General features: G+C 37.5%; 1 protein-coding gene across 1 annotated transcript; it reads left to right on the forward strand.

The window, feature by feature from the left end:
- The first annotated feature begins 93,826 nt into the window (after positions 1-93,826).
- Positions 93,827-243,314, forward strand: CSRNP3 (cysteine and serine rich nuclear protein 3). Its single transcript, XM_045868708.2, has 6 exons — positions 93,827-93,847; positions 98,341-98,429; positions 172,785-172,955; positions 224,198-224,457; positions 239,166-239,462; positions 241,538-243,314. Exons 2-6 carry the CDS (start codon positions 98,417-98,419, stop codon positions 242,624-242,626), a joined length of 1,830 nt encoding a protein of 609 aa, XP_045724664.2. The 5' UTR covers positions 93,827-93,847; positions 98,341-98,416; the 3' UTR covers positions 242,627-243,314.
- Positions 243,315-243,793: the final 479 nt, after the last annotated feature.

The raw sequence follows: 243,793 nt of genomic DNA on the forward strand, positions 1-243,793 counted from the left end.
GAGCCACATAAGAACCTAAACACTAGAAATGCTTTACAAGCTATGGGATTGAGAATATTTAAATAGTACATAACACCAAAAGGAAAGAAAAGAACATCCGATTCATATCGGCAGCCAGTGAAAAGGGCAAAATGGCTTCGACATGTCATGATGCCAGCCATCCCAAGAGAAGTCTATTTGTGTAAGTCATGGAATTAAAGCCATTTTTCTGCAGAAGGCTGGGTGTTCCTGGCCACGACTGCACACTAACTGAGCTAGTCCCATGTAATCTAATTGCAGGGAGTTTGAGACAGCTCCTCAAAGGCAGCTATGGAATTAGGGAGATGATAGGATTAACTGGACCCGGCAGTAAAGCCACAGACCCAGCAATAAAGCTTCCAAGGGAGGTGGTGATTTAGCCTGCATCATAGTGGCTCTCCTCAAATGTACACTGGGTGGAGGCCCCTGAATCCGTTTGTGTTCTAGGGAAGAGCAAATTGTAAATTAAAATGGAAATTCCCTAACTTCTGTGAAATACTGGTACAAGAAATAGTGCTTTAGGATCCCTCTAATATACCACGTCTCCACTGTACACATGCCTTCCCAGACGTTCCATCGCTTCACTCTCGCCTGACTTTGGTTCTATGAGGACATCTCTGGTGCCACATTGTGGAGCATACCCAGGGGAGCAGTGACAGAGATAACGGTTCCTGCAAGGGGAAAATGGAGGACACACAGTACCTGTAGGTGTAGGGGTGGTGGTGTCTGTTGGTCAGGAACAGAAATCATTTAGAGTACCTCACATTGCAGGAGTTTAGTAAAAGGATACTTGTGGCAATAAGGGAAGCAAGTACCCCACAGGAACTCAGGAACAGCTGAATGGTTGAGGCTTCATGGAATGGAACACAGTCAGGTAGAATTATCTACACTGTGTTAGGGTTCATTTACTGAGACAGCATTCGAGGGCAATTCGGAGACTTACCTCTGCTCCTGCGGGCCTCCAGAGCCAGCTCGTTCATCTCATTTGTAGCTTATCTTCACCTCTCTCATGGCTCTTGTGGTATTTGCCACAATATGGCATCCTGGATATCCTCTCAGCTTCTGTTCCCATATATTCTGCTCCTGCAGATTCTCTCTGTTTCTTACCTTAAATTCCAGGGAGGGAATCTGGATGGCCTGGCTACATACCCGTGCTTGGAAGGAATCATGCCAGCCCACTTTGGATGGTTGTCTTGAGATAGGTACCCACCTGTGCATATAAAGGAATGAAGAATATTGAACTTACTAACCATAGGTTGGGGCCAATCTGTTAAAGGCATTTTAAATTAAAATGAGAGAAATATTCTGGATTCTCTGCCTAAGTAGCTTAAAAGATCCCTGTAAGGAACTGTGAAATGGACATAAGAACCAGAAAATGACACTTTCACCGTTAATATTTAGACCTCTCCTTCAGCCATGTAATCAGGTAAAAGCAATGAAAAATGTATCTGATAAGAAAATTGTATTTATTAAGAAGTTGGCCAAAAACATTAAACATTATCAAGAAGTCTGCAAAAATATTATATAATATATCCTTCTGATTTTCTGGTTTATATATGTTTTATAACATGCACAATATACTATTACATTAATAAATTGGTAATTATTACGGATATATATATGTATAAAATTAGGGACATGTTTAAAAATTAACTAATAGTGTTTATATTCCAAAAAGTTATAACCTACCCACTCGACTATTAGCTTTATGAGGTCAGAGGTCCTTTCATTTGTTCACATCTCTCACTTAGCACCGAACATTTAACCATGTTGAGAATCTCTTGTAAGCCAGACCAGATACAATTTTTTTTATTGTGTGCCACCATCGCAAAGATCCATGTTTCTTGGAAAGGGATAAATCAGTTATAGTAGTCAATTACTTCTGCAGAAGAAGTAGAGATATTGTGGAGATATTGTGGGGGACCAAGTGCCCATGCTGTACAATGCTCTGTGCCATGGCTAAGCAGTGTGCAAGGGCAGAAATCCCCCCATGTGACCTAGAGCTGAGAGTTGGAATGGAATGGAAAGGGCACTCATACAAGAAGAATGCAAGCATCACAGGCAGGTAATGCAAGGCTCAAGAGCTGGCAGTTTCTGGTCCTGGCATGACCACATGGGTAACAGGGATGTAGAATTCGGCATCTGGCTACGATGGCGGGAGGTAGCATATAGGCAAGCTAAGGGTTAACATGGATGTTGGCAAGTTAGGACACAAAAAAACATTCTGGGGAGGAGCCAGACATCTGGAATCCTAGAGGAAAAACATACTGAATCAGGAAACAAAATGGGAACTAGCAGAGACCAAAAGCAGATCTAGTGTCGAGGGATGAAGCTAAATAGGCAATCGGATCAGGGAAGTCAAATATTGACTTGTAGGAAGCATCAGGGCGGCTCTTATTTTTGTTAAACTGCTGGTCTCTCAGTAAATTCTTCTTGGCCTCATTGGAAACAATTTGTAAGTATGAAGTAGATTTTTAGAAACATGATCGAGGCCCATTCTCTTTGTTAAAATCTTTTGAAATGCCACCATCTCACCGAATAGAAGTCATTCAGGTAAGGATCCTAGATGGTAACAAACACATACAGTAATAGGAAGAGATTTTCTATTATTAAAAATATAAGATCCTTGGGCTACTTTCAAAGATTCCTCATAAAATGTCCCTAAGCTGCTTTTTCTGGTTTGTCATTCATTTTATGCTTCAAAATATCTTAGACTCAAGCCACAGCCAGTGTTTAGTGTTTAGTCTCACAAGACATGTGTATTCAGGTCTCCATATTTCAGTGCCTATGGTCTCTGTTGTAAACTAAAAAATTTAATTGGGCTTTGTCTTCAGTCTCTGGGAACTAACCTCTAAATCCTTGGAATGTCCCAAGTGATAGCAGTGTTTTTGTCATTCACAGTGGTCTCTGACTGTTTATACTAAGGAGATGACTCATGGGGGGCCCTAGATCTTTCTGCTGAGATGACTCAGGACCAACCATGTGATTTGAGGGTTGGGGTTTGAGCCATGTGATAGCAGCCCAATATCCAGGGAGAAGGGAACTGGAGACTTAGTTCAATCATGTGGCCAGTGATTTATTCAATCATGCCTACGTAATGAAACCCAAATAAAAGTTCTAGGCACTGAAGCTTAAGTAAGCTCCCTGGACAGTAATACTCTGCGTACTGTCATACATCAATATGCTGAGAAAGGGACTCCTGCTTCCCGGGGGCGTGGAGGGGGTGGGAAACTTTGAATTTGGGACCCTCCCAGACCCCACCTAGGTGTCTGTCCCTTTGGCTAGTTCTATTTGCATCCTTTTGCTATAATAAAATAATAAAAATAATAGCACTTTCCTGAGTTCTGAGTTGTTCTAATGAATAGTTGAACTTGAGAAGGTAGTGGGAACTTCTCAGAATTGTAGCCAGCTGGTCAGAACGCAGGAGGCCTGGGGACCTTCTAACTTACAGCTGGGATCTGAAGTGAGGGCAGTCAGGTGGAGGACAGTGCCCTTGACCCGTGAAGTTTGGCTCAACTATGGGTAGCCCTGCTCAATGTCCCTCACCCAGTTACCCCATCCCCCCCACCCCTCTCCTCTCCAGCAACCATCAAAATAAACCAAGATGAAACTAGAGACGGAGACAAACCGTAAGAGACTCTTAATCATAGAGAACATACTTCTTCCTTTCTGATTTGATTGGATGCCTTTTAATTCTCTTTCTTACCTAATTCTCTGGCTGGGCCTTCCAGCACTATGCTGAATAAGAGTGGTGGGAGTGGACATAGTTGTCTTGTTCCTGATCTCAGAGGAAAAGCTTTCAGTTTTTCACTGTTGACTATGATCTTAGCTGGGGACTTGTCAATATGGCCTTTATTATGTTGAGGTTCACTTTCTTCATTTGTTGAGAGTTTCTATCATGAAAGAATGTTGAATTGTGTCAAATGTTTTTTCTGCATCTATTGAGGTGATCGTATATTTATCCTTTGCATACTAATGTGATTTATCATCTTTATTGCTTTGTGCATGTTGAGACATCCTTGAATCCCAGGGATAGACCCCTCTTAATGTGCTGTTGAATTTGGCTTGCTCATATTTTGTTGAGGATTTTTGCATTTTTGTTCATCAGGGATATTGATCTGTAGTCTTGTTTTCTTGTAGTGTCCATATCTGGTATCAGGATAACACTGGCCTCCTAAAATGGGTTTGGAAGTGTTTCCTCTCTTCAGTTTTTTGGAAGGGTTTGAGAAGGATTGCGATTGATTCTTTAAATGTTTAATAGAATTCAACAGTGAAGTCTTCTGGTCCTGGAAATTTTTGATTACTGATACAACGTCTAACAATTCTACTCACTACTGGTCTGTGTCCTGTCGTGTTTCTTGTAACCTCCCATTGATAGCTGCACATTTGATGTAGCACTCACCTGTCCCGGGCTTTACCGGCTGGTTTTGTTTGCGAAAGAGACTTCACTTACTCGCGGTGAGTGGAGAGACCCTCTGGACGGAGTCTGGCGGTTCCCGCTGCGGGAAAGGCTCAGCAGTGCCGTTTCCCCGGGGCTCCCGCAGCTGAGGCCCGTGTTGGGGAAGATTTCAGCGGTTCTCAAGGGCCCAGGATGTCTGTTCCTGCAGTAGTGGTGAGAACGGTTAGATTCTCTGGTGGCAAAGGCTGCTAGAGACCTCGCGACCTCCTTCCTCCCATGGAGGGTCCAGTGGCCGACAGGCTCGCTCCTCAGCGCCAGGTGTGGTTGGCAGGCGCCCTGAAGTCACAGGAGTGCTGCTGTCTGATGTGCTGTAACCGCGGAGCAGCCAGAGGGCCGCCCGGAGCGGGGGCGGTCAGGCGCGGGCCAGCCCCCCGCGGCCGTGGCTCGGCTACTAGGGACGCTTGCGTGTGCACGCGGAGCAGCTGCGCGGTTAGGGTCTGGCCTGGGGGTGCCTACGGACCGTCCTGGGAGCCAAGGTCTGGAGGGCAGGTACGTGCTCCGTGGCTGCAGCTCTGGGGTGCAAGGCCTACTCGGGATTGGGGGTAGCGGACCTGGCAGCCCTGGTCCCAGGGCCACACAACCGTAGCTCCGTCCCGGGGGTCCGCAGCAGTGAGGATGCCCCTGGGGACCTGGACGGCACCAGTCACGTGGCCGATACTGATCCTGACACGGGCAGTGATAGCCCCTGCTCTTCTTGCTTTCTAGCCTTCTTGGGAAGTCTCGGCTCTGCCATTACCCAGCCATCCTTTCTGTGTGGTTACTCTCCATTCTTTTTTGGGGGGGGGGGCTCCACTGTGTTTCTGTAAGGTGAATTTAAATCTTGAGCCCTCCTAGGACTATTTTCATTCATGGATAGCTAACTGTATTTTCTTTTTCTTTTTCTTTCCTTTCCTTCTTTTTTTTTTTAATGGGACGGTAAAAGAAAGCTCTGCCATCTTGCTGAAGTCCTACATCCAATAGTCAAAAGACGTTTACTCTAGGGTCAAGATTTAATAAAATTAATTTTTACTGCTTCATTAAGTACATCCTGAAGTACAACTGGCTTTTTCCGTTTTTCTCCTGCACGTGTGTGGCCCTAAGAATACAATGACTAGAAATGCAGAACAGTTGGTAGTACTGTCGATATTTGTGTTAAGGCACCCACGGTCTGACCCTTCATTGCTTCTGTACCATCTATGCAAATGTCAACAAAGTTAAGGGGCGGAGGTGGGGGGGGCGGGGAGCAAATGTCTTAGTGTTATTATGAAAAGTTTTTTGACCGCATGGGCCTGCTGCAAGAGTCTTGGGGAACCCCAAAGTTCCATGGACCACACTTTGAGAACTGCTTCTTAAATAGAGTTCCCTATTGCTTGGTGGTGCTTCCAGTAGAACGTAGGCTTCTTGGGATTAGGGATACCCCCTGTCTGCTTTGTCATTTTACTTTCAAAGCCTAGAGAAATGCTCAGCATAAAATACTGCAAAATAAATATGTGCATACAAAACAAATGAATTTAATGTTAGCTATATTTGAAGCTTGAACTGCACTGTTTGCTTACAGTGTTCCCCTTATAAATGTCTATCAGTTACTTTGGCTGATAGAAAAAACAAAACAAAACAAAAAGACAGACTATATAAAACTGGTTTCTTAAAAGGCTTTCCTTGCATGTGGAGATATCTTAAATCATAGTCAAAATGATCGTCTCTAATTCCATAGGGAAACTAGTCTTGTGTCTGAAAGCAATAGAAGCTGCTTGTGACCCATGCTCTGGTAGCTTCCTCATCAGTGAGCTGTGCACAGATGCAAAACACATTCTTCTCTTTTACAAAGCTTCATTTAAAAGGCAGTGCAGAGGGCGCCTGGGTGGCTCAGTTGTTTAAGCGACTGCCTTCGGCTCAGGTCATGATCCTAGAGTTCTGGGATCGAGTCCCGCATCGGGCTCCCTGCTCAGCAAGGGGTCTGCTTCTCCCTCTGACCCTCCCCCCTCATGTGCTCTCTCTCTCAATCTCTCTCTCAAATAAATAAATAAAATCTTTTTTAAAAAATTAAATAAATAAATAAATAAATAAATAAATAAATAAATAAATAAAAGGCAGTGCAGAGAGTAATTACAGAAAATTTAATATCCACTTGCTTTTTCAAGTACTTTTTTAAAGATTTTTATTATTATTATTTATTTATTTGAGAGAGAGAGAGAATGAGAGACAGAGAGCATGAGAGGGAGGAGGGTGAGAGGGAGAAGCAGACTCCCCGCTGAGCAGGGAGCCTGATGTGGGACTCGATCCCGGGACTCCAGGATCATGACCTGAGCCGAAGGCAGTCGCTTAACCAACTGAGCCACCCAGGCGCCCTCAAGTACTTTTTTAAAAACAAATATCTGCTTCTTATTTCAATTATTTGTCACTGTGAATAACATAATACTATTTCTCACTGCAATGCTAATTTTATTTGTTGGGTAGTGAACTTGTCAGATAAAGAGCATAACACTCACCATCAGAAGTCGGCTGCAAGGACAAGTGCCTCTACACCTTTGTGCCTGCCGTTTTCTCGGCAGAGAATGTTCTCTCCCCGCTTTCCTGGCAGGTAAACCTTACCTATCATTCAAGCCTTAACTCAAGTTTTACCTCTTCGCAACAGCCTTTCACTCTTCCCCATATGCAAGTTATTTTTCCATCTGTTTCTCCTGTCATTTATGCATACCCGACTATAGCACTTAACACGATGAATTTTAGGTCTTTACCAGTAGGGATGGTGTGATTTTCAACTTTGAATCCCCAGGACCTGGTAGAGTGCCTGGAACACAGTATCTGTTTAACAAATGGTCTTTGAGATTGTTGTTGTTGTTGTTTTAAAAAAAAAAATACAACATTGTTATACTGTTTCAAGAATCAGGCAAAGCTGTTTTATCTTCTGATTATCATACAGCTACATCATGATGCATGCCCTAGTACAACATTACCACCTAAGAAAAGCTGTAGATTTCACAAATGCTGTGTAAATCCTGGCAACCTTGGGGCGCCTGGGTAGTTTAGTCAGTTAAGCTTACGACTCTTGATCTCAGCTCAGGTCTTGATCTCAGGGTCGTGAGTTCAAGCCCCACACTGGGCTCCACTCTGGGCAAGAAACCTACTTAAAAATCAATCAATCAGTCAATCAATCAATCAATGCTGGCAACCTTGAGTAAATGCAAAGAATAATAAAGTAGCAAGAAAAAATAATGAAAAATAGTTTCTTGAGTGTTTTTCAGAACCTTCGAGGAAGGAGTGATTTCTTTTTTATCTTTTTTTTTAAAGATTTTATTTATTTATTTGTCAGAGAGAGAGAGAGAGAGCACAAGCAGGGGAAGCAGCAGGCAGAGGGAGAAGCAGGCTCCCCACTGAGCAGGGAGTCCGATGTGGGGCTCGATCCCAGGACCCTGGGATCATGACCTGAGCTGAAGACAGACGCTTAACGACTGAGCTGCCCAAGTGTCCCAGGATTGCTTTCATATAGAGAACAGTCTGACTCCTTGCCACCAAGCCAAGAGTGGTTCATGGATCAGCAACATTAGTATCACTGAGAACTTGTCAGAAATGCAAAAGTCTCAGGTCTCACCCCCAAAATAGACATTTTTACAAAGTCTTCAGGAGATTTGTAAACTCATTCATTAAGATTGAAAAGCAGTGGTCTCATCTCTTAAAAATCACATCCATCCATTCTTTCATTTTGGGGGTCTTCAGAGCAGCTGCTCCCATATCTCTGATCTGTGATTTGTAACTGATTTATAACTCTAAACTTCTGCCACTGGGTAACAGAAATATTCCTGAAAAGGAAAACAATCCCTGAAAAAGAAAATAAAGGAAGGACAGTTAGGAGGATAGGGGTCCTGGGAAGGATGTGGAAGAATAGTAGTCCCAGTGGGAAGATGCTATAGAAGGTGTGAGAGCCTTCTAGAAAGCTCTAGAACATCTGGAAGTTTGTTGTATTGTCAGTGACGAGTAGGACAAATTTTATTTTTTAAGTGTATGCTCTTGAAGAAAATTGCCTAGCCTACTAGAATCCAGATTACTTTGCTCAGATTCAGCTTTTTAGCAATAGTATTAATTAAAATGAAACTACTAAACTGCTGGTGGTGATAAAGTCATGTGAGTTCTGAAAAACATTTTAAAGTCTCTGATCTTTAAAGAGTAAAAGGATAAACCATTGATTTACCAAAATTGTTCTATTTCAGCTCACTTGTTTGTGGTCTGTGATTTAGCAACTCAGAAGTGGTTTTTTCCCTGAAGCTTCTTAAACTGGTGACTTTGTGGTTTTAACTCACTACACGTAGCAAAAAATATGAACTTCAACATGAGTCTAGTACAAATGATCTAGGAAGCCTCAGATGCTGACTTTTCACAATGGAAGCAGTCTTTTTTTTTTTTTTCATATACTCATTGCATGTTGCTTCATATTGAAGTGGTCCAGAATAAGCCAGTGGGCATAAAAGTTATTTTGAGCCAAAGACATTTGAATTCCTGAAATCCCTTATCTGCCTAAAAGCAAAGCCTCCCAAGAGAACCCAACTGTCATAAATCCCCTCTCCACCCCCACCCAGGGGCAACTCTAATCAACTCTTCTTGGAGACCAGAAGTCTACACACCCAAGCAGACATTGCCACAAAGCTATCATATTTTTCATCTATTTTCCTAAAGACCCATTCCAAAAGTCATTTTTTTTCCATAAGTGCCCCTTCATCCTCCTCTAACAAGTAATTTCTTCCTCCAAAAGTGTCACTCTGCCTATCCCCATCCCCAGTGAAGATGGGATATAAGCCCCAGATTCAATCACCTCCCTGACTTACCTTTCTTTGTGAACTCCCAAGTACATATATAATTAAATCTGTTTTTTTTTTCTTGCTAATCTGTCACTTGTCAGCTTAATGAGAGGCCTTCAAACACTAAACATAACAGGGTGAAATTTTTTGGCTTGCTGACAATTTACTTTTATCAAATTTAAAGCAATCTAAATTAGTATTAAAATGGTGGATATACCCAGACCAGAATTAGAATGTTTTAACCATTATATACCTATTTATCCAATAAAAGTTTGGCAAGTGTGAGATGAATTCACTCTGCATAGTTAGTAAATCCATATGAAGCAGGCGGTGGTGTCATGGACATCAATGGTGCATTTACATTTATCATCAGTAGTGATTCTTCAACTATTCGGGAGTCACAAGCTGGTGTTTTCTTCAGCCCCATGGTAGTAAAAGAAACACACTGAATTTGAATACCTTTAGGAGAGGCTAATACTCTGCTTTTACATCATTCCTACTACTCTGTAGTGTCCTACATGTTTATGTCATTCATTTTACATATTTTTAATATCTCCCTGGCCCCTGAAGACAGTTGGGCAAGTGTCTCCTGATTTCAATCAGATTGGTAGAGATAACTGTGAGATATCTGCTAAATTCTGAATTATATTATCCTAAACATAGAGCTCCATCTAAATACATATCATGAAATTTAATTTCAGCAGACCCTTGTTATGTCAACATTATATAAAGACAGCAATAATTCCCATTAACAACAAAATAATAATCCAACTGGACTTTTATAGTAATGGCTCTAAAACTTTGGGGGATTACAGATTAGGGGAGAATCTGATGAAAGCCATATACCTTCTCTCCAGCAAAATGTACACACTTCCCCTCTCCCCCAAAATGTTTTGCAAGCCATCTCAAGTTATTTATAGGCTTCCTACAGCCCGTTTTTAGATTTCTTTTTCCTAAGTACTTAATATGGTAAAAACGAAAGAACATATTTAAAAACTGAGCTTTTGAATAAACGACCGTAAGTTTGGGTTAGTGTAAGGGTGACATGATCTTGGATCTCGGCACTTTTCTCATAGTTTTGTCTTCTCAGATTGAATGCTTTATGTTACGAATTCTTGGAGAAAGGACTCTATCTGTTGTATTTCTCTCCCAATGCAAAGCGTAATTCCGTACCTGGTACTACTTCTACTACTACTACTGTATTTCTAACCTTTCATATTTGACAAGTGCATCTGAAAGTTGCATCTAGGTTGGAAAGGTGACACGTCCCGGGGTTTGGAACGCTTTAGTGCTTGCTGTCGGTAGCAGCGCAACATGAAGGGTATTATTAAATATATTTTTTATAAAAGATGGGACATTTATATTAATTTATCATTACTATTTGACTACATAGCTTACCATTTGACATCTATGCTATGTTATGCTAAGTCTGCAGATATTTTATTTTATCTTATCACGTGCATCCGTACATGACTGCAGACCCCACCTCTCTAACCACTGTTGTGCAGGATACTGGGCCATCCACGTTAGTATTTCTGAGAGCCGATGGGCAAAAGTAAGGAAGTGGCTGCAATAGAAACTTAGGTACATGTGACCTAAAAGCCACAGAGTTGTCCTCACATACAAGATACTCTTTCTTGAAGAGCTGTGTTGATATAAAATGATTTATACTAGATGCGTGTGATTTATTAAATATCCTTCAGGAAGCAGCAGGTCTTACTATAAATCAAGACTTTGTTTCATTCCTTCTTAATATAAACACTAGCATGAGCACCTTTGTTCTTAAAAAATAACCGATTTAGTAAATATAAAAAAATCTTTGAATTCCAAGAAAAAATTAACCAAACATTCTAATATGCTGGATTATTCACCTCATCATTTGTCTCATTTAATAAGTACTATCAGTTGAATCCTGACTTCACAATGTAACAACGGAAAAAATTTGAAAAGCTGACCATCATAAAGAGTTTCGAAAATTAAATCTAATGAATTGACTGGTATGCAGTGTTTACTCGATATTGGTTCCATCCTTCTTCCCTTATCAATGTGATGGCATAAGGATTTCAGGCAAAATTTTCAGAGCATTAAAGTCAGGCAGCATCTGAGAACACTAGCTGTATGGTCTTTCTAAATATACAAAATTAACATTGTTCTCTGTTAAGTTTTCCCTCCAAATACTTAAATAAACATGTGATTGTTTCCTTTTGTTCAGAAAGTATGAGAAAGATTAAGCCTCATCTATCTTGGCTGATTTTGGTTCATTTCTATCTGAGGAACTCAATAAGTGTTTTTCAAAGTTCTTTTAAAGAAATTAAAGAAGGGACAATATATTTAAGCAGCACCAAATCTTGGCTTGTCCTCACTTTTCTCCTTATAAGAATAATTAAGGAAAGCTTTCAGAATGATTGGTCATTTAAGTGACATAGACCCCGAGGAATAGCCAAAGCATAGATAAAGAAAAAGTTAAGGAAAGAGCATTCCAGAACCAAGGAACAGCATGGGCTAAAACACAGATATGAGAAGACAAAAATTATGTACAGAAAATATGAGTAGCAAGATTAATCCTGCAGGACAGTGGTTGTCAAACTGTGTTCCGGGAAGCCCGAGATTTGTGTGGAGTGAATTAGGTGCCATGGTAGAGGGGAAGGGATGCAAGTATTCGGGTCTCCACAGAGCCCTTCAACACCTACAAACCTGGAGCATTTCCACGTTTGTTTCTTTACATGTTGGGGTTCCATTTATATTCATTTTGAACAAAGTTTTCCACACTGAAACAAATGGAGGAAAATTGCTGTTGAAAAACAACTTTAGCTAGCTTAAGCAAAATAAAGATGATTATAAAGAAACTGGGCATTTCTCAGAAACCAAGAACAAAAATGTGGGCAAGAATTGAGCCTGTTACTCCAAAGACAAGAATTTGTAAAGCCGCAGACGGAACTGAATCCAGGACATGAAAAAAAAAAACAAAAAAACAAAACAAGAGTTCAGAGAACATGCTTTCTCTGTCTCTCAGTCCTATTTCTCTCTGTGGACAGATTTTATTATTATTTTTTCGGCAGAGAAGTTTTATCTGCTACTCTGTCAGCACGGTTGGCAGAAGCAGCCCAGTCAACGCTAGAATGTTTACATGGTGCCAAGGACTGGCTGATTGGAGCTCTGATCACAAGTAAAGAGAGTGTAGAGACTGAAAAAAAAAAAAAAAAGATAAGCGGAGAATCGGTGACCTGTAGGACAGCATCAACTGGCCACATTTATGTGTAATTGGTGTCCCGAAAGGAAGGTGGGAGGAACAGAAAAAGTATTTAAGGAGATAATGGCTGGAAATTTCCAAGTTTAATAAAATGTATAAATTAATAGCTCAAAGAAGCTTAATCACCCCAAACAGACTAAAAGAAAACAATATCAAGACATATCACAAGCAAATTGTTGAAAATCAAGTCATAAAAAGACAATCTTGAAACTAACCAGAGAGGGCGCCTGGGTGGCTCAGTTGGTTAAGCGACTGCCTTCGGCTCAGGTCATGGTCCTGGAGTCCCGGGATCGAGTCCCGCATCGGGCTCCCTGCTCGGCGGGGAGTCTGCTTCTCCCTCTGACCCTCTTCCCTCTCGTGCTCTCTGTCTCTCATTCTCTCTCTCAAATAAATAAATAAAATCTTAAAAAAAAAAGAGAGAGAGAGAGAATAGCCAGAGAAAAAAAGGCAGACTGAGTACAAAGGGGGAAAAAAGAAAGAAAAGAAAAGAAAAGAAAAAAATGAAAAGGAAAGAAAAGAAAAAAAATAATGGCAGACTGGTAAGAAGCACAATAGAGCAGTATCTTCGAGTACTTTAAAAAAGAAAGAGAAAAACCTTTTATTCTAGGCTGCTTATCCAGCAAAATTGTTTTCCAAAAAATGAAAGTGAAATAAAAACTTTCTTAGACACACAGATGCTTAGAGAATTCATCCCCAGTAAACCTTCACCAGAAGGAATGTTGAGGAAAGTTTGTTAAGTAGGAGGAAAATTGTATCAGAGAGAGATATAAATCCTCACAAAAAATGAGGAGTACCAGCAATGGTAAATATCTGGGCAAATATAAAAATGTATTTTCTCATTTTTAAGTTCTTTAAAAGATACTTAACTGTTTAATACAAAAGTAATAATACACTGGAGGGTTTAAGCACAGGACCAATGAATCTGATGGGATAGCACTCCAGTCATTAGGGCACTCATCAGCTGACAATGAGTTAATAAAAATAAAGATGATCATGTCTGGATCTGATATAATGAAGGGGAGGCCTTTAAAATGAGGTGAAGTCTAGGGCACCTGCGTGGTGCAGTCGGTTAAGCAACCAACTCTTGGTTTTGGCTCAGGTCATGATCTCAGGGTTCTGAGATGGAGCCCCGCATCAGGCTCTTTGCTCAGTATGGAGTCTGCTTGAGATTCTCTCTCTCCCTCTGCTCCACCTGTTCATGCTCTTTCTCTCTCTCTCAAATAAATAAATCTTTAAAGGAAAAAAAAAAAGGAGGTGGAGTCTAAGAAAGCTGTTTTCCTGCTGACCGTAAAGAATGAGCCACCCTGAGTTCTACAAGTGCAAGGATATGCATTCTACCAAAAACGACACAAGCTTGGAAGAGGAGGTTCGAGTCGTGAGGCTCAGATAAGACTCCAGCCCTGGCTGACACCTTGAATGCAGCTTTACAGGCCCCGAACAGAGAATACAGTAATGAGCTTGGGACCTACAAAAACTGAGATGATAAACGGATATTGTTTGAAGCTGCTAAATCTGTGGTAATTTGTTACATAGCAATGAAAAACTAATAAGCCCATACAAAGGAGGTGAAGTCCCATTCTGCTAATTATGCCATTTACCCTCAAAAAAGCATTTCTTTACCACCAGTGCTAGCTGTATGTTTGTAATGGTGAGAAATTCCCTCACTACATACAGTAAGAAGAAACTGGAGAGGAAACGGTCCAAGACTGAGTTGTGTGACATTCTTTCCCATCATGTAAAAAGTTGTATAGGTAAAATTTTCTGTTTTACCTCTCCAACTAGATTGTTCATTCCATGCGAGGGGAGCATGTGCTTTATATTTTTTGTGACCATTTAAAAAGTACTGAGGCACCTGGGTGGCTCAGTCAGTTAAGCGTCTGCCTTCAGCTCAGGTCATGATCCCAGGGTCCTGGGATCGAGCCCCGCATCAGGCTCCCTGCTCAGCGGGGAGCCTGCTTCTCCCTCTCCCTCTACACCTCCCCCCCTGCTCCTGCTCTCTCACTCTCTCTCTCACGCTCTCTCTCAAATACATAAATAAAATCTTTAAAAAAAAAAAGTACTTATACTGTATGTTGCTCAAAGTCTACACAGTGTATGATAGAAAAGCAAATTATATATTTTTTTAAATGGGTGAATTGTTCACTGATTCCCCAAAGATGGTTAATATGATTTAGCTAAAATATTTATTTCCGTGACTTTCAATTTCAAGATGCTGGTTAACATGCACTCAACTATAATGCCATAACCTTTTCTGACACTAGACACTATTTACTCACAAAAGGAATAAGTGTCAGTCACCTTTAGCTCAATGATTATTTAGTAGTTACAAATTTTTAACATCTATAGCAGGTAGCATTAACACAATGCTTATAATACACACATAATTAATATCCACATCACTATCCTCAATTGGTAATTCATAAATGAGAAAAGAATTTCTAACTTATTGACTAGATCTCTAAGGAAAACTATTTTCTCTAATCCATTATTTTAACAACTATTTTAATTTAAAAAGGAACAAAACATTTTTTCCTTAAAAATAAATATACATTATGTTACAGGGGATAAAATTAATATTTAACATGCCTCATTATTTGCAAAAACATTCTGGCCTCACACTTTATAATATAGAAATTTGTAGGTCTGGGTTTAACTTCAGCTTACTTAGATATTTGGGTTAGAAGTCCATCTGAGCTGACAAAAAAAAGATGCAGATCCAAATGGAAAAATCATGTCTGTTTTTCAATTTTTGCTTACCAAATCATTCTACTCATTTCTCCATGTTGTCCACTAAAGATTTTTATTGAAATTCAAGCAAATTTTAATCTTCCCCAAATTCTATCAGTTTTTTTTAAAACTAATCAAGTGTTAATTATATCTTAATTTTGTTTTGTTAATTATATCTTTAAACAGTGGTTCAAAACTTACTGAAATCCTTTTGAAGATTTTTTTTTAAAGTAAGCTCTTAAAAAAAAAAATAAAGTAAGCTCTTTTTTTTTTTTAGTTTTTTTTTTAAGTAATCTCTACACCTAATGTGGGGCTTGAACTTACAACCCCAAGATCAAGACTTGCATGTTCTACTGACTGAGCCAGCCAGGAGCTCCTCCTTTTTGAAGATTTTTAATCAGGGTGCCTGGGTGGCCCAGTTGGTTAAGCAACTGCCTTCAGCTCTGGTCATGATGCCAGAGTCCTGGGATGGAGTCCCATATCGGGCTCCCGGCTCAGCAGGGAGCCTGCTTCTCCCTCTGACCCTTTCCCCTCTCAAGCTGTTTCTCTCTCTCTCTCAAATAAATAAATAAAATCTTTAAAAAAAAAGATTTTTAATCAAAGTAGAACATTTGGATTCCATGTTTTTAAGTGTGCAAATTTTTAACAACGAGCCTATATAATGATGGGAACATTTATTTTAAATATGCTCTGTCCACAGGCTGCATTTCTCGCAGAAAAGAGTTACTTTCTCTTCATTGATCAACTTCTCGGATCTTAGATTATTCTTCTTAATCAGGTTGGGAAACAGCTTGCACTAAGAGCAGGAAATGGTATGAGTTGTGCCATTTCAGGTGGCTTACTTGTGGTTACATTAGTTGTAATGTCTTCAATCAATTGCAATTCTTTTTAAACCACTAACCCATTTTCCGAAGGCTTAGGTCAGTGAAAACTAGGGAAAATAAATCCATAAATCTACCTAAATAAGTCCCAATGAACTGCTCTGTGTGGTAATAATACATGAACCAGACAGAGTATTGCTGTCAACACCCCATGCTCCCCAACCCCCACCCCTGACAAAGGTCCCTCTTCCCTCCTGCAGTAGGTGATTCATGACTGTTCAGCACTCACTTTGAGAGAAAGAGTTCTGAGTAAAGCTTAATGTCTTTCTTAGATTTCAGATAAAAATATCTTTTTAAAAAAATATTTTATTTTTATTTATTTATTTGAGAGAGAGTGAGAGAGAGAGAGAGAGAGAGAAGAATGGGGAAGAGAAGCAGACTCCTGGCTGAGCAGGGAGGCCGATGCTGGGCTCTATCCCAGGACCCTGGAATCATGACCTGAGCTGAAGGCAGACACTTAACTGTCTGAGCCACGCCCCCAGATAAAAATATCTTAAAAAAAAAAAAAGAGTTCTAGTATTTTTCCCCCATCTTCAATAGATATCTTGAATAAGCCATTTTGAAGACTGATATTGGTGGTCACTTCACCAAGTCCTAGTGGTGGTTGACAGAATTTCAATTCCTGGGTTCCATCCAGAGCTACTGAACCTGAGGAGATGGGGCAATGATTAAAGTTTTAAAACAAGCTTTACAGGTGATTGTGATGTACCACAAAGTGACAACTTGCCTCCAATTAGTAAACCAAGCAAAGTAGAGAAACGAGCTTACATCAGAATCATCTTGGGATGCTTGTTAAAAATATCTAGATGCTGGCTTCTATCCAAGACAAACTAAAACCAAAAATCTCGAGGGGTAAGACCTGGAATTTTATATTTTTTAAATGATTTCTCATGCAGGACCAGGTATAGAAACCACTGCAGTTTATATTGTTGAAGCGAGCTTTGTAATAAGAATTGACGTTTTTCTTATTCCTCTGAAAATTCTCTTGCTAGCAAGCTTTTAGAGTTCTCTGAGGTTCTGTGGTTCTCAAAATGCAGATCCAGGGTCAGAAGCAACAGCATCACCCGGGAACTTTAGAAATACAAATTCTCAGACCCCACCCCATCTTACTGAATCAGAAACTTATGGCGCGGGGCCCAGCGGTCTAAGTTTTAGCAAGCCCTGCATGCAATTCCAATACACATTTAAGTTTGAGATCACTGGTTGAGGTCAAGTAATGAAAATTACTTGTCCTTTTCTTCTGTGTGTGTGTTTGGAGGGCGGGGAACTTTATAAGAAACAATTTGATATTGAATAAATAACTTAATTCCTTAAAAGTTGTATTACTGGCAATGAATGAAGCATCATGTTTTCTCTCTGTATTTCTCGTTATGTTGTGTGCTGCATGTGTTGACAAGAATAGCACCATTTTATATATTTGCATTGGGGGAGTCTGAGATCAGGGGTGAGGAAATCTTTTAAGGTTAAATTCTCACAAATCCTTCCTCCCAAAGACCTTGTGCCAGGCCGTGATTTCCCAGCAGATGTTTTCCATTATATAGCTACTGGGTCATGACAGACTTTCCCCGGTTTGCAGTTGCCATGACAACCACATTTTTTGGTCTGCAGAGAATAGTATACAGCTCAGAGGTGTACGTTTTCTCGTAGTAATGGAAATGTTGATCCATCAAAGAAATTGATTAGTTGACAACTGTACATTTGATAAATCAGCAGTAAATTTGAAGGATCACATTTATTGTACATGGTTTATCCAGTGGACAGTATGCTGTTTCCACTAAATTTTCTAGACAAATAAAGATCCTGTGGTAAGCATACCAGTTTCTGAGGCTGTGAAAAGCTGGGGAAAATGTTTTGTTATTATTATAAACCATATTTTATACGTAGGAGGAAATGATTGTGAGTAGAAATAGCTACAAATTTTATTCATATTTTCTGTTTTACATTCATTTTGAGCCTATTTTGCCCTTGGTCACTTACTATAAAAATGAAAGCAAGTATTAATTTGCAAAACAATGATAATTTAATAACATCGTAGACTTGAAAACAATATACGTAACATCTAATTGTTTGTAATTTCATCTGGGAGCTTGTTATCTAAGGTATCATTAGGTTTTACATACACAAAAAGGCTATGGCAAAACATTTTCAGAATTAAGGCCCTTTGAAAAATGAACCAATTATCATTTTCAAATTAAATCAAAAGAAAGTTTTTTTTTTTCTCTACCAGTATATGTCTGGACATGGTAATTTTTCTCTCAAGTATTATTCATAACATACTGAAATCATGTTCCGCTTTGTTTATGACATATATGAGAATGAAAATCTTTCAAACAGAGGTATTTTAAGTTGTGGTAATTACTTTCAGTCCTAGGTCCCATGAAGTCTTGGTCAAAGTGTAATGTTCATCCAGTAACTGTGAAATTGAACTCTATTTCTTGTACTACCACAATGACTGGGGGCAGGCTTTATATTCTACTTTGATTTTTTTTGCAATAGTTTAATACTTTTTGTCTTGGAATAATTTTGATTAAGTATAATCATGTATATGCATCACACTGATAGGCAATTGTTTTGTTTTAGTCAATTCCTTATTTCTTGAATTGCATCATTTGATATAAATGAAAATTTGAAGATGTGTTCTTTGTCTTGGAGCATATAAAATTCTTTATATTCTTTTCTTGGCAAGTTTCTTTGAATTACAGACCTTGAAAGTATTGTATTTTTGGTCTTTTTTCCTTATATCAGGGGTATGTAACCTGTATTATTTCCTCCTCATAGATTATGTGCTTCCTGAAGTTCAACAGTATTTCTTTGGTTTGTCTTTGTTTTGCATGCCTCGTAGTACCTAACACACATATAGGTGCTCAATAGATCCTTGTTATAATCAATAGATATAAAATCTTTTATCCCTCTGTAGATTGACTTCAATGGATGTTAATTTGCAACTGCTTTATACCTCTTTTTATTTTCCAAATGTTCTGAGATGAATGTAAATGATTTTATAATATGAAAAAAAACTAATCTAAGTTTCAGGGCACCTGGGTGGCTCAGTCAGTTGGGCATCTAGCTCTTTATTAGGCCAGGGTCATGATCTCAAGGTTGTGAGATCGGTCCCTGTGTTGGGCTCCGTGCTGAGCATGGAGCCTGCTTGGGATTCTCTTTCTCCCTCTCCCTCTCCCTCTGCTCCTGCCCCCTCTAAACAAACAAATAAACAAACAGAAAACTAATCTAAGTTTTAAAATAACAGAAAGGAAATTCAGTAGCTACCTTTCTATCTTGATGTTCTCTTTGTTCCATATCACTTGGTATATGACTGCGGTGTTTGTAGGTATCTCTCACCCTTTATCCGCCCCTGAAATTGTAGATTAAATTTTTGAAGGGAATAGTTCTATTTAAGAGAAGTTATACATCTACACTCAAAGGAAGCTGAGAATTCCCCTCTCTCCCCATCCTGTTCTAACCCTTTCCATCCACCTCTCATCCTGTCCTGCTCCATGTGTTTGTGTTTAGTGAAAAGGAGAATCATAGGATTTCAGACCTGGAAGGGACCTAAGAGATTCTTAGGTCACAGATTGCAATCTTTATGCTCCTGGAGCCAGGCAGTACTACAGTGTGTGAAGTAGGTCTGCTTGGAACTGTGATGTCTCAGAGAACAAGCCATATCTAAAGGAGGGAGTGAAGACACAGCTCCAGCTGATTACTGCTAAGTGAGAATATAGGTGAACTCTACCAATTTTTTCAAAAAAAATTAAAAATGGATTTGTAGGTAAACATCCCAATTTTTAAATGTTGGCAGCTGATGCCTGCAAAAAAAAAAAAAAAAAAAGGTAATGCCTGTCAAACGAAACATATCTTCAGGCCAAAATGAGGCCATGAGCTACCAGTTTTCCCATGTGGTTAGACTACATCCTCATTTCGTAGATGAGGAAACTTAAGCTCAGACTGATGTAAAAAAAAACTTGCCTAAGACCATCCTGGATCTTAGACAAAAAAACTCCAGTGCTCTTCAACTATAGATGTTGGTGACTTGAGTAGATATATCCTTAGGTCAGGAAGGAAGTTTGTGAGCATATCCTCTGTGGGAATGGAGTGTCTGGAAACCATTTTATATCTTTGATCATGAAAACAAGAAGGCATTTGTCTTGTGGATCAGAAAGTAGAAACAAGGCTTTGTTTGAGTAGGTGATGTGGTCCAACATCTGAGAGGAAGAAAGGGTAATATTGTTTACTTTGTAGTCATTGCATTTTTTTAGTAACTCCAAACTCTTTTTTGTTCAGTAAAACCTAACAATCTCTGAATTTCAGTTAGAGGTTTGCTAATGGAAGGAAATTTGTATGTTCTATACTACTTCTACTGGATTATTATTTCTATTTAGGGATTACTTGTAATTTAGAAAAAGAGAAAATTATTTCCTAAAATTGCACGAATGATCTCTTTCCCTGAATTTCTATTATCACATTGCATTTTGCTTTTTGCTTAAAGTTTCCTTTCCCTAAATACTCAAGAAATTTCCTATAGATCTTTGGTAGTATCAAACAGATCATTCTTATAAGAAGGTTTCTATTTCCTTAGATAAAATTTTAGCCACTGATTAGATTTTATATTCAAATGGGGTCCAGCATGCATTGCTTCTTGTTCCACAAACTATACAAGATCAACTAGGACCAGAAATGGCTGAAATCTGAAGATGAGAATATGACTGCAAAGATTAAGGAAGGCCTAAATCACAAAATACATCACAAGGCACACTTCAAATCCGTAATAAAGATGGCTTTCTACATCAGTGATTCTCAGACCAGATTCCTCAAATCACCTGGGAAACTTAAAAAATACCAGTGCCCAACCATGGATTCTGACTTAATTGACCTGGAAGCTGGGCACACATATATCTTATGCCAGTCCATCTCCACGTACTGGGACCAGCACATGGTAGAAATAGTAATGGGTCCAGGAGTTAGATAAATTCTCCTCTAAATCCTTACACCAATCACTGTCGTGTATCCCAGGATATCCAGCATCAGTACCTAAAGAGGAGTGACAAATCTGTCTTGGTCCCCTATTGTATTTGCAATACCAGGAGTTACAGAGTTATGAGAAGTTGGTGAAGGTTATGAGGTTAACCACATACCCCAGCCATCTAATTATAACACTTGTGATGGTCTAAGAACTGGCTGATTGTCAAAACAGTTCTTGAACACAAAGGTTAGGTCAGAGAGGGAGGCCAAATCCTCTAGTATGGCCAGTGCCACAGGTCTTGAAGTGAAAATGCTTTTGGGAAAACATTAGTCCTCTGAACCATACTCCGTGGTGAGGCCTTCATTCCTGACTAGCCTTGACTCCACAGGATTATAGCTCCTAGTGTTCATTTATTTAAGTTCACCAACACAAACACCTCTCAGAGGGCTGGATTCGGTGTCGTTACCAGGATGTGTCCCCTCATGGATTCAGAATCCTCATCTTCTACCTCCTCTTCAGTGGCCACTCTGATAGCTAAATTTTTGACCCAATAATATCAAAATTCTTATTACCTTTATCTATAGAATAACGAGGGCAAATTGCCATAAGATTGTTCCTCAGGGATCCCATGGTGATTTTCTGTGCCAGCATTTAAAGAGTTGCCACTTATTTTAAGGAAGAGAGAAAATATGAAAAAATATATTTATCCATATTTTATATATGTATTCATATATGTATATATTTTATATATATTTTATCCATATATATATTTATTTACATTAAAGCTCTGAGCAATTCCCTAATTTACATTTAATTCTCTGAGTGCCTTCAGAGAGAGGTTTATACAGTAGAGATAACTTTTATAAATTTCAACACTTTAAGCTTAATACTTTAAGTTTTAATTTTAAAACCGGAAGTTTTAATACTTAACCTCAGAAGAATATGCCTAGTGAGCCCAAAACTTTAAATTGGTATTTCCCAAACTATGTTCTGCAGATCTTGAGTTTTATGGTTTATTAACAGCTGCCATATATACTTACCTACAGGTGTAAACACACCCCCCAACAGGATTTACTGGATTGGGAAATGCTGTCTTAAACAAATGTAAATGAGCTTATTTACTTTAAGATTTCAAAAGTTTTTGCCAGTTAACATTAGAAAGATGTAATTTAATACATTTTCAAAATTATTCAACCAATTAATCTGTTTTGGAGGACCATGTAATGAGACTAGCGTTTCTTAAAAAGAACTTCAGAAGATGTCCAATATGATGAATTGGAAAGTCATGGATTTTGGAATTCCAGACAGTGTTCAAATTCTAGCTCTGTCCCTTGCCCAGTCACGCGGCCATGGGCAAGTACTGGGTTTCTTGAGTAGATATTGAATAAATAATATCTGTCTCACAAGATTGACCTGAGATTAAAAGAGACAAGTTATATAAAAATATTGGGACACAGAGGTCCTCAATATATCAATAAACCTGAATTCAATCCCTTTCTTCACTTCAGGGGCTTCTGATGGCCCTTCATACATAGGTCTATGTATTTATATGACTCTAATCAGGTTTCACAGATGGATCTTATTTTTTGACTTCACTCAGTTATTTACCATAAATATGCGCCTGTATTAACTAGTCCATACAACTTAACAGGCCATCTAGTATTTCAGGGTATTAAACACTAGTTTCCTTGGATAATCATTTATTGGTGGACATTTGAGTTATTTTCAAATTTCCCCTTTCCTAACAGTTTTGTATGAAAAGCTTGGAACAAATTACTTGTTTGCTTTTAGGTTATTTTCTAGGAGTATATTCCCCAAAGTGAAATTACTAGGTCAAAGGAAAGAAACCATTATATAGTTTTTGTCACAAATAGCTCTGCAGAAAATTTGAACCAATTTACAATGTCGCTTAAAATATATAAGCGTACCTTTATACCTTAACCTGTCACCAATGGATTTTTAGTGCTTTTGCTAGTTTAATAGGTACATACTGGTAACTTAAATTTGCCTTAAGCCAATTTTATTTAATACCCATAATGCTGTGGATTTTTGAGTATATAACTTTACTATATTTTTGTGTAAGTGTGCTAGCTGTTTATTCTACTTCTTTGATGTTTATTGACTAAAATCTGATTTCCAGGGTATAGGATCTCCAGCCAACCTCATGTTTTAGGGAAAATATGGATAATATGTAGTAACTACTTCTGTGGGATGACTAGCAAGCTTTGACACGTGACATCAACCCTTTGTTCTCCCACCACTTCCCTTCCCCCATTCTACCCTCTGAACTTGAACTTAATGGATCTCAAATTTTTTTAAATACAGGAGTGATTCTACAAATATCCAGTGCTTGCTTAAGTCTCTGCTTATGGTTGGCCAAAAGTGTTTGTGATGTTAAAATTCCTCTTAAAACTCGGAAGAGCCATGATCCCAAACTTATATCAATAATTTATACCCATGGGCAACCTTTAAATGGGATCCTGATAATTTTTAAATTAATATGGAGAGTGACTAAACTATATTATATAAAATTATTACAGAGGATTGTCTACTTCATGTGTCAAACTCTGCCTACAGTATTTTTCCCTATTGCCAAGGCCACTTGGCCACTGTCAGGTCTATTCTTTAGGAACCAATCCTGACTTTAGATAGTAGCTTCCTTCTCAGTATTATATAGTTTAGCATTAAGTTACAAGTCCTGCTAGTCCAGCCTTGGTCATGAACTTCAGTACTGATAACTAACTTACCTGTCTTGAACCCAAGCATTAAGGTTGGTGAAGGAAGGGTTGGTCTGTGACCTGTTGACTGACTATAGATACTGACTTTCTGTTTGTCCTACACCTTAGCAAATACGGACTCATCTTATTAACTACTAACAGATGAAAAGCTAGGTGAATCATAATCCAAAGCCTGAAATCCAAAGTCTTTGTTTTTCAGAGAAAAGAGCATGTGTTATTTACATGGCAAACTGAACAGCTTTCTCTTGCCAAGGTGCACAAAATGAGAAATCTCATATATCCCTACACATGACTCAAATATTGCCTTCTCTATATTGAGGACATATGCATGCTCTGAAAAAGGACACATCTGTAGGACTATGTACTGAAAGCAAAGAAGCAGGAGAGGGAGACATAGAGGGATAACCCGGCAATCATCTACAGAAACAGTTCACTAGATGTCACCCCACACTTGAGTCAGGATTAATGTTTTTCTCACAGAACACACCATCAGGAAAGGGGCCTTCTGTTACCAGGAAAAGAACTCTTGTTTCTCCCCAACCTAAACTGGTGGAATATCTTTGTGTTGAAAATTATTTGAAGTCATAAAAGTAACTTTTGGCTTTAACCAAAGAGTTTTTGATGTCCATGAATTCTTGACATTTGAACAGGGATGTACTATGCTAACCTATTATGTAATTTTATATAGTGCATATTTATTACATAGAAATTTGAAAATGCAAATAAGCAAAAGAAAAGAAAAAAGGCCTACATGACATGACCTCACCTCCAGAAATAAAATTATAAACATTTTGATACGTTCTTCTAGAATTCTTTCTATACACACAACACTAAATAGTTGGTTCATAAAGTACATTTTATTTTTTCCTCGTCAATACATTTTTACTGTGAATTTACAATATCACTTAAATGGCATAATAACATTTTATTATTTATTAATCAATTCTATATAATTAAACATTGATACTATATGCTTGAGATTCTAATATGTTGAAAAAAGATGTGAGCCTCAATGTGTTTTTCTAATATGTTTTATTTTAATATTTATGACATCACCAAATCTTACTTAAACCATTTTAACATCTTTCTTTGAAGAAATTGTTCAGACTTTTAAAAATCAGAGAGTAAGCCACCTTTATCCACGTGCTCCATATCAAAATCTGTGTTACCACTGTGAAAATTAATAAAGGGAAATCTCACTAGAATGAAGTCAGGAGGTTCAGCAGGGAAGCTCTCCTGCCCTACCATTCCTATTAATTGCAAATCCGATAGGAAGAGAGGGACCTTGTCTTGGATACTACTTTACTACCCCCATCCCCTTACCCCCACCCTCAACAACCCAGCCAATGAAGGACAGTCACAACTCAGCCAATGAAAAGCCACTATACTTCGAATTCCCAGTTTACTCCAATGGAGTTTTTACTTATAACAATCCCTCTATAAAAGAGTGCTCCTTTCCTTTGTTCAACAGACTTGTCTATGATTTTTGTTGTAGCTTGGTTGTCCAGCATTGCGATTTTCTGATATTCCCAAATAAATTCATTTTTGCTGGTAAAATAACTGGCTTTTATTTTTTTTTGAGGTTAACTTCACCAAGTTTTTGATTCTGAGGAAGAAAATGATGGCTTGCTTGATGTGAGTATTCACTCTGAGGAAGCCTGCTATGGCCCAGGTTTCTTGTATGAAAATGGGCAGGGCTGGGGAAATCAGTGGAAGGCTCTAATGTCCAAAATATTGTGTGGATGTCCTTTACTGGCAAGAGACTATAGACTTCAAGTTTTTTGAAAGATGTTAGTGATATATTCCAGAGAATAAGATGTTCCCGTGTTCAAATCCCTTACTGAGTTAATTCAAATAATTTATTTAATTTCTCTGATCTCATTTTCCTACCTGTAGATTAGGGGGCATGATATCTACCATGAAGTGTCATTGGAATTAAACAAGATCATGCTTTTAAAGCTCCTGATTCATAAAAGCACCAGGAGTTTTTTTATTTATTTAAATGGATCATTCCCTTTTTCAGAAATATAATCATGCTTTCTCACATCAGTTCAGTGTATGAGTAAGTAATACATGTTTAACTCTGTACAGTACTTCACCATATTTTATCGATTATGAGTAAACCATGTTTGCCGCTATTATATACATGTGGCTTTTATCAATAGGCTTTTGATCTATTTACTCTAAGCCCTATACATCCTTGCAATTTTGGTCTTCTTCTGATGTTAGTTTCTTTTCTCCCCCTCTCTTTTGAATCTTTTCCTACCTGGCAAACAAATGAGGTGGGAATTTGTTAATCCCTATTTGCAAGCCTTGCTCTTCTAATACCATTTTCTTTCTATTTTTCCTTCCTTCCTTCCTTCCTTCCTTCCTTCCTTCCTTCCTTCCTTCCTTCCTTCCTTTTTTCCCAAGGTGGGCTTATCTGAATGTTTCCAGAAGAAGCTGGTAGGTGGCGGCTTTCATCTATGCCTTTTACCTTGGATACTGTGCAGACCGTGGGGCTCCAGGTGTTTTACTCTTCACTACTGCTGTAACATCGAGACCTAAACATTTAAAGAGAAGTCAAAATAAACACATCCTGTTCCCTTAGTCGGTGGGTATTTATGGAGGTCTTAGTATGCACCAGAGACTACCTGTGTTGTTAAGTGTTCAATTCTTCTATTAAATTCTTCCTTTTAGGTGTGTTTATTGTCATTTCCAGAAAGAGAAAGTATTTATTCAGACTATAGTATTATATTCCATATATACCTTAAATTCAATCTGTGTCTGATTGTGTCTGATTTATGAGGTGTACTAGTTTTTACCTTTTTTATGAATTTTGACAGAAAGATTGGAAACATTTAGAATCCGTTCCATCATTTCAAAGTTTAGGAAGGATTTATCCTAAGTTTATTGAATAAATGAGTCACCTACTTACCCCCATTAAACAAATTTCCTGGTCCCTATAAATTGAGATCAACTAGTAGGAATAAAACTAGATATTCAGGGGGCTCCTGGAGGAGCACAGTCAGTTAAGAGTCTGACTCTTGGTTTCAGCTCAGGTCGTGATCTCAGGGTCGTGATCTCAGGGTTGTGAGATCAAGCCCCATGTCGAGCTCCATGTTCAGTGTGGAGTCTGCTTAGAGTCTCTCTCCCTCTGCCCCTCCCCATTTCAAATAAATAAATAAATCTTAAACAACAACAACAAAAAAACCCACTAGATATTTGGTCTTGAACCCAACTGTAAATTGACATAGAGTAGTGTTATTTATTCAGTTATATTTTGCAACATCTTTTTACACACCTGGCAGAGTGCAGAACAGTGGAGATTCAATGATGAATAGAGCTGCTGCCCTGACAGAGGCTTCGGGGTAAGTGATGGGCTGAGCTGTTTTGCTCCATCTGATGGAAGGATGATAGAAACTTCCACAGGCTTTCCCTTTTACACACAGCTAAGGGTTAAATTACAAACTCAACACTGAGTCACTAAGTGTTCCTAAAATTAAGTATTTATTAGTTATAAAATCAGTACACTACTAATATGTACTGAAAAATCTATATTACTATTTTATTATTTATTCTTTCAGCAAATATTTATTTTAAAAATATCTAGCATTTATTATTTATTTATTTATTTATTTTAAAGATTTTATTTATTTATTTTACAGAGAGAGACACAGCGAGAGAGGGAACACAAGCAGGGGGAGTGGGAGAGGGAGAAGCAGGCTTCCCGCGGAGCAGGAAGCCCGATGCAGGTCTTGATCCCAGGACCCTGGGATCATGACCTGAGCTGAAGGCAGTTGCTTAACGACTGAGCCACCCAGGCACCCCTCTAGCATTTATTTATAATTGTTACATGCATTATACTAAATATATATGTGTTAGAAATAGAAATATTGTCTCTTTAAGCACAAAAACAACCCTACAGAGAAGGGTATTATTACTGATCTAATTACACAGAAGAAGAAACCAAACTTTAGAGAGGTTTACATGATAGAGCCTGGACTGGAATCAAGGCTCTAGACCTGGGCCCATGCTTTTAATTCCATTGTACTACATATTAGGGATTGAATGTGAGCAAATCAAACACTTGCCTGACCTCATGGAGCTTATAGTCTAGTCGAGGAAACAGATACTAACTAAACCATCACACAAATATATAAGCACAAATAGTAACATGGACTTTGAAGTGCCAATACAGGATGTCAGAACAAAACTGTAACAGGGAACATGATAGAATCTGACAGGGCAAGATAAAACATCCCTGAAAAAATTAAATTTGAGCTGCTTTCTGAAGTGTAAGCAAGCATTAAGTTGGTGAACATAGTAGGAAAGGGAATGGAGGTGAGATAAAGCATCCACAGATAGCGGGCAAGGCCATGAAGCAGAAGAGTATGGTAGAATTAAGGGAAATCCAAAATGGCTGAGACAGCTCTGATGAAGAAGAGAGTGGCATGAAAATGGTGAAGCATTCAAGGCCAGACTGTGCTGGATGATCCAGGCAATGTTAGGAATGCTTGTCCTTTTCCTAAGAGCTTTGCAAATCCATTCAGTGATTTTAAGCTTCTAGAAGTTCTAGCTACCTCAAAACCCTTGGGAATTTTGCAAACTTACTATGCAAATATAAACACGAAGACATATTTGAAATTTCTTCAATTTTTGGCAAGAACATTTCATTATAAGTATGTCGTGAGTTTTCTGAGGTCTTCATTTGAAGTTATTTATTACTTTAAAATTTTAATTACTTTTAGCTTATCTTCATTAACTACTTAGTTGGTTATAGAATTTTTGGCTAGCCCCATCCACCTGGAATGTGTATAAATCAATAATATTTTTGGTTTATAATTTTTTAAAAGATTTTACTTCTTTATTTGTGTGTGTGAGAGAGAGAGGGAAAGCCAGCACACAAGCAGGGGAAGTAGCAAGCAGAGGGAGAAGGCTCCACGCTGAGCAGGGAGCCCGATGTGGGGCTCGATCCCAAGGCCCTGGGATCATGACCTGAGCCGAAGGCAGATGCTTCACCAACTGAGCCACCCAGGCACCCCAGGTTTATAATTTTGAAATATTACCTCAAGATTAAGGTATGTTATAGTGTAAATATTGTCTTAGTCCATTTGGACAGCTTATAACAGAATACTATAGATTGGATGGCTTATAAACAAAATAAAAATTTTTTTTAACAAAAGAAATTTCTCTCTCACAGAAGGCTGAGAACTCTCAGGTAAAGGCACAAGGAGATTCAGAGTCTGGTGAGCGTCTGCTTCCTGGTTGATAGAAGACCATCTTCTTACTATGTCCTTACATGATAGACTGCACAGGGGAGCTCCCTGGGGTCTCTATTATAAGGGAAGTAATCTCATTCATGAGATCTCCAGTCACCTCCCAAAGGTCCCATTTCCCAGTCCCGCCACATTGGAAATTAGAAGTTCGACATACAAATTTGGGGGGGGGCGGGCACAAACTTTCAGTCCATAACAAACATGATGATGTCTATCCATATTTCTATAGAAAATGTATGCAAAATTTCACTCTCAAAATTTTATTATAAGGAGGCACTATATTATTATCATTAGGTATTTTTCTTTCCTGCTTTAGAATGTGGGGCATAAGTAGAGTATGTTTTACCAAAAGTCTTTATTTTCAGTGTGCCAAGTTCAAAACCTATTTGAGAGCCATATGTGCCCACATTGCATGGGTCAGTCATGAAACAAGCCGTTACCACATAACAATGCTATTTCTGTAGTGGAGAGGGGGACAAAAGACAGCAGGGCTAGCAGGCAAAGAGACACCACCACCATCACCACCGCCACTGCCACCCCCAGAAGACTTCCTGAAAGAAACAGGAAGGGCTTCAGACCAGGCAGTGTCTGTTCTGAGGCTCTATGGCTCAGTGGCATTTGCTAGGTTTTTTTAACAGAGGAGAGCAGAGGAAATAAAATGTGTGAGTGCATGGAAATGAGAAAGTATTGCATAATTGCAAAATTATGATGAACTTAGAATTCCAGGAAGTGAGCAAGGCCATGGCAGGTGATAAGGCAGGACAGGTATGCAGTTTGTGAGACATCCAGGGGGAAGTGTCGAGTTTGTCGACTTTGGAAAACAAATCTACTTTTCACTGAGGTAGATCTTACGACCCTATAACAACAGGAGACCTATGACCAATAGAGGAGCGAGAGTCTGCGTTAAACCACGAGACAGTCTCTTGAGAATGGTAAATTATTTGACTTTCATGTGAGAAATCACATAAAAATATTGTGATAGATATTGTTCAAAGGGAATGCACGTTGCTGAGACTCCTTAAGCCTCTTATTTTTATGGAAATCAGTAGTCAGGAAAAACACAAAAAGGAGATGATCAATATGTATGTACAGAGATTTGGCTCCTGATAAACACCCATATGATAACATCGGGTCTACTCAGCACATTAATGAAATTTGGCAAGATTTATGAATTGTCTTAGCAACCTCCCCAGGAAATGGAATTTGGCTGATGTAATGCCATCTTAAGAAAGGCCAGATCTGCATATCATTAACATTTGTGTTGGTGGGTTCCCAAAAATGGGTGTAGTCTGACCCAAAATGAATGTTATAATAAAAGCCCCCGCTTGCTACAGGAGTGTGAAACCATCTGAGGGAAGCAAAAAATTAGACATTTCTTCAAGCACAAATGGCTGGTGTCAAAACTAGTTGCAACACTGCTATGTTCAGCAGCTGCACCTGCGTGGTAACTAGGGAGCTATCTGGCTATGAATGTTTGTTTTACACATCAGAATTTAAAGCACAGGATGGAGTACACTGGGCAACATCTCATGAAAATGGAATGGGGTTTTCTTCCTCCCTCCATAATTTGAGCCTCAAGCCTTAAAACAGGAGTACACCATGACATAATGGTGTTTTCATCTGTGGAAAAATACATATTTTTCTATCCTAGTAATGGCATTTAAAAGGGAAACATGCCTATTTGGTCACTGACCCCTCCCATATCATAACTATCTTGGAATTTCCTTTTTAAGCAATCTTTCCTAGAGACCCAGTATTGGCCCGAGACCAATTTACTCTTTGCCAAAAAAAGTTATTTCTCAGGCCCAATTATCTAGAAAGCTCATGAAATGTGTGCCTTGGCAGGCTGAAGAAAAAAGATTTTGTAATCAGGTTTTCCAGAGGAACTCTCAGAATTTCCAATCCAAGATCCTGTTTTGGTTGGAAGAGGGTGCACAGATAGAAACATTAAGAGAGAGAGATGAGAAGTGTTGTCTCTTATATAACTCCAGGCAGATTTGCTGTATCCAGTCCCTCCTAGTGGAAGTGAAGGGAATGGTAAAAGGAAGGGATCTAGAACTAAGGATTTCCTAAAATGCCCATACATGACCATTTGGGTAACCTTAAAGAAAGGCCTAAACATTAGAAGCAGGATAAAGGTTTCTTTTGCTGCAATTTGAGCCAGGTGAGTATGTCCAAAGCAAAGAGGATCAAGAGGTTAGTCTGAGATCTGTATCAGATAGAGGTCCAAGAGATTGATAATGATCTGGAACTTGGTTTATTTATATCCAGTTGCCAGTTGCAACACCAGCCATGTGGCTAAGTCCAAACAGGAGCCACACCTTCAGCTATTCAGAAACTCCCTTGAATCCTTTTACTTCTGCTCCCTTATTTCTATAGCCTAGAAAAAATTATCTTCCACCCCCAAACCCAAGATCTACTCCCTTCCGTTTTTTCTTTCTAAGGAGAAGGATACTCCTTTAAGGAAAAAAGAAAAAAACAAAACAAAACAAAACAAAACCGTTTACTTAAAAGAAAATGGATCTCGATCTCTAGAGTTTGCTAAGCCTATTTCTTGTCATTTCTTACAATTAGCTTCTTCCAATTTCTGCCTTTGAACAAACCTCCCAAACTCTACTGCAGAAACAAAAGCATCCTTCACACTGTTCTACTTAAAATCCAGCATGCATCTCACCTCGTTCAGGAAAATACCCAGAATATACTAGATCTAATCATGTACTGAAATTCTGTATTCAAAAACCTACATTTCATTTATCACTAATCTGATTGACAGAAATTCAAAACTTTACAAAATACTCTGCTGGCGAGGCTGTGGCAAAACAAACAGTAGCACTTGGCACGACTCTGACGGTTATACAGAGTGGCAGAACCTCCTTTAAAAAAGGAATCTGTTAAATTCTAGCAAAATTACACATATGTATAATCTCTAACCTATTATATTTTATTATTTTGAAAGATGATAAATGAAGGGGAAAAATAGATTCACTTTGCCCCGTGTATATGAACTCTTAAGGCAGAATAAAAATTGAAGTAAGTTATTCAATGTACGAGGAATGATAGCTTTAGATTGTCACTAATTTTCAGCTTCCACTCAAACAATGGATCTAACTTATAATTATGAATACTTAATATCAAAAACAAACAAAACAAACCCAAGTCATACTTATACTAGTAGAAGTACATATACAGCCTAGGAAGTAAAAGCCTGAAGGTGATCAAAACTCCAGATGCAAATACAAGAGGAGCATAAAAACACTATGGAGATGCAATCAGCAAAACTGGAAACTAATTGAGCAATCTCGTTTTCATGACAATATAATTATTTGCAAAAGTTCAACAAGAATCTGTTTTCCTTGTAAGAAGACACAATTGGAAAATTTAGTTATGTTACCAAGATTTTGACGAGAATCCTATTTGAGCATGATGTGCATAGAATCAGATATGATAGGTTTTAAGAAACCAAGGTCAAGACAATAAAGCCCCCTTTCAAAAAACCTCCTGGTCTCTTGCTGTGAGGGTTTCTGGCACCTTTGATGTGAGTGAGGACGGTCACTTCCTGGCAGGTTCAGGAACCTCAGGATATTTGGAGACTTTGAGAAGAGAGGAATTCACCCAAATCTATAGGTATTATACGTAAAGCCTTAATGGCAAGTCCTTGGCTTGGCTCTCTCGCTGTGAGAGATTTTTAAAAGTCCAATCTGAGATTTCTTATGAAGAGTGGCAGCAAAGCAGATTTCAGAAGGGCATATTATGGTCGTCACTATTCTTGTTGCACTTGTGTAAGCAATCAGACCAAGTTTAATGAGACTGGATTTATTTTGCAAACAAATTAGTCTTACTGTGATTATTTTTGATAGAAACGGGGGTGACTGTAGATAGAAAAATTATGTTTCATTGGAAAACTATCACAGACCGTTGAGGATATCAGATTCTAGTTCTGTGCATTGTCTTTGAAAAGGTTTTGTTATCCCATCTCTAAGCTGGACTGGATCCTGAACTCTTTTAGTTTCCTCAAATATCTGGCTATGACTCTCTGAACTAACATTTCCAATTGTATCCCACTCTTCTGACCCAGAATAACTGAGAACAAACATCATCCTTTTCCCGAAGCCCTGCCGGCTGAAGTTGGACGACTCACTACAGACGTAAGAGAAATCACCACAACTGTTCAGGTATGGACAAGCTTCCTGCCTGATGCTGTGTGGGCCACTCAGAAAGTTCACCAGAATACCTGATGACATCACCAGAGACATTCAAACTGCACAAGATGCTTCAGGTTTGACATGCAGACATCTCAACAGACTGCCCTCCAGACTCAAAGTAGGTTTCTAGTCGACTCCAATCCTTAACTTTTGTTTTTCTTTTGCTTCCATGTAAATGCCTCCTATGAAATACCTGATTGCTCCCAACACATAAGCCCAACTTTGGGAGCCCACCCAGCGTCACCATTTCCTGAAATGAGACTGATCTGATCTCTTCTCAGATCTAAGAGACTGGTATAGTGAAATGTCTACTAACTCAGCTTCTAGACTGTGAAACTTCCTCAAGAAGTTTCAAATGTAGAGAATGAAGGGAAGCAGATGATGCCACCCCAAAATATGACTCTTTGGCACAAGGTTTATCTTGGGGTGGTTATTTTGAGAACCAGAAGACACAGAAGAAACTCTGAAAACAGTAGAGGTTACTCTCTTGTAAGGAAATTTAAAGAGGAAATCTCCATGTGTCTAAGGGTATCTCTCTTTTTATACCAGGAAGAGAGGATGACTAAACCGCAAGAAACTCTTGTCTTTGGAGAAGGCATCAACTTAAATGTGTGTAAGAAACTGTACCCTTGTTTACTGTGCTTTTCCTGGGGACCTTCCTATAACTGGCCTTCCCACACCTTTCTTTCATCTTTAGCTGAAGATGGTCTTTAGGCCACCCTGGGTGTTACTCATTTTAACCTGGGTATCTCCCATGTATATATGAGGTATACATGTTAATAAACTTCTGCTTGTTTTTCTTTCATTAATCTGTCTGTTGTTATAGGGGTCTCAGCCAAGAACGCAGAGGGTTTCCTCCTCTACAATGCAGTACTGTGAAAGGACTGAAATCTAAAATGGAACCAGAGGATGTGAAATGGAGAATCTCATGCATGTGCCCTCAGAAGAAACAAATTTAAAAACTGAGAGCCCGATTTCCCACAAACACCTGATTCACAAAAGACCGAGACTTATCTTCTGTCCAATGAACATCCACCAAGAACCCCTCCCAATCTTAAGCCAATGAACTTCCTGCTTGGATTCCGGCTGGACATTCCCCCTCTTTGCACTCCTTGCCCATAAATACAGCCCAGCCCAAACCCTCAACAGCCCTGCTGCCTACAGCTTGTTACCGTAGGTGTTTCCTGCAGAAGTGGATAGGTATGTGACTGACACAGTACCAGTCATGAGTTGATTATTGGTGAAGCTGGGTGATGGATACACTGGAGTTATTTCATCTATTCTCCTTAATTTTGTATCTTTTTGAAATTATCTTTAATAAGACTAAAGAAATAAGCTAAAGAATCATGTATATTACCTTGTGAAAATATAGATTTCTTGGGCCATGATTTTAATTTTGCAAATCTGAGATGAGGAACAGGGATTTGTTTCCTAGTTCAGGTCCCAAATGTTTATTATGGAGGTTATCAAAAATATATACTTTTGTGTATCTGAATTATAAAATAGTGCTTGGCATTTATATCTGTCATGATTTTCAGGTGTGTTTTTATCTTCACAACTAGACAACAGTTAATCTTTATTCCTGTTTTTCCTGCTATTTCTCTAGTACAGTTCCTTTATATAATACATATATAATATATATTATATATATACACACACATATATAATACCTTCAAACATATTAACTTCTTATTCTTCTTGAAGAAAGTGTATATGCCTTAATCCAGAAGAAATTCTCCTGAAACTCACAAAACAAAGGTAGGATGCTGAGACATTTTATTGTATAAAGGCTTCTCATCAGTCAATTGCCATTTACTTCAAACACTTAGGTGAGAAAAAGATCACAAAACATACCCTATTCATTTTTATCCTTTTGTAAGCTTAAGAGTTTATTCTTAATCCCTTGCTTTAAAGAAGTCCATGACCGCAAAGTGATATTTATAATAATAATAATCACTTCATACCATCTGCTTTGGGATGATCAGAACTTAAAATCTCGATGTCATTTTTTGTTCTTGCAAATGGAGATAGGAAGAAAAACTGGGAGGATGAAAAGACTTCAGAATTGTGTGTGTGTGTGTGTGTGTGTGAGAGAGAGAGAAAGAGAGAGAGAGAGGCAAGGGAATGCAGTGATTTAGACTGGATTGGTTTAAACTGGATCAAAGAATTTAAACAGGATGCAAAAATTGGCCCTGGCCAATTACCCTCTATGGATTGCTTTAAGAAGTCAGTTTAGGGTCTGCTGGGTGTCAAAGTGGATCAGCTGCTGCTTTCTTTTACTTTGGGAGAGAGGAAAACCAAAAGTTATTCTTTGAAATTTATAAAGACTGAGACCTACCTATGTACACTTTAAAAATTTGCATTAGGATTCTCAGTTTTGAAGGACATTTTGAGAAAAAGAAAATTCACCTGAAAAACTTCTACTGCCCATGTCTATCGGGATGCCTGCTGCCATTCCAAAATTTTGAATTACACAGGAAACTTTGGCCAAACCTCACCTTATAGCCATGGCAAGATGGACCTTGTTCCTTTTGCTGTCTTGCAAAAGAACTCTTCTGTTTGCAGTGTGTGGCAAAGGATACCATTTATTTTCTTCCTGTATGAGCAGGACAAAACAAATGGACTTAAATATTTCATTTATCAAACATTATTATGTTGCTACTTGTTTTCTTTTACTTGCTGAAAATTCACATTTAAATATTTTTTAGAAATTCCAGGAAGTAATGCGTTTGCCCTCGTTTTTATCTTTAACATAAACAGCCCTGAATTGCTAGGATGTCTTGCTGTGATCATCCCAGATTTGTAATAAGTATCTATTTGCTGATAAGGAAAGAGTGCCTCTGCACAACACTAAGGGAGAAATGCCTCCCTAGGGGTTATGGCTGAGATCAACTTGGAGGTAATAAAATGACAAAGCATCTTTCATTTCTATCATTCCCTCCGAAATGACTACAGAACAGGATGTATAGTCCTGAAGTACCCATCGTAAAGATTTACACAAATTGTTCCTTTCTTTCAGATTGCTGTTACTTTCCTCGGTGTTACATACTGTCATTAAATTCTCCACCCTCACTATTACAGCTTCCATTACCACCCACATGGCACTACGGCTTTATCCATGGGTGGCAGATGTTATCACCATATGTCATCCGATCAATTTTCCATTCAAGGGTAATGTAATGTTTGGGGGAAAGCCAACTCACATTTTAGTAAAGGCTTTCTCTGTAGTCCTCACCAGCCGTAAATGCAAGCTTCCTTTCAACTTCTTGGCTCTGATACCTAACCAAAAATCAGCAGGCATCTTAGAGATGCTTTGCATGTTTCCCTGTTAGTTGGGCTCTCTCTCACTGTCACCTGCCAGATTGTTTCCCATTAAGGAGTTTGGCACTATTTTGCTTCCCTCTCCTTTTATTCATCTCAGAATATTCTGGACAGAGAATCATTAGCTAGATGAATACCCAAGGAGAGTAGCAGTTTCAGTCTGGTTCACAAGGCTGTTACTTCTTGTTTATTTCTAGGATCTATATCTCACCTCCTTGTTCCAGAAGTTGGCATTGCTCAGAGAGTTTGAAATTCTTTTTCTATATAATTCTAAAGGGTAGCCAAAGTTAAGACAAGATCAATTTATCCATACGGTTCTGATTTGTGCTTGCACGTGCTCTCTCCCTCTCTCTCTTTCATTCTTTTTTGTTTCTTTTTTTTTTTTCTCTACATTTTCTCCCAACTCCAGTCTCACTCTTGCTGTGGATTTTTATCTTTCCACACTTATTGAACACTTATTATTTGCCACTCCTTGGGCTATGTGCTGCATATTTAAATATTAAATACAATTCTTCCAAGCTTTAAAAATCTTAAAGATTTTCCTTAAGTTGTTTTGAAAGCAGTCCAGTCTAAATCACTGCATTTCCCATCCATGTTGAGTAATTCAGATGTGGGGTATTTGGGAGGATAGGAAGTGGAAACAATTACTTGTTTTTATTGATCATGAAATGATCGCCCTTCCAAGTGCTCCCACTGCCTATAATTTGGTAAAGAAATTTCTGTTTACATTATCCAAACTCATCAATAATTTAAAGACTTGGATTATGTCTTTTTTCCATTTTTGTACCAGTTTCGAGTTATCCAAATCTCATGGCCAAACTCATTTGAAACCCCTTAATTCCAATGATCCCTTGATTTGCCTTTCTCCAGATATTTTCGTTATTCTATGTCTTTCTCAAAATGTGATCACTGGTAATTACTATGGTGTTTCAAGTGTAGACGGCAAGAAATAATGTCTTTAGGCACCAAAGTGGTAATCTTTTCTTGAGTTACAAATGATGTTCAAACATCATCATATTTTGAAGTTTAAATTACTTATCCTTAAGTTATAACTTTATATCTACCTAGTACTTTATTGTTCATTCATGCTAACCTGTAAAGTTCTCTATAGCTTATTCTCATTTATTTCTTATGGCACTCTCCTGGAAATATATGTAGAATCAGAACACTTGGCTATTTTGCTGTTCCTCAAGAACATTTTATTAATACTACTTAATTGTTGCAAGATTAACAACACTATTTGCAGCTGTTTTTAATATGAATCCCTGCAGAGACTAGGTTATCAATTTTATTTTTATCCAGAGCATCTCATCACTAAGAAAATTCTTTATTTTTGATACAGTTTTCCACAATCCTCTTCTAACTGAAGTGTCATATTTTATGATAGTATTGGAAGCAATTTTTAAAAATTACCCTTACCCGGGGCGCCTGGGTGGCTCAGGCATTGAGTGTCTGCCTTCGGCTCAGGTCATGATCCCAGGGTCCTGGGATGGAGCCCTGCATTGGGCTCCCTGCTCAGCGGGAGGCCTGCTTCTCTCTCTCCCACTTATCCTGCTTGTGTTCTCTCTCTGGCTGTCTCTCTCTGTCAAATAAATAAATAAAATCTTAAAAAAAAAATTACCCTTACCCACATAAAAATTTATACTCTTAAATCTCTTTAACCAAGGGATCGTAAGGCACATTTTTTTTCCTTACAAAAATACATTGTAACCTTTGCTATTTCAGTTACTGCTGTAGTCCAAAATCCTTTTTGTTATACATTCTGCTGGGATGCATCTCGAGGGTAGGAAACGCATCTGCTGTTTAGTTTGGGTCTCTACACATTGCTTAATTCAGCACTCCACTTCCATAGTGTAGATCATATATGTATATGTAAGATATAATTTGTCTCCTTTAGAATGGAAACTCCATAAAATCAGAGACTTGCTTTTGTTTACTGAAGTATTTTAATACCAAGTACAGTATTTTTCACATAAAATGCTTAATACATATTTGTGAATTTATACTTTTGGAAGTACATTGTTAATTTCCTACAAGTCACTAATGAATAGATTCTTGTTAAGCTGCATTGAACCCTAAGTGATTTTATTAAATATCACTGAGCATCTCTTGCTGTCCAATGGTTATCATGGTGTTCTCACATGGGTAGAAGCCACACTAATTGATGGTCTACTAGTGTCCTGGCACCCAGGCAACTTAACAGCGACATGCAAAATACTTTGGCCTGTTGCACCAAATTTTATCATCGAATCCTTACAGACATTTGGGTGGTTGCCAACAAGTCGTGCTGGTCTGTTTACTAAAGAGTCTTAGTCCTTTTTTTTTTGAGTCCTAGTATTCTTTAACACCTTTTGATTTGATAGTTCCAAATCCCAATTTCAAAAGGCAATTTAAGAATTCTTTAATGACTTCCTCAGTAAAGTTGGAGTAAAAAAATAATTCTCTATATGATTTTTAACCCTCAATATGCTTGAGAGACCAGAAACATGAAATAGTTCATTGATCCTTCAGCTTGAATTAATATATTTGAAGGTCTTTTAACTTTGACAGTTTGGTTCCTTGCAAAGGTCTTCTTGCTTCTGAACTGCATAATTTTGGATGCATCTGGACTACCACTCCTCAAGATGGTCCCAATTCCATTCACTTGGCAAGTCCTTGACTTTCAAAATATTAGGTTTTATTAAGATAATCTCTTTAGCCAGTTAAGCATGAATAATTTTTATTTAATCATTTGGAGTGCCAAGCCTCATTTGTTTCCTTAGTGGTCACTTGTATTATCCTGAAACCTTACCTCTACAGCTCAACTGGAGGAAGCTTCATCCAGTTAATGCATAACATATTGACGTCCCTTCCTATGAAAACCAGTTCTAATTCTGAGACTTCCTTAAACACTGGCAATTGGGTTATCTTTTTTTTCCAGTTTTTTAAGAATTCTTAAATTATGTCATAATGGTATTTAACCTTTAGAGATTTTTCTAATATTGCCTTGTCATGAAGGATTTTTAAAGTCGCTCAGACTACTCTCAGAAGGTCTGTTACCTTTGCTCTTGGCAATATGTGGCTGAGCTCCTGTGGTGATCAGGAGTCCAACTGTCATTATTCCTTAGGAAAGAGTCTCCTCTCTCACTATCAGCCTCTGTTACTCTTGTCACTTCTGTGAGAGGAGTGGACAAGGCAGAGACCTGCATCAGCAAACTAGGCCACTTTACGCCACTGTTCATATTCAGCTCCTTTGAACTGAGACAGCCTGGTGATCGGTGTGCTAGAAGATCCTTGTTCTGGGTGTATATAAACACTGAGCTCGTCTTCGTTTCTTTATTTCCCATTCGATCTTACAACCACTTCAATCTGCCTCTTGCCAAAACTGCGTACTTTCAGTTCACCAAGAACTAAACCTCAAATTCAATGGGTGGCAACAGTGTTTCTAAAACTCAAGTCAGAGAAAGACAAGTACTGTATGATATCACTTATAGGCAGAAATTTTTTAAAAAGCCAAACTTGTAAAAACAGAGAAAATGGTGGTTACCAGGGGATGGGGGCTGGGGGGACAGAACAGATGTTGTTTACGGGTACAAACTTACAGCAAGTAGTAAATAAGCCCCAGACACACACACATATAGACAACAATATATATTATAATCGTCAAACTTGCTAAGAGACTAGAACTTAATTATTCCAACTACTAAAAAGAAAGGATAATTATGTATCGTGATAGAGGTACCAATTATCACTACAACGACATTTATATATTACAGTATATAAATGTATCAAATTAACATGTTGTACACCTTAGATTTATTCCATATTATATGTCAAATATATTTCAATGAAAAAAATAAATGAATAAAGAATAAAACTAAATTGTGCATCAAACTCACCTGAAGATCTTATTTAAATGCAGATTGTGACTCAGTTTCCTGGGATGGGGCCTGTGATTGTGCATTAAAACAAACTCCAGGGGAGGCCTAAACTGACTTCAGTGAATTGCACTTTGTATAAAGCAAGGCACTAGACCCTGACAGAGCCTTTGATAGGGCATCTTTCCAAAATCCTCTACTCCTTTGGATTTTGCTAGACCACTCTCTTCGTTCTCCTCCTCCTGGCTAATTGTTCCTCCCACAGTCTTTTCTTCCTTCCACTTCTTCTGTTTGTTCTGAAATGTAAATATACCCCAGAGTTTCATTCTCAGTCTACTTCTCTTTTCAGAGTGATGGTTCTCAAACTTTAGGGTACAAAGAGAGTTGGCTGGGAAATTTAGTGGAAATGGAGCATCCTGAACTTCACTCCAGAGATTCTGATTCAGGAGCTTTGGGGTGGAGTCCATTAGTCTGCATTTTTTTAATTCTGTTCAAGGAGTTTCTTGGGCCACACTTTTGAGAAGCACTGACCTAAGAGCACTCACCTACTCTCAATGCTTTAACCATGCTCTAGATGTTTCCAAATCACACCTACACTCTGGACCTATCCGTCATATCAGCTGACTACTTAATATTTCAATCTGGATATCAAAAAATGAAAACCGTCTAAGCTAAATTTGTTAACCTCCTTCCTCACCCAACCTCTTCTTCTTCCTCTGAAATAATGATGAAATCTGGTTAGAGTTTGTGTCCAAGGAATACTTGTCTACTGGGGATTGCTGCCTACAGCACGGTTGGCATAAAAATCACCCCAGGAGAATTTGCTAAAAATGTTGAGTCGCAAACTCCTCAAATGCCGATTCCTTAAATCTGCAGTGAGGCCCACAGATCCTACTTTTAACAAGGCTTCCAGCAATGATTCTGATTTAGATAGCCCCCAGCCCCCACTTTGAAAAATGCTCTCCTAGGGATTCCTCCAGCAAGTCCTAGCAATAGGACCATAGAGGCTTTGAAAGCATTTTCCACAGCAGAGAGGTTGAGTGTGAATAAAGGTTAGTCTAACCTTCCCCTTATCTCTAGTAGAGTCTCCCAAAGATACTCCAAATAACTGCATACACTAAGTGAAATCAGTGCACTTCTATCTAAAGTCAGTCTCAGGTCAAGTTACTGGCCACTCCCTGCTAAGAAGATTGATACCCCTAAACTCTTTCCATATAGTTATTTCTGGACCACCAATGATTTGCTCCCATGTTACTCTCGGAGATAAGGAATACTTTCTTGCCACTTCTTTTCTCTCCCTGTGGTCTTATTTCCATGAAGATACATTAGCGATTTAAGAAACTGAATACCAAAACCCATAATATCTCAAGTAGACATACCACTAAGGGGGAGAAAATATCTATCGTTTAATTTATATCTCCCCAAGGAAACTTTTTCAGACCACCTACACTAGCAGAAGCTCAATTAATAATACTTTTTATCTTTTTTTTTTTTAAAGATTTTATTTATTTGACAGAGAGAGACACAGCGAGAGAGGGAACACAAGCAGGGGGAGTGGGAGAGGGAGAAGCAGGCTTCCAGCAGAGCAGGGAGCCGGATGTGGGGGCTGGATCCCAGGACCCTGGGATCATGACCTGAGCTGAAGGCAGACGCTTAACGACTGAGCCACCCAGGCGCCCCAACACTTTTTATCTTAAAGAGACATGGTTTGTATTCTATTTTTAAAATTAAGAGTGCAATCTGTGTATAGTTTAAATTCTTTGTTAGTCCTAACGTAACCTCCTTAAAGCTGTGGACGAATTTGCTTTGTTGCCTTAAAGAATTTTAACTGGATGCTTTCCTCAGTTGTCCTTTTATACATGTTACACCCTGAGTTCAAAAGTGAAATGATTTTGCCCAAGGTTATTAGAATAAAATTGGAGTTCAATTAGTCACTTTGAGACATGGCAACTAAGTGGATGATCCCTTTTTAATCTTTAACAAGCTCCATTATTCACAAAGGCAAATTGATGCCGGCTTTTAAGGAATCTGAAGTAATGCAAACCACATAGCTTTGAAATATTTAAATACTCTAATTCTCAGGAAGAAACATCTTTTTCATACTGATTAGACTCTGAAACTGGTTTTAAATGAAAACCGTGCCAAACAGAGGTTGGAATGCAAATACATTACATTTACATCAACGGGAAGGGTCTTGATTCATTTTAATTTTATCTCTTTGCAAACTGCCTATGCATGATGTTATCTTGATGTTCAGTCTCAACCTCCTCTATCTACATATCAAAATGTACAACGGAGAGATCTTTTTTGTTTTTTTCCCCTTAATAAAATCAGTGGGAGCTGGAAAGACAGGCAATTTACCTAGGTTTTATCATGAGTGTTTGGCTTTAATTTCAGGTGCTTGAGACACTGATGATTAACCCTATTTTCCTAAATCCAAAGCAAGGCATTTTTCCTTCAGCTGAGTTCACCTGCAGATATGTCTTTTTTATAGTTTGGAGCTATTCTTTGAAATATCTTTCATCTCTTTATTCCTTTGCTCTTCGTGTTCCTGTTCTCCACTCCCTGTCTCCCAGCTGCCAGGATTTGCCCTCTGAGAGAGGGGGGGAGGGAGGAAACAAGGGATGGCAGCAGAGCGGGGAGCGTGAGCCCGAGAGCGCCAGGATCTGGCTTTGTTATTGGCTGGCTGCTGCCTGATGGATGGACGAGGGAGGAGTGAACTCTTCAGTCTGTTCAGACGGAGCTCAAGTACAGAAACCATATTTACAGGTAAGAGCAAAAAAGAAAAAAAATCTTTTTCTTCAAAACAGAATGCTTCTCAATGCCTGTGGAGACAATTCCATGATACGAAAATTATTCTGAAGACGTTTCTCGAAAGTGTGTCCCATTCATTGCTGAAGGGAGCTTTGCAATGAGCGGTTTTTTCTCCCTGCCAAACCTTTAGCTGATAAAAACACCAGAGGCACGTCTTACCCTGTTTAACTTTCTAGGAAAGTGTTCTTGAAGCAAAATTAATAGACACCATGAGTCGCCGTGTGTCTTTTTTGTTTCTCTCCAAGTTTGTGTGATTGGGGATGAAAGCAAAGATGAGGAAAGCCCGGTAAATTCCACAGGTTCGGAGAAAATGGAGCTTTCTCTGAATATACGACATAAAATTTCATGTGGTGTCTTTTAATATTTAAAATACAGTAAATGGTCTAGGAAAATAATTTTTGTAGGTTGTAGACTCTTTAAGTGCTGAATTAGAGTGGATGATTTGCGTTTAAGCTCTTTTATTTAACTTAACTCCTCTTGATAAATCTCATGCTATTGAATAGTTGTATCATTTTATTTAGTAAATTGTAAGCTTATGTGATGAGAAAATAGCAACATGCATAGGGCTGTTTTCATTTTAAAAGCTCAGAAACCTGTTTGTGAAGGATTAAACATGGCTGTAAAAAAATAGCATCTTAATAGGCAAATTTCATTGGCAGTTTCATTTATCAATCAAATATATTTAGATAAAGGATTCTTCACAGCATTTAAATTGTTGGTAATATCCCTAGGGCAATATATATTTTTTTTAACAGCTCAGAAGTTATGATTTTACTTCACCAGTTGCTTGTATCTCTTAATACTGTCTTTGATTTTCTCTTAGGGAAAATAGGTGAGAGTTCTAAATATATAGACTAAATGACACACTTGCAGTACAAAGAAGAAAAATAATTTTACTACAAGTCATTTAATTTTCTAGTTATTTTAATTCATAAACATGGGGCAGTTAAGGGAGGGGTGATCTCATTAAAATCAAGCTTCTTTTAAGAAATATTGCTACTGACCTGGCACACTGGCAATCAAGACTTGTTGATTATAATAAAATAAAAGTCTTTTACTGATGTAAATGATGTGTTCAAGTATTTTTAAAATACTTCCTTTGAATGAATCACAAACTAACAGGGATGAATATGTATCATATCTAAGAATTTTTTTTGATCCTGTCTTTGCTTTTTGTTTTTGTTTGAGAAATGGATTTTGTTTTTGAAAGACCAACAAAAGCAAAACAGTTCTTGAAAGATTAAAAAAAGAGAGGGGGAGAAAAACTACTGAATATTGGGAAAAGATCATCTAAATGAATGGAGAACTATCTTAAATTTCCTAAACATATTAAATATAGCTAATAATATGTTTACACACTTATGTCCTATTGACCCAAGCAAATACACTTGCATGGTTTATTTTGAACTATTTCTGGATTTCAAAAATCATTATACAATACTGAAGTGTTGCTATGTTTCTAATTATTGATGGAATCTTCTGAGCTTGTTTTTTTAAAACAAAATGATGGTAGAAATTAATCTACCCCTAGATTGGGATTAAAGGTGATATATAAGACCAGATAGTTGTCACCTCCTAAAATGTGTTAGAAAAAAATAAATCAAAGCAATTATGTTTTTTGGAAATTATAAATTCCGAGTAAAGCTACCTCCAGGAATGAAGGGGAATTGATGAAAATTAGAGAGCAGAGTTCCACATGGTTTTAAATTATTCTGTTTCCTTGGAAACCAGCTGCTGCAGATGCATTTTGCTTTCTTTGGCTAAAAATATCATCCTTTTAATAATCGCTAAGGGAAAGGTTCTGAATAAAACCAGAGTACATTGTTGCTGCTTTTTATAATTTCCTTAATGGTTCACATATTTTGGATGAAAAGTAGATAAACCCTTTCTCAATCAGCATTTCCTATCATCCACTGGCAGACGTCTGCATGAGGCGTCTGCGTGAGACATCTCCATGAGATAACTATGGTAGGTTTTACTGCAGAGACTACAGGAAAAAGAGTGTGTGTTGGGGGGGAGTGGGTGTGTGTGGAGGGGGATGAGGTGTGTGTGTGCGCGCGCTGGAGTGGAGGCAAGAGAGGGAAAAAAAAGCATGAAAGAAAACAGTTAAGAGCTTCCTGTCCAAGTGAAGGATGAAACAAGGCAAATGAAAACCATGTAAGGCTGTTCTGTGAGAGATGGCAAACACAATACCATTTGTTTTTTCCTTTAGAGCATTTTTAAGATTCAAATATAGGTTTTTATATGTTATGTGTTTATATGTTATGTATGTTCCTTTTGCATAATACTTTCCTTTTTCTATTTATGTTTGTAGTGGTTAGTAGTATACTGAATGAGACAATAAAATTATGAAACATTTTAATGCATCAATCTAATCATAGAAAGAAAAGCTTGAGATCTATATTCAGGCTATGGATAGTGAAGAAGATCAAATTCATATTTTGACAGATGAAGACTTATTTAAACTTAATGTCCATACTGTTTCTATAATGGAATCATTTCCTTACATTTGGAATCTAATATATAAAAAATTACACATCACAACAACCTAAAAACTGTTTTAATATTATTAACATAATGTATTTGAAATTTAAAAGGAATTATTATAAATACACATATATTATTTTCATTTTATTTGAAGCCTTTTGCTTTACTTGGAAATAAAATTTCATTCTATGTGGCTTTTTTTTAATAAGAAGTAAAAATCACAATTATCATCATATTTTACCCTAGGCAATTTCCTAAATTAAAACATTTTCATTATAAATATTTTTTCTCTCGGCTAATTATTGAGAGGGAAAGTCATCATAAAGCTGTTATATCTTTCCTATTATTTTATTATAATTCAGGTAAGATTCCTATTTTCTCTTTTACCTCTCACTTCAATGTTTTTGACGTATAATACTTTATTTTCATAACAGTAGCCTTAGTCTATTAGATTTATTGTTGGCAATGCAGCAAGTAAAATACCACATGCTTAAACTATATTTTAATATATTTAATATCTAACCAATACATTACTTAAATTAATTTGGTACATCAGAACATTCTTTTTCACAAGGAGTTAGGGTGATGGGAGGTGTTTAGTTTTCATCAATTAACATGAACAAAGCCCTTCAGGGGCAACACGTTCAACATAAAGACAGATGACGTTAAAGAGCACACTGACAACAAAGCAGATGGATGAGGAGATGGGTCGTACAACCTGTGCGGATAACCCTTCTTGCAGGCACGATCAAAGTTATAAAGTGCATTTCAGGCTCCTGAAAATAACACATTGCATAGGCTCACCTACAGATGATTTTAAAATACAGTTGGTTAGTAGCATCTCTTTGCTGCTCCGTGGCTCTTTATTTGCTGCAAGTAGCTTGCCAGATTCGTAGGTATGTTTACATGGGTCTCTTAAGTCTCACAAAATGTATTCAGGAAAATGAAATATTAATAGCTGCCCCTATAATGTAGGTAGACAACTTTATATCTGGTCATGGAAATATGCTAGTTTGGCAAATAACCCCACATTGCTGGGAATGGACGGTGGGATTTAAAAGAAATGAAAATTACACCTGGGTAAGAAAGCCTGGGTCTGGTTTCCCAGCGTTCAAATCGTGCTGGGTACTCAGGTAATTCAAGTAGATGAACATTTGCTTTAACATTTGTACTATGGTAGGCCATAATTCAAAAATATTATTGATCGGAAGTTAGTTTTGACTTTGTATATATTTAATAACTGATAATTATAAGAGAGGGCTTATCTAGGTATAGAAAGCGGGTTGGTCCAAAGCAGCATCATTACATTTTAATTACCACTTTGTACATCAAAAAGTAAGAACTGGATTTGATTATCAAGCTAATGATCACATTTGGATGTTTCCCATACTCTGTGAATCAGCTGGGCAGATCATTTGATTTGTCAGTCAATTATTCAGATCTTAGTTGTTATAATAGACTGAAGAGTTTGACCCAAAAATTGCTGAGTGTGCATACTCTGAGAATACCAACTCAACATAACTTTTCAAGCATTTAATTCAAGATTATGATGACCTTGATAAATGTCAATGCTAATTCTAAGGATAACACTCTAGCAAGAAAAACCATGTGACAGGAGCTCAACTTTGCCATTCCTTTTCATCTTATGGCTAAGAGGTGAATAAAACCTATGTAATAGGTTCTATCTATGTAATAGAACCTTATTTCCAAAGACTTTCTACTTTAGTTAGATCAGGAGATCAAGAGCTTAACACAGGGGCTCCTGGTTGGCTCAGTCAGTTAAGCATCTGCCTTCAGCTCAGTTCATGATCCTGGATCCTGGGATCGAGCCCCGCTTAGGGCTCCCTGCTTCGAGGGGAGCCTGCTTCTCCTTCCTCTGCAGCTCCCCATGCTTGTGCCCTCTCTCTCTCTCAAATAAATAAAATGAAATCTTAAAAAAGAGCTTAACCCACTAACTTCCAATAGAACAACAAAAAGTGGTACACACATTTCAATATTTCTCCTGACTTACATTGCACATTTGTACAAAAACCATCAGCCACCAGGCAAAAGTAGTTCTTATGTGAATTTTTGTATCTTTAAAGAATATTGATTATAAAATCCTTTGGCAAGTACTCATTTTATTTTCACATATTCCCTTTGAATATTTTAGTCTTCTGTTACCGTAGAAACATGGGACTGGCCTGTAGAGATAGTTTCTTCCTAGGTTCCTCATTTTACCTATGAAAGAAAGGCACAGAGAGGGATTCCCACAGAGATTTTTTAGTAAGAAACTGAGCATTTGCTTATGCAAAATAACAACAGCCAAACACTATGTGTTTGTATTAAATATTGGATATAATGCATTAAATACTGGATGCAAGAAAAGCATCAGTTTAGGAGGACTTTGGAAGAAGGCGAAAAAGCATGGTGTGGCCAGATGGTCCACAAAGCATAACAGCACAGGAATTTTAGAGTTGCACGGAACTCTCCACTTTAGACCTGCCCCTGGTATCCTTTTACTGATCTCTTTGACTTACTGTCACAGTCTCCTTGACTTTTTGTGAGCTTGCTGTCACCATAAAAAATGCATTTTAGTTTTGTTTTCTAGTAAGTGTTGGTACAGTTAGCTGCTGTCATGTTGTGGATATATCACAATATATTTAATAAGTGAAACAAATAATTTCCCAAACAGGACTCCTGAATGCATTTACAAAGATTTCCTTTTCTCTCCCAGGTTGGGCTAGCCACAGAAAATCAATATCTGTCATCAGTCATTACCCAGGTAATACTGGTTGTGATGCTGTCAGCATATTAAGCCAGAAAGACTCTAGAAAAGGTTTTCTAACATTATTTAGAAAAGCCTTGTTTTACTTTCCCAAAATTCCTTTCTGGTAGCTCATAAAACTCATCCTTAAAGTTTGAGATTCTTTGCCCACTGTTACACCTAAATCAGTAAGGGCCCCAAGTGGACTCTCCCATGCTACACAATGAAGTCCTCTAGGGCTCAGTGTCACATGGGAAGCTGAGCCTGGGGACTCCCCTTTTCAGCTTCTATATTCAGAGATCTCCACACAACTTCTGTGCAGAGTCAATGAAAACAACCCAGAACCACCTCGGGCTTGTCCTGTGCTTCCTGCTATGGCTTCTTGATGTGGTCATGACGGCCACTTTTTTGACCTCTCCATAAATTTTTATTCAACTATCTTAACTATAATTCTTGGTGGCAGGGGTGTCCTTTGTCTCTATCAACAACATCTAATATAATGCCTGATACATACTATGTGCCCCCAAATTGTTTTGCTGGCTGACTAAGGGAGTAATTATTTCAGGTAGTCATCTTACCCTTGTCTTGTACCCTCCCAATGACAGACACCCATTCCATTCTGAGATAGTACCCTCCTTCCATGGGCTTCTCTGTTAAGGCTTTTCAATGTAACAATGTCCACGTCATGTAAATGTTGTTAAGCCATGCAAAATTACGTATTGCAGACATTTTATTGTGCAAACTCCATTTGAGCTCACCTACTCTAACAGGGGATTTCATCTGCATACGTTCCACATCTCATGACTCCCTGTTCTGTGCTGTTTCATTATCTATTACTCTGTTTTTGACACACACATCATCATCATCACCATGTATTAAGTGAATAGATTAATTGTATATTAACAGAATTAATTATAATTTTTGTATTAATATGTAATAAACATTAAATCATGTTTGCATAAGAAAATGTAGTAATATCTATTTTACCAATCTCTGAGTGTTCTCATACATATACTCTTATTCAATTATTCTTCACTCTCTTGAGTTAAGTTGTTCAGCAACATTTGATTAAAATTAGAATTATTCAGCATTACTTTTCTTCTGCTCTGGGCCCTTGTTCTGCCATTTATATTGTGTTCTGGTGAACAAGTCTAAGCCATAATGTTTGGCAAGTGACAATGCTGAATTACCTACAAAGAAATCAAGGTTGCATGCTGAGAGTTTATATATCCATTTTACTGGGGTTTCATATGTCTTGAGGTAAAGGTAGGCAGATAATATAAGACTAGTGGAAGTCCCAAAGTCTACCACAGCCAGGTAGAACTGACCAAAAAGAAAAAAAGGAATGTTATGCCCTGATGTGAGGTCTGGGAGTTTAAAGAGAAAGAGTGATTCCTAATATACCATTACTGTGGTCATTTATGTGGGAACTATACTGTGGTATACATATATACCCCTTAAATGAATGATTTAGTCAGCCAGTCAGCATGCCTGCTTCTAGAAAGGCATACTTTGAGCTAACGGGGTATTTTAACTTTGGCTGACCTATTAGTTTTTTAGGTAGTATAGTGTAATAATTGATGGGATGCATAATGGACTTTGCCATCAGGCCGACTGTCCTTCAGCTCTTAGACATGCCATCTTACTCCCTTTGTAAATTTGAGCAAGTGACTTAAGCTATCTGAGCCTCTTTTTCTTTCTGTAAAATCTGGTTATCAAACTTGGGTGATATTGTAAAGACTGATAGATATATGTTGAACACTTTTCACCACAGAATTTGGAACATAATATGGAATTGTGTGGAATTTTCATTGTTATTACTAGTCATCCTTTTCTGTTTATAAGCTAAGAATTAGAAACTAGGAATGGAAGAATGGAACCAAACAATACCCAGGGTTTTTTATGGCCTCCTAAGTATTATTCTTCATTAAGGTATTAAAAAGCCCATAAAATTCCTCTTGATTGGCAAGTTTTTCTACTCTTCCACATTAACTGCAATTAGATCATTGGACATCAGATAGTTAAGTTAGTATTGTATGAGATGATATTTTTCCATGTTTTCATAATGGTGAAAACAAATCCTAGAATCATTAATGGATAACAATGGCAGGACTTTCAAAATATCAAACTGGTAAAGCATTTTTCAAAGTTCTGAGAAATGTTATTGAATATTCCATGAAAAATATATTCTATGCTTAAATAAATTTGCAAGAATCTGGACGAAATTTAAACAATACCAATTTCTGTATAGCTTTGTTATGCTAATGCACAGTGAGATGCTTCAGAAAGGATATATAGCATTAAGAATTTTCAAGACTTATTTGAGGGCACCCGGGTGGCTCAGTCGGTTAAGCATCTGCCTTCGGCTCGGGTCAGATCCCAGGGTCCTGGGATCAAGTCCTGTATCGGGCACCCTGCTCAGCAGGGTGTCTGCTTCTCCCTCTACCCCCTCCCCCTGCTCATGATCTCTCTTTCTCACTCTCTCTCTCTCAAAACAAAAGACTTATTTGATCATAGACTCTCTTTCCAACACAAAACTTCATCCACTAAAATTTTGTGGATCAAGTTTGGTATATGCTACATTAGTCATTTTTAAGACAGATGTGTATCTGTAATCTCCTGAAGATCTCTAATTCAGAGGTTAAAACATGGTATATGCTTTAATAATTTTTCAATATGAAAATAGTTCTGATGTTTCCAATATAAAAACATTTCCAAGATTACTCCATGAATTGCGTATTCTTCATAAGAGTAATATATCCAAATTTTATATTCTCTTTTTCCCCCTATGGTTTGTTTTTAAATTTCTACAAAGTAGCATGTGCTCTTATGTTTCAAAATATTTGCTGTCACAAAGGAGCCTTATGTCCAAAATACATAAGTAACGTACATTCTAAGCTTCATCTTGCTCAATTATAACAAGGAAACAATAATACTCATTTCAGAGTCATTATAAGTGCAAATGAGACAGCACATACACAGAATTTAGTTTCTGACACCAAGTAAGGACTCAGCAACATTATTATGATCTATTTATTTAAAAGAAAATCAATTTATTAATTAAGAAAAAAAATAGAACATAATGGACAGTATGAAGAAATCCCAAGGGATTCTGATTTAAATTCTAAGAACCGACTCGGATGTAAAAAGTGTTCATGACCTATTTCTTCTGCAAAAGTAATGTAAAAATACCAAAAATCACAAACTGGAGTGTGTTCCTTCTAGCTATAATAAAATGTCTCTAAACACAAACTTGATGTACACTTTACTGGGAAAAAGGATGTTAGGTAACTTAGACAAATGCAGACAACACGAACACACAGAAACCCATTAAGAATGGAAAGAAAGCTAATGGGAAAAAATAGTTCTAACTCACAAATATTCAGAGAAAACCAATTTCAAGCAGTAAGATACCATCAAAAGTCAAGAAACAGTATGGTGATTAAAAGTATGATTCCAAGTGCCAAAATGCCTGGGTTCGAATGCCGCCTCTAAGACTAATTAACTCTATGATCTTCGCCTAGTCAGCTCCTTTCTCTATGCTTTGGTTTTTCTTTGGAAAATGTTATTAATTATAAAGTCTACTTCATATATGTGCAATGAAGATTAAATTAGATGATGTTATACTAGTTTTTTTATTACTGTGTAACAAATGACCACAAATTTAGCAACTTAAAACAATGCCTGTTTATTAGCATATAGGTCAGAAGTCCTGCACTGTGTGGCTAAGTTCTTTGCTCAGGATCTCACAAGGTGGAAACCAAGGTGTCAGTTTGGCTGAGTTCTTGTCTGGTAATTCTGGGGGGTGGAACTCTACCTCCCAGGTCATCCTTTTTGGCAGAATTCAGCTCCTTGTGGTTATAGGACTGGGGTCTGTGTTTCCTGCTTGCTGGGGCTGGAGCTGCTCTTGGAACTCTTAGAGGCTGTACATGTCCCATGTCACAGGACCCCTTCCATCCTCAAAGTCAGCTACAGAGAATCTCTTACTTTGAATCCTTCTCACCCTTAATTCTCATCTCTAGATTTAAAGGGTTCATGTGATTAGGTCAGGCCCACCTAGATAATCTCTTATCAGGTCACTGATATGGGACCTTAAGTACTTACTCAAAATCCCTTTGCCCTGTAATGTGAACATAGTCACAGGAGTGATATCTCACCATATTTGCAATCCTGGGGGTGTACAAGGCATACACACTGGGGGATAAGGATGCCACTTTAGAATCCAGTCTAATATATATGTGAGATGCTAGAACAGTGCCTGGCATATAGTAAATATTATATGTGTATAGCTCTTATTCTTACGGAGTATCTGAAAAACTCACAGATATTTTATTTTATTTTATTTTTATTTTTTATTTTTTTGAACATTATTTATTAGAGAGAGAGAGACAGAGGGAGAGTGTGAGCAGGGGAAGGGGCAGAGGGAGAGAGTATCCAAGCAGACTCCCACAGAGTGCGGAGCCCCACATGGGGCTGGAGCCTGACACGGGGCAGAACCCCACGACCCACGAGATCAGGACCTGAGATCAAACCAAGAGTCAGACGCTTAACTGACTTTTGTTCAGCTATAATGCTATTAAAAATAGCAATGCCATATTCATGGTAAGGGTGTGGTAAAATGATATCCCAATGCACCATTAAAGAAACAAATTGGTAGAACCTTTCTGCCAGGTAATTTGACAATGTATATTGAAAGCTTAGTACTTCCACTTCTAGGGCTTTATCCTAAAGATATAATCAGAGATATACACAAAGGTATGCAAAGAAAAGTTAATTATACTTGATTTATAATAATAAACACTTAAAGAGAAACTAAACATCTCCCTTTAGACTTTTAGTTAAATATTATGGCATAGCCATTCAATGAAATGCTATGTAGCCTTAAGCACAAAAGTAAAATTGAAATAAAATAGTAACACATAGTTTTTGAAAAATATTGAATGAGAAGGATCCTCATGATAGAAGTGGAGAAATTATAGGTTACAAAATTGCATATGCAGTGTTAATCAACTCACGCTTTTTCCTAGAATGCTAGGTGGCCTTTTAGCAAAACATGCTCACTTGACAAGGGAGGGAACAGACCCTGACAAGCATCGTCAGATTGCTGTAGGTACGACTAGGTTTCTAGAGACTTCTTAGGGAGCCTCAGCATCCTTCCTAAAGTTTGAGGTAGGTTTTTGGCTAGACAGGGTCACTTGACAAGGAAGGAAACATACTCACATGTCTGTCCATGTCCATCAATCAGAACAACATGGGCATCCTCAGAAGAAGACTTTGCATCATCTCTCCTCACTTTTTGTGTGTGTGTGTGTGCTGTTAACATTCATTCAATGCCTCAAAATGCAAATAGTGTGGTCTGGTCACTCATTCCTAATGTATAGCCCTGCTTTATATTAAAGTGGCTAAATTATGGTCTCAGTCAAGATTTTAGAGAATGGTTTTCATTTTGTTTCAGCTATAATGCAAGATTCTGCAACACATAATAATACATACCACTGGAGGAGGTAGAAGTGAACGATTATGAGGAAAGCACTGTAGTGCACATTCTACCACTATACCACAGCTGTTAGCTGTGAGAAAATGTTGGCTCAGAGAAATTAAGTAACTTGCTGAAAAACTACTATTTAGAAAATGGTGAAACCAAATTTTTAAGCAACTGGCTTCCCTCTTTTCATCATGTCATGATTCCCAATGGTTCCTGAGACTCTATATTTTTAAAGATATCCTCTGGAAATGTTAATGATTAACCTAGTTTAAATCCTCTGCAGTATGTATGTTCCTTGTACCTGAAGGCAAATTAGTGGTGACAGTAACAACACAGATTGTTTTTTTTTTTTTTTTCTCTTTTCCAGCTCCAGCCTCTCAGATCTTAAATTTCAAAGTAACAGATGTGTTTTTAATTGGGGATCAAGATTATCACCACAAATTCAGATTAAAGAAATTCTTCCCAGTTCCCTCTCAATCAAATGGTTCCATAATCTTTGGAACTAGCATTTCTCCAGACTCTAGAGCCCAGGGTAGTTTCTACTACCTCTTGCTTTCTGCAATTAAATCCTTGATAAAAATCAATGCCCGGATCTCCCAAGTCACTTAATTGTCCATTTCTCCTTTGGGGATTTCCCTCTATCTTTCTCAGACTCTTCTCCTTTGCCCTACTTTCCCTCCGTATTCCCAGGACCATCCATTCATTTTTATTCACCTTTATTCTGCCTCCTTCTCTAGCTCCAGCAATCTGTCCCACTCTTGTTCTAGTTTTTGCCAATTAACCTCAGTAATCAACCCAAGGCTACAGTTGTATTCTAGCTCTATAGGAAGTGTCCCTATTGCAGAGGAAATAAAAAGAACATAAAAATACATTTATGTGGTTGTGGATCTTTACTATTTAGATATTTGGGCTCTCTGGTATTAGCATTATCTAATAAAAAAATCAACCATTGGGTATTTTGTTCTGTAAAACTTGCCTAATAACAACAAATATTTAAGTTCATAGGGGAGATCCATATAAGTTCTAAACTATTATTTAAAAAAAATTCCATTTGTAGAAAGGTCAATGTACAGAACATTCATAGTAGTTCTGACCTCAAAATGGCAAATTATATTTTTACCTTTACATTCTTTTAGCAATCTGTCTTGACTCAGTTACTTCTCAGTACATCATCAATTGAACATAAAAATTAAGAACGTACAATTTTCTTCTCTTAAATACTAATAATCTCCTGCCTTTTGAGGGTCTGGGTTTGTGTTAAAGTATTAAACTATTGTTTCAAATATTTTAATTCAAAATCTGACTGTTCTATTTGACGGATATACAAATTTTAAGTATTTTCATATTAGAGCAGTACTAAGAAAATTATATTTTATATTCTTCTCAAAAGGAATTACTAGATATAGAATCTGTAATAATATAGTATTCCCATTAGGTAGAGCAAGAAAACCGAGAGAGAGAGAGAGAGAAAAGAAAGAAGAAAGAAAGAAAAGAAAGAAAGAAAGAAAAGAAAGAAAAAGAAAGCCAAAGAAAACTTTACTTTTTTGGACCTAGGAAATGCAAGACCTTTTTGGGGACTCTGAAGTAGAATTATAAAACTTCTGACTTCTAACAAATACACAAAAAATAGCATAATCTTTTTGATGCTTGCAAATTTAAATTAAGCCATCTGTACTTCCCTGTTTGCTAACATTTTCTTCCAGCCACATGCTCTCAAAACAGTATTCTATGTCCTAGGGTGATTTAATATTGTTTAGGACTGTTTCCACTTGACTATGTGGATGGGGAAAACTCATCCAAGGACATTCATAACTTTTCTTTGGTCTTCCTTCCCACTTCTTAACTGCAGAAATCTGAATGGGGAAGCATCTTAATCTCACAATTTAGCTTCTCCTGCATGATCTCATGTCTGTTGCCATGGAAATAAGTGTAGTATTGCAATTTTAGTCCTACAACCAGAGCACACTCCAGTGGGATCAGATTGGCAGACACAATCTGTAGGATGAAATCCCTCTCTTTCAACAAGTGTCTGCTATACTTTGGGACATTTTTTCCCCCTTACCTTTCCTTTCTTTGTGTTTCCTCTGTGTTGAAGTCTACATCCCATCTCTCTTCAATGACTTTGTCCAAGATTCTTCAGGGCCACCATGGCCTAAAAGCATAAATACGAGAAAATCCACATAAATTATTTATATTGATTTCATATCACCTAAGGAAAATTTTTCAAATAGTTTCCTATAACTAATAAACTTAAGTTTTACCAACATTTTAAAAAAATCTATCAACAGTTTTCAGTCTTTAGGATCTTTTCTATAATTCTTCTAAAATCTCTGTAAGTCACCTGAAGATTGGAAATTCACTTCAACCAAATAATGAACGGTTATATTAGGTTACTACATGACTTTTTAAGCTGGAGACTGTCTAACTTTTAAACAGATCCAGAGTCCTATAATCCCTGCAGTAGCAGGTGATTGTTGTATATTTGACTTTTTAAAAATCTAGAATAGGGGCACCTGGGTGGCTTAGTCATTAAGCGTCTGCCTTTGGCTCAGGTTATGGTCCCAGGGTCTTGGGATCGAGCCCCACATTGGGCTCCCTGCTTGGTGGGAAGCCTGCTTCTCCCTCTCCCACTCCCCCTGCTTGTGTTCCTTCTCTCTCTGTCAAATAAATAAATAAAATCTTTAAAAAAATAAAAATAATAAAAATCTTGAATAAGTAACTTTAGAAAGGATGGTGAATCAAATAGTTATTAACTCCTTGCCTCTATTTTCCCATGGATAATGACCATTGTCCATTTATTCTCTCTTTTCTGCCAAACTAAAAGAAATATTCCTTTAGAGTGACAAAGGAAAGCTTACTTTTTTATTGTTAATTTTATTTGCCAAAGCAACATCATAAAGTGGTACCAATGTATCTGAATTGGTTCTATTTGAAACCTAGCAGCAGGATGGCCTTCACTGTCATAAAATAATTGTTAAATCTAAAGACAGAAGTGGTTCTAGGTAAAATTAAGTAATCCTATTGCTTTGGGAAGCACTTTGGTTCCCTTCTCCTTCTAAATTCTTTCTAAATTCTTCCTCCCCAAAAGAAACTATGACCTCTCCAGTCCTCTGACTAGTCAGGTTTTCTGATTCTAACTGCTCATCTGAGGCACTAAGTCCTCTCTAGGTATGTTCCTTAATTCCAGACCTTTCCCTTTCCCCATGAAATCTGTTGTCCCTTTACCATCGGCCCTGTGTTTTCTTATGAAATAAGAGGCTAATGGGTACACCTTTAAAAAATATAAGTCAGATCTTGTCACTCCATGACTTAAGGCCTGTGGTGGCTTCCATCTCATATAATGGCCGAAGTCCTCCCAGGTGCTACACAATCTAGCCCCCATTCCCGTCTGCCCTAATTGTGCACTATGCCCAGCCCAAGACCTTGGCACACATCATTTTTTTTTGTCCTGGAATTCTTTTCCCCCAGATATCAAAATTGCTGGCCCCATTACCTTCTCCATATCTTCATGATATCCTTCCTTGCTGTGACATTAGCTCTCCAATCAATTAAAAATGGAATATTCCCTATCAGCCAAACTCGTAGTCACTATACCACTTAACTGCTTATTTTTCTCCATAACACTGATCTCCATATGACATATTATATATTTAATTTATCTGTTTATTATTATTTATCTGACTTTTTATTATTATTTACTTATTTGACTTATCTGTAGCTAGTAAATAAGCACCACTGGAGAAAGGAATTTTTTTCCTGTGCTCTAATTTATCATTTAATGATAAGATAGTCACTAGTTCCTGATAGAAGCATCTATTGAAATGTTTACTAGGGGTGCCTGGGTGGCTCAGGTGGTTGGGCGTCTGCCTTTGGCTCAGGTCATGATCCCAGGGTCCTGGGATCGAGCCCCACATTGGGCTCCTGGCTCAGCGGGGAGCCTGCTTCTCCTTATCCCTCTGCTCTCCCCCTGCTCATGCTCTCTCTCTCTCTGTATCTCTGTGTCTCAAATGAATAAATAAAAAATCTATAAAAAATTAAAAAATGAAATGTTTACTAAATAAATAATAAATAACCTCTAAACTAAGGGCAACAAACAAACAAATCTCATTTCTATAGAATGGCATAAATGACTAAATGAGGACACTCAGATTCACTTTCTCAATAATTTGAACTGAGGTGTACGGAAAGAATGAGTCAACTAGTGTTCAGAGTTGAAACTTGCGAGATACAATGAAGTAGAGGCAGATCTGTCCAAAGCCAAAGCCACGCACCCACTGGGGATATAAGGAATCAGAGAACAAAGAACAGAGAGAGTCAGTCAGCAGAAAGACTTGGAACAAGTATATCCCAAGGAAATGTAGCTACCGCAACAGGAGACTGTGAGGTCAATAAGAGGCCCAAGGAGGGTAGCCAGTCCCAAGGTCGCTACGTTTTCATGAAAGTCACTCTAGTTAGACTTGTTCTGTATTACCAAAAGACATAGATAGGCCTGCCATGCTGAGATATAATGGCTTCAGATGTTACCTTTCCTTGGTAGCATATATCGTGCAATGGCTTTTGTAAAACCAGTTTGTTCCTCCAGCTGATATTTTCTAGCAAAGGCATTTTGGGTATTGTGCTGAGTAACTGGAGAAGAGAATGTTTTGATTTCTTAGTCTGTGAGCCCTTCTGCGTCACCTATCTGAACCATTCTTTGTCATTCTTCTAGAGCCAGTCCAAGTTGGGCTTTAAATTACAACATAATCTAAAAATTCTCCTCTAATTTTATAAACAAGATTAATAAGAGAAAAGGGGATGGGGAATGTAAAACGTAACAGTGCAAAGGACTGCTTCTGAATGTGAAGGGGACACCAGCCAAGCGTTAGAGCAGCTTCAGCAGGGAAAGCATGGGGCTGGAATGACCTGGACCTTAGTAGCAGCTTCCCCCTTTGGCCTGACTGTGCATCCCTACTTCACCACAGTTCATGCTTACTACCAGCTATCTCCTTGGTTATGAGAACATTTATTATTGTGCTTATGCTCTCAGAGTGATGCAGGCTGGCGGGGTTTGAGGATCCAGAGGGGTCCCGCAGGACCAGCCAAGAGGGTCCTTGGCTTTGCACAGGATAGAAGAGAGGAAGAGAGAGCAGAGTTTAGAGAGAGAGAGAGTGCACATACAGGCAGAGCTTCCGGGAGACTTGGAAGGGAAAAAAGAGTGAGTCTCATCTTTGCTAGGGGCCTGGGGTTTTTATTGAGGATGGTGGTCTGGTGCACATGTCTTCTCAGGCATCCAGGAACAAAAACAAGTGTTTAGGTGTCCTCCATGAGTCACTTAGGCTCTGGAGGCAGAGGTCCTGGTGAGTCAGTGGTCTTGGAGAACCCTGCCCGGTCACTCCTTAGATGTTATCTACTGCGCTGGAAGACTCCAAAGAAGTCATGAACTCTGACCTTTACAAGGAGTAGGTGCATTATCTGTTCTATAAGGCATGTGTAATGTGGAGACATAGGTCCTAATAAGAATAGAAGCGGGAAAAGGAGCAAAAAAAAAAAAAAAAGCAGTTTTTCATGGTTTCCCTTTAATTTTCCTGTCTCAGTAGGGTAGAGGAGTATTTCCTGATACCTTTGTTACAAATAACAGTAGACAAGAAAGAAGACTGAGATGACTTCATGATTTTATTACATCTGACCCTCTTTACTCATTGAGGCTACCTGTCACTGGAGGAACTGCTGATCATCTTAACAGTTACTCTGTAGCTATGAAGAAATTATTATGCTCAGAGGTTTAATGACTCATCCAAATTGACATTAACAAAATTTTTTAAATACATCAGGCTACCTCTGACTGGCTTTCACTGACCATGTTGATGCAGAGAGTGAGGAGTCTCAAATTAATATTTTATCCAGTAAAAGATTTAGGGACTGTGGTTTACCCTGCATAAAATCTATTCAGCCAAGCTCCTGGGCATAGGACTCAAGTATTCCCTGCAGCTCTGCTGAATTGACTAGAAACATGGTAAGACATCTAAATTCTGCAGGTATAGCCAGCCATTCCTAGCAACCAATTTGATTTTTGACGGACAAAGAGCCCCAGGAAAGTAGATGCCTTTGTACCCGAGAAAAAAGAAATCTCAAGCAAGACAGACATGCCCTAATCAGTATGCTCTGGGTATGACAGCATGCAAGTGAGTGATCTATTTTGTTCTGAACTCTAGCTCTGTCAATGACAGGACACGATTTACTAGAACAAATCAAATAAGTGTAGTGGACTCCTGTTTTGACGTTTCAACACAGTGAACCGTATTTCCTTTTGCAGTGCTCTGATTCCACCTTCTTAATTTGGGCTTTTTCTTATAAAATGCCGTTGTCAGAAATGAGAATGCAAATAACAATGAATCAGGGTAGAATTGTTTCCAACACTCTCAAACATTACGGGGAGAATAATTTCTGCACAGAGATGATAACGTGGTAGATGCGGTTCAAAAAATTCCAGCCTCAGAAAACGATTTGGAGACTTGGACTATGCCGTGGTCAAACGTTTCAGGGCTCTGTTGTTCCTGGTCCTGTTACAGGTACATGTGACAGCGCTGCAGCTATGAGTGGAATTTTAAAGGGGAAGTTTGAAGAAATTGACGGCTCCCGCTCCTCCGTGAGGGAATCAGATGATGAAGTTTTTAGCTGTGATGGTGCTGAGAATGTTGATAGTGTCAATCTGTCCACTTGTAATGTTTTCACTGGTAAGTATCTGAAGCTGTATTTCAGGCTGTACTCTAAACTGTGTTGGACGGTCGATTCCCAGAGTTTCTCTCTTCATCCGCTGCCTTATATCTGCTCCAAGTTTTTCATCATATCAGACTTATTTGTAAAACGTGCTATCATTTTGGTTCATTAAATCTCAGTAGCATTCTTCTGTTCATCTCTATGGGGTGAGCCTGAGAGGCAGAAATGAGTCCAGCTGAAGGTAAGCCATTGAAAAGGATTTCCTCTGGGCCTTTAGCCTTCTAAAATCCATCTTTTTGAAATCTGATCAGTTGAGCTTTTTTGAACTTCTGATAATACTGGTCAATGAGCTATGGAATTTGCAGCGCTCAGTCCAGCATATTTATTTCCTAGGTGACAAAATGGTGTTTGTTTTTAGAAGACTGGTGCTCTGAACTCAAAGCCTTGAAAGCCCTCAGTTTCTGTCGTTTGAACACTGGCAAACCTCAGACTTGAGGCCAGGTTCATGCCCTATAGTAAGTGCCCCTTTCTGCACGTATATATCTTTCCTAAGCAGTTAATGTGAACAACATCATTTGCCTTTGTGTGGTATGTTCTAACTTAAAATTCTAGCCACTCCAAACTGCCTTCCTTGTAACTGATGTACATGTAACTGATTTTGGAATAGGTGAATCTTTTCCAACATCTCTGTGTCCATTCAATCCCAGTCATTAGGGAAAGAGGGATCTCTAAAATAGCTTTAGAAGTTAATCATCCAAAACAGAACTAAACAAGGTCACATAAAGTCCCAGAGGATGATGGATATCAACTTCCTTTTAAAGCTCCTTTCCAGAAGTAAAGTTATAAATTATCCAACACAAAAGAGAGGTCTTGTGGGTTTTTCTTTCCATAGTAGTTTTTTCTATATTATTTTTCTGAGGCATTTGTGTTTGGGGATTTTTACCAAACTTACCAAAACAACCTTTTCAAATTCACACTGATGTTCATGCAATGTGGCTCTACAACCCCTGAAATTCCATTTTTTTTTTTTTAGATTTTTTTATTTATTTATTTATTTATTTATTTTTAGAGAGCGAACGAGAGAGAAACAGCATGAGAGGGGAGAGGGTCAGAGGGAGAAGCAGGCTCCCCGCTGAGCCGGGAGCCCGATGTGGGACTCGATCCCAGGACCCTGGGATCATGACCTGAGCCGAAGGCAGACGCTTAACCATCTGAGCCACCCAGGCGCCCGAAATTCCATTTTTAATACTCTTTCCTCCACTCCCAAGAATTTGAAAGTTTGATATTCATGAATTCTCCCTCATCTCTGTGAGAAGCATTTAGAATAAAAATAGGTATAATTTTATAAGACCGTTTAGACTTTGTATCATTTATCTCTTGACTAAAGTTGAACTTACTTTTATGAACTTGTGGGAAGTATAAAAAGTAAGGAGGAGATAAAGGAAAACTTACAAGAAGGGAGAAAGCAGCAGCTGTTTTGAGAATGGGATTCTCTAGTTACCTAAGAAGGTTATTGTCAGTCAGTAGTTTTGGTGGGTAGGTTTGTTTAAGATTTATCCCTGCCTTTCACCTCTTCTAAGCGACTGTCGCCCTTGCTTTCACCCGCAGTGCTGAAGAGTACTGAGCAATGAATAATGCTTAGACTTCTTTATTGAATGATTGGATTAAATTTAGATAATTCTTTTCTTCTTTTTTATAATAATTATCTTCTTTGACAATAAACATTGTACATATTTAAGATGTACAATATGATGTTGTGATACATGATGCATTGTGAAATGATCAGCACAATCAAGCTAATTAATATTCCATCACCTCACGTAGTTAGTTTTCATTGTTGATGGTGGTAAGAACACTTGAGATCTACTGTCTTAGCAAATTTCAAGTAGGCAATACATTATTTTTATAATTTCAGACAGTTTTTAAAAGCCAGAGAGAATGAATCTACTGGCTGTCTTTATCCTTAGTGTATATTTAAATACAAGATCCTCAAGGATGCTATTGAATACCTTGCCTGTGTACCTTGGAGAGTTCTCCTTCACCAAGCCCTAGAATACTGCAGGAGCTGCCTAGAATTTTTTGACTTTTTCCCCTTAGCCACTCCTAAAAAACGTCATCAATCTAGACTCTATTTCTTTGAGATACCATCTCACCAGGGCAGCAATTTCCACATGCCTGTGTTGTTTTTTTTAAACTTTCAGCATGCTTTCAACCTCCCTGGTGTCTATGTCTCTCCAAAAGTTACAAGTTGACTCTCTCCTGGAAAAATCAATTGTAGGACTCTCTATGCAAGATATCTATTGATTTCTATAGATTGTGAGTTCACAAAGTACCTATAATGTTCATTTAAACACCATCAGACCCTACAATTGTGGCTCAAGATGCTTTCCAGATGAAGGTGATGTTCTGGTAGCTTCGAGGAGCTTGAAAAATTATAGGTCAGGCACTTGTTATGAGCACCTGAGCACCCTGGAAAGGTAAAAGTTTGAGTGGAGAGAGGTTTTATTTGGATAAAATAAACTATTTGATAACTATTTGGACATCTGTTCACAAGTTTTCTGTTTCATCCCCATCATGAAAGTCTGTGGAGGAGGAGGCTCCAGGGTGCAGAGAGGAGAAGTCAGGCTGATAAAGAAAGTTGCTTCAAAGTTTCAGTAGCTCTCTTCCAGCACTGTTGCTAATGTACTTTGCTTAGTGAATTTTCAAGGGTTTTGAGGGAAATGTTTACCAATGTGACTCTGTAAGGAAATGGTATGCATAATCGAACAACTTGTGATTGAATGTGTGATCAGAATCATGATTTGAGATAAATAGTGGGGAGGAGGGTAGGAAAGAATGGATGGAAAATGTGACCTATGGATGGTTTCCTGTTATTGTGAGATATTCTTAGCTTAATCACCAATATAAACCTTACTGATTATTTCATAAAGTTGGGCAAATGGAGGAAGAAAACCCATTTTAATTTCTTTTGAGAGAATCCAACACTGTGTAACAGAATAAGACGAAAACACTGGTGAAGAGTCAACCTCATTTTGAATTCAAAGAATGTTAGGACTAGTAGGGCCTTTCAGAACATCTAGACTGTTTCTTATTTTTACAGATGTGGAGACCGAGGCCCCAGCGAGAGTAACTAGAGAAGAATCCAAATGTCAGCTATTGGCAGAGGGCTTTGTTGTAGATCCTTAGAGTCTACCTTTCTACTAGACTGCGACTGCTGCCCTCTGATGGGGCTGTTGTATCACTGACCACTAAGTAGGACCCAAATCATCAAGAGAGAGATATTGGCTGTATCTTTCGTGCCAGCTCCTCTTAGAAATAGAATGAGTTTATCTTTTGGTGAAAGGGCAATTGGCATTTCATCTCTTGTCTTTTTTTTTTTTTTTCAGTTCGTTTCTAGTGAAAGTGCTAGTATCTCTTGGATGTAATATAGTGCCGGTGATGAGTTTATGAATAAATTCAATGAGCTAAAGAAATAGTGGACAGAAAATTCAATTTGAGTGTGAATGAACACTTTCCCTTCCCCTTTCTGTAAGTAAGTGACAAGGCAGACTGTTGAGATTTCCCTTGTATGTCACTGACATTGATGGAAATATCTTACAGCAAACATGTTGTTTTACATTTCCGTGAAGGAAATTGGTTTGTCTTGGTGACATAATGCTACTTGTGATAATGTGAAAATGCTACAGTGAAAAGAAGATGAGATGAAGTATGCAGTGTGCATCTTTAACAGCAGCTAACAAATAGGGGGTTATTTCATTTACTTTAAAAGTAAAACCTTTGTATATTCCACTTTTGCCAGAGGGGTGAATGGACATCCTGGACTCCCTAGGAAAAAAAAAAAAAGATAATGATATCTTTCCATCCCTTGAACGGGTGGACCCTACATTACTTGTTCAATAATTCAAGACTTCAGAAACCCACTTACCTTGCATTTTGATTAGACTCACTTAGTCACAGCTTCTGGCTGAATGCAGTAATTATATTCCATTTTACTGCCTAGGTACAGAATTGGCTTTTATATTTGCTTGTTTGTTTTAAGCCCTGAAAAACTTAAATTTGGCTTTAAACTTAAAAGCACAATTGGTCTGAATTTCAAATACATTTTTATATATATCACTGTCATAGTGAATCTAGAAAAACAACACTTACTGCTTGTGGTTTTAACTCTCAGTTAGCAGCCATAAAAAACTGAATGTAAAGGTGTTCCTAAGTGAAGTTAATGGTACGATTTCTCACAGTATACAAGTGATAAAGCCCTAGTAGGATGGGATCCAAAATATATCATAGCAAATCTTCTGATTTCCCACATCTGTTATTTACTCAGGATGTCTATAGATGGAATTGATAGGGTAGCTGTATTTTTTTTTAAAGATTTTATTTATTTTTATTTGACACAGAGACAGAGATAATGAGAGAGAGAGCACAAGCAGGGGCAGCAGCAGGCAGAGGGAGAGGGAGAAGCAGACTCCCCACTGAGCAGGGAGCCTGATGCGGGGCTCAATCCCAGGACTCCGGGATCATGACCTGAGCTGAAGGCGGCCGCTTAACTGACTGAGCCACCCAGGCACTCCGGGTAGCTGTATTTCATAAGAGCACAAGAATTAGAGTTGCTATTAAATATTAAAGACACCATCTTCACCTTAGTGATCAGAATATTTTCATCTGACAATGTAATTTCTTTACAAATATTTCATAGAGTATTTGCATGTTTTATAAACCTCTTGATAAGAATCACATCCTTATTTTGGGGTCACCTAGGAATAGTCACAGGCAATAAATAGATGATTGCCCAACTGCAAAAGATGGTGACTTAAAAAATGGATCCAAATGAAATTGAGGTGATTAAAATTCTACTAACCATTTTCAAAACCCCATGATCTTTTGCCTTTGGTTTGAATACCAAAGGTTGACTGGCTTTATACTTGTTTATGATGGTGACGATGAAATCATAGTGCCTGAAGCAAATGTCCTTGTGTTTCTCAAAAGATTTTAAAATTCATCATGCAGATTAGGCACTCTGATGCCTTCTGACAGCTCAAGGGAAGTATATTTGTGTGCATGTGAATGCAGAAAAGAATTAAATCTGGTCTTGCTTAAAAAAAAAAAAAAAGAGCCAGTTGGTGCTATTTCTGAATTGGCTGCGATATTTAACCATTTCACTCTGGAGAGTACATGTTTGTACTCTGAAAATGTTCCTTTTTTTTTGTCTGAGGAATTTGGGAGTAAACTGGGAATGTTTTAGGGCCACAGAATTGTTGTAGCATATGTCTTATATGTTCAGCTACAGTGATCTGGCATGAACTAGAATTGTTAAATATCTCAATTTTACTGAATTCATTTGACAGTGGGATTAAGGTTAAAAGTATCGTTTTCACATGTAATGAAGAATGAACAATCATAATAAGTATAATTAAGACAAATATTTGATTTTCAATCAAAGGTCAGCTCATAAAAATTAGGAAGACACTTTTAAAAATGATATTTAATGTTCAAGTAGGAAAGTGTATGAATTAAAATTGTAATGGATGCTCAGTTTGTTGTATTTGGTTTTATTTTATCTCACAAATATAATAATAGAATAGTAATAAAGATTGATTTATGTAATTTAGAATTCTAGGACTTTGAATGAAATGTTATGAAACTTGATTTACATAATGAACTATTAAATCACTTTAAGATCCTTAATGGATAGCTGCCGTGGTCTTAATTAGCATGACCAAAAAAGCAAACTCTATTAAAACAATTTACAAAGCAACATGAAAGCTAGGGAAGATTGCTAGACAGAGTGCTAAAAGCACTAGATATTTTTGGCTGAAATGCAATAGTGAGTCCCATTAGTTGTGATATGGTAAAGACCTGAAATGCATGTAAAACTACATATTTTTATGCCATGATTGGATGATCATGGTAATGGATATATTGTAAGATGTAAAATGTACACATTTAGTATTAAATCATCTTAATAAAATTACTTTTAAATATTCACAATCGAAGAATATTTAGTATATTTCATCCTAAAATGGCTCTGATGCTTACAGCTTATACATTTTTTTTAAATGTATATACTTTAAATCTTAACAATGTCAGGTTTGTGGTACTTAATTCCATCCCTGAGAAACTTGGTTTGGAAGAAATAATGACTATTAATTTTAAACATGGTTATTTTTTCTAATATAGCCGTCCTATTTCACAATTTCTTCAAAGATGCTCTTCACTATTTTCTTGTTATGTCAGATCTGACTTTCTGCTGTTTGCTATTTCTATGACAACCGTCATTTTAGTGTGGAGAGAGTAGTACCTATTTTAAATATATATACGTTTTCAGATACACACACACATTTCAAGAATATTTTACTTACCAAAATAGTTGATCGTTAGGCTGGCAATTATCATGGTCATTAATCAATACTAAAATTAAATGTTATGCTAAGATCATGGCTACATTAGGACATATATATCTTACATTTGTCCTAGATTTTTAAAAAAATATGCATAAAGCTAGAGAGGCTGCTAAAGAAAATCTAAGAATTAAACTTGACTTAAGTAATTTATGGGTACTAATAAAGAAACATACATAGTTAGAAATTCCCCTCAATTATGAGGTAAATAAAAGTTTTGATGAAAAATTTATAAATGAATGGAATCCAAAAAGGATAAATACAGCCTAAATAAATATTGTTATATTTCAAATAACTTTTTTTAAGCATACATTAGCTTCGTAGCCAGAATATGGAAAATGGTTGAAATTTATCATTATAATTATTTTAAGCTCCTTGATAGTAAGAGCTGTAACCTATACTCACCCCACATTGCTTAATGGTAATAATCACAAGCTTTATTGAACATTTATAATTTGCCAGGCATTGTGCTAGATGCTTTAAACAAATTATTTCATTTCATTCTGATATTAGGTCTTAAATAAATTTATTTCTGATTGTCATGTTCATGTCTTTTTGAAAAAGGAAATGTTTAATTGAGTAAATGATTTATTGTTTTAAACAGGACATGAGTTAACTGAAATAGGCTAATTGTAGAGAAATTAAGATTTTTGGATACAATTGGGGTGACCTTCAACAGGTGCAGACTCATAGGAAAAATGTTTTTATATCAAATTTTCATGAAATTTCCAATTTATGCACACAATATTGCCAGTATAAGTAAATCCCTCTCCAACCCCTCTACGTAGCTTTGCCAACCTTTAAGTTTATTCATTAAGTCAGAATATTCTAAGATTAGAACATTGAAGTATTTTGAATCAAGATGTTTAACATTTACTTATTACTTTTAAAAGCTGAATGTATAAAAATTTTAGCTTTAAGGATGATTTTTGCAATATTTTTTCTTATGGTGAAAAGTAGTATAGAACCTAAATACCACACAATTAGTTAAATAATCTATGGAAAACCCATACTGTCAATTACTATGTGGTCAATAAAAACAGTTGAACAAATGTATCTATTGACATAAATATCTATTCACATTAATAAAGAAGTTTGCAAAATTATATTACATTTTCATCCCATTTGTAAAATCATATATGTATGAGGTAGGTATAAAATAAGATCTAGAGGTAAAAAGAGAAACATATTTTCTGTAGAAATATAGAAAACCTTAAGAGACATTTTCTCTGGGTAATAAAATTGTGGATAATAAATTTTGTTATTTATATATTTCTCAGTTTCACAATATCTATATATTTTCTCAAATTATTTTCTTATATTTTTCACCTAATAAGACTTGTGTTCATTAATTATAATAGCTTTCTGGATTTTTCACTAATATAATTACTGCTGTTATGACATGCTCATAGATAAATCTTAGAATAAATCCTTAAAAATGGAAATCATAGTTAAAAGGGTATCATTTTAATTGTCCTCCAGAAAGCTTTACCAAGTATATGCCTACTTTAAGTAATTGAGTGCCTATTGCCCCACATCTTGCCCGTATATACCCCTTGGCCAATTTGGTTGGTAAAAACTGATTCCACTGGTGTTTTAACTTGAATTTCTCAGAATACTACGAAGCCAACTACTTATATGTTTATTTATCTGCTTTTTTTCCTATGTATATAAATGGTCTATTTTGGTTCTCTTCTTATTATGATGATGATTTCTCTTTTATTGCTTTATAATATTAAGGATTATTTGATTAACACATATGCAATAATGTCTTTCCTATTTTGCCATTTGTCTTTTAACTCTGTTTATGTTTGCCATAGAAATATGTTTATGTGGTCAAATATATCATGGATTTGGCTTTTAGGAAATGCTTAGGCAGAACTTCTCTGCTCCCAAGATTAATTGTGCAAAAATAACTTCTTCTAGAACTTTCATAACTTTCTGTTATATATTTAAATCTTTAGACCAGTTGAAAATTATGTTGGCATATTGTGTGAAATAGATAATTTTCCAGTTTTCCAAAAATCACATACTGAATAATATATTTTCTATTCATATGAAATTGTAGTCTTTTCTTGAACCAAATTCTTACATACAATAGGGCCAGTGTCTGTGGTCTCCTTTCTGTTTCATGATCTGGGTGGTCATTCCAAAACCAACAATAGTGTTATGTTATGACTCTATAGTAAGTTTTACTATCTCACATAAGAGTTCCCAATTTTCCTTAACCAGAACAGAAACACCACACACTACCATACTCTTTAAAGGCTTCTATAAGCTATTTCACATGATCATTATTTGAATTTTAAAAGAATACTATCAAGTTACCAAACAAACCATTGCTATGACATTGGAATTACATTAAATTTGTAGGTTAATTTGGTTCACAAGGAAGGTTAACATCTTTGCTATATTGCTTTTGCATTTTAGGAATGCCAGATCATCCTTTCATCTTTAACTGTTATTTTGCCCACAGTAGAGTTTTGTGCTTTTCTTCTTGCCATGCATTTTCCTTGCTGAGTCCCTAAGTTTTTAAAATATTTTTGTCCCTATTATGAATGAAACTTTTTTATATATGTTGTAACAGATTATTTTTGGTACTAAAGAGACATTGTTTTTCTTTTTTTAATGGAAATCTTCCCAGGGTTGCATCTTTATTTGGCCATAGGATATTCTTTACCCTACTTGAAGGAGGTATCTTTCCATTAAGAGTTTTTAATTAATAATCACTATAAAGTTACATCAAAATCCTCATTAGTACATATCAAAACAATCCCATTTTTTATGACCTGTTAATATTATGAACTGAAAAATATTTTTCCAAATATAAAACTATTATTGCCTAGAGTCTATTACATCATAAGGTAATTTAATCTCACATGAGGAAGGGCGCCTGGGTGGCTCAGTCAGTTAAGTGTCTGTCTTTGGCTCAGGTCCTGATCTGAGGGTTCTGGGAGCCAGTCCTGCATTGGGCTCCCCCTTAGTGGGGAGTCTGCTTCTCCCTCTGGCCCTCTCCCCCGCTCGTGTGCACTCTCTCTCGCAAAAATAAAAATAAATAAAATCTTTAATCTCACATGAGGATCAAATTTAGTCTGGCAATGTGTGTGCATTAAAGGGCCCTTAGAAATGTTCAAGGTTAATTTAAAATCCATTTTAAAATGTGTTTCATTAAGAAACAACAAAGCTGAAGGCAACACTCTTCCTGATTTCAAACTATATTATAAAACTATAGTAATTAAAGCAATATGGTACTGACATAAAAACAGATACATGGATCAATGAAACAGAATAGAGACCCCCAAAATAAACTCATGCATATATGGCCAACTAGTGATTCACAAGGGAGCCAAAATATGCATTGGAGAAAGGTTAGTCTCTTCAGTAAATGGTGTTTTAAAAACTGGATAGTCACATACAAAAGAACAAAAATGGATTCCTATCGTACACCATTCACAAAAATTTCATTTTAATTTTGAATGCCTTTGAATCATTATCTCATTTAATCCTCACAAGACAACCTATGAGATGAGTGAAGGTGGTGATCTTGGTGGGATTATTCCCATGTTACAGATGAGGAAACTGAGAAGAAAATAGCATAAACACACCTAAATTCCCACAGTTTATACATGCTGGTGCTAGAATTAAAACCAGCTCATTTGCCAGAGCCAGCATTGTTAACCACTACACTCTGACATTCTTTCCTGCTTTGTCGAAGATGAGTTGACCATAGAGTTGAGGGTCCATTTCTGGGCTCTCTATTCTGTTCCATTGATCTATGTGTCTGTTTTTGTGCCAGTACCATACTGTCTTGATGATGACAGCTTTCTAATAGAGCTGGAAGTCCGGAATTGTGATGCCGCCAGCTTTGCTTTCCTTTTTCAACATTCCTCTGGCTATGCGGGGTCTTTTCTGGTTCCATACAATTTTAGGATTATTTGTTCCATTTCTTTGAAAAAAGTTGATGGTATTTTGATAGGGATTGCATTAAATGTGTAGATTGCTCTAGGTAGCATTGACATCTTCACAATATTTGTTCTTCCAATCCATGAGCATGTAACATTTTTCCATTTCTTTGGGTCTTCCTCAATTTCTTTCATGAGTATTTTATAGTTTTCTGAGTACAGATCCTTTGCCTCTTTTGTTAGATTTATTCCTAGGTATCTTATGGTTTTGGGTGCAATTGTAAATGGGATCGACTCCTTAATTTCTCTTTCTTCTGTCTTGTTGGAGGTGTATAGAAATGCAACTGATTTCTGTGCATTGATTTTCTATCCTGCCACTTTACTGAATTCCTGTATGAGTTCTAGCAGTTTTGGGGTGGAGTCTGGGGTTTTCCATATAAAGTATCATATCATCTGCAAAGAGTGAGAGTTTGATTTCTTCTTTGCTGATTCGGATGCCTTTTATTTTTTTTTTTGTTGTCTGATTGCTGTGGCTAGGACTTTTAGTACTATGTTGAATAGCAGTGGTGACAGTGGACATCCCTGCCGTGTTCCTGACCTTAGGGGGAAAGCTCTCAGTTTTTCCCCATTGAGAATGATATTCGCTGTGGGTTTTTCATAGATGGCTTTTATGATATTGAGGTATATACCCTCTATCCCTACACTGTGAAGAGTTTTAATCAAGAAAGGATGCTGTACTTTGTCAAATGCTTTTTCTGCATCTATTGAGAGGATCATATGGTTCTTGTTCTTTCTTTTATTAATGTATTATATCACATTGATTGATTTGCAGATGTTGAACCAAACTTGCAGCCCAGGGATAAATCCCACTTGGTCGTGGTGAATAATCCTTTTAATGTACTGTTGGATCCGGTTGGCTAGTATTTTGGTGAGAATTTTTGCATCCATGTTCATCAGGGATATTGGTCTGTAATTCTCCTTTTTGATGGGGTCTTTGTCTGATTTTGGGATCAAGGTAATGCTGGCCTCATGAAATGAGTTTGGAAGTTTTCCTTCCATTTCTTTTTTTGGAACAGTTTCCATTTCTATTTTTTGGAACAGTTTTTGGAATAGGTATTAATTCTTCTTTAAATGTTTGGAAGAATTCCCCTGGGAAGCCATCTGGCCCTGGGCTCTTGTTTGTTGGGAGATTTTTGATTACTGCTTCAATTTTCTTAGTGGTTATAGGTCTGTTCGGGTTTTCTATTTCTTCCTGGCTCAGTTCTGGGAGTTGATACATCTCTAGGAATGCATCCATTTCTTCCAGATTATCTAATTTGCTGGCATATAGTTGCTCGTAATATGTTCTTATAACTGTTTGTATTTCTTTGGTGTTGGTTGTGATCTCTCCTCTTTCATTCATGATTTTATTTATTTGGGTCATTTCTCTTCTTTTTGATAAGTCTGGCCAGGGGTTTATGAATCTTGTTAATTCTTTCAAAGAACCAGCTCCTAGTTTTGTTGATCTGTTCTACTGTTCTTTCTGTTACTATTTCATTGATTTCTGCTCTGATCTTTATGATTTCTCTTCTCCTGCTGGGTTTAGGCTTTATTTGCTATTCTTTCTCCAGCTCCTTTAGGTGTAGGGTTAGGTTGTGTATTTGAGACCTTTCTTGTTTCTTGAGAAAGGCTTGTGTTGCTATATACTTTCCTCTTAGGACTGCCTTTGCTGCATCCAAAGATTTTGAACAGTTGTGTTTTCATTTTCATTTGTTTCCATGAATTTTTTAAATTCTTCTTTAATTTCCTGGTTGACCCATTCATTCTTTAGTACGATGCTCTTTAGCCTCCATGTATTTGAGTTCTTTCTGACTTTCCTCTTGTGATTGAGTTCTAGTTTGAAAGCATTGTGGTCTGAAAATATGCAGGGAATGATCCCAATCTTTTGGTACTGGTTGAGACCTGATTTGTGACCTAGGATGTGATCTATTCTGGAGAATGTTCCATGGGCACTAGAAAAGAATGTGTATTCTGTTCCTTTGGGATGGAATGTTCTGACTATGTCTGTGAAGTCCATTTGGTCCAGTGTGTCATTTAAAGTCTTTATTTCCTTGTTGATCTTTTGCTTAGATGATCTGTCCATTTCAGTGAGGGGGGTGTTAAAGTCCCTTACTATTATTGTATTGTTGTCGATGTGTTTCTTTGATTTTGTTATTAATTGGCTTATATAACTGGCTGCTCCCATGTTAGGGGCATAGATATTTACAGTTGTTAGATCTTCTTGTTGGATAAACCCTTTAAGCATATATAGTGTCCTTCCTCATCTGTTATTATAGTCTTTGGTTTAAAATCTAATTTGTCTGATATAAGGATTGCCACCCCAGCTTTCTTTTGATGTCCATTAGCATGGTAAATGGCTTTCCACCCCCTCACTTTCAATCTGGAAGTGTCTTTGGGTCTAAAATGAGTCTCTTGCAGACAGCATATCGATGGGTCTTGTTTTTTAATCCAATCTGATAGCCTGTGTCTTTTGATTGGGGCATTTAGCCCATTTACATTCAGAGTAACTATTGAAAGATATGAATTTAGTGCCATTGTATTGCCTCTAAGGTGACTGTTACTGTATATTGTCTGTGTTCCTTTCTGGTCTATGTTACTTTTAGGCTCTCTCTTTGCTTAGAGGACCCCTTTGGATATTTCTTGTAGGGCTGGTTTCGTGTTTGCAAATTCCTTTAGTTTTTGTTTGTCCTGGAAGCTTTTAATCTCTCCTTCTATTTTCAATGACAGTCTAGCTGGATATAGTATTTTTTTATTATTATTATGTTATGTTAATCACCATACATTACATCATTAGTTTTTGATGTAGTGTAGTGTAGTGTAGTGATTCATTGTTTGCGTATAACACCCAGTGCTCCATGCAGTACATGCCCTCTTTAATACCCATCACCAGCCTAACCCATCCCCCCACCCACTCCCCTCTAGAACCCTCAGTTTGTTTCATTCTTGGCTGCATATTTTTCTCGTTTAGTACTCTAAATATATCATGCCAGTCCTTTCTGGCCTGCCAGGTCTCTGTGGATAGGTCTGTTGTCAATCTAATATTTCTACCATTGTAGGTTACAGACCTCTTGTCCCAAGCTGCTTTCAGGATTTTCTATTTGTCTCTGAGACTTGTAGGTTTTGCTATTTGATGTCGAGGTGTTGACCTATTTTTATTGATTTTGAGGGGGGCTCTCTGGCCTCCCGAATTTTGATGCCTGTTTCCTTCCCCAAATTAGGGAAGTTCTCTGCTATAATTTGCTCCAATATACCTTCAGCCCCTGTATCTCTTTCTTCTTCTTCTGAGATCCCAATTATTCTAATATTGCTTCATCTTATGGTATCGCTTATCTCTCGAATTCTGCCCTGGTGATCCAGTAGTTGTTTATGTCTCTTTTTCTCAGCTTCTTTATTCTCCATCATTTGGTCTTCTATATCACTAATTCTCTCTTCTGCCTCATTTACCCTAGCAGTTAGAGCCTCCATTTTTTATTGCACCTCATTAATAGCCTTTTTGATTTCGACTTGGTTAGATTTTAGTTCTTTTATTTCTCCAGAAAATGCTTCTCTAGTATCTTCCATGCTTTTCTCAAGCCCAGCGAGTATCTTTAAAATCGTAATTCTGAACTCTAGTTCCGACATCTTACTAATGTCCATATTGATTAGGTCCCTGGCAGTTGGTACTGCCTCTTGTTCTTTTTTTTTGAGGTGAGTTTTTCTGTCTTGTCATTTTGTCCAGAGAAGAACAGATGAATGAGAGAACAAAATGTTAACAGGGTAACAATGACCCCAGAAAAATATACATTAAACAAATCAGAAGAGATCTGAAACCAGGGAAAAAGAAAGGGAAAGAAAGAAAAAAGAAAAAAAGAATAAGATCAAATATGATCAGGCTGGTGAATAGATCAGTGCCACACACTAGATTTTGGGTGTATTTTGGTCTGTTAGAAGGAACTGCCTCCCAAAATTTTAAAGAAAGAAGAACTTATATATGTACAAAACTAAGGGTAAATATGAAGAAGGGATAGACTGTGACTATAAAGATGAAAATTATAAAAGATTTATAAAAGGAATTAATAAGATAAGAAGTTAGTTGAAAAAACAAAGAAGAGAAATTAAAGAAAAAAGGGAGAGAATGTGTTCAGGCAGGAGACTAGAACAAAGCCATACACTAGAGATTCAGGGTGTATTTTGGTCTGTTAGAAGAAACTGTATCCCAAAATTTTAAAGAGAGAACAACTTATATATATACCAAAAATAAGGTTAACTACAATGAAGGGATAGAATATGACTCTAAAAATGAAAAATAAAAAAGATTTTTAAAAAAGGGATTGATAAGATGTTGGTTGAAAAAGGGAAAAAGGAAAATTCAAAAAAAAATAGAAAATAAAAGAAAATTAAAAAAATTAACTTTGAAAGACTAAAGAATCAGGGGGAAAAAAGCCATGAATTCTATGTGCTGTATTCCCCTAGCGCTGGAGTTCTGCCATTCTCATTGATCGGTAAACTTGGTCTTGGCTGGCTGTTCTCGCTGATCTTCTGGGGGAGGGGCCTGTTGCCGTGGTTCCCAAATGTCTTTACCAGAGGCGGAATTGCCCCGCCCTTCCTGGGTCCGGGCTAAGTAATCTGCTCGGGTTTGCTCGGGAGCTTTTGTTCCCTGCAAGATTTCCGTACAGCTTTGGAAGACAAGAGTGAAAATGGTGGCCTCCCAATCTCCGCCCTGGAGGAGCCGAGAACTCGGGGCCCCGCTCCTCAGTGTGTTCCCAGAGAAAAGCAGTCAGTCACTCCCGGCTTCCTGGTCTCCAGCCACACTCCGTGCTCAACTGGCCTGTGACCAAGCGTTTCTATCTCTGGCATCCAACTCTGTGTGGAGTCTCCAAACCCAGCAGATCCCTGCGGTGCGCTCCCGTGCCACTCCTCCCAGGGGAAGAAGGAGAGATCATGGTTTATGGCAACCCCGAGCTGAGAGCCCACTCCTCAGCTCTGTCTCTGCAGCCGGCTTCCCTGCTCTGATACCTGGGAGCTCTGCCACACTCAGGCACCCCCTCTGTTTCTGTCACCCTAAAGGTCCTGAGACCACACTGTCCCAGTGAGGGTTCCAACCCCTGCTTAGCCACTGGAGCAACGTCCCTCAGTGGAGCAGACTTCTAAAAGTTACGATTTTGTGCTCTGCGGCTCTATCACTTGCCAGTAGCGGCCAACGGAGACCCCCTCCCCCACCGTCTATCCTCCCGAATATCGCCTCAGATTCACTTCTCCGCACGTCCTACCTTCCAGAAAGTGGTTGCTTTTCTGTTCAAAGAGTTGCTGCTATTCTTTTCTTCAATCTCCTGTTGAGATCATAGGTGTTCAGAATGGTTTGATCCCTATCTAGCTGAATTCCTGGGACCAGACGAAATTTAGGTCTCCTACTCCTCCTCCACCATCTCGCTCCTCCCCTCAAAATCCTTAATTTTTGAAGAACTTGCTACATTAAAGACAAGTGGTTCTTCAGTCCTCCTTTACATGAAAACTAGTGAGAATAAAATGAAATGCCACTGGAAATGATAGAGATTGAGATTCTGGTCAAGTTTAACCCATCTATGCTGATTGCCACTAAAATTAGTTTCGTTAAGTGCCGTACCTCTGGTGTTCTTGCCCCTAGTACCTCCATGACTGAATGGGTATAAGTTCTTCCCATATATCAAGAGTCTATTAAGATTCTATCCCTAAGAGAATTAATGGAGAACACTGTGTGTAGAAGACTATGGCGATGTATTACAGAGTACCAGCAGAGTAAAAGCAGGCTCCTGTCCCAGGGAATATTCTCACTAGACGAGTAGTCCAGACTAATAGACATGAAACCATACTGAGAAATATCATTTTTATCTGGCAAATTATGTAGAATGGAGAAAAATCATCTCTGATCTCCAAAGGAAACTTTGACCTAGAAGAAGGTGCATCATTGAATGGAAAGAGCCTTGGCGGGTGGGGGGAGGTTTGTAAATTCATTTTTTTTAAATTTTATTATGTTATGTTAGTCACCATACAATACATCATTAGTTTTTGATGTAGTGATCCATGATCCATTGTTTTCGTATAACACCCAGTGCTCCATGCAGTACATGCCCTCCTTAATACCCATCACCGAGCTAACTAATCCTCCCTCCCCCCTCCCCTCTAAAACCCTGTTTGTTTCTCAGGTCCATAGTCTCTCATGGTTCATCTCTCCCTCCAATTCCCCCCGCCCATTTTTCCCTTCCTTCTCTTAATGTCCTCCATGTTATTCCTTATGTTCCACAAATAAGTGAAACCATATGATAATTGACTTTCTCTGCTTGACCTATTTCACTTAGCATAATCTCCTCCAGTCCCATCCGTGTTGATGTAAAAGTTGGGTATTCATCTTTTCTGATGGCTGAGTAATATTCCATTGTTTATATGGACCACATCTTCTTTGTCCATTCATCTGTTGAAGGGCATCTCGGCTCTTTCCCCAGTTTGGCTATTGCGGACATTGCTGCTATGAACATTGGGGTGCATATGGCCCTTCTTTTCACTACATCTGTGTCTTTGGGGTAAATACCCAGTAGTGCAATTGCTGGGTCATAGCGTAGCTCTATTTTAAAATTTTTGAGGAACCTCCACACTGGTTTCCGAAGTGGCTGTGCCAACTTGCATTCCCACCAACAGTGTAAGAGGGTTCCCCTTTCTCCACAACCTCTCCAACATTTGTTGTTTCTTTCCCTGTCCATTTTTGCCATTCTAACTGGTGTAAGGTGGTATCTCAATGTGGTTTTGATTTGGATTTCCCTGATGGCTAATGATGATGAACATTTTTTCATGTGTCAATTAGCCATTTGTATGTCTTCTTCAGAGAAGTGTCTGTTCATCTCTTCTGTCCACTTTTTGACTTGATTATTTGTTTTTTGGGTGTTGAGTTTGAGAAGTTCTTTATAGATCTTGGATACCAGCCCTTTATCTGTAGTGTCATTTGCAAATATATTCTCCCATTCTGTGGGTTGCCTCTGTTTTGTTGACTGTTTCCTTTGCTGTGCAGAAGCTTTTTATCTTGATGAAGTCCCAAAAGTTCATTTTTGCTTTTGTTTCACTAGCTTTTGGAGATGTATCTTGAAAGAAGTTGCTGTGGGCGATGTCAAAGAGGTTACTGCCTATGTTCTCCTCTAGGATTTGGATGGATTCCTGTCTCACATTGAGGTCTCTCATCCACTTTGAGTTTATCTTTGTGAATGGTGTTAGAGAATGGTCGAGTTTCATTCTTCTGCATGTGGCTGTCCAATTTTCCCAGCACCATTTATTGAAGAGACTGTCTTTTTTCCATTGCATGTTTTTTCCTGCTTTGTCAAAGATTATTTGACCATAGAGTTGAGGGTCCATATCTGGGTTCTCTATTCTGTTCCATTGCTCTGTATGTCTGTTTTTGTGCCAGTACCATGCTGTCTTGGTGATCACTGCTTTGTAATATAGCTTGAAATCGGGCAACGTGATGCCCCCAGCTTTGTTTTTCTTTTTCAACATCTCCTTGGCGATTCGGGGTCTTTTCTGAGTCCATACAAATTTTAGGATTGTTTGTTCCAGCACTTTGAAAAATGTCATTGGAATTTTGATCGGTTTGGCATTGAAGGTATAGATTGCTCTGGGTAGCATAGACATTTTAACAATGTTTATTCTTCCGATCCATGAGCATGGAATATTTTTCCATCTTTCTGTGTCTTCAGTTTCTTTCATGAGTGTTTTGTAGTTCCTAGAGTATAGATCCTTTACCTCTTTGGTTAGGTTTATTCCGAGGTATCTTATGGTTTTTGGTGCTATTGTAAATGGAATCGTTTCTTTAATTTCTCTTTCTACAGTTGCTTTGTTAGTGTATAAGAAAGCAACTGATTTCTGTGCATTGATTTTGTATCCTGCCACATTACTGAATTGCTGGATGAGTTCTAGTAATTTGGGGGTGGAGTCTTTTGGGTTTTCCACATAAAGTATCATGTCGTCTGCGAAAAGAGAGAGTTTGACTTCTTCTTTGCCAATTTGAATACCTTTTATTTCTTTTTGTTGTCTGATTGCTGTTGCTAGGACTTCTAGTACTATGTTGAACAACAGTGGTGAGAGTGGGCACCCTTGACGTGTTCCTAATCTTAAGGGAAAGGCTCTCAGCTTTTCCGCACTGAGGATGATATTCGCTGTGGGTTTTTCATAGATGGATTTTATGAGCTTGAGGAATGTTCCCTCTATCCCTATACTCTGGAGAGTTTTAATCAGGAAAGGATGTTGTATTTTGTCAAATGCTTTTTCTGCATCAATTGAGAGGACCATATGGTTCTTCTCCCTCCTATTATTAATGTGTTCTATCACATTGATTGATTTGCGAATGTTGAACCACCCTTGCATCCCGGGGATAAATCCCACTTGGTCGTGGTGGATGATCCTTTTAATGTATTGTTGGATCCTATTAACTAGGATTTTGTTGAGGATTTTGGAATCCATATTCATCAGGGATATCGGTCTGAAATTCTCCTTTTTGATGGGGTCTTTGCCTGGTTTGGGGATTAAGGTAATGCTGGCCTCATAGAATGAGTTTGGAAGTTTTCCTTCTGTTTCTATTTTTTAAAACAGTTTCAGTAGAATAGGTATTATTTCTTCTTTGAATGCTTGGTAGAATTCCCCAGGGAATCCATCAGGCCCTGGACTCTTGTTTTTTGGGAGGTTTTTGATCACTGCTTCAATCTCGTTACTGGTTATTGGCCTATTCAGGTTGTCAATTTCTTCCTGTTTCAGTCTTGGCAGCTTATAGGTTTCCAGGAAGGCCTCCATTTCATCCAGATTGCTCAGTTTATTGGCATATAGTTGTTGATAATAATTTCTAATAATTGTTTCTATGTCCTTGGTGTTGGTCGTGATCTCTCCCCTTTCATTCATAATTTTATTAATTTGGGTCCTTTCTCTCTTCTTTTGGATAAGTCTGGCCAGTGGTTTATCAATCTTATTAATTCTTTCAAAGAACCAACTTCTAGTTTCATTGATCTGATCTACTGTGTTTCTGGTTTCTAATTCATTGATTTCTGCTCTAATTTTAATTACTACACTTCTAATGCGTGGCTTAGGCGTCGTTTGTTGCTTTTTCTCTAGTTCTTTAAGGTGTAGAGTTAGTTGGTGAATTCGGGATTTTTCTATTTTATTTATTTATTTATTTATTTATTTATTTATTTATTTATTATTCTTATGTTAATCCCCATACATTACATCATTAGTTTTAGATGTAGTGTTCCATGATTCATTGTTTGTGTATAACACCCAGTGCTCCATGCAGAATGTGCCCTCCTCAATACCCATCACCAGGCTAACCCATCCTCCCACCCCCCTCCCCTCTAGAACCCTCAGTTTGTTTTTCAGAGTCCATCATCTCTCATGGTTTGTCTACCCCTCCGATTTCCCCCCCTTCATTCTTCCCCTCCTGCTACCTTCTTCTTCTTCTTCTTTTTTTTTTTCTTAACATATATTGCATTATTTGTTTCAGAGGTACAGATCTGAGATTCAATAGTCTTGCACAATTCACAGTGCTTACCAGAGCACATACCCTCCCCAGTGTCTATCACCCAGTCACCCCATCCCTCCCACCCCACCCCCCACTCCAGCAACCCTCCGTTTGATTTTTCTATTTTCTTGAGTGAGGCTTGGATGGCTATGTATTTCCCCTTTAGGACCACCTTTGCAGTATCCCATAGGTTTTGGACCGATGTGTTTTCGTTCTCATTGATTTCCATGAATTGTTTAAGTCCTTCTTTGATTTCTTGGTTGATCCAAACATTCTTGAGCAGAGTGGTCTTTAGCTTCCAAGTGTTTGAATTTCTGCCAAATTTTTTCTTGTGATTGAGTTCCAGTTTTAGGGCATTGTGGTCTGAGAATATGCAGGGAATAATCTCAATCTTTTGGTATCGGTTTGAGACCTGATTTGTGACCCAGTATATGGTCTATTCTGGAGAAAGTTCCATGTGCACTTGAGAAGAATGAGTATTGTGTTGTTTTAGGGTGGAATGTTCTGTAAATATCTATGAGGTCCATCTGGTCCTATGTATCATTCAAAGCTCTTGTTTCCTTGTTGATTTTCTGCTTAGATGATCTGTCCATTGCTGAGAGTGGAGTAGTGAGGTCTCCTACAATTAACGTACTGTTATCAATGTGACTCTTTATTTTGGTTAACAGTTGGCTTATGTAGATGGCTGCTCCCATGTTGGGGGCATAGATATTTACAATTGTTAGATCTTCTTGTTGGATAGACCCTTTAAGAATGATATAGTGTCCTTCTGTGTCTCTAATTACAGACTTTAGTTTAAAATCTAATTTGTCTGATATAAGAATTGCTACCCCAGCTTTCTTTTGAGGTCCGCTGGCATGGAAGATAGATCTCTATCCCTTCACTTTCAGTCTGGGTGTATCTTTAGGTTCAAAATGAGTCTCTTGTAGACAGCATACGGATGGGTCCTGTCTTTTTATCCAATCTGCAACCCTGTGCCGTTTTATGGGAGCGTAGGCCATTCGTGTTGAGAGTGATTATTGAAAGATATGAATTAATTGTCATCATGTTGCCTGTGAAGACGTTGTTTTTATAGATTGTCCCTGTAAATTTCTGTTGTAGATCACTCTTGGGGTCTTTCTCCTTTTATAGAACCCCCCTTAATATTTCTTGCAGGGCCAGCTTAGTGGTCACATATTCTTTCAACTTCTGCTGGTTATGGAAGCTCTGCATTTCTCCATCCATTCTAAATGAAAGCCTTGCTGGATAAAGTATTCTTGGCTGCATGTTCTTCTCATTTAGTACCCTGAATATGTCTTGCCAGGCCTTTCTGGCTTGCCAGGTCCTGTGGATAGGTCTGACATTATTCTGATGTTCCTCCCTCTGTACGTAAGGAATCTCTTCCGCCTAACTGCCCTTAAGATGGTTTCCTTGGTTCTAAGATTTGCAAGTTTTACTATTACCTGCCGGGGTGTTGGCCTGTTTTCCTTGATCTTAGGAGGGGTCCTCTCTGCCTCTAGGACTCGAATGTTTGTTTCATTCCCCAGATTAGGGAAGTTCTCAGCTATGATTTGCTCAAATACATCTAGCCCTCTCTCTCCACTCCCTCCGGGATTCCAGTGATTCTGAGAATGCCTCATGGTGTCATTTATTTCTCTGATTCTATTTTCATGGATTCTGAGTTGTTTTTCCCTGGCCTCCTCTTTTCCCTTTTTATCTATTATACTGTCTTCCAGATCGCTTATTCTCTCTTCTGTCTCAGTTACCCTAGCTGTTAGATTATCTAGATTGGATTGGATCTCATTGATAGCATTTTTAAGTTCTGCCAATTCACCTTTCATTTCTGCCCTTAGAGAGTCTATGTTGCCATTAATTGATTTCTCCTTTCTAGCCATTGTCTTCACAATTGCTAGCCTGAATTCCATCTCTGACATCTTGGTTATATCTGCATCCATTTGTAAATCTGCAGCATAAGTCTTAATCTCTGAGTCTTTTCTCTTTTGGGGGCTCCTCCTCCTAGTCATTCTGTTGATGGGTGTTTGAGGGAATGTATAGAGTCCAAATTATTGGCCAGAACCCAAGCAAGATGCACCTGTTTTCTTGGGACCTTAGGGTTGCTGGCCTCTTGTTTTCCCAGCCTGTCTTCTGCGGGAGGGGCCTGCCGCGCTGTTACTCAGGCAACCCTGTTTGGGCGGAGTTGCCCTGCGCCCCTGTGGCAGGGGATGGGCTCAGTGGGAATCAATCTTTGGGGTTTTTGTTCTCTGGCGCCTTTCCCTGGTGGCTTTCCGAGTCTCTTCCGTGAGTCAGAGCAGAAGAGACCATTTCCAACCCTCTGCCTCAGAGCAGAGAGACCTCAGTCTGTTCTTCAGTGAGCCCTCCAGGCCACACCGTCTCCGTTTCTGTCCGTGGTGTTATAAACTGCAGCGTCCTGGGTTGTGCGCCCCTCCGCAGCACCCCCAGTCCTGCCTCCAGGTCGGGGCACGTCTCTGTCCTTTGTGCTTCTAAAACCACCAGCTCTCCACCACTAGGGGTCCTGTCCCGGGGACTGCAGTTCGCGTGCACAGGACTCCGCCGCTCGGGGTTTCCACCCCGGAGGTTGCAGTTCACCGGCGGGACCCCAGCGCACCGGGTTTCTGTCTCAGAGGCTGCAGTTTGCGTGTGCGCAACCTTCGCTCCGGGTTTCTGTCCGGGCGGCTGCGGTTCGCGTGCGTGCAACCCCGCCGGTCTGGTCCTCCACCCCGGGGGCTGCCCTAAAGTCCTTTCCCTGCCGCTACTGGTCTGCGAGTCTGTGCCCGTCCGCAGCGCGCGAGGCTGTCACTCACCGGCGGTGTAGGATCCCCACATCCATGCTCCCTCCCGCTGCCGTTTATCCTCTGATATCTGCCCGCAGAATCACGGCTCTCTGCTTCGTACCTCACAACCAACCGCCTGCAATATTCTGTTTGTAGAGATCCAGATCTTCTTACATCTCAGGCTGGTTTCGTGGGTGCTCAGAGTGGTCTGGTAGATATCCGGCTCAATTCCGGGGACCAGTTGAAATAGGGTCCCCTACTCCTCCGCCATCTTTCCCCCCTCCTAAATTCATTTTTCAAACAAAAATCCTTATTGGCAAGTGAGATCTTACTCTTAGTTCTACATAGTCAAAGCAAACAAACTGCTAACCACCTTTAGGATTCCAAGGATTTCTGTTCTATGAAGCAAAACCTATTAATTTCTATTTTCCACTTAATTGAGGAGTAGTAAAAAGAATAAGTACAGATATTGATTGATATGCAAGATGGAAAAGTTAGAAACAATAGTGTTCAGCACAAGTAAACAGATACGGTAGTTGACTGGGCCTCCTTTACCTTTTCTGCAAATGGGTTAAGGATAAATCATTCACTTACATTATTAAAAAAATTCTCTCTTGAATTGTTGAAGTGGGATAAAAGAGGATGAAACTGCTCTGTTTAGCATCCCACATATTATAGCTGCAGATTAACTTTAAATACATTTTTGTTTCTTTGTGGCCAATTTTTGTTTTGATAGCCTCCATCTGGCATTGATCTGCATTCCTTTTGTAGTCTGATTACCAGGCATGAATCAAAGAAATCAACCCACTCCTCTGTCTTAAGAGGCTGGGGGAAATTACCTTTTTAGATTCCTTTTTTTTTTATTTTTTGTATTTAAATTCCTTATTTAAGATAAAAGAGAAAGAGAATTCATTCAATATTATGTCAACCAAGACCTGTCAGCATAACCATGTTCATTTAATTTCTTTTACTGGTAACACATAACTATATCCATTCTTTAATTTCTTCTTCTTTTTTTTTTACTGGTGATATTCGACATTTGTCCTCGTCCTCTTTAAAATATTCAGTTAATGGTCATGGTTGTGTTAGTCAAGATTTTTTTATTGCAAGGCGAAAAAGCCCTAAATAATCTAGTTTAAACCAGAAAGAGACCTCTTAGTTCATGTAATCAAGAAAGACAGGGGTGAGGTCATATCAGGCAAAATTGTTGTGGGGCTCAAGTAGCAACCTCAGCGCTCTCCCCCCCCCTCTGACTTGGTTCTCTTCTCATTATGAGAAGGCCTCATTTTCTCTGACTGCATATGGGATTATGGGTTTCCCTAATCTGCACAGGATATCTGCCTGCACGTAGACACAGATGTCTTCCTAGCACTATGTTCTTGAAGGCAAGGAACAATCTCTTCTAATCCTGGCTCCAGCAAATTAGATGATGAAATATCTCGTCTTTGTGAGAATTATCTTAGTGTGTCAACTGTGTGCCCATTTGTGTTCAGATCTAGTCTGCTCTTCCTCTGAAAATTGTACCTTGCCCACTGGTTTCCAGGTGGATTCAACAAATGAGAGGCACTGGTGGGACAATATAGGGCAGGATGAAGGGATAAACCAGAGTATTCCCACCCACTCATCCATGCTTCTGCTGATACTTCCAGTGGCCACCACATCTCCACCATAGTTAAGCCTTTGCTGTAATGACCCTACTTTTGTGGTCACAGACTCCATGGAGCAGCCTTTCCCCATATCTAACTCCTATGAGGTAGCACCAGGTTTTGAGTTCTGGTGACGTCCATCCTTCTGTTTTGCCTCCAGCTGTAGGAGTGTTAGCTTCTTCTTACTACTACTGTTCTCTGAGTTCCTTTGTTTTCTGTTTTGTTTGGCACTTCAGCTCTTAGAAAATCGTTACAACCAGTTCACCATATGAAATTCCTTCCATTTGGGGGCGCCTGGGTGGCTCAGTTGGTTAAGCGTCTGCCTTCGGCTCAGGTCATGATCCCAGGGGCCTGGGATCGAGCCCCATATCGGGCTCCCTGCTCAGCAGAGAGCCTGCTTCTCCCTTTCCCTCTGCCTGCTGCTCTGCCTACTTGTGCTATCTCTCTGTCAAATAAATAAATTAAAAAAAAAAAAGGAAATTCCTTCCATTTGGACCATCTAGCATTGCCTCTGTTCTCTGAATTGGACCCTGCCTCATAACTCTAGCCTGGGTCACCTGCCCTTCACTGAACCAATCACTGTGGCCAAGGAATGAGGTTCTTTGATTGACTAGATCATGGTCATTTACCCACTATTGTGGTAATAAAAAAGGAGATGTGGAGTATGTTACCAGAAAAAAAAAAAAATAGGAGAAAGAAAAATATGTTGGGCCACCAATAATAATGGCTATCATATAAGTAATTCATTTTGGTACCATAGTTAATAAACATGAAAATCTAAATTGATTTTTCAAAAATAACACTACACAAATAAATCATGAATAGTGGAAATATCTCATGTCAATCGCTTTTTAAATTTGTAAATACTCTATCAAAATTCTGCCTTTTTGCTTATAAAATAATAAGTATAAAATAAATGAGAAAATTAGGGGAAAGGAAAGCAAGGTAAAAACAAAATTAAGTCAGGAGTGACATTAGGTTACCCTTCTTCTGATTAAGAAAGAGAACCAATATGTTAAAGATCTGCTATGAGTCACATGTTGTTTTAAGTGCCTTATTTATCTTTCCTGAAAAATACAAAAATAAGAGTTTATATGCCCATTTAACAGATGAAGAAACAGTGTTTCTTAACCTGATGTTAATTGCCCAAAATCACAAGGTAAGATGAAACCATCAGTAAGATGTTAACGTCTGTGTTTTTGATACTCCAGAGCCTACGCCCTTTATATTATGTTATTATGCCACTAATATTTCTCCCTTGAACTGTACTGAATCAATATTTCCCTGCTTGTATTTAAAAAAAAAAAAAATCTTCACTCAGGGTTCATTCATATTCACCTTCTGGTAAAATCACTTTATTATAGAGTCATCTATCATGAAGTCTATTAACAGACTTCTGTAACAAAATTCCCTCATATAATATTCAGAATGAATCCCTCTTTCCTTTATTCACACTTCATACTCAGCATTGGCACAATGTGTAACAATATGATGTTACAAGCAGACCAATTTGTAACCAAGTTAATTACATGATTGTATACACCCCACTTCTGCCTGCCACAACATGCAATGTTTCTGAAATATGAAGAAAGTACATAAACATTTATGAAATAGTAGGTGCTGGGCACTTCCTACAGGAGCATATCTGTGAGGCTCCTTACATCTTATTATGGCAGAGAAGATAAGAACATATTCTATAACACGATGTCTCTGATTTGTTCCTCATTATTCTTTAAGGGAATGCAAGTTGTCAGGGCAGCCCCAGCAACCATTCAAGACTTTATCTGGGTGTTCCTACCCTGTGGGACAGTAACAGTATGGTTTCCATGGGAGGAAATGCCCACCATAACAATTAAGGTAGATACCACAGGCTGCTTCGACAACTAAAAGTTGAGTGAACAAATTCTGAAAGTTCTTCCTCTTTTATTCCTGTCCGTGGATATTGCTTTTTCTTTTTTTAGGTTTGATTTCTATTTTCTGCAGTACACTAAAAGTACACCGACTAACATAGGCTGCAATTTAGCTGTGTTCCTAGGACCATCTGTAAGAATTTATGCATTTCCTGGGAATCTGATCAATTCTAGCAGTAATCCTCTGTTTTCTCTCTGAGATTAAGGAGCCTGCAATCAATTTTATATTTAAAAGTTGATTTCTGCTTGAAAAAATTGGGGGCCCAATGTCCAGAAACCATTCTGTGCTTCAGAATTGATTTCCTGAATAATTCTTTCATGCAGACACACATGCATTTTTATGTGAAATCATAAATATTGTTTCACAAAATCTCTTTAAGTTCTTTCCTCCCTCCCTTCCTTCTTTCCTCCCTTCCTTCTTCCTCTCTTTCTCTTTCTTTCTTCATAGTATTCCACAGCACAAGTTTACCCCAATATAGTCATCTATTCTGCCAGTTGTTTTTTAAGTTGTTCTCACTTTCTTGATATTAAAACCTATGCTGCTCTAAATATTCATGTACATAGTGTATGTTCAATTTTATACATTGTTCTATCAATTACTGTTAAATTATTTTGATGGTATTTCCCAGTTTCAACATAATCCAGACATAATTTAATTAAAATATAATCTTATTTTGAGCTCCCTCCCTCTCTCTTTCTTTTTCTTATCCCTACTTCCTTCCCTCCCTCTTTTTTTCCCCTTTCTTTTTATTTTGCTTGGTTTTTCCCTTTTCTTCCCCTGTGTTCATCATCTACATCTCTTGCTCCTGTAGGTAACTCTTATTTTCCTAGTTTATATCCTTTCATTTTTTTTCAATATCAAATAATTATAAATAAACTTACTGTCACAAAAGATTTTTTTATCAAAAGTGGATCATCGTATATACATTTCTCTTCATCTTGATTTTTTCATTGAACAATACCTTATGAAAATTCCCCAATGTATTTTTCATACCTCTATTTTATTCTTTTTGATGATTGCAAAATATTGGGTATATCCTGTTTTTATCAATCTTTCCCCTATGAGTGTTCATTTGTTTCAGCTTAGTTTTTATGCTACTATGAGCAAGGCTGTAATGCATATTCTTTTGAAAAAGTCTTTATAACTGGTGCTTGATTTTTTTCCCTCTTTTTTTTAGAGGCGGGAAAGAGAGGGAGGGGTGGGAGAGAGAACCCCAAGCAGGCTCCATACCCAGTGTGAAGCCATCACAGGGCTCTATCTCACAACCCTGAAATCATGACCTGAGCTGAAATCAGGAGTTGGGTGCTTAACTGACTGAGTCACCCAGGTGCCCCAATGCTTTACTTTTTTGAGGCTAGATTCTTAATAGTAGAAGCACTGACTTAATAGATATTGGCATGTTGCTTTTTCAAAAGACAGCAAAACACATACTTCTACCAACTTTGCATATGATTATACTTTTCTCCATAAGTCCCAAGCAGAAAGTGTTTATTTATTTATTCAAAAAGATGAAGTCCTTCATCTCATGATGTTTATTTACATTAGTAGTCAAGAAAACTAGTAAGGGGCGCCTGGGTGGCTCAGTTGGTTAAGTGACTGCCTTCGGCTCAGGTCATGATCCTGGAGTCCCGGGATCGAGTCCCACGTCGGGCTCCCTGCTCGGCGGGGAGTCTGCTTCTCCCTCTGACCCTCCCCCCTCTCATGCTCTATCTCATTCTCTCTCTCAAATAAATAAATAAAATCTTAAAAAAAAATAAAAAAAGAAAAAAAAGAAAAAAAGAAAAAAGAAAAAAGAAAACTAGTAAGTGAATAATATGATGATGACACAAATATACTGTGAAGAAAAATAAAGCCAAGTTTGGCGTATAGAAATAGGGATGGCTATTTTAAATAAGTTGGTCATAAAAAGCTTCTGCAAGGAGTTGCTATTTTGATAGAGGTTTAATGGAGTGAGGGAGTGGGCCATGTAATATCTGGAGTAGCAGGAGACTTCTAGAGGGAATGAAGAACAAATGCAAGACGTCTCGGCAAAGAGCTTGATACTTGTGTGGATGGACAATGGGGAATCAATGGAGAAGGCATAGACCAGGTGGGAGGCTATTGTCGAGTGACAAAAGTGAGAGATGTGGGACTTGGGGAGAAGTGCTCAGATTTACGATAAATCTTAAAGGTAGAGCTGATGGGAGATGCTGATGTTTAGATGGGAGATTTAAGAAAAAGAGATAGACATGAATAAGTCTTGGGCTTTTTAACTAAACTTTATATTTTGGAATAATTTTAGATTCACAGCAAAGTTGCAAAAATAGCACAGAATTAGCTAAAACCTTTGCTCAGCTTCCCCCAGTGTTAACATCTTACATAACCATGATACAGTTGTCCAGACTAAGATATTAACATTGTATCATTTATTATTATATTAACTACAGACTCTTTTCAGATTTATTCACGGATATCCTTTTTCTATTCTAATAAGATCTACTCAAGGATACCGTGTCGAATTTAGTCATCATGTCTCCTTATTTTCCTCTGTTTTCTCAGTCTTCCCTTGTTTTTTATGGCCATTACTTTTTGAAGAGCATAGTTAGAAGTTCCTCAATTTTAGTTTTCTCTGGTGTTTTCTCATGATTACATGGGGTGTGGAAGAAGAAAGCCACAGGAAATGAAATGCTCTTCTTGTCCAAATATATGAAGGACTAGATGATACCAGCATGCTGGTGATATTAATATTAGTCATTTGGTTAAGATGGTATCTGCCAGGTTTCCCCAATTTATCATTACTTTTTTTCCTTTTCTCATATTCTATTCTTTGGAAACAACTTATTTAAATACAGCTCACACTTAAGGTGGAGGGTAGGGATCGAATTCTACTTCCTGAAGGGGAGAAGTATCTACATTTATTTTTTGGAATACTTGTAAGAAAGATTTGTTCCTTCTCCCCTATTTATTGATGCAGTCATTTATTTACATGAGTATAGACTCATTGATATTCATTTTATTCTTTGTGTTATAATCTAATACTGCCATTATTATTATTATTATTATTTGCTTAAATTATTCCAACTTTGATCATTGAGAGTTCCTTAAGGTTTGTTCTTGTATCCTTTTGACATGCCTGTGCCTGTTCTTTTTTTCTTTCTCTTCCTTTCTTTCCAGTACCATAAGATGCTTCAAGTTCATTTTGTGTTTTCCCTGCCCCAATCCTAGAATTAGCCATTTCTCGAGGAGTTACATTTTCATTATGAGTCACTGGGTAAACAGTGATGTCATTTACTGCACTGGGAAAGACTGGAGGAGGAGGAGGAAGCCTGGAGTATATTATTTTCTTTCTTTCTTTCCCTCCCTTCCTTCCTTTCTTCTTTCCTTCCTTCCTTTGTTTCTTCCTTCTTTCCTTTCTTTCATATTATTATTATTATTATATTAACATGTTAACTTTCAAAAGCATATAAGCCATTCAAGCGGAGATGTGGAATAGGCTGTGGATATAAGAATCTACAGTCCAGAGAAGAGGTTCAAGCTAAAGAGCAAAATTGGGGATTCATAAATAAATGGTGGTATTTAAAGACATAGGACTGGATCTGCTTTTGTAAGAAAGAATCAGGGAAGAAATATCAGACCTCAATCTACTAAAGGATTTTGACATCAGGAAGATTAGAAGAAATTAGGCAAAGAGGTTAAGAAAGGGCAGCAGATGAGGTAGGAGATAAGCCTACTTCGTGCATGGTATCCTAGAAGCCAAGTTAAAAAAAAAAAAAAAAGGAAAGTGATTATCTGATTCAAACTTTCTTGAGAGAAAATTTACCGTTTGGTTTGTCAATATCCGAGTTCACTGCTGACCTTGGGAAGCGCTACTTCAGTGGAGTGGTAAAAATGAAGCCTAATTTGGAGGTGTTCAATATAGAATTGCATCTGAGGAATGGAGAATGCCCTCTCTGGGGAAGTTGCTATAAAATGGAGTTGAGAAATAAAGAGATCAGATGGGGAACTGATGTAAAGGGATTTTTTAATTACGTTTTTAATTTTAATTCCAGAATAGGTAACATACAGTGTAATATTAGTTTCAGATGTACAATATAGTGATTCAACATATACATCACTCAGTGCTCATCAAGATAAGGGTACTCTTAATCTCCTCCACCTATTTCACTCATCTCCCCCCACCTCCCTCTGGCAATCATCTGTTCTCTATAGTCAAGAGTCTGTTTCTTAGTTTCTCTCTCTCTCTTTTCCTTTGCTCGTTTGTTTTGTTTCTTAAATTCCACATGAGTGAAACATATGGTATTTGTCTTTCTCTGACTGACTTATTTCACTTAGCATAATACTCTCTAACTCCATCCATGTTGTAAATGGCAAGATTTCATTCCTTTTTATGGTTGAATTATATTCTACTGTGTATATACACCACATCTTCTTCATCCATTCATTTACTGGTGGACACTTGGGCTGCTTCTATAATTTGGTCATTGTAAATAATGCTGTACATATTAGGGTGCATGTATCCCTTCAAATTAGTGTTTTTGAATTTTTTTTTTGGTAATGAAATTACTGGATTGTAGGATAGTTCTATTTTTAACTTTCTGAGGAACCCCCATACTGTTTTCCACAGTGGCTATACTACTTTGTGTTCCCACCAACAGTGCATGAGGGTTCCTTTCCCCCTCATCCTCGCCAACACTTGTTTTTTCTTGTGTTTTTGACTTTAGTCATTCTGACAGGTGTGAGGTCATATTTCACTGTGGTTTTCATTTGCATTTCCCTGATGATGAATGATGTTGAACATCTTTTCATGTGTCTGTTAGCCATCTGTATGTCTTTTTTGGAGAAATGTCTGTTCATGATTTCTGCCAATTTTTAAATTAGATTGTTCATTTTTTGGATGTTGATTTTATCAGTTTATTTTATTTTTTTAAAAAGATTTTATTTATTTATTTATTTGACAGAGAAAGAGACAGACAGAGAGGGAACACAAGCAGGGGGAATGCGAGAGGGAGAAGCAGGCTTCCCGCTGAGCAGGGAGCCCGATGCGGGACTTGATCACAGGACCCCGTGATCATGACCCAAGCTGAAGGCAGACGCTTAATGATTGAGCCACCCAGGCACCCCAAGTTTTTTAATATATTTTGGATACTAATCCTTTTTTGGATATGTCATTTGCAAATATCTCCTCCTATTTGGTAGGGTGCCTTTTAGTTTTATTGATTGTTTCCTTTGCTGTACTTCTAGAAGTTTTTATTTTGATGTAGTCCCAATAGTTTATTTTTGCTTTTTATATTCTTTGCCTTGTATCTAGAAAAACAGTGCTACAGCTGATGTCAGAGAAATTACTGCTTGTGCCCTCTTCTAGGATTTTTATGGTTTCAGGTCTCACATTTAGGTGTTTAATCTATTTTGAGTTTATTTGTGTGTATAGTGTAAAAAAGTAGTGCTGTTTCCCTCTTTTGTATGTGGCTGTCCAGTTTTCCAAACACGTTTGTTGGAGAGACTGTCTTTTTTCCATTGTATATTCCTTTCCTCTTTTGTTGCAAATTAATTGACCATATAACTGTGGGTTTATTTCTGGATTTTCTATTCTATTCCATTGACCTATGTCTGTTTTTGTGCCAGTGCTACACTGTTTTGATTACTATAGCTTTGTAACATAATTTAAAGTCTAGAATTGTGATATCTCCAGTTCTGTTTTTCTATTTCAAGATTGCTTTGCCTATTGGGGGTCTTTGTGGTTCTATACACATTTAGGATTGTTTGTTCCAGTTTTGTGAAAAATGCTGTTGGTATTTTGGTAAGGATTGCATAAAATGTGTAGATTGTTTTAACAGTACTTGCTCTTCCAACCATGAGCATGGACTGTCTTTCCATTTCTTTGTGTCATCTTCAATTTCTTTCATCAGTGTTTTATAGTTTTCACCTCTTTGGTTAAGTTTATTCCTAGGTATTTTCTTATTATTGGTACAACTGTAAATGGGATTGTTTTCTTAATTTATTTTTCTGCTGCTTCATTATTAGTGTATAGAAATGGAACAGAATTCTGGAACAGATTTCCTACAACTTTATAAAATTCATTTATCAGTTCTGATAGTTTTTTGGTAGAGTCTTTTGGGTTTTCTGTATACAGTATCATGTCATCTGCAAATAGTGAAAGTTTTACTTCTTCCTTGCCAATTTGGATACCTTTTATTTCTTTTCATTGTCTGATTGCTGCAGCTAGGACTTCCAGTACTTTGTTGAATAAAAGGGATTTTTTAAAGTTGGGAGATATTACAACATATTTGCAGACAGATGGGAATAATCTGGTAAAATGGAGGGGGGAATGATGATGCAGGAGCAAGAGGGAATAATTGAAGTAGCAAAGACCTAAAATTGGTGAGAGGAAATAGAATCCAAGAGAAGGGATTGATCTTAGGTGGGAGAGAGGAGTTTCTCCATTATAACAGGATTGAAGGCTGACTATATGGGTATAAATATCAAGAGTATACAAGATACAGGTAAGAAGAGGAAATTGAATTGTTCTTCCAGTTTTCTTAGAAGCAGTATCATAAACTGAGAGAGAGATGGGCAGAAATGTTGGGGAATTGCAAAGAAGTAAAGGTACTTCTGTTAGTGGTGTCAAAGAGTTGAAGCCTATGACCATATATCAATAGTTATGCCCGTAATGCAGTATCCTACATTTTCTCTAGTCATAATCATCTGTTCGGCGACTACGGGTAGTTTCATAGTAGAAAGAGATCTGAATTTAACCAAGTGATTTTTTTTCCTCTTTTTTTTAAAAATTTTATTATGTTATGTTAATCACCATACATTACTTCATTAATTTTTGGTGTAGTGTTCCATGATTCATTGTTTGTGTATAACACCCAGTGCTCCATTCAATATGTGCCCTCTTTAATACCCATCACCAGGCTAACCTATCCCCCCACACCCCTCCCCTCTAGAACCCTCAGTTTGTTTCTCAGAGTCCATAGTCTTTTTTAATCCTGCTGATCTGAAGAGGAGAGAGAAAACTCCTGGAGGTGAGTCTATATGCAAGGATAATCTGCCATGTTGAATAACAGACCCTAAACTGGGAAGTGTGAACATGAGTGGTGGGGAGTGAAAAACGTGTAAAGGTTGAGAAATATTTTTGGTGGTCAAGTGTATGCTCTAAACAACTTGCAACATTTTGTTATAAAGGTTCATTAAGGCTTCCCTATAACCTGCTTGTGCCCTGTGACCGCAGAGCCCGAAACAACTTTTTAATCTCTTTTAATCTGTTTTATCAAGTTTGTACCTCTTCTTGGGTCAATTTCACTAATTGGAAATTTCCTAGAAAATTATATAATTCTTTAGGTTTTAAAGTTTTTACCTAAATTTTCACCTAGATTTTCTTATAATTCTTGCAAATTTCCCATAATTATCGTTATGTTTTCTCCCACGTGTTAAATAGAGATCCATCTGAACAATTCTAGAGAAATATGTGTAAAATTTTGAGCACAGCTGATTGAGTGGAAGAATCCCATGGTGACTACCTGATACATAAACAGCCTAATTAGGACTGATTAATTTGTTTCAGTAACTCTTGTCCACTTTACTGAAATGGAATGACTAAGTGCTCTCATTTTAGAAAGCTTTCTTGGTCATGTGATACTACTTTATTATAGTTCAACACATGTTAGGAAGACACAGAAATTCATTTTTTGTGGTTTGGTAAATGAGTAGATGCTGTTTGTATTTTGATAACTGCACTTCCACATGTGTGTGAAGTTACAAAATTAGAGTGATCTTGTTACTTAAGAAAGAATTCTAAATAGAATCAATGTGACTGTCAGTGGGATTTTATTCTTTTAGAAAGATAGCGTCAAACTTTACATGGCAGATTGGTCTTTCCTGCTAGATTCTTTTGCCCTAGGCCCTTTGTTTCTGTCAGGAAGCTGTCTTTCAGAGAGAATGATGCTTTTGCCGGTGGCAGGCATATTAATTATGCAATACTATATTTTAAGATGCAGTTGCAAATGCAATTAAACTACTGTACTGAACTTATAAGTCTTATTATCACCTTAGAAATAGTGAACAGCAAATTCACATTTCCTCACTTCTGTTCACAAAGTGACCTTTCCTTTTGACATACTGAAACTGATACGAAGCAGGCTTCCAGACATGCAGAAATGGTCAGCTTGGGGATCTCAAATTCTGTGATCTTCAGAGAAACAAGTTTATTCTCAAAATCTTGGCATTTGCAAGAGATTTTTTTTTAAAAGACAGCAACAAGAGTGTCTTAAGCAAGTTGTATTTCCTTATAGTTAATCAATGAATCATCCATTAAAAATAATACAAGCTGATCTGATAGCTCAGTCAAGGCTACCACTGAGATGTGCCTTCAGTAACCTCAGTGAAGTCTAGCATGCCTATTGATTAAAACATGCCAACAAGAGCTTTGTGCCTCACCGACCTACTAAAGGTGCCCTTTAGAGAAAATGTTGACAAACACGGGAGAGTGCTTTTACCCTTGCCACTACAAACAGCTGCTGGGATTTGTAGGATTGCTTGCAGTAATGTCCCTGGGCAACTAGGAAGTCAAGGAACCGGACACAAGGAGAGGTGGTATTCCCCATTCCCTCTAGCTTCGCAAGACTGCAGAAATTTCTAAAAGTGAAAAACTGGGTCTCAGGGAATTTCTTAATCGAATCCCAGATATTAGAAAAGACCAGATATGAACCATGAATGTTAGGTGCACATTCCTAAATGATAACATAGGTTTATGTCAATATTACTTTTCATAGAACTTATAATCCTAAACCAGGATTCTTTACATGAGTACCACAAAAATTTATGAAGACAAATGATGGTGCATTTACATTAGTGTGTACATGTATACATTACATACATTCGTGTACATGTTCCTAGTCTTCCATAAATTTCGCTCTCCTTGAATATTTTACTTAGTGCCTAGGATGGTTATATTCATCCACAAATCAGTCCCGATGTCACTTGTCACTGCTAAGGCCATCCATAGGACTGGGATCCCACTCAAGTACAACTTTAACAGGCTATGCTAGGGGTATGCATCTTAGGTCGTGATTACTTCATAGACATAGGATTCCAGGAAAATGGCAGTCCCCACCAATCTTGTGTACATCACCACTGTTGTGCCCAGAGGGTTTGCAGAGGAAGAATAACAGCCCCTAGATCTTTCTGAGATACATTACCTAGAGATTATTCCTTTACAAAGTTGCCTGGGTCTCAGAGTGAGTTCTATTGATCTGTAGATCTTAGCACAACTCTTCAAATTCTCTCTCTCTCAGTAAGTGTACCCACACTTGCTCACAGTCTCATACAGCCCATGTCCCCAAGTCACATCCAGAGAACCAAGCTGCTGGGTTGGAATGGTTTTCAGCAATAACTACTGCACATTGCCCCAGAACTAGCACGATCCTCAGATGCCCAATCTTGGGAATTTGCATTGAAAATTACTTGTTCTTCCAGAATTATTTTTCCTTTGTGATGGACTCCTCCCAGGGGCTCGACTGGCCTCAGTTTGGGTCAACCCTGTCCATCAAATATATGTTTATGTATTTGACTTTCAAACAGGTCAGAGTTTGGGTTCCTTTTTTCCATTATCAAGGGTCCTTTGGCCTCTATCTAAATTACAGGATAATTGCAGGTATGTAAATAGACTACCCTCAATGTCTATAAAAAGTCTTTTATTTATTTGATTTGAAAATACAGTTATGTTTTCAATTCCAATTTTAACAATCAGCAGTCAAAAAGTATTTCATCTCTTACTTCAGGTTTAGCTACATGTCAAATATATGGCAGTTTTCATATTTATAAAATAGAGAGACTGAACTAGATAGCAGTTTCCCCATTTTTTTAAATAACAGTAAAAACTTTTTATTTTTAGGATAACATCTTAAACAATACCTCACTAGGTAAAAGTGACATTTAAATAATATGGAATTCATTAACAAGAAAATTTGAGTTGAGATTATGAATGACATTTATAGACATATTCAACTCAGCATCTAACTTATTTTTGGTATTTTTTTTAATTGCAAATAATTTGTAAAATCTTTATTCAGTGGATATATTACAAACAGGTAGAGAGATCTGTTAATATACTTGCTTATTGGTTTTTAATTGCTTGACCTGCAATCTTAGGATATGTACATGTCATTAACAGAGAAGACAGAAAAAGTTATATTCTGAAATATTCCTCAAAATGAGTGTAACAGGTGATACAAGAGATTGTTTCAGTGGTCTTTAGTATGTCATCATTTGAGGGTATAATGTTCTCAACAGAGTTTAAGATATTTAAAATTATATTTAAAACTGAATTTTGAATCAATCTCTCCAAAATTTCTCAAGTTCTTCTGCTGAATCTGGAATTCCTCAGAACCAAACTAGACTCAGTAACCTCTAGTTAGCTCTATAATTGCAACTATAATTTGATAACATTTGTGAGTGAGTACCACGGATATTCTAGTCTGCTCTAAATCCATGTATAATGTAGATGTACATAAAGTTAAAGGAAGAAAGAGGCTCTCAGAGACACACTGTTCCTGAGAACTTTTTTTTTTTCCTTAAAGATTTTGATGTTTTAAGCTTGTCTGAACAACATTCACTCACTTTGTTTGCTCAGGCTATTTCTTCATTCAAGTAACTCATGTATAGTATTTCTACACTACCTATTGTTACTGGCCATAGTCTATGATGGTTCATTTCTGGCTGTTGTGGAAATAATAAATGAACCACCCTTCACAAACTTCTCTATCCCATCTTTAAGGAAAACTTTTACATTTGTATCTGACATAATGATTTACTTGAATATTTTAGAAGGGAAAGTTCATTAATTCTTTAGAGAAAGTGATTATGTACATTTTAGTTTGAGAAAAATACTAGTGTATAATAATAGTGAGGATTTCATCACCTTTTAAAATTATTGCACTAATCACTTTGAATTATGGCACTGTAATTTTAAAAATAAGATTTTTCTTAAGGTCATGTTTATTTTAAAGAATGATTTGTCTAAATTATTTTCTTAAAGCCTAAGATATCTTAAAACCAGGACATATAAATGTTTGAGTTAATTTTATTATTAAATAGTTTCCTTTAAGCAAATCAAAAAACATAATAAACATTCATTGTGATTGCTACCAATTATATAGCTATGACATTTTGGATGATTTTCCTGGATTTTTGTGTGTCTTGAAGATATGAATCCCCTGGAAACCAGAAAGTTATTGAAATCTAGTGTAATGCTGATTAATAAGATGGAATGGCTTGAACTTCTTGTGCATAGTAGTTATTTGTTTATTGATTAGAAATTTGCTATATTCTTCTAGGATGGATATTCTTTCTGCTAAATTATATACAGTGTGATTAATTAGTTCTATATTTAATGCTTTGTTTATATTCTAGGATTCCTACTGATTTTCCTGTGTCACATTATATTTATACTATGTAGTTAGCTTTACTTTTTGCAAATATAACCTTATGTGACATATTGAGACATGTTTTCTTTTTTAAGGAAAAAATAAGGAGATGTCAACAGACTGAAAAGATGTTTTCAGAAGCATAGAGTCTTCAGAAAGATACTGGAGTTCATGAGATCTCAAGGTTAGCAGTTCACACATTATTATTTTCATGCTTTTATAGATCTGAGATATAAACTGCTCCAAGTTGTTCCTGCTAATGTGTAATTGGATGCTAAGGACACATGTTTACTTAAAATACATATTTTAACAAGATCTCTTCAAAATTTTTTTAAAAATTCATTTATACCAGAAATATAATATTTAGTTCACTTGGGAATGGTTAAAAGAAAATATTGTTTCAGTAGAAAACCATTGGTTATTAAAATTTGCTTTGCTTTTTATAAAGGGCAGCACTGTTAAAATAAAAATAAATAAATATTAGGCATCTTTATAAAATTTTATTTCTGATTTGTTAAGAAATGTATACCTACTCTGCAAATTTTTCATTTATTTTGTATCTTTGGCTGCAACATATAGCATGTGCACAAATAGTTTAGAAGGATAGCTGATCATCAATCTTTCTACAATCCTTTGAATCCTACTCCCTGACTTTCCCTAAGTACAATCAAATAAATTATGCTTTTGTTGGAAAATGTGGTCTTAATAAAATGACAATTCATATGAATGAGCAGAAGAATATTTGAGGACCTTTTCTATGTTGTTTAGAGTCCTAAGTCTGGAAAAGCAAAGCAAAATAAAACAGCTTATTAAACAACTTATTATAATAATAGCCTACCATAAAATATTCATTTGGAAGTTTGAATTACAGTGTAGGTTGAAATAGTTTATTCTCATGGGATAGCTTGAGAAAGTGGATGATTTCTACCTTCTTTACTTTGTGGGACCCAATATCAAATATTCATAATTTAAAATGAAAAAGTATTGATGATCTTTTATTTTGATTGCCTTGGTCAGGCTTGTCTTCTACATCTTCTACATCTTTTCCTCATTCATCCAAGGGTATATTCATTCAAAATTTATTTAGTACTTACCATATGCATGGCAATGGGCTAAGTGCTTTGGTTGTTTCAAAATGAATAAGATATGGTTCCTGTTCTCAAGAATTGCCCCACCAATATGTTACTCAGAAATTAATTTTATTATTAACACAAGCAACAGATAATTAAAAAGACAAGCCAGATTTAAAAGGGCATGTAATGAATTCTAAAATGCAATGAGAATTATATGGGGATTATTCATATTTTCACATTATGGCTTTTATTAACCTAGCATAGTGAAGGTTTATACCAATGGGAGTGTTGTTACTCTATTACAACCCACACCCGATTGACGTTTTATGAAGTAGCTCTTTAAGTGCAACACAAGTAATATGAAATTTCTAAAAAGAAGCTTCTCTTTTGCCACAACTACAAATTTAATGTTGTAGGAAGTCGTTAATGCAAACACCTATGAAAAGAACAAAGGTGAGCATTGCCTACTTGGTGTTCTTTATTTTTATTCCAATACATTTAACTTCTTTATTAAGCTCACCAGAGAATTAAATCATTTCCCCAATGACCTAGAAAGGCATGTATGTAGGCTTGAAAAGGATTGAACGCTATAAACCTCTAAGGGATCCACATGCAAATAGTAGCTGGATGAGTAAAGAATTTGCAGTGGTGTGGGAGTCCAGACTGCTTGAAATGGCACTGCATGCTTCTCATGAAAAGCATTTAAGAAGGGGATAACTGAAGAAGTTAAAACAGATCAAGTCATTAAAAACAGTAAAATTGTTTTTTGAAAAGTCAGTGAAGACCTCTCTTGCTTAATTGTGCCATTAGACAAGTGGTTAGATTAATTTACATAACAACTACAATTATTCAACAAATATTTATTTATCTAGTACCTACTATGTGCATGGGAGCAGCAGTGAATAAAATACACCAATATCCTTGCCTCCGTGGAAATTATATTCTAGAGGGTGAAAATATATAAGCAATAAAAAAATTAATTATATATTATGTTAGGTGGTTAGAGTGCTATAAGGGAAAGGGAATAGAGAATGTAGAGGGATGAAATTTTAAAATAAGCCTAATGACTTAGTACTGCATAATTTACACAAAAGAGATAGATACTACCTTTGCCCAAATAGTGCCAACTTTTCTGAAAATGAATGTGATGAAATACAATGCCTACTGTTAAGTTTTCTAAATCATCATTTTTAAAGTAAATGTTGTTAATGTATATAAAATAACTAGTGCTTGTCTTCCTTAATTTCAGCAGAAGGAAAGGATGTATTTTTAAAATGATAATACACTTACTACATGTACATAAAATGTGGTCAAAGAAAGGTACAATTGAACATGGATTAGTCCAATCACTTACTAAAGGGATAGAGGCTATAACTATTCATCTGTGTAGGGGAGAAAATTAATCCAATTTTTTTAATTGAATAAATATTATGAACCTAAAGTAGTTACAGATGTCTATGTCAATACATATAGATGACACATGGTGTTAAAAAGCTCTATATTATTGTCTTTCTGTTGTTTCATCATCAGTCTTACCATTTTAGGAGAGCTCTAAGTACTGGGACTACAGACAGAAGGGAATTATTTAAATACCATCTCATTCCTATAGTACTAATTTTTTAAAGGACACATGTCTTCCTTTGTACATTTAGTAGAAGATACATGGAGATTTGGAAATTAAAATAAATTCATCTATTTGTGATCATCAGCAAATGAGTCATCAAGTTTCTTTTGATGTAATCTGGTTGGAATTTTTCTATGAAACGTTAAGAAACATAAAGTACAGAGCACAGGAATCTGGAGGTGTGTATGGCCCAGAAGACCTGTGCATTTTTTGCAACCCATCTAAACTATAGATGAATGTATCACATAAATTGATATTATCTTAAAAGCTATTCAGTATTGACTTTACTGGATAGAATTAAAAGGTTTAGCCAACTTGCTATGCAGAAAAAGAGGTTAAATCAATTCTTTTTCAGTGTTAATAAGATGTTAATAAGTGAAAGGAATATCTAATCATCCAAATAAACAAAAATTGGATTAGGAGGTCTCACAACCTAATAAATATTGCAACTCCTTCAGTATTCCAAAAGGCAGGTATTTTAAACAGCTTATCATCTAAAGGAAATAAATGTCCAGTATTGGAGTATTACAAGAATGATGCAGTGAAGGTCACAATTGTTTAGAAAGTCTATTTTAATTAAATAAGAGAATACTTATTACATGTAGTGTGAACAGAACAGACAGTCAGCTCTATGAGTTTGACCAAAAGAGGCAACTGGTACTATTTGCTTTGGGAAAACCAAAAGAAAAGAAAACATGAGAGATGCAGAGGACTGGTGGAAGGCTATGGAGAAAATAAGGACATCTTCTTTTTCTTTTACTAAAATATTTTTAAAAAATTTTTAGTTTTTTAAATTTTTTATTTAAATTCAATTTAGTTAACATATAGTGTATTGTTAGTTCCAGGGGTAAAATTTAGTGCTTTATCAGTTGCATATAACAAGGACTTATGTAATGTCACAGTGTCAGAGATAAATTCTTTCCAAACCAATATTAATCTTTGTTGCATTCATCTGAAAACTTCAAAGGAAAGAGCTAGAAGCTCTTTTGTTTAAGGGTAACTGAAATGTGACTTTTCAAAAGCAAGTGGAAAATTTAAATTCCCTTACTTTCATCCTCCCTATATTTGCTTTATAATAGTTAAACCCAGGAATCATTTACAAATTTGTACCACAAATCCAGTTCCCCGTGGGCTGACTCTTCCATCCTTTCGCAAATCACCACCCAAAAATACACATCTTTGAATCCCACGTTACCTGGCATGCCTATTGCCCTGGGTCAGTTCTTCTCCTCCCCCTTTCTTCAGTGGTTCTCCAGATGATTTCCTACCATTCTCAATATTCCGTCAGTCTTATAAATAGTTTTAACTAATCCAGGTTTCTCAACCTCATCAATATTGACATTTTGATCAGATAATTCTTTGTTGTGGGGGCAATTTTGTGCACTGTGGGATGATCAGTAGCATCCCTGACTGTTCCAACCCCCTTTGGAGGGACACCAGGGATACTCCAACCCCCATTGGGAAAACCAAAAAATGTCTCTAGACATTGCCTAGTGTCCCCTGGGGACAAAATTACCCCAAGATGAGAACTACTGAACAAACCCTAACCTCCACAACCTCAATAAACATCCACTCCCTATCAACCAGAAAGCCTCCTAAACACCTTCAGCATCTTGTTTTCAATTAAACCTCAACTGAGACACCTGACAGCTTCTCTTGTCAAAATGAAAGTTACCTCTGTCTGACCATCTGTGTGCTTTTAGTTTCCTTTTATTTGCTTATGCCTGGCCTTGTACCTAAAATGTGTCTTACAAAATAATGAGTGGATATAAAGTAAGTGAGGAAAATTAGGGAAAGGGAAAAATAAGGTAAAAACAAGATTAAGCCAGAAGTGATGCTAGGTTCAAATGACATAAACCCTTTTCTTGTCACTTCTTTTTCTTTGAATTCAGGGAGACTTGGATCTTTCCATGTTCTCCGAGTCTTGCTTGAAATTTAGCTTGGACACCAGCACCTTACTGTCTACATTTCTACAGCCTGTCCTTTCTCACTGCAACCTTCAATCCAAAGTAGAGTGGACCTTCTCTTCTCTTACACCCAGGCGCAAGAGTGCTCCAGGAGCAAATAATCCACTCTGCAGATTTATGGTTTTCTAATCCAAGTTAGCTCCTCAATAGCATCCACTAATCCTTCACTCTGACTACAGTCAGCCACTATTTCAAAGGTTTATCACCCCACTCCAGCCATACAATCTCCCCCCTTCATTCTCGGTGCACCTGTTATTTTAACAAGAAAATTGAGGTCATTGTGTGGAAACTACTTGTGCCTCCTTGCAATTCCCTCCAGCATCAAACAGCTACATCTATCAACATTCTTACTTTCTTTCCTCCTATCTTAAATGATCAGGAATCCTTTCTATTCAAGGCAAAGCCTGTGTTTGATTGTATTCCCTCTCACTGATGCTGAGGCTTTGGCCATTAGTTACTTCCTTTTTGTCCTTTATCTTCAACTTCTTCTCCCTTGCTCACTCTTTTCCTTCAACCTGTATACATTCTTCAGATTTCTATCCAAAAAAGTAAGTCAGCATACAAAACAAACTGACCTCTCTCTTCACTAGATTTCACAGGCACTACTATTCAATTTCTCTCCTCCCAACCCATTCAAACTCTCCATACAGCAGTCTACATTCATTATCTCTGGTTTCTAAGATCCAGTCACTCCTCAGCACAGTGCCATCTGATTTCTAACCCCATTTAGCAGAGCACGCTCTCTCTAAAGGCACAGATGACCTGGCAGCCCGTATCTTGACTGGCTCTCTCAGGGGTATTTGACACTGTTAAGTTCATTTTTCTTCTTCCACATCCTGGACTGTTGTGACACCCCACCTCTTGGTTTGCCTTACACCTTGTAGATCCTTTTGTAAAGGCCCCTCTGACAGGTTCTGCATTCTCTCCTCTCTCACAAAGTCTCGAATCACAAACTCAAATACTGATAAGTGGCCATAGGTAATATAAACGAGTGAAGTCAGCTAATTTAAAACAATAAACAATGTAGAGGCCAAATAACAGGCCCAAAAAAGTTCTTGAAATTTGACTCTTGCTCAAATCACAGTGCTCCCCAGAGATCCACCCTCAGCTTATTGTTCATCTATCCTCCCCATTGTCCCTGATCAAGCCAAACCACTCTTACGGTTTTGTTAATTACATAGATGATAATGACTCCAACCTTTTTCTTCGATTAGGCGACAGAATTACATATTACCCACACGTGTCTATAGGATATCAGTGCCTAACAAGGACACACACACACACACACACAAACAAATCATCAGAGCAATGAAATGGAATAGAAAGTCCAAAAATAGACACTATATACATGCAATAATAAAATGCAACAAAGAAATAATCATAAGTCAATGGAGAGGCCCCTCAATGAACGGCTATTAACACTCCAAGTACACGTAATTAATTAGTGTCTGCTAAAGAGGGCATTTCAAATGGGGGAGGGGGAATGAAGCAGAGAAGGAAAACGGCTTACTGAATAGAAGGTACTAGAACAATGTAACTATTTGGAGAAAAATAAAGTGTGATCTACGCATCATATAATATTAAAGTAAAATGTAGGGGCGCCTGTGTGGCTCAGTTGGTTAAGTGTCGGCCTTCGGTTCAGGTCATGATCCCAGGGTCCTGGAATCAAGCCCTGTATTGGGCTCCCTGCTCAGGGGGAAACCTGCTTCTCCCTCTCCCTCTGCCTGCAGCTCCCCCTGCTTGTACCCTCTCTCCCTCTGTTAAATAAATAAATAAAATCTTAAAAAAAAATAAAGTAAAATGTAGGTAAAGATTTAAGATATTATTTTAAAATATTTTAAATTATATATTTTTCAACATTTAAATTATTATTAAACATTAAATAAATTCAATAGCTTTCAGGTTTTTATGTACCTTTGGTTTAGGAAAGCATTTAAATACTGCAAAAAAGCAAAGAAAAATGAGAAGTCATTTATTTAGCTTTATATTTATAAGCAATAAAATTCACTCTTCTTGTTTATAGTTTCATGAGATTCGATAATTGCACAGAGTCTTGTAATCTTTACCACAATCAAGATACAGAACAGTTCTATCACCCCCAAAATAACCTTGAGCTGCCCCTTGTCTACTCCACCCTTCCCCTGAAATCCCTGGCAACTGATCTGCTCTGTGTCACTATAGTTTTGCCTTTTCCAGAATATCATATCAATAGAAACATACAGAATGTAATCTTTCACATCTGGCCTTTTTCAGTTAGCATAATGCATTTGAGATTCAGTCATGTTGTTATGTGTATCAGTAGTTTGTTCTCCATTATTGCTAAGTAGTATTCCATTGTCTGTATGTACCGCAGTTTGTTTATCCATTCACCCATTGAAGGACACCTGGGTTGTTGAGCTCTTAATGTTTGGAATAGAGCTGCAGTTAGCATCCACGTAGAAATTTTTGTGAGAAACTATGTTTTCACTTATCACGGGTAAATACCCTAGTGAGATTGTGTATTGCATGTTAAGTATATGTTTAACTTTCTAAGACACCATAAAACTGTTTTCCAGAACAGCTAATACCGCCTTGCATTTCCACCAACAATGTATGAACATTTACTTTGCTCCATGCCTTCACCAGCATTTGGTGTTATCAGTTTTTATTTTATTTCAGTCATTCTAATTGTCATGGTGGTTTTTAATTTTCAGGTCCTTAAGGAATAATAATATTGAGCAATTTTCTTTGTGCTTATTCACCACCTATACCTTTATGAAGTGTGTGTTCAAGTATTTTGAAATATTTTGGCCAACTTTTCAAAAAGACTATTTTTTTAGGGCAGTTTTATTTAGATTCACAGCAAAATTGAGAAGAAAGTCTAGAAATTTCACATGTATTCCCTGCCCCTACATGTGCACAGTCTCCCCCATTATTAACAACCCCTACCAGAGTGAGACATTAGTCATAATTGATGAACCTCCTTTGACATATTATAATCACTCAAAGTTCACAGTTTACATTAGGTTTCATTCTTGGTATTATATATTCAGTGGGTTTGGACAAATGTATAATGCCATCGTTGTAGTTTCTATAGAGTATTTTCATTATCCTAAAAATGTTCCATCTATTTACTTTCCTCCCCACCCCCACAATCCCCTGGCAAACACTAATTTTTTACTGTGTCCATAGTTTTGCCCTTTTCAGTATGTTATATAGTTGGAATCATACAGTATGTATACTTCTCAGATTGGTTTTTTTCACTTAGTAATACACATTTAAGTTTTCTCCGTGTCTTTTTTGTGGCTTGATAATCCATTCCTTTTTAGCACTAAAAAATATTCCATGGTCTGGATGTATCACACTTTATCCATTCACCTACCTGAGGACATCTTGGTTGCCTCTAAGTTTTGGCAATTATGAATGAAGCTTCTAGAAACATTCATGTGCAGAACTTTTGCTTGGACATAAGTTTTCAACTCCTTTGGGTAAATACCAAGGAGCACAATTGCTAAGTCATATGGTAAGAGTAGGTTTAGTTTTAGAACAACCCACCAAATGAGGGCCCCTGGGTGGCTCAATCAGTTAGCCTTTGACTCTTGATTTTGGCTCAGGTCGTGATTTCAGGGTCGTAGGTTTGAGTCCCAAGTGGGGCTCCGTGCTCAGCGGGGAGTCTGCTTGAGGTTATCTTTCCCTCTCCCTCTGCTCCTCCCCCACCCACTCTCTCTAACAAAACAAAACAAAACAAAAGAATAAAATAAAAAAGAACCCATGAAAATGTCATTTGAAGTGTCTACACCATTTTGCATTCCCAACAATGAATGAGAATTCTTCTTGCTCCTCATTCTCTCCAGCATTTGGTATTGTCAGTGTTTTGGATTTTGGCCATTTAATAGGTGTAAATAGTACCTTGTTTTAATTTGTATTTCCCTGATGACATATGATATGGAACACCTTTTCGTATGCTCATTTGTCATCTGTATATATTTTTTGGTGAGGTATTTGTGCAGGTCTTTGGCCATTTTTTAAATGCTTTGCTTCTTTTTGCTAAGTTTTAAGAATTCTTTGTATATTTTTAAAAAATATTTATTTATTTTTAAATCAGAAAGAGAGTGAGCACAAGCAGGGGGAGTGGCAGGCAGAAGGAGAAGCAGGCTCCCTGCTGAGCAAGGTGCCCAATGTGGGACTAGATTCCAGGACCCTGGGATCATGACCTGAGCCGAAAGCAGCCACTTAACCAGCTGAGCCACCCAGGCAGCCCAAGAATTCTTTGTATATTTTATTTTGCTCTATTTTTTATTGAGTTGCTTTCTATTGTTGAGTTTTGAGAGTTCTTTATAAATATTTTGGATAAAAATCTTTTGGGAAATGTGAAATTTGTAAACTTTTCCCTTTCTGTGGCTTGTTTTTTATATTCTTTACTGTTTTTCATAGAGTAGGGGTTTTTGACTTTATGAAGTCTTATCTATCAAAGTTTTTCTTTTATGGGTTATGGTTTTGGTTTTGTATCAGTAAATTCTTTGCCTAACCTAAGGTCACAAGGATTTTCACCTATTCTAAATATTTTATAATTTCATGTTTTACTTTTACGTATATGATTAATTTTGAGTAAATTTTTGTATAAGGTTCAATATTTTGCGTATAGACATCCAACTGTTCTATCACCATTTTTTTAAAAGGCTATCTTTTCCCTATTAAATTGCCTCTGTACCTTTGTCAAAAATCCGTCATATTTGTTCAGGTCTATTTCTGGTCTCTGTATTCTTTCCCACTGATGTATGTACTTATATGTTTTCCCATTATCACATTGTCTTGGTTACTGTAGCTTTATAGTAAATCTTCAGATCAGATAGTGTGCATCCTCTTCTCTTTCAAAATTGCTTTGGTATTTTAACTCCTTTGCCTTGACCTATAAATTTTAGAATCAGCTTGTTGATATCTGCAAAAAATCCTGCTGGGATTTTGATTGGAAAATTCATAGATGTATATTAGAAAATGCTCCAAATACAACTTACATAAGAAAAGACACTTGAAAAAATATTTGCAGCATATGTAAGTACAAATGGTCAATATTATTAAAATATAGAGAGTTGTTAGACATCACTGAGAAAATATAAACTTCATTAGGATAATTGGCAAGGCCTTGAGGGAACTTTTTACAAAAGAAATTCTGGTGACCTCTAAACTTGAAAAAGAAAATGTTCAACCTAACTAGTAGTCAAAGACACTTGATAAATAATGCTCATATAAACATATAAAGCTTTGGGAAATAGTGTAGCATACTGACAGAGAGCATCATTTTTAAGGTCAGACTGAACTTTGAGTTCATTTTCCACTTATCTGTGAGGTTTTAGGCAAACTATTTTTTTAAAGATTTTATTTGTTTATTTGAGAAAGAGAGAGAGAGTGCATGCACAAGCAGAAGGAAAGGCAGAGGAAGAGGAGAGAGAAAATCCAAAGCAGACCCCATGCTGAGTGTGGAGCCTGACGTAGAGCTCAATCCCACAAGCCTGAGATCATGACCTGAGCTGAAGTCAAGAGTCGGAAGCTTAACTGACTGAGCCACCCAGGTGCTCCAGGAGTTAGGCAAACTTTAAGCTTTCTGACGTTCAGACACTTTACCAGTAAAGTAGATACAGAACCTGGCACATGGTAAACACACAAATCATAAATTTATCTAATGTTATCATAAATATATCTAATATTGGTGAAGATGTGGAGAAATGAACCATGTCACACTATAGGAATGGACAGGTAAATTGGTTCAACTTTTCTCAAAAACAATTTGTTATTATGTATAAATGACCTTACTCTCTGTATACTCTTTGACCTAGGGATTCCAAATTTTTAAAAGCCTTAATGAAAAAGTCAATTATGAACAAAGAGCTATGTGTACAAAGATATTTACTGAGATGATATTTAAATTAATGAAAATGAGAAACCTCTGCATGTCTGGAAATAATGAATTAATTAAATAAATTATTAAATATCCACACAAAGCAATATTCTGATGTGGTTAAAATAAAAGTTTTTCCACAACATAGTTTATTATTGGAGACCTAAGTGAAAAAGGAAGCTATAAAACAGCCCTCACAGTGTGATGCCACTATGCTTTCAAATGATGTGTAATGCATGGAAGAAAGGATGATTATGTAAATGCATTTGTATATATGTGTATGCACATGCACACACACATGTAATAAAACTGGTTATATATGGGTGGTTAAGTGTAGATTTAATTTATTGCCTTCCTGGTATTTTTCAGTAATCTCCAAATTTCCTCAAAATGCATCTTATTATTATAAGAAAAGATAACTTAAAATGTGAAGTATGAAAAGATAGAAAATCATAAACTACTCTAAACTATAAAAAGATAAATAGCTAACTACTTAAAACATTTCATAGGTGACAGTGAAGGGTGATTACCCTTATTATTTAAGGAAATCCACAAATTAATAAGAACATCAATAAGGCTCCTTAAAAAAAATGGGGTAAAAGAAATGAAGGAACAACTTGCATTAAAAAAGAAATATAAATAGCTAATTAACATATAGAAAAGTTCATCTTCAAAAGTACTCAAAGAAATGGGAATAAAATGTAATTTTATACCTATCAAATGAGCAAGATTTTTTACTGCATATCTGTTTCACTGACATATCCTCTTAATGGAAATATGCTAGGGGCAAAATATGTCAAGAAACTTTCATATGCTTATGCTTTCTTAACTTAAACAAGCAGTAGATTTCCAGACAAGAGGAAATATATCATAGCATTATATGTAATTGTTTGAAATATTGAAAATAACATACATGTTCTATATTAGGAGAATTGTTTTAAAAACTGTGTTACATCCAGAAGATATCACATTACACAGCTACCAAAATTTCATTTACAGGAAATCTCAATGACGTGAAATGTCACTAAATATGACATTTATTAGAATATGTTAGATGAGAAAAATAGACATAAAAAGTGGAGTTAATATAAATTATATATACACAAAGGACCATTAAAGTAAATAAAGGACAGGGAGAATAAATCAAATGATTTACCAATATATTATAATAATGTAAATATTATAGTGTCTGAAATGCAAAAATTTCCTTTCAGAAGTAGAATGACAAGTGATTTGTTCTTTTTTTATTCATTTCTAAATGTTTACAATTTTTATGTAAATCTTAATTTAAAAAAGAATCTATCTCCTCCCTGGCCCAAATCTTTTGCTGCTACTATGTTCACCATCTCAGTTATAAGTAGCCAGTCATCTTGACAGGTGGGTGGCTCGGTCGGTTAAGTGACTGACTTTTGGTTTTGGCTCAGGTCATGATCTCAGGGTCCTGAGATCAAGCCCCATGTCCGGCTCTGTTCTCAGTGCAGAGTCCGCTTCAGATTCTCTTTACTGCTCCCTCCAGCTTGCATGCTCTCTCTCTCTCTCTCTTGCTTTCTCTCTCTCAAATAAATAAGTAAAATCTTAAAAAAGAATAAGTAGACAGTCATCTAAGTCAGGAAGTTACAAAGTAACTAAGATTACTACTTCTTACTCACCAGCCACTTCCAGAAAATCATGACTGAATTCTATGGAGTTTCTTCCTCATGCTACTTTTCTTCTCCTCCTGAGAACTGCATTGTCACTGCTTTAATTCTGTTGCTCTTCATCTCTCACCCAGATAATGTGATAGTCTACTGATGAGTATCACAGATTCCATTTGTGTCTTTTCACATCCATTCTCGATACAGCTGCCCAGAAGCTCAATCTGAAACAAATATCTGACCATGACCTTCAGTTACCCTCTTAAATTTCTTCAAAGATTTCTTATACATTTTTAGGATCCAAGCTCTACCACTGAGCCAGCCAGGTGCCCCACCACAATCTCCTCTTCACACAGAGAGGCTTAGATCTAGTGACTTTTGCAGGAAGTCTTTCTGTGTTCTAGCACCTTGTGTTTATGTCTATTAGATAATTGACCACTTTATTTAAATTACCTATTTACATGTTATCCTCCCCTCAAGACCAGTGAGTTCCGAAGTCTAATGCATATAACCTCCTATGGGGTGAGCAAGTGAGAAGCAAAGTAAAAATATTAGTATCTTTCTAGAATTTAAATAAAAATTTGAAAAAAATGAGTTGCATTTAACCTTGTTATTCCTATTATTTTTATTTTCACATGAATATTATAATAAAAAATTGTTGAAAAATAACCAAATTGATCGAAAAATATTAGTATCTATATTTATGATTTTTTATCATTTCTAACTTCTATGTCTAAATATTCATATAATTTAGATAATATAATACATTATATTACATATAAGTACATATACATATGTATATATATACATTTACTACATATATGCATATATTTTATATATATATGTATATATATATATGGGTGAAGTACATACAGAAACTTTCTTTTTTACTGGTGGGGATGTGTGATTTAAAATACATGAAGACAGGGTGCTGGGTGGCTCAGTCAGTTAAGCAACTGCCTTCAGCTTGGATCAAGATCCCGGAGTCCTGGGATCAAGTCCTGCATCGGGCTCCACTCAGGGGGAAGTCTGCTTCTCCCTCTGCCCCTTACCCAGCTCATGCTCTCTCTCTGTCAAATAAAGTCTTTAAAAAAATAAATAAAATGCATGAAAACCTTTGCTCTGAACCTTTTCAAGAGCAAAGGATAAATAAAATGTATTTTTTTTTTTTGTAGACACTTGCATTGTTGTTTTTTTTTTTTTTTACTTTTTGGTATTTTAACATGGAAAAAAAACCCAACACATATAACATTAAATTTACAATCTTAACCATTTATAAGTGTACAGTTCAGGAATGTTAAGTATATTCATATACTGAATGAAATACTATACCCATTAAACACTTATCACTCCCTTCCCCCCATCCACTCCCACACCCACCCTTGGCAACCACCTTTCTACTTTGTTTCTGTTATTTTGACTAGTTCAGATACTTCATATGAGTGGAATCATACAATATTTGTCCTTCTGTGACCAGCTTACTTCATTTAGCCTAAGGGTCCTCAAGGTTCACCCATGCTGTAGCATGTAACAGATTTCCTTCTTCAAGGCTGTATAATATTCGTGTGTGTGTGCATGTGTGTGTATATACACACACACACACTATACCTTCTTTATCCATTCATCCACTGATGGACATTCGGGTTACTTCTACCTCTTATCTGTGAATAACGTTGCAATAAATATGAGCATGCAAATATCTCTCAAGATTCTGCTTCTAATTCTTTTGGATATATACCTAGAAGTGGGATCACTGGATAAAATGAATTTTTTTTTAATGTCATTTGGTTATAAGCAGAGAACCAAAACTCAAAATGGAAAAACAAAACAAAAAACTGTATGTCGGATAAGAAAATATGTGAAAATCACCACTTAAAGAAGAAAAAAAAAAAGAAAAAAGGGGGTGGTCTGAGAGCATGGCCAAGTTAGAGACAGGACAAAATAAACATTCCAGTATACAAACTCTCTGTGAACTTCACTGAAATTAAAGTTTTAGCAAACTCTTATCTACATTTATGCAGTTAGTAGTGAAGTTATTAAAAATTTGGATTAAGGTGGAAAATTCTCTCATTTACTAACCTGATGTGTATGAGAGTTAGAGAGAACTTAAAAGAGAAAAACAGAAAGCAACAGAGGAACTGTCCATACTAAAGTAACTTTCATGATTAAGAATGTTTTAAAATTGTGAGGACTATAAAGTTTTAACAGATACGTGCTTATAGTATTTCAAAGGAAGCTAAAATTCAACAGTGTTATAGACTAGAAGATCTATGGGGATTTATAAAAGGGAGTATACATTTTTGAAGCAAATGAAATTTTGAAGATAGAGTATGTTTGTTGACCCCAACTCTACAAGCTCAGAACTCGCAAGACCTTTAAAATTCTTTTCAAGGAGCTGTCCAATTTATATAGTATGTACATATGCATGGGGGATATCTGCCAATCAATTCCAATACTAATCTGATAGAAGAACCAGAAGTCTAAACCACAGAGAGTTCCATTCAAATAAGTTTGATTACCTTATAGTGAATGACTCTCTTAATTTTAATAAAATTATAATTGCAGTTATGTATAATTCCAGGCAACAAGTGTAGGAAAAATGTAAAGAAAAGTCAACTTTTGGTTTGTATAAGAGCAAATGGATACAAATGAATGAATAAAACATTAAAAGCTGTGTTTCAGTGTTGTTTTCAGGGTAAAGTTGAAAGTATATATCTAAATATAACATCAGATGTTGGAAAGGAATTTTTCTCTCTGATTAGTTTTTAAGAAACATTTTATGAACATGATGAATTTGGAGGCCCTCTTGGGTTTTTTCCCTATACAATATTGTAGCTCTATGTTTTCCTGCCCCCCTCCTTTATTTTAAGCAGAGCTGATTCTAATTTAATTGTTTTTAGGTTTTTAACATCAAGCCCAAAATAAGCTTCTAAAACTTTGTGTTACTCTTTGAAAATTCTCTTCTATTCTAAGCATACATTTTCTGAAAGAATGCTATTTTTATCTCACTCAAGATTACCTTTAAGAATCAGAAGAAATGAATCCATGGTATGAGATAGTTCTCATACGGTCTCATATATTAGAAAAATATAAAAATAACAGATGGAACCTATTTCAGAACACCTAAAAAAATCCCTTAGTATTAAAGTTCTTTTATCTTCCAAAATGACTTTTCAAAACAGGGTAATATTTTATATTTTGAGCACAATCAATTAAGGAATTGTTCTCAACACAAGTTTGCTTTCCGGTTGTCAATATCATCTAACTATTTCTTTTACACCCAGCAGAGGTGGTAGCTTTATACCTTTTTCTTAAATATAAATTGAAAGTGTTGAAAAATGGCTGTAATTTTATGCTTTATTTTATCTCTAGGTATTTTATTTTTCAGGTCTAAAGAAAGAAATATGGCATAAATAACAGCCCAAAATACAAAAGTACAATTAGAATTACATACTGACTCATTCCCAAACTCTCCTTAATCATCATCACCCTCATCTCTGACTGACTGAGGAACTATTCTGCTTTGAAATCCATTTTTTGTTGCACCCTGTAGCAATGGGAATCCTTTACTTGAATCTCTGTGCTTGACAATCTCATAAGGGTCAAGGGCATAACAAAGTGCTAAAAGAGGCCAAGCTGCCTCATGCTCACATTGTGTGCTCTGTGTTGAAACTTCGAGTGGTTTATTGATGCAGTGGGACTAGAAAAATGAGAACAGAACCAATTTTCTCCATGGCCTTCACCCTTTCTCACAGACCACAAGATAACTACTGTTATCAAAAGGAAACTAGAATTTTCCTCTTCTGTTTTTTGTCAAGCTAAAATAATGGGATTTCTTTTTTCTTCTCAAGGATGTTTTACTAGGTTAAATATCAATCTTAGCAGGATATTACTTATATTCGGGACAAGTAGTGTATTTCCATTTCTTTTTCTCTATTACTGATATGTGAATAATACGAGTATTAAAATGATCTTACATTTAAGTTTAAAGATTTTATACCAACTTGACAAAAGTTAGAAAATTTTGTTTATACACGAACAAAATATAAGATAATATTTTTTATGGTTTTCAATGTATCATAAAAGGTTTGTGTTGATAAAATCAATACAACACATAATAAATCCTAAATCTAGGAGAGAATGAATTCTCATATTTGTAAAATTTGAGAAAAAATACAAAGAAAGAAAATTAGGTTAAAATAAGATGTTATATAGTGAAATTAATTATCTCATCAAAGATTATGCTACTTTCTCTAGTGAAGGAATATCTTGCTTTAAAATTAAAGAATCAAAGGGAGATGTATTTCACTAAGACAAGGGCTGAAAAAACTGGCAGCCCGAGAACTAAAGATGTATTTGGTTTGGCCATCATAGTCCCTACCCCCCGCCAGTCAAATTTCCACTACTTCCCCTTTTCTTACTCTGTGTTATTTCACATATTTTGTTACCTGTCCGGTCCTGAAGTCATCTGAATTTGTAACCTCAGCTTTAAAAAGTTATTGCATGATTTCCAAAACATTGACAAGTGTGTAGAACAGATTCTTTTATATATTATCGGTAGACATGTAAATTCTTTACAACACCTTTGAGGGTATTTGGCAATATTTACCAAAACTTTGATTCCTTCGACTCTTCTCGCTCTCTGAAGTTATTCTACAGAAACACTTATATAGGTGCATAAAGGTTGTTCACTGATACATTGATGAAATTAAAAATCAGAAACCTTCCAAGTATCTGTCAATAAGGTATTAATTAGTGTAATAAATTCTAGTAAATCCATATAATCAAATATTATATAGCTCTAATAAAAGAAGGTATTTCTAATATACTTTGATGTGAAAAGATATTAAGTAAATATTAAGTAAAAAAAGAAAGTGGCAAAATATTTTCATGTTTCTATGAAAAATTAGGTCATTAAAACAGTAATACATTAGTATATTGCTAATAAATATCAAACTGGTAATAATGGCTATCTTTGGTGGGGTGGGTGGGGTTATGACAGATTTCTTATATTCTAAACCCATATCCCTATAATATTTAAATTAGTAGAACAAGCATATGTAACACATAATAAAAATCTAAACTATAGAATCCAAAACACTGAAACTTTCTATAAAAATTTATCAGCTAAAAAATCACTTTCTTATATTTAAACTTGTGTCAGAGCTTGACTATTGATACAGTAAGAATAATGGTATATAATATGGTTCAAATCATAAACAATCTTTGGGTTATGTTTACTAGCTTCTTGCTACTTTATGTCTTCTTATTTAAAAGAATAAAATGCATTTTTAGAGGTATAAGAAAATTGTTAAATTTTAACTCATTCTTAGGAAGAAGAAAACACTTAAATATTTAGGGACATATTTTTCATAGACATAAGAAGAGAAACATGTTTGGAGCTTCATGAAAAGTGTTATGCTGGGGACCAGGTCTATACCAAATGCTTTAGATATCTCTTCTCCTGACTCACATTTTAAAATTCTGTAATAACCTGTTTGGAAAGGAAAGAAAAAGTGTAATCCTCCTACTGTTGAGAAGAAAAATTTGTCATCTCTGACTTAATCATGAACTAGGCAGTAAGTTACAAAATAAACTGGGCAAAATTTAGATGCCCTGTCCTTGTAAACCATTTGGTCTACAAATGGACAGATGATATACAATATGACCTTCCTGTCATCAAGGATAGGATCAAGAGTGAGTCAAGCTTGCATGCAAGAGAAGGAATTTGTGTGCTAGCCTTGGAAAATTTTATGTCTGACCTGATCTCAGTGACAGGTTTATTGCCATGATGAGAAAGAATTAAAACCTTGCTGGCCTAGAGAGGAACTTGAAAATAAAGAGGGGATCATAGTCTGGAAAATGAGATCATGGCTTAGACTATTGTCATCATTATCAGCAGCAAACATATACCAAGAACCCACCAGATGAAAGGTATTGAATTAAGTGTGGTGAGCCTGATGTGATAAAACCCACATGAGAAGCTGACAGAATGATATATAGTCACATAGTAGACTTAATAGTGTATTTAGTTATTCTAGACATCATCAGAAGTGGTAACATTTGAACATTTCTGTCTCCCATGACACCACGTCTCCTCTCTCAGAAAAATGCACACAAAAGTTTGCAGGTGAAATCAGAGGTTCATTCCTCCATAGATCCCTGGTTTTACTTTAAAATGAGTTTCTTAGGTTAACACTCGAGATGGAAAAGACAATCTGGATTTGAGCGCCAGCATATATGTACATTTGTGTGCCAATAATAAGCTTCTAAAATTTATTTTAATTAAATATTAACCAAGTATGTCAACACAAACTTTTTGAGCATTTGTCAGTTTAAACAGAAAATGTCATATATTCTAGTTGCTTGTCAAATGGTAGTGTTGTTGTTGTTGTTGTTGCTTTAATGTTGTTAGTTCAGGGCGCCTGGGTGGCTCAGTCGGTTAAGCGACTGCCTTCGGCTCAGGTCATGATCCTGGAGTCCCGGGATCGAGTCCCGCATCGGGCTCCCTGCTCGGCAGGGAGTCTGCTTCTCCCTCTGACCCTCCTCCCTCTCATGCTCTCTGTATCTCATTCTCTCTGTCTCAAATAAATAAATAAAATCTTAAAAAAAAAAATTTAATGTTGTTAGTTCAGGACAGGCAGCCTCAAAGTTTTAAAATGCAGATTCATTTGGCCTCAAATAACTCTTATCTATTTATTATTAATCATGCGGAAACAGATTGCTTCAGAGTGCATCTGGGTATGCCTTTTACTCCTTTCCTAAGAGTTGATGACTAAAGTTTCTACAGTGTTGCCGTAAATTAAAGCTGAATATACTTTTCACATGATTCTACCCATCAATGAACATGCTCATATCCAATGGCCACATGAAAACTATACTTTTTCATTGAAAGTATTGGTTCTTGGGGCGCCTGGGTGGCTCAGTTGGTTAAGCGACTGCCTTCGGCTCGGGTCGTGCTCCCAGGGTCCTGGGATCCAATCCCGCATCGGGCTCCCTGCTCGGCGGGAAGCCTGCTTCTCCCTCTCCCACTCCCCCTGCTTGTGTTCCCTCTCTCGCTGTGTCTCTCTCTGTCAAATAAATAAATAAAATCTTTAAAAAAAAAAAAAAGAAAGTATTGGTTCTTTCGGGTGACAAATAGATAATAACTGTCTTTAAGACTTTAGGTGTTTATTGACCTCACCTTTATGAAATTACTCTTAGAATTTCTAGAGTATGTTATGTGAAACATGTGTCAAGCCCTTCAAATCAGTATCATGAACAGAAATGTATATAAGGTTGTTTGAGCTCTGACTCTGCCACAGAGATGCTGATACAAACACAGATTCTGGCAGAATCTGCTCATCTTCCCCAAAGGGATATTTAATCATGATCCACTATATGTAACTCCTTCACGTTTGTTAGCTATTGGACACATTCAATGTTATATCCTAGGAGAACAAGATCTTAAAGTATGTTTTCAATTAAACAGATGAATAAATAATATGCTTTCATATTAGTTAATATGTATTAATTAAGATCTGCTCTAAGACTATATGTCATTGCACTGGGTACAGCTATTGTTTCCATATTGTATCAGATGTATGGCAGTCCGCAAAGGGCTATTGAAAACAGGATACTTAAAGTGAACAGTTAACCAGGAAACTCTGCATTCCCTTTCCTCTCTGGCTCAGTGGACCCTCCAGAAGAACTTTCCACTGCAGTTCATACATCTATTTTTCACAAAACTTTCTTGTCTCTGCTGCCCAGGACCAAAGATAAATCAACTTCTTCAAATGTCAGGAAAGAAGGACAGTGGATAACAAACTTGACTGCTACCGACACATTCAACTCCATGCTGCTTTTTCGTATTTGTGGCAAAGGGACAAAGGAAGGGGGAAAGTAACCGCTTACTGAGCGCCGGTGGTTTATAGTTTCTGACTTGGTGAATACTGAGCTTTAGGGATCTGTTGGCCATACAGTAAATATATTCAGACACCAAACAACAGGGAACCCAAAGGCCCTTAATGCCAGAAACTTCACCTTGAATTTCCCAAAAGAGAATATCCCTGGATCCTAGATATAGAACGAATCATATTTATCTGCTCTGTTACATCAGTGTTGTATTGTGAGTAGCTGAAAGAAATAGTTTTTACCATTACCAATTAATATTTTCTGTCAGTATTGTAAGTGTAAATGGCGGAAAAGTTATTACTAACTTTAGACTCATTTCTTATGAATTATTAGCAATTATACAGAATGTAACACCTCCTCTCAATGAGCTCATATTTTTTTTTTACATCTAATTTATGGTACCTCAAAGGAGCATCATTATGCTCCCTTTTCCGTGCCCTCTTGGTGTTTCCTCATCTCTTTCTCTTGCTTTTCCTTTTCCCCACCTTCCCCTTTCCATTTTCTTCTCTTCTTATTGATCTTCAAGTTTCCTTCCCTCTACCTTAATTACATGTATGACCTAGAACTGCAGCTTGCCTTCCATTTTTCTTTTTGATTTGTTCAATCCAGAAAACATTTATTATCTACCATGTGTACATACCATGCTCAGTGCTTGCTGAGCATTGTAAGTGAAGAAGAAATAATTTCTGCCTTGAGGAAACTAGGGAGCTTTTTTTTCCCTTCGGCTCCCAAGGAGTAAGAAAAGCAAAGCTAGAATGCTTGAGGATAAAGGAAGAGGACAGAGTCAGCCTCTATCGTTAGCATTCTTAGCAAGGACCACTACTCCAGCAGTAACCTCAGTAGTTCAGCTGTGGCCACAGTTCCTTACAGGGACAGAAGCTGACGTTTGATGCTATAGCAGTGCCTATAAATACAAATACCCCTGAGAGAAATCTAGTTAATTAAGCTCTCCTTATTTGGGATTCCCATGGTGCATTGTTTAATTTCTTTTATTATTATTATCATTATATACCATTCTGCCTATAATTGTGCCATTTCCCCCAAACCAGTAGGAGAAAAGTGGGGCAGGCCATTTTGAGACTCTGGGATTCTAATTTCCAGTGATACCTTCATCCCTCTCATTAGTATTCTCGCTTCTTCGAAGATCATATTAGCCGCCTCTACTTTCTCATATTCTTCATAAAGTAATTATCCTTGTGTTCTCTATGACTTACCCACTGCCCACACTTCCATTCTATCTGTTCCTCTATAACTCTTAGGAAGGAGGAGCATGTCCAGTCTGTCCAGATTATTTCCATGTAGCTTTAAGAACCATTTTCTGGAATTGCTTTTGAAATGGATCATTGCCATTTTCAATGGCATTCCTCCTTAGTATCTTGCCTTGACATTTCTATCATGTTTTTCACAATAGTCTCCAGGAATAGAAACGGATATTCTATTCCTTTGCTTCAGCTGAAGTGTCCCCTTCCCCTTAATTAAAGAATAATGAAACGGCTTCTCTTTACACTGAGTCTTGACATATTTTCTGGAATGTGATGATACATTTGTGAATACTATTTTAGGGACATTCTCCTCATTTATGAAGGATCTAGCATCTGTCACCATTGCTAAGTACCTGCCTTAGCAAATTCTCAAATAGCAAAAACTGCTATGTATAACATTTCAGCCACTTCTTACTTTAAAATCACCCCAAATATATTTGGGGTTTTCCCACACTTGTTAAAAGAACTTTTCTTAATGATGGACTAGCAAACATGAGCTATCATGGGGTAGAGGTTGAGAAAGTAAAATGTTATTTAAGTAACCATGTCAAGCTTAAGTTTTCTTTGAGTCTTGCCCTTTTTCTTTAAAATTCATGCAACTCTTTGCATTCAACTCCATGGCATATTTACATTGATTATAAAACAATAGGATGTTTTGATTACTTAAAGCATTTTCTCCAAAGTGTTTTCAGTAAAACCATCAGATCAATATGCACTGTTTTTACTCTGTGGTTTCATGTTAAGTCCAACTTGCCTCCCCTGATAGGTGGGAAAAGACAAGAATTTGCTTTCTCTTTCACCCTGTTCAACTAAGGTAGAATTTTCATAGCTAACCTACTTGATTTTCTTCCTAGTCATGTACACCCCCACTTTTTCCCTCACTCTTAAATAAGCTGACATTTTACCTGACATTATATAAAAGCCTCACCTGTTTGTCCAATATTTAATTATTTTTCCCAATGCTTATATATTTTGAGCATTTTTACATAGCTCCTTCTAGATGTCTTTGATTAAGAGCTCCAAGAGGACAAATGCTTTGTTCTTTTCTATAATTTACAGTGTGACTTGCATAGCTAATGTATAACCAGATGTTTAATAAATGCATTTTGATGACGATTTTTAAATTTATTTTCCAGCTTCCTTTATATAACCTTCTTGCTTGAACTACTGTGGATTTCTATTGCACTCCAAGTGGTTCGCTGCCAGAGACATGGTTAACAATAAGAGAAAAGTAGGCAATAACAGCAGTAATTGCTGATATCAAAATGGCATAAATTTTAAAAATTAATTTAATATGTAAGAGAATTTAATTTTGATTTGAGACTAGTTCTTGGCTGAGGACGTCTGTTAGTGACTATGTTGGGACAAGTTGTAAAAATCCTTCTTGACTTAAAACCAAAGGTGCTAGAAATCAGGATAAATCTGCAGGTAAAGCCTAATCCTTGAACTTGAGAGATCTCCAGAGCTGCTGATAATATGCCAATAAACCCAAAGGATGAAATGCCAGAAGTAATTGACCTGTAGGCCATCCCTAATAAAACAACATGAAATTACAAGTCTCTCCAGCCCAAACCTCTAAGCTATTGCTGTTCCTGGAGAGAAGAGTGCATTGTTTCACCAAGGCAAGGTGTCAGCAGGCAACCGGTGCTCCCTCTCTTTTTTGCTCGAAAATGGCATTGAATAAGCTGTTGAACTTGTTTATATTATTTGCTTCAGTGCCTTGCCTTGGCAAATTACTCCCTGTCTTTATTGTTAAATTCAGTGCACTGGTAGTGTTTTAATTTTAGTTTGTAGCCTAGTGTTTAATGTTTCCACCAGTGTAAGCAATATTGGATAAGTTGATATTCTCTCTGAGACAGAAGCTTATACATTTTATCTGGTCCTCTCTTTGGAAGTCTTTTACTTGCTCCCTAGAAAGTCTTTATTTTTTGCATTTAAAGGTATCCTAATTTTATGGGAACCATAATTAGTACCTATAATCTTGTCCTCTGCTCTGCTGCTATAGGCAAGGCATTCTCGTCCTTATGTCCTTTGAATGCTTAATGGCGAAGTCAGTTTCTCCCTACCGTTCTTAGCTCACTAAGCTCTGGAGACAAACAGACTTGCCCCTCTATTTCACAAGACACCTCATTGATCTTTCCAGTTTTATCACACCAGTTCTTTGTTTTCCACAGGAATCCCTGCTGGCTTGTCCCTACAGGATTCTTGCTGTATTCTGAATTACCTAATTAGTCTAAATCTCTAAACCTGAACTCTGGATTCTGTAACTCAGAGGGAGAACTTAGCTGCCTGGTCTTGCCTGGAAGAGACAATCCATTTTCTGTCCTTGGTAGTTTGATAGTCCTTCTGTATTTATCTTTAACATAGTTTCTAGATATTAGTGTGATTTGTGCATCTAGAAATAGCATCCCAGGAACATTTTGCGTATATTTTAAAAAGCCAAATAATTTTATGTGGCAGGGTTTCCTTTGGAAAGTGTGCCTTTCCAAAGAAAAAGTCAAATAATAACATACATACATTGCCCTGACTGCTTGAGTTTGGAATAGTTCATATTCAATCAAACAATCAACCTCTTTTGCTTGAATAGCCATCTGCAGGGTCAGTTGCTGTTCAGAGTTCAAAATCTAGCTCAATCCCAATCTGGCCTCTCTCTACCTCATTGCCTGGTAGGTAATCACATGCTTTCTACCACATGGAGTTTTTTAGACAGTGAGGAAGGACTGTCAGGTTCTATTACTTATTGCATAACTCACGTATTGGAGATTATAGTTTATAAAGGAAAAGTCCTTTTGCCTTATTCTCTACCTGATTGATGGCTTTCCACATAGCTTCTAGAATTTGGTCTTTCAGTGACTCATGAGCATTATAGAGATTGTCCTAAGGCCTCTCTCCTTTGTTTTCAGCTACTTCAGGATAACCTTAAAATTGGTGGTCTGCCTATCACATAATGGGTGGTACCTCCCACCAAAGTTTTCTGCCCATTTGAAAGCACAGATTCTTCTCACACATCTGGAGCACTGCGGGGCATCCAGCCCAACTGACACACAGCGTGAGATGCAAAGATGAATTAGGTCATCTATGCCTACAGAAACCATGGATATTGACACAATAGCTGCTGAGCTCACATGTGGCCATGACAGATGTCATGTCCCTCAGCAGCTCTTTCTACTCTTAAGTACATGGGTCATAACCTAAGCCATTGTTTCCATCCCTGTATTGTGCACTCCATGAAGGCACAAGTCTCCACAAACCCCAGGTCTAGGGTAAATGCTCACATTTGCCAAGTTAGTGGGGCAGACAGTGAATTATTGCTTTCCACAGATTTTATTTTTTTTTCAAGATGTTTATATAATATCAGAAAATGAAGGTTCCGTAGGTAGAGGGCAAAACTGCCTTCTTACCACTGAGGAAACTGAGACTTTGTGTGGTCCAGTGATTTGTCCAAAGTCTTAGCCAGGTCTAGAACTTGGAAATCTGTTTACTACTGTAGTGTCCTTGCAGGCAGTTTTGAAATACAGCAATCACAGCCTTGGAGCAGTGATTAAAATTGTCAAAGACTATTCTTTTCAACTTGCCCATTCCCTTCTAGAACTTTTGATACATCACCCTAACACTTCTGACATTCTACTCCCTCTTCTGGAAAAATTAGTTTGCCTATTTCAGAGTATCCCTGATAGGATTGTTCTGTGTGAGTGAATGGCATGAAAAAACTAGAGGTATTGAAAACCAGGCCTTTGAGAATTAGATGAGCTTTCTTTAAAAAAAGAAAAACAAAACACACATACACACACACAAAAACCCATACCCACAAATTTTTGTATATAATTTCCTAAGACTCATGAATCTCTTAAAGCTCATGATTACCACTTGGTGTTGATCTTGTTAGCATTAGTGAAAAAAAAATATATATATGATACATGTTGTGAAATATATATAGTGATGTACAATAGATATGTGTATGTATATAAGACATATGTATATAAACATCTAATACTTAAACCGAAAGACTCAATTCATAATGTTAACATTAGCTGCGTTTTTCAGTTGTCAGTATATTATGAACCTCTTTTCATATAAGCAAATATTCAATGACCTCATAATTTTAATGGCTGAGTAATATCACACTCAGTATGGATATATCATATTATACTATCCAGTACATATTATAATATGTTCTAAACAGTGAGGTTGTTTATATTTTCCCACTATTCACAATGATCCTTAGAGTTAAATTTTTAAATACATATATGATTGTTCTCTGTGCATAAATCCTAGAAATGAATTTTAAGACATTTGATAAGAAGCGCCGAACCAATGGACATTTATCTTACATAATTCTAATTGCAAATGATTGTGGTATTCTCTCTCAGTAATAGATTGTTATGTTGGAATAGACATGATTATTTAGAATAGTCATACCTTTTAAGATCTCTGGTGACAAGTTTTTATGGAGTATTCAGGAGTAAATCTGAATGATAGTTTTCTGAATTTATCAGGAATCTGTGCTTTAATACGTAGTAGTGGATTCTCAAACTCCTTTGAATCAGATCAAACAACCGGTTGGCTCTTATTAGCAGTTTAGATATGTTGTGTGGCTGTGTCCTCTCCTGAATAGGCTGAGGGTGACTGTTATCTGGCTTCCTGGAATGGCTGAAACATCAGCTGACTCATATTTAATTTGAGGCCTTGGGATTTTCTTCTACTTGAGCTAGACCAGGCTGTCTCGTCCATCTTCCCTAACTATGCCAGACATCTACCTGGACTGCAGAGCTCCAGCTGCTTTTATCCCTAAGGTCTTCCTAGATTCTAATATTTGTTAACCTTTCATTAATGAAATTTTTATCTAATTGGTTAGCTTTTTTAAATTAATAGAATAAAATGCTTGTCACAAAAGGCATACAACTTAAATTATACTTAGCTAGTAAATATAGAAATAAAAATTAGTTGAAATGATTTACCTAAGATCTTGTGAACATTTAAATTATATTTTAATCAGGATTTGAAACTGAATGTGCAGTTATTTTTTTAAGTAAACTCTATGCTTGAACTCATGACCCTGAGATCAAGAGTCACATGATCTACCAACTGAGCCAGCTAGGCATCCTTGCATGTGCAATTATTACCACATTTTAAATATCATTTAGTTATAGCTTGAAAAGGTCAAATATATTATTTTCTGTTTATCTAAAAAAAAAAAGCTGATTTATCTGGAGGAGGGGCAAAGACTTCTCAGTCATTGAATTCAATTATTTTCGTCCTAATCAGGATTGTGTTGATTCTTCTAATGAAGGTAGAAGTTGATCTAAATAGTAGGATTTAGCCTGTTTTAAACTTACAATAACATCAGTAATTTTAAATCATTCATTGAATAAATATTGATGAAGCTTCTACTTACTATGTGCAAGGTACTATTCTAGGGCCTTGAACACATCAATGAATAAAAGAGATCCAAATACCGCCTTCCAGGAGCTTATTTTCTAGTGAAAGGAGACACACAATTAGCGACTAATGTATTCTATAAAAACAGAAAATATGTGAGGAAGTGATATGGACAAAAGGAAAATAGAACTGGGGAAATGGGATCTGAAACACAGAGTAGGGAGGAGATTGTAGTATTAAATAAAGTAGATAATTTAGGCTTTAATGAAAGGGAGAAAAAGGAAAGAAGTGGAGAAGGTAGCCCAGGGTTACCTGGGGCATTAATGTTCCAGGCAGAGGAGCCAGCCAGAATGGAGGCTCTCGGTGGGAGGAAGCTCCCATGACCACAGTGCAGCAGGGAGGCTATGTGTGGCTGAGGTGATGAAGAATGACTAAAGGAAGAGTTGTAGGTGGTAGAGTCAGAGCGGTGGAGGGACTTCGTTTATATAGGCCCTTTTGGCTAATGAAAGACTTTATTACTCTGAGTAAACAGAGGAGCCCATGAAGGGTTTTGAGAAGAGGGTGGTGTCATCTGACTTAGAGATTTAAAAGGATCCTCCAGGCTGCTATGTTAAACATTTCCTGTACAAGAGAAGGAAGACAGAAACCTTTTAGGCATTTTAGACTGAGTGATAGCCGTGGAGGTGAAAAAGGGGTCTAATTTTAGATATGTTTTGAAGGCATTCCAGTGGGATGTATTGATAGTTTGCATGTGCTAGAAAAAGACAAGAGACCAAGATAACGGAGCAACTGGGAGTAAAATATGATCAGTAGACATAGAGAAGGTCACAGATAGCAAGATTGAGCAGAAAATCAGAAGTTCAGGTGAGGACATAGTAAGTTTAAAATATCTGTGAGGGGCGCCTGGGTGGTTCAGTCTGTTAAATGTCAGAATCTTGATTTTGGCTTAGGTCATAATCTCAGGGTAGTGAGATGGAGCTCTGTTCGGGCTCTGTGCTGGGTGTGGAGTCTGCTTGGGATTCTCTCTTTCCCTCTCTCTCTCTCTGCCGCTCCCACTCCTCTCTTTCTCTCTCTCTCTATAAGTAAGTAAGTAAATAAATAAATAACTGTTATATATTCAAGTGGAGATATTGAGAGGGGCAGCTAGATATCAGGGCATTGACTTCAGAACAGTCTGAACAGAATATATGGGTTTGGGAATCTTCAGACTACAGATGATGTGTAAAACCATGAGGAAGCATGAGATCACAAAGGCAGTAAATATAAATTAAAACAAGAGCCAAGATTTGAGATCTGACCCTCTCCAGTTTAATTAAGGTGTAGGAGAGAAGAGCAGTACCACAAAGAGGAAACTGAGAAAGACCAATCAGTGAAGTAGGATTGAAACCCAAAAGATGTGGCTCCATGGGTCACAAGTGAAGAATGTGCATCAATGAGAAGGAAGTGATTGGTTTTGTTAATTGCTTCTGGCAGGTCAAGTAAAAGGCAGATTAAGAATTGACCATTGCTTTTAACATCATGGAGACCACTAATGGCCTTGATGAGAGCAGTTTTAGTGTGCTGGTGGGATTAAAGCACAATTTAGGAGGGTTTAAGAGAGAATGGGTAGAGAAGATTTAGTGTGTGCATAGATAATTATTTCAAGGTGTTGAGCCACAAAAGGGAGCAAAGACAGCGACAGTAACTGGAGGGGAGAAGGTATCAGGAGAAGGTTGTTATTTTTTTAAACAAAGAAATAACAGAATATTTACCTGAAAATGATCCGATGGAGAGTGAGAAATTAATGACATTGGAGAAGGAAAGAATTACTGCTTCAACTTCCTTGAGCAAGCAAGATGGGATAAGATCTAGTGCATAGAGAAAAGGAAGATATTGGAGAGATTTTAATATACTTTGACACTGTGTAATGTCAGGGGGTCATTCTAAATAGTTCAAGGAGTCCAAGATTCAGAGTGGAGGTTGGGGGCACGTGGATAGGTATCTGGGGTTGTTATCACTTTTTTTCTAAGTTATTAATTTTTTTTTTTTTTTTTAGCTCTTAAACAGTGGCCATGAGGATAGTGACCAAATCTATTTGATCTGCTTTGTGTGTTTGGTGCCTAGCATGGGTCCTGGCACATTAAATACGTACTTAATAAATATTTTCCAATTGACTGATTAGATGAAGGAGATATTTTCTTTTCCTCTCTTTTACCTGTATTTCTTAAAATTAACCTAACATTTATTACTTTTTTTTTTTTTGAAACTTCAAGCTCTTTTAATGCGAGGCTCTCTGGGCATTTATTACTTTTTAAATGAAAGAATGAGCATTATTAATCTTAAAGAGATCAATGGATCCAGGAATCTATGATTGATGATTTCAAGCAAAGTGTAACATTTGAGAAATAGTCTACCTTGGGTGATTTGCTAAATACTGTATAGTTGTGAACCAAAATTAAATAATAATAATTTTTATATATAATATTTTATATATAAATTTTATTATGTATAATAAATTTATATATAAATTTTTATATACAATATTTTATATATAATAAAATAATAAAAAAATAATTGGCGTGGATGCCAATAATGTGGTAGGGGTTACATTTATGTAGTAAAATATTATAATCAGCTCCATTTCATAGATGAGGGAACTGAGACTCACAGATGTTAAGTAACTAGCCTGACATCACAATGTGAATTGAAGACCTGGACTCATTCTGGGTCTGCCTGACTCCCTGCTCCTTTCACTCAATCCCCTACTTCACAAATCTGTCTATTGCAGTTCTGGTTCCCTGCATAAAAATATTACCCAAATGCCTAATGCGATGTTTTCTTCAAATCAGACTCATTCTGAGCAGTTTCTTCACCACAAAAATTCAGAACTGGCTGTTTTATCCCGGCTTAAGGAATATTTTAAATTATTAGTCTTTTAAGAGTTGTAGAAGCACATTTGAATGAGTTCAGAGCATTGTCCTCAAATGTATAGCCAGATTGTGTTTTATGGTAGGTACCTATCTTTATTACTCAAGGGGAGGTGGGGGAAGAGAAGCAAATTATAGTATTGAAACCCATCCATAATTTGGGACCCTGGAAAACTACAAAGCAGAAAGTGAATTACTTGTGCTTTTTTCAAAAGTGGAATTCCAATTGACCGAGAGAAAAGTACGGAACTTAAGTCAATTTTAGCTATGTTCTGACTTTTTAAAAATTTGATGTACATTCGTAAGCATTGTAAAAATCTTTTCAAATAACATTAAATATATTAAGCAAAAAGTGAATGCTTCCTCCATATCTCCCTCTGATTTACTCCCCTCGTAATTGGTAAGCCCAGTCCATGCTGATCGTGCGTCCTCTTTTTTTTTTTTTTAAAGATTTTATTATTTATTTATTTATTTGAGAGAGAGAGAATGAGAGAGAGCACATGAGAGGGGGGAGGGTCAGAGGGAGAAGCAGACTCCCTGCCGAGCAGCGAGCCCGATGCGGGACTCGATCCCGGGACTCCAGGATCATGACCTGAGCCGAAGGCAGTCGCTTAACCGACTGAGCCACCCAGGCGCCCGATCATGCATCCTCTTAAAACTTTTACTGTGTTTAGTAAAAAAACCCCACTATCTTAGTGTTCTCTTCTTTGGAACATACTGATGAACCACATTCAAGTTAACACCTGCAGAGTGTATCATATTGTGAACATGTCATTACTCATTTAACTATTTCTATATAAAAGGACATTTGAGAGTCTTTTCAAAATGTCACTATTATGAATAGTGCTACAACAAGCACCTAAGTATTTCCAAAGAATATGTTCCTAGTAAAATTACGAATTGAAAGTTTTGGGCATTTGAAAAATTTGACAAATTATGCCAAATTACTGAACAAAAAGACTGTGTCCTCAACAATGTAGGCAGAAGCCTGCTTTCATAGCCCTTTGTCAACACTGGACATTATTAGTCTTAAAATCTGCCAATCTGGGTGAGTGTGTGTGTGTGTGTGTGTGTGTGATTGGTGTCTGAGGTTTGTTGTTGTTTTGGGTGTCTGGGTTTTAATTTGCATTTTTGTGATTATTGGAGATATATGTATTGGCAGTTGGTATTTCTTTTCTCTATGAAGTACCTGAATAGAATTCAAAATATGTCCAGCTTCTCAATGATCTTCTTTTACTTTTTACTGAAATATTCCAGAGGATACCTGAATTTCACCCAGAAAATAATAGTATATATGTCCAGGTCATTGTTTTCAAAATAGAAAGTATTTCTTTTTGTGGAATCTTTTCTTGACTATAAAAGTAAATTACGATAATGGTAGAAAAGAAAGATCCAGGTGTGCAGAAAATTTAAAAAATTATTAAGAATGCCATTAAGAAAAATGTTAAAACCACTTACAATAACAACAGGGGTAGCCACTAGTAACATTTGGGTTAACATCTATATATGCTTAACATGGTTTTGTAGTACACCATTTTACAAAAGTGACAGAAGATTACACATATCGTTGTGAAACCTGAAGGATTATTTCAAATTTTAATTTATTTTGTTTTTATTGTGAAAATAATGCACACTCATGGTAAAGCATGCAAATACATAGAAATGATGTAGAACTCGAAAGTTTCTGCTGTACCCTGCCCTTGGTGATTTTTTGGTTTGTTAAATTACTTCCTTAAAACCTGCCTTACTATTTTGGCATTCTGACTCATATAGAAAGCCTACTTAAACAAGAGTGAGGTAGAAATCCCCTCAAAATATGCACTGACAATAACTAATCCAGAATTTTGCTTTTCCTGAAGTTTCATAGATGAAACATAGCCTTGGGGCTTGAAGACATGATTGGAGTCCCATTTCTGCTATTTACAGCATTAAAAACTGCTTCATCCCTCCTCAGTTGTAAAATGAGATTAGTAACACATCCTCTCCAACATACTCTGTGAATTAAATGCCAATACTGTCTGACACATGGGGAAGTGCCCAATAAATTTGATTTGACTTTGAATTATCCAAACTACTCTAACTGTATTTATCTTATAACTAGACTTATATAGGAAATGATGTTATGTTCACCTCATTTATTCATAACCCAAAGTCTGTCTTATCACAAAGATGGCAAAGAAGATTTTTTTTTAAGTATTGTATCATAAAACTTAAGAGCTTCACCAGGTCATAACATTTATTATTTTCAAGCAAAGGGAGTCTAAACTGTTTTGAAATCATTTATGTCATCAAAATTAAGAGATGCATAAATATGAACAAGCACATAAAACCTACAAGTAGCCTCTGGTTTTGTTGTTCTTCTCGTTTTTATTGACATGCGAGTGACATATTTAATTATGATATCTTAATATTTCTGTGAAGCATCTATTGTGGACAGGATAGCCTCTAAATAAAAGGTTTAGCCACAATGATGTCAACAGTTAATACAATCCATATTCGTGGCATTTTTCAGGACTACTCCTTCAGGAATTTCTGTTCCGGTCTAAATAAAAGGGGAATTAGCTCTGGGGCGCCTGGGTGGCTCAGTTGGTTAAGCGACTGCCTTCGGCTCAGGTCATGATCCTGGAGTCCCTGGATCGAGTCCCGCATCAGGCTCCCTGCTTGGCGGAGAGTCTGCTTCTCCCTCTGACCCTCCCCCCTCTCATGTGCTCTCTCTCATTCTCTCTCTCTCAAATAAATAAATAAAAATCTTTTAAAAAAAAGGGGGGGGGAATTAGCTCTTAAAAATATTTTCCCATTGCTTACTATCTTATCCTTTTAACTTTTCAAAAACTGTTTTCTAGGTAATGTCTATGATTTTTTTTAAGTAGTAAAGTAGTAAAGATTTTTATGGCTTACTTAAGGGAAACTACTTTTGCATTCTTGATTTTTTGACTCTGGCTACTTAATCTACTCTTAGTAGATAAAAGGCCTTGAAGGGAGAATTTTGAGCTGGTGTTTCCTATTGTGAAGATGTTTCTATTTATAACCTGTGCGAATAGAGACTGCATTGTTACGAAGTTTCCATCTTGGAACTCTGTTAGATGTGGTAAGGACCGGAAATGATTGTCATTTTTTTCAGTGTGAAAATATGATAGTGTTTCCAAGACTCAGAACTAAAACCTATTCATTTAATTGGGAGGGTTGAAAGTCAGGGTAATAAATGTAAATTTAAACTTATGTGACCAATTTGAAAGTTTGCATCTATAGTCCACTAACCCAAGGTAATAGCTATTGTCTGCTTATGAAACTAGGCTAATAGAAAATTTGGCCTCTCTAACACAGTTAGTGCTGGAGTTCAGTCAATTCTTTACTTTACTTGAGAAATATATCCTAGTTATTTACTCAACCTTAATTTAAGCTTAAATGTGGTAGCTCTCAGTCACATACAACATTATTGTTCTTAAAGCGCTGTTACATTTTTCTTCTATGTTATTCCATTTAAATCTTTGCAAAATTGCTGAAAGACCCATCTCTTCACTAGCACTCAAATTGGGAAGAATCGAAGGGGTGGGGAATATGACACAATCTAGCATGGGAAGGAGTGAGAGACCATATTTTTCTCTACCCATTAAAACCCCCTACAAGGCCACGCAGGCTCTAGAGTACAATGAAGATTCATTGTTACGGAGGAGCTTTCAATTTTTCTGTAGTCCATATGGTGCAGATGATGTGCCTTTTCACATTTGTATTGACGTCTAGAGATAATCATCAAAATGACCTTGGACATGTGCAGAGGAAAAAAAAAAAAAAAAGAACAGTCCAGCCCATGATTTTCCTGTAGTCTGTGGCTCCTCACTAAAGTATCCTAATATTTTAGACTGGGAAACATATCAAATCTTTAGCAATAAAATTATTATTACATGTGTAGAACCATGAGTATTCTAAGATCTGGCTGAATAACCTTAGCCTTAGCAAGGAATTCAACATGTAGTAAAGTGATAAACATTCTTCCCAGACTATGCTGATCATTGTTAATGACTTGAGAGCAAAAAAAAGGACATTTGAGGGAAAAAAATAATTTAAAAAAACCACCAAATTTTCAAATGTCACTGGCAATGCGTGAACAAAAACAGAAAAGAGAAAGAAAGAAATGCAAGCCAACTGAAAGAAGGCAAAATGTTACTCTGATATTGTAGAATGTTATTGAAAATAAGACCTTATTTTAGAGAGCAATTTAATATATCTGTGAGCCTTTGGATGAATTATGATGTGGTTCTGTGGGAGAAAGAAAATCAAGGGGAACAGAGTGGACAATTTATTTTGAGTAGAGCGGGGATGATATTAACAGCCCAATTAAGTGCCAAGAGTTTAGAATTAGCTAAGAGTCATTGTCTTCCTGGGACAGATAAATTCTAGCTGTTTTAACTTGCTTTATGTTTTTCACATAAATGTGAACTAAAATGTGCTTACATTATTCTGTTGACAACAGAACAAACCAAAAAAGGCTACATTTGCTGAGGAGAAATGAAGATTCATCCATCTTTGTTTTCTAGATCATTGTCAAGACACAAATTCTTTTACATTTCTATATTTAGATTAATGTAGCTACATTTCCACTGCAGAAATCTGGCCCAATCTATTCTGAATCTTTCCCATTCCTACCTGTCCTACTTTCTCCCTCTGTCTCCAGCACTTGTCACTAGCTGGCTGTCTTGGGAGGTCACCATCACTCTGTAGGTAAATAATGTTTTTTCATCAGTTCTGTACTGTGTTCAGGGCTCTGACAAGAACAATTGTTTGATAAAACAGCAGAGGTCAGCTTTTCCTCAAACACAGTTTTTCTGCACTTTTCCTTTTATCATGTAATCTTGCTTTTTCTACCTCACCTCCTGAAGAATTGTTTTGCTTTACCTCTAAAGTCACTCCTTCAGGTCTACCTTCTCTTACCATTTTCTATCATTTGTTTTCAGAGCTAAACAGCTTTTACACTTCCTTCCTGTGCTACCACTCTCTGAGTCCAGATCTACCTGAGCTTTAAACATAATCCCAAAGTCATACCACATGGAGTGGTAAAGCTCTTGTTTCACACTTGCTAGATCAATCTAATACCCCTAGTCAGTTCATCTCCCCTCAGAGCCCGAGGATATACTATTACGTGTTGTTCCCACCCAGTACGAACTCCATAAAAGAATATTTAAACAGACATTTTGAAAGATCCTACCAAGAGAAAATGAAGTATCCTTCACACCTTATTTCCATAGTGCCTTGTCTATTTCCCCCCAAATCTTTTAGTCTCCTCCAATACCCAAGAGAGTAGTGGGAACTCCTGCTGTCTGGCTGTCTGCCCCTCATCTTTCTCTTTTTCTGTTGTCCCTAAGTGCTAAATCACAAGAGAAGATGGAAATTACACATTAAAAACTCTCTTGTGTATCCAGCAATGGCAGAAGTCCATTTCAAAAGCCCCTGCAGATCTTGATAATAACTATTTCTTTCTAATTCTAGCTGTTCATTGTTCAAATAGAAAGCTGGGAGCAGAACAAAGTTGTATTTCCAGAGAAATCTAACTGGTAGCACTTCGTAACAAGGTAAAAATTATGCTTACTAAAGTGCTGATTTATAAACTATGACTATGTCATAAAATACTGGGTTATCACACTGGATCTGGTAGCAAAACAGGAATATGTGGATAATTCCAAAAAGAATAGGTCAGAACCCCGTACAAGTGTAAGCTATAACATCAACTTGTCTTTAAGTGAGCCAGATACATAGAGGGAAATCTTTAAGAGTATTGGAACAGCCACAGAAATTAAATAAATATGAAAAGTGTGAAAAAGCAATCATGTTTATTTCCAATGAAGAGTCTAGCCTATTAATTCCCATGACATGATGATAAATCAGTAAGAGAGCCTATATCCTTGGTTTCTGAAGACTTTATAAAGAATACTGTCCTCCAAAGTATGGAAATTTCACTTTACTGGGAAAGCCAGTGTCTCATATAAAATCTCTGATCACTCCCCTTGCCCCACATCTTTTATTTATAAGCATGTTGGGCAGCGTTGCTCAAGGAAAATTTAATTAAGAGACGAAAAAGCTATTAGTTTGTCTGTAAATAGGTAAATCATAATTATATGGAATTCCTTGTCCATATAAGATTATATACTCAAATAGTCTCATCAGAGGATTTGCACTTCTTGGTGCTCTGAAGCCCACCCCTACTACAGACCACTGCAGCCATCCTGATCAGTCATCTGGATAGAAAACCAAAGGTCAGTTGCAACACAGAGCTCATCCTGTCAGTATTAAGGTGAGTCATGCTTTGGTGTTGGCAACATAGTTGTCAGCTATGGACAAGGTAGGATCATAAAAGCTGGTATTTATTGAGCTCACCATGTACTGGTTACTCTGTTAATCACTTTATGTTCATATCTCCTTTCATCTGCAGCAACCTGAAAGGTACAAACTATCATTATCTTCCTATAGAGTTATTTACAGGCCCCATATCACTCCTTCCTTCCCTGAATATTGTAGCATTTATCTCACTGTTACTCTCTCTAACATCATGCCTTCATAATTCTTGGATTATATGAAAATCCATGTAGATGATATCCAGTAGTAGCTTTACGACTACCTTCTCCAATAGTGTTATCTTTTACTTTCCTTCTCTGTACAAACCATACAACTTTTTATAACCAATAACTGCAATCCTTCTATGATCTCAATCTCAAAAAGCCCATTCTTCAACCACTAATTCCTATCTTTCTAGCTCCTTCCCTCTAGTAATCTGATTCTTATAATTCTTCAGCCCCATTAGGACCTACCATGCATTGATCTCACCACTTTTCCATTCATGCCTTCCTTTCTTCCTGAAATAAACGAGATTCCATGGCCCATCATTGTAATTACTTTCTTAAATTTACCCTCAACTCCCTTTGCCTACCTCTTTTGCTGGCATGACTCCAGCTCAGGTTCACACTCTGCCTATTTCATACCTATTCCTAGCCAAACATGCCTGGAAAAATATGTGTAACTATTTATTAAAATATTTAAATTAATAACTACTAATTTCAACTGAGCCTTGTCTGTAGTCACTAATCCTATCTTATTTTCCAGGTCCACCCAGTTCCTTCCTATCTAGATTCTCTCTTCTTACAACAAAACTTTAACACCTTCCCCACCATCTTCAAGATCAGCTTTTGGTCTTGTTTCCTATTTCACTGAAAAGATAGAAGCAGAAGAGAACTTTCATAGGTTCTCTCCCCGCCTACCCATACCTCTACCTTCTATTTGTCATTATGGATGAACTCTTTATGTTTCTATTCAAGACTAGATATCAACTCGTGTACTAGCTCTCATTCGTTGTTGCTTACTCAAAGATATTTCTCCAGTAGATAACCCTCTCTGCTATATATATATTATCAATATATCTACTATATCATCTCTATCAGCATCTGAGTATACTTTTTTTTTTTAAAGTGAAAAGTATCTTTTCTCCCACATTACCTTCTACCTACTGCCCCATTTCTATCCACTCACTCAGCAAAACTCCTTGAAGGAGCTGTTTACACTCTCTGGTCAGGCATTGCCCTTACCACTTTATCAAAACCTCTTGTCAAGGTCACATTGCCCTCCATGTTTCTAAATCTAATTGCAAACTCTCAGTCTTCCACTTACTTGATCCATCAGTAGCTTTTGAGAGAAGTGATCACTCCCTCCAGAACGTTGTCCCCCCACCCCAACTTTTTTTAAACCCTCTTTACTTTGTTGGCAGGAAACCACACTTTCCTGGTTTCTTCTTACCAGTTTTGCTGCCTCTTCTCAGTTTCCTTTACTGGTTCTTCCTCATTTCCCCAGTCACTACATATTGGAGGGCACAAGCCTCAGTCCTCAGACTGCCTCTCTTCTCTGTTTACAGTCTAGAGGCTTTAAATATTTGTTCAATGGAAAATTTGTATCTTTATCTTAAAATCCTTCCGTGAACTTCAGCTTAGATAGATAGATAGATAGATAGATAGATAGATAGATAGATATAGATAGATAGAGCTACCTATTTGACTTCTCCACCTCAACAGATAATAGACATCTCAAAGTTAATTTGGCTGAACCTGAACTCCTGTTCTTACCCATCCTTTGGAAAACTTTTGCAGGCTTTCCCAGCATGAAGTGCTAACACCCTCCTTGAAACTGCACAAATGAGGATCCTTGGAATCAAGTTATCTCCTCTCTTTTCTCTCACTCAACATCCAGCAAATCCTTTTGACTCTACTCTAAAATATATTCAGAATAAATCATGTTTGACCATCTTCACCTGATCCAAGCCACCATCATCCTTCATCCAGATTACAGTAACAGCCTCCTAACTTGTCCTTCTTTCAGCCCTTGCCCTGCTACAGTGTATTTTCAACACTGCAGCCAGAAGCATCTTTAACCTTAACCAGATCATTCATTCCTTTGCTCAAGACCTTCCAGTGACTATTTATTTCACATGGAATAAAAATCAAAGTCCTTTGAATGGGCTACAAATGATAGCACTGTCTCTTGCTCTTCTTACTCCCTAACCACCTTGCCCAAATCCCTGATCTTGTCTCCTCTTCCTCTCTCCCTTGCTTACTGTTCTCCAACATTTTGCTCCTATGTTATTCCTGAAACATGCCAGAGCCTTTGCTGTTACTATTTCTTTCCAGAATTTTCTTCACTTCAGCTATTCTCATGGCTCATTTCCTTATTTCCTTCAGGTCTTTGCTCAAATATCACTGAGTGAGGCCCTCTGTAATCACTGTATTTAAAATTTGCTAACCACTTCCTATGTTTCACTTTACTCCCCGTCCCTTGTGTACTTACCACTATATAACATACAGTGTAATTTATTTAGTTGTTTTCTTTTTACCTACTTATTTTGTCTCTTTTGTCACCTACTTCCACTAGAATGAATGTTCCTAGAAGGTGAAAAAAAATTTGTGTCTAGAAGAATGCCTGGAACATAGTATATGTTTAGTATTTTTTCAAGAATGAATTTAGTTTCCAGTTTAAAGATGAGGCTTAGAAAGTATAAGCTCAAAACCAGAGAGCAAGTATGCTTGGCTTGCCAAGTTCTTCACTTCGGCCTGATTACTAGGTACTGGAGGAGGAGCTGGAGAGGCAATGATGAACCTACCTTGTTTACTCAATAATGATGAAGCTGAGACAGTTACAGAAGAGAGAAGTTGTATCTTCAATACAATTTGGTAAATCAAATGGAAACAATGAAGAAAGGCTCTTACAAATTCAGAGGTGGAATCTTAATAGATAAGTAGGCATTAGCTAGATGAAGAAAATAAATATTCTAGGTGATAAGAATAGCATGTACAAAGACATGAGGTATATAGTTGCATTTTATGTTCCGTCTCTATTCCTGGGGGATAATAATAATTCACACACACACACACACAGAGGATTGGATAGAAGATAAGACGGAGGCAGGAAGCAGAGTCCAAGTGGTGAAGAGACTTGGTGCCATGCTAAGTATCGTGACAGTGAGTCACTCAGGAGTTCATTAGGGGAGTTTCTTGATTACATTGGTTTTAGATTGCCCACCTGGTGGTAGTGTGAAGGGGTGAGACCAGAAACTAGACTAGTGCAATAGTCCAGTTCAGCAAAGAAGCGCTGGCTTAGGACAGCAGCAGTAGGGATGCTGCTGAAGAGGCAGATGAAAGAAACATTTGGAAGGCAAGCCAGTTATTCTTAGTACTTAATTAAGTAGAACTAGGAGTGACAGCAGGAAAGCACTGAGGATGATTCCAATTTCTTCACTTCAGCAGCAGGGGTGGTGTCACTGGACTAAGACCACAGGATGTACAGGTTCATTGTTGGACGCACTGACTTTGAGTTGCCTCAGGGAAATCCAAGTGGTGAAATGAGTTTGACTATCTAGTGAGATGTCAAGATCGGAGACATAGACATGAAGGTCACCTGCATAAAAGTGAAAAATCAAACCTTGAGAATAGATTAGGCTGGCAAGGCAAGAACAGGGTACAGGAAACAGTGGGCTGGGAATGCTGGGGAATACCACTTGGGAAGGGTTGCAGGAAAGAGGGTTGGATGACGGGGAACTGCCATGGCAGTCAAGAATCAAAAGTCAGAGAGGTGGAAGATAACCAGGGGAATTTAATGCAAGTGACAGAAGTAGAATATTTTCAAAAGGGGAAAAGGGAAAAGTTTCTTCTGGAAAGGTCAGTTTTAAAGAAATGGTGGGAGCACATACCTTATTAAAGAATGGATTGAGAGATTTTAAATTAGAATAATTTTCAAAAATACTGGCTATAAAGAGGAGAGAAGGGGGCAATATCAAGATGGCAGTGGAAGATTTTGTTCTCTGAATGAGATAAGAAACCTATGATCTGGGCTGATGTTTACACTAAGATTACCCACTAATTTTTTTCCTTAAAAATTTATTTATTTGAGAGAGAGAGAGAGTACATGGGGAGCAGGGAGGGACAGAGGGAGAAGGAGAGAGAATTCAAGCAGACTCTGTACTGAGCATGGAGCCCGATGTGGGGCTCGATCTCATGAGGCTGAGATCACGACCTGAGCTAAAACCAAGAGTTGGACGCTTAACCCACTGCACCACCCAGGAGCCTCTACCCACTAGTTTTTAAGGCTGGTACCAGATCTGGTTGGCTGGTTTATCTATTCTGAATGGTCAGAACCCAGAGTCATTAGTCAATGCTCAGAGTCCCTGCTAAATATTTTCAATATTCCCTCGATTATAGGCTATGAGGAAGAAAATAGAAAAGAGGAATGGCAAACTTTTATAGCAGAGGTCAGCAAACTAAGGCTGAGGGCCAAATTCGGCCACTACCTCTTCTTATATGGCCCTCAAAGAAGGGCTCTTAAGTGGTTGAAAAAACAAAAATAAGAACATTTCACAGCACATAACAATTTTATGAAATTCAAATTTTGGTGTCCGTATATAAAGTTTTATTGGAACATGGACACATCCGTGTGTTTACATATTGTCTACAGCTGCTTTCACATTACAGCAACAGAGTTGAGTAGTTGTGACAGCCTCCATATGTCTTGCAAAAGCCTAGAATATTTACTATCTGGTCTATTACAGAGAAGACTTGTTGACTACTGATTTATAGTACAATTTCCAAGACAAGAAAGGAAGATGGGATCAAGGCACACAGAGTGGTATTGGACTCAAACAGGAAAAAGGATACCTGATCCTATGAAGTGGGGAAAGGGTGAGAGGACTGTGCGAATACAAACAGGTTTGTAGCTAGAGGAGAAAGAGGAGGGAGCCCCGCACCACATCCACTCCCACACTCTTAAGTTAAATGTGTTGGCTGCCATCGACCATGACATTCTGGAGGACAAAAACTGTGTCGTGTTCATCTGTCTCCCCCACAGCATTCAGCACAGTGCTTTCCTTTCAGCCACTCTCACTAAATATTTAATTGAATCCCAGGTGAAACTCTATTATAAGCACATTCCTAGAAACCTCCACCCTTAGGGCCTTGCATTTAATTCTCTTACTATCTGGGCCCACATTTATTAAAGTTTGATGTTACGTTTAGAGGTGTGAAGAGCATGGAAGATGGCTTCTTTAGTTAATTTCCAGTTAGCTAAATGGAGGCAATATAGTCAGAGAGTTAATATTCTTATTCAAATTCACCTGTTTTCCCCTTTATTTTCAGCCTGAATAGTTCCATATATCACTAAGGGATTTTGAGACTAAAACTAGTATTTATGGAGCTACTAGCAATGCAAAAAAAAAAAACAAAAAAGGAACCATAGGAGACTTGAAAAAGTTAAGGGGGGAAATTATTACAGAGTACAATATATGGCAACCCTTAGTTATTTTATTTAGCCAGCATGCTGTTTTAAGAGTTTGAATTTTAACACCCTTAGCTATACACTACTCATTCACAATTCAGTCTCACACCTGCTCATACAAATATATTGCCAGCCTACCTGAGAAGTACTTAAATTTGCTAATGAAGAGTTATCTGAAAACACAAGAACAGTCCAGATCACCAGCTTGAGTTTAGTTTTATTATGACCTAAATATATGCACACACACACACCTACATATATGTTCACATGAATATATATATATTCACCTCAATTACCCAAATCACCAGATCGCTCTTATTTACTTAAAAAGTAACAGCATGACAGTGGTAATCTTACTGCAAAAGATAAATGTATCAAACCAACACCATTGTACACCTTAAACTTATACAGTGTTATATGTCAGTTACAACTTAATAAATTAATAAACATCAAATTAAAAAAATAACAGCATGTATGTGAAAGTCTCAGTGATTTTTCCTATTCATCCATTGAGAATGGAAAGATTAATTTTTCAAGCACTCAGTTATCTAATGTTCTTTAGTCCCTTCAATAAATCTTTGCATCTCCAAAGGGAGTTATACATGTGATGACCTATAATGCTGTTCATCTTGCCATGATCATCCTTATCATTAATCTTCTAGTAAGGCATAGATTGCTGAAAGGAATGCTCCAAAGTGACTGATGACAGCATCGTAGTGCTCAAAGACCGAGAATGTATCTATGCGTGCAACCTAATAGTAACAAGCACATTTTCATACTCCCATACCACAGCCTCTGATCTACAGACTAACTTATCTATAGTATAGCACCAACTTACAGGAAAGCAATGTGTCAGAAGCTGTTAAGAGAGAGAATGAAAAAAAAATGTGTAAAGAAAAAGAAAGCAAAATATGTTCCTCATTAATTCATATGGGAATTGGAATATAAGGAGTGTTAGTTTCTTCTTTCCGACTGCATTATTTTCAACATAAGCAAATTTTGTTTCTTTGCCACTTTCTTCAATAAATCACTCTGGTACCAGAGAAAAGCAGTGTTTGGTCTGTGAAGGTGAGAGAAAACAGCAATAAAAATATAGTCTGTCAACTGTTGATTTCCACTGATAGAGGTGTACCACTAAAATAACTTGTTCTAAATGGTATTAAACTCCTCATAAATAAAGGCTAGGAAAAACAGGATACAGTCATCAGTTGTGCATGCTTTTTACTAAATACCTTATTTTAGACTTTCTAACTGAAGAATATTTAAATGCACTAGACCAAGATAAATGTTGGAAAGCTGACTTCTAAAAAAAAAAAAAATGAACTAAACATAATTTATTAGCAGACTATTCTTTGGAAGGTGTCCCAGAGTCATCCATGAGTAAAGAAAAGGGATATAAAATAGAACTAATAGTTGTACTAATGAGAAAAATCAGGTTCTGTTGCCACCATTTAGCTTTGACATATTAGAATTTAAGGGAATATAACTAAATTAAGAGATCTGTAAGAACTAATAGGAAAAATATTAAATTTGTGTTTTTAAGTCATTTTTATACTGTCCTATTTGTCCTGTATTATGGAATTACTCTGTATGTCATACTTTTAAAAAAATGAATGGACCATTTTTTATTTATCCTTAATCCAAGGACTAAAGGTTATAGTTGGGAAGCTCACAAATCCTTTTATTATTTTACCTGGGAAATATCCCCCTTGTTAAATGGTGGAGGGAATGGAATTTTTTTCCTAAAAATATTTTTTGAATGGGAATATCAGATTTAAATAGTTTAGATGTACTCCTTCTAGAGGCAGATGACATTGTTCAGTGACTTCTGTAAAGCCATTTTGAAAATGACCCATGGTCCTGAACTGTGTAGTAAGAGTACCAGATAGTTACAACTCTTTGTTAGCACTCCCCTCCGCCACACTTTTCATAATCATCTGCGAACAATGCTTATCTATCTATTTTCCTGTATCCTCTTCTGTCATGTTACTCTAGAGCCAACCCAAGGTGTATGCTATCTTTTCCCTCGGGGTTCTTGATGAATGATTCTGACTACTCCACAGCTTTCCCATCTCCTCTGAGCGTCCACCAAACCACCGGAAGTCTGACTGCCATATTACAGCATTTGCTACCAAACTGAGCTTGAGTTGCTCAAATCATTCGGTTTTTCACAGTAAGAAAAGCAATACAGTAATCAGGTGACAAAGTACTATCTAAAAGCAAAGCTCAAAATATTTATGTATAATTTGGTGAACTACTCGATCAGTTATGAAATGCCAGGTCCATATGGTGAACCAGATGTTGTCCCTTTATGGACTTGGCTTGTAGATCTAGTTTTTGAGTGATCTGTCTTTAATCTCTAAACGATTTGTTTCACGAGTGTTCATGAGGTGGTTTGGTTCACTGAAGCTTAAACATTCAAGAGACCAAAAAATGCTATTATTTTTATATTTAGCTGTCCACTTTGGTACAGTGTGTTTAAGTCCAAGAAACATCTCTTTAAACGCTATCCATTCATCTAACATATAAAGGAGATACTTTTAATTCCCTATATTAGTTACTAAGGACTACCACTTGTCAAATACATTCCTGCAGTTAAATAATAAAAAGCCAGAGTACTTGAGTGAAAAAAGCATTTCTCTAAGCTAAGAAAATGGCCACTTGAAATATTTATGCCTTACTTTTCCTGACGGTAAAGCGGATAAGGTTACAAGTGATCTTCCTACTTGCGCATGGTGACTTAATGATGAAAAAAACCGTTTAAAACATCTCAGGAGAAAATTCAAGTCCTTAAAAATGTTGAACAAATTCAAGTTAGGCAGCACAAACCCCCTAAAAGGCCATATGAAATTGGACTTATAAAGAGAGAATGGCTGAGATCTCTTTTCTTCCTCTCCAAGAATAATTTCTTACTTTTCCAATTCAGTAATAATTCTTCTGTTTGTTCTGTGTTCTTGATATTCCACAAAAAGTAATTTCAATTTTGGCAATATAGTCACTGAATCCAAAAATGGACTGTTCATTTGGATTTTATTTTCTCTGCAAATATTATAAAATTACATTTACTCTCTCTTCTACAAATTTAATGCCAATGTTTATAAAATTGGTTCAGTATAGGCCACATTAAAATCTCTTTTGTCTCTGTGAAATTCTGTATAACTAAATTGAAATCTTACAATTTTCCACAGCACAGTATGTCCCTTGCCTGAAGAGGAAAGAACAGACAGTTGTGATAGACGAAAACTTAGGAAGGAATTTCTACTTTGTAAACCCTTTTTCTTTCTGGTCCATCTGTTGTAGGTTTGATGGGGGAGAGGGGCTTCTCATTATCAATCAATGTCTGAACAAGTATTTCTTATGTTAATGACTATTGAGGTCCAGTGAAATTAATGCTGAATGAATACAAATGAAAAGTTCTTCTATATGTAATATTACACATGGACATTTTAGTCTACCTTATATAGCTTTATATAACACATGTCATGAATTGACAGAAGCCTCTGTGGACAGAAATAGTATTCTTAAAATGTCTTACATATTGGCGGAGGTGTTGATCCAAAATATGAAAATGTTTGCGAAGGTTCATTAGCAAAGCCTTAATACCTCTTGCTGTGCATGCATCTGTATTCTAAAAGAAATCTACCTATGACTTCAAAGAGACTGTGTTGGGTAAATAAGTGTGTGCAAAGTAAGTGTGAAGCACATCTTTTCTGTATTTGAAGGAAAAGAAGGGAAGGGAGGAAAATTATTGGCAAGAGGAATAGTAATGATGATTGATATTTGAGAAAAAGGCTCAAGAAGTTTTATCAGTAGGAGAAGTTTTTAACAAAGCTGAAAATGTGTTACCAGCTGTGGAATGGCTATAAGAGGAGTTAAATTGCAAGATATCCTGTCTGATCCAATTTTCCTAACTGTTGTGGGGGGTATGGGGGAGGAAGGTTGTGCAAGATCTCCAGCTTCTCATCATTTGTTTTTTTTAATTTAGACAAGCTCCAAAAACACAAACTGGAAACAAGTGTTAAACAATAATTCTGTCCTCTGAATAACAGCCTGCATGTTACAAACATTATCAGACATTCTAAAGACAGCTTTCTAAAGGCTTGTATACACTTTATATTCTAAAAACACATTCACAAGAACTTGTTCAACAGCACTGAGCATCTCTAATGTGAAAGGCTCTAAGGATATAAATATGAAGATGACAGAGCCTTGACATCCCAATTTATTGGTGTCTTTCTAGAATGCAAACACATTAATACAGTATGATGTTATAAAAATTATAGTAGACTAATAAACATGGAAGAGAGAGAAAGGAGTGGCCTCTTTTTCCCCCATGCGCAAAGGATATGGAGATAGGCTTTAGGATGGCACTTTTGAGCTGAGTCTTTAAGAGGGACTCAGAGTTCACCTGATGAAGGGAGGAAGAGAGTGTAAGAAATCAGAGTCCATCTTACAATGAATACTGTGCTGTGGACTGCGAATGGGCTTCTATTCCAAACTCTCATTTATAGCCAAAGATACATTGGTTAATACAGATTAAAAGTTGCCCCTCACATTGTTGCCTGGAAAACACTCTCAGACTCTATTATGGTTAGTTCTTGCCAATATACAATTAATAACTGTACCCAGGGGTGCCTGGGTGGCTCAGTCGTTAAGCGTCTGCCTTTGGTTTAGGTCATGATTCCCAGGGTCCTGGGATCGAGCCCCGCATTGGGCTCCCTGCTCTACGGGAAGAATGCTTTTCCCTCTCCCGCTCCCCCCTCCCACTCCCCCCCACTCCGCCTGCTCATGTTCCCTCTCTTGCTGTGTCTCTCTGTCAAATAAATAAATAAAATCTTTAAAAAATAATAATAATAGGGGTGCCTGGGTAGCTCAGTTGTTGAGCGTCTGCCTTTGTCTCGGGTTGTGATCCCAGGGTTCTGGGATCGAGCCCCACATCAGGCTCACTGCTCAGTGGGAAGCCTGCTTCTCCCTCTCCCACTCCCCCTGCTTGTGTTCCCTCTCTCGCTGTCTTTCTCTCTGTCAAATAAATAAATAAACACCTTTAAAAAAAATAATAATAACTGTACCCAGATTCACTGACAGTGTGTTTAGTTTTAGATGTCTCAGCGTCACGTCTCTGGGAGAGCAAGAAAGCAGGAGTTCAGTTGCTGGACTTTTGCATTGCAGGCACTCTCCAAGCCTAAGGAAGACTTAGTAGGAAGACACTAATATTTTCCCAATTCAGCATTTCATTCCAGGCCTTCCACTTTTTCTGTTGTTAAATTTCTACTGGAACAACATAATGCCCAGCTACAGATTTTTTTTTTTAATTCTCAAGCTCTTTCTCCATTTTAAATATGTATCAGGTTCTTCTAGTGCCCTTACTAGTTTTGTTATAATATAATCTCTTTCCTCCAGGTAAGTAAAATAATTCACCACAATGTAGAGCTCAGCAATTGGGTCAGAAGTAAGGTTACTCACTGACACCTCATTGTGCCACCTGCAATCACACCTTTGGGTCCATTGCCACTTAAACAGAGGGTGGGAGTAGATATGTGAACCTCTTTGCAGTGCCTCACAGTGAATTTAGAAAAAACAACACAGCGTGTGGTTGCCCAAAAAAAGTGTTGGAAAGATATCTGTTCATCAATCAAAAGCAATCATGTCTTAAGGGAGCCTCATAGACAGGATGGCATCAAGCGCCAAATCCGACCCGAGGGTAGAATATGGAGACAGAGTTCAATTTCCCTGATAGCTAAAAGCTTAAACGTACAGCAGCTGAAATAATTTGAACAATATTCTTATTTTGAAATGCTTTTCTTATTATTAAACTAATTTTAGCATAATTACATTCAATATAACAAGTCTAATATTATTAAATTTTACATTGCATTATTAGTAACAGAAAAAAGAACACTTGTAAAATATTTAAAAAGCCAAAATCAGAAATCAAAATCACCTATTACCTAACATCCAAGAGATAACTAGTTTTATGATTTTGATTCTATTTTTCCAATTATTTTATGCTTACATATATTTAAAATACTGAGATCAAAGTGTGTATATTGCTTCATAGTCACATATACTCCCTTAAGACCTTTAGTTCTTCTCCAGTCTTTTTCCATACATCTTAATCATAACAGTATTTGTTAGTATTTCTGGTAAATTTTTTCACTAATTTTGTACACATTTTTATTGTTTTTAAATAGGCACAATGATTCTGATTTTAATGGCTGTCTCAAATTCCACCACATTAATAAACCTATATTAAGTATATTTAGATGATTTCAAGGTTTAATTATTCTAAGTGTGCTATCTTGAAATATCTTTGTCTTTAAAAGCCTTATTCTTTCTGTAGTCCATTAAACCATAAATCTATTGCAGCTACCTGGCTCCATAGTGGCCGCAGAACATAGTAAATTAGAGTTAAGTTGCAAGTGGAATAATGTCCTCATCAGCTTCCCAGGTCAGAGAAACACTATATAAATACAATGTAGCAAACATATACACACAAGGTTAAAGTCACCTCACCATGAGTGGCTGGAAAACAGTAGCAATATGATGCTCAATTTTTTCTCAGCCATCATAATTGCATGTTCCATAGATAACTATCAGTAATTAAAGAGGCAAAGATCCCAGTCATGCTCTGGCCTCCAAAGAGTAGCAATTGCTGCAGTATCCATGGCTGTCAACTAAAGTTATCATGGATCATAATATTCAAATAAAATGTGTCTACACTTCACTTTATTCTTAATCCTCCACGGTTTGCTACTGACCTAAGAAATTCTTAGAATATCTAGAGTTTCTTGAGACTATGATCAAAACTTGTTTTTACTAGTTTATTTACAGGACAGATGGCTTTTTTTTTTCAATGGCATGTTGATATTCTAAACTAAAACAGGTGTGAAAAGAATATCTGTCCTTTAGGCTGACCACCCAAATTAAGTAGCACCATCTTCTAATATGAAGGGACACATATATGCTATGATCACATACGTACATAACAATCATATTCCAGTATAGTAAGGGTGTATAATTTTCTTCCCTCCACAGATAAAAATTAGACCATGCTTGGATCATGGTTTCATGTAATCGTGCTCTTTGATAAAAATAGACATGAATAATGAATACTAAATAGGAAGCTGACTATATGAACAAGAAAGAAAATGCATGCCTCATTTCAAAGAAGCCAGTCACTAGCATTAATAGCAAGCCACAGGATTAAGCTCATTAAAACATTTGCCTAAAGGAGAAATCTAATTTATTTCTTGTATTTCTTCATGTTGTATGATTAATAGAAAGCATGGAGGTGAATTTTGTGATCTGGATCATGATTTTAAACTGCGCAGAACACTTTTATATAGATATATGTATATAACACCACCATAATTAAGTTCAATTGGTGGTATTCCAGACTTGAAGTTTTATTGTGGAAAAGTCACTCTTTGTTCTTTTTTAACCTTTAATCAGGCCACTGAGAGAAATTCTATACTCTCACAAGTTATCTGTGATGGAGGGAATTGTGTATTTGGGTAATAGGTTTTGTCTGTGAGCTCCTCTGGCAGGCACTGAGCACGCAGGGGCCAAAATGGCATCTTTGTATCCTTAAAACTTTATACTCTTGCCTGGTGCATGGTAGACCTTCTACTACTGAATGGCTTCACATCTAAGCTTCTTTTGCTATTTCTAACCAAGGCTAGTGGTGTCCTTATCCATGCTGTCTCCCAAATTAAAATTCCTGGATTCAGGGTTCTCCCTCACTTCCAGCCTAAATATCTGTTGATTTACTTTCTCAATATGTTTTCCTCTCAGTTCCCAGGGGGGGCCACTGTCTTCATTCAGAGCTTTGTAACTGTTTTCTGGGATATTTCAACAGTTCTCATTAGGTCTCCATTCTTCTAGGCCCTCTCTCCAATTCATTCTCCAGAGTTACCTAATAAATCACAAGCAAGCCACTTAAACACCCCCTGTGAGTACAAACTGATGCCAAGGTGAGTTCCAAACATCCCAGCATCCCAAATGCACAATCCCATGAAGATCAAATAACCTTATTCTCACAGTGAAATTTTTAGTTTTCTTCATACGTATATCAGTCATGCTTCAGAATCTATATATTCCAGCCCTTCTGCCTAGAATATACTTCTCCTTTTCCACAAAAGAACTTCTACTCATCCCTTCAGGGTTATTTCCCATGTCACCCCTTCTGTGAAGACCACCATGACTGCCTTAGGTTACACGCTCCCAGTAGAGCCATACTGCCTGGGTCTGGACACTGATTGTTGCATTGGCAAGTCACTTAACCAGTCTGGGCCTCAATTGTCTCATCCAAGAAGTAGAGATGGTAAAAGTAGTTATTTCATAGGCTTTTGCAATGGTCATATGAGTTAATTAATACATATACAGTAAAGCATTTTGGTCTTAGTAAGTGCTTGATAACTTTTAACTATTTTTATATAGTATTATTCACACCTGTCTTGATGTTCTTACATATTCTTCAATTATAGAACTTATCCCATTATGCTATAACTTTTTATATCTGTTTCTACCTCTAGATGGAGAGCCACTTAGTTTGTAGACTGTGACTTATTCATCTCTTTAAACTATCAGAGCACTGAACCAGGTTCTGAGCATATAGTACTCAGTGAATGTGAAATGAAAAAAATGTATGAATGAATGAATGAATGAACAAATGAACGAATGAACTCAGGTAAATAATATGCCAAAGCTGTTTCTGTATGACTCTATTATACAAATCAAAGTAGATTCAGTCTATCAGCCAATTCTATGGGTGAAATAAAATATAGGAAACTTTTTTGTGTGCCTTACCTCAAAAGCAGCCCTTTTAGTTATGGTGCAACCTTCCCATTGACAAGGAAAAGCCGCCAGTCCTATTAAATTATTCTTTTTTCTTTTTTTACCTGTTCAGTTCACATTTAATTTTTGTATATGCTGTTTGACTCCATATTTTTTGTCCCAGGTTAGACATCTAATTCAGCATAAGAAGAATTCATTGTAGTAGTTAACTTTGATGGTTACTAAGAAATAATGTATTCTTTGTGTTCTCAGGGAGGAGGTTTGCTTCATTTACTCTTTTCTCTTGATAAATGCAGTTTTTAATGCCTTTGAGGTGATAAAGAGACTGAAGGGTAGGGGGGAAATCTGGATACTTTCTTCTCTGGGTCACTTTGCATAAAGACTTCTTTACAGCCATGTTCCCATGATTTATGTACATATTGTATGTGCTGTACCAGCAATTATAGAGCTATTCCTACCATTTAACCTGCATCATTCTGAGTGGCCATTCACTGGCCACTTAACATCTGTTACTTTGGTAGCCTAATATCCAGATAGAATGAAGGTTCAAAAGGATAAAACTCCCAACAGGCTTGTTTACTTTGGTAGGTAATGGTGTGTGTGTGCTGTCTTAGCTTGCATTATCCAAAACTACCTGTTTTTTTATCTTAACAGAACTAGGGCATATTTGTCTTTTCCCTACAGTGTTTTCCTAACTTAGGAATCAGACAACAGGAAGAAACAAAAGTGCCGTCCTCTACGTACTTTATTTAGGGAAGGTCTCATTGTTTCAGTCTTTTGCAGACTCCTAAACACAACATTAACCATATTTGATAGGAACAATTTTTCACAATATCTGAAGGTTGACAAACTGAGGCCAGTACAAATGAAAATACCTGTGAAATTACTAAATCTGTCTAACAAAACCAGTTTGATGTTCTCCACTTGTCATATGTAATTGGTAACTGATTCATAGAACCATTGACTTTTTTTTTTTTAAGATTTTATTTATTTATTTGAGAGAGAGAGAATGAGAAACAGAGAGCATGAGAAGGAGGAAGGTCAGAGGGAGAAGCAGACTCCTTGCTGAGCAGGGAGCCCGATGCGGGACTCGATCCCGGGACTCCAGGATCATGACCTGAGCCGAAGGCAGTCGCTTAACCAACTGAGCCACCCAGGTGCCCTCATCCAACCAATTTTAAATTCCTTCTTTCTTCATTAGGAGTTCCTTGCTTCTCATTCCTCACTCGGTACCTTTAGTTCAGATGCTCATCATTTCTTCCCATCTCTTCTTCATCAGCCTCCCTGCTGCTGCCTCAGCGCCCAATGGTCTAGCCACTCCCCAACTGTCAGAGTTGCTTTCTTTGACACTTTGACCACACCACTTTTCTTATGCCTTGGTGACTTCTCAGCATCAATGTTGCAAAAATCTCCTCATCTCAAGCTTCAGAGCACTCCCAGAAAGATCATTAGACTTCCCTTTTCTCTTTCAACCTCCCATCACTTGCCTGTCATCCAAATTTCCTCAGAGTCCCTCTCATAGTTAGTTAGTTTCTGGGCTTTTCCCCAAGTACCGTTTTGCAGATAGGAATTCTTTCCTCTCGGCTAGTTATGCCATTTCTTCCCTATTTGTTCAGAAAGCCAGTTCCTGCAGTACAATCTTCTCAGATATCTCAGTCCTTCTTTGCTTTGAACACTCCTTGAATGTTTTTGCTTCTCTTTTTTCATGCTCCCAAGTTGTATTTCCTTTTAATACACCCATTCATTTTATTGAATGAAATTCCTTGCTTTCATTGAATATGTGTATCAGATTGTAGTTTCATGTACTTTAGGTTTATTGTATTGTCTCTGTCATACATGTCAATATGTTCTAGTTAGTAATTGCCAAGTAACTGCCACAATACTTAGTGGCTTAAAACAGCAACCATTTGATTATATCTTACGAATTCCACATGACAAAAATTTGAGAAAAGCTCAGCTAAGTGATTCTTCTCCACATAGTGACAACTAGGATCATTTTTTTGGTGTCCATTTGGTGGGCGGGTAGGTTTCAAGGGTCCAAGATAGCACTTTATACATGTGTCAGGCATCAGGAATGGCTAAAATGTTGGGCTCAGTTGGGACTGTTGACCAGAAAGCCTATATGCGACTTCACCCTGGCAGTCTTATGGTAGTTAATCCTTTTATGTGGCAGTCAAGGCTCCTGGAGAGAGTGTTCCAAGAGCTTCAAGTGGAAATGGCAACATTTCTTAGCACCTAGCCTTAGAATTTCCAAAACATCCATTCTGCAGCCTCTCTTGGTTAAGCAAATCATTAAGACTAGCTTAGAATAAAAGTGAGTAAAATTAGATTCAACCTCTTGGTGGGAAGTATAGCATAGAATTTGTAGTCATCATGTATGTGTGTGTGTATTTGATAAATGATTTTTAATTACAATAATGATTTTCTGATTTTAGGAAACAATAATGAAAATGTACAAATTGTACTAATTGTACATAAAATGCATGTTAAGTCAATAAAATATTCAAACTTTAAAAAATCATGTCCATACTTTACTACCCTCCCATAACAGGCTCAGCAATTTATTTCTTCTTATTTATTTATTTATTTATTTATTTATTTATTTATTTATTAGCTAGCTAGAGAGACTACAATCTTCTTAGGAACAGTGTATATTTCATTTTTTATATCCCTAGCAACTGTTTCAGAGCTTGGTACATGGTAACCTCTCAGTAAAGGTTTGTTGAATTGAATTGAATTAGTCTTGGATTTTGAGGCTGACCGGGCAACTTATTGACTTCTCTGAATGTGTTGTAAAGGAGGATGAAACGTAGCAAGAAAATCCTGCCTGATCAAGGGTAAATCCAGCAGGAGATGCTGGTATATATGCCAATTAAGGAAACACAGGTGATGGTATAAGGAACTCTCCTCCATCTTCCTTCATGCAGTAGAATGCTCAAAGGATCATCCATTTAACATGTCTCTGCCCAAATTACTGGATGAGCTGGACAGCACACATTTTGGGTTACTTCTGATAAGCTTTGGTTATTTTTGGGGGGGGGCAGATGAAATGATTTTATGATGTATCTTTCTCATTAGAGAAAAAACAAGCTAATAAGAGTCATTAGTAAGAAACAAATATCTTCTTTCAATTCACAGGTTTTAGTGTAACAAAGTAAATTAAAACATCCTTTTAATCTTGGATAGAATTTGCTCCTTTAAGTTGTGATCTTGTGTTTCTCTGTTAATTTCAAATTTTAAGAATTCTTGGCTGATGAAACTGTTACATAAACAGAGGCACCATTGTTCATTGTGTAATGTGAGAATCAGATGCTCTGCTGCAATTCTCTTGTCATGTCACTGACAGAGAGTTCCAGAATTTTGATTGGAAAGATGGGTATATTTTGTCATTTGTCTTAATCCTGAGACAATTTTATGAGTGTTGTTTCAAATTAGTTACTAAATTTATTTCTATTTTTTTCTGCATGTATTAGAAAAATAAAATCACCTCTTGCTTCAAAAGTCCTGTTTGTCTCTGCTATTAGGATAACGTGTTTAAAAATTCTTTTAAACAATCATTAGGATTTTACATCATCTTTTCTTATTTTATTAATATTAGTTGACAATGCTTGGTTAAAGCCAATTTAGAGAACTGAACTATAAAAATATGCTATATATTTCCATGACATGCTTTCCAAAGACTTTGCTCTTCCTGTTTTGCAGACTTAAAAACTAAAGCATGAAATGCTAGAATAATTCACCAAATGACCAAGGTCATTTAAGACAATAGCAGATCTGGAAAGATTATTACTATTTCATGATCATTCTGTCCTTTTCTAGATCTTTCTAGCTCCGTTGTCCTCCTTTAAAAACTTTTTTTTTTTAAATATTAGTGGACTTAATAGGCTTTTACATTTTATATATATATAGATATATTTTATCTATATCTAAATCTATGTCTATATCTATATCTATATCTATATCTATAGTTTATATAGTCTTTCCGTGGGAGAGTCTTTATTTTACTGGTATTTGTTTTAATTGCTAGCTATTTCTATATTCCTTGTATTTATTTATTTATTTATTTTCCTTATTATAAATTATTTCTTTACATGCATTCATTCAAACTTCACATACATGTAGTTTTTATTTCCAATTTCACACCCCTTCCCTCCCTCTCCCAAGAATTTGGAAGTAATTTGATTTTCTGCTGATTCTTTCCTTCCATTTGGCAACCATTTTATTTCACTGTTTTTGAGGGTGATGCAGTAAAAGAAAAATGGCTGCCTTTTGTTTATTTCCTTGTACATTAACATGATGACATCATCAAAGATATTAGCTAGAATGTACATATCTTTAAAAACCTAGAGGCACAATATAATACATGAGCACTCTGTTTCCCTTTTTCTTTTAATGCCCCAAGGTTTTGTAGCTTTAGCGTAGCTCTTGTGTGCAGAGGAAAAAAATGAACATGAGCATTTTCGAACAAATGGTTTAAAATGGTGGCATTTAAAACATATCTGAATAGTTTTCAATGTTAAGAAAAGCCCACCAAAAGGCATCTGTTTAAGTCATAAAACATTCTAAATCAATGTTAACCCAACAAAAAAATATTGTAAAGAACGATGTTAGGTCATTGTATTTAGGGGACTGGGCTATTTAGCTACACTTGCCTAGTCTGGCTTAAAATTATTTTTAAAAAATTTCAATTGACACCAAAAATTTTAAGTTTTAATTGTTTCCAGAAAATAATTTCTTATTAATGGAAGGCTTAAGCAGGTATATATGTTTACTATTTTTAAGATTACTGAATTATTTACAAATACTATTAAAATATACTGTATGTCTATACAGAAAATTTATTTTCTGGTCTTCATTTATGATGCTTCTGTCTTTTCCTTCTGTGCTCTTTGTTGCACTTTGCATGTATTTGTCATAAAATTTCACCTGAGATTAACAAACAACAAGCTTTCAATTACCAATTCAACGTAGACAGATTATTAAAGAGATAAGAAATCGATTGTTTTTTCATCAAGTTCCAATAACTAAATAGCTTTTTCATTTGGAAATCCACAATCCATTTTCGAATGTGAAGAAATAATTTTAGGCAGTTATTTAATTATTAAAAAACATTTTTAGAATGATACTCTGACTATATATATGTACATATGTAGACATGTATGTACATACACACATATATGTGTGTGTAGATATTAATTTAACATCTATAGAGCAGAAAATTCCTGTAAATGTTAAATAGTCAGCTCTGAAACTACTTGTTAACACTGAAATCAGATAAGGTAAACCATATGCTTTATTGAGGTTAGCTGTCTAAAATAAGTTACTGCGATTTTAAGAATTAATATGAACCACATGTCCTTTAGATCTTTAAATTGAAATCTTCATTGTTCTTTTAAGTCAGCTGTTCTAGGAATGTGTCATCTTTTGAGAAGATAAATTAATCACCTACCTCATTCATACACATCAATAAGAGAGTCACCCTCTTATCTACTTTATCAAAAGTAATTAGAGTAACTGTTTTTATTCATATATAGTATCTATTAGTGATTGAGATTTTTCATTGAGGAGATTTTGAGGGAAACAGCCACTTATCCTTTTAGAAAATAACCTCCTCCAAGAAAAAGAAACCCCAGCAACCTAAAGGTTAAAACATACTGTCAAATCATTCAGTTGAGCAAGGCTCTTTAATAACATTTATACAAAAGTACTTTCAGAAAGCAGAAGGTAGAAAACCGCTTTTTGCTAGTTCCCTTTCCTTAAATTATTATTCAGCCTCTTATTAAAATAAAATCTAGTTAACTTCTTTTGAATGCCTGCTCAAACGTTTTCCATAATAATAATAATAAAAAAAATCTTGTGAAAGGATTTCCATAAGTCGGGCTGCATTAATGACTTAGAGCAGCTTCATAATCTGTTATTCCTTCCTCCTAGCAGACCTCAGCTGATAAAAATATCCATAGACACAGTGAAGTCAGTGGCATGCCTGGCTTTCTCAGACAAAACTCCCATGTGATCACATATAGGCAGCCTCAGTGAGGCTGATGCCGTGCAGCAAGCAGTAGGTAATGAGTCTTTGTGCAGAGTGAAGCTCTTGTCGCTGAACAATAAAGCATACGGTACCAGCAATAAAACACAGGGCTGGCAAATTTAAGAAGATTCCGCTGAACCTGGAAGAACAGTGCCTTCGGTGATGCTGACACATATTGTAAAATGATAATCTATTTATTTCGGATTCTAATTGATAAAGAGTGCAAGGACTAAGACTACAGCTATTTGAACAGGTCAGTGATTTTATAAATTACTCCAACACTTCCTTGTGTTTGATTGGATTTAAATTAGGATGGGCTAATGTGTGTTTTCCCTTAAACAAAAACTTTGCAAGATATTTGCAGTGTGTAATATGAAGGATGCACTTGAATTGACCCAGTGTGATTAAATTGTTGCTGTAGTCAGATGTGATAGAGCAATGTTTATATGATTATAGTGAACTGAAAAGTTATTTATCCTATTTAAAAATTTATGGGTAAGAAAAAAATGTATCCAATGATTTCTAATCTTTTGTACATGCAGAAATAATATAAATCAGAATACTACTAATAAATAGCTCAAATACAAAGCTCCAAATTTATTTTTCCAGTGCTAAAAAATCCTGTATTGCAATAGTTTACATGTGTTATAAATTGATGATATATCATTCAGATTTTATTGATGTCTCTCTGTACACTGCAAGAGGAAGGTTTGGCATATTTAATTATTTAAATGAAAAAAATTTAAATAAGAAAATTTTGAAACGTTAATAATGTTACTATTAGAACAATGCATTTTGTATTTAACTACAGTAATATATATCTATACTAGTTGGTTGTGTCCCTTTTATTTTTCATTTTATGTATCTTTTAATAGGTGGAAAATACTTCATAAAGCCTTTTATTTTATAGATATCATTCACTCACTAATGGAGAAAAACATATTAGCTTAATTTTCAAAAGAAGAGTGGATTAATTTTGTGATGATGCATATATCCATTGACTTACCATTTAGAAAAGAATGTGTGCCTTCATGTATATTTATAAAAATATGTACACACATGACCTTCTGTATCTAGAAAATAACCACTTCTTTGGTTTATGAGCAATGGAGAAGTTTATGTTTTAAATAGAGAGATTGCTGTGTGTAGGAAGACAAGGGAAGAAATAACTCTAGCAAATAATAGCACAACACTGAACATCTTTGCCAAAGACAGACAAGCATTACTGCTACATGAATCTTTAAATTTCAACACATAGTTTAACTTTGCTCTACATTTTTACTGCTGTATTGTTTGAAAGGCATCTTGGGAGCTAAATTCTTAACAATTAATTTCTTGGACACCATTTAGGATGATCGTCTTCAAGACACGAGGGCACATTTAACATTTTATAGAATTACCATAGTGACTTCATGTATTTGTACAGTAACTAAAAGATATTTATGCTTGTAAAATGCTGTTTAAACCACCACCACCACCACCACCACAACAGAAAATACCCCACGTCCCTGATTATGCAGGCAACATCTATGCCAATGGGAGAGAAAATAGCTATGTTTCAAAAACAAGAGAAGTTAATGAAATTTTTAAATTGGTTTTCCACATGTATTTTAATGAAGTATTTGACTATTTGGGTTTCCTTGGTTACCATAGTTGCTGCTGACAGCTTCTTTTGGTGGGGAGGGGTGGAAAGCAGGACTCTGTTTAAAACAAAGAGTTAAAGACACTTATGCATTAATAGACTCGGGGTCTGTGATGCAGGCAGCCCAGAGAAGTCCGTACCCACTCCCCAACGCCCGTTCCATCCCTCTGGTGATGCAGGTATTCGGGCACAACTGCAGTTCCACACTTCCTTACCCAGCATTCCGTTTCAGCTGCTGGAGGGCTGCCTGAGCCTTATGCAAATGAGACCAGCTCTGAGGCTTTGACTGCAGAAGCGGGGGGGGGGGGGGGGGGGGGTGCAGAAGGGAGTTCAAAGGTCGCAGGGCCGGTGGAAGGCTGGATCAGTTGCCTGAAAAAAATGCACGGGGCTTCCCTGCAGCAGTGTTTTGCAGCAGTTAAATGAAGTGTGCTTTATTTCTCAGAGTGAAGATTTTACAGCGTGTGTGCCGTAGTCGTTTTAGGTGCACGCAGGTACGGTGACAGATTGCATGATGCGCCTAATTTTATTTCTATAAAAGACGCTGATGAGGACTGGCTATTTTAATTCATTGTGGAAATTGGCAGGGTGGTCTCAGTTTTCAGCTTCCCCTAACTAGTTTATTAAATCTTCTTAATGTTTTTTTCAATTTGAAACATGGGTGTTTTGTTCCAGTGGAATAATTTCATGTGAGGAAAACATTGAATTTGGGCTTCTAAATAATTCTATCTTTTGGAAAGTTTTTGAAGGCAGAGAGATGTCTGGGTTGAGACATCTAGATAAATAAATATCGAGACTTATAACTTTTACGGGATTTTCACATTTTTAAAAAATGTATTTTTAGTTAGACCTGGGTTCATAGCCTAAGATTCTTGTGAGGTGTCTGGAATTAAATAATGGAATTCTTTTGTTCATATCCCACAAGGCATCATAAGGACAGTTTTAATAAGTTGTATTTTCATTTCATTTTAAGAGAGGGTTTCAGTTTTGATGGTGTTCATTCTATATTTTATTGCTAAGCGCTGCATCAAAGAAAGAATTTCTTATCTGGGGGTTATAGTTTTTAAATGCTGCTTTAATTTTTCTAGTTGTTACTAATTTTCTTTGGGAGTTTTTAGACAATGACATTTTGAACTCAACATGTTCAACTTCCTATGACTTTTCCTTTCAGTTAAGTCTGGGTTGTAAAGTGATCCTCATAAATGTCACAGGCAGGACAACAGTCTTCTTTTTCCATGCACTAAATATCACACTTTGGTAAAATGTGTGATTACATCATAGTAAAGTCTGACCCGTACCAAACAAATGTGTACTCACGTTTATTGTTCATACTGCTTTTTTATTTCCAAAACATATTTTTAAATAAACTTAATTAAAGCAGCATGATCAGACTACGTTTATCCATATCATTAAAAATTTTAAATATATCAATTCAGCAGTAAAAATGTTGATGGGGAAAAAATGTTATCTAATTTGCATCAAGTGTGCATCTGTCTATATTACAGGTTGTATGTGTATGAAAATTTATGTTGGAAAGATGAAGAGACAAAATAATGTTTAGTCATGAAATTACTGCTTTATAAAGCTTTTTTATTTGCATAAGATTTTAAAATGAATTTTATGAAGCTTACATACAAAGAGCTAATACATATTTAGATAAACTTAATTACTTTCTCTGCACTGAAAAGAGGGCGTTAATTTTATTATAACGATTAAGGCTTAGTAGTTTGGCAACAATATCTTTTATTTAAAAATGGGGGGTGGGGTGGATAGAGGGTGGACCAAAACAGGAGGATAGCTGTTTAAAACAGTGAAGGACAGTTATTTCAAATATTTATGAAATCCCTTTGTGGTAGTTATTTAGGGCCAGATTCTTACCATTTATCACTTTGTGGGGACATTATGACATTTATCCTGGATCCTGAGATTAATTTAGGAAAAGAAATTCATGTTTTGTGTAAGTTTTTTAAAAATGCAAAAACTGCCATTTTTTTCTAAACTCCTTCTCTTTTGAAACTTTCAGTAATGACTGCAGCTAAAAGGGTATATTTTAAATAATTTCCTTATGTTGAATAGAATATGCTGTCCTCTGACCCAAACAACATATTTGCAGACTTTTGTTTTATATATATATAAATTGCGTGTATGTGTGTGTGTGTATAATTATATATATCATGAAATAAATATGTATAAATACTTTTCATATATGTTATATAATATATGTGATATATATTATATACATACAAAGTCAAATAAAATCTTTCTTATGGCCAACCATATTTAATTGAACAATTTTGAAACACAAAAATTTTTATTTTACTTTTACCTCAGGTCATGCCCATAGTTTGGGTCTACCAACCTCTGTGTGTGTTCTAGGCAGAGCATAGTGAGGAGGAAAGAGCCCTGCTTAAAATTCATTTAGGCAGTGCAATACTGTTAACTTTTAAATGCAACCAGTACCAGGTAGCACATTCTGAATATTGAAATAAAAACAGTATGGGCCAAAGAGGAGACCTGTGACAGTTCTTGGAGAAAACCTGGTCATAGACAAATATGAAATAAAGAGAATTGTGCTTCCGTAAGCCACAAGAGAGCTATATATGTCCTGCAGCAAATTTATGGCTTTGAATATCCTGGATAATTTATGTCTCTATGCAAATTCAGTCAAAACTTTGAAGTCTTTTTTGCATTAGCTTGAGCACACTACTTCCATACAAATCTCAGCAGCGTGGACATTGTAGGTTCATGGACTGGATATTTAAATGTATATAGAAAAATGTGCTTGTGTCAATGCAGGTCAAATCAAAATTGTAAAGTAGAAGAGTAAATAGAGTAATATAAAAACAAATCATTGAAGGATATGCAGTTAGTGTACTTGAAGAAATGGTGTTATATCAGATTTCAAAGGAATCTTTAATGATTTTTCAAAAATTAATTTCCTGCTTTCTGATTACCAGTCTGTCTTTGTCATCACTCAGAACTAGAGACCATATTGTAAGCTTGGAAAAGATTTTAGGGCAAATATGTTTTACTCAGTCTAGCAGTATGGAACATAGTCTAAAATCTACAAATAACTGTTGTCATCTTAAAATCACTTGTGTAAGTTTTAGGTTGTATTATCACTGTATATGTACTTCTCCTGAACTTCTGGTGGCTATAAATAAGAGCAAAATGACTTATGATATATAAAAGGCAAATGCTCAAAATAATTGAGTATTCAAAGCAATCACATTTCTTTCTTTCTTTTAACCTGGCATTTCTTAGGAAACAAGCAAAATAAATGATTGCGTTTTTAGTCACCTATTCTGGAATTTAAATAGAATTATATTTATTTTATCAAAAAGTATAGTAAGATTGTAAGGTGATTTTAAAGACTTATTCCATATTATTAGACACATAGCAATGCTATAGTAATACTTTGTCTAGAACAGTTGGGAAATAATCTGCACTAAATAAACCAATTTTCCAAATAGGTGAAGTTTATAACCTTAATGGCCAGTTTTTTTAAATATTAATTGCTTTCAGGGAAGCAAAATATAGAACATATCATTCTACTTTGTTGAGCAAGTAGAAATCAGTTTAGGCTTTTCTTCATGGCATAAGAATCATTATTCCCACCATTACATTGGACTTACTGGAAAAGATAAAACTGCTCCCCAACTGTTCCCCAACACCAAACAGTGTTGCTATTATATGTTTTTGGTATACAATGGTATATGCTTTTTATATATTTTATATGCTTTTTATAATTTTACTCTTTTCTCATGTTACTACTTATTATTTTTTAATACATTTAGTCATTGCTCTTTATCTGAGAATAATTTAAAAATCAAGTTAATGCACTCTGTTTTACATTAAATTCTAAATCTTTTAGGCTTTGGCAGGCAAAGGGAGGGAGATAAACATCCCTCCATACTTTTCTTATATACTGAACTTCTGGTACGTGCACATACACAGTATTGTAAACACAGGGACATAAAAAATAAAATTTATCTTAGTTTTTCTTACATTCAGGATATTGAGAACCGTATTTGAACTCCAGTTCTTGTTACTACAATGAGAATCTGGCATATTACACCATCAATAGGAACTTGAAACTGCTTTGTTTAATAGGGAAATGAGGAATTTCTAACAGGTATACCAAAGAAAACACACAGACCAATTTTGTGTGTGTGTGTGTGGCATTTGACTAAACGTTGGTGCCATATACCTATTCTTACCAACTTTGGAGGTTGTGGTCTATTTCATTCTCAAATCCTGGGGCTCTGAGATTCACTACCTCTTACTACCATGCTAGTTAGGAAGAGTTGTTGTTTGAATAATCTTTTATCTCCATACAAGTTTATGAATCCACATATTGATGCAGAAATGTATTTAGTTGTGTGCATGTGTGTGTGGGGGGGTGTGCATTTTCCCTAATCACATACAAAAAAAGTCAGACAGCTGAGCCATCAATCTTCATGTCTTTGAAAATTCACTAATACAAGGTATGTGTTAAGATATACAAGGTAGCTAATGCCATGCTAGCAGGCCAGGGTTCTGAGTTCACAAGTTTATTATAAAAAACACTGCAGCATTCTTATGCAGTAACATCATCCTACAGGAGGGGGAAAACTGTTCTATTCAAAACAACTCACCAGGTTCTGACAATAACAAAGAAAAACATGAGGTTGAGATTTGAGAAGGGAAATAAACTGAGTGCAGAAAAATCATACGATTAAATTAATGGTATCCCTGAAAATAAACAATGATTTCAGAATTCACAAGTAGAGGGGAGGCCTCGGTACTTTTTTCTTTTTAATGTTCATTAAGCTCCAGTAATTGTTTACTGCCATCTTTATCTATAGTCATGCTGAGTAAAGCTATAGCTAAATGGAAGTTAAAGTGCATTCACAAGGTGTTAGTGTTTATATCTTATTATCTGCAGTCTCTCAGAGAAAGCAAAGGTAACTACAAATAGCGCTCTGCCAGAAACTGGTTTCTTGACCAACAGTGTCGCTTTAGCACGAAATGCATTGGTTCATTCTAAAGTGGTCACAGCTGTTGATGACAAGCGGCTTTGTATTTTACATGGTACATCTTTTGGTGCATGTGGGCAAGTTTTTTTTGAATGTTAACTGTTCTCAGACACTTTGGAGTTACTGTCATCCTTCCTATTTCCATTAGGTCAATAGGTGGTCTCATACACTGTGAAGAGCTTTGAAGATGTGAAGGAATGTTGGTTCCATGAACTTAGTGTCAAAAGATACTCTGTAAGAATGAAAGCTAGTCCAAAGTATTGGAGGGAGGGGGAGCTTCCTATTCTGGTCTTCTTTTGCCTGTTAGCATTTTAAAGAGCCTGAGAACTAGACCTCAACAAACCTGGGTAATTTTGTTTAATACAATAGTGCCTTATAAATTTAGGGCAATTCATGAACAACCAAACAACCAGGAAAATATTGTGTCGTTTTCTTGATAGGTAAATGCCTTCATTATGTAGTTTCCTGGGTATGTGAGTTCAAAGTATGAAGAAGAGTGTGAAGAAGCTGAATAGGTTAGGAGCTAAGATTTAAATTCCAACCCTGTGTCACTTCCAAGACATGGTCTGCTGCTTAGAATCCATGTGGCCTTGGACATGATACTTGGATCTGTAAGCCTCATCTTTATCTGCGCAGTGGGGTACATCATCTCTATGGTTTTTATGAACATGAAATGGCATGATGCATGCCTGGCACATAATAAGAACCTTGTAAAGGATAGCTAATATTTTTCAACCCATAGGAGTTGATTCCCTGGTGCTGATAAGGCAAGTTCAGCTTAAGCCTGTAGTTGCAGAGACTTTTGATGAAACATCTTAGATTTCAGCAGATGAGGAAGAGACCTGCTTTCCAAAAATAGAAACTCATGAGCAGTTTACTGGAGGTCATACCTCCCTAGTACCATCTTCTATTCAAATGCGGCGAGTAGAGAAGGGCAGTACCACAGTCATCAAAGTTCAAGCTATATGTGGCTTCAGAGGAACCTTGAATCTTAACAAGTGGAAGCACAATCTCCACAAAAATCCTCACATATGTTGTGGCTATATGTACTTTCATGAGCTCTCACTTTATATCTTTTATTGCTTTAAAAATTCTCATCAATGTGCCTTTCTCTACTTTTTTCCATTTCCATGTTGACTACAACTAAGGTGTTAGTCATTCATCTCTGCTCCATCCAGAGTTCCTGTCTCATCCACAGACTATGAACTTCTCAATTATAGAGAGCTCCTGGCACATAGTAGAGGCCCAAGAAATAGTTGCTGATCCAAGCTGTAATGCAGCATAAAGAGTCTGATTCTAACGAATGAGTTAAAAGGGCTAATTTCTCTGAATCATGAAACAATCTCTGTGTCACGGGTTTACTGTTTTAAAGTTCCTCTAGATCAGAACGATGTTTAGAAATATTGTATCAATTGATGTTATCATAAAGTTTTTCAAAAGAAATTTAGTAGCATTCCTAGAAGGGCTTTTTGATAAATATACATGAATAACAAATGTTGGGTAAATTGGTGGGGAGGAGGATCATGACTCTCTGCTTTTGTAAAACTTGTTTGAATGGTGGAACTTCTCTAAATAGTGAGTTTCCACCTTCTGGGAGATTGTATGAGTTTGATGTGACTTCTGTTGTGAACCAGTTTTAATCTGTGCCAGTCAAACCTTCACTGAGACTTCAAAACCCAGGTATTTAATCTTACACTCTATATTATTTTTTACTAATTGCTCTTTAATGCAATGTTAGCCTCAGGTTGAAAACTTGTTCTATGCCTTAGGTAGTAAAAATCTAGATCTTGCCTAAGGTGGTGATTTATTTATTTTTTTTAAGTTCATTGTTCTTTTTTTTTTTTTAATGTTATGTTAATCACCGTACATTACAGCATTAGTTTTTGATGTAGTGTTCCATGATTCATTGTTTGTGTATAACACCCAGTGCTCCATTCAGTATGTGCCCTCTTTAATACCCATCACCAGGCTAGCCCTACCTCCACACCCCCTCCACTCTAGAACCCTCAGTTTGTTTCTCAGACTCCATAGTCTCTCGTGGTTCATCTCCTCCTCCGATTTCCCCCCCTTCATTTTTCCTTTCCTGCTATCTTCTCCTTTTTTTTTTTTTTTTAACATATAATGTTTATTTGTTTCAGAGGTACAGGTCTGTGATTCAACAGTCTTACACATTTCACAGCGCTCACCATAGCACATACCCTCCCCAATGTCTCTCACCCAGCCACCCCATCCCTCCTACCCCCCGGTGGTGATTCATTTTAAAGAATGCCCAAAGTACTTTTTTCTACTTATTCCAATTTTTTAAATCTCCTTTATTTTTTGCACAGTGTCTTTGGCAGGATCACAGTGCTTGGATGGTTATGGTCTTAAAGCGTGGCCATATATTACCCTGATGTCCACTTTAGAGTACTTTATGAGGAAAATGTTTTCAAGGTTCTTTTCCCTTTGGACTATTCTGATGATTCTTCTGAAGTAAAAGGATATCATATCCCTTAAATACCCTGTGATCTACACTGGCTAGTCTACTTTATTATTTAATCAGAAGCTTTCTAAAAGACTGAAGAGAAACTTCTTAAGTGCTAGGGAGAAAAAAAAAATGTTGTCTTTCAGTGTTGCTGTAATAATTCTAAGTTCTTCTATGTATGTGAGGTCTTTTTTTCCCCCTTAATGCAGTAAGTCTTGCTATTCATCCAAGGAATTAGGCTAAGTACTGTTCTTTAGTCTTAATAGCAAGCACATAAAATAAATTTTTCATTGGCACTTTTCTTAGAGTAGGAAAAATAGGCTTACAATGGACACTTGATCAATTTTCAACAGTTTTAAAAGCCTAATCATGTTCTTGGTTAGTTTTCTCTGCTCTTGCTACGTAACAGATTTAACCTGGAAGTTAACTTTAGGGAAGGACTTGGGCTTCTAGTTCACAGGTATTTCAGGATGCCATCTTGCCAAATACCAACTAGTGATCAATGTTTAGGGTTAAGAGGCATTAAAAACCAAGTTCTGTCTTTCTTATATTGGTACTAATCTTAATGGCAGGTAATGCAGAAAGCTTCTTGGGGTCCCCCCAGCCAGAGAGAGTCATAAAGAACACTTTTTCCATTAGTAATGGTGGAGGAGCCTTTCATCAGCAAGGTCTTTATCAGCAAAGCGTAAGTCAATTTACCCGTTGGCATTTGCACACAGTAAGGGAAGTGGGTATGGACAATTAAGAGGCACCCACCTTTGATGGAGGCCATGGCTCTTATCATTTACTGCCAGGTAGTGGGAAATGCATTGCATCAGAGCCTATTCTTACCAGTTATGTCTGTCCCTTATTTTAACAGAAGTGGAAATTGAGACCCAAGGAGGTAATCCTCTTACTTAAAATTAGGCCACTTGTTAGTAGCTGATCCAGGATTAGACTCCAAATTGATGACCATTCATTTACTGAGCAATCAGTGGTGTACATATTCAGTCCCTGAGGAACCTTACAGTCAAGTGTGAGAAAATGGCAGGTAAGCTAGCAATTATGATACAGTTTGGTAAGTACCACGTGCTGTGAATGCAGAGAAGTCACTTAACCTACAGTGTAGTGCTGGTCATGGAATACTTTTCAGAGAAAGTTTGGATCAGATCTCTTGGGAAAGTGATCTAGATTTCTGAAATCTCGGTTTCCTTTGTTAAAATTACCTTGCAGGATTGGGAGAACAATTGCATAGAGAGAATAGGTATAAAGAGTCTAGCCATAGTAGGTGCTCACTAAAAGCTAACTGGTATTATAAATGGAACAAGGCAATCTACCTTTTAGGGAAGACAGATGATGTTTGGGGGAAATTGTAATGCAACCTAGAACCATTCACCAAGCCACAAAGTTCCAGAGGAAGTCAGTTTGGAGTAGTTTTAGAGTAGTAGGTGGTAGCCAAGAGAACAGTGAAGAAAAGAACCCCCAAAATTGGTATGGAATGTCCCCTTGAGATTCAGTAGACCCCTTAGCACAGATGGCAGAAGGAACTGAGAGACCTGGAAGGACCCCTGCCGTTGGAAGTGGATGACCCTGGTGGTAAAAGCGATAGGAGGCAATAGATTCTCAAACTTCTCTGATACCTTGAGCTAATGTGTTCACAATGAATCATTTCTCCAGGTTCAGGATAACCACTGACGCTGGAGAAATGTTATAAATCACCAGAGGAGAGGTCCTTAACCACCGAGTCCATGGATAGATGGCATGCATTTGTGCTTATGTGCACTTTTTTTCTGGGGAAAGCATTCATTTCTTTCATCAAATTCACAAGCTACAAATCAGCAAGCTGCAAACATTTTGAGATCCAAAGCACATGAAATAATTCAGACCTTTAACTCAAGGTCACAGGCAACTCTGGCACAAGAAATTCATACATAATTGGGGAACCCTGCAATCATTTCTCCAACAAAAATATTCATTAGACAGGAGTGCCTCCAGGGTTCTTGGCTTAAGCCGGTACCTGGGCAAGAGAGGTGTATTTGGCCAACTTGCGCTTCCCAGATTGGCAAGCCACCAGCAGCATTTTTCACATTGGTGGTGCCCCATGGAAACACCTTGCAGGATTTTACCTTGTGAAATCGTTGCCAAATCCCTATTCTCTTGGCGGCAGATATGTTCATTTCTTGCCAAATGGGTTAAAGCAGAAATGGTCCTAGTATTGTGGAAGATGATATCCCCTCTTTTTTTTTTTTTTTTAATAAGAGAAATGCATAGTTCTGAGAATGTGTGGAGTGATGTGTTCAAGGCATAACATCTGATGCCAACTTTTTAAAATAATTATTTTCTTATTCAGCAGAAACTTTAGTCCATAATCGGTGTTTGATTAACAGAATAGTGTCAGGGCAGTAGTAATGTCAGTGTTTAGGGCAAACATCACAGATTACAGATTACTCAAACTCATGGCTTAAAAAAATCGGGGATGAGGGACGCCTGGGTGGCTCAGTCAGTTAAGAGTCTGCCTTCGGCTCAGGTCATGATCCCGGGGTCCTGGGATCGAATCCCACATCGGGCTCCCTTCTCAGCGGGAAGCCTGCTTCTCCCTCTGTCTGCTGCTCCCCCTGCTTGTGCTCTCTCCCTCTCTGACAAATAAATAAATAAATAAAAACCTTTAAAAAATAAATTAATTAAAAAATCAGGGATGAAAAGGATTTGATACAAACTAACTTGATTAAAATCGTATCCTGATAGTTAGGAACACATCTAGATAACTAAAGATATCCCACCAAAGAATTCAAAATAACAGAGTATGATTTTTCTTAGCTAATCTCTGCTTTCTTAAATATTGGAATAAAACCTATACACCATTAATTGAGCAACTGTCCTCTTCATCTTCTATCTGGCCCAGTAACAATCTGGCTGATGAAGTGTGACATTGTGAATAATCTCGCTTTTGCCAGCTAGGCTTTTCCCACCTGCTATCACAGATGAGCCACACACCAGTATTTTTGTCAACCTGTTTGCAATACCGCTCAGCTCATCATTAATTTGGTGAAGCAACCAGAAGAAACATCAAAACTGCTTTCCATTCTGAAAGAAAAAAAAAGTAAGCTTCTTTTTCTATGCAACTTAATCCTCACACTGGTGCTTCCTGGGTCCCAGGCCCATCGTTGATTGAAGCCAGCAGCCTCACCTTATCAAAGTCATTGGAGTAGAATTTTATCATAGTTTCTTAGCTTTTTGTGCTTATTGGAAGAATTTGATGAGATCATAAAATAAATGATTTTGTTCTTTGATAAATCATGAAGAAATGTCCTCCCTGTTGTGTTGTAATGCAAGGTAACATGCCCCTTGATGTATGCCACATCACCAAGATACCAAGCGTCCTTGTGAATGACCCTTGCAGTTAAAGATGAGCCTCACTTGGGGTAACTACAAAACTAGCAAGGAAGCAATGCAGAGGATAAACCCAGGACCCCAGGAAAAAGTGAACAGAGGGTTCAAAAGTGAACTCTCTTTTTTCCTAAGAGAGTACCATGTAAGGCTTCTGGTCTCAGCATCCTCCATGGAATAAGGACCTACCAGGTCAGATGAACTGGGAACTCACAGCTCACCACTCTTTTCTTTTTCTTTTTTTTTCACCAGGCCAGGGAAGAGACAGCATCTCACTAAAAAGACCTCCTCATTCTCATAGAAGGAAATTCTTGCCATGCCAAAATTACTTCCTTTTAAATTCATTTCTTCCTGTACCAGTGATAGGCCAGACCTGCCCTTAACCTATTAACCACTACCCACCTCCTCACCTTTTTTTTTTTCAGTTGTTTGATAAACTCATTATTCACCCTAATGACCTTTCAAGTTTTACTTACTGAGTTTCATCTGATTGGTAAAGGGCAAAAATATTCATGTATGATAGCTCCAGTTGGTGGGTGGCATTTCTTATTTAGATGTTTTTGTTCATTTCATAGTCATTCTTTCTCCTTAAGAGCCATGAGCACCCCTTAGGGTTGTCAGCAGAAATGCAGGATGCCCAGTTACATTTGAATTTCAGATAAACAACAAATAGTAGGTACAGATATATCTTGAAGGTGATTTATTTTTTTATCTAAAATTCAAATGTAACTGTGTGTCCTATATTTTTATTTGCTAAACCTGGCAACCCTGAAGTGGTTCTGCAAATCAGATCACTCACTCCTCAGAATTTGGGGACCAGTGATATTCTTAAGGCATATTCTCTGTGGTCATTTCCTTATGATACATAGCAAAGCATTATGACATCAGGACAGAATGAAAGGAGAAAACAGGATTAAACATTAGATGAATATAAGTGGGATAGTAAGAACTCAATGAGCTACCTATGAAAGCTATGAAATTTTTACGCTGTCAGAAGAGAGTGATATGAACAAGATTCCAACAAATATCCAAAGTTAGCTTCAGTCATTCTTCCAAATGCATTAAAATGTACATTTCTATCCAGCTTCTTGATTTGGCATTCTTAACGAAGCTCTCCCACTTACTTCAGTCTGCATCCTTCTGGCTGCTGATATTTTTTCCAGAAATACATTAAACAAAAGAATTGCACTTATAACCATAAAACATCTAGTGTAGTTCATCGACATTTTTTTGTGTGTGTGTGGAGAGATTTGAAAACATTTATACTGTTTTACTACTTTTTCATTAAATGTGCCCAGAGGCTTCTGAGCAATGGTTACATCCAATAAAAATTTGAGAGCAATAGTATATGTTAGTCAAGAAGAGTGGATATCCAAGACCACAAGATGCTTATTAGAGTTTTATAACAAAGTGGTTATTAATTAAACTTGGCAATAGGAAGGGTATGAGGGTGCAGGGAGAGGGGAAGCTGTCCAAGTGGTGAATTTATAGACTATATTAATAAATGAAAAAATAAGATAAATCAGTGTTAGACAAGGAGAAAACACTGGCTTTGAAATGCAGTTGAACTTATTGAGGCCTCTGAGTGAGATTCTCTGGAGTAGTACCTAATTGAGTGGCTCTTTGCCTTCTGGCCATGCAGTTGAGTGATCAAAGGGCTGACCTCTGACCCAAGATGGGCTAAACTGTTACTTACTCCTTGGAACATTAAACTTGAACTGTGAGACATAGAGAGAAGTTCCTGGGCTTAAACCTGGTAACGGTGGTGCTCTAGAGAAAAGATCAAGGAATTTCTACAGTCATAATCCTAGAAGATGTCCTTATTCCTGCATTCCTTTAATTTTGGATTTCAGCTCGATCTTAGATTGCATGAACTAGTTCAGTATTTTTCCAACAGATGTCTGTGTGCTTAAGTTAGCTAGAATTTGCTTTTGGGTTGCTTGCAAGCAAAAAAAAAAAAAAAATTGTATGACGTTTTGAGGTCAATTTTATCTTTCATTTTGATTCTCATTCAATCAAAAATGCCAGATATTTTATTAGTCAGGAGGGATAGAGTAGTGAATGAGATGAACCTGATTGTTTCATGGAGCTTTCAGACTAGCAGAGAAAACAGACACTGATAAAGTAGTTAAAGTATAGAAATGGAAGGGTTTTCTTATTCATTCATCAACAGACATTTATTAAGCACCTATAATCTATAAGGCACTATGCTAGACTGTTGGTACATCAGTAAAGAAGACAAAGATCCCTGCCCTTGTCTTAGCAGGGGATGAACACGGTAAGCAGTAAACATCGAAATATATAAATAAATAACATGGATTTAGAAGATGGTAAGTGCTATGGGAAAACAAATTAGATAGGAGATTGGAAGGAATGGTATATCAACAGTCCGGGAGGCCAGAGAGAAGTGGTGGGTTGGAGAAACTGAAAGATTATTAGAGCTAAAATAGTTGACAACAAGGCAGTGGCTCAAAATGAAAATGAAGAGGTTAGCCAAAGTAGATTGTTAAGGTCTTTATAAGCCATTTTGAGGATTTTGGACTCATCCTAAGACAATCCAAAGCCACTTAAGAGTTTTAAGCTATAGACTGACATGATCAGATTTGCATTTTAGATTTATCATTCTGCCTGCAACCTGGAAAACACATTGAAAGCAAACAGTAGTGGATGGGAGAGAATAATTGGGAAGCTCTTGTCCTAGTCCAAATGAGAAATGGTGATGCTCTTGACTAGCATATGTTTCATGAATTGGAAAACAGTAGCTGTGTTAAAATGGCTGTTATTGAGGCTTAGACTTTCAGCTTCTCATATTTAGAACAAATTAATGCCTGTCCAGATTTATCTTCTGTTCTTTGGGCTTTGATGCTATATAAAGCCAATTTGAAATGTTGACCACTTTTTCATTGGCTTCATATCCATGAAGTTTAATTATGCCTCATCTTTAGGAACAAAAATATGATAAGTGGATATTTAAGGAGCCGTGGCAGCCATAAGACAGGCATTCATTCTACTCACTTGCATCTGTACCTAACTAGCCATGTATTGTCATCCTCGAATTCTGAGAGAACCAGTACAGGATACAAGCAAACCAGGAATATACAACTCCTTTATCAACAGGGCCTTTCCCTAAATTCTCGTATCCTTTTCCTCCCTAGTGAGATAGTGTAGATGATGTAGGAGAAAACCACATGCTCTTTTTACCACCCCACGTTGGGTTTAGATGAGGGGTTACATTCCTATAAGCAGTGGGTCATTTCATCCTCCTAATTTGTTGTGACATCTTGTTACACTCATGTAGTATTTTTTAAAGGCAATGCAACTAAATAAGTGTTATACTTGCTTGCTGCACTTAACAATATTGGTTAAGTTTAGCACTTAACCAGCATCATGGGTATATGTTAAGGTTATGCCCCTTTGTAATTATTTGAAATTTTAATTTCCAGCTTACATACTAATCCCAAACTAAGTGGTCAAACGTTTCTTCTTTCCTTCGAACTGTGTCTAGCTCAGGCTCTCTTTCAATCTCAAAGATGTAGGCAAAAATTGTATCTAACCTTCAACTCCTTTGCTTACCAGTCCCAAATATAACAGCAAAAATAAAGAGAGACTTTTCAATTTCCTTACCATCCCTCCAAAAATTTCCCCTCTCATTTCTGAAGAGTACCTAGTACCACTTTTTACCATATTGGAACATGGTTCCCTGCAGTCCAATTGAATATCCTTGGTTCTTGAGACATCTGCCTTTCCTAAGGAAGCTGGGATGGGGAAATGGAACTTAAGGATATGGTTTTTAACTGTTCCCATTGCAATACCTTATTATAAAAATGTACTTTTTAAACATGGGTTCCCATCTTGTATTACTTTTTGTCTTGGAGTCTCTCCCTCATGAATTACTTTGCATCTTGTTTGAAGTGAACCATTTTAAAATTTATATCCTGTCCTACTTTTATTTCAAGAACTTTATTTAAAATATCTTTTTTTTCTCTTGCCCTGCTCAGATATGCATGAACATTTTATGCATTTCACACTCTTTAAGATAGAGAAAATAATATGCTAATTTGAATAGTGGTAAAATCAGAGTCAGAATAGAGATTTTATTCTCAGAGAGTGGACAGTGCAATATCTTCTTAGGGCTATCAGTTATCTCCATTGTTAATATAAGTCATGCAAAAGACATGGATTGGTAAAACAAGGCAGTAGGAGTATTCTCAGTTGGATGGAGCCAGCATAGTGGATGTTTGCTCCTCGAGGACAGGTAACCTGTTCTACTCCCTTTTCTATCTCCTACTCCACCCAAGGAGTCAAGCATATATACATACCAATTACTCAACATGTAGTTAGATGAGTAAATTGAGATAAATGATAAATACTTATGAGACATCTAATACTATACTTAATTTTACTAGAAATCACACAAGAGATAGTGAAAGAAGAGATTTTGATTAGGTTTTGAGACTGGGTTATGTCACTCTAGGGCTGGTATGGGGACACCCCCAAGGAAGGAAGAACCTAGGAAGGGAGCTGCTGGAGAGAAGACTAGAAATCAGACAAGTCGTCCTCCAATTTGAGTATGCAGAGTGCTAGGCACTGCCTCCTGGGAGTTTCCGATCCAGTAGACCTGAAGTGGGGCACGAGAATTTGCGTTTCTCACAAATTCCCTCCCAGGTGATGCTGATGCTGCTAATCCAAGTAGCCCACTTAAAAAACTACAGAATTAGACCTTGGAGAGCTGGCTCTGCTGAAGGGACCTGGACAGGCTGCTTGCTGTGTGATCTGCACAGAGAAGGGGTGATTTCAGACATGTCTGAGGGCAGTATCGAGAACAGTTTTTAAGTCTTGCCTCCTCTCGATCAACAGGACTGATGGCTACACTCTGGCAAGAAAAGGAGAGAATGGTTTTACAAACTCAAATGAGAGTTAAAATCAGCTGACATAAATAAGATGGAAGATGGGATACATGAAATCAACTTAGTAATACTTACAGCAAAGTTAACCTAATTTAGGAATGTAAGACCATGTACATATATATCTAAGCTAATTTATATATAGGTTATTCCCCAAAATATCCTTACACTGCAAGGAAAGTTTATGCTCTTTAGCTGAGTGTGCAGACGTCAAGGTAAATGGGAAAGGTGGAGAAAGGGCAGCCCAAGGAGAGAGAAAAGCCCATTCATCCTAGAGAAAGCATTTAGGAGAAACCACTCCCACCCTTCCCCCTTCCCACTCAGCGCTGTCTCTCAGGTAAATAGCCTTAGAATTTTCTGAAACCGTGGCAAGGGCTTCAATAACCAGGGGTCCTAGGAACACATCTCATCTCATTGCAGTATTGAAATGGAAACTACCTAAAATTTAGAACTGATTTCATAGGCTTTGTTGTGTTCAGCTAATTAGGTTCTTGCATTTTAAAACTCGACTCTCAAGTTTTTGCATAATTATCTGTGTTTCTTCCACATGAATTTTGTATAAGGCAGGAATCATTTAGGACTCTGGGTGACGTTGGCATTTTTTTCATTATAGAACTTCATGACTCAGGTGGATTTTCTCAATTTGCCAACAAAAAAGGAATAGAGATATTACATTAAAATGAACTGTGGCTTTAACAAAATGATACATTTTGGTAACCAAATTTTCAATTGCTCGTATTAATTTAATTTTTGTTAATTTGAAAATATTACAAAAAGTAAACTCTGCTTAGTGATCCTTCCAAGGAAAGGCTCAGCTCATGTTTAATAAAACCACATAAAATGACTCTGGAGACCTTGGCTACACATCTAGCGGTCAAATATTTCAATGCTTCGTTGCTCTCGTTCCTTTTACAGGTACATGTGACAGCGCTGCAGCTATGAGTGGAATTTTAAAGAGGAAGTTTGAAGAAGTTGACGGCTCCTCACCCTGCTCTTCTGTGCGGGAATCAGATGATGAAGTTTCCAGCAGTGAAAGTGCTGACAGTGGGGACAGTGTCAATCCATCCACCTCGAATCATTTTCCCCGTGAGTATGGAAACCATACCTGAAGCTGCTTGTCTGGTTCTGCAGTGAAAATAATTGTGTCACCTTGGTCCTTTTTTTAAACCTTTATTACTACTTTTGTTTTGTTTTTGTAATTGACTAAAAACAAGACATGATTAAGTAAAAATGAAATCTCTTTGAGGTAGCGGTAGATTCTTCTATTTGGATTGCTTTTGGCAGTGGATTATTTGATTGTGTTAATCAACTGACTCAATGAAAACAATGGTATTTTATTATCATTAATTTTAAGGAAGCACCCTACTGAGAGTAGATAGGGAAAGACAAGTCCAGGCACAAAAATGTATCCTCCCATAGCTGAAATGATATTCTGGGGTGGGGGACGCGGGGAGCGGGGGGGGGCGGAGAAAATAGATGCATTTGGGAGTGGAAGGTCTAGGTTATGATGAGAAAGAGCTTGCCAGCATGAAGAGATGAGAAAGCTGCAAAACTCTCCCAAGTGGTCAAGTGCATGCAGTTTATACTTCTTTCCACCCATTCTTTTATCCTTCATCCTCAAGAATAATATGTAAAGCGGGCGCCTGAGTGGCTCAGTTGGTTAAGCGACTGCCTTCGGCTCAGGTCATGATCCTGGAGTCCCTGGATCGAGTCCCGCATCGGGCTCCCTGCTCGGCAGGGAGCCTGCTTCTGCCTCTGACCCTACCCCCTCTCATGTGCTCTCTCTCTCTCATTCTCTCTGTCTCAAATAAATAAATAAAATCTTTAAAAAAAAAAAAAAAGAATAATATGTAAAGCCCACAAAGGAAAAAAGAGATGTATGCCTTCTCAATGATTCCTTTTTCTGCCACACTGTAATGTGAGCCCTTCCTGTCATGAAAGGTATTGTGAAGATTGCAGGACTGAGAAAAATTCTTAAAGTAATACAATCTATAAGTTAAAAGAAACTGACTAGTAATAGCTAAAAGATCTTATATTTATGTTTCCAACAGGAAGATTTTACTATATCATGATACCACAGTAGATAACTAGTCTTAGTTTTTCCATTTTTCAATTAAGTGGCTATATTTTATTAATATATGATCTATAACATAGAATTTACTTTGGAAATGTGACAACCCAGAAAACCAAAAAAATTAACAGTAGTTTTAAGGGGGTAATAAGAATCTCAATAAAACTGTTGAGTATGAAACAAACACACTAAAATCAAAAGCATTGCCTTAAACAGGCAAAACTAATAGAAAATGTAATGAAAGGACAATTACAATGATCATAGCAGATAAAAAACCATAAAATATTCAGGGACAAGGTTATTGTGTAATGTAGGGGATCTGCAAATACATTTACATATGTCATGATGATATGAGATGAGCTTTTGTTTTTGATTTAAAAGAAGATGCAGGGCGCCTGGGTGGCTCAGTTGGTTAAGCGACTGCCTTCGGCTCAGGTCATGATCCCGGGGTCCTGGGATCGAGTCCCACGTCGGGCTCCCGGCTCAGCGGGGAGCCTGCTTCTCCCTCTGACCCTCCCCCATCTCATGCTCTCTCTCTCTCTCATTCTCTCTCTCAAATAAATAAATAAATAAAATCTTTAAAAAATAAATAAATAAATAAAAGAAGATGCATTGTACCTATTTGGTCTTAATAGTGATAATAGCAACAACATGATCATCTGATGGAATTTCATGAAGATCAACAGAACAAGTGAGATAATATACATGAAAGAACTTGGTAAAATGTTAACTACTAAGCACATGTTATACTGGAAATTATGATCATAGCTAACATTTCTTGGGTACATAAATGCTCCAATAGCTTTATATACATTATCCCTACTCTTTGCATCAATTCTGTAAGTGCCACTACCTTCAATTTAAGAGGAAATACCTAAGGCTCAGAGGCTAAGCATCTTGCCCAGTATCACACACGATTTGAGCCTAGGTACATAAGTGTATGTGTGTGTCTCATTCCATAGTCTTCACTTTTTCCATTACCTCATGCTTCCCCTTAATTGTATAATATTGGACATATCTTTAAAATGTTGTTTATTGTGAATTGTAAAAGAATTAGGTGAATTAGTAAAGATGAGTTATGTTTCTGGATATAAAGATAAATAAAGTTATCAAAGCTTTCCACATTAATTTATACATATGAGTATAATATAATATCAATAAAATCCTCAAGGGCATTTTCTTAGAAGGCGATAGAATGATAAAAATCTATTTGGGAAAATAAGCTAATGAGAATAAAGGTATATTTTAAAAAAGAAACTATAAATGTTGAAAAGCCATTCCAGATCTCAAATCATAATAGAAGATTATATAACTTATCTTTTTTGAAACTCTGCTAGATCTAGGAAAGTATAGAAAAATCTCAACATGTTATATATAAGAGTTTAATGTAAAAGAATAGAGCATTACAGAGCAATGGCAAAGGGAAGAAGTATTTAATAAATGGTTGTGGTGTTAGAGTTTGAAAAAGAAGTAATTTAGATACACATCTCACAACATATGCCAAAATACATTCCAGATGGATTAAATAGATAATTTTAAAAAATCAAATTACGGGGATATTGCTTATTTATCAGACATTTGGTAAGATCATTACCTGAGCTTTGAAGTAACAACAACAACAAAAAACTCACATTGCAAAATACTTATAATAAATACATTATTTATTATATTTAATTTAGCAAAAAACACATGTAAATTTTTTACATAACCCCCAAAGGCATTCCACACAATAGCAAGTATGATTAGCGAACATTTGAAAACATTTAACAATAATAATAACAATTCAGATTAAAATAATCCTAATGATATTCCATTAGTGTGAAATCACAGAAATTTCATCTCCATGAAATTAGCACTCCTCTCTCCAATAAAAACTACTGATACCTAAGTGCTGGTGAAAGTCACAGCGTAAATCATAGGTACATACTTTGTGACTGATGGCAATGAAATTTAGAAAGCACTGGGTTAATAAAAGAGCCATAATAATATTCGTATCTATAAGTCTGTACTTCAGATAATTTACCTGAAGGGGGAAACATCAAAAACAAGGGGAAAACTACATAAGTGAAAAAGGTGGTGGTTAGTGGTAGTACCAAAAAACGGGGGTTAAAAAAAATGGGGGTTGGAGGTGGAGAAGGGAAAGATAACAGGTCTCAGAGAAGGAAAATGCTTTAAGTTATGGTGACTTATACAATTTATTTTCATGATAGTTATGAAGACCTTATGACAATTATGTAAAATGCTCATGAGATAATGTTAAGAAAAATCAAACACAAAATCTTAACATACTGTCAGGGAAAATCTAATATGCATAAAGGCAAGGAATGGTATGGCGCCCTAAGCACTGAAAGTGATTTGATTTTTTGAGGTATTAAAAAGATGGGTGGATTTTCATATTTATTAATTTAAAACAAATAAGTTTTAAATTTAAACTAAAACGATAATTGTAGTTCAAATTGTGTTTGTATATGTGGACAGCAGATTGAAATGGTGTGATCAGCTAAATCATTCAGTGCTGCAGCTAACTAGTAAAAGCTTTTATAAGTTAAGTCTAACAGAAGTGATTTTTCCTATTAAAGAAAACAGACCTATTTTATGATGTCCAACAAGTCATCAAAATGGGGGCACTGGCTGGCTCAGTCAGTTGAACATGCAACGCTTGATCTCAGGGTTGTGAGTGCGAGCCCGACATCGGGTGTAGAGATTACTTAAAAATAAAATCTTAAAAAAATTAAAATACATATTTAAAAAGAGAAGTTATCAAAATATTTCAGCTCATCATTTATTATCAGTGGTAGTTGGCAATGTGTTAGTTTACTAAATTGCTGATTTAACTGTATTAAATGAAATCTGACAGAGATTAATTTTTAAAGATAATTAAATGATTAATTAAAAAGTGCCCTTTTCATTAAATAGTCTGCTTAGGTCACCATATTCATATTATGGAGAAGGGAGGAAAAAGTGGGAGGAAAAAGTGGGAGGAAAAAGCACAGAATCAAGAGATAAAAATTCTACCTAGGATATTTATTGTATGAAAGACCTGAGCATGTTAACTAATGTGAGAGGGGTAGTTGAAAAGCCTTCTTGTTTCTAGAAATGTATTTCTAATTATTCACTTGCCCCAAAATTTATATACAAGCTTTAAGAAAATTTTTTTTTTCATCTCGATTAAAGTATGTACTTAGTGGCAGTGGTCTTATCTGCATGTAAATCTATGGATATAAACTTTTAGGAATGTTATCATTGGTGAATCCTGTTTATTTAATATATCTCTCCACTTTCCAAAAAAAACCTGTCTTAGAGTAAAGAAGGATTTTTGATGACTATCAAATTTGTGTAGCATTAGGAAACCAAATTTAGTTTCACATTGAGAGTTTTTTAAATGTGGTTATTTAAATCTCACCCATCATGAGCTCATCTTTCGAATTAAAAATACCCCATGTACTCAGTGCTTTATAGGCATTAACATATTGTGTAACATAACATTTTGTTGTCATTACAGATAGAGGCATTGATAAGATTGTTTGGTAAGTGTCAGCAGCTATGGTAGTAAAAAATTCCATGCTATTCTAAGCTTTCTGTAAAGATATTCATTTTGCAGCACATCACATTATGATAATAAAAGCTTCAAAATATAAATCAATAAGGGAATTATGCCTTTTTCCGTGGACTTCTGAGTTTTGCTGGCAGCTCGCATGCTCACCGGCGATCAACCAAGGTCATATCTTATACTTCCCTTGAGATAGAAGCATCTGGATTCTGTATTGCTGTTGAACGCTTTGTTTCATCAAATCCCTGTGGCTCTATAGCCAATCAGCCTGTACTTGAGCGCTGTCGAAAGGAAAGCTGCAAGAAGCTAGAGAGGAAGGATTTTTTTTCCTGCCCTCTCAAGGTTCTTGGCACTTCACACGAGTAATGAGAGGCTGTGTGATGAAACATCCTCCCAAAAGGAACACATTATTTTTCCTGAAACAGAGTGTTTCTACAAATAAATGTACAGTATTTAGGAAGTGAAAATATCAAGAGGTAAAAGGATAGATCTAAACTGCGCGTGAAAGCAGGTAGTCAATGTCTCACATACGGATACTATTTTCTAATTGATAAAACACTTTCACATTCTTGAGTTCATTTGATATCCCAAAGTTGTCATGTAACCATTTTATAAAAGTAGAAATTACCATTCAGAGATGTATTCCTAATTTACCCAAGAGCTAAGATTATAATGTTTCCCTCCCTCCCTCTTTTTTTCTTTCTTACTTCCCTCCCTTTTCTCTCTGAACCTGCACAGGGCATAAGTATGCTACCATGCTCACCCAAAAAGGCTGTTTCTCCAATGTCATTTCCCTCCCACTGACTGCACATTTCTTAATGGGATTAGAGATAAAGAATTCACAGAAAACAGATTTTGCCATGAAACTTTGTACTGGAAGTATGACTGAAACATACCTATTCTCTTACCCAAGCAGTTAAAATGCATTGAAGATTTAGATTCAGTTCCAACAAATAGAGTGTATCTTATGTTCCAAGCTCTGAGGTAGTTGCTTTCAGACAGGACAAAATGATAGACTACAAGTAGTAAATAAAACTTAAAAATACAGGGAGAGACCATGTCTACACAGCACTGTGGTTTACTTCGAGAACTTACTATGCCAAAGATAAATGTAGCAATCTGCCTCTGAGCCTTTGATTTTTCAAACAATGGAGGAGTGTTCAGGCAGAAACCCAACACAGGAGTTTTAAGGGAAGTCTTTGATTAAGCAGGAGACAGGGTCACATGACCCTCAAAATCTCCTTTCTACTCTGTGATGATATGATTCTAAGAGCAAGGATCAAAATAGCATCTTAAGTTAGAGCTAAGACCAAGTAAGAAAAGGTAAGCAGCATAAGTCAAGAAAAGCTACTATTAAACTAAGAGATCTCCAGACCCTCTGCATCCCCTTATGTTGAAGAAGGCCAATTAGCATGGCCCTTGTCAGATCAGGCCTGAAACCAGTTGCAGATACACTTATACTAGGTCAGTGTCTCTATCTGAACACCAGACATGGACCAGTTGAATAATTAGGTATTTAGTTGGTTGGGGATATGGGGATATGGGATATAATTTAGAGTGGAGGAAGATATGAGTTAGTGGTCCATTTAGAAAATATTCATTTGAACCTACTGTAAAGTCCCAATTCCAATGCAATGGAATTGTTTTCAGATCATCTCATCTGAGAGATCTGAGAGATCCAGTATGATGAGTCGGAGATGGTGCCTCCATTGCTGCCTCCACTGTCAGACCGTCCTTCAGGCTGAAATGTCTTCTCTGCCTCCCAGTCTCTATGAAGTTCAATACCTGCTTTAAGGGTCACATCAGATACTTCTTTCTCCATGAAAACTTTACCAAGTCTTTCATTTTACTCCGCTCTTTACCTGAATCTTCTGGTATTTTGCCAACATTCAAAAACGTTGACAGTGGTTTTGTGTCTTCTTTCCATCCCAGGATCTCCCCCCAAACCATGATGTCAGTAGCCCCGTGAGGGCTCATTGAACCATTGGCCTCATATTCCTTGACAACCTCTGTTCTGAAGTCTTTATTTCTATCCCATTTCTGTCCTTTACCTCCACTCCATTCAGCTGCTTATGTCCACAGCCTCACCCATAATAGTGTTACAAACTAGAACAGCCCTACCCCCCAAAAATCAAATTTCAGTGTTCCAAACTCAGACCACAACCCCTTTTCCTCCCATGTCCTTCCTCCCCAACCACTTTTTTAACTCATCCTCTTGTTTTCCCCAATATAACACCCACCTCTTGTTTTTATGTACCTTTCTACCCTTTACCATTTGCTCCATTATTTCTGTTTTTTGGTTTTTTGTTTTTTGATTTGGAGGCCAGGACTCTTCACCATTTTCCTCCTGTATTCTTCACTCCATATTCCCTTTTTATTCAAATATCTGAAAACTTGAAAGAAGTTTTGAAGAAAATAGCAAAAACTGTGTTTTCAGATTCAGTGCTCATGGTTGCCATGCTGCCATCCTGCTAGGCACCCCCGGTCGGCTTTCTCTCCCATCTCACAGCGCAGAGTGTGTCAGACTGGCGTCACTCCACCTCCCACCTCGTACACAGCAGACCTTTCCTTCTCATCATGGTGGACCCCGCCTTCAATATTTGTCTTTCTCCCTTTAAGCAGGGCACTCAAAATGAGTTTTGAAGGAATGAGTGTAAGCTCATTAAAGGCAGGAACTAGGTCTTTGTATGCCCAGCTGCTAGTAAGCCTTTAATGAATATTTGCATAAATGGATGAAGGAATGGATGCTTATTAAGCACATGCTGTTTGCTATTCACTGCACAAGTAGTAGGAGCTAGAACTATGAAAGTACATGAGACATGATTCAGCTTCTGTAGAAACTCACAGTCTAATAGCACTGAAGCACATCTCCAACACCACCCGAATTCTGTTTCCCATTGTAGTTATTGGTGTACCCACCTTATCTTTTCTGGAGATTTACAGAGCTCAAGCTTATGTTCTTCTCAGTACTTAGACTGGTGCAAGTTCAATTACTGTTAAATTCTTGCTTAGCTTTGTAAAGAGTGGTCTTTTTTTAGTACAACTAAACCATACAAAGAAAAAAAAGAATGCATTTATTGTAGGACTTTATAAGGGCATGGACATCAGTGGGAATAAACACCAATTTACAAGCTAACTCTGTAATTTATGATTTTGATGGGTGTCATTGTGATATATCAGGATCCTGATTTAACAGTTATTATATCCTAATACATGTAATGGTGAACTGTGTTTTAAATAGGGCCCCGTTGTAATTATGTATTCCTAACATGTACCTTTCTGGTTTCATTTGCTTATATATAGCTTTCCCAGGCAGAAACATCACTGTTTAATTGGATGCTGTGCAGCTCTTTATGCAGTCGCTGTATAACACACTTGAGGGAATCCAAGTTGCTTTCACCTTCACCATCCTTTGAATCAGCTCAGAAAAAAAAAGGCATTACCAAGTCAGATCACTAACATTACATAAATACAGTTTTTTTAGTTGTTGTTTGGTTTAAATTCAGCAGCAGGACCTCAGATTTAGCCTTAATAAATGGCAACATTAGATTTAGCTCTTCATTCCAGCTGATCAAAAATTCTGTTATTGTTTTATTTGCTTTTCCTCCCCCAGTCATGTGTTATATAAATATGTCTCAAATCTGTCCACTTCCCTCCATTCATGTTGCCACCCAAGCACATCTGACTTTCCTCTCTCCTGGACTGCTGCAGGAGCCTTCCAGATGTTTTCTGCTTCCTCCCGTGTGGGAGCCTCAGTCTTATCTCTATGTGGGAGTCCATTGGCTCTCTTCACTTTTCTACTTAAATCCTTAAGGTGCTTTCAGATGTACTCATTGCCTCCAAAACCCTGTACAGCCCCATGATTGAGCCTTTTGCTCTCCCCCCACAGCCTCCCACCCTCCTTTTCTCTCCATCTCCAAAATTCGGTCACACTGATCTTGACTCAGGTTTTTTTTTTTTTTATGTTTTTATTTAAATTCTATTTAGCTAACATACAGTGTAATATTCCCTTCAAGTGTAACATAACAAACCTTTCCTGCCCTAAGATCCTGCCTGGAACAGTCTTCACATGACTGACTTTATATTTCAGGTTCAGCTTAAATATCAGCTCTTTCCCGGAGCTGTCCCTGATCATTCATCCAAAGTAGGCAGGTCCAAAGTCCTCATCTCTTAGAGATGTATATGGAAGTTTTACAGGAAAAATGATAGATATCTTGGAGTTACTTTCAAATAACCCGGGGGGGAGGGGGGAGGGAAAGAGTGAGAAAGAGAAAATGAGATTGAAAAAAATATTTATATTACTCTGTATTTTTATATAATTAACCCTTTACATAATTCATTTTAAAAATATGTAGATCCAATTTATCCTAAAATTACTCTGAAAGAGTCAAGGGTTAAAAAATGACCAAGTAAAATTTTGAAAAAGAATAAGGAGAAGGGAAAGCATACTGACCCTTACAGATTTCAATATTTCAAATGCTAAAATAGTTAAAACACATAAAATTAGCTCAGACAGACTGCACATGGAATAAATAAAGAGCTTAGAAACAGACCCACATTTAAATGGCAACTTGGTATGTGACAGAGGACACTGCAGATGAGTTGGAAAAGGAGGGACTGCTCTAATAACTGACCTTTTAACAACTGGCTAGTCACATTAAAAAAGATAAAATTAGTGGGGCGCCTGGGTGGCTCAGTGGGTCGAGCACTGACTCTTGATTTTGAGTCAGGTCATGATCTCAGAGTCGTGAGATCCGGCCCCTCTTCAGGCTCCGTGCTCAGCCTACTTAAGATTCTCTCTCTCCCTCTCCCCTCCGTCCCTTCCCCCCAGCTAGCGTGCACACATGTTATCTCCCTAAAAAAAAAAACAAACCAAAAACAAACAAGATAAAGTTAGATCCCTACCTCTTACCATACATGAAAATTAATTCCCAGTGGACTAAATACCTAAATGTAAAAAAACAAATGAAAATTATAAAACTTGTAGAAAAAAATAGGAAAATATCTTTAGTCAGATATGATGCAAAAAAGACAAAGCATAAGAAAATATGTCTGAATACATTAAACTTGTTTATATGATCCATTATGCCATCAAGAAAGTGAAAAGATGGGCTACAGACTGGAAAAATATATTTGCAATTCATTAACTGACAAGAAATTAGTATTTGAATATAAAAGGAACCCCTACAAAAATAAAGAGCCAATGCAATAAAAAATAGTTATAGAATATGAACAGATAACACACAGGAAAAAAACTAATACAATCATGAACAAATGTTCAATTCTGTTAATAATTAGGGAAATTAAAATTGAAAGAAGACACCATATCACATGTATCGTAATATCAGATTGGCAAAATTTTAAAGTTTAACAATATCATGTATTGACAAGTGTGTGCTGAAGCATGAACTCTCATAATGCTAGTGTGAGTGTCACATGGTTCAATCACCTAGAAAACCCCGTAGTGAAAATTAAAAGAAAGATTAACTGTGCATTGGTATAGGATTGGATAACTGTAGTTTGTTCATATAATGATAAATTGGATAACTCTGAACCAAATAGTCAAGTTTACATGTGTGTATTATTGAGTGACATATGCAAACTGCAAAACTCTATATGATACACTTACATAATGAAAACACACAGAGCAACACTATATTTTATGGAAGTAAAAATATGCATAGGAAAGAATGATACCCAGCAATGTGAGGAATGGTACACATAAAGATGAAAAGTATAAAAATAGGTGGTAGGTGCTTACCTGTACTTTCTCACTTTTGTCTATATTTTAAAAGTAGCAATCTTGGGGCACCTGGGTGGCTCAGTCGTTAAGCGTCTGCCTTTGGCTCAGGTCATGATCCCAGGGTCCTGGGATCGAGCCCCGCATCGGGCTCCCTGCTCGGCAGGAAGCCTGCTTCTCCCTCTCCCACTCCCCTTGCTTGTGTTCCCTCTCTCGCCGTGTCTCTCTCTGTCAAATAAATAAATCTTTAAAAAAAATAAAATAAATAAAAGTAGCAATCTGAAGTAAATGTGGTAAAATATTAACATCCATTAAATATGAATAGTAAGTACATATTATTTCTGGAAGTTTGGAATATTTTATAATTTTTAATAAGTTCTACATACCTTTCACTAGAGATTAAAGTCTATGGATTACCCCACCATTCTCTTTTCCATCATTTTCTTTCTCAGCACCCTTTTTTTTTCAGTCACAGACAATTTGCAACTATTTTATAGTATATTTGTTTTGGTTTGGGTTTTTTTGGGCGGGGGAGAGAGCATGCGCACACACGTGTGAATGAGGGGAAAGGCAGAAAAGAGAAAGAATCCCAAGCAGGCTCCATGCCCAGCATGAAGCTTAGTCTTGTGACCCTGAGATCATGACCTGAGCTGAAATCAAGAGTCAAATGCTTAACCAACTGAGAGCCACCCAGGTGGCCCAGTATATTTGTTTATACTCGTGTATTTTTATATTTGTTTATATTTGTGTACCTGTTTTGTTTAGCATTGTATTCCTATTAGGAAAAGGCAGAAGAGCCCTGTAGCACATTAGAAACTTCCAGGCCAAATTAGGCCATTAAGTAGAACTAAATTTAATATATTCATTGAGAGTCTTCATCTTGTCCACAGTGATAGCCAAGTGATATTGCCAAATGTTTCCTTGAAATCCCTTCACACAATTCATTGCCTAAGGGAGCCATATCTTCCCCAGGTGTTAGGCTCTAGGATGCACAGTGACATTTAGAAAAATTCCCATTGGAAATTGCTTCTTGTGCTTATAAAATACACTACCCACTGTTGCACTATATATACAGTAAGTCCCACATGGCCTTTTCCCCCCTGTGGTGTTAAGGTAGAATATTGTTTCTTTAGTTGATCATCAGTGAAGTAGTTGCTTGTGTTTGGGAGCCATTGTGAGAGAAAAATATTTAGGTTTTCTGTGATTTTTCTTTCCCTAGTGCATCAGTTAAATTTGTGAAAATGGGACTCTTGGAAATTCCTTCGGTTTGTTATAATTGGAAAATCCACAACCAAGGAGCCACGAGATTCTCAATCTAGTTTTAGTTCTGTTGAAAGTAGCTCTGACTGTAGTTAAATCATTTAACCTGTTTCTTCATTTGGAAAATGTGAGAATAGATTGATTTTCAAAGTATGGAAATTTGCATAAGTTTTGGGTATTCCTCCTTCCCTCCGAATATAATATGCTACTGATAATACTTTATGCTTGTGTTATTTATATCATATTTGAGGGTATCTTTGTGTTTTCAATGTTTATGCTGTGTACCACTGAAATACCTATATACAAGTCCAATAGAATATTCCATTTGGTGATTTTAGCTTGTAGTTTCCACATAAAGAAGTGAAAATCATGTGAATGATTTTAATTGATTTGTTTTGGGATGTCTTGATTAAGTAGATAATATTCTCAAAGCATAGTATATTAGAACTATAAAAGACAGGTTAATAATATAGGACTGAGTAAAAATAAATGATGATATTTAGAGTAAGGAGTTTTATATGTTGGTCTGTTGGCAGAGAAATTTTGGAGAAATAAATAGAATATTCATGTGCTTAATGATTTTTAAAAATTATTTTCAGAGTTGTCCTTAGCTGAAATGTATAAGTGAACACTCTGGAACATCTCATTACCACAAAGGAATATTCTAACTGAAAATTTCTAAAGAAAGTCACAAAAGGATGAAAGATTAGCAGAAATGATTTATCTGGAACATTTTTAAAATGCATAGTCATTTGATATCCTGAAATGTTATTTATAACTGAATATCCACATTTGTCTCATTTATGTGCTAATTGTGTTTTAATATTGGTGAGGTCAACCCTGCTTGTGAACAGATTGTGTAGGCATTTAGACAGTATATTTTAAGAGGCATTTCTGTCCTAAAATATCTTTTACCACATGACTGAAAATTTCATCATGAATGTAATCCCTTTGGGATGACTATATTAAAATATACATATATGTGGCCTATCTAGTAGTTTAAAATGTGATGTCTGGACTGAAATTTCCTGGATTCTCATCAAAAATTCTCTACTCAGAGGCAAGTAACATAATTTCTCTGATATTTGGCTTCCTCATCTATAAATACCGATAGAAAACAATACTACCGGGGCGCCTGGGTGGCTCAGTCGTTAAGTGTCTGCCCTCAGCTCAGGTCATGATCCCAGGGTCCTGGGATCAAGCCCTGCATCAGGCTCCCTGCTCGGCAGGAAGCCTGCTTCTCCCTCTCCCACTCCCCTTGCTTGTGTTCCCTCTCTCGCTGTGTCTCTCTCTGTCAAATAAATAAATAAAATCTTAAAAAAAAAAAAGAAAACAATACTACCTACATTGTAAGTTTGATGGTGTCTTAAATGAGTGAATATTGCTTTATACTGTACTTGATATTTAGTAAATACCCAAACAGTATTAGCTATGCTAATGATGATTCCAATGAGGGACAACACAAATTTTATTTTATTTTATTTTTAAAGATATTATTTATTTATTTGAGAAAGAGAGAGAGGGAGAACACAAGTAGGGGGAGTGGGAGAGGGAGAAGCAGGCTCCCCGCAGAGCAGAGAGCCAGATGTGGGGCTCGATTCCAGGACCCTGGGATCATGACCTGAGCCGAGGGCAGATGCTTAACCAACTGAGCCACCCAGGTGTCCTAACACAAATTTTATAGTTCTTCTGGAAAACTACCTATATAGACAGTAGGTACTCAGAGGAAAAATACATATTTCAGTTATGTTTTTGATAGAGTGGCAGAGACGTCTGGAAAGATCTAGATTACAGATGTAAATCCTGGATCTTCAGATCCAGGCAAGTCATGTAAGTGTGAGAAAGCAGACAGGTAAATGACAAGAGGGTATGGTGGACCTAGAGTATATCTTCCTAAAAGGCTTTATATTTAATAATAATAATAATAATAATAATAATAAACCTATCTAATCCAGTGAAATTCTTCTTCAAGCTATTTTCAGTTTACCATCTACCTATTTGCTAATCCTGGTCTAAGTAGTGGGACATTATTCAGGGAACATCATGAAATTCAATCACAAGCTGCTGCAGAAGGAAGAATTTCCAGCATACACTCACCATTTTTGGCAGCATTAGTTCTTAAAAAATTGTAAGGATTCAGAATAATAATCCTACCAGTAATAACTGGCATTTATTGAACTTTCATTAAACGTTCAGTGCTAGGAACTGCACTCACATCTTATGTGCGTTCTCTTACTTAATTAGCACAACCTATGAAGCATCTGATGCTGATTTTAAGTAGGTACCCAGAATCACCAAGCTAATAAGCTTGTGATCTTTGCATCACTCTGACTTGGAATCCTGTACTTTATACATTGTTTCCTGTAATTAATGTTGAAAACAGCATTGTCAATCTTTCTCATGCTAGCATCGCTTCTCAGACTTCTGAAAACATTTCCTGACAGTTGGCATTCAATTCCAGAAAATCTAATAAAGTCTACTGCTAATGATTCAAATAGCATAAAGATTCCATTTTAAATTAGAGAAGCTCAATAAATAGTGCATGGGTTGAGTTCACATGATAGTCATTTGATATCCTGAATAAGGATAAGCTCGATTTGCTTACTAAGTCTTGCGTGCATATGGCTTTTTGCACTGGCATCATAAGCCTTTGTATTCAAATGCCACAGTCGATAGAACTTTGCCCGCTTAGAGTTCTCTGCAGCTAAATCACCCAGTCTCTTTCTGAGTGGTGTTTTCTTTTCCAAGTAAAAGGAGTAGGGAGGAAGGGAAGAGATGCTGACATTGTTATGACTGAGGGGGTAAGACGGGGCATTGTGGCACCTCTCAGCCAGGCTCACCTCCCTGCAGGAAGTGTTTCAGAGCTGCAGGGAAGGGGGCATCTTGGCAGCTGCCTCCTCTTTGATTGACCACATCAGGCTTTAAAAGCATCTATGGGTTCATTAGCATCAGCCATTTGCGGGGCTCTTCTGTAGACCATCTTAATGGGAACGAGTGAGAGCTTTTATGAGTGTACTCCAAGATAAGATTTATGGGAAATAGTCACAGCAAGTGTTTGATGTCTTTTGGACTTATTCTCCTAAACTCTAGGCACCATCAGAACATCAATAAAGCATGACTTTTGTGTAAATATCAGGACAGAGAAGTAAGTGTTGGCACAGGTATTTCTGGGAATGTTTCTGTAACAGTTATCAAGGACAATTTACTAGAAGAAATGGAGAGTAACTTGGGACTTAAAAGTCAAGCAGAGGGAAGAAAGGAGGGAGAGAGAAGATAATGCAGTCGATTGGACTGAAGATGTATACTTGTATACTCAGAATATGGGACTGAAAGGAAGAGGTAGTGAACAGGAAAACCATTGCAGGACGGAGGGCTGTGCTTGCTCAAGCACACGGCACAGATAGCAAGCACGTAGGTGGTAAATAAACATAGGCATTATGATACCAGTCGTTACTGTTCCAGTTAGCGTCTCTCAAAGTTCCCAGGTAAGAGACAAAAATCTATTGCTACCTCCTCAGAAGGGTGGGCTTCTTTTGAAATGGTAAAAGAAATGTGAGTTTTCAAAAATATTTGCTACTACACTTTACATGCATTAACGCATGCAAGGGTCACAGCAATCCTAGGAAATGCGTATTACTTTTAATCCTAATTATACAGATAATAAAATGGGAGTTCAGAGGTTAGTGACTTTTCCAGAGTCCTAAGGGGGTAAAACCAGATTCCAGCCCTGGCCAACCCCACTCTGGTGTTTGACCCCTTAAACATACGCTTTCTTATGGAAACCTCAAAGGACCAGCTCAGTGAAAACTTCATTTCTTAATCCAGGCTTAATCTAAGCTTTGTAGAAATCTATGGGGGTGTGATTTAATTTTCTAAGTAGAAAATAAAATCATTGTCAAATGATTTCATTTTATTTTTTTATTTTTTAAAGATTTTATTTATTTATTTGAGACAGAGAATGAGATAGAGCATGAGAAGGTCAGAGGGAGAAGCAGACTCCCTGCCGAGCAGGGAGCCCGATGTGGGACTCGATCCAGGGACTCCAGGATCATGACCTGAGCCGAAGGCAGTCGCTTAACCAACTGAGCCACCCAGGCCCCCAAATGATTTCATTTTAAAAGTCTTTGTTATACAGCTTTGATTTGTATTGCCTAAAAAGTAAAAACATCTATAATTTAACATATTTGCTCTTGCCTTTAACTCCTCTTTATAACGATCACATTCATATTGTCTAGGAAATATTTATAAAACCACAAGATGTTTTCCAAGGTGTTAAATGCTATTTGCATTCCTTAAAAACATTATTTTTGTTGTTTTTCTTGGTACTCAGCTTGTTCTCTAATTTTTCAAAATTGTATTTTGTATAGAGTAGCAAAATTGATTACCTTAGAAGTGCTGAATAATAGAACTATATCTGTGTAAAGGAGAGTGAGAGTACTATATGACTTGCATTCATTTTTTTCAAAGGTTTAATGATATATGGGTGAGCATATCCATTGTAACCATCAAAACAGTGAAATTCCAAAAAGGTTGTCTTACATATATCAAACAGCTCTTTTTCTTTTGTTTTCATGCTTATTTTGTACTTTGAATCATTCCCATAAAAATTATATTAACATAAAATTTATATTAACTTAATTTTTCAGCCGTGGTGTGGGTATTTGCACCAGGGAAATTGGCAAACACCATACATCAAAATGACCGATTTATTATTTTGTAGATTGTGTAGACTTAAGAAAGCAATGAGATAAAATGTGAATACAAATTAAAATTGTCATTTCTGTAGCTTTTGCATGGTACATAGCATAAGAAGATGAAAAAAATATTCTTCTAATAGTCCAAAATTATCTTACCTAGCAAAGAATTCATTCGTGTCATGGATGAATGAGCTGTCTCAACATGCCTTCAATTCTTCATTTTCCTTTTACTCCTTTACTTAAATGAAAATGTCAACCAATATATATACCTAAACCACACTTATCTGTCAATTGCAACCAGAGGTTGGTGATGGATACGTAATTAAGAAAAAATCAATTGACAGTTGATTCGTGAGAACCAATTGATTAAATGGAATTACAATAAAGAGTATTTATATTTTATTATTATTTGCAAATCATGGGCTATGCATCCTTTATATAAGTAAAATTTATAATAAATGTATGCATTTTTGTGGGGAGCCAGTTGTTAAACATACTCCAGAACACCACTGGGTTTGCTCTATGATTATATTTAAACTCACCAGTTTTTTTGTGTTTTTAAATTTTTCTGCACTTTTCTTTTATTCCTTTGAATGCCCTGGGTATAAAATTTTAGTGTTTTTTAACTGACAAAATATTTTGTCAACTTTTGTAAATATGAACTCATTACAAATTCTTAAAACTATAAGAATTGGGGGGGGGGAAGAATTATATGCCATTCATGACAATGAAATGAAAAAATAATTCGAGTGATAACTTGTAGTTATTTACATTTAAGTATTTAATTTAAAAATCTAGCTTTGCGGGCGCCTGGGTGGCTCAGTTGGTTAAGCGACTGCCTTCGGCTCAGGTCATGATCCTGGAGTCCCTGGATCAAGTCCCGCATCGGGCTCCCTGCTCGGCAGGGAGTCTGCTTTGCCCTCGGACCCTATCCCCTCTCATGTGCTCTCTCTCATTCTCTCTCTCTCAAATAAATAAATAAAATCTTAAAAAAAAAAAATCTAGCTTTGCTTTTATGTTTCTCAACTGTTTACAGTCCTCTTTTGCAGCAAGGTTTTGTCTGATTTGTGGTCAGTTAACTCAGTTAGAATTTGAATGTTAATATCAAGCTCAATCCCAGACTGACTGCTGGACAGCTTTATTCTCCACTGTTACGGGTTAACCCTAATTCTGATCAGATAGCTACAGTATCTGTTCTTCAATACTAAGGAAACTAGAAGATAAATAAGTAAATGAAAACCTATCACAGTAACAGAAAAACACAATTTGAAATGTGTGTGCTGGATCATTTTTGTATACAGACCATAGTCACAAAGGATCAACAAAAATATTCCATCTGTGGCTTTTCAACACAGTTGTGGCAGGTCTTTTTGCTGTGCTGTCTTCAAGCAGTTGCTTGAAAAGCTATGAGTGTCTTTTTTTCCCCCTCTCTTGGAAATTGAAGTGTATTATCTTATTAACATAGCTGTCATTGTCATCAACATTAGCTAACATTAACACCCAAATGGCACTGTCATTTAATTGGACTCCATGAAATTCACGAAGTTAGGCACCCTTGCTACTTAGGAGCAATTGTAGCAGGAAGACAGGATGAACAAGAACTGAACAAATTGCCATTTACACAGATTATGCCATTTATATAATTGTGTAGCTGGCATAAGGAAATCTTTGCTATTCATTCACCTCTTCCCCCGTCCACAGCGCATACAGTGCAAATTATATATGTGGAAGGATTATAGAGTGCTAGAATAACAGCTGTCACAGGGCCAGGAAATCCTCTGAGGGTTTTTTTTTTTATAAAGGGTTTATTAGGAGAACCAAACTTCGAGTTGGACTTAAAGAATGATGTGGTAATGTATTAGAAGTTAGAAAAAGAAGTGTATAGCGAGATTAAGCTAGATTATCCTTATGAAAGTTATTATTTATATGGTGTGAGTTTGGAAAGCTATTCAAAAATGCTATAACATGTTACAAACACATTCCTTTTTATTTAGATGCACTTTTTCCATTCTCTCTTTTGGGGTGGTTAATATTAGCACTTTACAGTCACAAAACTATCAGGCACACCCAAGGTAGTATGAGTGATTTGTTTCTAATAGAAGGTGTATGGGGTCCCAGTAGTGTTCTGTGTATCTGAATAACAGAAGAACTACAATAAAATCAAGAAAAGGAACAAGAAAAGAGAACTAAAGCCAAATCTCTTCTAATTTATAATTTTACCTGAAATTGTTCCTAGGAGAATACAGAGTAGATGAGAGATTTATTATAGGAAAATCCCCTCTTCTACATCCTAATTTTCTATTTGTTGAGTTGTGAAATTAAAACTCACACGGTATTTTTTTTCTTCCTGTCTAAACTTTTTTTGACTCAAGTTGTAATCTGCAGATTACAAGTATGGAATCACATTGACTCCTTCTGCTACTATAATAATTTCATTACATTAGTAGTGAGCCTAGGGAGCAAACAGTGCTTTGCAGTGAGTTGGGTTGTTGGCAGCCACGTGCGATCGCTCCACCCATACACCCATATTGTACGTCATAGCTTCTGGCAAAATCAAGAAAGTGACAGAAATATCAAGAGAGAACATGTCAGAGAGAGAGAGAACATGTCTTTTTAAATGAATTATAAATTTCTGCACACACAATGTGTAAAGCATTATCAAACAGAAAAGAGTTGGAGGCTCAGAAATGCTTGCCTTGCATCCTAGAATTTATTTACTGGCAGATCCTACTATAGGTCATTTTGACCTAGGGTATTTCCCTACTAGCTCAATCTGATAAAGATACTGAATTGCTATATAACCACCGAAGTCAAGAGGACTTAGAAATTCCAAGGATAAAGAGTTTAAAGAGTTCTTTAAAACTTAATAGGGAAGTCATTCATTTCATTATTAATTAAGCTAAACTTACTACTCTGGTTGGAATAATAGCCTCTTCCTAAGGATTGGAAATCAAAGAAAAATTCTCAAATGAAGGACATATATCCAAAGTGGGCACCCAAAGGAAATGCACCCTTTTTTCTTCTCTTATTTCTTGGGATTATACGGTGGACCCTCTGTCAGCTGAAACTCTGTATATAACTGTTGACTCCCCCAAAGCTTACTTACTAATAGCCTACTGTTGTCCAGAAGCTTTACTGATAACATACAGTTGATTAGCACATATTTTTTATGTCATATGTGTTATATACTGTATTACTACAAGAAAATAAACTAGAGAATAGAAGTTATTAAAGTCATAAGGAAGAGGAAATACATTTGTAGAACTGTACTGTATTTATAAGAAAAACCCATGTATAAGTAGATGTGTGCAGTTCAAAACTGTGTTGTTTAAAGGTCAACTGTAAATCACATAAGCAAAAATATTTTATTGCAAAAATTGTAAAAAGTTGAATTAAAGGCAGCTTTGGAGTTAATAATTATTGGTAATATGGTTTTCTATAAATATTACAGGATAAACCATCTAAGCAATTTAAAGGTTTACAGTTTTTCTTTTTGATCAATTTGATCCAGCCAGAGTTTATGCCTGTATAAACCTTCCAAAAATTATCTAAGGTACCTGATCATCTACTGTTCAAAAAAAAAAAAAAAAGAAAGAAACATCATCTGCAAAGTGAATAAATATTCTTAATGTTCTAATTTTTTTTGGAAATCTATACAGATGCTGTTATATGTAGTTAAATAAAACAAATTCAGTTAAAATAATTACAAGTCCAAAGTGGCTTTTCTTTTCATGTATTTCTCAATTAAAAGATCATGTGGGGGACCCCTGGGTGGCTCATTCGGTTAAGCGTCTGCCTTCAGCTCAGGTCATGATCCCTGGGTCCTGGGATCGAGTCCTGCCTCAGGCTCTCTGCCCATTGGGGAGCACACTTCTCCCTCTGCCTGCCACACTCCTGCTTGTGTTCTCTCTCTCTCTGACAAATAAATAAAATCTTCAAAAAAAATAAAAATAAAAATAAAAGATAATGTGGGGGAATGGTAATTTTGATAGTAAAAGGGGGCTTCAGTCTTGAAAACATTGAAAAACCATTGCTCTAGATATTAAAATACGATTTAATCAGAAATAAGGATATGTCCGAGGGTGCTCATAAGGTAGATCATTCAGCACTTACTAGTTTCTCATAGATGTCTCTGTCACTTCCTAGAAGATTACTTTGTACAAATTAACACTACATAAATGTCTATTTTAAGAATTGTGTAGGTTAATAAAGCAGAAAAGTTTTTAAATATTACCAAAGAATTTGTGAAATATTGTAAGCATGCCCTTGATAATTTGTGACTGTTTTCCTATTATATTCTATAATGTTAGCCCATAGTGGGTACTGTTACTATTGGTATCCCATAATTGCAGTGGCTGAAATCTTACATTTGGTTTTTACAAGGTGCCTCCTCATTCAATGGATGCTCACATATATTCATAGAAGGAACTTATCTGAAAGATATTACATTATAATTCCTTTCTACAACTGAAATATCAATGTTGCCTATGGATTAAATGGCCTCAAATTTTGTTTATCATCCCCCAATTTCATCCTTTCATGTGTATGTATGTGAGATATGATTACATATAACAAATGCATATTATTTATTATGATAAATATGCATCATATAATAAACATCTTATATATATATGTATATGTATATAATGATCAGTTCTTTAACTGACCTCTTTCTACTCCGTTTTTCTTCATATTTACACTTTCTAAGAGAAATGACCACCACATAGTAACCTCACTTTCTTACCTTATTTTAATTTCTTTCTTCATTGTAAAAGAACATAAAGGTACAGTGACACTATGATACACTTGAAGCTGGAAACCAGAAGGCAAACTAAAGAAATAGCAGTTCTTGGTAAGCAGTCTTGGATCATTGTAGTCCTGGGTGTTAGGCGGAGTCTTGTCGGACCACAGCTGTTCTTGGCAGCTTTGACTGCCGGCGCCCTACCAAAATATTATTATTTGTGTTCTTCTCGCCTCCTTCGGTCCTTTTTTCGAAATACCATTGAACCAACTCCGGCTTTCTTTCCTGGCTTTTCATCTCACTTTCCTTCCAGCAGGCACAATTTTCCTCAAGTATTCTTCCATTTGATATGCTAAGAAATAAAGAAATAAAACATGGCCAGGCCCTTAAGGAACTCCCAGTTTCGCTGATGGGAGAAGAAGATGCAAATAATTTTTAGCAGAGCAGAAAATGAGTCGGTAAAAACAAGGGAAAATCTGTGAAACAGCACAGAAGCAGAGTGTGTTACTGTTTAAGAGGGATACGGACCGAGAAAGTCTTACAGGTGAGGGGATGTTGGAACTCTTATGTTCTTTCATGGCAAATCACATCGTTTCTGTGTTAAAGTGAATTTAGAGTGAAGGTCCTGTCATTGCCCCTCTCTGTCTTTTCTTGGTCTTAATACAATTTATATCACTGAAAAAAAAATCTATCTGTTTTAAACAGTCTCTCCACATTTTGTCTTCTTACCTGTGTGTGTGCGTAACCTCACACGCACTCTGTCTTGCGTCCCCTATTCTGGCCCCATTTGTTCCTTGCCTTCCCACTTGATATTTCTACCTATGTGTGATATTGAATGTTTCTACAGACGAGAATGCTTAGTTTGTCCTTCAGAGCCTTCGGCTTTCTTACTTAGAGAATTTTCTTCGGCTCATTTAACATGTCCCCCTACTCTTACAACTCTCAAAGGCAGGCAGGACTTCCCTCTTTGTGCTGGTCTTTTGATTCTACTTTGAAATGTCTCCTTTCTCATTCAACTCTTGCTATATTTCTGCTGTATTTTCCACAGTAAAAAATGATTTCTGAAGTTATGGTGGCAGTCAGAAACGAGAAGGTCTCAAATTGAATTTAAAAAATTCTTCTTCCTTGCAAATAAATATTTTAAATTCTAGCAGCCCATTTCCCTTCTTTCATATGGTATTTTTCCACCATGTTACTATCCAGCAAATCCTCCCTAATTCTCATTTGGCTTTATAGATCTCTTGATGGATTAGTTCTGGGTCTGTAGTTTTTTGTACGAGTCAAAATAAGTACTTTGAAAAAACAATGTATTAAAGAGAGGCATATATTTAAATCACTTTTTCTTTGGTATCTATGTATTAGTTTGGCTGCTGTAACGAAATAATAGTAGTTTTAGCTACGTTGTAGAATATAGCTGATGCTCAAGCTTATTATGTAGCTTAAACAAAATGGAGGTTTTACTTCTCTCTAAACATAAGGGTCCACTCATAAACAGCCCACTGCCATATGGCGGCTCCCTGATTTTAGGAACTCAGGTTACTTCTATCCTCTTGATCTATCATACTTAATGAAGTTTCCATGTTATGGTTAAGATTGCTGTTTGGTCCCCTACCACTGTTGTTCACATTCCGACCAGTGAGGAGAGAGTAAGAAAAAAAATGGGGGAAAAGACACTTCCTTTAAAAACAGGATCCAGAAGTTGCACACACTATTTTTTACTCATACATATTGGTCAGAATCTAGTCACTTCATGACCCCACTTAAATGCCGGCAAAGCCAGGTGACTAGTTTAAAATGGTATGACTAGAGAAGAAGTCAAGATGTTGGGGAAAGAACTACCAGTCTCTACGCCAATGTACACACGTACATTCTACTTCCCTGTCCAACTCAAACCTCCGGTCTTTAAATCCATTGGTACTCCGCCTTTCTGAAGAGTCTCTGTGCCTTTTGATACAATAGGCTCTTGTGCTACATTTATTGTTTCTTTGATGTCCCTAAGCAGCAGTCTTCAGCCCTCCAATATTTTGAGGATGTCAGTCACAAATGGGCTCTTTCCCTTCCTCCTGGATTCCCACTCCTGAGAGTTGGATTCTACTTCTCGGTGGCTGTTGTCTAAGCTTTTTGTCCCCTGCCATTACTTTTTCTAATGCTCTTCTCTTCCCTTTTTGAGCAGCATTGAGTGGGATGACTCTTGCATGTCTCCTTCTCCCCACAAAGGCAGCTGTCTCCTTGTCTGGCTTCTTCTGGCTCCTCTGGTCCCAGCAGCACAGGAGGTCTGTCACTTTCATTTTTCCATTCTTCTCTGGATTTTCCTCTTGCTACCCCCAATCCCCACATACAGTAACAAGAGTCCCAGCTACCCTGTCCTGTCAGTCCTGCTCAGTTACCTTGTTGTCTTCTTTCATCCTGGGCCATAAAGAAGATTCAGGAAAACTATCCTGGAATTTTAGGGGGGGGGGGGGATTAGCCCTTAATTTACATAATTTTGATTTTTTAATAAAGGAATTTTATTATTTTTATTTATTTTAAGCTTTTCCATATATATTCGGAAGCTAAAGGGTAAAATAATCTTTATCAAAACACAGGCCCAGGTTTGGATTCTGAATATGTGCGTCCTACCCTGGTTCCATGGGGCCTCCTGGGGGAAGGAACAAAGGTTCCAGCGCCTGCTCTATAGAATTGCCACAGAGAGCTTCCATCAGGCTGGTCCTTTTTTCTTCCTAAAACCTTCTCCAAAGTCAGTCTTTTTTTTTTTTTTTTCCTTTGATGTAAGCTTACAATTTCCTCACTTTCAGGGATTTAAATTACTGCAAATGTTCTGTGGTTTCAACCATTTTTTCTCCTTGATTTTTTTTCCTTTGAGGTGAAATTCACATAAAATCAACATTTTGAAAATGTACAATTTTCTCTCTCTCTCTCTCTCTATATATATATATTCCAAAAAATATATTTTTTAAAATTAACCTTGATTTTCTTCATTTACCATGAAGAATCAAGATACCTGTTTCATTATTATTTTTTAACAAAAATGCATACATTTAAGGTATATAATGATTACTACAATCAAGCTAATTCACACCCATCTCCACATCGTTATCGTGTGTGTGTGTGTGTGTGTGTGTTGTGGGGGGGGTGAGAGCACCTGAAATCTACTCTCTTAGTAAATTTCCAGTTTACGGTACAGTATTATTAATAGTCATCATGCTGTACATTAGCTCCCTGGACTTCTTCATCCTACATTCCTACAACTTTTAAGGGTTTGTCCATTTTGAGGTACCATGGCACCTGCAGAGTCCCTTGCTGGCCAGCCGCTCTCATCCATTGTTAAACTGGCACTTCATAAATCTCCCCTTAGAGCTCCTTTCTCTTCACAAAAGCTGCCTGGGTTTTCTTCCCTTAACTAAGAAGCCTTCTGTTCGTCCCACAGCCCTCGAGGAAAGCCAAATATACTTTGGAAGGCCAAAGTTCTCACCTTTCCTTCCCCTGCCTCTCCATATTTCCTCCTTTTTCCTAACATCTCATTCCTTTATTTATTCTGTCCACTCCAGTGGTGTCAGCTACCATTCACTAGGATTCTCTTAGGTGCCAGATGTTATACTTGTTAATCTCCACAACCCGGTGGGGGAGATATTCTCATCTTACACAGAGGGAACAGGCATAGAGAGGTTACAAAGTCTCAAGCAGGTGGGAAACTAAATAGTGGCTGAGCCAGGATGGAAATCCCATTGTGACCCTGGAGCCAACACTGTGTCACACTGCCCTTTGGGCACATTTGTCACGTCATGTTTTCAGAGAGGTCATGCAGAATAATTGAAACAGTGCGACCATCCAAAAGATCCAATTTCAAACCCTGATTCCATCATTTTGGTTGTCTCCTAGGCAAATCACTACACTTCTGAGATCATTTCCTCACCTGCAAAATGGGGCCAGTGATCCATTCTTTCATTCAAACAATATTTACCGAGCACTTCTTTTGTGCCAGCCACTGTTCTGGCCATTTAGAGGATGGCAGTGAATAAGACCGACGCTACTCTGTTCTCAAAGAACCAAGGTATTAGTGGGGACACATAGAGTAAGTATACATATCGCATAGTTGTAAGGGCTCTAAAGAAAAACGAGACAAGGAAAGAAAGGGTAAGGAAAGGCTTTTCCAAGAAGGTGAAACTTAGGCAAAGTAAGTAAGCGGGGAGCCACATGGACATCGGGGATAAGAATATTCTAGGCATTATTTGTTTCAGAGGTATAGATCTGAGATTCAACAGTCTTGCACAATTCACAGCGCTTACCAGAGCACATACCCTCCCCAGTGTCAAAAGGAAAAGTGCAAAAACCTAAAGGCTGAATTTAGTAGTAACTAACTCAAAAGCTTGTAATGATTAAGTTAATCTTTACAGTATATATAAATTGGTATATTTCAGGCACATTAATGTCTTCTTTCTCCCTTCAAAGTTTCCATGTATTGCTAATGCTTAATATTTCCTTGTCCAAAGCATATTCGAGTGCTGAACACATTTAAAAACCTACTGTTTTGCCTCATTGCTCTGACATGCAGGGACTGTGACCAGCCTCCAAACAGGTCAGCCCAGAGGGCCTGCAGCTACTGCTCACGTTCTGCCACCTTCCATCCTGCTGCTCTGTCCTCTTTGTACCGAGTGACCAAGTGGCTTCACCGCAACGTGAACCAATCTCTTCCCACAGGTGGAAGTGCTTCCTCCTTCCATGCTTTTTAACATAGAGTTACTTATATTGTCTCATGCCAGAGAAAATGCCCACTCCATGCCCTCAATTACATCCCATTTCCTGACGAACACAATGATCAGATTCTTTATCCCCCCTAGCTGCTCTTCCTTCACCATCACGCAGGCCTGTCGCCGGCCTCCTGCTTCCCCATGTGATACATGGGTGTTTTTGTGGCTTTATGCTTGCGTGCACTTGAGAGAAGGTTATTTCTTCAGGGCTTCCTTTGAACCCCTTCACCTCCTATCTCACTATTCTCTTTCAGCCCCTGCTGGTTACCCTGGCTCTTCTATTAATGGGTCTTCTTCCCGCCCAGTATTTGACCACCCTGAGATCTTGTGGAAACCATTGAACTTGGGCTTGATGTTCCCCCTCGATATTCTCCTTCCACTCCAGGGCTGAGACCTTTACCTCTGACGCAAGCTCACCGATCGCGTCTGTAATAATTTTCCTTTCATTTTCTTGATTTCCCCCTTGTGTCTACGGAGCTAGTTTGTTTGGCTTCCCACCACCTGAAATCCTTTGCCATTTCCCCTGCAAGCCCTTTTGCACTAGCTGCCTTTTCCATTTTAGCCACAAGTAGCTCTCCTGAGTTCTGTTCCCTTTCACTCTGGACCCTTGCAGTAGGCATAGCTTTACTGAGAAGTGATTTGTGCTGGTCTGTTGGAAATAGCTTTCTCTATCTCTTTTAAAAAAGAATGCACTCAGGGCGCCTGGGTGGCTCAGTTGGTTAAGCGACTGCCTTCGGCTCAGGTCATGATCCTGGAGTCCCGGGATCGAGTCCCTCATCGGGCTCCCTGCTCGGCGAGGAGCCTGCTTCTCCCTCTGACCCTCCCCCCTCTCATGTACTCTCTCTCACTCTCTCAAATAAATAAATAAATAAATAAATCTTGAAAGAAAGAAAGAAAGAAAGAAAGAAAGAAAGAAAGAAAGAAAGAAAGAAAGAAAGAAAGAAAGAAAGAAAGAAAGAAAGAAAGAAAAGAAAAGTAACTGCCTCCCAGGTGACTGGGTGGCTCAGTCGGTTAGGCGACTGCCTTCGGCTCAGGCCATGATCCTGGAGTCCCGGGATCGAGTCCCGCATCGGGCTTCCTGCTCGGCAGGGAGTCTGCATCTCCCTCTGACCCTTCCCCCTCTCATGCTCTCTCTATCTCATTCTCTCTCTCAAATAAATAAATAAAATCTTTAAAAAAAAAAAACTTATAAAAAAGAATGCACTCATAGTCTCTCTCCTTTGAAACCCCACTTTTCCCTCGACATGGCCATGATTACTTGAGTCACCCACAAACTATGTTTTTGGTGCCCTCCTTTATTCGTTAGAAGCACTATCTACCTAAAAGAAAATGTCCCAGTAACACTTTCTTCCTCTTGTCATACGACCTTACTTAGTTTTTACAAATATTGCCCCACCCACGAGTGAATACAATTGAATAAATACCTTTATTTTATCCTCACCACCCAGGGACAAGGTCAGTGTATGACACTTGTTCTTCTATGGATGAAAAACTATGATCTGAGAGGTTGTGCAATTCCACAGCCCCTCCCCCCCAAGCACACAGTCAATAGACAGCTGCCAGTTGGACCCTGTCTTCTGTAGACCCTCCCTCTCCAGTGCCCTCTTACACATGCCCCAGCAAGTGGCACTGGGGTTGTCGATGCCTTACAACGCTTGCTGAAACCAACTAAGGAACTAACAGATTCTCTTGGAGTGGTCGTTGAATGCCTAAAGAGCATGAGTAGTTCTTAGCCTCAGCCTATTCCATGGAATTGCCTCAAAATGTTTCCCGCTACTCTACTCCAGTATCATTTTATTAGTAAGCCCTACCCTTAGATTTCTGGGCAGGGGGGGTTTACTTCTAGTCTGGTTTAGTAGACTCGCATTACCATTCAGCCCTGGGGGATGTGCTCCAGATATGTCCCTACCCGCAACCACAAACATACTCTTCTTTCTGGTCTACTTTATTCTCGTGACACCATTTTATGCCCTTTACCCCCTATTCTACCTCTCTTGTCCTCTTGGTTTACCAATGTGCCACCACTTATCAATTACTTTCTGTACTTACTAGCTCCTGATTCATGCACCTCATTCACACAGATAACGAAAGCTCCCGGGACTTTTCTTCAAAATGCTATGAATTCCGGAGGGCACGTATGCTCTCTATCTCTGTGAAGCTGCTGGAGCAGGTGACTGCTCCGAGGTCGTTCGATTACTCGTCAAGTCAGGAGAAAGGGCAGAATCCGAGGCAGAGTGTCATCTTGTCCCTTCAGCATCGCTCATGAAATATTCAACCAAGGGACAAATGAAGATATCTCTAGACATGTTCATCTCCCATTAGTAAACATTAAGCTCCAGGACCATCAAATTACTGTTTGAGAAAACCTGCAGCAGTGGCCAAGCATTAATCCTATTCGATCACCCTTTTCTTCCCTTTAAAAGTTTTCGTCTTTATGTATCGTCATTTTGCATTCTACCTTTCATTGATTTCCTCTTTTATCCCTGGATGCCCTGCCTGCAGCATTCAGGAGATCATTCCTTCTCTCAGATCTAGAGGACCCCAAGCTGATTTCCTGTGGTTCAGTTCTCAACCACTTTAAAGAAAGGTTGCAGCTTTTCCTTTTGTAGTCAGGTGAATTTGATTGTTTAAAACAAGCTCGCTTTCAAAGAACCTCAACAGACTCTACAAAAGCTTAATCATCGTTTCTGTATGTAGACTAAAATAAGACCTAGGGCACACCACCCAAGGGTGCCTGTTCTTTGATTTTTGAAGAAATAAAACCCCTTTTTGTCTCCTCTTTTGCCTGAAAAATTAAATTCTAGTATTCTTAGTGAACAATGTATTAATCCTAAAAGCATGCATATGTATTTTGAATTGGTCTTTTCATTTTTAATTGCAATTCTTATTTCTTCTACACCTAAATCTGACTCCCTTCCTCCAACTGTTTATTCACCCTGCTTTTCTGACTTTCCTGCCTTCTCCTTAATCACTTTAAAGTCCACCATATTTTCTCCTGTCTGTTCTCCGCCCCTCTTACCTCCGTAGGGCATTAACTCCAGTGAGGGTGGTGACGTTTTGGGTACCCATGGCTGCCTGTCCTGGATCTTTGCCCCTTTAGCTGGACACCAACAGCTCTCCGGCCTGGGGCTCCAGGGGTCTCTCATTGCATCTCCTTCTCTCCCAGATATAAAATAGACACTTTATGTTTATTCTGTACATGAATGTATCTCTCACCGTCGTAAACTTTAACACCACTTGAGGAAATACTGACCTTGTATGGCTCTCCTCGTGGGAATTTTATCAGAAATTCTTTTATTTCTCATATCATAAAATTGCTCAGATTTCACATGCTCCAAATCAGCCCTTCAGTTCTTCGGAGCTGGTGGAGCCAAGGCTCATTGCCCTCATTCACTCAACAAACATTTATTATAACCCTACCCAGGGACATACCAGGACATGTGAATGCCCCAGGGAGGCTAATTATTTGTTCAACGTTCTCTTATTAGGGCCAGGGTTTTCAATTATTTGTGTACCTTTTTCATTATGTTCAAAATGAGAGATTTATTACCTGCACTAAACATTATGTAACATTATAACTTAATTGTAATTGCCTTTCTATTGCAATTTGCTGAACCAGATAACTTCTGAGGAGGCATAGAAGAGGGTTTTAAATTTAAATGATAAAATAAATCACACGTTCCCCGTAAACAGCAGTTACGCCACGCGTCGTGCACCGTGAGAATTTCAGCTCTCAGTGACTGCGACTTGAGGCAGTGGACTCAGGCCGGGGACAGCATCTGTGCGGGAACACGGTGGTTCTGCCTGTCGCTGCAAGGAGCGGTGCGCTGTGCCTGCCATGTGTATCCGCAACAGAGATGAGTGATGCCAGTGAAGTCTTTTTATATTCTCACTCCTGGGAGCTGTTAACTTCAGTGGGAACAAGACCAATGTATATGTTGCCAGTTTTCTGGGGAAATCCAGGTTTACTGGCACATATCTTTTATTTATTCCAGTGATACTTCTGTAACCCATGATGGATGCCTCTATAGAATAGAATATAGAGTAGGGGCATCCATCATGGGTTACAGAAATATCACTGGAATAAAAGCAAGATGCACTCCATGCCCCAAAAGACCTCAGGCTAACAGACGAGGAAACAGATAAATTACATAAATCAGTAATTAGACAACCAGAATATGTCACGGTGTTTAGATTCTATTTTTATAGCAATCATCTATTTTATAGCTTTCAGCAAAACTACAACCCTCGCAGGCCAAACCCATCCTGTCATCTTGTTTTGTAAGTTAAGTTTTATTAGGAGGCAACTACTCTCATTCGTTTGCATATTGCACATATGGTCCGTGGCGGCTCTTTCACTAGAATGGCAGAGCCGAATAGCTGCAAGAGACCAAATGGCCCACAAAACCAAAATGCTTACCATCTGGCCCTTTATAGACAAAGTTTGTTGACCCCTGCAATAAAATATGTATGAACCTGTTTCAAAGGGCTGGGTTCAAATACTGTTGGCATTTAAAGCATCGCCTCAAGACTTGCTTGTAGTACTTTCACAGTTTCTGTGCTGCATGGCCAGGCCTAGAGACAAAATGAAATACGACCCTCATACACTAATGATAATAGAAAACCATTAAACATCTCATGAGTGCTTAGAATACAACCTAGGTATTAATTCCGAATTTAGTGAGGAAATATTCTTTTTTATTTTCTTACCAATGTCACAAAGCTGTCATCCTTTTAAGGAAAAGAAAGTGAAATAAACCAAATGTTGTTGTCTCTCTCTTCATTAATAGTCTATCCCTGCAATGGGAACCTAGAGCCTTACATCTACACTTTTTAAATCTATATCTAAAGATCAACACATCTAAATCTTTTATATTTTAATAAGTTCTTCGTCACAATATCTCATTTTGATGCATAAAGAAAAACCTTGGATTAAAGGACTATTCTTTCATGGGATACTTCCAACAAGTATAATTATGGCCTACCCCATGGTTCACCCACATCTTTATTTTGCTCCTGTTTTTATCAGAACTTTGCACTCTCAAGATTGGTTGAACAACAACTAAACTAAGCAACTTACCAGCTGTCAATTTCCACTTTTTGCAAAATAGAAATCCTTTATCTCATTTGTAGGGCTGTGCCGAGAATTAATGAAACAAAACTCGAAAAATGCTTTGCACCGTGGTAGACATGTGAAACATGTTAGTTTCCTTCCCTTTTTTGATATATTCTGTAATACTTGAACAATTTTATGTCATATTTAACGCAAATGTTCCTGTCCCCTTAAGCTTAGGAAAAGGACCCTCTGAGTGAGCCAGACATTGATTACAGGGGTTAAGCTTGTTTAATGTCTCCTAAGGCATTCATCCCAGTTGTTACCAGATTATACCAGCAAGTGATTTAAATTTAGGGATGCCCTACTCCAGAGGACTGATAATGCAATAATATTGTGCAAAGGGAGGCAGTCAGGACTGTCCTTTATTGTTTCTTTCTATCATTTAAATCACCCATAACTGTTGGAATAGGAGAATTAACCTCCTGCAGCCAGCAGGTTTTTGAGTCTCTATCTTTAAGAAAGAACGTACTGGCCTCTCACGAAGCCTCAAACTCTGCCCTTAATACTATTTTGATCTTGTCATTTTTCCAGGATTTCCTATGAACCTGCATGGGAAATGTTCAGATATTTTTTTAATTAAAAAAAGAAAGCAATCCCTTTGGAGATTTGCAGCTTCCTCCGGTCTTGCTTTATTCAACATTCTAATGCCTTTCTTTGTTTTCCACACAATAGCTCCAATCCCCCGGCTCACTAGCTTCCCAAGACTCCCCACTGAGTACAGAATAAAATCCAGTCTCCTGACTGCAAGATTTAAACTTAAAGCTGAACTAGCCTGTTCACCTATTTCCTATTGGATACCAGGTCTTGTGTCTTAGGTCTGTGTTCATTTCCTCAGTGCTGAGAATAGTGCCTGACACATAGTAGGGGCTCAGTAAATATGTTAATTGAACTAGTAAGTGAAGTATAAACAGACCCTCCTCTGTAAGCACCCACCAAAGATACAGTGGCGACTAAGAATGACAAGGGCCCCGTTCTTAGAAAGCGTATATATTGATGGTCAAGACGGATAATAGACTGACACATAATATCAGGCAGTGCTATGGACTCGGACAAAAAAATAGAAGAGGGAAAGGAATGGGTGGGTGGAAGGAATGGAGGAAAGGATGGGCAGGTGGCTCTCCACCCCCCCACAGGGATGTTAGCGACCGCCTCTGTGAATAAAAACATTTATTTCACGAGGAAGTAACTGGGTCTTGTGCGAGGTGCCAAAAATATAGAGACCAGTGAAGCATGTTCCTTGCTCATAACGTCGTGAAGAGACCTACCTGCCAACCTGTGGAGGAAAGCCATTCTAACACTGTTATGGTGGCCTTGCTGTTTTATGTGCTTCTGTGTGCTTTACTGTAATCTCGTCCAGAGCTATGTGCTGCTCATCTTGGTATGCCCTGGAGTGCTTACAGTCCCCAGGTGTTCTAGGCCCAGCAGGCTGATGGATTCAGCCCCTGCATCCTGAGGAGAGCTGGCCCAGCTGGGGGAGGAGCCGCCTGGACCTCCTGTCTTGGTGTTCTCAGCAGAGGGAGCTGAACGCTCTCCTCCTGTGACTTACTGTGCACACTGAGAAGCCCGGTGGCAGTGGGGAGAGCTGTCAAAACAGTGCAGCCGGGTCGGGCCCCTGGGGTGCCCGTGAGGTCATCCTCTAATGCTTGAAAAGCTTACTGTGATCATAGCGGAGATGAGTGGGCAGAGCCTGGATAAACGCACTCTTTTCTCTCCATATATATCAAAAATGTACCCCAACACCACGCAGGACATTCTAATTCATCTTGGTTGACAAAAGCCTGCCTCTATTTTCCTCCGAGGAAAAGAGGGAATTTTAAGTGGAAATTTTAAATTCCAAAGTCTTTAGAAACTCATTCTCAAAGGCACATTTGAGACTTGACTCTCGGGGATAATCAGCCACTTCAATAAGGGAGCTGGTGTTTGGTGAGGCAGAAAGAAAAAGAGCAAGTGAGAAAGGGCAAGTGAGTAATTTGTGCTCAGGTAAGAATATGGCATCATAGAATGTTCGTACTCACGGGACAAATGCCTATTTTAAATCCCCAATCTTATTCATGTATTATTTACATATGAGACAATACTGTCTTGTTTACACACAGTCTCTTACCTAATGGTATGACTAGTCTAGGCTGGTCTAGATTTTGTGTTAGATGATATTAGTCATCTAGAGGTTGTGGTCATGGCCCAGTGCAGCTCACCAGGATTGCGAACCAGAATTGTGTGATTCTGTAGAGTTGAAAATTGATTTCGGAGTCATGGGTAATCATTGCATGATAAAACATGCAACCTTCCTCCATCTCCGTGACTCTACTTTTCCTCGCTCCATAGCCATTATCTTTTCCCTTCTGAATTGCTGCCCTGAGAGCTGCAAGTCACTTCCTTCCATTATGCAAAGCCCTTTTGCTCCCTCCAGCTTCTGCTCCCAAACTCACATATCCAAACACAACATGGGGAGAAGCAGACTCGGGGTAAAAAAAAAAACAAACCTGGTTTTCGTTGTAACTCTGTTTCCTGAATCTGTGTAAATACATGACATTGTTTTAATAGAACTCCTATTAACATTAAGAGCAACAATGTCTTCTGTTGGGTCAAATGAACTTACTTGTTCTTATCAGCTATGGCCAGTGACAGACTTATATGTAAGCAGATTGACAATTTATGCAGAAGCCACTAAGAAACTGCTTGGGTTATAGGTGCTTAATAGATATTTATTCAGTGAATGAATACATATGAATGCATGCATTCATAATCGGATGCATAAATTAGGAGTGTGTAGGTGAAGAGCTCTTTGAAAGAGTGAAAAACATAGGAAGATAATCTGTGTGTTTTTAGAGATCTGTGTATGAGGACAGTTTTTCTAATTCCATCGATAAGACGTGTCTTGTGATGTTTTCCCAGTAACACTGATGTTTTTGTGTTATTCAAATACCTCTCTCCCATGTTAAGTTCTCATAACTAATAGCATCGATGTGCAAGACAGGCAGGTGATCACTATCACCATGTATAATCTTGGCTTCACAAGAACCAAATTAGCAAATGAACCAGATATACTTATCATAAATGGGTTATGACTGTAAAACATAAATATGTGATATCTGTATATATAAGTCACATGCATATTTAAATTTTAGAAAACTTACACTTTATGGATATTTTCCCACCCATTCCAAAATTCCATCATGCTAATACTGTTAAATTTTTTTTTTTTTTAGTTTTTTAAAGATTATAGTTTTAAGCATTAGCTACTCATTAGCCTAAAATATTTTTGGGTTTTTATCAGTGCTGGAGCAGAACACACAGAGATTTGGGTGGATTGGGACTGAGGGCAGTCACTGGGCAGTAGGGTTTACCCCCAAGGAAGACAACCAACAGTCCTATTCACAATGCTGCAGGTCTTATGGCATACTCAGTTCTGATCTAAGCCAATTTTCTAGGGTTTTTTTATTTTTTATTTATTTTTTTATTTTTAGGTAAAATGTCTGATATGGTGGAGAGAAGTATGGCAGAAAGTATGGCTAAATGAAAGAAATAGACAGGTTACAAAGCTGTGATTTTAGGATGACTTGACAAATCTATAGCAGGAACTCGTAAAATAGCTTGGAATTAAAGGAACAAGACCAAGTCCTGAGTAGGACGAAAGGGGTAAAAGAGACTAACGCTCTTAACCCGCTTCTAACTGTCTGGGTCTTTATATACAGATTTAGCAAAAATGCTACTATCCAGTGGATGTGAGTACGCCCTGAGAAAAAGAAAGGGCTAATTGTGTACCTGGCGTGGTAATGCAGATGGAGCTATTAATATATTTCCAGGCTCATTCTCATTGACCCGGAATTAGTACTTACAGTTGGTCATGATAGGACAGGCAAGGAATGATACACTTATAGCCACTGTGGAGTGGTTTAGGCTCTTGAACATACTTCATGGAATTCTATATCAGTGCTTGTACCCATGTTTAATGGAATTTTGAAAATGGGAAACATATGGTTGTAAGTGCTAGGGTATAAGATGACTCATTTATAGTAATGCCACTTCATGAATGTATTAAACAATTTTGTTGTCTTATGTTCAGAAAGCTATAGAAGTGTTTCTTGGGGCGCCTGGGTGGCTCAGTTGGTTAAGCGACTGCCTTCGGCTCAGGTCATGATCCTGGAGTCCCTGGATCGAGTCCCGCATCGGGCTCCCTGCTCGGCAGGGAGCCTGCTTCTCCCTCTGACCCTCCCCCCTCTCATGTGCTCTCTCTCTCTCTTTCTGTCTCAAATAAATAAATAAAATCTTTAAAAAAAGAAAAAAGAAGTGTTTCTTAAAATATAAAATGGAGGAGCTTAAAGTCGGAAAACTTTTGACTCTTTGTGATGTTAATTGTATAAAAGTCGGAAAATTCAAAACAGTGTAAAGAAGCAGATTTAAAAATACTTATATAATCCTATCACTCTGAAACAAACAATATTCGCTTTTTAGTGTACTGTCCTATTATTTCCTTGGTGTATTAGGTAGTTGCTACATATCGTTTGGCAATTTTTTTCTAATCTGTTTTTTTTCCACTGGACACTATAACAGGCATTATCTAGTATTGTTAAAAAAAAATCTGCAAAATCTTATTAATTTTATTGGCTCTAAAAATATCTCTTCACATAGATAGAACTTCATCTTACTCATCCATTTCTATAGTCTCGAGTATTTAAGTGGTTTTCGATTTGTCATTATTATGTATAGCTTAACGATGGACATGCTTGGATACAAATAATTCTCTAAAGCTCTGATTATATCCTTAAGGCTTATTCCTAGATCCAGAATTGTTTTTATTCAAAAAAGGTGAAGATTTGTATAGTGGTATAGAAAAGTACTCATTTCTTTGCATTATTGCCACAAATTAAGATTATTATAATTCTGTATTATTTACTAAGTAGATGAGAGAAGCTTGAATTTAATTATTGTCTTGATTTTTATTTATTAGTGAGGTTGAACACTTTATATGTTTTAAACCTTTGAATATCATTTTATGTCACTTTTCTATTTATTAACTTCACTTGTCAATCAATTGTTAGAAAAATGGCCCACAAAGAGGAAGAGTACATATAGCTGGTTATCATTATCGTGGTGGTCATGTTCTATAAGGTTACAATGAACATTAAATTAGCACATACTGAACCACTGCTATCCTAGGGGACATACAGAGTTAGGTTTCCGGGAGCTTCTGGTCATAATGTTTTCATCCACTGATCAATACATACCTTGTTGAGTGCATTTCTGTCTTGAAGACACCTTATTTAATATATATTATTGATTGATTAACATTATACTTGTGGGCAACAGCGCTGTGACTCACGCTTGAACAAAGCTTATGTAACACATCCATTTTCTCAAGAAGACACATCACAACCTTCTCACGCTTGGGAACACACAAGGCAGCACTTGAACACTTCGCTGTGGGGCCATTTTAAACAGCAAAATGACCAATAAAAAGCCCAAAAGTGCAAATAATGTGGCACTAAACATACCACCTGCAGGACGCTTTTTACACTAGGAGAGCTAAAACAAGAAGGAGGGCCGTCACCTTGTTCGGCCTCAGCTGGGATTGTGAGGCTAGTTCAATTTTTCACCGCTCTGGGCCTGTCCGTGAATGACCACGAAAGCACTACGAATATTGATTTGGGGGTTACAAAGAAGTTTTAGCGAGTAGGCAAATTTACAAACACAGAATCCGGGAATAATGAGGATTGACTCTATCTTCCTATCTCAGCAGTCTGGCCACAGGTGAATGGTGAGAACTATGGGTGAGTAAAGAAATGAATGAATGGACAGATGCATGCAAATCAATTCATTTTAAAGGGAGTAAAAACAGGTGTCCTTTAAGTCCCATAGTTTTGAAATATAGACAGGAACTGCCATACCCACAGCAAGGAAAGTGCAAAACTGAGGCTGGCAAAGGCAAAATGCTGACACCTGGGGAGAAACAGCCCACGGGGCAAGGCAATGCAAAGGGCTCCCACGTGAAGGCAGACAGAGACAAATGTGGACCTCATTTCCCAGCTTGTGACCTTGGTGAGAGCCACTCGGAACCTCCATTTTCTTCTCCACAAAATCAATATTAACATAGCTTCCTTAGACTAAAAGTCCCTTAAGGGTACATTTTATCCCTTATTCACAGTTACAACCCTAGGATTTTGCAAAATTCCATATATATATGCAGTATATGTATTGCAGTTTATATTTGCAGTATACACACACACACACATATCGATTATCTGTCAGACCTATTTGTCAGATACTCAATGCCAAAAATGTACCAAAATGAATGCAAAAGCCTCCCTTAAAAAGTTTTTAAAACACATAATGTCGCGCATTTAAAATACAGAATAGGGGCGCCTGGGTGGCTCAGATGGTTAAGCGTCTGCCTTCGGCTCAGGTCATGATCCCAGGGTCCTGGGATCGAGTCCCGCATCGGGCTCCCTGCTAGGTGGAGAGCCTGCTTCTCCCTCTGCCTCTGCCTCTCTCTCTCTCTCTCTGACTCTCATGAATAAATAAATAAAACATTTAAAAAAATAATAAAATAAAATACAGAATAAAACATTTTAATTGTAAAGCCCTAGGCATGTGGGACCAGTCCCTGCCAATAAATAGTTTACACATATTGATCATTCTATTCCAGACACTCTACTGCTTTCTATAAATGATTTATGTGAATCCAAAATATATGATTTATTGATTTCTTTATTTTTATTTAACCAACACTTACATAGCACTATGCACTAAGCATTGTTTAACACTTTATAAATATTAATTTATAATCCTTGTAACAACATTATGCAGTAGGTATTATTATTAAAACCGTTTTAAAACAGGAGGCGTAGAAAGAAGAGGTAACTTACCCAAGGTCATACAGCAAGTAAATGGCAGACCCAGGATTTAAGCTAAGTGCTTTGGCGGCAGAGTTCGTGTTTATAACCTCCACTTTTTCGCGATAGCCCTAGGAGATTCCAGACAAGGAAACAGGGGTTAAGCAACTGACCCAAGGTGGCAATGAACCTACTGGTGTGTCTGATTCCAAAACCTGTGTCTTTAGGATTGATGGCTCCAGGCCACTAGCGGTCTGGTAATAAAACAACAGAAGTTCACGACGGTTTACTACTAATCTGCTTCTAACTGCTTCTAAGGCCCAGGCAACTTGCTTTCTCTCTTTCTGTTCTCTTAATAACGCAGTTAGATTATCATTGCCATAATTCTGGATTTTGTGGGTTCTGGGAGCAGGTGTTCAAGGAATATAAGAAAGAGTATTAGCCTATTCTAGAACTAAGGAAGGGAGGCGGTATATTGTCAAGATTAACAGCTTGAGCTATGGACTGACAGTGTTTTCATTCAAATCAGCCTGCTCTGCTACCAGCTGTGAAGTTTTGATCAATTTTTTCACCTCTCTGGACCTCACCTTCATTTATAAAATTGGTACAGTTCTACCCATTCAAACCATGATTGCATTGATTCAGGGATTCAATGAATTAATACCTGTAAAGCAATGAGAAAGGTCTTTGGCACATGGTAAACATACAAATAAAATTTCGCCCCTGGGTGGCTCAGAAATTGAGCAGCTGCCTTCAGCTCAGGTCGTGATCTCAAGGTCCTGCGATCGAGCCCCACGTCCGGCTCCCTGCTCAGCGGAGAGCCTGCTTCTCCCTCTCCCTCTCCCTGCCATACTTGTGCTCTCTATCTCTCTGTCAAATAAATAAATAAAATCTTAAAAAAAAAAAAATTTCACGGATAGATGCAATACCTTCAAAGTATCCAAGTTTGTCTTTTAGACAGTTTAGTGTCTTGTGTACTAGTAATTTTCCAGATTCTTGTGGTCACACACCTCTGTCAGCGCAATTAGTATGTATACCAATATCCTTATTTTATGTATAAATTATGGAAATTATATTGCTGTAGTAATGGATTTCATGCAATTTTAAACTAGACCACAGGTTCACCAAGCCCTCTTTCATCTTTCCCCAATACACCCAAGCTGCCCTGGGGCACCCCTGGATTGTTGCTCCTCCCTTCCCCGAAGAATTCTTTGTTCAAAGCTACCTCCTGCCTCCTCCAGTCTTTCTCAATTCCAGTGACTTACTAAAGAAAAAAGGGTAGCTGTTGAAAGAAAGTAATTATATCCATTACCCTCTGGGAATAATAGTAGTCCCTCAACTCTCCCAAGATTATTCACACACTCAAAAAATATCCCCTGTTATCTTTACTGAATCCTTCACCAAAGGCCAGAAGTCTGGGGGCCAAGGCAGGGTTGGCCTTAAATTGATGCTGCTTCTCACTTTTTCCTTCTCTAACTCAAAACTCCAAGAGCCCCTTTGGTGAGTGCCATGGTCTCTGGCGATGTCAATGATGAATATTTTGCTGGTGTAAGTCACTTAAAAATTGGAAGACCTTATGTATGTGAGAACAAAGTCAGAGGAACTGGTCAGTGGAGAATGCTGAGAACCAGATTTTGGAATTTGAGTTTGCTCCGGGTGATAAAACAGAAGTTCTTGAGAAGTGATGCTCTTTAAAAGTAGAAGAGGTCGAATCCTGCTTTTATAAAATACAGTATACTCATTACTCTGCTCAGTTTTTATTTCCATCCCAAGAAATATAAACTCTTAAAAGGTAGAAGGAAAAGAAACCTCTTTATTCTTTCCTTCCTTCCTTATACAGTCCAAACCTGAGATTACATTTGGCTTTGGAAAAACAAAATATATTTATTGTAACAAATAACCCACATCTCATAAGAGTAGCATAGAAAAGGGCAAACATCAAACATGGAACCTTTGTGATTGCTATGCATGCAGGAGATACCGGAGATACCTAAGAATGAATATATATATATATATATATATATATATATATATATATATATATATATATATATATATGCCACATAGATGTGATAGTAATGTTGTAGCTGATACCACTCCTGGGAGCTGCCAAAATTGTTCTAAAGATCTTTGGACTGATTCTCTCCTTTGGCAAGCTATGAAGAGACCTAGGGAAAAAATGCTCTACTTCATAGGAATAAAAATACCTCACTAAGCATTCTTCAAGAAACTCTTTAGTTCAGAGATACTTTGCAGGAAAGATTGTTTCTTCGTGTGTTATGAATATTGCTTTTGCATAATAAGTGATAGTTACAATATACATGCCTGTGAAATGATCATTTCACAAGAATTACAGTGTTTAATAAGAGTAGAAGCCTATCGATAAATCCCACTCATTCATTAAACAGCTATGTACTGAATATCTACTGTATGCCAGACCCTATTCCAGGTGCTTGGGATAGATGAATGAACAAAACAAAAATTCTATTGGGAAACACTCCTCCATAGGGTTTTGTGTTCCTTTGTGTCTTTCTGAGGATGTCAAGAATGCACTGCCCTGACTCTCCTTCCCCAGGGCCATTTCTCAGTGTTGGGTTTGTAGGAAGCAACCTTGAGGGATGAGGTTATGTCTCCTCCTGGGACAAAGAACAGGATTGCTAATTGCAGCTAAAAACCAGTGGGTTCTCAAGCTTGTTAGGCCTTTGGTACAGTGCAGACCTACTATGTGTAGCATTTCTCTGGTCCCTCCATATTGCCTCTGTGGACAATTTGGGGGACAAGGAATACCAACAGAAACATGATGCTCATGCTGTTTGCTGTGTTACGAACAGTAAAGTTTGTTTTGGACCCAGAAGTCTGGTGTCTTTTGCCCCCATCAGTGAAACATCAACAGGAGAACTTTTTAGCTTCAGGGTAAAATCAGTCCCACACATGACAGATTTCTGCCCTCATTCCACTTCTATTCTAGCCCATATTGTTTCGGTTCTGTCTTGCTTTTACATTTTAATAAAAGTTTAGAGGGTGGCACCTGGGTGGCTCAGTCGTTAAGCGTCTGCCTTCGGCTCAGGTCATGATCCCAGGGTCCTGGGATCGAGCCCCGCATAGGGCTTCCTGCTCTGCAGGAGGCCTGCTTCTCCCTCACCCACTCCCCCTGCTTGTGTTCTCTCTCTCGCTGTGTATCTCGCTCCGTCAAATAAATAAAATCTTAAAAAAAAAAAAAAAAAAAAGTTTAGAATTCTCCTTGCTTATTTCTGCTCCTTGTCTCAAGAAGTCATCTGGGCCTTTTACTTATGTCTCATCGCCACTCCCACCAAAAAGAGAAAAATTATCTGTCTTACAACATGACTATATATTATAAAACTTCATAGGAAATTAATAAATCTTGAGCAATATGATTTTATTTTTACAGGACGGTCACTGCTCTGAGGCAAAGATGACAATTTAAATACTAAGAGAGAATCATTTTGTAGATCTATCACTAAGGGACTGCTAAAGGCAGGACTTTCAGTCATGTTTTTGCTGGAGGTCAATAGTAATTAGTGATATTTTATCAGCAGGATTTCTCTTTCAAAATCATTTTATAATACTCAGGTAACTCTTCCCCTACCAAACACTTGCTTTTTGGAGTTGGATTTACAGGCTCATTATTGATGGATTGGTTAGAGGTTTATTATGATGCCAGAGTTGGTTGGTTATGTTAGATCTTCTGATATGTAAAATATAGTGTATTTCAAATGGCTTCTAATACAAAAGTTATGTGTACCCTCAAGCCATGAGGGCAAAGTGTCCTCTCTCCAATACACATTTTTGTACTGAAAAGTACCCCAGGAAAATAAAGTGACTAGAAGTAAGGAAGGAAGGAAAACGTGTTGACCCTGGAGCTCCAGGGGAAAGCTGTTAAATGTCACTTTACCATTTAAAATTAAGGAAAACATATTTAGGAAATGTAAATATATGCTTAACCCAGAGTTCAGTTATTCATTCATCCAATTTAGTTAAACAAACACTAATCAAGGAAGTCCTAGGTGCCCAGCGGTGTGTTGGTGTGTTGTATGCTGAGAGTTCCCCAGGGAGTGAGAGATGGTCCCCTACCCTACGTCCGAAGCTGGTGGTAGAGTAGAAACACACATTCATATTATAGGTACCAAAGCAGGGATGATCTGGAAATGTGTAGAAAGAGCATTCACCTCATTCTTAGGGGGGTCTATGAAAGGCTTTCTGGAGTTGACATTGGAGATGAGTCTTAATTTTGTTTTTGTAGTAGATATTGGGTGATCATTCTATGCCAGACATTGTGCTGAAGCAATTCATAGTTTTAAAAAATATTAAAACGGACAACAAGGGCAATATTAAAAACCTGAAGTATATGCTCAATCAAAAAATTTGTACATTTGTAGAAAAAATCATAGTTAAAATTTCTCTTTTGTTTTTGATGTTTACAATCCTCCCAAATCACTCATTGACAACCAGGAAACAGCACCTCAGTAACCCCAGCTGCCCCCCACCGCTGCATTCCCAACCTCATCTTTCATCCCAATTTTGCAACCCTGCGTCTCTTTTTTAAACTTAGATTTCTGACATAGGGAGCCAGTAATATAGCATTGATGAATCTCTTCCTTTTATGTTTCTCAATGATTTGGATTTCTGTTTGGGATAAATATAGTAAAGGCTTTTTAATCTAATATATTAAAAAAAAAATGCTTCCAGATTTCATCCTTCCTGGCAAAGGTCAAAGTTCAGTGTATAATCTTTGACTCAGTGTTGCTCTCCTGAATGACTGGATCTTAGAAAAGTTTTGTTGCTCTTGTTTTTGGAGGTTTGATTTTATTTTGTTTTCGTTATTGTTAGGTGATGTGCTGACCTGGATTATCATGATATATTAGGCTTGATGGGGCTGTATTGTTAGACCAGATGAGATACTGTGTGGGAAAGTCATTGAGCAGGTGGAAAGTGCTGTTTAATTCTTCTAACAGGAGAGGCTCATGGTGGTATGGAGAAAATGTAAAATGCGGCGGAACAGGTTACTAGAGACGAAAAACAGCAAATCTCTCCTCTGTCATTGTGTGCGAATTTTAATCAAATGGCCTGCATCATGCAGCTTTATTTTGCACTGAGATATTCCATGTCCCCCAAATATTTCTCCAATGGTGGTAATGAATTGCATTGCCCTCTCAGTTGTAAGAGTACGGGTATTCTGCTGCGGAGCCATATGGTTCCCATTTATTTTAATGAGCCTTTGACATCAGGAGAATTGCTGAGACAGCAGAGGAAAGTGCTCACATCTTGGACTGCAGCCAGAGCTACGATTATTTATGTGTAGTAACGACTACCTTTTTCCCCAATAAGAAAGAATACCGTCTTAAGATGGTATCCATCCAATCTTGAGATTTTAATGAAATGAAAGTATAAGTTTATATATTTTGGAAATGGCTGTCACTTTAATAGTAGTGAAATGTGTTTCTTAAGCATGAAGTTTTAGGATTTAATTGCACATATGAGAAATTAAGGAAACAAGCTGGGAAGTAGGTGTCCTTATTTGCTCACTGATAATAAAGGAATGCTCTTTTTATTTGGTTTAACGGCATCACCGTTAGTACTCTGCATATGTAATGTTTTCTGTCTGTGATTCTTAAGGCTTTTTACAAAGGTAATTATTCCTGGTAATATTCCTAGGAGGTAGATAAACATAATTCTGAAAATATTAATGGAGGAACTGAGAAATGCAGATGCTCATGGATGTAATCTGTACAATGGATCTTAGCAATTATTAGAATTCAGATTTTTTTAAATTGATTACATTATTTAACAGTTCATTATTTTCCACGTCCCAGGACAGGATGATGTTGTCTCTAATTCATTAGTAATATGACATGCTTACAATCAAGAATTATCCTTTAAAAAGGTGAAGACAAATAAATACCTCCACAACAATCAATGTATGTTCCATATGTTCGACGTGTAAATGCTAACACTGACTCTGTAGAGATCTTCAAGATTCCTTGAAAGATGTTAATATTACCTAAAGAAATGTATATAGTGTGAAAAGAGAAAATAATTGATCTGGTCAAAATTCTATAAAAATAGCTCTTACCGGTAGCAATGTCAGATGGCTAGATGAGTATGTGGACCAGGGGAGAAAACGTGTCCTTTTCCAGTCTGCTCTGGGCAAAAGGGAGCCGAGCTCAGGGCCTAGATTTAGCAAAACTGTATCCTATTACATTGTGTTTCAAATATTTTACACAAGGATTTGAACATATAAATTTTTATTTAAGTGATGTCTTACATAAAGACAAAACGGAACCAGAAGGAAGACTGCACATCAAACAACAAAATTCATGATACTAGTCACTGTACATTTATGGGTGAATTGATAAAAAAGGAAAATTAGAATGAAAATCAGTAGATCATTCAGTTAGTGGTATTATTTCATCTATCATTTGATCTAAATTTGCTTTAGTTTGGCAATTCACCAACCCCAATATCAGTCACATTTTCTGGTGATGGCTAGAGCACTCTGTGGTCATAGCACATTTGCAGTAGAACGTCAAATTAATGCAAAGGGGACAAGGGTCAATGTTAAGTCAATTATATATTAAGATTTTTCTACATAAAAGAGAGAATGATTTCTTTTTAAAATTTTTGACCCTTCCATTTTCAATTTCAATTTTATAACTTTAAAATACAGTATTTATTCCTTCCATCCCAATACATATGAAAACAAATGATTCCTTCCCCCCCCTTTTTTTTATTCCCAAGAATTAGTGGGAAAGTGCAGGGGACATCGTTAATAAAATAGAAATGTGTGCATGAAAAATAGCTAGTTCTGAAAAATGATCATTCTTTGTGAGTTAATCATTTTAATTATTTATGATATCAAAGCTGGGAGGTCAAAATTTATACTTAGACTTAATTTTTGTATGCAGCTTTCTGAATTCACATAAAAATCTTGGGTGGTAAATCTTATCTTTTTTTCTAAGTTGAAAATTGCAAATAGATGATTATGCTATTAAAGCACCCCTAAATGTCGAATCCAGCTTGCAGCGTCTGAGGAGCTTGGGCTGGAGCTGTCTGGAGAGGCTCAGGAGAGAGCTCATCCCCTCTGTGCATTTCTCTCGCTTGCTTGTGTGGATATAGCCGACAGACTGAATGGATGACGACGTGACTTGCATGTTCATGATCCAAAACAAAGCTTTAGTCATCCAGCCTCAAGGGTCATCTTTTTATATTATTTCTATTTTTGCTGATTTTTTGTTTGTTTATTTAACTGCATGTGCAGTATTTGGACGTATCTTGATAGAATACTTACTGCACACAGTCTTAGATGAGAAGGTTTTTGTTTTGTTTTGTTTTGCAAACTGGTGACTTAAACAAAAGAGTGTCATCTTGAATTTTTTCACTTAGAAGCTGCAATTCACAAAAGACATGATGAGTCTTGAGGGCAATCCTTTGTGAATATTTTCAACTTAATATGAGAATGGAAAAGACATGTAGCTAAATGATTAAACAACCTAATCTTGCCTAAGAATTATAAAACTATTCCTCCTCTGCAGAAGGACTGAAATCAGAATGATGACTGGTTCTTATGTATGTTTATCATATTTTATATGGTGCAAGTCTGTTTGCCCCTTTACCAGCACACGAGTTATTTGGTTGGTTTGAGATGGGGAAGAGTGACATTTAGAGCCTCAGGAGAGAGATGTGCTACAATTTTAAAAGCATTTGGAGCTATCATTCACACTGTAGGGAGCCAAATACAAACTTGGATTTGACATCACGAGCATCCTTGTATGTGGGAGCTATTTTTTCTTGATTTTTGTTTTTGAATGCTCTTTCAGAGTAAAAGGGCAATAATACAAGGGGGGAAAAAAACCCTGATTTGCCGTCCATTTGGAGGATTCTGACATTTTCTTACATTTGTCGATTCTGCCTCAGTTCTGATTACTTTTTTGGAAATGCAAAGCACTTCGACTGTAAAGTATTGGGTAGACCCAAGTATTGCCTGTCCAGTTGTTTGGGAGATTCTCTTTCTTTTGTTTGTGACTGTGTGTATGCATTTTATACCCTTCATAACTCAGTATAAAATAACATACTGAGTACACAATAATGTAACATTGATTTAGCCATAGATAATAGATCACTTTACATTCCATACTTAAGGTAATTTGGATTTTATTCGTGGTTGGAAAGAAAATATCCCCAATTAGTCTTTACTTCTGTCTTGCCTCTCATTCACTCATGCCCCAAGATATTACCTTATTATCAGTCTTGTAGAGTTTCTCCCACTTGAATGATTTACTACTGCCTTAAAGACCTTACTTGAGCAAAATAATGAAAGATGCAACTGGGGCAAGTATGTTCAGGAAACTTGAGGATGTAACTTAAAAGAATAAAAGGGGAGAATTAGAACAAGGAAGGATTGCTTTTAATAGCAAACTAGCCTTCATTTTCAAAGAAACTACTCCTATATTTCTTGGTTGCTGGATCCATTTTCACTTTTGTGGTTAGAATTTGAGACCATGTAGTTGACACCTAATCAAGAGGGGCCAACCTGGACACTCATGTCAAGCTGGAGAGGATATGAGAATATGATCACAGGCCATTTGCAGAAGTCACTTGTAAAGATTAGGGACATATTTTGTTTTAATCTTAATAACTTTACCCATTGGAAATTGATGTAATATTTGAGCTATGAGGCTAATTTTTATACAAAATATTTTCTGGTGAAACTGGATTTTCTGTTTGTAAGCTAAGCTTCATGACTTCATAACTGACTTGATCTTGATTTGTTCTTCAAAAGGTAAGATGCAGCATGCACACTTGCGGAGCCCCTGATTAATTTGGTGTGTATGTTTTAAAAAACAAGAGTTTTTATTGCCCAGGATTTACCAGATAAACAAGTTAATTTCAGTCATGTCATTTTGCTTAGACTAAATTTTCCCCAAATAAATGAAAAATAAACTCAAAATGTAGACTTACAAGTCATCTGGCATTTTCCTTTTGAGCATAGTGCATAGGAGAGAGAAATATATTATTGACTTTAGACCCACATGGTAGAATTAATATTTTCCATAATTTGCCCCTTGTTCAACATCAGACTGGACCACTAACTCTCAACCTCTGTGTACCAAATTTGGTGCCAAAACACATAGCTCAGTTTACTGCTTTCTGCCTTTCAGGCTATGCCAGTGCTTTGCTGATGGTTGTTGGCACTAAAAAGAACAACTGCTTTGAGAGGGTCACTGGCTTGCTGCTCAAGCATTATTAGCTCCAGAGTGCTGCACTACAGTGGGATCAATGGTCTAAGATGTAGTCTTCAGTCTTCCAGGCCCAGACACAGGATGGTCTCTTGCATGCAGAGAAGGCAATCTCAGATGGAACGACACATACTAACCACATTCAGAAATGACTGACTTGCACATCTGAAACAAATTTGATTATTTTCAGCAAGAGATAAAATTAATGAGTCAACTGGGTAGTCTTGTTGATCTGAAGATGTGTTCCAATTTGTATGAACAGGTTGGTTTATGAGTGTGGAAGTGGAGCAAAGTCAGATGAATTTTCTTAGAGCTTAATTTGATTCAACGACGATACCTTGATCTATTCATCTCCTCTATGGGATCAGAATATTCAGAATATTTGTCTCATCAAAGCATTGACTTCCCTGGATGGTCTTGCAAATACGCGTCCAACTTTTAGTTTTGGCTTCCGTTTCAAATCCACTCTGTTCATAAACTCTTTATATAACTTATGGCACAGATTATTTTAGTTTATCCACTTACATTCTTATCCTGGCATTGTGAATTAGGCAATTGCTCAATTCTCTTCTCCATTCACTTCTAAAGCAGTATTTTAGGAAGGCTATATTCTGCAGATAACTAACATCAGTAACTCTGTGCTCTTTATTCCTTTAGTTGACCAAGATCGATATTATCTCCATAATATGTGATCATTTTACAGTAACACCAGTGTGCCCTGATGGGAACCATAATGGTGTTCTCAGGAGCTGTGTCCTGGGTAGTATACATAGCACTGTTGCATTTAGACACTTCCATTTCAGGGTGGCGACTGTGAATGGGATAAAAGAAATTGGGATGAAAGACACGAAAAACTTAGTATCATGTATGAAAACAGACTAATTATTTTTCAAAGAAGTAGTGAAAGACACCTTCACCCTTCTTCTACTTGCTCTTGACCTCACAGTGGTAAAGTGAATTTTGAACTCTGTAGAGACACAAAGTAGAGTTCAATCCCTCTGCAAATGGCACAAATTGCTAGGTAGGCATATGAGGGAGGTTTCAGATTCCCTAAGGCAGATGTGCTGAGTGAATTTGGCCTGTTTTTTCCAGGCTTGAAGAACACAGACTCTTTTTTATGACTTCATTTTGTGATGTTAGTCAAATTGGGGCCTGGAGGCAGGAGATAGTCCATAAAGGCCCATTCTAGTGCTCCAATTCAATCACCAGAAGAGAGACGTGGGTGGCTCCTATATTCAGGAAAGCCACATTTGAAATATCTCCCACAAGGCTGATCTTATAGTATTTCAAAGCTTTCCTTTTAAATATATTCCATAGGCATTTTGGTCATTGTTTTTACAGTGCTATTTATAATATGCAAATTCTAGGACAAGGATAAGCACAGGTTTGAATTATAAACCCTCGTGGATAGGAACTGACACCAATCCAATCCTAACACACTTTGACCATGTTAGCAATGCCAAGAGCCCAGGGGAAGGGACTCAACAGTCTGCCACTATCGTTATCCTCAAAGCCTTGGAAAATTGTCTTTTTGGGAAAAGGTAATCTGGCTTTTTAGGAAGTGGTAGATTCATATCACAATAGATTCATCCAGAAGATTGAAGAATTCTTATAATCTAAAAGTACAGGTACAAATCTAAATAGATATTAAGAAGAAAAATTTGTCTAGACTACCATGAATTGTCTAAAAAATAAGTAATAAAATCATGAGAGATGTTTATAATAATTATTTTAAATGAGTTCATTAAAGTCTTTTTTTTTTTTAATCTAAAGTCATGGCCTTGAAAGGTAATGTCTTAAGGGCATAATTTTATGATATCAAGAGTGAAAAAGGTTGAAGGTTATCACCCCCAAAACCAGAGGCTCTCGCCTGCTATAAGGTGGTGACGGATGAGGCTGTCAGATAGGGTGGCAGATTACTAGGCAGGTTGTTGAATTTTTCTTTCGACGGTAATCTTTTACATTTTGACAAATTCTTCCCTGTTTTGAGATGATTTAAATATACCATTATGAAGCAGATCAGGGTTTTTAAATCAAAGTTGAAAACTGTCTCTGCTGCCAGGAGCACAAGTATGTGCAGTGAACATATACATAAATAAAATGGGAAAATTGTGTACATGTTTGAAAGCCTTTGCTTTCTGGCAATCTCTTCCGGAGAAGTAAAACAGTAGAGAAGAGAAGAAGTTGGGAAAATGAAATTCTTGCCCAAATGTCATATTTCTCTTAACTCTGTAAACTTCTGAGTCTGTTCATTCTGTCTGAGTTTCTCATCACTGGAAATGAAAGCTCCATGTGGGCAGGAATCACCATCTGGTTTTTTCACCAATATATCCAATCATCTGGAATGTGCCTGGCACATAGCGGGCCCTTGGTTTATAGTTATTGAATAAACCAATTCATGAAATGAGATGAATCATAACAGCCTCCCTGTATTTGGTTGGAATGCTTTGTGAGGTGGGGGCAGGGGGATATGAGACAAAGGAATTGAACCCCTTTGGAAGAAAGTGATACTGTAGTCCCTTTTCTCTCGTTGCTTATACGGCCTTCTAAATCAAAACCCTCTTTGAAGGCAGCAGCAGTTGACATCTACCAGAAGTAGTATGACACCAAGTCTCAGCCTCGTTCAGCTCCCTTAGGGTGGCTTCAGCTCTCTGTGATACGGTGGTTAAGAGCCTGGACCCTGGAATAATGAATCCCAGCTTCACTACTGGTTACGTGACTTTGATAATATTATTTAACCTTTGGTGACTTGGTTTCCTCAAATGGAGACATGGGTAATACCAACCCAAGGAGATGTAAGAATAAAATGAGATCATTCATGTAAAATGCTTCGCACAGTATAGCACTTGGGAAGCCCTCCATAAATGTTAGCTTGTATTACTTGTTGCTATCCAAGGATTTTTGCTCGATTTGTTGTTTCTATTTTTCTGAACATGCATATTAGTTTAGAAACAAAATACCGCTAACTCAGTGGCTTAGCACGACAGATATTTCTGTCCCACAGTTCTGGAGACTAGATTGAAATCAACGTGTTAGCAGAACTGTGCTCTCTCGGAAAGCTGTAGCTTTCCTTGCATTTCCAGCTTCTGGTAGTCCTAGGCATCACTTAGCTCTCTGCAGCACATTCCCAATCGCTGTATCCATCTTCACATGAACTTCTCCCTTTGCCTTTTTACATCATCCCCCTGTGCGTGTGTGTTTAAATTTTCCCTTTTTATATGGACACCAGTTGTACTGGATTAACACCCACCCCAATGACCTCAACTGATCATCTGTTTGAAGACCTCGTTCCCTAATAAGGTTACAACCTGGGGTCTTGAGGGTTAGAACCTCAACATACTGGTGGCGGTGGTGGGGAAATGACCCATAAGAGCACGATTCTATATTTTTCTTCTCAATTCAGTGTACTTTTCCTTCTCCAGTGGAGAAGCGTCATATAATATGGCACCGGGTTGGAGGCACTTAAGTTTAAGTTTAGCTTCGCCACTACCTGCACTGAAAAAACGCACTCAAATTCTGCAAGTCTGGGCTACTTTATAAAATAGAAGGACTGGGTTAGATGATGTCTAGCATGTCTTCCAACTCCAGAAAGGTCATGTTTATAATGTGTGGCTCTCTTTTCCTCAACTACAGTGTGTATCTCAAACTTCCATGATGTTCAATGCATCTTGGTGTCCCTGTAACTAACAAAGGTTCTGATGTATTTCATGACCATCTTCAACCGTCTCAGTGTATACTTGTATTAAAATCCCACTGTCTGTAATGCTATTTAAGTGTGGTTCTTATCAAATGAAAGCTTTGTTAGATTTAGGTTGTAAAAATGTCTAAATAGTGCCACTGAGCCTTTTTTGTGAGTTTTTACTGCTTTTTGAAATTTTCTAAAATTCGTGAATAGACATTTTTCTATGCCAAGTGCCCTCAATATCAAAATAAGATCCAGAATATAAGAGTTTGTAGTGTGTCTTTTCTGATTAGAGTATGATGCAACTCACGTGAAAACCATGAAACCTAAACTTAAGACGTTAGGGGAAATAAAATTAAATTCTGCCACTGACTCATAGACTATTGGCAACTTTCCTGAAAGTTTGCTTAGACTGCCATTATAGAGGACTTAAAAGTCTACTCCACTACAGCTAGAAGGAAATTTAAGAAAGGAAATAGAGATCTGCGCCAGCTCTCAGATAGAATATTTTTAGTGTCTCCTAGCCAGAAAGGGGTGACTGTAGATTCAGTATCATCAAATGGCACTTTCTAATTCTTCACCTCATCTGAAAACCGCTGCCCTGGGTGTTCACTGAATTGTTCCTTTCTCTTTCAGCTTCCTCCATCCTCAAAAGAGAGAAGCGGCTAAGGACAAAGAATGTGCATTTTAGTTGTGTCACCGTGTACTACTTCACCAGGAGGCAGGGCTTCACGAGCGTGCCCAGTCAAGGGGGCAGCACCTTGGGCATGTCCAGCCGCCATAACAGCGTGCGACAGTACACTCTTGGTGAATTTGCAAGAGAACAAGAGAGGCTCCACCGGGAGATGTTGAGAGAACACCTCAGGGAGGAAAAGCTGAACTCTTTAAAACTGAAGGTAAAAAAGCATTAGGAACTCCCTTTCTGCAAAACCTCATATCCTTACCTTGGCTTGGTTGAATTAACCATTTTCATGTTTGTATTCCTAGACCAAACTGGACATTTTACACAACAGATTGCCTGCTAAGGCTCTTTTTTTTTTTCTTTTTAAAGATTTTATTTATTTATCTGACAGAGTGAGAGAGAACAAGTAGGCAGAGAGACAGGCAGAGGCAGAGGGAGGAGCAGGCTGCCCGCTGAGCAGGGAGCCCGATGCGGGGCTCGATCCCAGGACCCTGGGATCATGACCTGAGCCGAAGGCAGACGCTTAACTGGCTGAGCCACCCAGGCACCCTTTTTTTTTTCTTTTAAGCAAAAACAGTGAAGTGTCTTCCCTGAAAGCAATGTGGAAAACTTACCTGACATCATTTATTTATTCATTCAATAAATATTTGTTATTGAGTACCACCGGGTCATAGACCCTATGCTTGGGCTGGGCCAACTGGTATCAAAAATAGGTATGGTCCCTTCTCTCCTGGAACTTTCTTTTCTTTTCTTTTTTTTTTTTAAGATTTTATTTATTTATTTGAGAGAGAGCACATGAGAGGGGGGAGGGGCAGAGGGAGAAGCAGACTCCCCGCCGAGCAGGGAGCCCGATACGGGACTCGATCCCGGGACTCCAGGATCATGACCTGAGCCGAAGGCGGTCGCTTAACCAACTGAGCCACCCAGGCGCCCTCTCCTGGAACTTTCTTAGTAATAGGAAAGAAAAATATCAATCATGTAGACAAAATCAAATCATAGGTTCATTAAGTGCTATAAAAGGAGAGTTGCAAGGGGCTATGAAAGTTTGAAACAGGGAATTGGTATGGTCCAGAGGTCAAGGCAGGTTTCCTTAAGGAATTGACGACTGAACTGAAATCTGAACAGATAACTAGGCCAAAGGGTTGGCACGAGTGGTTCAGGCAGCAGCAAGAGCCATAACTGCCTTGTGCTGGAGGAAGCACAGGGAGCACACAAAGGCTAGTGTGGCTGGAGCAGAGACGAAAAGAATAGGTTATTCATGAAGTAGATTATACATGAAGGAGGCAGGACGGGGCTTTGTAGATCATGTTAAGGCATTTTTTATTTTTCCTCTTCTTCCTAAGAACGTCAAGAGTCATCCAACAGTTTTGAGCATGGGGTCGGGGTGGTAGACTAATATGATCGGGTTCATGCTATGATGCAAGAATAGTTTTGGGGTAAGGGCTGCCATGCTGGTGGGGGAGCATGCAAGGTTAGACCAGTTAGGAAGCTATCACAGTAGTCCAGGAGAGAGATGATGGGAAGTTAGATAGACCGATGGTAGGGGAGATGAAGAGAAATAGACAGAGGGAGGAGGTTAGGAAGTAAAATCAACAGTTCCTGATGACGAGCTGGATTTGAAAGGAAAGGAGGGGTAGGGTCAAGAATGACTCCTAAACTTCTGGCTTACAAAACTGAACAGTTTGTGGGTAATAGTACTTTTCTCTATGAGGAGGATATGGCAAGGAATCCAGGAAGAGAAGCAGGTTAGAGCTGGGATTGGAAGGGAAGGGATAGATAATGAGATTATTTTTGGACATAACTGATTTTGGGGAGGTTTTGATTTACTAAAGAGATGTCAAGGAGGTGTCCAGGCCACATTAGAGATTAAGTGGAGAGAAACACAGCTCAGAAAATGTCTTTCATCAACCAAAGACAATCTTTAAATATGTACTGATCCATCAGCCTCTCAATATATAGGAAACGCTCTCCCGCTCTCCCATCATTATCTAATGACAAAGGAAATGTTTTTTAGGTAATCCAGGATACTTAACATAAAAAGCCTTTTATTAAATAGCTGAAACCCCAATAAATACATCTGTGTTACCTGTTACTTTAGTTCCCAGTATAAAGTCAAGCAGCGGAGGTGTGCCATGTGTTTTAAAATACCTTGTTTTTATGTATCTTGCAATTTATATATCTGCCTTATTCCCCACTGTGTAAGAAGGCAGTTGCTTAAATTAAGCTAGGCACGACCTAGCCTAGAACAGGTCTCATATTTCCTTTGTTGGTATTTTTGACAAATTTCACCAGAAGTCTTCTAAGATTTTTTTGGTAGCAATCCACTATTATTGTTGTTTTTCATGATGGCTTTGCATATAGCTTAGCTTAATAATAATTCTTAGATTTGCTTCTGAAATCCACCCTCTGCCTTTCTAACCCACCATAAACCAACTCTATGCCCTACTCGAAGAACAAAGTCGTTCTCCAAACTCAAATATTGGCAGAACAATGGTAATGGCTGCCATTCATTAAGGGATTTTTATTTGCTAGGCATTCTGTAAACTTTATTCAATTTAATCTTAACAAAGACCCAGTGGGATAGGTAAATTATGAGACCATGTGTGCTGAAGAAAAAGAAGCACGATGATGTTAAACACTGACTCACTCAGTAGAAAACTGGTTATATTATCCTGTTACTTCCTATTCTAAAATTAATTGATTATCCCCCCTAGGCTTTGGGAAAGACAATCTCTGTATCTATAGGGAGTCGTACCTTTCTGGGGTTTGGTACTGTGTGCAGTGGTCTTTAACAGCTGGGAGACTATAATTCTATCTGAGAACCAAAAGATTTATTGGGGCAAACTTTGAGGTACATTATACATGTGATGAATGTTAGGAAGAGCCACACACCTACAGGAACCTTCCATATCAGGCAGTAATATATTCTGATCCTATAATTTGTATTCAGCTACTTTTATGCTTTTTCTTTAATAAGCTGAAGAAGAAAAGAAGAGGCAAAAAAAATTCTCCTATTGATTCATTTTTTTTTTTTCTTATTGTGCTTAGTGTTGGAAGTTGGAGAGGCAGTCATTCGAGTGGGTGTCATGGCTTGGTTTGTCATTGATAAGTGAAAACATGCAACTTTCCCTTTTGGTGAAGATATAAACAGAAGATATTTGGATATCATTGCTCCTTTCAAATGAATACCAAGCAAAAAGATAATGGGATTCTAAGGTGATCTGATCTTAGCCTTGCTGTACTAAAAATATTTAGAAACTCAGAAACATATTACACAAACCTAATGAAAGATCATAGCAATGTGGACCAGTTTGCTAAAAAAAATCTGAGAAGACCGAATGAAGAAACAGTTGTATATTTTAATTATAATTCCTTTAGCATATTAGCTTTTATGATTTTTAAAATATCATTGACTATACTTGTCTAAGGTTTAGCTATCCAAAATCTAAAATTAGCTATCCAAAAACATTAGCTATCCAAAAATAATCACTCAGATACGTGAAATTTCACTTTTCATGTAACATTTGTCTTGAAATATTAATATCTCTGGAGTAAGGAATAAAATAAATGTAGCTAAATTGATTCTATATTTTGACTGGGGCAGCAGTAGGGTCTCTGGCACAGAGAGGGGTCAAAAGAGGAAAGCAAGGAGTGTTATAAGCTTCTCCACTTTGTCTTTGATTGGAGGTGGACCTCTGTGAGTAGCTGTGAACTAACTATCTATTGAGTACGGAGAGAGAAGGTAACATCTGGCAAGACACTTTCTAAAGCCCTCCCCATGGAGACCAGATACAACACCACAGGAAACTCACTGGACATGGAACTGAGTAGTTTCCCTTTTCCTTATTTGAGAACCAACAGCCTAGAAGTTTCTCTTTCCACTGTGTCTCCAAGTCTTTCCAGGCTGTTTCTCTAGGTTCCAAATAGAGAACCCACTTATGCAATGGCACTCCTTCTGTTGGGGTCTTCCTAGTGAAAGATTAGTAAACAGAAACATACACTACCCTCTTCTAGATGTTCCCTTATAATAAATAGTTTGGAAACAAAATAAGAATAGGAATTTAGTTTCTCACTGTAACATTGCTTCTTATTGAGTAATCCATCTCTTAATCAAATGAGTTAGACACATTGGGCAATAATCTATACAATTAGATGTGTAGAACAAGTCCAATTCCATTTGGGGGTTCAAGTGTCTTTTTTGTTGGTGGTGTTGGTGTTCAAAACATTGTCAAAAAACAATAGAGAAAGCTAAATGAATAAAATGCTTGTTCCTAGAAGAAATAACTAGCTTTAGATTTCTGAATTACAGAGAATAGTCCATTTTCCCTGTCAAGCCCATTCAAACATGTCATACTCTTCACAGAATCAAGGCAGTCATCTTAATACTATACTCTTCTCCAAATTAAGTGCTTAGATTTCATCATCTGCACCACATTGTTGAACAATTACATTAGCCTTTATTCCCATTTCACATGTATCTGTAAAATGCATTAAGCAGCCATTTATGTTCCAAAGAGTGTTGGCATTCCAACTGACTCTGGGTTATATCTTACTGGATTCTACTACCTTGTTCTAGGAAATTTAATTTAGCTTTCACAGCCTTGACTGGCTCTCCTTCTCAATGTTTTTTCAACTTTGATTGTTCTCTTTCTCCTTTCTGAGATCAAGGGTCTGGCTCCACTCTGGTACCATTTCCAACTACTTCCCAGAGTTACATAGTTTTCCCAATTTTTCAGTCATGCATGTGTTCCTTGAGTGATGCTTGGTTGTTTGCTCTCTTTCTTCATTAAACAAGAGTTACCACCTGGTAGCTTTTAATGATCAACCTTTAATGGTCAACCTTTTAAAAATTTCTATCTAAATTTTCTTCAGTTGAAATCTTACATTTATGGTCGTGCTTTATTCACTTAGTGACTCACCCATGCGACATAATTCTCCACCTTCACCTCCAGCCCTGTTCCTTATATCCCTTCAACAGTCTTGTGATTTACTAACCTCTAGGTGAATATCCCAAATGCTCTAGAAGATATAAAGGATTGGGGGTTTGTGGGAGATGGTTGACACAGACTATTATCTCAAATCTAGTTTCCAAATTTTTGTATGTGTCTTTAACTATTTCATCATACTATAGTTCTTTATTAGATGGGTCAAAGTCTGGTCATGGTATTTTTAAACTGCATTTATCCCTACAGAACTTCTCTGTTATATTCTGGAGAGATTGCTCAAGAGCATAGTTAGTGCCAGTGTTTCCAGAATGTATTCCTAAACGGAGGCCTGTTCCAACACCAGATGAAAAACTTTGGTATTTGCCAAATACCTGTCATGTCATCTCTACAACCTATTTTGACAAGTACAGAAAAAATACACCTAACCATAGTGATGGAGACTGAGAGACCAGGCTTCAGCCCTGGGCAAATGCAATACATTTAAGAATATGTTCTTTCAAAATATTGCTGGTATTTTAGTTTTTTTTTTTTAAAGATTTTATTTATTTATTTGAGAGAGAGAATGAGATAGAGAGAGCATGAGAGGGGGAGGGTCAGAGGGAGAAGCAGACTCCCTGCCGAGCAGGGAGCCCGATGTGGGACTCGATCCCAGGACTCCAGGATCATGACCGGAGCCGAAGGCAGTCGCTTAACCAACTGAGCCACCCAGGCGCCCCGCTGGTATTTTAATTCTAATGGAACAATCAAACATATGTCATCAAATCTTTACATTCTTCCTATGCAATATATGTTGATCCTCTGGTTCAGGAGAAGTCAGCTGAACTGATTCTCCTGATTAAACTATGGAATGCATCCAGTGCTGTGCTAGAGGCAGCTCACGAAAGTAGCTCACTAAATTGTATTGTGCGTATATCTTCCCAGTGGTAGCTGGAAGTCAGCTATGATGAGGACTCTTTACACCATGGAACTTGACAAACACAACATATTAGAACTTTTTTTTTTTTTCAGAGACACCATCATTAAATATTTACCTGCACAATGTTGGCTTCATTTGGCTTAGTAACCACCACTAAAAGAAGCAATGTTGATCTAAACCAGAGGGAGGATAACGGAACATATGAAAGTTTACATGTCTTATGTGTTGATGTTATCATCCTTTCTGGTGACTTTGGTGATGGTATGTAAGCCACAGACACACTGTAAATTCAGGTTGCTGAAATTCTTACAGGCTGGCAAAACAAGCAAATCTTCCTGGCTCTTTGAGGGTATAATTAAATTGGTTCCAATTTGCCACCTGCAATTAACAACTAATGAATAGAAGAGTTATCCTGTAAGATTTGACTGAATATCAAAAGAATATGAATATTTTTCTTTATTTTGCCAGAGAATTAGTGACTAGATTGTCTATCCAACTCATAGCACAAAACTATGTCCAGTACAAAGCCACTGACTGCACATCTTTGATGACCCAGAGCACATTGCTTTTTGAGAGAGCTGATTCTACTTATCCAGTTGTAATTGTTAGAAAGTTCTTTACATTGACCAGAATGCTGCCATCTAATTCTATCTTTTAACCCTAATTCTGCCCTCTAGGCACACAGAATAAATCCTGCCCCTGTTCTCTAAACTCCAAGTGTTTGAAAGCAATGGTGGTGGATATGCCAATATTTGACAAGTGGGTTATGTGGGCTCCATGTGTTTCTTTCTATAGGTTTAGACATCCTTAGTTCTTCCCATTAATCCTCCTAAGACACTTTTCACTCTGGTAACATTCCCCTGGATATAATGCTGTTTGTTAATGTCTACCTCAGGATATGGTAGAATATTGTACCATAATACCAAAATATTGTACGCCAGAGAGGATCTATCCGGTATAAAGGAATGTGTTACATTATCCCCTCCCAAGTTGTGGATGCTCTATCCCTGAGTATACACTAAAGGCACAGTAGCTTTTTGTTCATATTAAATAAGTAAATGTAAGTAAAAGAGCAACAAACAAAAAGCAAGCAAACAAACAAAGCCCAGGTAAATCAGGTCAGCATCATCATATAAATTAAAACTTACTACATCTCCAGGCAATAATCCTCTTTAGTGCTGGACAGAACATACACGAGAGTGATCAATAAAGTTTGTTCTTTAATTTGAATAAGCCTGATGTTGTCATCCTCAAATGTGATAAGCCCACCCCTTAGCCTTCATCCAAGATATGATTTGAAAATTATATTTAACAAGACAGGGTCTAGGTTCAGGATATCCTCTCAGAGTAGTGATCCTCAATGGGAAAAGGGAACTTTCCCTTTCACCATCCCACCATGACCTCCACTGAGACTTGTTGTTGTATGTGCCACACCCCTCTTCCCAGCCTCACTGATCGTGTGAAAGTGCTGAGTGTCCCTGTTACTAGAGACATTTTCAACTGTACAAATAACTAAAAATTCATGTATCCAACCATACTCTTATTAATGAGTTCGCATTTTGCCCTTCTATGTAAAGAACATGAAAAATTTTGTCTGAGAATCACAGGACTAGATCAGTGGTTTTCTAGTTATGTTCCACGAGGTCGGGGCTCTATACCTTACTCCTGCTTTTATCTATTTTATATAGCTTGAGGTTCTGCACAGAGTCTAATTTGACAAATGGACATTCTCGCTTTAGTGACCTAAGTTATAACTCCAGTAGTCATGGCTCTCTTTCTTCAAATATTCAGAGACCATCTGTTTAAATAATCCTTTCTAGAGTATTACCTAGAATTAGGTTTTATTTTAAACAATTCACTCCCATTTTGATCATCTTTTGATATCTTTCCCCATTGCACTTCACACATATTAGACTGAACAACCATAGCTTCAAGCTTTTTCATTGCTCGAGAGTGTGAATGGCCTGGACCTGGAGATTCTTACATATAACAGCTGAGTACTATCTCACTGTCTCCCCACCTCTTTTTTATATGTTAAATCCTTACTAACATATCTGTTCTCCCGTTTCTGGTTTGAAGGTTTTCTCCTTGATAGAGATAGTGGAATCAGAATAGGAGCTAAATAATCCTTTGTGTCTTTGTCTCTACCCTTCCATTTCACTTGTCTATCATTTCCTTCTCCCCGCTGCTTCTATAACTTGCACGTATATTTTGTTGCCCTTACTGCACTGTATCACATTTATTTCATGGTCATCTCTCCACCAGGCTGGAAGCTCTTTAGATGGCAGAACTGTCATACATCTGTAAATCCTGTCACTTGTACAATAGCTGGCAGTATAGTGATTAAGCATGCATTCATTCATTCACTCATTCATTTATTCAAAAATATTTATTAATCAATTACTGTCGGACTGCAATTAACAAAGTTCTGGGGATACAGTGGTGAAAAAGACAGACTTGGTCTCTGTTCTCAATGCGTGCACATTATGTTGGGAGAAAGATACATGAAGCTAAGCACCAAAAATAATATATTATTACAAAATTAGGCAGCATACTATGCTAATTAAATACAGGCCAGGGTAAATGAGTTGAAAGTCGGCTGGGAAAGTTCAACAGTGAACTTGGACCAGTTTCTTCTGCTGACATCTCCATTAGAAAGTCCGCCACCACATGCTCACAGAATAGGTGCCCAGAGAAATGTCATTTATCTTCAGCTTGCTTCCAGTTTTCTTCTGTTCTAAGCTCTTATTCTCTGTGTCTGAATCATATCTTTCATTTCTGAATGAGCTAAGTCTAAGGAAGCTTGTACTGCTCTTCTGTCTGCTCCCATAGCACTGGGATCGGCTCTTGGAATGTAGCTGCAACCGTATCCTTTTTTCCCCCCTTCTGTGTAGGGTTCTACTATTGCCCTAAGAATTCTTACTTTAAACTGCTCTTAAGAGCCTGGCTTTAGCTTTGAGGTCAAATAGACCTGAGTTTGATTCTCAGTACAATCACTAGCTAGACTTTGGCAAATTATCTTCTCTAGGCTCCAGTTTTCTCAACAATTAAAAAATATTTCATAAGATTGTTGTACAAATTAGATGAGATAATTTATATAAAGTATAGAGCCCAGTGACTGGTTTTCAATATATGGTAGCTTGGGTCATTCTCAACATCATTATCATCACTACAATAAGCAGTAATCAGTGTTTGTGGAATTGAATTATTTTCATATTCTGATTTCTTTCCACTGTCATTTTTACATGTGCTAATAACTTTGTAATAACCAGGAGACTTTATTACTAAGAATACCTTTTAACTGCTAAAAGGGAGTGTTTTTATTTTTGTTGGTTTTGGTCTTGTTTTTAGCATTTTAGTAAATCCACATTTATGGTGGAATTCATCCCCACATGACATGGCAAAAAAAAAAAAAAAAAGGCAGGGGGTTGAATGCTGACTTTCATTTGAGCCCCCCTTACCCTGTGCTTGACTAAAGCAGTCTGAGAATCATTCCACTGATTCTGACAGTAATGTATCCCATCCTTCAAGTGTATTTAGATGGGCAAAGGTTTTACTCTATTGGGCTTATGAACTATTTGTTCATACTTATCAGTACAAATCAGACAGATTTGCAAAATTAAGATGTTTGCATTCTATTTAAAGAAAGTTATAGTCCTTTCAATTGTAGAATGAGTCTGGACAAGTTTACACAGTGACTCAAGAACTAAGTCCCATCTTAATTATCATTCCTGGAACAAAGCAAGCAAAAGTACACACACACACACACAAGTCTTTGACCTTGATATTTTTCCATTATAATATAAATAAATGCACACAAGTAGGATAAATCTAAAGATAAAGATCATTTAACCAAATCCTGATTTAGGTCATTACTTATCACCTCTGAGGTGACTAAGGCAGGGGAACAGAGGAACTACTCTCTAGAGGCCTACAATTTATTTACTTTTTGTTCTTTGCTTATGGACCAAGACAGGAAGTGATCCTGCACAAGTCCAGTCTTCTGAATAATTTGTAGGCCAATAAAACACCATGCTCTGTTCCATCTCAGACCTTTGAAACTATATTGTTGCTGAGTGTGGAACGCCTTCTGCCCCCACTTGGTCATCTCACTGCTACTCCATCTTCAGAGTTTAGCTTAGATGTGGAAGTCTTCCTTCCTCACTCCACCACCAGCACCCCCAGGTGCCCTGTGTTCACTCTCAGCTAGAAAATCCCTATGAACTGGATAAAAATTACTAGATTCCTCATCTCTTTACTCCAATCCATTGAGATCAACACCTGTATCTTGTGCTCTGACATACCTAATGCTTAAATGCAAAGTAAGCACAAAAACTATTCAATATACTTTAATATATAAAAGCAGTGTATATATGTAATATCATGGCAATTAAGAGCACAAGCCGTGGAGTCAAATATCTAAGATTGTGACTTGGTGCCCACCCTTACTGCTTGAGATCTTGGACAAGTTATTTAGCACCCTGTGCCTCACTTTCCTCATCAGTTAAATGAGTATAATGATAGTATCTACCTGATGAGATTTTTGTGACGCTAAATGAGTGCATGCAGGTAAAGTGCTTAGAGCAGCGCCAGGCACGCAGAGTCAAAAACTGCTCTTATTAATATTGTTATAGGTATTTTTTTAAAGATTTTATTTACTTATTTGACAGAGAGAGACACAGAGAGAGAGGACACAAGCAGGGGGTGTGGGAGAGGCAGAAGCAGGCTTCCCACAGAGCAGGGAACCCAATGCGGGGTTCGATCCCAAGACCCTGGGATCATGACCTGAGCCGAAGGCAGAAGCTTAATGACTGAGCCACCCAGGCGCCCCTCTTATTAATATTGTTAATCTCATCTCATATCTCTCCCACCTCCCTTTCATCCTCACTTCCAAGCTCTCTCTTTTTACACACACGTACACAGAAACAAAAGTATGTTTGAGGGCCAGCATTATTTGGTAGTTAACCACAGTGTAATTAAACCACATTTTGGCAAGGTTTTTTTAGCTCTTGGGAAGTCAATGTTACTTTGGGGAAAGAGCACTGAACTAGAAATGGTCCACGTCCCAGACTATCTTCTAAGGTATCTATCTCAAAAAGGAGCATTCCTTTGAATGTGCTCATTACTCTGTATGCATTTTTTTTTATAAACAGAATAGATTTTTAGATACATTGTGTTTAATTACATGTAAGAGTTCCAGCACTGCATTGTCTACCATCAGAACCTTGGAACCTTGAGGTACAGGGAAAAGCATATTAAATAGGAGTCAGGGAATTAGGTATTATAAGTGTGTGTTGGAGAGGTCACAATTAATCTGGGCCTTATTACTGCATAAAATAAGGAGGCTGCATCTGATGAACTAAAGCCTGAAAATTCAATGGATCTATTTTGAGATAGAGAAAAGACATTTAAAGGTAACCCTCATATTGACAGAGAGAAATGTCATATATATGCAATGGAATCTTATCCTGCCATGAGAAATCCTGCCATCTGCGACAAATGGATGGACCTTGAGGGCATTATGCTAAGTGGAGTAACTCAAAGAAAGACAAATGTGGTATAATAGCACTTACATGTGGAACCTAAAAAAGCAGAACTCATAGAAATAGAGAGCAGAATAGTGGTTGCCAGGAGCTGGAAAGTAAGGGAAATGGGGAGATGCTGGTCAAAGGCTATAAACTTCTAGTTATAAGATGAATACGTTCTGTAGATCTCATGTACAGCATGGTGATTGTGGCTCACACTACTGTGTTACATACTTGAAAGTTGCCAGGAGAGTACATCTGAAATGGTCCCATCACAAAAAAGAAGTGGTAATTATGTGATACGATGGCAATATCAGCTAATGCTACAGTGGTGTTCATTATTCAATATACAAGTGTCTTAAATCGACACATACACCTTAAGCTTACACAATGTTCTAGGTCAATTATGTTTCAATAAAGTTGGGGGAGGGGGAAAGAAAGAAATGTACAAAATGAATATTCTTGTGAAAATGGGTGGTAGAGTAAAGAAGTCAGGAAATGTAGGTGAGGCAGTCTTGAAGACTCTCTGGTTTCTTTGCTCCAGATCTTGAGAGCATGATGGACGTGAGTTGTGCCCCAAAATAGGGAGCTCACTGACTTTTTTCCCTATTGCTCTAATATGAGAAGATGCTTTTGAAAATAATCTATATAATGCTCCAATTTTAAAGAGCATTTAAACTTGGTAGGTTTGGCCTGGGTTTTAAAGGAGCAAATGGGCACAGACCACAGGAGGGGCTGGGGAGGTAGAGAGTATCTCTCAATGGCTACCACACCAGAAACTGTAAGGAAGGGGAGAAAAGGCAACTGACTAGGAGGAACTCAAATATTTCCAATCTTCATTAGGAATGGCAGAGATGACGGGTGCTTGGGTGGCTCAGTCAGTTAAGCATCCGACTCTTGATTTTGGCTCAGGTCATGATCTCAGCGTCGTAAGATCTAGCCCCCCATGGTGCTCTGTGCTCAGCAGGGAGTATGCTTGGGATTCTCTCTCTCCCTTTGCCCCTCCCCCTGCTGTCACAAGCTCTCTCTCTCTCTCTCAAATAAAATAAATAAATTAAACTTAAAAAAAAATTGAAATGACAAAGGTGATAGTGGGGAGGTGAGGAGAAAACTTTGCCAGATCACCTCAGTGTTAACACGAGATTTTGAAATCTGGATTAGGGCCCCTGTGGGTTCCTAAACGAGAGTGAAAACAGTGTGTAGCTCTGTGTGAAGAGTTTTTAGATTCTTGATTGAATTTTTATCTTGAAATGAAATTGTTTATTGTAATTTAAATATGTGGGAATAAGAGGCGCATATTGTATTTCTAAGAGCACTTATATTTGGAATAAGCGTCATCTCTAATTTATTTGAGATAGCTTTTTTTTTAATTTTTAGATGCCAATTGCTAATTCATATTCCCCTAACAATTTTCACTGATATATTAGCGGCCGTTTATTTTTTTAAAAATCAGGCCCTGTTGATATAAAATGGAGGGTTTTTCATTGTTTTGTGATGTTACCAGTTGCACGAGGGAACATAAAGATAGAACACGGAGAGTAAGTAGGAAAGAAATATTAAAATGAATCATGCTCACCAAGTCCTGGGTGTTCTACATGAGCTATGGAATCAGACCTTGACACGGCTCACATAGACAGGCCAAGAATTAATGAAAACAAATCTAAATGCCACTAAGTGACAAGATGGGAAAGGTAATGCTTCCTATTTGTTAATGCAGCATTACCTATCACAGAGGGTTGAGTATGTGCTAGATAATTACACACTTGAATTTCCTAGGAAATCAGATCTTCACAGATAGAAAGATGCTTATGCTTCTATTAGCAAATAAGAATTAACAAAAGTGATAACAGCTATCAATCAAAGTAACATCCTAGTAGTGGATATCACAGAAACGTGGAAACCGCTTAGCCAACATGGCATAAAGAAATGCCAACAAAGGAAATGCATTTGCAGATCCCACTGAGAAGTAAAACTCCATAAAGGGGAAGGCCCATTGTTGCAAGAACACAGGCTTAAGCTCTGAATTATTCAAAAAATATAATTTAGTGGCATTTGAAAATGCAGTTCAGAGGCCCTCTGTAATATATTTTACTATACACTTGCTACTGTATTGTTTCCTCTTCTTGAGGGTAAAGACCAGTCTTCTACTTGTTTTCCAGTGTATTCAGAGTTTTCCAGTTTGTGGTTTTGGGTCAATAATAAATATTTTTATCTGACTGTTGGACTTTCTCCTATGAAGATCAAAGGATGATGTCTGATGTCTGAGTATTTTAACTGTGGAATAACTGAACTCTTGTTAAGATTAAAAAAAAAAAATAGCATGGGGGTGCCTGGGTGGCTCAGTCGGTTAAGCGTCTGCCTTCGACTCAGGTCCTGATCTCGGGGTCCTGGGACCAAGCCCTACATGGGGCTCCCTGCTCAGTGGGGAGTCTGCTTCTAGCTCTGCCTCTGCCTCTTCCCCCCCATCAAATAAATAAATTTTTAAAAGTGGCATGGTAATAATTGCAAGTAATGAAGCTTATGAAGTAAAAAATTTAAAAATTAAAGAATCAAAATAGCTTTACATTTAGAGTAAGCCCTTATGGCGTTTCTACATTTATTCCTGTGTTGCTTCTCAGGGTACGTTTCTCGCTCATATTCAGAGAAAATGTCTCTTTCTAAGTGCTTTTTTATGAAGGAAACATAATATGTGCTGGCCCAACAGTAAGAAGTGAAACACTGATTCAGGGTTTCCTGATGGATGAAATTAATTTAGAAAAGAAATATAAATAGAAGCAGAATAATTATGAGTAGATGAGACATAGCTGTCCACATGAGCTATGACGCAGAAGCTCTTGCTTTGGGCACAGGTTCACGTGAAGTCCTTTGAGGGCTGAGTTTATTGTTTCGGTTGCCCGTTGGCGAGAGCCTGCCCGCGCTGCTCTCTGCTCCTTGTCTTTCTGATAGCACACTGACCTGACTGATTACTGCATATCCAGCCCTCATTCTTGGAATGTCCTGTAGGGTAACCGCGTTTGTGATCCCAGTAGCACAGTACAGGACGATGTTATTTCCTAGTTCACGGTTTTGCTGGCGCCCCAAAAGACAGAGTGGTTATTTCAAGGACATGTTTGCTGATTTAGGTGGCAGTGGCTTCCACTGAGATGCTATCACCTCTGAACAAGGACACATTTATTCCACCATCAGGGCTGCCCATCACGAACTGAGTCTAAAGATAGCTTTCCCTAATGGGCATCTGTAACCTTGGCCTTTTTCACATCGCACTGGCTAAAAACTCTAACTCCTTACATTAGGAGGTTCAGAGTTCCAATGAAGTCTTCTGTTACCAGTGCATTTAAAAGCCTATCATTTTGATGCCTTCCTTTTTCTTTCCTGTGACTTCTCCAAAGAGAAAAATAAAAGGAAATAAGATGACCCACAAACACTCTGGATTATGGGGACATGATGTTTTATAATGGTTTTATTCTACCACGGGTAAAAGTAGGAACTTGAGACCCTGCCAATGCTAAGTGTATTTGCTGCTTCGTGTTTCCAGATGACCAAGAATGGCACAGTGGAATCTGAAGAAGCCAGCACTCTTACCGTGGATGACATTTCTGATGATGATATTGATTTAGACAACACAGAGGTAGACGAGTACTTCTTTCTACAACCCCTGCCGACGAAAAAAAGGAGAGCACTGCTGCGGGCCTCGGGGGTGAAAAAGATTGATGTAGAAGAAAAGCACGAGCTGCGCGCCATCCGCCTGTCGAGAGAGGACTGTGGCTGCGACTGCCGAGTATTCTGTGATCCAGAAACGTGTACCTGCAGCCTGGCAGGCATTAAGTGTCAGGTAAGGATCTGGATTTCAAGGACTCCCAAGAGGAGACCTCATACCCCCCACCCCCCACGTGACAGAGAAAGAAGTTGCTCCCGTACAGGAAGAAACTTTGCAGCAAGGCACAACCTATGGCTCAAGAAGAGAGAAATACTAAGTCAGGGACATCTCTGGGTGTACATAATACGCTGATACAAATAAGATATGATGTGAGAGGCAACCCAAGCTGTAGCTTAGTCCATCAGAATTATTTCCTCTTGGATTCATTTAATGTACCAGCGTATTGTGGGTTTTTACAAGCGCTCAGAGAGATCGTGACATCTCTGACATAGGAGTTTGTGTTTCCGGATCCATCGACCGGGTACAAAACAACGATAGGTGAGTGGTGGCACACACTGGTGGGAAAATGACAAGACTGGGACTTAAGAAAACGGAGTTCGACTCCTGGCTCTGCTTTCCACCAGCTGTGTGAAATTGGCAAGTCAGGTAAGCTTTCTGGGCTCAGTTTCCTTATCTCAAAAATGAGAGGGCTGTCCTGAACCGGTGGTTGGCAAACTGTGGTTCACGGGACAAATCTGGCTGCCATCCGTTTCTGTAAATAACATCTGAGCGAAGCCCAGCCATTTTGCGTCTCTTTGTTTGTCTGCTTTGGTGTCGTCTGTGACCGCTGTTGGTGCTTTTACAGCAGCAGTGGGTAGTTGCCAGGGACACTGTAGGGCCCACAAAACCTAAAATATTTCTTCTCTGGCCCTTTACCAAAAAAAAGAAAGAAAGAAAGAAAAGGAAAAGGAAAGAAAGGAAGAGTTTACGAACCTGGGGACTAGATGATCCTCAAGTCCCCGTACGTCTGTATGATTTATGCTCCATGATTGGTTAGGTGTCATTATTTTATGAGGAAACTTGCCTTTTTTGATAAGGACAGCCACTCAGGCAGGCAAAAAAAAAGAGGCTAGTTCTCATCTGCTAAACAGTTGCTTAAAGTGGATTAACAGAAAAGGGATTCATGAGTAAGAAAACAGTTACAGATCTGGCTCTGCCCCCTGCTGTTACTTTTTACTGAAACCAGGATGACTGTGCTGAATCTGCCTTCTCCTCTGTGACAGAGAACATTCCCTGCGCCTGGATAAGGTGGCAAGCGGGGCCGGTTCTTGGTGGGGGCCCGCGCTCTGGTCTGCATACAGCTTAATTGGTAGCAATTAGCAAAGGTCTTGGGAGGGCCCTTGGATTGCCGAGAATTCCACCTACGATCACCTGAGCGACGAGTTCAGTCCCGCCACACTTGGTGAACCCAAACACTCTGCTGACAGAGTCCAATCGCTCTAATTCTAGGATGTCGGTGACATGAGCATCCCTCTCCCTCAAGAAGCTTATAGCCTCCTGGAGTGGGGAGGGGCAGCGGAGGGCCAGGACCTAAATGCATGGGTCCACCAGCCAGAGTCATAAATGGGCACAACGGTCCCAGCCCTGCAGGACACGTACATGCACCGTGGACCAGGGATCCAAACAAATGGAAGGAAAACCAAGGAGAACGAACTATCAGGCTACATGAGACTAAGTGGTGTCAGTCTGGCCATGTCGGGCAGAAAAGTTCATTTTATAATAAGCCAAGAAGAGGGGGGTGGCTAGTATGGAAAATGTCCTCTAGATTAAAAATAGCAGGTAGGGATGGGGACAGTAAGTTTGTGTCGTTTAACATTGGGCATGTGAGGCCGCGTGCTGTGGGGGTGAAGGGAGCCCGGGGAAGGGAGAGACTTTGAAAAGATGGGAGCAAAAGTAATAGGCCGGGGAGAAAGGGGGGAGGGGAGAACGGAGAGAGAAGAAAGCATGGGGAGGGGTGTCCGTGAACTAAAATGCCACACTTAACAGCCGTGACTCGTTTTTCTTTTGAATACAGGTTTTAAGCCCAGGCTGACGCTTAAGACGGTTACAGTCTTCCCTTGCCCTCTTCGTTTCTTTGCAGTATGATTATCATTGGTTCCGTCGCGAGTGGGATTAAGCGATGCCAGATTCAAAGGGGTTGCGGAGAGGTGCTGGAGTTGTCTTTGGTCTCTAAGAGTTCCACGGCGCTAATCTGTGTTCTTCCTTCCAAGGTGGATCGAATGTCTTTCCCATGCGGCTGCACTAAAGAAGGATGTAGTAACACAGCAGGTAGAATCGAATTTAATCCGATCCGTGTCCGGACTCACTTTTTGCACACGATCATGAAACTTGAACTGGAGAAAACCCGGGAGCAGCAGATCCCCACGCTGAACGGCTGCCACGGTGAGATAAGCGCTCACAGTAGCTCCATGGGCCCCGTCGCGCACTCGGTGGAGTATTCCATCGCAGACAATTTCGAGATTGAGACGGAGCCCCAGGCCGCCGTGCTGCACCTGCAGTCGGCAGAGGAATTAGACTGCCAAGGGGAGGAGGAGGAGGAGGACGAGGAGGAGGAGGAGGAGGAGGAGGACGGCAGCAGCTTCTGCAGCGGAGTCACCGATTCCAGCACGCAGAGCCTGGCGCCTAGTGAGTCAGATGAGGAGGAGGAAGAGGAGGAGGAGGAGGAAGAGGAGGAGGAGGAGGAGGACGACGACGACGACGACGAGAAAGGGGACAGCTTCGTGGAAGGCTTGGGCACCCATGCGGAAGTCGTCCCGCTCCCTTCCGTCCTTTGTTACTCCGACGGCTCGGCCGTCCACGAAGGGCACGCGAAAAATGCTTCTTTTTATGCCAACTCTTCAACTCTGTATTACCAAATCGATAGCCACATTCCAGCAACGCCTAACCAGATCTCTGAGAGCTATTCGGAAAGAGATCCCGTGAAAACAGGTACCCTGTCGCTGGTGCCTTACACCATGACCCCGGAGCAGTTTGTTGACTATGCCCGGCAAGCTGAAGAGGCCTACGGCGCCCCCCACTACCCAGCCGCCAACCCCTCTGTCATCGTTTGCTGCTCCTCTGCAGAAAGTGACAGCGGTGTGCCCTGCAATAGCTTATATCCCGAACCCAGGTCCAATCATCCTCAAGTGGAATTTCACTCATACTTGAAAGGCCCCTCCCAGGAAGGGTTTGTCTCCGCGTTGAATGGTGACAGTCACATTTCAGAGCACCCTGCAGAAAATTCTTTGAGCCTGGCAGAAAAGAGCAGGTTGCACGAAGAGTGCATCAAATCACCCGTGGTTGAGACCGTCCCCGTTTAGTAGCTCAAATGCTCCTAGGACCACCCCTTCTCTTACTGAAAGCCCAGTATTTCATTCGCTTTCCTGGGCCCGTGGTTGTTTAAACTGAGGACCAAGAACACCCGGACTGCGGTGAATCTTCCAGACTGCATTTCGTTTTCTCCTTTCTAGCTACGTGAACTGTGGCGTTGCACAAATACGGTCTCTATGAGGATTTTAAAAGATTTCGGACTGTTTTGATAGAAAAATGCTAATTTTAAAAAAGCATAGCTCACAGTTGCCTACCTGTCAAACTGTGTGAAACCTGCCAAGCTGTGTAGATCAGAGCTCCAAGTTTTGGATTATCGGGCCTGTGCAAGATTGCTAACTGAGACTGGGAAGTAATAAGATTTAGAGTCCTAATTTTCGATAAATCTGAAGATGATGGTGACCTTTTAATGTAAAAGTAATTATTGTAAGAAAAAGATTTAATCGTTCCATGTGTATTTTATTTATGGTAGTTAGAAGTCACGTTTTGATGAAAATGAACAGCAGCATGTTCCTTTAAGCTGAAGACGCAGAGTTAGTACCACCGCGCATGCCCATGTGGATTGCGTCTGGAGCCCCTTCACGTTTTTATGATCCTGAGTGATCAGATTTGCAAATACTTTCTTAAGGGTGAAATAGGCCTATTTTTGCTATTTTGGACAAATAAATGAGTCTATATGTGCAGGTCCTTACACAGTTTTCTCTAAAGTTAGGAGTTAGGACAATCCTCTGGTGAGGGTCTAGTCATTGCCCTCCCTCAGCTGACTCCAGAGTTGGAGGTAGAAGGAATTGCCTTTCTTTTTTAAACAGCATCATCTTGGTTCTTAGCTTGGACAGCACCTTTAAACTCTACTCCCCTACATCCAAATGCACTTTAGTGCCCCTTCATGGTACCTTGTGAGGGGTGGGGACTGAGAACTCTTTGAGATGAAAAATTAAAAAAGAAATTTTTTTTAATCTGTAGCTATTATAAAGTTCATATAATTAATAAAGAGGAATCATCCAATGATACTTTATGAAGGAAAAATGACCTATTTTCCTTCGCCACTCTGAAGACCTAACTCAGTAAAAGCAGAGGAGGCAGAAGAAACCTGGAAGAGACACATCCTCAGCAACCAGCCTTTTCTACTGCGTGATCAATCCATCTCTACAAAATGAATA

Source organism: Mirounga angustirostris, unplaced genomic scaffold, assembly GCF_029215605.1.
Source record: "Mirounga angustirostris isolate CCGP_5_RB_7025 unplaced genomic scaffold, mMirAng1.0.hap1 SCAF_3, whole genome shotgun sequence".
In the NCBI taxonomy this organism is placed as follows: domain Eukaryota; kingdom Metazoa; phylum Chordata; class Mammalia; order Carnivora; family Phocidae; genus Mirounga; species Mirounga angustirostris.

Excerpts from the sequence above, each read along its gene's own strand:
- CSRNP3 (XM_045868708.2), top strand. Across the intron at positions 172,956-224,197 it reads CACCTCGAATCATTTTCCCC|CTTCCTCCATCCTCAAAAGA; the intron begins GTGAGTATGGAA and ends TTTCTCTTTCAG. Across the intron at positions 224,458-239,165 it reads TGAACTCTTTAAAACTGAAG|ATGACCAAGAATGGCACAGT; the intron begins GTAAAAAAGCAT and ends TCGTGTTTCCAG.